This window comes from Equus przewalskii, chromosome 13 (assembly GCF_037783145.1).
Source record: "Equus przewalskii isolate Varuska chromosome 13, EquPr2, whole genome shotgun sequence".
Taxonomy (NCBI): domain Eukaryota; kingdom Metazoa; phylum Chordata; class Mammalia; order Perissodactyla; family Equidae; genus Equus; species Equus przewalskii.
This window is the reverse complement of record NC_091843.1, coordinates 212104-499619: the sequence shown is the minus strand read 5'-3', so window position 1 is coordinate 499619 and position 287516 is coordinate 212104. Positions and strand designations below refer to the sequence as shown.

Below are 287516 nucleotides of genomic sequence, written 5' to 3'. Positions count from 1 at the left end.
ATTAAAAAGTAATCAATAAACATACTAGTTTTTCATCTTTATGGACCATTTCAATTTCTTGCCTGAATTGCTGTTCAGAGGTTTTGTCCATGATTCTGTGAAAGTGTATGTCTCTACTTGGTTGCTCTCTTTACATGTTGGAGATGTTAATCAATCTCTCTATTTTGGTCAAAAATTGACAATATTTACCAATTTGTCATTTATCTGTCTTATACGTGAATATCCTGATAAACAGATAATATATTCAAGTATAAATCTTTGTGATTTCTTTTCGTTCTTTTTTTTTTTTTTCTTTTAAGGAACGTTAGCCCAGAGCTAACATCTGCTGCCAATCCTCCTCTTTTTGCTGAGGAAGACTGGCCCTGCGCTAACATCCATGCCCATCTTCCTCTACTTTGTATGTGGGACGCCTACCACAGCATGGTGTGCCAAGCGGTGCCATGTCCACACTCGGATTCAAAGGGGTGAACCCTGGGCCACCAAAGCAGAATGTGCAAACTTAACCACTGTGCCACCAGGCTGGCCCCGTGATTTCTGTTTTTATTAAGTTAGAAAGACCTTTCCCCTGTCATTTGAAGGTGAATATATACCCCAGTTTACTTGCTTACTTTTAACTCATTCTTCATTTTGAAATATGTTAACTAAAGAGGTTTGTTTACTTCCTAATAGTAAACAAATTATTTTAACATTCATTATGCTGAGAAATACTAGAAAAGAGAAAAACAGCTGCTGACAACTTGAAACTGGCCTGGTACAATCAGCCTGCTAACAATTTCACAGACCAGCAATATCAGACAAGGGCACCGATCTGGGGATGAAGTGAGGAGAAACAAGATCCTCCGTGACATTGTCTGAGCTCAAGCAGAAACAAGGTCCCTGTGCAAACCACGAAACCACACCCCCTGCTCTCTGGGCCCGTGTGAGTGACAGCTGCCCTTCACCAGTCACAGCTTTAACCTTGCCCTCTTTCTGGAGAGGACGTCTTACGATACCTGGTCATAGAATCAACTCTGCTTCCCAACAGCAGGCAATGCCAGCAAAGTCCTGCTTCCTTCAACACCCCTCAAAATCACTAACAAGAGTCCCAACCCCATGATAAGTCCACTCCAACACCCTCTTACTGAGATGTTCCACAGCCCCCAGGAGGGGAGTTCTTCCTCATTGCAAGGAGCAACACACCGAACTTGTTGAATTACTGAGGCCTCTGGCAGAGGGATTCTGACAGCGCTTTCCTAGCATACACTAAGATCCTGCATAATCTTAGTTCCATCTCTAATTTTTCAACATATTTTTCAGTTACAATCTATCCTAACGTTGGCATCATACTTGATTCAGCATCTGTTCAACCAACATTCAGATCTCCTCCTCTACGTCAGGCTCTGGACTGGGTATCTGGGATGTGACTACAAAAGGGGCAGCAAAAATCCCCCTCCTGGTGGCAAACTACTTCAAGTTTGTGGTGTGAAAAGGAAATAACAAGGGCACATGACGCCTAATTTTTAAAACTTGCCCGAAGAAATAATAAAGAACCCTCTTGTACACACTCCTCAGGATACCCCATCCAGCCACCACACACACACACACAAATGTGTTCACAAAACCTGTCACAGCCTGGCCTGGAGGAGGCAAGGCTCGCCTGATGCTCCAACTGCCCGGGCCCTGCTCGCCTCACCTTCTGGTCTTCCTGAGGCTCAGCCTGTGGTGCTGATGTCTTCCCTCGACTAAAGAGATACGAGTCAGACTGTGGTTTCCAGTCCAGCATGTAAGAAGCTGGGAAATCATCACTCCATCTGAACAACAAGTGAAAAACTGAACAAACTGTAAAATCAACAACACTTCTTAGATCTGTTAGAGAAGTGAGGTCACAGGGCAAACCACTGCTCCAAAATTGGAGTGAGACAGGTGATTTAGAGATTACAATTTACTAGGGCAAAAACTCACAAGCAGAAACCTCAGGAACCAGCACTAAAGTTGGAAAATCTGAATGGTAATTGACAAATTGCTGATGGCTCCATGTGGACAAGTCTAAGAGTTAAAATCTCCAGGGGACTCCAGTCAAAGAGTGGCCCCACAGTTTTGTGAGTTTTAACTCCAGGAGCTCCACCAGGTCCTCAGAGTGGAGATCCAAGGAAAATTCCCTCATGAGAGAGAGATGTCAGCATCATAGGAGAGTGAATTGTTCCCTTTGTCTCTTGCCTCTAAATTATAACCAGTGGGACATCCATTGAAAACAGGATTCTGCACAGCACACCAGAAGTCCTGAGAGATCCACACATCTGTATATCTGGAGGTGGGTGGACTGGACGTCTGGGAGGCAGTGGAACTAGGGAAGCAGCCACCACTCCTCCTCCAGGGGCAGCAATCCAAAATACGAATGCTCCTAAGAGTGGCAGTGGTGCCCTGAACCAAGGTTTCAAGGAACTAACCAGCACATGCCAGTGGCCACAGGCATCTGCAGCAGACATGCAATGGTGGCTTAGCCCTTGGCTCTCCAGCAGAAGTGAGTGGCACACATAACCTGAGCCTTCAGGACCCAGAAGCAGCAGAAGTCCTCGCAGCCCAGTGACCCCAGTGGTGACACCCTTGACTGCAGTGACAGCATAAGCACCAAGGCACCAGCAACCTCAGAGGCACGAGCTGCACAGGAGGGGACTGATGACACCACTAGCAGAGGCAGTGGAGGCTGTAAAGTGCAGGCTCTCAAGTACAAGCAGAAGCAGCTCTGAATCAACAAAACGAAAGCCTTTGTCAGCTAAAAAAAAGGTGTTACTACCACAAATGCAGGGGCAGAGGACCAACTCATCAAGTACCATGAAGAACTACAGTAACATGGCAGAACAGAAAGAAAATGACAACTCTCCAGAAACCAAACGTGGTCGAAAAAGATTACAATCTAACTGACAGAGAACTCGAAGTAGCTGTCATGAAGAAACTCAGTGAGTTACAAGAAAACTCAGAAAGACAGCTCAATGAGCTCAGGAACAAAATTAATGAATGGAAGGAGTACTTCAACAAAGAGATTGAAACTCTAAAAAACAAATAGAAATTCTTTAAGTGAAGAACACAATCAATGAAATGAAAAATAAAGTAGAAAGCATCAAAAATAGAGTAGACTATATGGAAGAGAGAACTAGCGAGCTCAAAGAGAGAAATCTAGAAATGATTCAGGTGGAAGAAGACAAAGAACTAAGATTTAAAAAAAAATTCTACAAGAAATATCTGACTCAATTAGGAAAAGTGACATAAGGATAATAGGTATCTCAGAAGGAGAAGAGAGGCAGAAAGGAGCAGAGAACTTAGTCAAAGAAATAATAGCCGAGAACTTCTCAGACATGGAGGAGGCACTGGATGTATAAGTCCAGGAAACTAATACAACTACGAATTGACCAATGCAAAAAGACCTTCTCCAAGGCATATTATATTAAAGCTGTCAAAAGTCAATGACAAAGAAAAAGTATTAAGGAGAACAAGAGAGAGGAAAGTAACTAACAAAGGAACCCCTATCAGGTTATCAGTGGATTTCTCAGCAGAAACTCTACAGGCGAGGAGAGAAAGGAATGATATACTCAACATATCAAAAGACAAAATCTTTCAGACAAGAAGACTCTACCCAGCAAAGTTATCCTTCAGATATGAAGAGAAATAAAGGCTTTCCCAGAAAAACAAAAGCTGAGGGAGTTCATCACTGCTAGACCTGCCTTACAAGCAACGTTGAAAGGAGCCCTCCAACCTGAAACAAAAAGGCAAAGGTTTACAAAGCTTTGAGCAAGGGGATAAGTAGACAGAATCAGAAAATTGCAACTCTATATCACAATAGGTTAGTAAACACGTAATTATAACATAAAGGCTAAAGGGAAAGAAAGCATCAAAGATAACTAAAATCACTTCAATTTGGTAAGAGATGCACAACACAAAAAAAGATAATTTGTGACAACAAAAACATAGAAGGGGAAGAGGAAAAGGATGGAAGCTGCATAGGCTAACGGAGATAAGATGCTCTCAGCAGAAAAAGGACTATCTCATCTATGAGATCTTTCATACAAACCTCATGGTAACCATGAAACAAAACGTCAGAGCAGAGTCACAAGTCATAAATAAAGAGGGGAAATTGAGAAAACCATCATGGAAAGCCACCGAACTGAAATGGCAGACAGAAAAACAAGGAAAAAGAAACAATGGAAATATAGAAGAACCAGAAAACAAAAGATAAAATGGCAGTATTAAGCCCTCACATATCAGTAGTCACTGTAGATGTAAATGGATTGAACTCACCAATCAAAAAACTCAGAGTGGCTGGATGGGTGAAAAAACAAGACCCAACAATATGCTGCCTCCAGGAGAGCCATTTCAGCTCTAAAGACAAACACAGACTCAGGGTGGAGGGATGGAAGATGATACTCCCAGCAAACGGAAACCAAAGGAAAGCGAGTGTAGCCACACTTATATCAGACAAAATAGGCTTCTAGCCAAAAAGGATAACAAGAGACAAAGATGGACATTATATAATTATAAAAGGGACATTCCACTAAGAAGACATAAGACTTACTAAAAATGACACCTAACATAGGAGCACTGAAGTATATAAGGGAACTATTAACAGACGAAAAGGGAGAAAGTGACAGCAACATAATAATAGTAGGGGACTTGTATACCCCACTCACATCAATGGATGGATCATCCAGACAGAAAGTCAACAAGGAAACAGTGGCCTTAAGTGAAACACTAGAGCAGAGGGACTTAAATGATATATGTAGAACCTTCCATCAAAAGGCAACAGAATACATATTCCTCTCAAGTGCACATGGAGCATTCTCGAAAACCGTATGTTGGGAAACAAAAAAAAGCCTCAATGAATTTAAGAAGATTGAAACCATATCAAGTATCTTTTCTGACCACGATGGTATGAAACTAGAAATCAACTACAAGAAGAAACCTGGGAAAGTCACAAATACGTGGAGACTAAACAACATGCTTCTGAACTACTACTGTATCAATGAAGAAATCAAAACATGCCCGGAGACAAATGAAAATGAAACCACAACATACCAAAACTTAGGGGATGCAGCAAAATCAGTACTAAGAGGTAAGCTTATACCAATACAGGCCTACCTCAAGAAACAAGAAAATTCTCAAATAAACAAGCTAAACTACACCTAAAAGAATGAGAAAAAGAAGAACAAGTGAAGCCCAATGTCAGTGGAGGGAAGGAAATCATAAAAATCAGAGCAGAAATAAACGAAATAGAGACTAAAAACACAATAGAAAGGATCAATGAAACTAAGAGCTGGTTCTTTGTAAAGATAAACAAAATTGATGAACCCTTAGATTCACTAAGAAAAAAGAGGGAAAGGCTGAAATAAATAAAGTGAAAAACAAAAGAGGAGAAATTACAACAGACATCACAGAAATACACACAAGGATAAGAGAATACTGTGAAAAGCTATACACCAACAAATTGGATAACCTAGAAGAAATGGAAAAATTCTTAGACTTCACACAACCTCCCAAAGCTGAATCAAGAAGAAATAGAGAATCTAAACACACCAATCACAAGTAAAAACAAAGGAACGGCAATCAAAAACCTCCCCCAAAAACACAAGTCCAGGGCCAGACAGCTTCTCTGGTGAATTCTACCAAACATTCAGAGATTTAATACCTATCCTTCTCAAACTCTTCCAAAAAACTGAAGAGGACAGGATGCTTGCTAACTCATTTTATGAGGTCAACATTTCCCTGCTACCAAAACCAGACAAGAACAACACAAAAAGGAAAATTATAGACCAATATCGCTGATGAATATAGATTCAAAAATCCTCAATGAAATGTTAGCAAATGGAATACAACACTACCTTAAAAGAATCATACACCATGATCAAGTGGGATTTACTCCAGGGAAGCACAGATAGTTCAACATCTGCAAGTCGATGAACGTGATAGACCACATCAACAAAAGGAGGGGAAAAAATCACGTCATCTCAATTGACACAGAGAAAACATTTGACAAGATCCAACATCTACTTATGATCAAAAACTCTGAATAAAATGGGTATAGAAAGAAAGTACCTCAACATAATAAAGGCCATATATGACAAACCCACAGCCAACATCATACTCAACAGTAAAAAACTGAAAGCTATTCCTCTAAGAACAGGAACAAGACAAGGGTGTCCACTCTCACCACTGTTATTCAACACAGTAGTGGAAGTTTTAGCCAGAGCAATTAGGCTAGAAAAGGAGTAAAGTGGACCCAAATTGGGACGGAAGAAGTAAAACTGTCACTGTTTGCAGGTGGCGTGATTTTAAATATAGAAAACCCCTGAAGAATCCACCAAAAAAGTATTAGCAATAATAAACGAATACAGTAAAGTTGCAGGATACAAAATCAAGACACAAAAATCAGTTGCATTGCTATACACTATTAATGAACTATCAGAAAGAGAAACCAAGAATACAATCATATTTACAATGGCGATAAGAAGAATAAAATACCTAGTGATAAATTTAACCAAGGAGTTGAAAGGTATACACACTGAAAACTATAAGACAATAAATTATTGTAAGAAATTGAAGAAGATACATGGAAATGGAAACATAGCCCACACTCATGGATTGGAAGAATAAACATAGTTAAAATGTCCGTATTCCCTAGAGCAATCTACAGATTCAATGCAATCTCAAAGAGAATCCCGATGACATTCTTCATGGAAATAGAACAAAGAATCCTAAAATTTATATGGAAAAATGAAAGGCCTGGGATAGCCAGAGCAATCCTGAGAAAAAAGAACAAAGCTGGAAGAATCACACACCCTGAATTAAAAATATACCACAAAGTTCTGGTCATCAAAACAGCATGGTACTGGCACGAAACAGACACACAGATCACCAGAGCAGAATTGAGAGGCTGGAAATAAAACCACACATCGTTGGAAAGCTAATCTTCAACAAAGGAACCAAGAACATACAATGGAGAAAGGAAAGTCTCTTCAATAAGTGGTATTGAGAAAACTGGACAGCCGCTTGTGAAAGAATGGAAGTAGACCATTATCTTGCACCATACACAAAAATTAACTCAGAATGGATGAAGTCTGGAATGTAAGACTTGAAACCATAAAAGTCCTAGAAGAAAACATAGGCAGTATGCTTTTTGACACCAGTCTTAGCAGCATCTTTTTGAATGTGTCTCGCCAGGCAATGGAAACAAAAAATAAATAAATAAACAAATGGGACTACATCAAACTAAAAATCTTCTGCACAACAAAGGAAACCATCAACAAAATGAAAAGACAGACCACCCTCTGGGAGGAAATGATGGCAAATCATATGTCTGACAAGGGTTAATTTCCAAAATATATAAAGAACTCATACAACTTAACAACAAACAGTGAACAACCCAATCAGAAAATGGGCAGAAGATATCAACAGACATTTTCCTGAAGAAGATTTACGGATAGCCAACACGTACGTGAAAGATGTTTAACATCACTAATTATTAGCAAAATGCAAATCAAAACTAAATTGAGATATCACTTCACATCCATGAATGGCTATTATTAAAAAGACAAAGAAATAACAAGTGTTGGCGAGGATGTGGAGAAAAGGGAACTCTCATACACTGCTGGTGGGAATGCAAACTGGTCCAACCCCTGTGGAAAACAGTATGGAGATTCCTCAAAAATTAAAAACGGAAATATCATATGATCCAGATTTTCCACTTCTGAGTATTTATCCAAGATCGTGTAAACACTAATTCGAAAAGATATATCCATTCCTTTGTTCACTGAAGCATTATTCACAATAGCCAAGACTTTGAAGCACCTCAGTGCCCATTAACAGATGAATAGATAAAGATGTGTTGGATAAAGATAAAGATGGAATAATACTCAGCCCCTCAAAAAGACAAAATTCTGCCACTTGCAACAACGTGAATGGACCTTGAGGGTATTAATCCTAACTTAAATAAGTCAGAAGGAGAAGACAATGACCGTATGACTCCACTCATATGTCGAAGATAAAAATACACATAGATACAGAGAACAGATTGGTTGTTTCCAGAGTGAGAGGGGGTAAGCGGAGGTGAAACGAGTAAAGGGGCACATGTGTATGCTGATGGGTGGAAGCTAGACCTTTGGTGGTGGTCACGATGCTGTCTATACAGAAGGTGAGATATAATGATGTACACCTGAAACTTACACAACCTTATAAACCAACGTGGCTTCAATCAAATAATTTTTAAAAAGAGGGAAAAGAATGCCCTCCTAATTCTAGCAAGGGGAGGTGAAAAACAGCAATTTTGAAATACACCTGAGCATTCTGTTCTTCATAAGGCGTGTCCTCAAGAGAAATTTTACCAGAGCCTAACCAACCTGAGAAAAGAGAAATACTCAGCTACAGCCCTCTCTAGCGTCCTGTCCCACCTAAGGGTAGGATAGTACTTAAAAGCCTTTGTGAAGTTCATAGCCCCAGGCACAGGCTCACTAAAAGACGGAGACCTAATCATAGGATTATAGAAGGCTTCTCCTCCCCTACATCTTAACACCACATCACTAAAGACCTATTTACAGCAGTTCCTTTTACCCAGTACCTCACATGTGGCTTTCAACAAAAAGTTACAGGCGTACCAAGATGTAAAATACAGTTTGAAGAGATAGAGCAAGTATTAGAACAAGACTCAGTTATGGCAGGGATGTTAGAATTATCAAACCAGGAATTTAAAACAACTATGATTAAGATGCTAAGCGCTCTAATGGAAAAAGGAGACAACATGCAACGACAGACAGGTAATGTAGGCAGAGAGATGGAAATTCTAGGAATCAAAAAGCAATGCTAGAGATGAAAAACACTGTAACAGAAAGAAAGAATGCCATGACTGGACACAGCTGAGAAAAGAGTCTCTGAACTTGAATATGAGCGTAGAATGGATATGAATATAGAGGATATGAAAACAGAAACTTTGAAAAATGAAAAACAAAGAGAAAAAAGACAAAGAAAAGGAAGAGAATGCCCAAGAACGGTGAAACAACTACAAAAGGTATAACATACGCCTAACGGGAATACCAGAAGAAAGAAAAGAACAGAAGAAATATTTGAAGCAATAATGACTGAGAATTTCCCCCAAATGAATGTCAGATACCTAAACAGGCAGGGAAGCTCAGAGAACACTAAGCAGGTCAAATGCCAAAAACAAAAGAAAACAGCACAAACCACGCCTCGGGATAGCTTAGTCAAAATGCAAAAAAGCAGAGAAAAAGAATGGGGTCCAGACTCCTACTTGGAAAACAAGTGACAAAAGATTTTCACGTATTGAGGTATATGGTGTAATTTTGGGTTCAAAACTGATTCGACTTGAACTAAAGAAGCCTGACCTATGGCCTATCAAACACACATTTATGTCTGCTTTAACCATTAAAGAATGGACTCTCTTAAGATAAGAATGCAGACTTCCCCGCCCTATTGGTAATGCCTCGGTTAGTCACTTCCTGAGTCCCAGTCACGTTGACCTGCAACTGAATATACCTCTTTGAAATTCTGATGAAAATGAATCCTGGGTGTGTTTAGGATTTGTTCTTTGTTCTAAAAAAGGTATAAGACTGTACTGAAACCCATGCTTCTCCAGAACACTTTCCAAGGCCTTCCCAGATTATGGTCCTCAGTCTGGCTCAGGTAAATTCACCTTATTGCTCTTATCTATAGGATGATTATTGGTTATTTTGAGGTGACACAAGAGAAGACAAAATGGGGAAAGTGGAGAACCTGAATTCTCACCACTCCTGCTGTCCTGACATCAGTTCTCTCCTGCTGCGACAGAGGTGACATCAAACAAGGAATATAGGGAGTTTCCCATGGTACTGGAGCCTGAAAGCCACTCAATATGTTAATCTCCACCTAATCTCACATAAATAAATACACAGACCTCTCAGCGTGAGAGACACCACACTTTAGCAAAGCCTAGCCTCAGTTCCAACCACAGAGGCCCAAGCCCCCAAGACCCCTCACCCTGGGTCGCTGCTTCCTGGTGACCATCCCAACCCCACAGGAGGGTGCCCCTGCTGGAGAACTGCCTGCCTTGCTCCTGGCCCTGATGCTGAGACATGGTTCCCATACTTCAGAGATGCCCGGCAGCCCCCACACCACCCACTGCCCACTGGCACTGTCTGTCCTGCAGGTGAACTGGAGCTCTTGTCCCTTCCTTTGTTTAGGTGGGAATCTGGAGTCTTTTTGAGAGCCAGGGCTATGAGGAATGAACTTTGTCCTGTAGCAAATTCATTAATTTTGGCTTCCTCTTTGGTGTGGAACTTCTGTCTATTCTCTGGGCTCATTATGACCTGGATTGGATCTCCTGAGACATCTGCTCTGCAACTAGAGGTATAGTCCTGGGACATGATCTCATCACCAATTTTTTTTGCATAATAGAAGCACGTCCTGGGTGGTTGGTTCTATGAATTTTTATTTGGATCCATGGGGTTGCAAGGCGACTGCATGTAAGAGCCTTTTCCAGGCCACCACTTGCTCACACATTACCAGGAGGATTAGATCTTTGCATGCTTCTTGGCTCTGAGCCATCTCTGCCAAGAACCACAGGATGGAGTGGAAGGTGAACTGTGGGGAGCTGAATGGGGATAGTAGGTGCTGAAAGAAGTGAGGGAAGACCTGACAGATGAGGAACAAAAGGTGAGAGGGACACAGGAGAAGTTAGTCTGACTTCAAGCTTCAGCCCAGAGAGTGCCAGGCTGGACACAGAGATAACTCCCTGCTGTCAAGTGACAAAGGTTGTCAGCATTGGAGACCAGGAAGATTGTAATCATAGTTTTCTAGGGCAAAACTGTTATCATTGTTCATCTGTTCTCCAGTCTCTGGACAGAGTTCCAAAATCCCCGTGTCTGCCCTCATACATTGTGCAGTCCAAGCAGCAGAGTGGGGTGGATGATTGGGATATATTCACAGAGGCATTTCTGAGGTTCTTAGGCATTTGACACAACATTTAGCTCTGTTGCAGTGCCTGCCTGTGTTGAGAAATATATTAAAAGCAAAATCTCCTCCCAACACAGAAAACCTCTGTTTCCCAACTAAGACGAAGAGAGGTGCCTTCTGACCACTAGGAAGACCTGAGCTTCACAGCCTCCCCGAGAGATGAACTTACAACCAGAGAGAAAGTTGGCTGCCATCTTGGCACCACCGTGCCCATCATGGTCAGGTCCATGATGGAGAGCTGGCCAAGGAAAAGCTTCATCAGGGTGTGCAGGTGCCTGTTGGCCTGCATGAGCAGGAGGAAGAGGTTGTTACTGGCCAAGGGACAGTGGAGACCAGAAGGACAAGGGAGAAAAGGAAGAAGTCATATGGTGAATGGCTGAACAGACCCAAAAGGATGAAGTCTGATAGGGAGGTGTGGTTCCAGAGCTCCATGACCCTAACCCTGAGAACAAACAAATAAACAAAATGCCCACCTGACATCATCATGCAAGGAAAATCACCATCTCCTGTTCCTCCTGAAGGACAGAGCCCAGCCCTCTGACACAGCCCTATCCTTTCTTCCTGCAGTGAAAATCCATTTCCCCTCACACCTCTTTTGGTCTGCCCCTTCTTCTAGTCTGAAATATCTCGCTAAAAACATCCAAATTAACATTTTCAGGGGTTTTCCCATCATTTTCATTTGGAGTCATTGAAAACTAAATCTGCCCTTTTTCCTGAAGCCTTGCAAACTGAGGCTGGAGGACTTAATATAAACTTAAGCGAGATTCATGTCCACTGCTGTGTAAGCCACTCAGAAAGCTACCTGAGTGCCCAATGACACCATCAGAGACATTTCAAACTGCAAAAGATGCTTCCACCCTAACTTCTAGGAATCTTCTTGATTGGCTGCCCCCTGGGCTCAAGAACTAGTTTACAATTTGCTCCAACCATTAACCTTATTTTTCTCTTTTTGTTTATCTAGAAAAACTTCTTATTAAGTACCTGGTTACTTACTTATACAATACAGGCCCAACTTTGGCAGTCTACCTGTATCACAGCCTTATTAAAAGACTAGTTCAATGAAATGGAACAACCTGTGCCCACAATTCAACAGGAAATAGCTAGAGCAGCTGCTGCCCCAAATCCCTCAAGAATGAAAGATGAGCATAAAATAGGGGGGAATTGATACCGGCTCTGATATCGGTTTCCCTACATTAAACTCAGCGTATATAGGGTTAAAATTAAAGTATTCATTCTCTGCTTACTCCCTGGCTTCCTGGCTCCAAAACCCACTATCTGCCGTGGAGGCAAATGGCCAAGGACAACTACTAGATTCGTTATCTCCTCCTCCTCCTCTCTGTAAGTAGTCTCAAGGCCAAACAAGGGCTAGTGGAAAGGTTCCCACCAACAAGGCCATATGCTTCCCCTCCCCTACCTAAAACCCCAAATAAAAACTTTTAGCTTTTAGCTTTTCAGGGAGTTTGAGACTTCAGCATTAGCTACCCTTTCTCCTTGCTCAGTTCTGTGCAATAATAAAACTCCTACTTTCTTACACTATACCCAGTGTCAGAGATTGGCTTGCTGCACAATGGGTGAGTGAACTCACTTCAAGTTCGATATTAATTACACTGATCCCATAGATCAGCATTCATTTTCTGAGAGCTCGTAGGGTGTGGGGCACCATGTGCGGGTGCACACACAATGGTGAAGGAGAGAGCATGGTCCAGCCCTGGGTGAGTTTGGAGTCTGGTCATCCTTACAAAGTATTCCAGGCAAAAGGCACAGCTGAGCAAAGTGCTCTAGAGCAGAGAGCCAGGCAGAGAGTGAGGGAGTGCTGGCCAGAGAGAATGGGGGCCCGTTTCATAGGGCCTGGCTGGCCAGTGTGAGGAGTTATAGTTTTGAGCAGAGGGGAGATATGGTCCACCCTAAGTTTTTATGGAACCATCCTGGCTGCCATGTAGGGTCTGCTCCCAGGTTCCTATAGTAATTCAGGTGAAATGATGGCACTTGCAGCAGGGTGGAGATAAAAGAGGTGGCAGAAGTGGATAGGTTCTGGATGCATTTTGAAGGTCAAACCAACAGGATTTTCTGCCTTACAGCAAAGCTAATATTATTAGCTCACAAGATTAGGAGGGATAAAATGAGAAACTATGTTTATCTTGCTCAACACCATGAGCTCTTTGATAGCTCTTTCCATTAAATGCACATATACTTCAGTAACCAATGTATTTCTTTTAAAATGTTACAGAGTTGTATGCCATTTAAAGGAAGCAAATTTTCAAGTGGTTCTCTACAACTTCAATGCATTTTTGGGTGGATGTATTTTAGACTAACATAAGTGTTGTCCAACATTCATTCCAGAATTTTCCTGGGTCCTGTCCTGGCAGGGACTGTCTTGTCCAGTTCCACGGGGAGTACTGCCTGCCCCTTCAGGTCCAACCAGACCTCACTCCACATTCCCATTTCCATGGGAGAGAAAGCCACAACCTCCCAGGGCCAGAGGTGGTGCAGTGTGGACATCACGCTCCTCTCCATTGTTCCTGTGAGGAGTCTCCCGTGGGGCGCAAGCCAGCCCCACCCAGCAGCTCCTCCTGTGCTCTCAAGGGCTCTAGGAGAGGCAGCAGGTGTGGGTGCCTTGGAGGTTGCAATGGTTGGCGGGACAAGAGCTCCAGTTCACCTGCAGGACAGACAGTGCCAGTGGGCAGTGGGTGGTGTGGGGGCTGCCGGGCATCTCTGAAGTATGGGAACCATGTCTCAGCATCAGGGCCAGGAGCAAGGCAGGCAGTTCTCCAGCAGGGGCACCCTCCTGTGGGGTTGGGATGGTCACCAGGAAGCAGCGACCCAGGGTGAGGGGTCTTGGGGGCTTGGGCCTCTGTGGTTGGAACTGAGGCTAGGCTTTGCTAAAGTGTGGTGTCTCTCACGCTGAGAGGTCTGTGTATTTATTTATGTGAGATTAGGTGGAGATTAACATATTGAGTGGCTTTCAGGCTCCAGTACCATGGGAAACTCCCTATATTCCTTGTTTGATGTCACCTCTGTCGCAGCAGGAGAGAACTGATGTCAGGACAGCAGGAGTGGTGAGAATTCAGGTTCTCCACTTTCCCCATTTTGTCTTCTCTTGTGTCACCTCAAAATAACCAATAATCATCCTATAGATAAGAGCAATAAGGTGAATTTACCTGAGCCAGACTGAGGACCATAATCTGGGAAGGCCTTGGAAAGTGTTCTGGAGAAGCATGGGTTTCAGTACAGTCTTATACCTTTTTTAGAACAAAGAACAAATCCTAAACACACCCAGGATTCATTTTCATCAGAATTTCAAAGAGGTATATTCAGTTGCAGGTCAACGTGACTGGGACTCAGGAAGTGACTAACCGAGGCATTACCAATAGGGCGGGGAAGTCTGCATTCTTATCTTAAGAGAGTCCATTCTTTAATGGTTAAAGCAGACATAAATGTGTGTTTGATAGGCCATAGGTCAGGCTTCTTTAGTTCAAGTCGAATCAGTTTTGAACCCAAAATTACACCATATACCTCAATACGTGAAAATCTTTTGTCACTTGTTTTCCAAGTAGGAGTCTGGACCCCATTCTTTTTCTCTGCTTTTTTGCATTTTGACTAAGCTATCCCGAGGCGTGGTTTGTGCTGTTTTCTTTTGTTTTTGGCATTTGACCTGCTTAGTGTTCTCTGAGCTTCCCTGCCTGTTTAGGTATCTGACATTCATTTGGGGGAAATTCTCAGTCATTATTGCTTCAAATATTTCTTCTGTTCTTTTCTTTCTTCTGGTATTCCCGTTAGGCGTATGTTATACCTTTTGCAGTTGTTTCACCGTTCTTGGGCATTCTCTTCCTTTTCTTTGTCTTTTTTCTCTTTGTTTTTCATTTTTCAAAGTTTCTGTTTTCATATCCTCTATATTCATATCCATTCTACGCTCATATTCAAGTTCAGAGACTCTTTTCTCAGCTGTGTCCAGTCATGGCATTCTTTCTTTCTGTTACAGTGTTTTTCATCTCTAGCATTGCTTTTTGATTCCTAGAATTTCCATCTCTCTGCCTACATTACCTGTCTGTCGTTGCATGTTGTCTCCTTTTTCCATTAGAGCGCTTAGCATCTTAATCATAGTTGTTTTAAATTCCTGGTTTGATAATTCTAACATCCCTGCCATAACTGAGTCTTGTTCTAATACTTGCTCTATCTCTTCAAACTGTATTTTACATCTTGGTACGCCTGTAACTTTTTGTTGAAAGCCACATGTGAGGTACTGGGTAAAAGGAACTGCTGTAAATAGGTCTTTAGTGATGTGGTGTTAAGATGTAGGGGAGGAGAAGCCTTCTATAATCCTATGATTAGGTCTCCGTCTTTTAGTGAGCCTGTGCCTGGGGCTATGAACTTCACAAAGGCTTTTAAGTACTATCCTACCCTTAGGTGGGACAGGACGCTAGAGAGGGCTGTAGCTGAGTATTTCTCTTTTCTCAGGTTGGTTAGGCTCTGGTAAAATTTCTCTTGAGGACACACCTTATGAAGAACAGAATGCTCAGGTGTATTTCAAAATTGCTGTTTTTCACCTCCCCTTGCTAGAATTAGGAGGGCATTCTTTTCCCTCTTTTTAAAAATTATTTGATTGAAGCCACGTTGGTTTATAAGGTTGTGTAAGTTTCAGGTGTACATCATTATATCTCACCTTCTGTATAGACAGCATCGTGACCACCACCAAAGGTCTAGCTTCCACCCATCAGCATACACATGTGCCCCTTTACTCGTTTCACCTCCGCTTACCCCCTCTCACTCTGGAAACAACCAATCTGTTCTCTGTATCTATGTGTATTTTTATCTTCGACATATGAGTGGAGTCATACGGTCATTGTCTTCTCCTTCTGACTTATTTAAGTTAGGATTAATACCCTCAAGGTCCATTCACGTTGTTGCAAATGGCAGAATTTTGTCTTTTTGAGGGGCTGAGTATTATTCCATCTTTATCTTTATCCAACACATCTTTATCTATTCATCTGTTAATGGGCACTGAGGTGCTTCAAAGTCTTGGCTATTGTGAATAATGCTTCAGTGAACAAAGGAATGGATATATCTTTTCGAATTAGTGTTTACACGATCTTGGATAAATACTCAGAAGTGGAAAATCTGGATCATATGATATTTCCGTTTTTAATTTTTGAGGAATCTCCATACTGTTTTCCACAGGGGTTGGACCAGTTTGCATTCCCACCAGCAGTGTATGAGAGTTCCCTTTTCTCCACATCCTCGCCAACACTTGTTATTTCTTTGTCTTTTTAATAATAGCCATTCATGGATGTGAAGTGATATCTCAATTTAGTTTTGATTTGCATTTTGCTAATAATTAGTGATGTTAAACATCTTTCACGTACGTGTTGGCTATCCGTAAATCTTCTTCAGGAAAATGTCTGTTGATATCTTCTGCCCATTTTCTGATTGGGTTGTTCACTGTTTGTTGTTAAGTTGTATGAGTTCTTTATATATTTTGGAAATTAACCCTTGTCAGACATATGATTTGCCATCATTTCCTCCCAGAGGGTGGTCTGTCTTTTCATTTTGTTGATGGTTTCCTTTGTTGTGCAGAAGATTTTTAGTTTGATGTAGTCCCATTTGTTTATTTATTTATTTTTTGTTTCCATTGCCTGGCGAGACACATTCAAAAAGATGCTGCTAAGACTGGTGTCAAAAAGCATACTGCCTATGTTTTCTTCTAGGACTTTTATGGTTTCAAGTCTTACATTCCAGACTTCATCCATTCTGAGTTAATTTTTGTGTATGGTGCAAGATAATGGTCTACTTCCATTCTTTCACAAGCGGCTGTCCAGTTTTCTCAATACCACTTATTGAAGAGACTTTCCTTTCTCCATTGTATGTTCTTGGTTCCTTTGTTGAAGATTAGCTTTCCAACGATGTGTGGTTTTATTTCCAGCCTCTCAATTCTGCTCTGGTGATCTGTGTGTCTGTTTCGTGCCAGTACCATGCTGTTTTGATGACCAGAACTTTGTGGTATATTTTTAATTCAGGGTGTGTGATTCTTCCAGCTTTGTTCTTTTTTCTCAGGATTGCTCTGGCTATCCCAGGCCTTTCATTTTTCCATATAAATTTTAGGATTCTTTGTTCTATTTCCATGAAGAATGTCATCGGGATTCTCTTTGAGATTGCATTGAATCTGTAGATTGCTCTAGGGAATACGGACATTTTAACTATGTTTATTCTTCCAATCCATGAGTGTGGGCTATCTTTCCATTTCCATGTATCTTCTTCAATTTCTTACAATAATTTATTGTCTTATAGTTTTCAGTGTGTATACCTTTCAACTCCTTGGTTAAATTTATCACTAGGTATTTTATTCTTCTTATCGCCATTGTAAATATGATTGTATTCTTGGTTTCTCTTTCTGATAGTTCATTAATAGTGTATAGCAATGCAACTGATTTTTGTGTCTTGATTTTGTATCCTGCAACTTTACTGTATTCGTTTATTATTGCTAATACTTTTTTGGTGGATTCTTCAGGGGTTTTCTATATTTAAAATCACGCCACCTGCAAACAGTGACAGTTTTACTTCTTCCGTCCCAATTTGGGTCCACTTTGCTCCTTTTCTAGCCTAATTGCTCTGGCTAAAACTTCCACTACTGTGTTGAATAACAGTGGTGAGAGTGGACACCCTTGTCTTGTTCCTGTTCTTAGAGGAATAGCTTTCAGTTTTTTACTGTTGAGTATGATGTTGGCTGTGGGTTTGTCATATATGGCCTTTATTATGTTGAGGTACTTTCTTTCTATACCCATTTTATTCAGAGTTTTTGATCATAAGTAGATGTTGGATCTTGTCAAATGTTTTCTCTGTGTCAATTGAGATGACGTGATTTTTTCCCCTCCTTTTGTTGATGTGGTCTATCACGTTCATCGACTTGCAGATGTTGAACTATCTGTGCTTCCCTGGAGTAAATCCCACTTGATCATGGTGTATGATTCTTTTAAGGTAGTGTTGTATTCCATTTGCTAACATTTCATTGAGGATTTTTGAATCTATATCCATCAGCGATATTGGTCTATAATTTTCCTTTTTGTGTTGTTCTTGTCTGGTTTTGGTAGCAGGGAAATGTTGACCTCATAAAATGAGTTAGCAAGCATCCTGTCCTCTTCAGTTTTTTGGAAGAGTTTGAGAAGGATAGGTATTAAATCTCTGAATGTTTGGTAGAATTCACCAGAGAAGCTGTCTGGCCCTGGACTTGTGTTTTTGGGGGAGGTTTTTGATTGCCGTTTCTTTGTTTTTACTTGTGATTGGTGTGTTTAGATTCTCTATTTCTTCTTGATTCAGCTTTGGGAGGTTGTATGAAGTCTAAGAATTTTTCCATTTCTTCTAGGTTATCCAATTTGTTGGTGTATAGCTTTTCACAGTATTCTCTTATCCTTGTGTGTATTTCTGTGATGTCTGTTGTAATTTCTCCTCTTTTGTTTTTCACTTTATTTATTTCAGCCTTTCCCTCTTTTTTCTTAGTGAATCTAAGGGTTCATCAATTTTGTTTATCTTTACAAAGAACCAGCTCTTAGTTTCATTGATCCTTTCTATTGTTTTTTTAGTCTCTATTTCGTTTATTTCTGCTCTGATTTTTATGATTTCCTTCCCTCCACTGACATTGGGCTTCATTTGTTCTTCTTTTTCTCATTCTTTTAGGTGTAGTTTAGCTTGTTTATTTGAGAGTTTTCTTGTTTCTTGAGGTAGGCCTGTATTGGTATAAGCTTACCTCTTAGTACTGATTTTGCTGCATCCCCTAAGTTTTGGTATGTTGTGGTTTCATTTTCATTTGTCTCCGGGCATGTTTTGATTTCTTCATTGATCCAGTAGTAGTTCAGAAGCATGTTGTTTAGTCTCCACGTATTTGTGACTTTCCCAGGTTTCTTCTTGTAGTTGATTTCTAGTTTCATACCATCGTGGTCAGAAAAGATACTTGATATGGTTTCAATCTTCTTAAATTCATTGAGGCTTTTTTTTGTTTCCCAACATACGGTTTTCGAGAATGCTCCATGTGCACTTGAGAGGAATATGTATTCTGTTGCCTTTTGATGGAAGGTTCTACATATATCATTTAAGTCCCTCTGCTCTAGTGTTTCACTTAAGGCCACTGTTTCCTTGTTGACTTTCTGTCTGGATGATCCATCCATTGATGTGAGTGGGGTATACAAGTCCCCTACTATTATTATGTTGCTGTCACTTTCTCCCTTTTCGTCTGTTAATAGTTCCCTTATATACTTCAGTGCTCCTATGTTAGGTGTCATTTTTAGTAAGTGTTATGTCTTCTTAGTGGAATGTCCCTTTTATAATTATATAATGTCCATCTTTGTCTCTTGTTATCCTTTTTGGCTATAAGCCTATTTTGTCTGATATAAGTGTGGCTACACTCGCTTTCCTTTGGTTTCCGTTTGCTGGGAGTATCATCTTCCATCCCTCCACCCTGAGTCTGTGTTTGTCTTTAGAGCTGAAATGGCTCTCCTGGAGGCAGCATATTGTTGGGTCTTGTTTTTTCACCCATCCAGCCACTCTGAGTTTTTTGATTGGTGAGTTCAATCCATTTACATCTACAGTGACTACTGATATGTGAGGGCTTAATACTGCCATTTTATCTTTTGTTTTCTGGTTCTTCTATATTTCCATTGTTTCTTTTTCCTTGTTTTTCTGTCTGCCATTTCAGTTCGGTGGCTTTCCATGATGGTTTTCTCAATTTCCCCTCTTTATTTATGACTTGTGACTCTGCTCTGACGTTTTGTTTCATGGTTACCATGAGGTTTGTATGAAAGATCTCATAGACGAGATAGTCCTTTTTCTGCTGAGAGCATCTTATCTCCGTTAGCCTATGCAGCTTCCATCCTTTTCCTCTTCCCCTTCTATGTTTTTGTTGTCACAAATTATCTTTTTTGTGTTGTGCATCTCTTACCAAATTGAAGTGATTTTAGTTATCTTTGATGCTTTCTTTCCCTTTAGCCTTTATGTTATAATTATGTGTTTACTAACCTATTGTGATATAGAGTTGCAATTTTCTGATTCTGTCTACTTATCCCCTTGCTCAAAGCTTTGTAAACCTTTGCCTTTTTGTTTCAGGTTGGAGGGCTCCTTTCAACGTTGCTTGTAAGGCAGGTCTAGCAGTGATGAACTCCCTCAGCTTTTGTTTTTCTGGGAAAGCCTTTATTTCTCTTCGTATCTGAAGGATAACTTTGCTGGGTAGAGTCTTCTTGTCTGAAAGATTTTGTCTTTTGATATGTTGAGTATATCATTCCTTTCTCTCCTCGCCTGTAGAGTTTCTGCTGAGAAATCCACTGATAACCTGATAGGGGTTCCTTTGTTAGTTACTTTCCTCTCTCTTGTTCTCCTTAATACTTTTTCTTTGTCATTGACTTTTGACAGCTTTGATATAATATGCCTTGGAGAAGGTCTTTCTGCATTGGTCAATTCGTAGTTGTTTAGTTTCCTGGACTTATACATCCAGTGCCTCCTCCATGTCTGAGAAGTTCTCGGCTATTATTTCTTTGACTAAGTTCTCTGCTCCTTTCTGCCTCTCTTCTCCTTCTGAGATACCTATTATCCTTATGTCACTTTTCCTAATTGAGTCAGATATTTCTTGTAGAATTTTTTTTTAAATCTTAGTTCTTTGTCTTCTTCCACCTGAATCATTTCTAGATTTCTCTCTTTGAGCTCGCTAGTTCTCTCTTCCATATAGTCTACTCTATTTTTGATGCTTTCTACTTTATTTTTCATTTCATTGATTGTGTTCTTCACTTAAAGAATTTCTATTTGTTTTTTAGAGTTTCAATCTCTTTGTTGAAGTACTCCTTCCATTCATTAATTTTGTTCCTGAGCTCATTGAGCTGTCTTTCTGAGTTTTCTTGTAACTCACTGAGTTTCTTCATGACAGCTACTTCGAGTTCTCTGTCAGTTAGATTGTAATCTTTTTCGACCACGTTTGGTTTCTGGAGAGTTGTCATTTTCTTTCTGTTCTGCCATGTTACTGTAGTTCTTCATGGTACTTGATGAGTTGGTCCTCTGCCCCTGCATTTGTGGTAGTAACACCTTTTTTTTAGCTGACAAAGGCTTTCGTTTTGTTGATTCAGAGCTGCTTCTGCTTGTACTTGAGAGCCTGCACTTTACAGCCTCCACTGCCTCTGCTAGTGGTGTCATCAGTCCCCTCCTGTGCAGCTCGTGCCTCTGAGGTTGCTGGTGCCTTGGTGCTTATGCTGTCACTGCAGTCAAGGGTGTCACCACTGGGGTCACTGGGCTGCAAGGACTTCTGCTGCTTCTTGGGTTCCCTGGATCTTGTCTTCCCCCAGTGGCTCTCCGTAGCCTCTCCATGGATTGTATGCTACTGGCCCATGTACCACATGCTATTGCTGCTCAGAATTGCATGAGGATGCTGGCGGCAGCTGGCTTCATGGGTGTCACTCTCACTGCTAGGGGTCTACATTCCAGGTGACTTTTATGCATCCCCCTCTGCTGATCCAGCCCATGCCAAGGGTACCACCACTGGAGGCTAGGCAATGGGTTCTGCTCTGCTTCCCAAAGCCTCAAGTTACAGGTTCCTCCTGACACCACTGGTGTGAGCAGGTGTTAAGCAGAGAGCAAGTGTCATTGCTGCTTGCTCGTGCTACCACTGCTCACTGTTACAAGTTGATGTGTCTTGAATACTCCTCTCATGGTGCCTTCTCGAAGCCAGAAAAATTCTATTTGAATACTGTCCCCACTGTACAAAAGACCGAGCCACTGCTATGGGAGGGGGATGTGACTGGGTCACTGGCTCTGCTCTGTGTCCCAAATTCTCAAAATGTGTGGGCCATTGGCCACAGCTGAGGGGAAAGGGCAGGGGCTAAACTCTGAGGGTGGTTGCTGCTCCTGAAGCCTCCATTTTCAGGCATGTGTGCCAGTGTAGGATCCACATTTTGGATCACCACTGCCAGGGGAGAGGGTGGGATCCCATCCCCAGTTCCACTGTCACTGAAAGACCAGTCTACCCACCTTCAGATTTATAGCTGCATGGAACTCTTAGTCATTCTGTTGTGCTGTGTAGGGAGTCCTTTGTTGGTCAATGGATGTCTGATTGGTTGTAAGTCACAGGAGGAAGATCAAGGGAATAATTCACTCTGTCATGACACTTATGTCCTCAATGACTGACTTTTGAATGGTATAAAACTCATGCTTTCCTGGAATAAACCCCACTAATTGGCATGAATTGTCTTTCTTATATATTGCTGGATTCAATTTGTGATCCTTTTGCTTAGGATTTCTGCTTCTATTCATGTGGGAGCTTGGCCTGACATTTTTCTTTCTCATAATAACTTCGTTAGGTTATGATATCAAGGTGAAGCTGATCTAATAAAATGTGTTGGGAAATTTTCTCTCTTTTTCTATTTTCTGAAACATTTTGTTGAAGATTGGTGTTATCAATGTTTGGGAAAATCACCAGTGAAGCCATCTGTGTCTTTCTAGTACATACTTTCAACACTATAAAATTTCTTCTAAGTACAATGATAGCTGCACCTTACCAATCTAGATGTTGTCAATTTTTTTTCATTCACTTAAAAAATATGCTGTAATTTCTGCTGTAGTTTCTTCTTTGACCATGAGTCATTTAAAACTGTATTCCTTAATTTCCAATGAAGTAATCTGGGTATTTTCTAGTTGTTTAATTATTATTGATGAAGGCCTCCAACTCACAAAGTCCCTCCATTTGTGTGTCAGCTTGGGTGAGGCAAAGCAGCCACATAATGGCTCCTATAACCAAATGTATGAGGAGGTCAGACATGGGGAGGGTGGGGGAGGAGAATATGACAGGACAAGCCAGAAAGAGTCAGTAGAAAGATGCTTACCCTAGATGCTAGGTATCAGAGGCCATCCGGCCAACATCTCTCATGCTTAATAAGAGCTCCTTTGAGAAGGATGTCCGCACAGACATTAGCTTAGTGCTCCAGGCTAATAGGGACCCCAAACCCTGTGCTGTCACCAAGATAATTAATGCCTCCAGTGGCTCCATGGAAGGATACAAATGACTGAGTCATGAAGACTGTATTTACTGCCTTTCAATTCCAATGAAGCCTCCCTCACGGCCACGAGCTTCGCTGAGCCACCATCTTCACTTACCTGTACTATTTCAGTAGCTTCCCACTTGGCCGCTCTCCCTACTCCATGCCGCGTTTGCCCCTTCTCAATCCATGTTGCTACACTGCAGCCACGCTGATATTTTAAAAATGAAGACCAGGTCCTGTTATGCCTTCCATGGTGTATTAGTTTCTGATTGCTGCTGTAACAAATTGCCACAAACTTGGTGACTTAAAAAAACACAAAATATTCTCTTACAGTTTTGGAGGTCAGAAGTCCAAAATTAGTTTCTCGGTTTAAGGTTAAGGTATCAGCAGGCTGATTCTTTCCAGAGACTCTGAGAGAAGAATCCTTGCCTTTTCAGCTTCTAGTGGCCACATGTATTCTTTGGTTTGTGGCCCCTTCCTCCATCTTCAAAGCCAACAGCATAGCATCTTCAAATCACTCTCTGCTTCCATTGTCTGATCTCCTTCTTCTATGGTCAAATCTACCCCTCCCTCCCTCTTATGATTCCATTTAGGGCCAGATAACCCAGGATAATCACCCCATCTCAAAAGCCTCATCTTAATCATCATGTGCAAAGTCCTCTTTGCCATATGTATTAGTTTTCTGGGACTGCTGGAACAAAGTACCATGCAGTGGGTGGCTTAAATGATAGACATTCATTGTCTCAGTTCCGGAGACTAGAAATCCAAAATTAAGGTGTCTGAGGGCCATGAGGGAGAATCTGTTCCACGCTTCTCCCCTAGCTTTCAATAGCTTCCGGCAATCCTTAGTTTTTTGATAGCATTCTCACTGTGTCTCTTCACATCATCTCCCGCCTATGCATCTCTGTCTTTACGTCCACGTTTCCCTTTTTGATAAGAACATCAGTCATATTGGATTAGAGCCCACTCTAATGCTCTCGTCTTATCTTGATCCTATTTCCCAATAAGGTCACATTCACAGGTATTGGGGACTTCAACATATCTTCTTCATGATTTTATTTCTAGGAACATACTTATAAGAGGATACAGCAATCGTAAGTAGAATAGACACATAAGAATGTCCAGTGTATAAGTCAACGTTAAAAAAAAATTTGTTCAGGGGCCGGCCCCATGGCTGAGTGGTTGTTCCTGTGCTCTGCTTTGGCTGCCAAGGGTTTTGCTGGTTTGGATCCTGGGCACAGACATGGCATTGCTCATCAGGCCATGCTGAGGTGGCATCCCACATAGCACAACCAGAAGGACCACAACTACAATATACAACTGTGTACTGAGGGGCTCTGGGGAGAAGAAGAAAAAAAACGAATAAGATTGGCAACAGATGTTAGCTCAGGTGCCAATCTTTAAAAAAAAAATTGTTCATAAAAATGTTTTATATTCAATAATCCATTCCTGTGAATCTATTCTTCTAGCCTTCAGCCACACCACTATCCCACAGTGTCTAATGCAGCAGCAGGGAGCTGAAGCAAAGACACAGTAAGCCTTCCTCATATGTCACAGCTAACTGACGTATAAATTTACTATTGCAGATGTAAAATGCTGCAAAGATGATTTTAGAGGCTGTCAATTTATATGCAAAAAACGATTACCATGAACTTTGAAATAGTTAATAGTGAGAATAGGTGGACAGTTAATGTGAGTAGTAAGAGAAAATATTAAGAGTCATTAACCACTTACCCCTTGGAAGAACATTCTATATATTTTACCCACAAATGCTTACAAATATTTAAGTAAAAGGAAGTAAAATAAAGATAAGATTAGTGTTTATAACATTAAACAAAGTAAACTTTACTATGTTTAACTTTTCATTGTTTAATTCCATTTAGGCTGTGAGTCACTCAAGAAAGAAGTCTATTTGGGAATTTTCTTCCCTCCCAAACATTCCTGAACAAATCCCCACTTCTCCTCATCCTCTTCCCCCACGGCCCCTGAGGCTGCCACAGCCTTCTCAGCCACCATCAAGGGTGACACTAACTACAAAATAAATTTCCAGAAGTGGAATTCCTGGGCCCAATTTAATGTATTTCACATTTGGGGAGATACTGCCAAATTGTTCTAAAGGTTATGAAAGTACCTATTTCTTTATCCCTCATGAATTTCAGTATCATCAGATTTCTTTGTCTCTCTAATGACAGGTAAGAAATAGAATCTCATCCTTTTTAATTATAAATGAGGTTTGGTACCTTCCTATTTGCTTGAATATCCCTTTCTTCGAATGCCTGTTTCTATGTTTAAAACCTTTTAAAGTAGGAAATGAGTTCTGTCTCTACATATGTTGCAAACAATTTTGTTTCCCTGTATGTCCTCTGACTTGCTGTGTATTATTCTTTAGCTATACATAAACTTTTAATATTTATGTAGTCAAAGTTATTTCTTTATAGCTTCTTGAAAAAGTCTTCTCTATTCCAAGACTAATTTTAAAACTTGTCCCTGTACAGATATACATTTCAATGGGGGAAATCAAGGCAGAACTATGTGGGGTTTTCCTGGCTCTTCTGCTGAAAGGGCAGAGAAGAAGGACACCCCAGTAACAAGGAGCACACCTAGTGCCCCAATCCTTTATCCCAAATACCATCCCCACTAAAAGAACCAGGCTCCTTGGAGAAATAGTTAATTCTCCAGCAGGGGCTGGAAAGGTAGAAAATGAGCCTGGCCATCGTGTAGCACCAGGAAACTCAGGAAGTGCTCAGAAAATGACGGGTGCATGTCAAAAGGACGGAGGACAGCTTGAAAGAGCTCCCTCTGGGCAAATCTGGGGCAATTTGAACATCAAAGAAAACACAAATAATAACCGATTTTAGCTCATTGGATAAAATGCAACTCTGAGTCCCTACTGTAGGGGAGGAAAAATAATCCTCTCTCTACCCTTCTGAGCTCTTAGCAGAGACCCTGTAATAAAAGATAGATTAATACGAGAAAAACAAACAGAAATTTATTAGCATGTATACCTCATGCATACGTGGGAGATACCAGGGAAAAATGAGTAGCTCTCTGAGATGACTTAGAATTCAGGCTTAAATACTATCCTAATTAGGAAAGAGGAGGGAGGATGTAGGCCTCCTAGTGGAGAGTAAATGATTTTTGGAAAGATGACCAGGCCTTTAGAAGGATAGATGGGAGGTGTGATAGTTTGTGACAAAGCTGTCTGGGTGTGGTGTCAACTTCTAGTCTCCTCTCCTGTGAGAGAAGTCAACCTTCCCTGGTGATGAAACTCCCAGGAAGTGGATCAGTGACAATTATGTTCCTTTTGGAGGATCCGTCTTTAGACAGACAAGGAGAGTCCAAAGAAGGACGGTCCCTGAGTTTGCATTTTTTATTTGCCTTCATATCAAAATAATCAATATACCAACGTGACGCATTTTGGGGTGACATATTCTGCTATCCTCCGATAATAATAACGCATAAGTAAGTGAGTTAATGAGGAAGAAGGGAAAGGCTTCCTTACAGTAGAATACTGACTAATAAATGCAGAAATAAATGGGCTTAGAAAAATCACTATTTTGCAAGCATTATAGTAAAACCGATTCAGGAAAGAATCAACGGATGCTAAATATGGTGGGGTGCTGGGAGCCGTGGCTACATCATTTGATTGGCTGTTTGACAGGGTCCAACCGATTAACGCCGAGGGGTGCAGGGCCGCCCCTTGGTGAAGAATAACCGGCCAGCCCCTCACACAGTTCTGAAACCTGTGCTGCTTCTAATTGCCCTTCATTCCTCTTCCTATCTTAACCTCCAGTTTTCACTCCTTTGGGTGGCTGCTTGGGAGGCACTACCTCCCAGGAAAATTAGATATAGTAAGAGAATGTGACCACCTGCAGGTAACTTTCAAGATATTTTTCAGTTAATTAATGGAGGAGCACACAGTCCCATGTGAGACAATCAGAAAGGAATCCTGCCCAGATAAGATGTCGAATTAGGTTTATGGCCTCCATCTGGTTAATGTTTCCTTCTCCCTCCAGTTCTTTGTCTAAATATACATATGCATCGTCCTTCTAAGTTTGTTGGTTAATTGGTTGATCAAGAAGTAGCTATATATTATTCTTGACCTTCTGCTTTCTGTTAAAATGTTATAGAGGTTTTCTCCTAAAAGCAATAAATAATAAATAATTGGTGAGTAGAAGGGCCGAGGGGTGCAAGAATGCCCCTCGGTGAAGGATGGCCGGCCAACACCCCCGATATTTTCTGAATTATATGCATGCTTTCTATCAAGGTTATGTGTATACTTATTTCTCTTTTTTATTCTTGAAGATATATAGTTTAGTTTAGCTTTTCAGCCCTTTACTTTACTAACAATATGATACTTTCTCCGGCAGTGTACTTAAGGGACCGTTAGCTCTACAATCTAAAAGACAAAGGAATGCTTCCACCCCCTAAAGGGCGCGAGAAAGTAAAGATGTTTAACTGCCCGCTGAGAATGCAGATAGCCCTGGGGATAAGACACCCTGGAGTCACCTTTTGTTCCCATTAACCATCTACACTAATGGCGTAAATGATTGAGGGAGGCAGGGATGGCTCCACCAGGATGTAACCAGACGGGCTGCTGCCCTGTCCGGAGGCCTGGACCTTCTCTTTTTCATTTAACTTTACCGTGAATTACAACAGATGCCTAGATACCTATCTCCTTTAGCTTAGAGACAACAAACACTAGTTAATTGCAGAGAAGACGATCATTAACCTTATGCTCTATAGAATGGAATGCTAATAAATATTCTTGTGCTCGTTTCTTACTTCCTTATCTCTCTGAGAATATTTGTAAAACTATTTCTGTACTAATCCTGAAAAATATATAAACGACACTTGTGCACAGTAAAGTCGGACTTGCTAACACCAACCCAAGTCTCACATCCCCTTTATTTTCCCCCTCCCTCATCGCGCCGACGCCGTCCATCCCTCAGGAACCTGGACTCCGCCGGGGCGGGACCCCGGCAGTGGGGGAGGGCTTAAGAAAAAACTAAAGATTTATATAGCCTCAAAATGTCTCTTCACAATTACTTATGAATTGCAAAAGGAGAGTAAGCACAGAGTGAGCGGTCAAAGTTAACATCAACAGTAAATGGGCAAAAGATGTGCTCGGAATGCAGTTCTCAGTGAAAGACACACTGCTTACACAGTATTCCAAGAAAAGTGATGCCCTTGAACCTAATCATGAGGACTCAGAGAAATTCAAGTGATGACCATTTGGTAAAATAACAGGCCTACATTTTTCAAAAAGATCAATACCATAATAGAAGAAAGGAAGGCTGAGGAAGTATCCCAGCTTGAATCTTCTTTAATGAGCTATACTGATTCTGGACTGGAAGTTGTTCTGGGTTGCTGAAAGGGACATCATTAGGACAATTGACGAAATTGGAATATGAACTGTAGATTAAACATAGTATTGTGATGATGTTAAATTTCCTGAGTCTGATGACCAAATGGTGGTTATGTAAGGCACTATCCTTGCACAAAGTCTTAAGGGCTTTAGGGACGTAGGGGTATGGTCTTTGCAACCTACTCTTCAACACTTCAGGAAAAGAGTACATATCTACATAACTATGGACATATGAGAGAGAGAGAGAGGACGATGGAGCAAATGCTCTCAAATGGTTACAAAATGGTAAATCTGGGTAAAGAATAGATAGTTCTTTGTACTATTCCTGCATATTTTCTGTAAGTCTGAAACTATTTCAAAATAAAGCAGAAAAGAAAATTCTCCCTTTGTTTTTCTTGTACAATTTCATTGTTGACACAGATTTTGGATCCTAGATCCACCTCAAATTTTGGAAATAAGGCATGAGGTAAAAATTTCACTTTCTTCCCTTTTTATTTCCCGACTTTATTTTTATATTTTTTGGATATCAGCCAGCAGACACCAAATCAGCTGTTTAAAAAGAAAGAAAGAAAATGTCAAGAGGTGACTGTGACACCAGGTCTTACAAGGTTCTATTAAAGTTGTGTGAGTTAAATTGTTTGGCGCCCTACCAGGGAGCTGGATTGATCAATCGGGTAAGGTTACAGTTGGGTTATGCCCAGAAATTCACCCAGTGCATACTGGAACTAAGAATACGATAAAAGTAGCAATTCAGCTCCCATTGTAGCATTTTACTCATTTGACAAAAACATTAACACTATCCTTAGTTCCTGCTCCAGGACAGGATGCAGCACAGCGTGGGCCTCTTCCTCCCCTGGGGGCCTCTGGTGGGTGAGCACTGGTGGGTGACCACCATCAGAGAATCCAACCCCAGCCAGGGACCAGAGCTCCAGCACATCGGCAGAACAGAAGTGGTCGCACGGCTTCTGTGGGAGCTGCCTGCATCCCTGAAGCAGAGAACCTTATCTCCAGCACCAGGGCCGGGCATGGGGTAGGCAGTTCTCCTATAGGAGGTGTCCTCCTGCCTTGACCCTGTGGTCATCCAGAGGCAGGGACTCAGGGTGGGGACATGTATGCATACTCTGTGGGGCACCAAGCTCCACTCAGCCTATGAGTCTGGGGGCTTCGGTCTCTGCAACTGGAGCTGAGACTGCAGCTTTACTAAAGGGTGGTGGTCCCACAGGCTGAGGTTCACATATTTATTTTGGAGAGATTAGGCAGAGATTAATTATCAAGTGGCTTCCAGGCTCTAGTGCCATGGGAAACTTCCTATGTTTCTTGTCTCTTGTCAATTCAGACTTGGCAGAAGAGAACTGGTGGTCAGGACAATGGGAGTGGTAAGAATTTGACTTCTCCATTTCCCCCTTTTCATTTTCCCTTTGTTTTCCAAGTCTGGACCCAATCTGCTCCAGTCAGGGCAAGACATCAGCATGTATGTGTGCATGGAAGGGAGGAACAGGAGGAATCAGGATTGGGTGAAGGAGAGTCCTTCATTGTTATAAGTTCTTCAAAAGTACGTCTTACATGACCATGTTTATTTCTTCATTATACATCACAGTGCTGTGGGTATTTGTTATGTTAAAAAAAAAAAGACACCATGGGCCAAAATGCCATCACTTGTTCCAAGCCCCACATCAGCAAACCAAGACTTAATACCCAATCTAATTGCAGTTGCAACCCACCCCAGGAATGTAGCTTTAACCTATCACTCTGGAATTTTCCAGTCTACACCAATGAGGTAACTTGCCACATAGCCTCCACTCCCCGTAGATAGACTACCTAAGCCTAATACAACACACTCTGTTGACTTGAAAAGTCTCAAAAGAAATTTATTTGAGAACAGCTAAAAGAATTGCAATTTGAGATGTGCACGCTCTGGTGAACCACAGGCAAATCCAACAAGGAAGGGGAGCTGCTTTTATAGAGAAAAAGGGGGAGTAGGAAGGGGCTGTTCTAAAGGGAGAGTCCTGTGGGGGAGAGTCACAGTTCAGGGTGGCAATGGCTTGTCATTGGCTGAGCTGCTGTGTTTCTCATTGGCTGGGCTGTTGCCAGGTGGGGAGAGAAGTCTTCCTTCGGTAGAAAAGCAGTGGTACTTCTTGTGGAAGATGCAAGCATCCATTTCTTCCTGTTTCCTGTAATTGATGATGTATGATAGGACATGTGAGCTCCCCCTACAGGCCTTCCTGACTCCAATTTAGTTAAGCTTTCTTTGATTCATTTCCACATTTTTTCCCTTCTGATCAAGATCTTTCTCCCAAAGCATCACTGATCAACAGTCAGGTTCTCTGCATGTAGTGGTCTTGCCTCTCAGTGCCAGGAGAGACCTTTCCTGGTTGTCATGTCCCACATTGGAAGGAAGGTGCATAGTGGCTGGAAGCCATTTAGTTCGCATTTGACTAACAAGGAAGGTTAGGAGGGAGAACTCTCAGGCATTTCTTAGTTAAAGTCTATAGTTGTCCGAGGTCATAAACTTTGGAATTATTTCAAAATGTTGAGCTAATATCACCTTATTAGGTATATCATCTTTACAAAGTTTCAACAGGCAATAAGTACAGAACTTTATAATAAGTGTACAGAGTAAGAACAAAAGCAATACTATAAGCCCAGTTTGCAGGATGGCTGTAAACCAGGAGCCCAGACCAGAAGGTAACCAGCTGAACAAGTCCAAAGACAGTGAATTGTCAGGTGGAACTTGTTGTAGCCAATGTGCTTGCTCTCTAATCATAGGTAATTGGGTTTCTATTTCCCCAGAGGCATCTATCCACAGGAGGTGAATATTTATTGCAACAGGAGGTGTTCGCCACTGCACAGATACCTCCTTGCTCAGCAAGTAGATAATCAAGGGCTATATAATTATCTAAAACTACCTTGGCCAGTGAGTTAAGTGACCATTACTGAGCTGAAATTGCTTTGGCTGTGGAGTCGGCCAACTCTCTGAGTCACAGAGAGATTCCTGATCATTGGTCATTGGCACTCACTCTGATCCCTGGGAAGAAAGCTCTTCCCATAGAGGCAAAGCCAGAGTCATGGAACCTCCTAGAAGTTCTCCTTTAGAGTGACAATGGCGATTCAATGGGAGAGACCAATGAGAGACCTCTGTTTTGTTATGCAGAGAGAACAGGACCGTGAATATGGCAAGGGCACGCTGTCCTTGAATTCTCCAGCTGCCAAGGCAACATGTTGTCCAAGCATAAAGGCCATTACTGAAACCTCCACAGATGACATAACCAGGGGTGTACATAAGGCTCCTGAATAAGTAATATCACCTATAAACTCATTCATCAGCATAGAGGCATTAGCATTATACAACCAAAGCTCAGATACTGTTGTTACATACCAACAGTTGCCTAAATACATGGACATTTAAAAATATATACAAATGATTCAACTTACATTGATGGTCCCACAAAACTTTTCATACAAATGTTTAAAAGATCTTGTTTTCCCTTCCCAAGGCTGGGTCAAATTAAAGCAAAGAATGAGTTCAGGTGGGCTTAGCACCCATTCTCAGTAAAATGGGCCAGCAGAGCAATTTAGACAAACCACAGCACATGGAATCCCAGTGAAATTACTCATATAGGGTTCATTTACTAATTACTAAGGGGTCATTGCTGTCAGACAGACAGAGGTTTCTGATCACAAATCCAGCAATCAGAGAGGTTTCTCCCTTTTGCAAGGGATTAGGAAATGCAGACAGCATCACTGTCCTTCCAGGTAAGAAGGAGAAAATAAAATAAGAAAAAACTCTGATAAGATAAGACAGGCCTGGTCCAGTCATCTTGGAAAGCTGTCTGCCTCAGATGTCAGCTCCGTCTCTTCCTAGTCCATTTGATTTGGAAGCATCCAGGGTTTGTGCAGGACTAGACGTCAGGTGGAGCCTTCTTTAGCTGCCAGATGTATTTGCGAGACTTTAGTCCCTGAAGTTTGGCTGGCATTTGTGTAGTGAGGAGGGCCTAGCATAGTCCCTTCCAAGGAGATTTCAAGGGCAGTAAAATTGGAAACATCAGTTTGGAGTAACATAACAAGACATTTAAAAAAACTAGGAAAATTTAAAATCCAGTCCAGTTTACAGGTATAACAAAATCTTAAACACAATTAATAGGACTAGAATTTAATATTTACAAAGGTACAAACATAATTTCTCTCTCCACAATAACCTCCATTTTTATTAAAGATAATCATAGTAAAACTAATTTGCATTAAACATGGTCTGATTATTTATATAAATGCAGCAAGAATAGTCATTGACCGTATAAGCTTTTTTTGAAGATTGCTTTGCTGGGACCTTGCAAGCAAGGTATTAGGCGGATTTTGCAAGCAGTTTCTTAAAGCTGTCTGGTCATCTCTGAGTCCAAGTAAATCTTTCTTGAATATAACTTTCTAGTCAAAGCTTTGGTAATGTAGCCAATATTTTTAATTGTCCCATCAGAATGAGAACAGACCTTCGCGGAGAAATCATTGTAGCTCTGTGCTGCTACGTTGCCCTATCTGCCAGCCACGATTAGCCTTAGTTTCTGAGAATGAGTCTGGACTGGGCCGCATCTGATAGAACCATCCTTACTGGTCTGACTGCTTCAAGTTGTTCCTTACCAGAAAGTTGTTTTCTGGCCAAGCATGCTCTTAGCAGTTGACCTAGCAGGGGTGCTTTCTGGACTTCTGCGAAACAGGCAAAATAGTGACATATCCATGAAGCCACTCAATTTAAAGTGAAGTTGCATTAAAAAATATTTGAATACAAAAATATTGTCATGAAAAGAATACTTAAAGGTGTCCAAATTCTGGAGGGATCAAGTAGAGTGAGAAAGAGAAATTTTCAACTCTTGTTGCAAAGATACACTTTACCACGTTGTTATAAGTTATAGAGAGCTTAAAGGAGAGAAGAAAAAGGGGTCCTTTACATCTGGAAAACAAAACATCAAAGCAACCAGCTGTCCACTTGAATTCCAGAAATTCCCACCCAGTTCAGTGTTATGATCTTGAAGTTATCAAAACCTGTATTCCACAGTACTTGTCAAAGTCTTTTCCATGAATCTCTTTGAAAATGAAACATTTTTTAAAGCAACAGAGTGAAACAATAATTGTCTTCAACTGACAAAAGACGTTTTTTTTTTAAAGACAATGGGAATTTAAATGGGTAATTTAAAGGAAATTTGGGTATTTTTGTGACACACATTTTAGACTGTAACCAGAATTACAGATAATAACATTGTATTAGGACATATCAGATGTTTAGGAACTTATACTATTTCTAGAACACTTTTTAGTAACATTCACCCACACAATATAACCTAAAAAGATTTATTATCACTTATTCAAACCATGCTTCTTATGTAATTTGACATACCAAATAAGTCTAATTAGTGTAATATCTCTCTTTTTATAAGGAGAAGGAATAAATCTTTTGAGATGTCCCAGGTACCCTCTGGAAAATTCCAAAGTTTCATCCAGGTCAACAAGACAGCATTTAGAATTTGAATATTTGGGGAAGCTTGTCAAAAATATTAAAAGGTTTGGACACTTGACCAAATAGGATAATAATCATTATGAAATAATACTTAAGTGTTTATTTAGCCAAAGTAACAATAACAGTTTCAATGGCAAATACAAAAGCTTACATAGTTGTAAACTAAACTTAACTCCTTCAATACAAAGGAGACTCAGTTTTCCTAAGTAGTAAAGACTTGATAGAAACAACACAGGAAATTCTTTTGACAAAACTCAAAACCTCTGTCTTCTAGGAGTATTGCTTAAGGGTAGAGAAGCTTTCACAATCTGTTTCACCAGCAGACCAATAGCGCAAGAAAACCTTGTCCTTTTAATATAAAAGAAAGCCAAATTTTAATTTTACATCAGCTTATTTTGATATTAAAATTTGTTCATTCTAATCTTAGCCAGTCCTGACCACTCATAAAATTCTTTTCCCTCTCCACTGTGGGGGTCTGGAAATAGCCACCCCAAGATACGTTTCTTTGGCGTCAGGATTATTTGAGGCTGATTGCTTTTGATAAACTGGGACAGGGAAGGAGGCTCTGAGGAATGGAACTGGCCCTTTGTTAGGACACATTTACATTTGTAAGGTAAATCTCTATCTGTAAAAGGTGCCTCCCTCTCTGTACCAGGAAGAAGAAAGGAGATGACCTTCTCTCTAGAAACTCTTAATCAATACCAAAGGCAAGGACTTAAAATCTGCATTTTATTGTGCTTGTCTGGTAACCTCCTGTAACTGACTTCCCTCCCCCTCCCAACGTTGGCATTTCTTCAGGATTAAGCATCTTTCCTTAGGCTAGGAACTAATTGCTGCACTCACCTGTGACCACCCAGCTCCAGACGATAGATTTGCCTCCTGCTACGCCCTCTGAGATAGCAGACCACTACCTGCTGTGTCCATCAAGCACTGTGCCAACAGGGCAATCTCGTGACTATTGTGGGAGGGACATTTCAATCATGTGAAACACCCTATTTGGGGGTATATAACCACTCTGTGCACCCCACTTCTTCAGTGCCCTTTCTTCCTTTGGGAAGAAAGACCCCGGGCCATGGTTCCTCATAAAGCTTTGTTTAATTTTCTCTTGCTATTCTGTCTCATGTGAATTTAATTCGTTCTCCGGCCAGACGAACCCCCATTTGGGAAGAGGAAATGTCTTCCTCCCCTACACCAGAATGCATTTCCATTCCTCATAATTTCTTTTACTGAAACACACATCCTGCTTTCCTTGCATTCACAGATGTTTTCCTTTTATTTCTAGTAGCTTTAGTTACATATATTAGAATTCTTAACTCTTAGAATCCCCCATTTCTAGTAAACACTAAGAAGTAAGTAATCATGGACTAGCAGATTTATAAATGCATTTCACAATTTCTAGGAGTATGCACCCTTTTGAATAGTGCAATCTTGCAGTATGGCACAAGACATGGTTACCAACAGACCCAAATTTATTTTTAGTTTCTCTGCAATAGGAAGCCAAAAGTAGATAAACCTATGTGCAGCAATGAATGTTTTAGTAATTTCTCTTATTTGGAAAATGATTTAGGTATTCAATGCCTATCTATTATTTAGTTTAAGTTGGTATAAACTTTGATCTTATTTGTGTTTATTTATTTATTGTTTTTTGCGAGGAAGATTCACCATCATCCAAAGTTACTTTCTTGCTGACAAATTTTGTAACAGAGGCAGTGTGGGCCTGCTTGCCTAGTGAACCTGGGCAGAGAAAGGTTACACATTTCCATTACACCCCATACTAACAACTCTGGAGATATGCCTGCTTTAATTTACATCAATGACCTTAAGCTAGTTTTTATTTGTTAACTATTAGTCCTAGGTCATGTGAACCTGAAAAGCATTTAAAATAGACATACCATTCATTTTCTTAATTTTAGAGCCAGAATCTCCCAATTTGGTTTTAAGAAAAGCTAGTTTGGAGGGATAAAAAGTTCCCCATAATGGCCATTGCAATTCCAGACTGCTTTTGGTCAATTGAGCCCATTTAATTAAAAACGCACGTGTAGGAGGCCCAAAGTTTTTATTTGTTGCTGAGGAAGATTGACTCTGAGCTAATATCTATTGCCAATCTTCCTCTTTTTGCTTAAGGAAGATTCACACTGAGCTAATATCTGTGCCAATCTTCCTCTATTTTGTATGTGGTTCACCACCACAGCAAGGCCATTGACAAGTGGTGTAGGTCCATGCCCAGGAACCAAACCAGGCCACTGAAACAGCATGCCAAACTTAACCACTAGGCCGTGGGACTAGCCTACCCAAAGTTCTTAAATATAAACCCAGCTGGGGTCCCTGGAGGAGGGTTTCCCTCAAACCATTTAGATGACTGGGATCCCATTTCTGAAATTTCCTCTGAAAACCCAAGAAAGTTGCTACAGTCCTAGCACTGATCCCCCAAGGAATGTAAAAAGAAGAGAAGTTTCTGGATTCCCAGCCCTGATTCCAAAAGTAATATGAAAACCAAAGAAAAACAGGATTTTAAGCAAGCCTGACCTCCAAAAGGAACTGTGCTATCTTCAGAAAACAATAGAGTACTCACCAAGGATGATGCCTTGCACCCAAGGACAGAGCCTTGAACCTAGAGGACAAAATCCCTCCCCTGAGAGGGCAAGCCTCTTCAGATCCCAAATAAAGTCTGAGAGCTCAGAACACAAAGGGAGTGGAGCTCAAAACCCAAGAGAGGACTCACCAAGCTGAAAGCAGGCAGCAACTCACAAAAGCAATGAGCACAAGGGGTTTGGTGTGGGTATCTCACTCTATTCTGCGCATCACCATATCTTTGGATCTCATTTTTCTGACACCAAATATGTTGACTTGAAAAACCTCAACGTGAGTTTTTGGGAATACCCAAAACAATTGCAATTTGGGATATACATGCTGTGGAATAAAATGAAAGAAAAAATACCCCTGAGAACAAGATGGACTCCGTGTGGCTAACCAGGACCTAAAAACAAAATGGAGTCAAGTGGCCATGACAGGCCTGGGATACAGTTACTTTCTCTGTACTCAACAAAACAAAACAAAACAACACAGAATGCACTCTTAAGCTTTAACTCTGCCAAAGTTATTGATTTTACAAAAGCCCCTGACAGCCACCTGACCTAACCAACAAAACTGTGACCTGCACCAACCAATCAGGGCTAGCCTGACTTGCATCCCTCATTTGCATAAGAAGACCTGAGTGAGAACCTGGGCAGGAACTTTTTCTATAAAAGTGGACCCCTTTCTTTGTTCTCCCAGAGCATACTTTTAGTTTGCTACTGAAGGCCCAACTCCTCAATTTGCAAACGGTATGAGCAATAAAGCTTTCCTAACTAAATTCTTCTATTTCAGATATTTCTGTTGACCATGCTATGGCAAACCATAGACAAATCCAACAAAGAAGGGGTGCTGACTTTATAGAGAAAAAGGGGGGAGTAGAGAGGACTGTTCTAAATGAAAGTCCATTGGGGGAAAGTAACAGTTCAGAGTGGCGATGGCTTCTCATTGCCTGACCTGTGGCATTTCTAATTGGCTGGGCCATTTCCAGGTAGGGAGAGAAATCTTCCTTCAGCAGTAAGGTAATTTTACTTCCCGTCCAAGAGGCAAGCCTTCCTCTCTTCCTGTTTGGTATAATTGAAGATGTGCGATAGGGTGTGAGAGCTCCCCCACAGCCCTTCCCAACTCCAATTTATTAAGGTTTCTTGTATTGATTTCCACAACTCTTTTCCTCCTTCTGCTTATAAAAGGCTTACATTTTGTACAGTGCTCTGGAGCTCCTTTCTATCTGTTAGATGGGATGCTGCCCGAATCGTGAATCATTCAATAAAGTCAATTAGATCTTTAAATTTTGCTTGGTTGAATTTTCGTTATTTAACCAATTTGGTGGCAGTGTCAAGATCCAAAGCAAACTTGACAGCATTTGGGGAAACACAAGCGTGACATCCACAAACCTTTTTTTAGTTCTCTGTCTTTCTCACCATTTCTGAGGGCTGTGAGTAAGTTCCTGTCAGTTATTAGCTCTTCTCTGTTTATGCTGAGTTACAGATCTAATAGGTTTTCCACAGTTCCCCATTTGATTGGAATCCTTCCCCAAATTCTCTCCCCACTCTTCCCAGATTCAACGTTAGGAACTGCTAGTGGTTACCTGACTGGGTCTAGAGTTGAACTGGATCCAACATTAAACTGGGCTGCGTCTGGAATCAGGCTGGGTCTGATTTAGACTGGACTGGGCCTATTATGGGGGCCTCAGGTGAAGAAAATTTTTGTTTTAAGTAAAGGCTATTTCCTAATGGGAATCTTGGAAGTTAAAAAGAAAGCCACAAACATTAGTTGGCATGGGTGAAGCATTTAAAGGCTGTTAGAGCACTTGCCACTTCAAGAAGACTCCTGTGATAATTCAGTCACAGAATGGATTATATTGACACTAGATCACCTGCCAATCTCAAGAAAATTTCTTCACAACAAGATGCACTGTAAAACACCACATAATGCCCAATCCCGTGGCACATCCCTCTTAGCTATTAATTCGGCTCCAAGAAACCCAAAGCCTTAGCAAAAAGAAGCAAGAGCTTCAAAATCTAAAATGTTAAACTCAATACCTTCTGGCACATCTGCTTATTTTATATCTAAGAACTATGATTCCAGAAGCTATAAATATCTACAAAAATGACAAACTCTTACTAACCTTGTTTAGTATCCTGAGAATTTGGCTTGGTAACTGTCACGATGGGGGCCCCAAAATATGGCCAAATGGAAATATGAGTTACACCCCATACACAACTAGATACGGTTGGACAGAAATGTGGGTTAAATTCCATTTATGGCTAAGGTTCTACCAAATTCCTGCCAGCGCTCAGGGAAATTATAACATAGAATTATAATGGCCATTACAAGGAATGCTCCAATTAGACAAGATCATTTATTTAAGAAGTGCACTTGAAAGTATGGGTTCCCAAATTAAACAAACAGAATGGGATACTTATTTTAATTGGTATGCAGAACCTTCCAGCAGGCTTCAAGATTCCAAAATAGCTTCATTAAAACATTCATTACAGAAGGCTAAGGAAAAAGTAAAGACATAAGAGGTAACTAAAACAAATGCTATGAGACTGACTCTTACTGCTCCCCTCTATCTTCCTTTATTTGAGAATAATTCTAGTAATACTGTCTAAATTGTCTTTCCACCCTAAAGAGACTACAAGACCATAAACGAAGTCCACCAAGTTGATGACCTTACAGACACTCTCATATGGGCCCCTCCAGAAGTTGACGAATCTCTGAGGGATTTTTCTGATAAAATGCTACATTGTTATCTTAAAAAGCCAAGGGAAAACTAAATTTAAATTTAAGGAAAACCTTGCCAAATTCTGTTAAATAGTAGAACTAAACTTTCCGCTTTTAAATCCCACTCAGAACCTCCAGATGGAGTCCTGGAAACACTGGCAGAAGTCAGCTAACAGTGAGAATTCTTACCAGTCAGCGCTGCCAGATCTCTGTAGTACTCAGTAAAGAGAGGAAAAGAAAATATCGCTTACATCGTCTTTGGGGATACCTCTTGAGTCCAAGGGGTAATGCAATACTATCAGAAATATTTACTGTTTGTCCCAGCTGAAAACTGACAAGATATTTAAAAGAAATGTTTAAGTAGATCTGTAGTCAAAAGTTGGCCAAATTGGAAACTGATAATCAGAGCCTGATAGGAACTATGTTTTCCGGCCTTCTCCTTCAAGCAAATTAAAGATAATGTAATTCAATGGGTGGTCTACATGTCCTTTAGGCTACAACCCAATTTTTAGAGGAATTGAGAGCAACTGCCCTTATCTCACAAATCCTTGCAAAACTAGAAATACAGCTCTAGAGGCAATTCAAAATTCACCCATTCCTTTCACCATTCCCCAGACCTCCCCTATTTATTTCAAAGGCTTGTAAATTATTGGCCTTAGGAATCCAAAGTCATCCTTGAAAGAACTTGTATTCTTTCTCTGTGCCTCTGAGATGTAAACGTTAATTTTTACCTAGCTGTTAAAATATCAATTTCAGGGAGGTGATTCTATTTTAAAAACAATAGCTATAAGTTCTCTGTTTGTGTCTGTCTGTAATGTTTATGTGTGTAAATATATTTGTTGCAGATGTGTGATATTTTCTACGTCTGATGGTATTGCTAAAATTAATTTAGAAAGACCTCTATTTAACTGGCTTAAAAACAAACAAGCACTATATAAATTAAGCATACTCTCAGAAATATAGAAACTTAACCCAACTGTTTTTCAGGTTCATGTGATCTGGAACAATTTTTGGCAAATAAAAGTTACTTGATGTTTGTTGATTTAATTAAAATAGACATGTCTGTAGAGTTATCAACATTGAATATAATGCAAGCAAAAAACTCATTTCACTTGGATTTATTAGTCAAATTGGTTCATGTTATGTCTTACAAAATTTGTCAGCAAGAAAAATTAGCTGGGGATGGTGGCTGACTTTGTGTAATGTCTCATGACATTTTTATGGGTAATCTAAACGTAGTTGTTAAGAACAAGTAAATTACATAGATGTAAGTAAGATAGAAAGTTTTTAGGAGAACTTTTAAAATAGTTTCCCCAAATCTTTTGGTAACCTGGAACCTTAAAGTTTTTCTAAGTTAAGTTAAATTCATTGAATGAATCTGAATGCTATGCTTAAAATTTTCTATGAAAAAGCATGTTTCTAGAATTCATATAAAGTATTTATGTCTGCCAGTCTACAGACTGCTAATGTAAAAGACAGTTCATAATTGCTTACTTCTTAATTTTCACTAGAAATTAAAGGTTTCTAAGGGTTAAAATTCTAATGTATGTAATTAAAACTACTAGAAATGTTAAGGGAAATAAATTTTACATCTGGGTAGGACTGGCTAAGACTGGAATAAATTTAATTAAGTAAGTGAGTTTTAATATCAAAAGTAAGTTGGTACAAATTATAATTTGGTTTTCTTCCTGTTAGAAGAATAAAGTTTTCTTGGACTATTGGTCTCCTTTTGCTAAGAGATAGTAGAAGATTTTTCTTTACCTTTTAAAAAATCCACCTAAAAACCTAAGAATTTGTGTCTTGTCAAAATAATCACTTACGTTCCATGGGTTTTTTTAATCAAGTCTTTGATTACTTAAGAAAACCGAGTCCTCTCTATTGAAAGAGCTAAGTTTAGCTCAGAACTATGCAACATTCTATGTCTGTCAGAGAAATCTTTAATTGTCACAATGATTAAATGGATAACTAAGTATTTTTTCACAGTGACCTATGATCCTATTTGACCAAGTGTTTTAAACTTTTTTGATATTTTTGACAAACCTCCCAAAAATCAAATTTAAAATGGAGTCTTGTTGGCCTTGAACTAACTTTGAAATTTTCCAGATGGTCCCTGGAACATCTCAAAGAATGTGTTCTCTCTCCCTATAAAAAGGGATATGCTAAACTAATCAGGCTTATTTGATGAGTTGAGTTACATGGGAAGCATTGTCAAATAAGAAGCAGTATCAAGCCTTTGTTATATTGTGTCTTTATACATACATGTCATAAGTACTCCAGAAATTGTGTAAAATTCCTGGATATCTGATAGGACCTGGTACAATGTTATAAACCATAATTCCAGTTATTATCTTAAAATTTTATATGTTAGAGAAATAATAAAATTTCCTTGTCAATTCCATTATAATGAGCTGTTATCACATCTCTAATACATGGCACTTTAAATCTTTTGTCATTTATGGTTATGTTTTACTCTGATGCTTTTCTAAAGTGTTCCTGCAAAAACACTTGATCTTCAAGGAGATTCATAGAAAGGATATTTGACGAGTACAGGTTTCTAAATAACTTTAAGATTATAAAACTGAACTGCGTAATAATTTGCAAAATGAATGAAAAAAACTGGATTCAAGCAGAACAAGAGTTAAAAATTGGCCCAGACATGCAAAAATTAAAAGAGTTCATCACCACTAAGCCAGCCCTACAAGAAATGTTAAAGAGACTTCTTTAAGTGGAAAATAAAATGTCACATATAGGAGTAAGAAAATTATCAAAGAAGAAAATACCACTAGTAAAGGCAAATATAGAGAAAATGTAGTGGATCAACTATCCATACAGCTAGTATGAAGCTCAAAAGACAAAAGTCCTAAAATCATCTATAAGTCTGATGTGATATCAAGGGGTAAGCAAATTAAAAAATATATCAAAAACATAAAACATGGAGGGGGAGTAAAATTGTAGGGCTTTTAGTATGAGGTCAAACTCAAGAGATCATCAACTTAATATAAATTGCTATTTATATAGGTAAGAATATTAGAATGGGTGAACTGACATAGAAATGGAAGCCCTAAGAAGGCGTGAAATTGAAATTCTAGACATGAAAAATATAACATCTGAAATGGAGAAATCATTAGACAAGATTCAGAGAATCTTGGACATAGCAGAAGGAAAAAAATCAGTGAATTAGAATGGTAGTTGGCAAACTCATACTGTAAAGGACCAGATAGTAAGTGTTTTAGGCTTTGAGAGCCATATGATCTCTGTCACAATTACTCAGTTCTGTCACTTTAGCACAAAGCAGCCTAAGGCAATGTGTAAATGAATGAGTGTGGCTTTGTTCCAGCAAGATTTTTATTTATAAAAGACAGTCAGTGAAGCAGATACTTCTCCACTGGGCCATACTTTGCTGACCCCTGAACTATAAGACTGGTCAATAGAAAGTCTTAAACTAAGGCACACAAAAACAAATGAATGAAAAACATAACCATATCAGAGACTGTGGGAAAATATGAAACCATCTAACAAATGTGTCTAAGGAGTCTAGAAAGAGAAAAGGAGGATTTTCAAAAAGAAAAAGAAAGAATAGAAAAGAAATCCTTGATAAGGTATTGGTCTAAATGTTTCCAAAGTTGTAGATATACCCCAACCCATAGATCAAACAATCTCAGGGAACCTGAGTGATTAAATGATTGATTAAAAAGATCAACAAATGATTAAAGCTAAATGATTAAAAAGAAAACCACACTTATGTACATCATTATCAAGTTTCTGGGGAAAAAAGATAGAGAAAATCTTAAAAGTAGCCAAAGGAAACAAGATGCATTACAATTAAAGATCTCCATTGCAATATTCAGCTGACTTCACATCAGAAACAACAGACATAAGAAACAAATGGAAAGATATTTAAAGTACTGAAAGTAAAAAGCTGTCAATCTAGAATATTATAAACAACAAGTTATTATTCAAGAAAGAAGGCAAAATAAGAACACTTTCAGAAAAACAAAAGCTAGAGAATTAATTTCCAGCAGACTTTAACAACAAGACTTGTTAAAGGAAGTTTTTCAGGCTAATTTCAGGGAAATGATACAAGATGAAAGCACAAGGAATGAAAAACACCCAAAACTGTAAATATGTAAATAAATGTAAAAGACTATTCTTCCTTGAATAGGTTAAAATACCACTGCCTGCTTAAAACAAAAATACTAAAAATGCATTGGGAATTTAAACAAATGTAGAAATTAGTATACGACAATAGCACAATACCCAAAAAGCACCATAAGTGGATTTATAATGTTGTAAATTTTCTATGTTATACATGAATTGTTACAATACTAAATCAAAGTGGGCTGTTGTAAGTAGAGGATGCATAGCATAAATCCTAAAACAGCCACAAAAAAATAAAAGTGAGACAAGGTGGTATTTAAAAAAAACAGTAGAGGAGATAAAATGGAATACCAATTTTGATTAATCCAAAAGAATGTAAATAGAAGAAACAATTTATAAAAAGTTCTTCTTAGAAAGCAAAGAGCAAAATGGTAGATTTAAATCCAACCAGAACACTAGCAACAAGGAAAATATAAATAGACTAAATGCTTCAATTAAACAGAAGAGATTGCCAGAAAGGTTTAAAAAATAAAATGAGCCTATGATATGCTACTTTTTATAAACAACTCACGTTAAAACTAAAGAATAGGGCTGGCCCCCTGGCAGAGCAGTTAAATTTGCATGCTCCACTGCAGCGGCCCAGAGTTTCACTGGTTCAGATCCTGGGCGTGGACATGGCACCACTCATCAGACCACGTTGAGGCAGTGTCCCACATGCTACAACTAGAGGGATCCACAACTAAGATATACAACTATGTACTGGGGGAATTTGGGGAGAAAAAGCAGGAAAAAAAAAGATTGGCAACAGTTGCTAGCTCAGGTGCCAATCTTTAAAAAAAAAAGAAACCAAAGAATGGATAAGATGGTAAAAATATAGAAAAAGAAATACCTTGCAAACACTAATCATAAGAAATCTGGTGAAACTATACCAATATTACAAAGGTATTAAAAAAGAAGTGTTACCAGAGACAAAGATTCATCTCACAATTACAAAAGTGTCAATACATCAAAAGGACATACATAAAATCTTAACAGCAAACCTGGGTGAGTGGAGAACCTGGACTTCCACACCCGCCTGGCACTAATGAGGTGGTGCCCCCTTTTATCCAGTGGAACAGTGTCAGAGGATGCCTACTAAAACATAAGATTTAAATAAGTGCCACAGCCTTACAATACCCAAAATTTCCAAGCTTTGATCAAATATCACTCATCATATGAAGAACCAGGAAGAACTCAAACTAAAGGAAGAAAGCAACAGATGCGTACATCAAAAGGACAGAAATATCAGAATTATTTAACAAAGATCTTAAAGCAGCCATCATAAAAATGATTCATACACAATTACAAATACATTTGAAATAAATGAAAAATAGAATGCCTCAGCAAAAAAAATAAAAAGAAAGAAAGAAGGTATAATGAGGAAACAAATGTAAATTTTAGAACTAAAAATAGCTGAAATTTAAAAACTCAGTGGTTGTACTCCGGAAAATGGAGAGGAAAGAAGAAATCATTACTGAACTTGAAGATAGAATAAGAGGAATTACCTAATTTGAACAAAACAAAAAATTGAATTAAAAAAAGATGAATACAGCCTCATGGCTCTGAGACTGACATATAGAAGTATACCAAAAGGGCTAACACTGATGTCATCAGTGTTCCAGAAAGAGAGGTGAAAAAGGTGGGGCTGAAAAAGTATGTAAAGAAATAATGGCTGAAAACTCACCAAATGTGGCACACACACAGAAAACAGACCTACAGCTTCAAGATCTGTATGAAGTCTCAGCAGGATAAAAGGATAAACTCCAAAACATCCGTGGCAAAGCACTGTGGCCAGTCTTCTGAAAACTAATGACAAAGAAAATTTCTCAAAAGTAGTGAGTAATGACACACTATCTATAGGGAAAAAACAATACAAATGACAGCAGATTTTCCACCAGAAACCATAGAACTCAGAAGGAAGTGTCACAATATTATTCAAGTGCTGAAATAAAAGAACTGTCAACCCAGAATTTGATACTGGGTGAAAATAACTTTCAGGGAAGAATCAGCAAAGAAAGACATTCTCAGATGAAAGAAAATTAAGTATTTGTTCCTTGAAAACCTGCTCTAAAAGAATAACTAGAAGGAGTTCTCTGAACAGAAGGAAAATGATAAAATAAGAAATCTTATGGAAAAAGAATACAGAAATAGTGAAAATATGACAAATATAGTAGACTTTGTCCTCTTGAGTTTTCTAAATTATGTTCGACAGATAGAGAAAAAGTTATTATATTGTCTAATGTGGTTCTCAATAAATATAGGACATATTTAAGACAATTATATTATACATCAGGTGAGTAAAGGGACCTAAAGGAAGGTAAATTGTCTATGCTTACTAAAACTGATAAAATGTCAACATCAGTAGAATTTTATAAGCTATGTATTTATATTATGTAATATCTAGAAGAGCTGCTAAAAAAACTATGCAAAGAAATACACTCAAAAACAGTATAGGTAAATCAAAATAAAATTCTTTGAAAATGTTCACGTAATCCACAGGAAGCATGGAAAAGGAACCAGAAATTAAAAATAGGGAACAAACAAAATTAAAAATAAAATATCAGAATTAAGTTTTAAAATATAAATAATTGTATTAGATATAAATGGTCTAAATGCACCAAATAAAAGACAGAGATTGGTAGAGGTGATTAGAAACCATGACCCAACTATTGCTGTCTATAAGAACTTCACTTCAAATGTAAATATATCATAGGTAGACTGAAATTAAAAGGATGGTACAAAGTTTGAGAGTTCTCAAGACTGCTCTTACTTCTGACACCAACTGTAAGTTTTGAAGTCCCCAACACTATCCATAGGTTCGATAATTTTCAGCAATAAGTCACAGCACTCAGTAAAGCCATTATACTCTGGTTATGGTTTTATTACAGCAGGAGGATACAGATTAAATCAGCAGAGAGAAGAGGCACATAGGGCAGAGTCAAGAGAGTTTCAAGCATGGAGTTGTTAGTTGTCTTCTCCAGTGAAGTTGTGCACACAATGTTTACTTCCCTCAGCAATGATATGTGACAATGCACATGGCACATTGCCAACCAGAAGCTCGCTTGAACCCTTATGTCCAGAGTTTTCACTGAGACTCAGGTCATGTAGACATGGTTGAACACCTGAATGGCTGACCTTAGTCTCTAGACCTTCAAAAGTTGAGCTGATACCTGTGACCCAAGGCCCCTCATATTGTTAGCATGGCTTATCTAGTGTGGCCCAAAGCCTCCACTATAAATCGCATTATTAGCATAGATTATCTGGCATGGCACGAGGCCCCCAGGTAAACAAAGACACTCTTATCGGACAGGATATTTCAAGGTCTTAGAGAGTACCTCCCAGGAGCTCAGGGCAAACACAAAGCCTCTCTTTGGGCAAGCTTAATCCTTTATGGCACAGATGAAAAAATACATATTATGAGAACATTAATTCAAAGAAAAGCAGGAGGTACTATGTTAATATCAGATAGAGTAGACTTCAGGGAAGAAAATTACCAGGACAGAGAGAAACATTAAAACATAATTAGAAAGTCAATTCACCAAGAAGGCATGGCAATCCTAAATGTGTATGCACCAAACAAGAAAGCTATAAAATACGTGAAGTAAAAACTGATAGAACTAAAAGGAGAAATGGACAAGTCCTCAACTAGAGTAAGAGACTTCAACATCCCTCTTTCAACAAGTTCTAGAACAATTAAACCGAAAATCAGCAATGATATAAAAGAATTCAACAACACTATCAATGAACAGGATCTAATTGACGTTTAGAGAATACTCCACCTAAAACAACAGCAGAATTCACAATCTTTTCAAGTATCCATGGAACAAATGCCAAGATGAACCATATCCTAGGCCATAAAACAAAGCTCAAATAATGTATAAGTGAAATCACACAGGATATGTTCTCTAACCACAATGGAATTAAAGTAGAAAACAATAATAAAAAGACAAGAGGAATATCTCTAAATGCTTTGACTAAACAACACACTTCTAAATAATTTATGGATCTAAGAGGACGTCTCAAGGATATTAAAAATATATTTGCAAATCATATATCCAAAAAGAGGTTAATTTCCAAAATATATAAAGAACTCATACAATTCAACAACTACAAAATGAATAACTTGGTCAAAAAATGGGTAGAGGAAATGAACAAACAGACATTTTCCAAAGAAGATATACAGATGGCCAACAGGCACAGGAAAAGATGCTCAACATCACTAATTATTAGGGAAATGCAAATCAAAACTACAATGAGATATCTCCTTACACCCAATTATAGAATGGCTATAATCACCAAGACAAGAAATAAATGTTGGAGAGGGTGTGGTAGGAATGCAAACTGGGGCAGCCACTATGGAAAGCAGTTTGGAGATTTCTTAAAAAATTAAAAACAGAGGGGCCGGCCCCATGGCCGAGTGGTTAAGTTTGTGCACTCCACTGCAGGTGGCCCAGTGTTTCATCAGTTCGAATCCTGGGCGCGGACATGGCCACGCTGAGGCGGCATCCCACATGCCACAACTAGAAGGACCCACAACTAAAAATACACAACTATGTACCGGGCAGCTTTGGGGAGAAAAAGGAAAAAAATAAAATCTTTAAAAGAAAATTAAAAACAGAAACACCAAATGATCCAGCTATCCCACTACTGGGTATTTATCCAAAGAAAATGAAATCAACAATTCAAAGAGATTTATGCATCCCTATGTTTATCACAGCATTATTCACAATAGCCAAGATATGGAAGCAACCCAAGTGCCCATCAAAGGATAAACGGATAAAGAAGACGTGGGGTGTATGTATACATATATTTGGATATATGATTTAGAGATATGTATATATACATATACACACAATGGAATATTGCTCAGCCATTAAAAAAAGAGGCAAAATGATGCCATTTGCCACAACATGGATGTACCTTGAGGATACTATGCTAAGCAGAGTAAGTCAGACAGAGAAAGACAAATACCATATGATTTCATTCATTTGTGGAAGATAAACACATAGATAAGGAGAACAGATTAGTGATTACCAGAGGGGAAGGAGTTGGGGGAGGGCAAAAGAGGTAAAGGGGCACATATGTATGATGACAGATAAAAACTAGACTTTTCAGTATGAACATTTGCAGTCTATACAGAAACTGAAATATAATAATGTACACCAGAAATTTTCACAATACTATAAGCAAATATGAGGTCAATAAAATAATTTTTTAAAACATGAAATATATTTAAATACATGTCCATCTAGAATCAGGAGCCCAGAAAAATGCCTTTCAGTTGTCCTCAAAAAAATATTACCATGAATGAAAATTAAAATATGGCATCAAAATTTGTGGGACACAGCTAAAGCAGATACAGATAACTCTATATCCATAAGTTTGAAACTTTAATGAAATGGACCAATTCTTTGAAAAGCACAAGCTACCACAACACACTCAATGTGAAATAACTTGAAGAACACTATAACTATGAAGGAAATTAAATTTGTACTTAAAAACCTCCCGAAAAAGAAATCTCCAGACCTAGATGGTTTCACCGGAGAAATTCATCAAAGTTTAAAGAATAACACCAATTCTACAAAACTACTTTCAGAAAACAGAATAGAGAACACTTTTCAACTCATTCTATGAAGCCATTATTACCTTAATACTAAACCCAGACAATCACAGTACAAAAAGGAAAACTGAAGACCAATATCCCTCATGAATATACATCCAAAAATTCTTAACATAATGTTCACAAACAGAATTCAGCAATATATAAAAAGACCATGATCAACTAAGGTATATTTGAAGGATGAAAGCCTGGTTCAGTATTTGAAAATCAACCAATGTATCCCACCATGTCAACAGGCTAAAGAAGAAAAATTATATGATCATATCAACTGGTGCAGAAAAAGCATTTGATAAAATTCAACACCCATTCATGATTTTCTGAAAGAACTCTCAGGAAAAAAATTAATCTCATCCTTTACCTCATACCACATAGAAAAATGAATTCCATATGGGTACTAAACCTAAATTTAAGAGACAAAACTATAAAATTTCTAGAAGAAAGCAAAAATTAAGTTTCTTTGACCTTTGATATAGCAGATTCTTAAATACAACACAACAAGCAGGAACTACAAACAGAAATGATCAATAGGTTGGACTTCATTAAATTAAAAACTTTCGCTCTTCAAAAGAAACTTATGAAAAATGAAAATGCAAACCAAAGACTGAGAGAATATATTTGCAAAAACATACATCTGGTGAAGGACTTGTATCTAGAATATACAAACAACTTTTATACATCAATAATTAGAAGACAAAGAACCCAAGTAAAAATAGAGGAGTGATATCAGCAACATGGAAGAGTGAGTTATTCTCTTTGTCTCTCCCACTTTTGAACTGCAACTCAATGGACATTCACTAGCCAACAGAGGAAGCCCACACAGCACAACGGGATGAATGAGAAATACACGTAGTGGTACACCTGAGGTGGATAGACTGGCCCTCTGGAAATTGGTGGAGATAGGTGAGCACTCCCTGCTCCACCCTGGTAGCCCTGTGCATGCACACAAGTGCTTTCCCACCTGGCAAAAGCACCCCAAAAGTGAGAACACGCACTGGGGCGACTGTACGAAGAGGTGGCAGCAGCCCTTAGCCCACTCGTGATCACTTTCCTGGTGTGAGTGGAAGCCCACCATGCCCCTATGACCCAAGGGAGTGGCCCTAGCTTGGTCCTGGAGAAGAAGCCTCACCCAACAAGCACAGCAGCCCAGCAGGACCACAAGCAGAGACCACAGCGATTTGCAGGCTGGGGCTGGCACATTCCAGGCCTGTGCAAGTGCCTATAGTGCCACTGGGCACCAAAAGTGGGGAAGTGTCCCAGAGTGACTGTAGGAGGAGGCAGCAGCAGCCCTTAGCCCTGCTAGCAGCTGCTTTCCCAGGAGCAAGAGGAAGCTCACCATGCCCTGTAGCCCAAAGGAGTGGCCCTAGCTCAGTCTGACAAGGAAGCCCAACCCACCAACCACATCCCACACAGGCACCTGAACACTCCCAAGGCCAGCACAATCACCCATAGTACCCCACAGCTTCTCACAGAGCGGGTAGGGCCAGAAGCTCTGCTTCTGCTTCCCCCTAGAGGTATCAGGTGGAATCTGCAACCTAATACTACCACAAATTCTCAGATAAAATATTAGTTCATCAAACACCATGAGAAACTGCAGCAACAATTCAGACTAGCAGGAAAATGACAATTCTCCAGAAACCAATCCTGTAGGCACAGAAATTTACAACCTAAATGACAGAGAATTCAAAATAGCTATCATAAAGAAATTCAACAATTTACAAGATAACACAGAAAATTCAATGAGCTCAGGAATAAAACAAAACTCTTTACCAAAGAGGTTGAAACTATAAAAAAAATCAGGCAGAAATTCTGGATATGAAAAACACAATGAAATAAAAAATAATCTAGAAGCCTTAAGGAACAGAGCTGATTTTATGGAGAAAAAAAATTAGTGATTTGGAGGATAAAATATAGAAATTCTACAGGTGGAGGAGACAATATTAAGATTTTTAAAAAATGAAGGGAATTCTTCAAGAAATATCTGACTCAATTAGGAAAGGCAACATTAGGATTATAGGTATTCAAGAGGGCAAAGAGAAGGAGAAAGGAGCAGAGAGCTTGTTCCAAGAAATAATAGCTGAGAATTCCCAAACCTGGGGAAGGACTCAGATTTACAAACACACAAAGCTAATAGAACACCTAATTACATCAATGCTAAAAGATATTCTCCAAGGCATATAATAGTAAAACTGGCAAAAGTCAATGAAAAAGAAAAAATATTAAGGGCAGAAAGGCAGAAAAGAATAGTCTACAAAGGAAACCCTATGAGGAAAGTCTTTTCAACAAATGGTGCTGGGAAAACTGGAAAGCCACATGTAAAAGAATGAAAATTGACCATTCTTTTTCACCGTTCACCAAAATAAACTCAAAATGGATCAAAGACCTAAAGGTGAGACCTGAAACCATAAGGCTTCTGGAAGAAAACGTAGGCAGTACACTCTTTGACATCAGTATTAAAAGGATCTTTTCGGACACCATGCCTTCTCAGAGAAGGGAAACAAGAGAAAGAATAAACAAATGGGACTTCATCAGATTAAAGAGCTTCTTCAAGGCAAATGAAAACAGGATTGAAACAAAAAAACAACCCACTAACTGGGAAAAAATATTTGCAAGTCATATATCTGACAAAGGCTTAATATCCATAATATATAAAGAACTCTTGCAACTCAACAGCAAAACATCAAACAACCCAATCAAAAAATGGGCTGGAGACATGAACAGACATTTCTCCAAAGAAGATATACTGATGGACAATAGGCACATGTAAAGATGCTCATCATCGCTGATCATCAGGGAAATGCAAATCAAAACTACACTAAGATATCACCTTACACCCGTTAGAATGACAAAAATATCTAAAACAAATAGCAACAAATGTTGGAGAGGTTGTGGAGAAAAAGGAACCCTCATACACTGCTGGTGGGAATGCAAACTGGTGCAGCCACTATGGAAAACAGTATGGAGATTCCTCAAAAAATTAAAAATAGAACTACCATACGATCCAGCTATCCCACTACTGGGTATTTATCCAAAGAGCTTGAAGTCAGCAATCCCAAAAGTCCTATGCACCCCAATGTTTATTGCAGCACTGTTTACAATAGCCAAGACGTGGAAGCAACCTAAGTGTCCAGCAACAGACGAATGGATAAAGAAGATGTGGTACATATATACAATGGAATACTACTCAGCTGCAAAACAGAACAAAATCATTCCATTTGCAATAACATGGATGGACCTTGAGAGAATTATGTTAAGTGAAATAAGCCAGTGAGAGAAAGATAATCTGTGTATGACTCCACTCATATGAGGAATTTAAAATTATGGACTAAGAACAGTTTAGTGGATACCAGGGGAAAGGTGGGGTGGGGGGTGGGCACAAAGGGTGAAGTGGTGCACCTACAACATGACTGACAAACATTAATGTACAATTGAAATTTCACAAGATTGTAACCTATCAATAACTCAATAAAAAAAAAAAGGAAACCCTATGAGGCTTTCAGCAGATTTCTCAGCAGAAACTCTACAGGCTATGAGAGAGTGGAATGATATATTCAAAATACTGAAAGATAAAAACTTTCAGCCAAGAATACTTTATCCAGCAAAACTTTCCTTCAGATACAATGAAGAAATAAAATCTTTCTGCACAAACAAAAGCTCAGGGAGTTCATCACTACTAGATCTCACCTACAAGAGATAATTAAAGACACCCTCATACTGGAAACAAAAAAGCAAAGGTCTATAAAGCTTTGAGCAAGGAGATAAATAGACAAACATAATCAGAAAACTTCAGGTCTCTACCAGATCAGGGAGACAAATACTCAATCACAACTTAAAAGAGAGAGGGAAAGAAAGCATCAAAAGTAATGATAAACACTTCAATTTAGTCACAAATACACAACATTACAAACAGAACAATTTATAACAGCAAGAACAGAAGGGGAGAGGAAAGGGATGGAAACTGGTTAGGTTAATGGAGATAAGAGACTATGAGAAAATGGACTATTTCATCTATGAGATCTTTTATACAAACCTCATGGTGACCACTAAGAAAATCAGAGCAAAGCCACAATCCACAAAAAGAGAGAAAACCACCGCAATGAAATGGCAGTCAGAAATACAAAGGAAGAGAAACAATGGAAACATAGAACAACCAGAAAACAAGCGACAAAATGGCAGTATTAAGCCCTCATTTATTAATAATAACATAAATGGGTTGAATTCTCCAGTCAAAAGACACAGAGTAGCTGGATGATTCAAAAACAAGACCCAACAAGATGCTGCCTCCAGGAAACACATCTCAGCTCTAAAGACAAACACAGGATCAGAGTGAAGGGATGGAAGATGATACTCTAAGCTAATGGCAAACAAAAGAAAGCAGGTGTTGACATACTTATATCAAGCAAAGCAGATTTCAAGTTTAAAAAGACAATGAGAGACAAAGAGGGGCAGTATATAATGATTAAAGGGGTGTTCCACCAAGACCACATAACACATTAATGTATATGCATCTAACACAGGGGCTCAAAGTACATAAAACAACTATTAATAGACCTAAAGGGAGAAATTAACAGCAACACAATAATAGTAGGAGATCTCAACACTGCATTCACATCAATGGACAGACAATCCAGATAAAAAGTCAACCAGAAAAGAGGAGATTTAAATGAAACACTTGATCAGATGGACTTAGATATATATAGAACATCCCATGCCAAAACAACATAATACACGTTCTTCTCAAGTGCTCATGGAGCATTCTCAAAGACAGACCATATGTTGGGAAATAAGGTAAGCCTCAATAAATTTAAGAAGATTGAAATCATATCAACCATCTTTTCCAACCACAACACTGTGAAACTAGAAGTCAACTACAAGAAAAAAGCTGAGAAATTGTCAAATATGTGGAGACTGAACAACATGCTACTGAACAACTAATGGATCAATGAGGAAATTAAAGGAGAAATGAAAAAATATCTGAAGAGAAATGAAATTGAAAATATATCATGCCAACTCATATGAGATGCAGCAGAAGCAGTCCTAACAGGCAAATTCTTAGCAATACAGGCCCACCTTAATGAACAAGAAAAATCAACATAGTACTGGAGGTTTTGGACCAGAGCAATTGGGCAAGAAAAAGAAATAAAATGAATCCAAATTGGAAATTAAGAAATGAAACTCTGGCTGTTTGCTGATGACAAGATTCTATATATAGAAAACCCTAAAGAATCCATCAGAAAACTAGTAGAAATAATCGACAACTACAGCAAAGTTGCAGGGTGCAAAATCAATTTTAAAAACTCATTTGTCTTTCTATACACTAACAAGGAACTAGCAGAAAGAGAAGTCAAGAATATAATCCTATTTACAATAACAACAAAAAGAATAAAAGTATCCAGGAATAAACTTAACCAAAGAGGTGAAAGACCTGCACACTGAAAACTATAAGACATTATTGAAAGAAATTGAAGAGGACATAAAGAAATGGAAAGATATTCCATGCTCATGGATCAGAAAGATAAACATAGTTAAAATGTCCACACTACCTAAAGCAATCTATAGATTTAATGCAATCCCAATCAGAATCCCAATGACATCTTCACAGAAATAGAACAAAGAATCCTAAAATTGATATGAAACAACAAAAGACCCTGAATAGCCAAAGCAATCCTGAGAAAAAAGAACAAAGCTGGAGGCATCACAATTCTTGACTTCAAAATGTACTACAAAGCTATAGTAATCAAAACAGCATGGTACTGGCACAAAAGCAGACGTGTGGAAAATGGGACAGAATTGAAAGCTCAGAAATAAAACCACACATCTATAGACAGCTAATCTTCAACAAGGGAGCCAAGAACATACAATGGAGAAAGAAAATGGTGTTGGGAAAACTGAACAGTCACATGAAAAGAATGAAAGTAGACCATTATCTTGCACTATACACAAAAAATAACTCAAAATGGATTAAAGACTTGAATGTAAGACCTGAAACCATAAAACTCCTAGAAGAAAATACAGGCAGTACATTATTTGACATTGGTCTTAGCAGCATCTTTTCAAATACCATGTCTACTTGGGTAAGGGAAACAAAAGAAAAAGTTAACAAATGGGACTACATCAGACTAAAAACCTTCTGTAAAGCAAAGGAAACCATGAATAAAACAAAAAGACAGCCCACGAACTAGGAGAAAATATTTGCAGTTCATATATCCGACAAGCAGTTGATCTCCAAAATATATAAAGAACTCACACAACTCAACAACAAAAAGACAAACAACCTGATCAAAAAATGGGAAGAGAATATGAACAGACATTTTTCCAAAGAAGATATACAGATGGCCAACAGACACATGAGTCAATGTTCAACATCACTAATTATTAGAGAAATGTAAATCAAAACTATAATGAGATATCATCTTACACCACTCAGAATGGCTATAATTACCAAGACAAAAAACAACAAATGTTGGAGAGGGTGTGGAGAAAAGGGAACCCTCATACACTGCTGGTGGGAATGCAAACTGGTGCAGCCACTATGGAAAACAGTATGGAGATTCCTCAAAAAATTAAAAGTAGAAATACCATATGACTCAGCCATCCCACTACTGCGTATTTATCCAAAGAACTTGAAATCAATGATCCAAAGAGATTTGTGCACCCTTATGTTCATTGCAGCATTATTCACAATACCCAAGATACGGAAGCAAACCAAGTGCCCCTCTATAGAGGAATGGATAAAGAAGATGTGGTATATATGTATAATGGAATACTACTGAGCCATAAAAAAGACAAAATAGTCCCATTTGCAACAACATGGATGGACTTTGAGGGTATGATGTAAGTGAAATAAGCCAGACAGAGAAAGACAAATACTGCATGATTTCACTGATACATGGAAGATAACAAATACAAGGATAAAGAGAACAGATTAGTGGTTAACAGAGGGGAAGGGGGTTGGGGAGTGGCAAAAGGGGCACATATGTATGGTGATGGACAAAAGTTAGACTACTGGGGGTGAGTACGATGAAGTGTACTCAGAAATTGATAAATAATAAAATACACTTGAAATTACACAATGTTATAAATCACTATGATCTCAATAAAATAACCGGAAAAAAAAAGAATTGTTGCCTATCTAGAATAAAGTTATACTTGCATTAAAAAAACAGACAAAATATTTGAACAGACACTTCTTCAAAGAAGATATATGGATGTAAAGTAAGCATATGAAAACATGTTCAACATCATTAGTCATTAAGAAATGCAATTTTAAACAACAATGAGATGATACTACACACTTAGCATGGGTAATACCAAAAAGACTGGCCATGCCACATGTTGAAGAGGATGCGAGTCAGCTAAAAATCTCACTCATTGCTGATTGAAATGTAATATGGTAAAACCACTTTGGAAAATAGTTTTGCAGTTTCTTAAGAAGTTAAACAAACACCTACCATCTGACTCAGACATTCAGCTCCTAGGTATTTACCTTAGGAAACAAAAGTATATATTCTACCTTGTACACAAATGTTCATAGAAGCTTTATTTCTAATAGCCCCAGACTGGAAACAGCTCAAATGTCCACTAACATTTGGTGACTGGATAAACAAATTGTGGTGTATCCATATGTGGTATACTACACAGCAACAAATGGAATGAACTATTGGTACATACACCCTCATGGCCAGATGTCAATATTTATGCAAGAAGCCAGATGACTCCTCCCAAGAAAAAGAGTTCCTATTGTATGATTGTATTTATATAAAGCTCTAGAAAATGCAAACAAATTTATAATGACAGAAAGCAGATGACTGGTTACCTATGGTTGTTGGGGGATAGACAAGGGGAAGGCGAGAAGAATTACCAAGGGCATGAGAAAACTAGGGCATGATGGATATGTTCATTATCTTGATTGTTGTTTTCCATTGTCTTGAAGGTTTTGCAAATATACGCTTATGTTAAACCATCAAATTGTACACTTTAAAGATGTGCAGTTTATTTCATGTCAATTATATCTCAATACAGCTTTAAAAGAAAAGAAGATATCCAGAGGGCTGACTGGCATATGAAAATGTGCACTACAGCATTAGAAAACAGGTTCAGAAGAATGCAATTTAAACCATGATGAAATACTACTACACACTCAATACAACAGCTAAAATTTAAAAGGCTAAATTATATCAACTGTTTGCAAGAATACGGAGCAAGTGCAACTCTCGTTTATTAGTGGCGGGAATGTGAAACAGTGAAACCACTGTGGAAAAAAGTTTGGCATTTTCTAATACAAACACATGCTAAGACCCAGTAATTCCATTCCCAGTTATATATCAAAGAGTATTGAATGTATGTGCTCCCAAAAGTCATATGCAAGAATGATGCTAGCAGCCTTCGTCATAGTGGCTAAAAACTGTAAACATTCCAACATCCAGTAACAAGGAAATGAATAAAGAAGTTTTGGTATAACACACAGTGGGATATTGTTCAACAGCAAGAAGGAATCACACAACAGCATGGATAAATCTCAAAAACATGCTGGTGAAAGAAACCAGAACAAAACGGTATATACCGCATAACTCCAGTTACAGGTAGTTGAAGAATAGGCAAAATTTAGTTATGACAACAGCAGTGGTGACAACATATGTGGCAGGTTGGAGCAGATGATGCCAGGGTTGTGCTACTCACCTTGTGTTCACTCCTATTTCCAATGACACAGTGGGTGCCCTGGGGTTGGGGTGGGGGGTTGCCTGGAAATAGGAAGGAGGTGATGGTGATGTTCTTTATCTTCATTTGGGTGTGGTCACGTGGATGTATGCATTTATTTAAAACTTATTTTAACAAAATACTTGTTAAAGGTTTACAGCTTAAGATATGTTCGTTTTATGTGTAAATTATACCTCATTAAAAATTTTAAAAATGGGTTCCAGAATGAGTTAAATTTGGTAAAGAGAAATGCAAAAAAAAGAACATTAATCACATTAGAATTCCTAGGTTTGAATGAAGGGAAGGGACCCAGTTTAGCAGAGGGAAAGGGAGAGGTCTTTTCGGGTAAGGAGAGTTATTCCTGCAGATGTTGGAAAGCTCCCTAAGGATGGAGAGGCACCAGCTACCTGCAGGAAGCCAGAGACGGTGAAGGACAGAACAAGAGTCATTCTGTCTGTGATTCAGAATCACAGCAAACGTTTCTCACAGCTTCATCTTCAACACTGATACACCCAGCCCTGCTGACTTCTCATCCCTGGAAGTAGGAACCTGGAATCCGCATTATTGATGACTACCTGACAGGTGGTTATTTTGCCCTGGAAAAGTTTGAGAAGCACTGAGCTGGGGAAGGGATGATGCTGTCTATTATCTCAATTAGAGGGTCCCCATGGCTGTCTCACAATTCTTATCTATGTCTTGTGAGACAGCAACATGAGGAAAGAGCTCAAGACTCCTGCTCAAGAAGAATCACGCTGATGTGCTGTGCCCTGCACTTTGCCCACTTTCCTTAGGAAATGAGTAAACAGCTTCTTGACTACCTCTCCTTGCTCTGAAGTCTCAAGTTGCCATAGACGATACCAGGGTTGTGCTGCCATGTTCTGTTCATTCCTACTTCCATTGGATGAGATCCGGCTAAAAAGGGATTGTCTCATTCAACATCAAGTTCATCTGATGAATCAATTCATAGCTGAATCTAAAAAAGACAGTGGTGACGAATGCCGGTCTCGCCTGCAGTGGGGTCCTGACGCCTGCAGCCTTATCCTGTTGTTTGGGGAACTTGACAGGGACCTATCAAAGATGAGGTTGGCCTCTGGGAGTCAAGGTATGAAATGCCAGAATTCATCAGTCTTCTCCTTCCTCCTCAACCTCATTATCACTTGTATATCCTAGGAAAGTGCCCAGATTCATGTACAATATGCTTCTTTCCAAACTTTTCTCTCTCCCTTGACTGTGAAAAAGGCCTCCTTCTTTTCAAAATTAATTTAAAATTTTTCATTTTCAGTTTTTCTCTTCTTTCTACATTTTTCTCCCAATTCTTTTCATATAATCTACTAGGTTATTGAGATCAATAGAAAATAAGAGAGTCCTATGCATCCCAACCATCACCATTTGTCTTAGGTTGGCCTACCTTGGACTAGGATTCAAGTCATGTAATGTATTTTGGAGGTGATCCCAGAAGGCACCTGGAGACGTTAGACAGAAAGGAATGAGGACAATCCAGGGTTACCACTCTGGACAGCTGAGGCCCAATCCTGTGAGGACCTCAGAGAGGGTGCACAGCATGTCTGCAAGGTGTTCACAGACCCAAAACCAGGGGCAAGGAAGCTGGGACATTTCTCCACCAACTGTCAGGTGGATGAGTTGAAGGCTGCTCTCAGGGGCCTCAACTCCCCAGCACCCCTGGCCCTTCCTGCGGGCAGCTGAACCCACACTCAGTCAGAGAAAGCACTCAGGCACGGAGGCACGGGTGTTTGCAGTAAGAGCTGATGTTGTGCAGTGGAACAGTGAAGGCCCAGAGCCCACGGGTGGGCCATCAGGAGCATCTCCTATGACTCTCAACTTACATCAGCACTTTTGTCTTCTTCCTGATCATGCCACAAGTTGCTATTGTTATTTGAGGATTTAGTTTTATGCTTTCTTTAAACACAAAAAATTAGTTGTTGAGTTTTTAAAAATCAGTAACTAATTACACTTTCAGATATATTTTAGCAATAACTGAGCTCCCTCTAGTATCTTGTAACCTTCCCTCAGTGTTCCACTTCCTTCTCGCTGAAAAACATCATTCAATAGCTGTTTCAGTGGGAGTCTGTGGGCAGTAAACACCCCCTCTGTTTTTATTAGCCTGAAAATGTCCATTTTTTTTCTTTTTTAAATGACAACGTGATGAAATGCAACTTCCAGGTAAATGTTTTCCCTGTAGCTCTCTGTAGCTACCGCTCCACTATCTTTTGCTCTTGACTGTCATGATGAGGAATGTGAGGAAGCTGACTGTCAATCACTTACTATTGACCCTTCTGTCTTTTTCTGGTTGCATTTAGGATTCTTTCTTTAATCTTGAGGTCTGCAGTCTCACTACAGTATATCTGAGAGGGTTTCTCTTTGTTGATCTTGCTCACAATTCAGAGAGCATTTCATCATGAGAACTCAGGTCTTTCTGCAATACTCAGCAATTTCCTCTTCAAATGTCACTTCTCCAACATTCATTCCCCCCATTGCCTTCTTCTAGAACTCATCTTAGGTTAATTTGAAACCTCTCAGTCTATATTCTGGGTTTCTGAACGGATTCTTCAAATGTTGATAATCTGTGCTTCTTTATGCTTAATTCTGAGTGAGTGCCTTGGTACCAGCTTTCAGTTAACCAGTTTTCTCTTCACCTACCTCCAATCTATGTCACTTTTAAATTTTGATGCACTATTTTTATCCCACATAATTTTCATTGGTTATTTTTCACAGTCACCATTCCTGGTTAATTCTGACTATTTTTGCTTTACTATTTGGTATTCTACTTTGGTGAAAGTTACAGCTTCACTTGCCTCTTCATACACGTTCAAAATACTATCTTAAATTCTTTGTCTAATTCTTCTACACTAGTACGAATTTCGTCTTGAGTGAATTATAGTGTTGACTTGGGTTATGTTTTAGTTACTTGTTTGTTTGTTTTCAGGCTCCTTTTGAAGGGGAGATTTGGATTTCTCATTCTATTATTATCATTTTTTGTTTCTCTTGTGCATGTCCCTGTGCAAAAACGTGTGCCCACCTCCATGCTCTGCTCTGGTTGGTGATTGCTTCTTTCCAGGTTTCTGGGCACCAAATCTTGAAGCAGTTTTAGAGTGAGAATTCACTGTGGCTGCCCACTTGATGTCGACACTGTGGCAGAGCTAAGTGGCTGGGCACTGGGCTCCATGAGCCTCCCCAGCCCTGCAGCTCACCAGAACCAGGGCCCCAGGGGCACTTGGCAGTAGGTCTTTCAATTTCTTTTCGGGTTAGGATATGGAGGCCTTCCTCAGCCTCTGGCTCCCGTTCCTCATCTTTCAGCGACTCTTGTAGGGACCTTCACCCTGCATGACTGAACTGTTGCCCCCCTGGGAGTTTCAAAGCCTGTAGTTTCAGCCCTGCTCACCATTTGGCATTTCTCTATTGTTTCTATTCCACAGATTTTCTTATCTTGTATTTGAAAGCAGTTGCATCTTCTTTGTTTTCTCTTTTTATATTTTATCCATTATTGCTAAATGTTTTGAGTAGAGAGGTTTATGATGCATGAATGTACTGCACCATCTTGATTCAGAATTCAGATGTCCTCATCTGTAAAAAATCATCCCTCAACTCCCCCAGCCCCACCATGGGCATTTCTACCCTCCCCTTTCTACCAGGGTCAAACAATGAGACTAGATGCCTCTACTCCCCAGGAATCCTCCCTGATTCCCTTTATCCCCACTCCATGCCACCAACCCTAGGCCCATCACAGAGTTGGGCTGTGGCCTGGAGAGATTCAAGATGATAGGAGAGGCAAAGGGAAGAGACTTAGCCCAACTCTCACACCATGTCACAGAAGCCACGACAGGAGGAACTCTTCTGGTGTAAAGGCTGATGAATATCTAAACAAGTTCACAATTAAATACAGTTTTCCATGAGAAACACAAATCTTAATTGTCACATTCTTGCAAAAGCACCACTCAGGATAAATCAAGAGTGATTTCTCTTCTGCTTGGGATGTGATAACTTTAGTGAGGTGTTTAAAGGGAGTAAAACTTTCTGATTAACTAGGACATTATCATCCCAGATGCAACATCAGATGAGGAAAAGGACATGAGCGATATGCAAACATATGCAAGCCCATTTGGACAATGGCTCATGCAAGAATCTCCATGATTTTCAAGTGCAGGCTGAACCTGAAACTATGCTTCGTGTAGCGTTAGCTAGTCTGAATCACAGTCTTCTCCAAGCTCTAGAAATCGACTCCAGGCATGCTTAGGGTTCCTGTTGCCAAGACTCACCTCTGTGTTACATGTTCCCATATGTCCTAGTCCTGGCCTTAGAAGCACCAGTAAACACTCTAAAAGGAAACTAGGAGGATGTAAGTAATGTCTATAAGTTAGATATGAAGTTTATTTCCATAACATTTGCTTCTCTTGAACACGGGCTATTCAGATTATCATCACACTTCAAGTCTTTTGATTTAAATCAAGTCTTGAGAATGAATGATTCTATCAAAGTTTTATCTTGTTATTTTGTGATCTCCTTTCTTCAGTGGAAATATACGGAAGGCAGGAGGAGTAAAAAGGTTTCTGCTAGGTTCCACCTAACTCTTCCCATATGTCTCTTTCTCTTCTGAAGAACCTACTCACACCCTCACTCCTGCGAGGTTGCACCAGTGCTCAAGAACAACACTCCTTCAACTGTGAGAACACCCTTCCGCTCAGCTTACATCACTTCTCAGTACTTCCCACTCTGGTCAGAGTTGAGATGTAGGACAGAACAAACCTCAGAGAAGCAGAAAGTTCTCAGAACTCAAAGCTCTTGGGGCAGAGAACTCCAAGAAGGGGTTTCTGAGGGCTGTCCCCAGGGTCAGGATGGAGATGGAGATCTGAGAGGCATCTTAGATGACACCATGGAGAGATTGAGCACGTGTAAAAGCCTTTCTTCTGTCTGGCATCCTGCTGTGCACATCTCCGTCTCCTCCCCTTTGCCTTTCCCAGTGCTTCCTGCCACACTTCCTTGCACTGTGCTTCCTTGCACTGAAGCAAGTTAAGCAAGCAAAATGGGATGCCTGTGATGTCGAAGATGATCCTATAGGGAGCTCTGGAGCTGAGATGGCCCTTCAGGGTCAAACTGAGGCAATGAGGCCATGCTTTTATACTTTTCTTTGACCAGTAATGGGATTTAAGCAGCCCCGCAAGGAGAAACATGACCTTGGACAAGATACCTCTCCTTAGCCATGGGCAATTCCTAGAGAGGGACATAGCTGAGAGCTAGCACCTCCTGACTCTGTGGGATATAGGCTCTGTATCTTCTGGTCTTTTGAACCCTATAGGCCTAGCCATCCTTCCACATTGCAAACACTCAGCATGGACATGCGAGATTGAATTGATGTGTTAATCTGATTAACTCTGGTTAGAGAATGACCTTATTTTCAGTAGGTCTATTTGTTTCTCTTCCAATCAAACTATGGTTGCCTAGTCCAGGTTCCTGGGCCCCAGAACCCACATCTGCAGGTGCCAGTGACAACCTAGCCCTTCTACCCACCATAGGAACACCTACCGAGGAGTTTCCTGAGTGCCCCAGTCACTTCCTTGTTCCTCAAGCTGTAGATGAGTGGGTTGAGCATAGGGGTGATCATGGTATAGAAGGCAGAGACCACTTTGTCCTGCTTGGAGGAGTGGTAGGCCTGGGGCTGCATGTAGGTGATTATGGCAGCCCCATAGAAGAGGGAGACCACCACCATGTGGGAAGAGCAGGTAGCAAAGGCCTTCTGACGACCTTCAGCAGAACTCATGCGGAGCACAACCATCAGGATCCTCAGGTAGGAAGCAGAGATGACAGAAAAGGGCAGGAGCAGCATGAGGATGCAGCAGACATAGATCATGGTCTCATAGATGGAGGTGTCGGCACAGGCCAGCTTGAGCACGGCGGGAACCTCACAGAAGAAGTGGTCAATCTCCTGGGAGCCACAGAAGGGGAAGCGGAGGGTGAAGATGGCCTGGATGAGCCCATCTACCAAGCCAAAGAGCCAGGACCCAGATACCATGAGCCAGCAGACGCGGCGGCTCATGACCATTGAGTACCTCAGTGGTTTGCTGATGGCCACATAGCGGTCATAGGCCATGAAGGCCAGCAGGAAGCACTCATCCCCCAGGAGGGTGAGGAAGAAGAGAATCTGGAGCCCACAGCCTGTGAAGGAGATGGAGCCATGGCCCACAAGGAAGTCAACAGCCATCCGTGGCACAATAGTGGAGATGAGCATGAGGTCCATGAGTGACAGCCAGCTGAGGAAGAAGTACATGGGGCTGTGTAGGCGAGAGTTGACATTGATGAGGAGGATCATGAGCCCGTTGCCAGAGAGGGCCACCAGAAATATGATCACGATGACGGAAAAGAGGAAGAGGTGGAGCGGTGAGTGGGTGAAGAGGCCTAAGAGGATGAACTGGGAGATGAGAGTCTGGTTTCCCACCCAGGCCATTGATCCTGCAGATGGAGTGCTGGAGGGAGGGCTGGGATCTGGAAGCAGAAGGCTTAAGTTTAGGGACACAATACTGAGAGCATTACAACTTTGCCCAATGTGTTGCCCTCTTTAAATGGTACGTGGTTTAGAATAATAGACAAGCCCTCATTAAGAAAAAGGATCTCTAACAAAGATGGAGGTTGTTGTTGTTTTAACTTCTAGGACTTTCTGCACATAGATGAGAAGCAAATTTTAAGCTATTTCTTGCTAAAGTGAGCTCTGCTTCTGCCTCTGCTGGGAACTGGTCTCTTCTCTGGCCCACAAAGCTCTAGGCAAGCCTCACCCAAGGATTTGATTTTTCAGAAAAAAGTATTAAAGCGGCAAAGACATTTACCAGCTGTGTGAATGGGACACTTACATAACCTTTCTGAACCTAGTTTCCTTATCTTAAATTGAGATAACAATACTATCTTATAGGGTGATCGTAAAGATTGAAGGTGATAACAAGCAATGCTTAGTAGTTTAGAAGTGATGACAGCTGACGTGACTTGAGCATTTCTCATGTGCCAGCTACCCAAGGAGCACTCTGCCACATCCTCGCATTTAATCCTCATAACTGCCCTGAAGATTGGTCGTTATCCTCATTTCACCAGCAGGGAAACTGAAACAGAGGGAATTTTATTAATTTTTTCTTTTCCAATATGAGAGCTTAAAGTATTTCCTAAGAAGTTTAGTAAATAAGAAACCAAAGGAAATCCAAGGGCCCAATACAAAGGAAACCTAAGTAAATTATGGCACAATCATATGATAAAAAATATGTAGTCAATGGGATATCTATGACATTTTAGTAGATACTGAGCAAAATATATATATATATCTACTGATACATTTCTAAAGCCTAGGAGAAAATATGCCAAGATATCAACAGTGTGATTCCTTCTAGATAGTGAGATTTAGGGTTATCTCTGCCAATTTCTTTGTATTTTACACATTTTCTATGAGGAACATGGAAATATAATTTAATTTTTAAGTCAAAGTTATACTATATATAGTATCAACATTCAAAAATCAGCAATATTCTCATACAATACCACTAACTAATTAGTAAAAGTAGTAAAAAAAAAATAAATGTATCTTATTCACAATTACAACAAAAACTGTATATTACCTAGGAAAGAACTCCTAATGCTAAAAATTATAAAGACGTTACTGAAGACACACAACAAGGCCTAAGAAAGGCTATGTGTATTCTTGGACAGATAGGCCTAACACTGTAAGGATGTAAGTTCTCCCCAAAATTAATCTATAAAATCCACACGATCCCAATTAAAATCCCAATGGGACACTTGCAGTTTGGAAATGGCAGTGTAGAGTTAGAATTCTCCGAGAAGTCTTCCAAAAGCAGTGAGAGATTGAGAGCAGAAGTACAGTCCATGCTGGATGAAGTTAGGGGACCTGGAAGCTGGACCCTCAAGATAAAACTGGGAGGGACACTGACAGCAGGAGAAACTGAGCAGGAGTGAATGAGAAAGTGGAAAAAGGGCACCTGTGAGCATAGGCCAAAGTACCCTCTCTAAGAAGAAGGGAAACCAAAGTTGCTAGTTTGTGCCAGTGGAAGCAAGGAAGCTCTTGGGACCCCTTACTTGAAAGAGCAGAGAAGGAACTGAACAATCACACCGACTAACCTCATTCTCGGGAAGAATTCTGTCTTGGAGGCAGGGAGAGAAGAGGGGATGCGCATTAAGAATAGCCCTGCAGGGGCCAGCCCCGTGGCCTAGTGGTTGAGTTCGCGCCCTCCGCTGCAGCAGCCCAGGGTTTCACTGGTTCTCATCCCGGCGCGGACAAGGCACCGCTCGTCAGGCCGCGTTGAGGCAGCATCCCACATGCCACAACTAGATCGATCTGCAGCTAAGATATACAACTATGTACCAGGGGGCATTTGGGGAGATAAAGCAGAAAGAAAAAAGAAAGAATAGCCCTGCAGCTCTCCGTCTCAGTAGCCGGAGAATAACTACAGGCTATCCTCAACACCCAGGTCCTGAGAACTATGGTGTACAAAGAACTCGACTTCTGGGTTAAAATGCCTGATTGAACATACTCGATGACTGTGCCCTCCAAAAATCCCACTAGAAAGGGAGTAACCGCAGGTCAAATGAGAACAGGAAAGAAGAAAACAACAAGGTTATTTGGAAGCTGGAACCAGATGCGTGGGTGGTAAGGGACTTGCAGACCTAGGAAGGCTGAGGAAGTGATTAAGCCAAGGTGGGGGCAAGACAGAAAATAGGGATAGCTTTAAAGTCCGCTGAGGAGCACAGATCCCTCCCTACTCCACACAGGTGGGCCCTGGCCCCTTACCCTGGCATAAAATGGGAGACTAATTCCCCAGGGAAGGTGAAGCTGAGAATCCCAGGCCCAGGGGAGGGTGCTGTGAATCAAGGAGATATGCAAAGAAAGCGGGGTGCCTGGCATGGTCTCCCACTGAGCTCCCGGCATTCAGATTTATTCCCTTCAGACAGGAAAACACATGAGCCTCTCCCTCAATCCAGGAATCTGACTGGCCCAGGAAACACCTAAAGATACTGATGTTGGAAGTTTAAAAAAAATGATAAATAAAAAGCCAGTCATTTCACCCAAAGTGAAGCCAAAATTGGCATGCCCCACCCACATGCCCAGAGCACCCAACTTGTTTCTTATTACCCACATTTTAATCTGAGCAAACAACTGAGGACAAGCAGACATCTGAAAAAAGTTTCCATCCTCAGAGAAGGGAAGGAAAATGCAGCATGAAGGAACAAAGCAAAATGGATGGAAAGAGAGTCTTCATAGAAACAAAAAGTTTAAAAATTTTTATAATCAACATTGGATGAGATAAGATATTATAAACATAAATAAGAATAAGATGCTATAGAAAAGGAGCATTCAGAAGATGGAGTTTTTTAAAAAATAAAAAACTAAGCAGGCCTACTTATGGGAATTCATCCTACAGATATATTTACACATATGTGAAATGGTACATAGACACGACGGTTTAGTGTAGATTTGTTCACAGTAGAAAAAAGATTGAAAACAGTAAATATCTATCAATAGAGGAAAGGTTGAATAAATAATGGAATAATATGCCAATAAGAAACAGAATGAGGCTGCTGTTAATATGTTGATATAGAATTCTCTCCAAATTATATTGTTCAGTGAAGAGGCATAGTATACAGCAGTGAATACAGTGTAATTATACACATAACATGTTATATTACATACTATATAATTACAAGCCATAATTATAAGTTACACATTATTATATAAATTATGCTAGTATTATAATCATATGCATATAATCATATGTTAATATATAATCATATATAATCATATAATTATACTATATCATATATGATATATCATATAATATTATGTAATATTACATTTTACATGTATTAGTATAAAAAAGAAATGTATATATATACACATACACTCGTATATCTATAAATAAAATCTCTGGAATGAAACATAAGAAACTAGTTACACTGCTTGCCTCAGAGGAATGAATCAGAAGAATCAGATTGCTGAGATCTAGGGTAGAAAAGAGAATCTTTATGGTATATGATTTTGTGGCTCGAGTTTTACTCTTTGTGAGACAAGAACTTACTTTAAATAAATATGTAACCATAACGTTGAAGTAGCCCAGTAGGATTTGTCACGGAAGTTGATAAAGTGAGAACTAACATGCGTGCACAGCATGTTGCGGGTGATAAATATTTGCTGAACAAATAGCCAAAACAGTTTTTGAGAAAGTAAAACAATGTCCAACAGATTAGAGTATAAAGTAAAACTGCCTCATCAGTCATCAAAATGTACGAAGTCTGGCACAGGTGAAAGAATAAGCAAATTGACCAACAAGACCAAGTAAGCCGAGAGTCAGAGCTGTATGTGCATAGAAACTTACAATCCAATTTAAATGATAAAAATTTAAATTTATGGGAAAAGCTATTCATAAATGATTTGGGACATTTATTCACCTGTTTTAAAAAATATTAGATCCTTACCTCATACCACTTACAAAAATAAATTTTTGGCAAATTAAAGAACCGAATGAAGAAACTTATAACATTATTAGAGGAACATATAGAAGAATGTGTCTATTGCCGTGGACTAGAAATGATCTCAATAAATAAGGCATAAGGAATGGACCAAATATATATTATATAGAATAATAAATATTTACAATATAATATATTATAAAATACATTCTAAAAAAGGATTCATATTCTTTCATATTCAAAATAAAGAATACCCGCAAATCAATAAGAAAAAAGATAAACAAAATGAGCAGTAATTCTCAGAAAATCTAAGTAAACATTTTAAGACTGTTTTATCACTAGTAACTAGAAAAATTCAACTTGACAGAGATACAACTTTTTACTCATCAAGTTGGTATGAAGTTTCGTGATATTAAGTGTGGCCAGGCAAAAATGTGAGAAACAAGTACACATAACTTGCTGAAGGACACAGAGTATGATAATAGTGTTTGCCTCTGGAAAGGGTTAGGATTGGGTGGCGATTATGGTCAAAGAGGGACTCTAGCTTGATCCGTAATTTTTTTTTTAAAAATTTTATTTTTTCCTTTTCCTCCCCAAAGCCCCCTGGTACATAGTTGTGTATTTTTAGTTGTGAGTCCCTCTAGTTGTGGCACATGGGATGCCGCCTCAGCATGGCTTGATGAGCAGTGCCATGTCCGCGCCCAGGATCCGAACCGGTGAAACGCTGGGCCTCCGAAGCAGAGTGGGCAAACTTAACTACTGGGCCACAGGGCCAGCCCCTGATCCATAATTTTTGACAACAAGAATGTGTTCATGTATTCTTTGAATTTAAATGAAGATTGTCATCAGCAGGTAACTGATGTATCTGGAAGACCTTTTCTCTTTAAGTTTGCTTTGTAGCATAACATCTTTAAATATACAAAAGAAGTAACAAAATAGTTTTGAAAAGTTTTAAAAGTATTAATTCATATTTTTCACGTGTTTTTTACAGAAAAAGTAACATTGGTCAGACACTATTCTCATTGTCACCTCTGGGGTGTTGTAAGGGACCTCTTTGTCGTCAAAGCTACCTGGCCCTACACACCACAGTCATAGCACATAGGAGCAGATCGAGACTCCCATCCTGGGGAATGATGGTGATCCTCATAAAGTGACAGCACAGAGTGTGAGTGAGGCACCAGAGAAAGAGATGAGGGATTAGAAAGGAGAAGAATGAGGAGAAACATTAACCATAGACCAAGAGAGGAAGGGAGAGATGAAGGAGTAATGGGAAATTTCAAGGAAAAGGAGATAAGATAAAGAGACGAGATAAAATGTAGAAAAACAAAGGAGGGAAATGTTAGAATACCAGAAATCTTTCCCCAGAAAAGATGGAAAGTCAGAAAACCAAGACCCAATGCAATAGGGAGCAGAGAACAGGGACATGGTGAGAAAGGGGAACGCAGATGCTAAGAGAGAAGGATCAGGGGATAGACAACACAGATGGGACAAGGGACAGGAAGAGAAGGGGCACTGGAGTGAAGTGGACAGCTGGGCAGAGAGACAGAGCACTCCCATTATAGTGCCGTCATGAGCCTTCTGACTTCCAGGACTCTGGGGGCTGTGAGAGTCCACACCTCCCACTCTCCCCACCCTGTGGGGAAGGGCAGTGGAGCAGGCTGCATTGCCTCCAACCCCTCTGGCTGTCTTGGGTAACCCTGCCCCTTTCAGGGTCTTCTCATAGTCACTTCCGGCGTCTCAGGCACCAGAGGCAGCTGCTTCCAATCTGGACAGAGACAGTGGTCATGTCCTGACCCTCCTCCGCTTCCTCCCCCACCATTGGAACATTCTATGCCCATGTTCAAGAGCCTTCTCCAGGTGACCAGTGGTCCACATAGGCTGCAAGGCCAAACTCAGCATTCCAGCCCTGTCCATTCAGTCCCAGCCTTCCTCTCCATTGCAATATGCCAAAGTCCACCCACGTCTCTACTGGCCAGACTCTGTGCTTGTACTCACACCATCCCATCTGCCTGGAATGCCTTCCTTAATCCTTCACTCAGTCAACAGATTTTTACTGAGCACCTACCATGTGCCAGGCACTGTGCTAGGTGCTGGGAATAGAGGGAACAAGAAGATGCAGTTCCCTCCTGGGAGCTGAAACTCCAAAAAGACCCTCTGCTCCCACTCTTGAAACAGCTCTGAGCCCCATTTCATCATCTATGCTGGCTGTGAGGATAAAATAGGATGATGTATGTAAAAGCCTTTACTCTAGTGCCTCACGTACAGTAAATTCCCAATACACAGTGGCAGCTATTATGATGTCTACAACCTCCATCACTTGTTATGCTCTAGACAAAGGCAGGAGGAATGTAAAAGAGGAAGAAAAATTTTTTAAAGTTTATTGCATTGGCAATCAGAATTTTCAAACTGAAAAGGAAGTTGGACACTATTTGTTCTGACTCTTAGGGATGCATCAACTGGTTTTCATAAATGCTTTTTAATCAATTGATCAAGCAAACTAATCTTTGCTAATGAAGGAGGCCCCACTCCAATGTAATATAAGCTCCTGCTACCAACTGGGATGGAAATTTCTCCCGACGAAGCCTTACCAGGTGGCTACAGCACTTAACAGTTTCATTTGGGCAACAGCAGGAGATAGTTTAGGGCAGCAAGGCCTTCCTGCGCCCCTCAGATCAGACTTGCCAGAGCTCTAGGCTGTGAACAAGAGACTCCTGCAGAGGAGAGGTGGGAATTCTCTCAGAGAGCCCTGCAGCAGAAAGGGGAGAAGTCAGACCCATGGGACAGCTTTCTCTGAGAGAAAGAAAACTGCAGGGTGGGAAGAGAAGGGAGCAAACACACCAAAGCATGTATTTCCAAATAAGAGCAGAGCCCTGACTGTCCTTCAAGAAGGAGAAGTAGAGGAGAGAATATCCAAACAGAAAAAAATACGTGGGGCCTAGAGGAGCAGCAAGCAGACACTTGTTTCCAAGAGAAGGAAATCTAGGCACATGCCGTGTGTGGGCAGGAAGGACTTTGCCGCTGTCTTTCAAAATCCAACAGACAGATACCATCAGGAACAGACAACTCTCCCAGGACCTTGAGGGGGCTGGTTTCAGTGGGTCTGACCATTGTCCCATCCTCCCCAGACTTAAAAAGACAAAATAGTGCCCACTCCTCCTAAAACCTGGGATGAGACCCTAAGGAAGTCACTTCCTGTTTCTGGGTCTCAGTCTCCCGAGCTGTAAAATGTCAGGTTGGATGAAACAATCCTCAGATCTTCTCTAGTTCTACCCACAAGAAAAGAATTAGGAGAAAAAACACCATATTTTAGAAACCAAATCTAACCACACGAGTTCTCTACCTCAAGAGAAATAGTAAACAGGAGAAGACAGGGATAGTTGCGGGGTGAGCAAAGATTTTAAGGATTTGATAACAGAGACAGGGAATACAGGACACAAAGAGGAAAAAACCTTACCTGAAACCATGTAATCAATGACACCAAGAAGGGCTGGAGAGTCAGAGGGCGCATCCCAAACTGGAGCCACGTGTCCTTGGTGAACAGACTCCACCTCGCGGGCAGGGCCGCTCTGATCAGGCAGTGGGGTCTGCAGTGGGGTCTCTCTCAGTGCAGGGAAGCCAGTGCACCTCCATCTCCTTGAAGGAAATGGGCCTGAAACGGGAGCAGGAAGGACCTCGGAAAGGTAGGGAAGAGAAAGAAAGGCTTGTGTGGTCAGAACTATTCTAGAATCGCCTCCTATCCTGTGAAAACAAGAGTTGACTGAGGTGCTTGGGGCATCCCCATCCACAAGCAGGAAGTGCCCAGTGCCTTCCACAAGGGCTGTGGGAAAGGTTTCAAGAACTGCATGAGGATAGGTTAAAATGGAAAGAAAATGTGTTCTGAAGGAAAAAGCAAAGAAAGACCTGGAAGAGAAAGCTTTATGTTAAAACCCTGGCAAAATCTTAGAGGTTTAGGAAAAGCCTTCCAGAAATGGTAATTATGGCACAGGGAGACCATATATCTGTCCTCAAAAAGGAAGGCAAGGTGGGGGTGGGCTGGCCCAGGAGGGGAGAGGCTTCTTGCTGGGAGCCAGCACAGGGCCTTTCTCCCATGGAAGAGACCCCTCGCTGGGCCAGGGCTAGTGCTCTTGGCTGACAGGTTTTATTCTCTGCCACTCCTCACCGCCACCCCCTGCTCTCCCCTCTGATAGGGAAGCAACTAGGGAAAGTTGCTTCTGTTTTCACAAATCCTTGGAGAGCCCTCCTCTGCCACACCTCTGTCCCCAGTCTCTGGTAATTAGACCTCCCAGGAAAGAAAGCCTCCTGCAAAGTTCTCTGCTCATCTCAGCTGCACCAACAAACAAACTCTCCCCTAGGGGGAATGAAGAGGGAAACTAAGGAAGGTTTCTTTGGGCCAATCTGAGAAGAATGGCTCTCCCTCCAATCCAAAACAGAAGGGGAAATGTTGGCTTTTGTGTTATGTTGTGGTCTGCCTTGGAAATGGGCACTAAATAATGTATGTAGGCAAAAGCTAACAGGGCACCTTCCAGAGTCTTCTAGACCATCACCCCCCTCTGCATTCTTCTGCCACCTCCCACTACCCGAGCTAAATGCAGAGGCTCCTATCCGAGATCACACGGACTTTTCTGACCTCAGAACTCAATTCAAACTGGAAATCAGTGCAGTCCCCAAGAGGTCAAGGATTCAACAAACACTCCACGCTGTGACCATCAGGTCATCTGTCCTTGACACTGACCATCTCTTGCCCACTCTCCTATCAGTTCTCACCTAGTTAAGTTACTCTCTAAGAAATTTACAAAAATAAATGTGGCATAGCACAGACACTCGGTCTTGAAGTCAGACAGAGCTGGGTGGGAATCTTGTTTAGACTTGACCTTGGGCAGGGACTAATCTGAACCCTAGGGTCCTCATCTGTAAAATAGAATAATGATGTTCACTAAAAAATATTTGTTGTGAGAATTAAATTGAATAGACAACCTAAAGTCATCTCCATGTTATAAGTTCTAAGAATTGTAGTTACTAGTGTCACTGACCTCCATTCTCTCTAAGACCAAAAGCAAAAGCAAAAATACAGACTTTACAAAAATAGTTTATAAAACTCACTAAACGAATAACTAAAGCCTATGGAGAGCAACTAAAACAAATGCCAATGAGGGGAAAGAATCTCATTTACAGAGTTACCACGTTATAATATTCAAAATGTCCAATTTTCAATGAAAAATTACAATGCACAAAAATATAAGAAAGTATGATCCATTTACAGGAGAAACGAATGGAAACCGTCTTTGAGAAAGTACAGACATTAGACTTACGAGACAAAGACTAGAAGTCAACTGACTTAAATATTCTCAAAGAGCAGAAAGAAAACACAGACAAAGAGCTACAGGAAACTAGAAGAACAATGTATGAATAAATAGAGAATATCAATAAATAGATAAAATTATAAAAAGGAACCAAACAGAAATTCTGGAGCTGAAAAGTACGATAACTGAAATGATAAACTCACTAGAGGGTTTCAAGAGCAGATATAAGAAGGCAGAGGGAAAAAATCTGCAAACTTGATGATAGATCAATTCAGATTATCAGTTCTAAGGAGCAGAAAGAAAAAAGAGTGAAAAATAATAAACAGAGCCTAGGAGACCTGTGGGATATCATCAAGCACAGCAACATAGGCTTTTGGAAATCCAAGAAAGAGAGGAGAAAAAGGTACAGTAATATTATTTAAAGAAATAATTGTTGAAAGCTGTTCAATTTGATAAAAGACAGAAATCAACACATTTAAGAAGTTCAGTGAACTCCAAGGAGCAAAGAGAGTCATAGAGACACACATTATAACCAAGCTGTTGGAAGCCAAGAACAAAGAGAGAATCTTGAAAGCAACAAGAAAGAAACAAGTCATCACGTACATGGGCTCAATAAAATGAAGGGCATATTTTTCATTAGAAATCATGGAGATCAGAAGGGAGTGGGCTGACAATTTAAACCACTGAAAGAAAAAACACCCATCAACTAAGAATTCTCTATCTGGCAAAACTATCCTTCAAAGTGAAGGTGAAAGTAAGACATTCCTAGCCACACAAAAGCTGGGAGAGTTCATTGCTAGCGGACTTTCGCCACAAGAAACGCTAAAGGGAGTCATTCAGGTTGAAATGAAAGAACGCTAGACAGTAACTTGAAGCCATATGGAGAAAGAAAGAACTCTGGTAAAAGTAATATAAGTAAGTATAAAAGCCAGTATTATGTATTTTTTATTTGTATCTTTTTATTTCCTACATGATTTAAAGATAAATGCATTAAACAACATTTATGAACCTATATACATTGGTACACAACATACAAAGATGTAATATTTGTGACAGCAACAAATAAAGAAGGATAGAGCTATGTAGGAGCAGAGTTTTTGTATGCTATAAAATCTGTCTGTATTAATTCAAACTAGGTTGTTATGCATTTAGAATATGAATTGTAATCCCTATGACAGACACCAAGAAAGTATCATTAAAATATACACAAAGGAAATGAGAAGGAAATCAAAACAGCATGCTACCAAAAATAAAACCAGTTATACACAAAAGAAGGCAGTAATGGAAGAAATGAGAAACTAAAAAGGTGTAAGACACATAGAAAATAAATATAAAAATGGCAGAAGTCTGTCCTTATCAGTAATTACTTAAGTGTCAATGGATTAAACTCTCCAATTAAAAGGCAAAGATTGGAAGAATACATTTTTAAAAATATGATTCAACTATATGTGTCCACAGAGATTTACTTTGATCCAAAGACACACAAAGGCTGAAAATATAATGATGGGAAAAGGATGCTCCATGCAAATATAGCCAAAAAAGAGCTGAAGTAGCGATACTAATATCAGAAAAAATATAGTTTAAGAAAAAACTGTTACAAGAAACAAAGTTCAGGATATATTGATAAAAGGGTCAATTCATTAAGATGATGCAACAATTATACGTGCCTGAAATGAGCCCGAACATATATATGTGAAGCAAACTTTGACAGAATTGACGATAAAACAGAGAGTTCTATAGTAGTCGTGGGAGACTTAATACACCACTGTCATTAATGGATAGAATGTCTAGACAGAAGATGAATAAGGAAATAGAGGCTATGAACATCATTATAATCCATTTAGACCTACCAGACATATACATAATATTCTACCCGTCAAAAGCAGAATACGCATTCTTTTCAAGTGCACATAGAACATTCTCCAGGATAGACCATACATTAGGCCACAGAACGAGTCTCAATAAATTTAAAATATTGAAAAAAATACAGTGTCTTCTTTGACACAATGGAATAAAACTAGAAATCAATTATAGGAGGAAAGCTGGAAAATTCAAAAATATGTGGAAATTAAACAACACACTCTCAAACAATCAATGGGTCAAAGAAGAAATTACAAGGGAAATTAGAAAATATCTCAAGACAAATAAAAATGAAAGCACAATGTAACAAAATATGGGATGCAGGAAAAGCAATGCTCAAAGGTAAATTTATAGCTATAAATTTATAGCCTCCATGAGAAAAGAAGAGAGAACTCAAAACAATAACCTAACTTTACACCTTAAGGAACTAGAAAAAGAGCAAACTAACTCAAAGCTATCAGAAGGAAGGAAGGAAAGATTAGAGCGGAGATAAATTCTATAGAGACTAGACAAACACTAGAGAAAACTGACTAAACCAAAAGTTGTTTCTCTGAAGATCAACAAAATTGACAGAACTTTAGCTAGACTGACAAACAAAAACAGAGAGAAGATACAAATAACTAAAATCAGAAATGAAAGTAGACACATTACTATTGACCATACAGAAATAAAAAGGATTATAAGAGCACGAACCGTTTTACACCAAAAGTGGAAATAACTGAGAGGAAACAAACGAAGTTTCCAGAAACACACAAACTACCAAAACTGACTCAAGAAGAAATAAAAAATATGAACTGACATATAAAGAGAAGGAGACTTGGTCAGAGGGCACAAAGTTTCAGTTAGGCAAGATGAATAAGTTCTGGAGATCTAATGTACAGCAATGGTGACTACAGTTAATAACAGTGTTGTAGATCTTATGTGATCTCACATAAGACATATCCAAAACATTAATTATGTGAGGTGATGGACATATTAATTGGTTTGATTGTGATGATCACTTCACAATGTATACATACATCAAAACATTAAGTTGTGCAGCTTAATTGTATACAGTTGTTGTCAATTATACCTCAATAAAGCTTAAAAGAAAAGAGAGAGAAATGAAATCAATAATGTTTTTTAAACCTCCCAACAAAGAAAAGTCCAGGTCCAGATGGCTTGACTGGTAAATTCTACCCAATATTTAAAGACTAATTAACATCAAGTCATCTGAAACTTTTTAGACGAGGAGAGAATACTTCCTAACTAATTCCGTGATGCCAGTATTATGCTGATAGCAAAACCAGACAAACACGCCACAAGAAAAGAGAGCTACAGACCAATATCCCTGATGAATGTAGACACAAAGGTCCTCAATAAAATATTAGCAAGCCAAATCTAACAGCACATTAGAAAGGTTATACACTTTGACCAACCGGAATTTATTTCAGAAATGCAAGTGTGGTTCATCATATTAACATGCCACATTAATAGAACAAAGGGGTAAAAAACCACATGATCATCTCAATAATGCAGGAAAAGCATTTGACAAAATCCAACACAATTTCATAATAAAAACCCTCAGCAAACTAGGAATAGAAGGGAATTTCCTCAAAGTAATAAAGATCATCTAGAAAACACTCGCAGCTGATGTCATAATCAATGGTGAAAGACTGAAGGCTTTCTCTCTAAGATCAGAAACAAGACAAGGAAGGATCCCCACTTTCAACACTGTACTGAAAGTTCTAGCCAAAGAAATTAAGCAAGAACAATAAATAAAAAGCATCCAAATGCTTGGAAGGGAAGAAGTAAAACTATTTGTATTTACAGATTTCATGATGGTATATAAAGAAAATCCCAAAGGATCCATGAAAAATTTCTCGAGCTAATGAACAAATTCATCAGAATTGCAGGGTATAAGTTCAACACGCAAAAATTAGTTGTCTTCTGTTCATCAGCAGTGAACAATCAGAGAAAGATATTAAGAAAATTCCATTTACAAAATACATCCAAAAGAATAAAATACCTAAGAATAGATTTTAAAATGAGGTAGAAGACTTGCACACTGAAAGTTAAACAACATTGCTGAAAGATTAAGGACCCCAAGAAATAGAAAGATATCCCATGTTCACGGATTGGGAGATTTAATATTGTTAAGATGTTTGCCATCTTAACGCTACACAAAGTGATGCACAGATTCAATGTAATTGCTATCAAAATTCCAGTTCCAGGTACACAGGTGAAAAAGCCAAACCTCAAATTCATGTGAATTTGGACCTGAATAGCCAAAATAATATTGAAAAAGAAAAACAAAATTGGAAGACTCACATTTCCCAATTTCAAAACTTAACACAAAGGTACAGTAATCAAAACAGTGTGGTACTAGCATAACAAGAGAGATACAGACCTATGGAATAGAATTTAGAGTCCAGAAATAAACCTACGTCAGTGGCCAGTTGATTTATGACAAGTGTACTAAATTCATTCAATGGAGGAAGGACAATCTTTTCAACAAATGATGCTAAGACAACAGGATATCTATATGCAAAAGAATGAAGTTGAACTCCAACCTCACACCATATATAACAATTAATTCAACATGGGTCAACGACCTGAATATAAGAGTTAAAACCACAAAACTCTTAGAAGAAAACATAGGGGTCAATCTTTATGGCCTTGGGTTTGACAGTGGATTCTTATTTATGACACCAAAAGCACAAGCAACAACAGAAAAAAACTGATAAATTGTGAAACTCAAAATCTTTTGTGCATCAAAGAACACTATCCAAAAATGTAAAATATAACTCACAGAACGAGAAAGTGTTTGCATATCACATATTTGATAAGGGCATAGTATCCAGAATATATAAAGAACTCTTAGAACTCATGAAGAAGGCAAAAATCCAACTTACAAAACTCAGTATAGAACTTGAATAGACATTTCTCCAAAAAAGATGCACATATGACCAACAAGCACATGAAAAGATGCTCAACATCATTAGTCACTAGGGAAATTCAAATCAAAACCACAATGAGATATCACTCCACACCCATTAGGATGGCTATAACCAAAAATGGAAACCAATAAGTGTTGACAAAGCTGTGGACAAGTTGGAACCCTCATACATTGCTGATGAGAATGCAAAATGGTGCTGCCACCATGGAAAAAGCTTGGCGGTTTTTCAAAAGTTAAACGTAGAATTATCATATGATCCAGCAATTCCACGCTCAAAAGAATTGAAAACAGGCAATGAAACAAATTTTTGTACATGAATGTTCATAGCAGCATTACTTACAACCACCGAAAGGTGAAAACAATCCAAATATCTATCAACAGATAAATGGAGAAACAAATTGTCCTATGTACATACAATGGGATATTATTCAGCCATCATAGCAATGAAGTACTGATACATGCTACTTTGTGGGTGAATCTTGAAAACATTATGGTAGGAGAAAGAAGACAGGCACTAAAGGTCACATATCGTATGATTCCATTTATACAAAATATGTAAAATAGGTAAATTCACAGGGACAGGAAGCAGGTTGTAGTTGCCATATGCTGAAGGGATTAGGGAATGGGAAGTCACTGCTTAATAGTTATGGGGTTTCCTTTTGGGGTCATAGAGATGTTTTGTAAGAACATAGAGGTGGTAGTCGCACATCACTGTGAATGCACCAAATGCCCTTGAATTATTCACTTTAATATACTTAATTTTACATTTATGAATTTCACCTCAGTGAGAAAGTAAGCGGCAAGAGACCAGGGTGGAATTTATGTGATGGATACAGGAAAGAATTGAAACTTTTGAGAAGACCCTGTAATGAGCTGATCTAGATCATTGTCCTTGCAAGCAGATGCCTATTCTTCTCCAGATCCACCCAAACCACTCCTTTGTTGCCTCTGGACTCTTAACTAGTATCGGGTCTCAACGTGCTCCTAGGGAACAAGTCCAAAGTCTGACCCAGGAGAAACAGTTTATACTTCAAAAGAATCATAAGATTTTGATAATTTATCCTTCAAAAAAAGGGAAATACCAGAAGTTCTGAACAGACATTTATTTTCAAAGAAGACATACAGATGGTCAAGTGGTACATGAAAAAGACGTTCAACATCACTAATCATCAGGAAAAGGCAAATCAAAGCCACAATGAGATATCATCTCACACCTCTTAGAATAGCTATTATCAAAAAGAGAACCAATTACAAGCAAGGATGTGGAGTAAAGGGAACCCCTGCACACTGTTGGTGGGAATGTAAATTGGTGCAGCCAATTTAGAAAGCTGTATGAAATTTCCCAGAAAAATTAAAAATAGAACTACCATATGATCTAGCAATTTCATATCAGGGTATTTATCCAAAGAAAATGAAAACACTAACTTGAAATAATATCTGCACCCCGTGTTCACTGCAGCATTATATACAATAGCCAAGACACGGAAGCAACTTAAGTGTCCACCAGTGGATGAATGGATAAAGAAAATGTGGCATAGATGTACAATGGAATATTTTTCAGCCATGCAAAAAGGAAATCTTGCCATTTGCAACAACATGGATGGACCCTGAGAGCATAATGCTAAGTGCAATAAGACAGAGAAAGACAAATACCATACAATCTCACTTACATATAGAATCTGAAAAAAAAAAAAAAAACCGAACTCATGGATACAGAGAGTAGATTGGTGGTTGCCAGAGGCAGGGGGTTGCAGTGCAAGGTGGGCAAAATCAACATAACCCCTGACAACTGGTATGGAGCTTATTAACCTGAAAAATTCTTTTTTCTCTGTAACAAGTCAAAAGAAGTACTAAAAGCAGGTTGCTTACCTTCCAGGGCCAGCGGTAGGCCTTAACAATCTTGTCTCAGGACCACATCAATTCCCTTGCTCCATAATATAGTCTACAAAGACCTTGATCACCTGAACGTTCCGTAGAACATCACGTTATGTGCATAACCACTCTTGTGCTTGTTCACTGGGCTAGGTACAAAGTGGCTATGGTGGTAGGGACGGGGTTATGTGTCGGCTTACCAACATGGATTTAGTCTCTCCAAGCTGACCTGGTTACTACTACCACTGAGTGCCTAAACTTCCATCCGCAGAAATGAATTCTGAGCCCCAAGATGGCACTTTTCCTTTGTGGAAACTGGCAGCCACCTAGTAGCAGGTCGATTATATTGGATCATCACGGACAGGGTAGCAAATTGACTTCACTAAATGGAAATCAATTCTAGGAAAGATTTTTCTTTCCTTGCCCGTAATGCTGTGACAGCACAACCACCTGTGTACTTACAGAATATCTCAGATTTTACTAAGGTATTCTTGTCACCCATGGCTTCTGATCAAGGAACTTGGTTCACAGCAAAAGAGGAGCGACAATGGACTTGTGTCCATGGAACCAACTGGTCTTACATATAATCCATCACCCAGAAGCAGTGGGCCTCAGTTATAATAATACCAACTCCTTTACAGTGTCAGTTCACAGGAAAGACCCTGAAAAGATGGGGATCTATCTGACAGAATGCAATATAGACTTAGATTCAGTGATCAGTATTTGGTGCTGTTTCTCCCATAGTCGGACAATGATGTTCTTGTCCAATTATAAGTTGACACTTCATCTGGTCATTTTGGACGACTCCTGCCAGTGAACCGATAGGCCAACAAGACAGCAGCTCTACTAGCATGGGGTGGGATGATTGATGTTGATTACAGAGTCACTACTGCATGTCCAACAGTAAAAGATAATGGAAAAGTACAGAAACCAAAGGCAGTACCATTGAGGACTCAGACCCTTTGGCAGTGAAGATGTAGAATACACCACCAATTAAACTGTTCCAAACAGATGCGGTTCTAGCTGAGGACAAAGGAAATAGAGAATGAGAAATGAAAGATGAAAGTTATAAATACCAATTACGCCTTCATGATCAATTAGTGTGTTGGTATGTGTGCGTGTGCACGTATATATGCTCATTTGTTCTTCTCTCTCTCTCACCTCATTCTTCTTCTTATTTATAAGCCAGTTGGTGGTGGTGGCTGATGTTCAGATGTGATTGTGACCGAATATGAGCTATAAATAACCTTGTTACCGGATGGATACCGTGGCTGCTGAAGGATACCATATGTATAAAACATAGTTAAACACTGTTTAGGTAAAAAACAAAATGCTGTTGTTGCCGTTTAATGGAAATTCAAATACAGGAAAAATGGTCTGGATGCTGAGTAGCCTCAGGGATGGTCTGCCAGTTGTCAAGCTATTGCCTCGACTCCAAACCCACACCGTACACTTTGATTTGTGACGCTGGGGCTGCTTTGTCATCAAGGTTCACATCAGGATCCGCCAGTAGGGGCGCTAGAAGGAGACTATAAGCCAGGCAGAGGGGAGAAGAAACTCAGTCCTTCAAGATTTCCTGTCAAGATTATCCCAGCAATGTCGCTTCCTCCTGGCAGTTGGCTCCACTTTGCTGATTTTATTTTCACATGCAGAACCAGTCACATCTTGCCCGTCAGAGGAACAAGCACCAGCTGACCAGCACTGTTCCTCAGCAGCCTGGGGCCAGAGACGACCCTGTGAACTCCTGGGATACCAGGGCCCACCACACAGCACCCACTTGTCGGAAGTCTGGGTCCCAGCTCAACAAGCCCCTCTTCTTGCTCTGGGCTCTGAGGAACTACCATAAGTCGGGGCAGAGCAGCCTTCCCAGAGGTCTGCGACACCTCCACAGGGCCCCTTCTGAGGTATAAGCACCACATGGTCCGTGCCCGCTCCTCAGATGCTTGGGTTCCAAGACTCCAGGCCTTAGTAACCCTAACTCTCCCTTTGCATCCCCAGGCTTAGGGACAGCAGCTTCTTTCTGTCAGTTGTTCCCCTGGCAATACCTAGCATTCTTGTTTTGCCATTTTAGTTCTCAAGTATCTGGTTAGCAACTGTTTCCATTTTCTCTGTTAAAATAACTAACGGGGATTTATTCCTGACTGGACCCTGACTGATATATAAGTTTTAAAATAATGGCTCAGAATCTGTCTTTCTTTCTTTCTTTCTTTTTTTTTAAAGATTGGCACCTGAGCTGAAAACTGTTGTCAATCTTCTTCTTTTTTTTCTTTTTTCTTCTCCCCAAAGCCCCCCAGTACATCGCTGTATATTCTAGTTGTGAATGCTTCTGGTGGTGCTATGTGGGAGGCCACCTCAGCATGGCCTGATGAGTGGTGCCATGTCTGTGCCGGGGATCTGACCCGGCGAAACCCCAGGCCACCAAAGCAGAGCACGCAAACTTAACCACTTGGCCACGGGGTGGCCCCGCAGGTGCTCTTAATACACAAATAAAGAGGACATCACCCCTGCAAAGATAACTCCAAACAGCAAGGATACATTTTTCCTTCTTAAAGGCCGCTTTATAAAGCCTCTAAAGGAACATGGAGAAGACTAGGATGTACCCAGGAAGAATTGTAGAGGCTCTGCTTGTGCCATTAGAAAGTTTTCATGGAACATATCCATATTTATTAAGCTGAGTCATCAATTAAGTAACTTACAAAATATGTGAAGGCAACAGGACAATGCCCAACATTTAGTAAGCACTCGATAAAACACAGCTATAACCAAGAAGAATTAAGAAATAGAGTGGGGGCTGGCCCCGTGGCCGAGTGGTTAAGTTCGCGTGCTCCGCTGCAGGCGGCCCAGTGTTTCGTTGGTTCGAATCCTGGGCGCGGACATGGCACTGCTCGTCAAACCACGCTGAGGCAGCGTCCCACATGCCACAAGTAGAAGGACCCACAACGAAGAATATACAACCATGTACGGGGGGGTGTTGGGGAGAAAAAGGAAATAAAATAAAATCTTAAAAAAAAAAAAAGAAATAGAGTGAATTTACTTCCAAGAGTTTATAAATGATCAATAATGACAATAATAGCAGTGCATCGCTTCTTTACACATAGCAATCCCTGTGAGCTAAGGCAGGTGTCATGATTCTCATTTATTGATGAGGAAACAGACACTCACAAAGAGTGAGTGACTTACCGACATTATGAAAACAGGAGGCGGCAGAGCCAAACACCAGATCCCCTGGTGTTTCAGGGTTGGCTGCCAAACTTACAATTTTCCAGCCTCTTCCTCAGAGCCCCCATCACATCCCGATTCCTCAAGCTATAAATGAGGGGGTTAAGCATAGGAGTAAGGACCGTGTAGAAGATAGAGACCATCTTGTCATGGCTAGGGGTCCGGTAGCGCCTAGGCCTCAGGTAGATGAACATGGCTGCCCCGTAGAAAAGGGAAACAGCCATCAGGTGGGAGGAACAGGTGGCCAGAGCCTTTTTACGAGCCTGAGCAGAGCGCATCTGGAACACCACCCCCAAGAGACGAGCATAGGAGACCACAACGATAGAGAAGGGAAGGAACAGCATGAAGACACAGCAAGCAAAGAGCAGAGTGTCGAAAAGGGATGTGTCTGCACAGGCCAGTTTCAGTAAAGCCGACACCTCACAGAAGAAATGATCCACATTCCTGGAGCCACAGTAGGGTAAGCTCATGGCTGCCACCATCTGGATCATTCCATCTAGAATCCCAAAGGCCCAGGAACTTCCAGCAATCTGCAGACAGACCCTCGGACTCATGAGGATGGGATAGTGAAGTGGGTGGCTAATGGCCACATAACGATCATAAGCCATGAGTCCCAGCAAAAGCCCCTCTGACCCTACCAGGGAGACAAAAAAGCCAATTTGTATGCCACAACCCACAAAGGAAATGTGCTTCCTACCAGACAGGAAATTGACTGCCATCTTGGGCACAATGGTACACACCAGCATAAGATCCATGAGGGAGAGCTGCTTGAGGAAGAAGTACATGGGTGTACGAAGGTGAGGGTCTGTGCAGACGAGGAAGATGAGGAGAACATTCCCACAGAGAGCCACTGTGAAGACCACCGTAACCACAGAGAAGAGGACAAGGTCAGTCTGGCTACAGGAAAAGATGCCCAAGAGGATGAAGCCATCTATAGATGATCGGTTCGACAATATGCCCATGGCTCAGTTGTTCACAGTCACCTGAGAACATAAACAGAGAAATTCTGAGATTGAGTGATGTGTCTTTACTCATCTCTGAATTCTTCTTCATCAGAGCTTAACAACATATGCTTAGGGACATGCAAGAGGATGCTCGTTCATATTCCCACGACCAGGATGATCAGATCTTTGCTAGCTCATAGAAGAAGACCACATATCTATGTTTGCATGTATGCATGCCAAGAAAAATAGAAACTGAAGTATTTTTATGTGCCACAGGACTATTGGACAATTCTAATTCAGCAGACAGAATATTGACTTTCCCATACAACACTGACTCTTTTTAGTTTGGATTACACAGACTCGGTAAACTATCTCTGATGGGACCATTTCGTACTCAAGAGATAATTTATATGTGTTACAGTAAGGGAGAGCAATGGAGACTTGAAATGTTCTTTCTTTTGCTCAGGCCAAATATCTTGGAATCATTTTTAATTCCTCTTTTTCTTGCATTCCCTAGATCCAAACTATCAGGAAAAGCTCTTGGCTCTGCATTCAGAATGTCTCAGAATCCAGTTAATTCTCATCATCCCCACTGCAACGGCCCTGCTCCAAGCCACCCTCCTCCCTCATACAGATTATTATACGTATCTACCCAGTTTCCTGGCTTCTGTCCTTGAACCCCTTGAGTCTACTCTCATTGTAGTCCAAATGATTCTGCTAAAATGTGAGTCATGTCATGTAAGTCTCTTACTGAAAGTATTTCAATGACTTCACTAATTACTCCAGATAAAGCCCAAATCCTTGCAGTGGCACCACTTGATACACACACACACACACACACACAATCCATACACACACAGACCTCGGTACCTCTGACTTCATCTCCTATCATGACCTCTTTGCTCACTGTGCTTCCTTGAATTTCCTCAGACAAACTGGACACACTCCCACCTTTGAGGCTTTGCATTTTCTTCTCTTTGGAATGCTTTTTCTTCAGAAATCTGAAGATCTTTGCTCAAATGCCAGCCTCTTTAGAGATGCCTTCTGTGGAAGTCATGGTAAAACTATAAATGTCTTGCACTCTCAAGGTCTTCCCTGCTCTTGTTTTCCCCACAGCACTTACAGCATTTAACAAACACACGCTTACATTTTTTCACTTTTGTTGTCCATCTGTCCCAGTGGAACAGGAGGACGATTTATTGTTCACCATGACGTGGGGCAGACCCTAGAATGGTTGCCTGGCTCATAGTACAACCTCAATACTCATGTGTTGACAAAATAAAATAGTCATGAATAAGTAAGATAAGGCTGCAACTTCCATTTTCTGAGAGCAGAAAGTCCGCCCCGCTGTAATTGCAGGAGCCCTTTTTCTTGACCTGAATGTTCTAGTTCACTGCTGGATTCCTTTGCGGGAACAGTGAGTGATATAGTAGTAAATATCTTCAGGTATTTTCAAAAGATAAAGATTTCTGCGCAATTAGATGATAGTGGCATCTAGGAAACGTTTGTGTGGGGAGTTTCATTTCTATCTTACCTCCCTGCAAAGAGGAAATGAAGCGACCCCACAGGACATGCTGTCTTTGTGAAGACACAGGGTACTTTCCTAAATTAGGATGAGCCTGCCCAGATCCAAGCCAGGGAGGTAGGTTGCATCAGCTGTTTCCCTAGAGGTAGGGGCATGTCTGAATCATGCACAAGACAACATGCCCAGGTGTCCTTGCCACCAATAACACCAAGGTGCGAGGTTGGAGAGATTTTCCACAGGAGCAAATCGCTGTTCCCACAGACTTCAAACCATCCAGGCCATATCGAGAGGCAACCAGCCAACTGAACAAGGCAGGTTCCCCCAGAACTCACAGCAGAAATTCCTTCCTCTGTGCTGAGGATGCTCAGCCCTCTCTACTGTGTGCAGAGGCATTCGGCTGTACGCATCTTCAAGGAGATGCACTCCATACCCCATCTCTCCCTGGCATCTTATTCTGCAAAACTATGTGATCTTTTAATGACATTTCTGTCCCTATTCTGGACGGTTCCCTTGAATGCTGATTCTTATCCCTTCTGTCTCCTCCACATCACCAACTGGATGCCCAATGGGCTTCTCCTGCCTAAGTGGCTGGACAGAGCCCTTGGTCTCTCCTGGAGAAACGCCTGTTCTCCTCTCTTCTCAGCTCAGTCAGTGGCAGGTCTGTCCAGCTGTCCAAGACACCACACTGATATCCTTGACTCCTCTCCTCTCACACATCCCAACATCAGAAACCCCTGCTGACTCTTCCTCCAAAATAAATCCACCCCTGACCACTTCTACTCCCACCTGGCCACACCGTCATGACTGTCCCCGGATGATAACAATTGCCCCTCACTGGACTTACCTCCCCACTCTACCCTTGCCCCCAACACAGTCTGTTTGCACATAGCACTGAAGTGAACCCATCTCAGTAAGAATAAGAGACAAAATGCTTCAAGAATAAAGCCAGACTTCCATCTGAACAGCCCTCCATCACCACCCAGACCTCCTTTCCTTCTGCTCTCCCAGGAATTCCCTCAACTCGAGTCTCATAGACCTCCAGCATTTCCTCCACACAGCAGGCAGACACAGCCCCCGGGGCCTTGGTGATCATCGTCCTAATCTCCTCACAGAAGGCTCTTCCAGATACGCTTCCCCTTGTCCCCTCACCTGCTTCTCACCTTCTCAGCCAGGCCTTCTCTCAACACCTATCTGGAGCTGCAATCCTTCTTCCCTCCCCATTCCTTTCCTCCTGATGTTTCTCATAGCCCTCACCACCATCAGGCATGCTACGTTTAATCCGTATGGATTTTTAGTTTCTGCTTTCCCAACTGAACCTATGTTACCCCTGATGCCGCTTTTGCTCATGGGGGATCCCCAACTCCTAGAATAGTGTTGGCATATTCTATGTTCTTAGTAACTACTGCCAGATGATTAATTGTAATATGCAAACAACTCAAGAACCCATTCTAGCATCTCACATGCTCATTTCCTGCTCTCTAAACTCATTCCTTTCTGCTGGATGTTCAGTGGCTTTGTTTCTCTTCCTAGAAACCACAGCATGAGAGAAGCCGCCTTGTCACTACAATATGCTTTCTGAGGCAAAGTGACTCCATGTGCCCCCTCCTTCCTGCCACTTCACCTTCCCCTCTCCCCACTCGTCCTTTATCTTCCTGCTGGAGGCCACTCTTCAACCCAGGAAGCCATAGCTGAGCCCCCCAATCCAGACAGAGGAGAAAAGGAAAGGAAAAGGTTAATGAGACATTAAGGAAAGAAAAAGGGAGGAGGGGATCAAAGGAAGAGACTAGAAGAAAGAGAGAGGAGACACATAACACGAGAAGGTGTGTGCTCCAACCCCCACTGCCAAAAAACAAAGAAAAGAAAAAACAAATCTTGATAGAGGCAGACAATAGGAAGAAGAGGAAGTGCTGGTGAACAAACAGAAATGAAGTCATGAACCAGCAGTCAGCAACAGGAACGGCAAGGAACGGGGAAGAGGATGACAGGAAAAAGACCCTCACTCGCCTTTGGGTGGGTTCTCTGGAGGAGAACAAATTCAGCGGATACCCTGTGGAGGAGTTTCCAGCGTCAAAATCCTTTCATCCTCAAGGTGGGGTGGAGGGTGGGCACAAGGGTGAAGTGGTGCACCTACAACACTAATGACAAACATTAATGTACAACTGAAATTTCACAAGATTGTAACCTATCCTTAACTCAATAAAAAAAAAATCCTTTCATCCTCCTTCTCCTGAGTTTGCCCTTGATGTGTCAGAGGGCACAAGGAGGAGCTCCCCCAGCTCTGCCTTCTTTCCTCAGCCCCCACCACCTCTCAGGGAGGCTGCGGATGCTCACATCACCCGCAGCCTCCTGGTGACTCTCCCCCTCAGACAGCGGGGTTCAGACAGAAAGCAACCTCCTCTCAGCGAAAGGAGAGAGGGAGAAAAGGGACTCAGTCAAGGAGATGGTGGTGGGAAGTTGGGGGCAGAGCCGGGACCTGTGCATCCAAGCCCACTCGCTGATGCCCGTCCACCTTCCACGGGCTGCCTCTCAGCCTGGTTGCAGCTGTCTCCCACTGCCCATGCAGATCCTTAACACAGACTTGAAGGAGGAAGGTGAAGCTGTCGACTCCCAGGGGAGCCCACAAACTCCAGCCCTGGAACAGGAGCTCCCAAGATTACAATTAAAGAGATCCAAACAGGGAATCTGGGGACAGGACTGGGAGCAGGGCCAGTGGAGACAGTGTGAGGAAACCTGGTCAGGGGAGGGGCACAGGGCAGCCAGGGTACAGAAATGAGGGACAAGTTTCTTGGTGTTCTACCCAACCCCCCACTACGGACACATTCCATCACTTCCCTATGACCTGAGGGCCTTCATGAGGTCTCTACCCACGGCTACCCCAGTTGGCTCTCCTTGCACCCCGCAATCCTCACCTGTTTGTTTGCCTGCCGTGTGCAGTCAGCCTGCATGGACTGAGGGCCCATGACATGCAGAGCACTGGGTGAGATGTTGAGCTTAAATCAAAGGTGGAAACTGAACACAATTCCGACCCCAAGGAGTTTCCTACCTAAAGGGAGGGAAAGAAGAGCACCAACATTCCTGGGAGTCAGATGGCGGCAGGGAGCTGGGTGTCATCCGAAACACTCTCAGAAATTTCCATAAGCTTAGTGCCCTTCACAGTTTGCTGAAGACCATCTGTGGTATACAGTTATTATTCCCATCATCCCAGTATAATCATGGATAGCACTCCCTTTCACTCTCAAGAGTGTTCCCAGTTGGTTGATAATTTTATCATCACTCCATTTCTGGCCTTATTACCATGGAAGCAGGTCAATTTACACACGGCCAATTCATTGGAAATCAGTTGGCCAAATCCCCAATTTATCTTTTCCTTTTAACTCTTTAGTTTTATCTGACTCCTTTTCATTTTATTTTCAAGACAGCAATGAAGTATTTTACCTGCCATACAAAGCTCTTGGGGGCTTCAGTTGAGTACTGACGCACAGAGAGGAGAGAGTAGATCAGAGGGCTGAGAGATGGGGGGTCAAATGGAGAGGTGGGAAGACGCAGTGAGGTAGATTTAGAGGGACATAGGAAAACAGGCCATCTGTCAAACTGATTCTATGCACACCAAATTGGCTTTTGAAGAAATTTGCTGGAGGCTTCTCACAGTCTCTGTTCCAGCCTCGTTCTCTGCTCACCCTCCACAACCCTCTGATCTGCTCTCATCTCTCATAGGTACCTGAAGTTTTCTTTCTTACATGTTCTTGTTCAAGTTAATCTCCCATTGGAACTTACACTGCCTGCTTTCTCTTTTACTACTGAAACAATTTATTTATAGAGACAAATCTAAAGGTCATTGTTACTATTCTCACTTTCCAAAGATTCAATCCACTACCCTTCAGCCTCCGTGAGCTCCTTCAAACTATTGTCCATACAATTTGCAATTCATTATGTTCTGCCATGTGAAATTTGTTGTATTACTATTTAGCTAGCCTACATACTGATTGGGTAAAACTTGGCTGCACACAACAAAGAAATAGCTTTACTTTTAGCAAGGATCACTTTCACACTTAGAATCTGCTTTCCTACCTCTTGATGGAGATCAGGCTGATTCCAGAGCTGTCTGGTCAGCTTCGGGTATAAGTCTATTCCCACTTAACTAATAAATTGGCTTTCAGGTACTCTATGATCCAGCCTCATCCAAGTAATGACTTAAATCTCCCATCCAATTCAAAACCTTGCCTACTGTCTCCACCTAGCTCAGACATGATTGAGGCCTTGGGGACGCAGCATAAGGAAGAGGGGGAGAGTCTCTCCTGTCAGCCTTTCTCCTGCTCTTATTCTGATACTTATAGATCTCTTCTTTGGTTTGCTGAGGTTGGAGGAAGGATCATGAATGTGGGGCATTGGGGCAATCTGTTGAGAATTACATGTCAGTGTCCTCATTACTGAGATGTCCAAAGTCCAGCGTGTGATCTATCATCTATCTATTTATCTATCTATCTATCATCTCTTCATGTTGATAGATGTTGAATGCCCTCCCCACCCTCTGAGAACTCTGCAGTGACATTTCCCTGACATGGATGGACACTCTCTAGTTGACCTCTTGTTATCCGCTTTGTTTCCTGTCCCTAGAATTTTACTTTCAGCCCTTCACACAGACCACTCTCAAGAGAGGGTTTTCTGAGAAGGCTCGAGAAGGTGACTTTACAAAGCATCTACTTGACAACCATGCAATCAAGTCATCTTGGCCCTGGACTATTGCTGCACTTTGATCTTCCCTTGCCAATATGAGCTGCTCCAGTTAATCTCTCAATGTCAGAATTCTCCAAGCACCAGTTCTACATTTGCCTACACCTGTAGTCTCCCTGGAAAACACATGCCACCCTGTCCCTGGTTCAACTCCATGGAATCAGGATCATGAGTGTCTATAGTCAGTGATCCTCCATCTAAGACTTGAGATGCCAGTCCCCCTTCTAGAGGTGTACTCAAGAAGGAGAACTTTTAGGGGGCCAGCCTAATGGGTAAGTTCAGCACGCTCCACTTTGGCCACCCGGGTTCAGTTCCCAGGCGTGGACCTACACCACTCGTCGGTGGCCATGTTATGGCAGCGACTGACATACAAAATCGAGGAAAGTTAGCATGGATGTTCACTCAGGGCAAATCTTCCTCAGCAAAAAAAAATTTAAAAGAACCTAGAAAAAAAAAAGGAAAGGGAACTTTTGAATCCCCTTTCATTCTTGGAGTAGAGAAGGGAAATGCCACTGTAGTCAAACAGAGTTGGATTTATTAGCGCTTGCTGCTGCATGGAGAACAAAGGGTGTTGAGTAGGAGGGTATAAGAGGAACTTGTCATAGAATTGTTAATGAACTTGTGGTACAAGGTAACTTCTATCTTGTTACTGCAGGGTTTTGTGTTAACTTGAGGCACACTGAATCCTAGTGAACACATCAATCCTTAATCAGAAACACAACCTCCAACTCTGTTTGACAACAGATGTGTTCCTGGTGGTCTTTGAGTGATGGACATTGTATTAGTCTACTTGGGCTGCCATAACAAAATACAATAGACTGAATGGCTTAAACAATAGAAATTTATTTTCTCATAGTTTTGGAGGCTGGGAAATTCAAGATCAAGTTTTTGGCAGAGTTTGATTTCCAATGCGGGTTCTCTTCCTGGCTTGCAGATGGCCACTTTGTCCACACATGGTCTTTCCTCTGAGCATGTGGAGAGAGAGAAAGAGCAAGCTTTTCTTGTAAAGACAACAATCCTATCAGGTAAGGGTCCTACCCTTATGAGTTTGTTTAACCTTTATTTCTCACTTACTCCAGACACAGTCACACTGGGAATTGGGGTTTCAACACATGAATTTTGGGGTAATATAAGCATTCATTCCATAAAGAACACCAATGACACTTTTGTCTTTGGTGTTAAATAAATATTTTACATAATTAAGTAAAATTGAATCAAAAAGAAAATTTTTCTGTCATGAAATTTTCTAGTTTTGAAAAAAACCTAGAAAATCTGGATAAAATTTTGAAGACATCAGAAAGATATCAAGACAGCCAGGACTGAGGGGCCGTAATCATGGAGAAAAGGCAAGTATGCTAAGGTGAATTTAACTTTGTGTGAGCTTTTCCCCTTGAGGTGTCTGTGGATTAATAAGTAGCATGGGGCTCGGAGTGTGAGAAACTGAGCATAAAGCAGAGAATAAAATGCATGGGGGTTGTGCAGTTTTTGGTAGTCTGCTGTGCTGAGGACCCACAAACTGGTGTAAGAACTCAGCAATGAGAAGTTCTCCTCCTCTCCAAACCCCCCAGACTTTCAGTAGAGTGCTAAAAAGGACACACCCTAGAAGAAATGGTGAGCTGGAATTGGACCAACTCCTAGAAAGACTGAAAGGTAGCTTCTAACCAGTTCAATCTTAGTCTAGATTAAGGTGATTGGCTCACTTCCCTATATACAAAAGCAAAAGCAAAAGCAAATCCTCTTTTGAGGAATGTAACATCTTTCAAGTTATTTCTAGTTTTTCAAATTACCAAGCATCCCAAGAGACAGGACCAAATAACAAAAAACTAGGCTTTTGAGTTGTCATAAATGGACTTGGAAATAACTGTTATTTTTAGGTTTAAGGAAAAAATGACACAATGGAGAATTTTTCTAGAGACTTGGAACAAATAAGAAATGTAAAATAGAAATTTTACAACTGAAAAATTCATTAACTAAACTTGCAAACTCAATACATGAATTTACCTGCAGAATTGGCTCTACTGAAGACGGGAGTAGTACGAGTAGAAAATATTCAGACTGGAGAATAAATGTAAAAAGCATGGGTAGTACAGAAAAGAGTATAAAAATATGTGACTCCATAAAATTGCATATATATGTATATTTAATATGTATTTTGAACTTTATGAGGAAAGGAGACAACAAATAGGACAGAAACAATGTTTGAAGAAGAAACAACCAGGAATTTTCCAAAACTAATGAAGTACATACATCACTCACAGATTCAAGAATCTAAGAACACCAAGCAAGTAGAAAGAAATCTACACCTAGGTGCACCATAGCAAAATTGTGGAGGACGAAAGTAAAAAAGAAAAAAAAATCTTAAAATCAGCTAAAGGTAAAAGACCTGTTCCTTTCAGGGAGAAAAACTACAAGAATGGAAGAATGATGGCAGACTTCTCATTATAAATGGTGGAAACTAGAAGATAATGAAAGGACATATTTAAAATACTGAAAGAAAATAACTGCCAGTAGTGACTGACATCAGCAAAATGGCAGACTAGGAGGTCCTTGGCTCTAATATTCCTCTCAAAAATGCAGATTAGCAGGGCCAGCCCAGTGGCTCAGTGGTTAAGTTCACGCACTCTGCTTCGCCAGCCTGGATCCTGGGTGCAGACCTACGCACCGCTTATCAAGCCATGCTGTGGTACATGTCCCACATATAAAGTAGAGGAAGATGGGCATGGATGTTAGCTCAGGGCCAATCTTTCTCAAAAGAAAAACGCAGATTAGCAACTATCTGTAGACAAAAATGCCTTTGTGAAAATTCCAGAACCTGGAGGTTAGGCTGAAGCACCTTATTGGAGCATAAAACACTAGAACAGCCACATTAGAAGGGTAAGAGAAGCACTTTCACTATGACCATGTTGCCCCTCCCTCAGGTCAGTACGGTGCCACATCAAGAGAGATCCCCAGGTTTCTCCAGTGAGGAAAAGAGCCCAAGGCAGACATCCAGGTTCTTCTGCATTCTGAGGCACTCCCAGGGAGACCTAATTCTGTCTCACCACACAGGGAACACTGGGGAAATTTTCTTTTAAGGCTAGCCTGCCTGGAGTCAGCTAGGAACAAATAAGGGAGTGGGACTCACAGAGACCAGCACATGGATCTTGGCATTCTCACCACATCCCTGCTAGGACCTCATCCAAACAGCTTGGCCATCAGCTCCACCCACCTGTGAGGCCAAATCATTGGCTCTATTTGGCCAAAGAGCATAGTCAGCAGTTCTGCATGGTGAGATTCCAGTCAGTGATCTGGTCTAGCCACAGAGCTCAGCCTGCAACTCTGCCTGATCACAGAGCATAGTCAGTGACCCCGCCCTACCGCAGAGCACAGCCAGTGGCCCCACCCAGGTGGGGAACTCTACCAATGACCTCACCCAACTGAAGAGCACAGCCTGCAGCCCCACCCAATCACAGACCCCACCCTGCTACTCTGCCCAACTGCAGAGCACGGCCTGTGGGCCTGTCTGATCACAGAGACCAACTTGTGGCCCTACCTGAACATGGATCTCTGCCAGCAACTCCACCTGGTCAGAGTATACAGCCTGGGATCCCAACCAACCGGAGGTCACTGTGAGGTACAGCCTGAAACCCCAACCAACCCCAGAGTCAAGCCAACATCCCCACCTGATCATGTAGCCAGTGCTGCTGCCTATCTGACTGTAAGATCCAGACAGAACACTGCCAAGCCAAGGATCTCACCCAACGACCACACCCAGATACAGAACCCATCCAGTAACTGCACTCAACCTCAAAGCAAAGGCATTGGCCATGTCCAAAGAGAAAACTCAGCAACAAGCGCTGTCCATGCATGGACACCACTAGGTGGCTCATCCAGAACCCCAGGATGGGCTGACTTATGAAAGACTTTCCCTGCTGAAGTGTACCTGTAAAGTCTAAAAGAGGTGACCACTTCTTCAAATGTGTAGACAACCATGCAAGGATACAAAGATTGCAAAGAACTAAGGAAACATGACAACACTAAAGGAAACTGATAAAACTCCAATAACCAACCCTAAAGAACTCTATTTACTGACTGACAAAGAATTCAGAATAATCCTCCTAAAGAAGTTCAGTGAAATACAAGAAAGCACAGATAATTAAACAAAATTAGAAAAACAATACATGTACAAAAAAGTCAGAAGTTAAAAAAACAACCATTTACATGTGAGTGTAACTAAAGACCCAGGGAACTGGGAATGCGTGATTTTGGTTTTAACCTCATGTATGTTGGGTTCACTGTAGGGCACCGAATATCAGGGCTGATATTAACTAAGAGCCAGTAACAATATAGTAATCACAAAGATAAAACCTATAATAAATAAAAGAGAAAGAGAAAGGAATCAAAGCATGTCACCACGAAAGTCATCAAATTATTTTAAAAGACAGCAAGAAAAGAAGAAAGACGCAAAGGAACTACAAAATAGTCAGAAAATAATTAACAAATGGCCGTAGTAAACTCTTACATAAATAGATTAAATTTTATCAAAAGACAGAGAGTGGCTGAAGGAATAAAAAACAAAAACAACAACAGGACCCAACTATATGCTGCTTACAAAAGGCTCGCTGTAACTTTTCACACATTCCCAGTTCCCTGGGTCTTTAGTTACACTCACATGTAAATGGTTGTTTTTTTAACTTCTGACTCCCTGAGATTTACAACCAAATAGAAGTTACAAGCTGTTAAAGTCCATATGACCTCATGCTGGGCTCCCACTAAAGTTGTGGCTAATCACAGGACCTTGAAGTTCTTTCACAGAGAAACTAAGGTACAGAGAATATCAAGAAACGAAGCTTCCCAGGCCCAACTCCTATTCCATGCAAATGGTAACCAAAAGTGAGCGGGATGGTTATTCTCAGATCAGACAAAATAGACTTTCAGTCAAAAACTGTCAAAAGAGACAAAGGTCATTATATAATAATACAATGGTCAATTCACTGAGAAGATAAAACAATTGTAAATGTTTATGCCTTCAACATTAGAGTATCTAAATACATAAAGCAAATATTAACAAGAATGAAAAGAGAAATAAACAGAAATGCAATAATAGTTGGGAACTTTAATATCTCACTCTCAACAATGGATAGATCAACCAGACAGAAAATCAGTAAGGAATCAGCATCCTTGACACACACACACACATAACACTACACACATATGTCACATCCATCCAACAGCAGCAGGGTGCGCGCTCTTCTCAAGCACATGCAGAACATACTCTGGGATAGATCATGTGTTTTGCTAAAAACAAATCTTAGCAAATTCAAGAAGGCTGAATTAACATCTAGTATCTTTTCCAACCAAAATCATAAGAAACTAGAAATCAATAACAAAAAGAATATTGGAAAATTCACGAATATATGGAAATTAAACACTATTCAACACAACCATAGGTCAAAGGGGAAATCAAAAAATATCTTGAGATAAATAAAAATGAAAACACACCACAGCAAAATTTATGGGATGCAGCAAGTCAGTTCTAAGAGGAAAGTTTATAGCAATAAATGCCTACATTAATTTTTAAAATCTCAAACAATATAACTCTATACCACAAGGAACTAGAAAAGGAAGAAAAAGTTAAGCCCAAAGTTAGCAGAAGGAATAAAACAATAAATATTAGAGCAGAAATATATGAAATAGAAAGTAGAAAACCAACAGAAAAGACCAATGAAACTAGCAATTGGTTTTTTGAAAAGATAAACAAAACTGACAAACATTTAGCTAAACTAACCAAGAACAAGAGAGAGCACTCAAATGAATAGAATCAGAAATGAAAGAGGAGAAATTACAAACCAATACCACAGAAATGCAAATGATCATAAGAGAATACTATGAACAATTATATGCCAAAAAATTGAATATCCTAAAAGAAATGGATAAATTTCTAAAATATACAACCTACCATGACTGATTCGGGAAGAAATAGAAAATCTGAAAAGAACAATAATGAGTAGGGAGATTGAATCAGTAATCAAAACCTTCCAACAAAGAGAAACCCAGGACCAGGTGGTTTCATGGTGAATTCTACCAAACATTTAAAGAGGAATTAGTGCCAGTCCTTCTCAAACTGTTCCAATAAACTGAAGAGGAAGGAACACTCCAAAACTCATTTTATGAGGTCAGGTTTATCGTCACACCAAAGCCAGATAAGAACACTACAAGAAAAGAAAACTACAGGCCAATATCCCTGATAACATAGGTGCAAAAATCCTCAACAAAATATTACCAAACAGAATTCAACAGCACATTGAAAAGATCATACACTATGATCAAGTAGAACTTATCCCTGGAATTCAAGGGTGATTCAATACATGAAAATCATAAGTGTGGTACACATTAATAGGATAAAATATAGAAATAATGTGGTCATCTCAATAGATGCCGAAGAAGTATTTGACAAAATATTACATCCTTTCATGACAAAAACTCTCAACAAATTGGGTATAGAAGGAAGGTACCTCAACATAATAAAGGCCATATTTGACAAGCCCACAGCTAACATCATACCCAATGGTGAAACATTGAAAGCTTTTCCTCTAAGATCAGAAACAAGACAAGGGTGTCCACTCTCAACACTCCTATTTAAAATAGTACTGGAAGTCTTAGGCAGAGAAATTATGCAAGAAGCAAAAGGCATCCAAATCAGAAAGGAAGAAGTAAAATTGTCTCTGCAGATAAAATGATCTTATATATAAAGAAAATGCTAAAGATCCCACCAAAAAAACCTGTTAGGATTAACAAATGAACTCACTAAGGTGCAAGATACGAAATCAACATACAGAAATCAGTAGCATTTATATACGCTAACAAAAACATATGAAAAAGAAATAAAGAAAATTTCATTTATAATAGCATCAAAACCAAAAATACTTAGGAATAAATTTAGTCAAGGAGGTGAAAATTCTGTACAATAAAAACTACAGTATTTTGATGAAAGAAATTGAAGAAGATGCAAACAAATGGGCAGATATCCTGTGTTCATGGGTCAGAAGAATTAATACTGTTAAAATATCCATACTACCTAAAGTCATCTGTAGATTCATCACAATCCCTATCAAAATTCCAATGGCATTTCTCACAGATGTGAAAAAAAGTCAATCCCAAAATTTGTACTAAACCACAAAGCCAAATAGCCAAAGCAATCTTGAGAAAGAAGAACAAAGCTGAAGGCATCACACTTCCTGATTTCAAACTATATTACAAAGCTATAGTAATCAAAATAGTATAGTACTGGCATGAAAACAGATACATGGACAAATGGAACAGAATTAAGACCCCATAAATAAACCCTCGCAGGTACAGTCAACTAATGTTTGACATGGGAGCCAAGAATACTCAACAAGGAAAGAATGTTCTCTTCAATAAATTGTGTTAGGAAAACTGGATAATCTCAGGCAGAAGAATGAAATTGGACTCCTATCTTACACTACTCACAAAATTAACTTGAATTTGATTAAGGACTTAAACATAAGTCCTGAAACTGTAAAACTCCTAAAGGAAAATATAGGTGGCAAACTTCTTGACGTTATTCTTGGCAATGATTTTTTTGATATGACACCAAAGCACAAGCAACAAAAGCATAAATAAACAACTGAAACCACATCAACTAAAAAGCTTCTGCACAGTAAAAGAAACAATCAACAAAATGAAAAAGCAGCTTATAGAATGGGAGAAAATATTTGCAAACCGTATATCTTCTAAGGGGTTAATATCTAAAATATATGAGGAATCATACAACGCAAACAAACAATTCATTTAAAATATGGGCGGATGAACTAAATAGACATTTTTCCAGAAGAAGACATCCAAATGACCAACAGATACATGAAAACATGCTCAAGATCATTAATCATCAGGAAAATGCAAATCAAAACCACAATGAAATATCACCTCACACCTGTTAGAATGCCTAAGAAAAGGGGGATAAGAGTGTTGGTGAGCACGTGAAGAAAAGGGAAACTTTGTACACTGTTGATGGAAATATAAATTGGTGCAGACACTATGGAAAACAGTATAGAGGTTCCTCAAAAAGTTAAAAATAGAGCTACCAGATGATTCAGCATTCACAGTTCTGGGTATATATCCAAAGGAAATGAAAACAGGATATCTAAGAGATATCTGCATTCCCATGTTCATGCAGCATTATTCACAGTAGCTAAGATATGGAAATAACATAAATATCCTTCAATGGACTAGAGGATAAAGAAGATGTGATAGATATAGATTAGATATAGATAGATAGGTGTATTTATATATATATAAATTACATCTATCTATAAGTTATATCTATTGATATCTATCAATTAGATAGATAGATAGATAGATAGATAAATAGATAGATGTAATGAAAGATTATTCAGCCATGAGAAAAAAGGAAATCCTGCCTTTTGCAACAACATGGATGGAATTTGAGGGCATTATGCTAAGTGAAACAAGCCAGGCAGAAGAAGACAAGTACTGTATGATAGTACTTACATGTGGAATCTAAAAGAGACAAACTCATAGAAACAGAGAGTAGAATGGTAGCTACCAAGGGGCTTGGAGATGCGAGAAATGGGAAGATGTTAGTCAAAGGGTACAAAATTCCAGTTCAAAGATAAAATGATTTCCAGTGATCTAATGTACATCATGGTGACAATAGATAAGAATATTGTATTATATACTTGAAAGTTGCTTAAGAGTAGACCTTAAGTGTTCTTACCATGAAAAAATGGTAATTTTGTGAGATCATGGAGGCATTAATAACCCTATTGTGGTAATCATTTAGCAATATACACATGTATCAGATCATCATGCTGTACACCTTGAACTTACATAATGTTACCTGTCAATTATATTTCAATAAATCTGGGGGGAAGCATTAATTTGTGGAACACAAAACAAACATATAAGAGAGAAAAGTCAACAAACCAACACTTTGTTCTTTGGGAATATTAATGAAATTCATAAATACATGGCAAGACCAATCAAGAAACAAAGAAAAGGATACAATTCATAAATATCTAGAATGAAAAATGGGATATCACTATGGATACTAAGAACATTAAAAATATAATAAGGATACTCTGAAAAGCAACGGATACTAAGAACATTAAAAATACAATAAGGATACTCCGAGAAACAGTACACAGGTATTTGTAAATTTAGAAAGGGAAGCATTGTAGTCAGTCAGGAGGCAGAGAGAGAAGCGTGGACAAGAGCTTTAATTGTGGCTTTTGCAGGAAGGAATGGGCAAGGCAGAGTAAGCAGGTTTAGGACTGGCTAGTATGAATAATTTCAGTGGGCTCTAGGGCATCTTGTCCATCAGAAATACAAAAAGTAAGGGGCATGGTTAATATGGTAAATAAAAATAGAAACAGTATTAAGGGAGAAATATGATCATCTCAAGATGTGCAGAAATGTCATTTAATGAAATTCAATACCCATTAATGATCACTCATAGCAAGCTAGAGATAGTAAGAAACTTCTATTTACTATTGTTTTTACTTTTATGTATGTTTGAAATTCCCCTTAAAAATGTTTAAAATATATCCTATGTCTAGGAATAAGCCTAATATAAGATGTGCAAAGAGTCTATGCTGCAAAACATGCTAAGAAAAATTTAAAAAGCTAAATGGAGGGATATACCATATTCATAGATTCGAAGGCCCCGTATTGTAAGGATGTCAGTTCTCACTAAAGTGGTCCATAGAGTCAATGCAATCTCCATCAAAATCTCCACAAAATTGTATGGAAATTGAAAGCTGATTCTAAAAATTACGTGAAAGTGTAAATAACCAGGTACGGTCAAGACAATCTTGAAGAAAATAAAAGTGACCAGAGATTAAGATTTATTTTTAAATATATAGTAATGAAGACAGTTGATATTGGCACAAAGATAGGAAATAGACTGATAGAATAGAGGAGAGAGTCCAGACGCAAATCTAGAGTGAGCACAAATAAGTTACAAATAATAATGACTCTAGACAACAGTTTTTTGAGCACCATGCCATTTACTCCTCAGGACAATCTTGGTGGTGCTATTACTATTCTCATTTCACAGATGTGGGACGAAGGCACAAAGAAGTAAGTTAAAGGAACTTGCGTAGAGTCACACAGAAAGTAAGTGGTGGAGCCATGACTCAAATCCAGATGGTCTGACTTTCGAGAGCTAGTGATTAACATAGTTGAAAGAGAATAGAAAGTTTCAGATACTGGCAAGTGCAATGAACAAGATAAGACAAGGTAGTTAATGTAATAGGTACCTCTGGAGAACTGTAAAATAAGAATACCCCCAAGAGTGAAGCGTTAGTATCAACACCCAGTGGGTCTGAGGACAGCTGCACCTGGAGTCATCCCAGAGAGAGAGATCAATGGCAAGAGAAGACGTGACAGTTTAGATATGTCTAGGGAAAGAGGGGATTGGTCATCCATGGACTCCTGCCTACTCCCTGCTGCTGTTTCAGAGCCCTTCAGGTCTGGCACAGCGGGGAGGAGAATGAGTAGAGAGAAATGACCAAGCGTTATGGAACTGGCACCCCTAGTATCTTCTGAGTTGCTCAACCAAATGCTGGCTCTCTCTCCCAAGGGCTGTGTGTGAGCTCTCCTGAGCACCCCACCATTGGCCCCTTCCCATCCACCATCCCCAGGAGGTGAAGGCCTTCCAGTTTTATGATGGCTACTGCTGGCTGGCCAGCATGGACTTTTGGGCCTCCACTCCCAAAGAGTTGACCAATTATACCTGTATCATATACCAAGAAATTCTATGATTAATTGTAAAATTTAAAAGCCAGTTTCACCACGCGCTAAATTATTTTCTGGATTATAAATTCTGCAGCTATAATAAATGTTAGGGCCAGGCTCCCTTTGAAGAAGACTCAAGTCCAGCCCACATCTGGCGTACCAGTTAACTCTCAGGAAACATTACCCACTTCCCTTCACAGGTTCTTTCTTCGCTCCTCCATCACAAGGAGCTCTGGTCACTCTCTCATACTCAGACTCCACTGGGCAAGAGTCAGGGAACAGTTCCTGTGACCCTCCTAATTCCTGAAGCCCCTACACAGACCTGAGGTTGTGGGGTTGCAGCTCTCCCTGATGCGTCAATTCAGGAACTTTCCATGATCCAATCTTTCCACCTGATCAGTTAGCCCCTGTGAGATACAGGCTGAAGGAGCTATTCCTAATTTGTTAGATGTGATGGGACCAGTTTGAAATCACACCCTGGGCAAGTCCTGCACCTAGAGCCCAATACTTCACGTTTGGTTGTCAGAAACGTATCACTCTTTGTCCTCAACTTTTTTGCTTCAGGTAAAATTCTGAGGCAGAAAGAATGCCATTTAATGCCCAGCTGCATCCGTATTTATTTTCTTTTATTTTTAATTTGTTTTGAATGAATAACGCAGTCGTGTGTTTCAAAATTCCTAGGTTAAAAAGGGGTATACAGTGAAATTCTCTCCCTTATATCTAATGCCCAGACACCCAGGTTTCCTGCTCAGAGGCAGTTATTATTACAAGTATCTGATGTGTCTTTCTAGGGATATTTTGTTCATTTAAAAACCAATATGTACACAAATTCCTCTTCCATGTTTACATCAAAGTTAATACACTACAAACATGATCCTACACATACTTTTTAGTATTTAATTTTGAAAGATATACCAATGCATACAAGAGGTTTATATATGTACTGGTCTTTTGTTAATTCCCTGAGATGGAAATTAAACAATTGATTTTCTGCCTTTTTCATTTTGGAACATATGTTCAAAACTGAATATAGTCTATAAATTTCCCTCAAAGCATGGCTTTAGCTGTATTCCATGAGTTTTGACGTTAGATCTTATCTCTCTTTTCAAAATATTTTAAAACTTCCATTGTGATTTCTTATTTAACTCATGGGTTATCTATAAGTTCACACTTTAATTTCCATATAAGTGTGTATGTACATGTTTTTTTCTAGTTTTTTTTAAAACTAATTCTAGCTGAATTATAACATGGCCAGATGCTCTGCCTGATTTCAGTGCTCTGAAATACATGGAGAGCTGCTTTGTGAGCCAGCGTGTGACTGATTTTGACAACTGTTGTTTGTGCACTTGAAGAGAATGTGTGTTTTGAAGCAGTTGGGTGAATTTTCTACACGTGCCCCCCCCCACAAGTTGCCCCTCTAGTTGTTCAAATCCTCTATCCTTACTGATATTTTTGTCACCTTCTTCTAAAGTTACTAAAAGATGTGTGCCAAAATCTTACATTGTGTTGTGAATTTGCCTATTTCTACTTTTAGTTCTATCAAGTTTTCTTTTATGTATTTGAGGCCACATTATTAAGTACATATAAGTTTTAAATTATGATATCTTCTTGGTGGATTGACCCTTTTATGAAATATCCCTCTTTGTCTCTAGTTTTGCCTGTTACCTTAGTGTCTGATAGCACCATAGCTTCATCATCGTTTTTTATTATTGTTGCCATGGCATGTACTTGTACACACTTTTTTTACACCCACTAGTATCCTTAATTTTAAGAACATTTTTTCATATGCAGCCTATGCTGTTTGAAAAATTGGGCCTGACAATCTTCATCTTTTATTTGATATATTTAGCCCACTTGCATTTAATGTCTGCGTGAGTTTGCTGGGGCTGCTGTAACAGAGGACCGCAGTCTGGGAGCTTAAACAACAGAAATTTATTTTCTCACAGTTCTGGGAAGTAGAAGTCCAAGATCAAGATATCAGCAGGTCTGGTTTCTCCTGAGGCCTCTCTCCTTGGCCCGCAGATGCCGGTCTTCTCACTATGTTCTTTCCTCTGTGCACTTATGCCCCTATGTCTCTTTGGTGTGTCCAAATTTCCTCGTCCTGTAAGGACACCAGTCAAATTGGATTAGGGCCCACCCTAACAGCTTCATTTTAGCTTAATCACCTCTATTATGTGCTATCTCTAATTGCTGTCATATTCTGAGGTCCTGGGGGTTAGGGCTTCAATGTCTGAATATTGAGGGATACCATTCAGCCTATAACAATGTTTGATATATTTAGGATTAAACACATAGTCTTATGATTTGGTTTTTACTTGTCCCACTTGTGCTTCTCTCTCTCTGCCTTTTTTTACTAATTAGGTAACACATCATTCTTTTCCTTTTCTCTAATACTGTGTTAGTTATACTTTATTTTTATTCTTCTTTGAATGGTAACATAGAACTTACAACCTGCATACTTGACTTACTAGTGCCTAACATAAATTAGGTATTTTTGCTACTTCCTGCCTAATATGAGGACCTTAGAACACTTTATTTCCATTAACCCCACACTTTTGCCTTCTTTTTCATTGTTTTCATATAGTTAAATTATACATATATTTTAAACCCGACACAATTTAATTAACACTATTTCATACAGTCCATATTCAGTTAGATTTATTGACACATGTTCCCTTTCTATTGCTCTGTAGTCCTCTTTGCATTCCCTTGCTTCCATGTGGGATCATTTTCCTCCTTCTACTTGTAGAATGCCTTTTAAGATTTGTTTTGGTTTTGGTTTGGGTACAGGTCTTCTGACAGAAAATTCTCTCAGTTTTTGTTTGCATGAAATCATCTTTATTTTGCCTTCATTTTTAAAGGGTATTTCTGTTGGAAATATAATTCTAAGTGGGCAGAAGTTTTATTCCAGGACTTCAAAGATGTCATTTTACTGTCCTTTAGCTTCCATCCTTTTTTTGAAAAGGCAACTCTTAGTCTTCTTATCACACTTCTTACGTAATCTGTCGTTTTCTGGATGCTGTTAAAATTTTTTGTTGTTTTCATTGTTAGCAGCTTTACTACACTGTGAATTTCTTTTTATTCATCTTGCTTATAGTTAATAGGACTTCTGTGATGACATCTTTCACCACTTTTGAAAATTTCTCCACCACTATGTTTTTCAAATGTTGTTTCTGCCCTATTCTCTTTCTCTCATCTGCTTTTTGGACTCTATTTACATTTAGGTTAGATCTCACTGTGTCCATATGTTTCTTATTCTCTTTTCCGTATTTTACATTGTTTTTTTCTCTGTATTTCAGCCTTGACTTTTTTCTAGTGATCTATTACTCAGTTTGCTAATCTTCTCTTCACCTTTGTCTAAGCTACTGCTAAAGTCATCTATTAAGTTCTTAATTTAGTTGTTGATTTTTTTCAATTCTGGAGTTTCATTTGGTTTCTTTCATAGATTACAGCTGCTTGGTGAAATTACCCATCCTGTTTTCTCTTCTCTTGAACACAGTGATAACAGTTATTTTAAGTCCGTGAATGGTAATGCCAGCATCTGAATCTCCTTTGAGTTTGCTTCATTTTCTTCTCTCTTGATTTTTGGTCATTTTATTTTGTCCCTGGAATGTCTGTTGATTTTTTTTCTTGAATGGAAGACACTGTGAATTACAAATTATAGAGATAATCTGAAATTCTGGGTGGTACTCTTTTCCTCCAGAAATGATTTACTTTTCCTTATGTTGTGCAGCTAAATTGGCAGCAGATTACATTAACCCAGCCTGTGACTGAACTGTGTGAAGCTGGGTTCAGTCTTTGTAAGAATTTGTCTATTTCCAATTAATCATTATTCCTAGGGTGTAGTCTTTCTGAGGTCTTAGCTGGAAATCTGGGGTGTTTTTGAGGGCTCTGAACTCCAATTTTCGTCTCCCAGATCTATGAAATTACCAAAGCTCTGCTCAGATTTTTAGCTATTAGGCCCTGTGCCATTTATAAATCAGCAAATTTCTTGAAAGGAAAAGCACCACAGAACGTCCACCTCATCTCAACACACTTCCTTTCTCTCTGGAATCTCAGCCCATTGAGTCATGGCTGTTTTGGTAATGTTATGACGGCTTCAAAAAATTTTGTTCTCTTGTATTTTATCCAACTTCTACAATTGCTCTCATTGTGAAAGTTGTTCAGATACAAACTAGACCACGATGGCTATAAAGTTTTTGTTTTTTATTTAATTTTGATTTTTAATTGTGTGAAACATTTGCCAAAGTCCAAACTATAAAAGAAAATACATTAAAAAACACCTAGTTTCTATCTCTGTCCCCTCTCCACGTTTCTTTCCTCTTCCTATATGTAACATATTTATTAGTTTTTGTTTATCCATTCATGGTTTGATTTTGAAAATATAAGCAACTATGTATATATTTATCTTCCTTTCTTACAAAAGAGAGCATTCTATGTACACTATTTTGCATTCACCTTTATATCCTTAACATTATCTGTTGAAGATCACTCCAGTATAACAGGTAGAAGCACTTCTTACAGTTGTATAGTACTTCATTACGTGGATATAGTACAGTTTTCTCAAATGGTCTAGAGTGAACTTTTAGATTTTGGGTATTATGAAAAAATTTGAGACGTATAACAAATCAGAGAGAACAGTATAGTAAACCTTCATGCACCCATCACCTAGCTCTGACAATTAGCAACTCACGGCCAATATTGTTTCATCTACTTTTCCGTCCACTTCTCCCTGAACCCCTCATCCCTGGATTATTTAGATACAAATTTCAGGGATCATATAACTTCACCAGTAGATGCGTTAATGTGTTTCTCTATAAGGGATAAAAAATAATAAGAAGATGAACATCAAAAAAGAATTTATAACAGAGAAACATTAATATTGACATCTCATGGACACTTATGTGACAGTTACTTCTTTCATTACAGTGTTAAAATTTGGGGGAGTAATTTGAGTGCCTTAGCCACTCAAAAAATTATTTTTAAAAACTTACAGTTAAACATTAAAGAGAATGCCTCTAATTATACAAGATAGTTTTCAAAATAAAAAAGATATTATCAGTTCAGACTTCCTAGTCTTATTTATTTGGGAAAAACACACATTTCGAAGGATACCTCTGCAGCCTCTAGAATCTTAAAGATAAGCAATAATTGCTGTTAACACATTCTTCTCCCTTCCCTACTGGGGGTCTCCAAGACCCAAGCTAGTCTTGATTTAGGCTGGGTCAAGGAGAGAAACATTGAATTGAATGTGAGATTCAAGATTTTATTTTTAATGGACTGGACTTTGGAATACCTAAATGGGCCTTAGTCTTATCACTCAACTCTTGAATCTGCATGAGATGTCATGAAAAGATGGGGAATAAAAAATTGAGATGCCATATTTAAAAGCAGTGGTTATGCAAAAATAGAGGTGTCTCCTTGTGTGTACATGACCAACTTCAGCCTGTCCAGTACAATGAATGGTAATATAGGAGATATCATGGGGTAACACAGTATAAGAAAAAAGAAAACCTGCACAGGAGGCTGAAGTCACTGTAGATTGAGTTTTGGGGAACTTTTGACACCGAACGTGAAGTGAGTTCGCTCACCCGTTGCGCAGCAAGCCAGTCTCTGATACCAGGGGCAGTGGAAGAGAGTAGGAACTTTATTATTGCACAGCGTTGAGCAAGGAGAGAGAGCAGCTAACGCTGAAATCCCAAACTCCCCGAAAAGCTAAAAAGAAGAGTTTTTATTTGGGGTTTTAGGTAGGGGAGGGCGAGCATATGGCCTTACTGCTTGGGCCTTTCCCACAAGCCTGTCTTTGGCCTTGAGACGACTTGCAGAGAGGAGGGAGCCTGTGACCTTGCTGGTCAGCGGCTTTCCCACCAGCCTGTATCTCTTTGTGAGGAGGAGATAATGAATCCAGGTGCTTGTCCTTGGCGGTGTCTGTCTCCATGGAGTGTAGTGGATTCTGGAGCAAGGAAGCCAGGGAGTAAGCAGGGAATGAGTGCTTTTGTTTTAACCCCATATATGCTGGGTTTAATGTAACTGATATCAGGGTCGGTATCACGTTGAAAGGAGAAGATGGGCTAGAGCTGGATCTTGGAGAATTAGTAATGACTGAAGAAGAACAGAGGAAGCGGAATAATTTTCAATGGGGAAAAATGACTTGAGCGAAAGTGTGGACATGGGGAAATATCAGGTATATAGAGAAGAGAAGAGGAGAAGACTGAAAACGGAGAAAAGTGGTCAAGTCCTCAAAAGCTTATATGCCTAAAATCAGTATGCCAGGTGGCCATTCACTTCCTCTCTCTGCTCCCTGGTCTTCCTGCCTCTCCCTCTCAGAATTCCCATAGGTGTGTTCCTTGCCTCTAGCTGCGGTAGCTGGAAGCAGGAGCCCAGAAAGGGGTACACACCAAAAGATGCTGTCACAAAGATATCTAAAAAAAACAAAAGATTTAGAAGAACCAAATAAGCTTGGTGATTAGGCCATTTGACAACTGTATCGCATCCATATTGCCCAGTGAGAAAATTGACTTAATTCTATGAAACATAAAGCCAAAAATAGAATGACCATAAAGTTTATCATCCAACCTGAGACACTCTTGAGAGTGAGAGTGAGTTCTAACTATTACACTGACAAGGTAGGCAAAATGACTAGACCACGGGAGTGTCCACATACCACTGTGAAGGGTACTGATCTACAGAAATGATGACAAAGATTAGGATGACACCCAGCTCCCTGACGCCATCTGACTCCCATGAATATTGGTGCTCTTCTTTCCCTCCCTCTAGGTAGGAGACTCCTTGGGGTCGGAATTGTGTTCAGTTTCCACCTTTGATTCAAGCTCAACATCTCACCCAGTGCTCTGCATGTCATGGGCCCTCAGTCCATGCAGGCTGACTGCACACGGCAGGCAAACAGGTGAGGATTGCGGGGTGCAAGGAGAGCCAACTGGGGTAGCCGTGGGTAGAGACCTCATGAAGGCCCTCAGGTCATAGGGAAGTGATGGAATGTGTCCGTAGTGGGGGGTTGGGTAGAACACCAAGAAACTTGTCCCTCATTTCTGTACCCTGGCTTCCCTGTGCCCCTCCCCTGACCAGGTTTCCTCACACTGTCTCCACTGGCCCTGCTCCCAGTCCTGTCCCCAGATTCCCTGTTTGGATCTCTTTAATTGTAATCTTGGGAGCTCCTGTTCCAGGGCTGGAGTTTGTGGGCTCCCCTGGGAGTCGACAGCTTCACCTTCCTCCTTCAAGTCTGTGTTAAGGACCTGCATGGACAGTGGGAGACAGCTGCAACCAGGCTGAGAGGCAGCCCGTGGAAGGTGGACGGGCATCAGCGAGTGGGCTTGGATGCACAGGTCCCGGCTCTGCCCCCATCTTCCCACCACCATCTCCTTGACTGAGCCCCTTTTCTCCCTCTCTCCTTTCGCTGAGAGGAGGCTGCTTTCTGTCTAAACCCCGCTGTCTGAGTGGGAGAGTCACCAGGAGGCTGCGGGTGATGTGGGCTGAGGAAAGAAGGCAGAGCTGGGGAGCTCCTCCTTGTGCCCTCTGACACGTCAAGGGCAAACTCAGGAGAAGGAGGATGAAAGGATTTTGACGCTGGAAACTCCTCCACAGGGTATCCGCTGAATTTGTTCTCCTCCAGAGAACCCACCCAAAGGCGAGTGAGGGTCTTTTTCCTGTCATCCTCTTCCCCCTTCCTTGCCGCTCCTGTTACTGACTGCTGGTTCATGACTTCATTTCTATTTGTTCACCAGCACTTCCTCTTCTTCCTATTGTCTGCCTCTATCAAGATTTATTTTTCTTTTCTTTGTTTTTTGGCAGTGGGGGTTGGAGCACACACCTTCTCGTGTTATGTGTCTCCTCTCTCTTTCTTCTAGTCTCTTCCTTTGATCCCCTCCTCCCTTTTTCTTTCCTTAATGTCTCATTAACCTTTTCCTTTCTGTTTTTCCTCTGTCTGGATTGGGGTGCTCAGCTATGGGTTCCTGGGTTGAAGAGTGGTCTCCAGCAGGAAGATAAAGGACGAGTGGGGAGAGGGGAAGGTGAAGCAGCAGGAAGGAGGGGGCTGACAGGGCACATGGAGTCACTTTGCCTCAGAAAGCATATTGTAGTGACAAGGTAGCTTCTCTTATGCTGTGGTTTCTAGGAAGAGAAAGAAAGCCACTGAACATCCAGCAGAAAGGAATGAGTTTAGAGAGCAGGAAATGAGCATGTGAGATGCTAGAATGGGTTCTTGAGTTGTTTGCATATTACAATTAATCATCTGGCAGTAGTTACTAAGAACATAGTATATGCCAACACTATTCTAGGAGTTGGGGATCCCCGCATGAGTAAAAGCGGCATCGGGGGGAACATAGGTTCAGTTGGGAAAGCAGAAACAAAAAATCCATACAGATTAAACGTAGCATGCCTGATGGTGCTGAGGGCTATGAGAAACATCAGGAGGGAAGGAATGGGGAGGGAAGAAGGATTGCAGCTCCAGATAGGTGTTGAGAGAAGGCCTGGCTGAGAAGGTGAGGAGCAGGTGAGGGGACAAGGGGAAGCGTATCTGGAAGAGCCTTCTGTGAGGAGATTAGGACGAGCACCAAGGCCCCGGGGGCTGTGTCTGCCTGCCTGCTGTGTGGAGGAAATGCTGGAGGCCGATGAGACTCGAGTTGAGGGAATTCCTGGGAGAGCAGAAGGAAAGGAGGTCTGAGTCATAATGGAGGGCTGGTCAGATGGAAGTCTGGCTTTATTCTTGAAGCATTTTGTCTCTTATTCTTACTGAGATGGGTTCACTTCAGTGCTATGTGCAAACAGACTGTGTTGGGGGCAAGGGTAGAGTGGGGAGGTAAGTCCAGTGAGGGACCCTTGTTATCATCTGGGAATAGTCATGACGGTGTGGCCAGGTGGGAGTAGAAGTGGTCAGGGGTGGATTTATTTTGGAGGAAGAGTCAGCAGGGGTTTCTGATGTTGGGATGTGTGAGAGGAGAGGAGTCAAGGATATCAGTGTGGTGTCTTGGACAGCTGGACAGACCTGCCATTGACTGAGCCGAGAAGAGAGGAGAACAGGCGTTTCTCCAGGAGAGACCAAGGGCTCTGTCCAGCCACTTAGGCAGGAGAAGCCCATTGGGCATCCAGTTGGTGATGTGGAGGAGACAGAAGGGATAAGAATCAGCATTCAAGGGAACCGTCCAGAATAGGGACAGAAATGTCATTAAAAGATCACATAGTTTTGCAGAATAAGATGCCGGGGAGAGATGGGGTATGGAGTGCATCTCCTTGAAGATGCGTACAGACGAATGCCTCTGCACACAGTAGGGAGGGCTGAGCATCCTCAGCACAGGGGAAGGAATTTCTGCTGTGAGTTCTGGGGGAACCTGCCTTGTTCAGTTGGCTGGTTGCCTCTCGATATGGCCTGGATGGTTTGAAGTCTGTGGGAACAGCGATTTGCTCCTGTGGAAAATCTCTCCAACCTCGCACCTTGGTGTTATTGGTGGCAAGGACACCTGGGCATGTTGTCTTGTGCATGATTCAGACATGCCCCTACCTCTAGGGAAACAGCTGATGCAACCTACCTCCCTGGCTTGGATCTGGACAGGCTCATCCTAATTTAGAAAAGTACCCTGTGTCTTCACAAAGACAGCATGTCCTGTGGGGTCACTTCATTTCCTCTTTGCAGGGAGGTAAGATAGAAATGAAACTCCCCACACAAACGTTTCCTAGATGCCACTATCATCTAATTGCGCAGAAATCTTTATCTTTTGAAAATACCTGAAGATATTTACTACTATATCACTCACTGTTCCCCAGACAAAGGAATCCAGCAGTGAACTAGAACATTCAGGTCAAGAAAAAGGGCTCCTGCAATTACAGCGGGGCGGACTTTCTGCTCTCAGAAAATGGAAGTTGCAGCCTTATCTTACTTATTCATGACTATTTTATTTAGTCAACACATGAGTATTGAGGTTGTACTATGAGCCAGGCAACCATTCTAGGGTCTGCCCCATGTCATGGTGAACAATAAATCGTCCTCCTGTTCCACTGGGACAGATGGACAACAAAAGTGAAAAAATGTAAGCGTGTGTTTGTTAAACGCTGTAAGTGCTGCGGGGAAAACAAGAGCAGGGAAGACCTTGAGAGTGCAAGACATTTATAGTTTTACCATGACTTCCACAGAAGGCATCTCTAAAGAGGCTGGCATTTGAGCAAAGATCTTCAGATTTCTGAAGAAAAAGCATTCCAAAGAGAAGAAAATGCAAAGCCTCAAAGGTGGGAGTGTGTCCAGTTTGTCTGAGGAAATTCAAGGAAGCACAGTGAGCAAAGAGGTCATGATAGGAGATGAGGTCAGAGGTACCGGGGTCTGTGCGTGTATGTATGTATGTGTGTGTGTGTGTGTGTGTGTGTGTGTCTGTATCAAGTGGTGCCACTGCAAGGATTTGGGTTTTATCTGGAGTAATTAGTGAAGTCATTGAAATACTTTCAGTAAGAGAGTTACATCACATGACTCACATTTTAGCAGAATCATTTGAACTACAATGAGAATAGACTCAAGGGGTTCAAGGACAGAAGCCAGGAAACTGGGTAGATACGTATAATAATCCGTACGAGGGAGGAGGGTGGCTTGGAGCAGGGCCGTTGCAGTGGGGATGATGAGAATTAACTGGATTCTGAGACATTCTGAATGCAGAGCCAAGAGCTTCTCCTGATGGTTTGGATCTAGGGAATGCAAGAAAAAGAGGAATTAAAAATGATTCCAAGATATTTGGCCTGAGCAAAAGAAAGAACATTTCAAGTCTCCATTGCTCTCCCTTACTGTAACACATATAAATTATCTCTTGAGTACGAAATGGTCCCATCAGAGATAGTTTACCGAGTCTGTGTAATCCAAACTAAAAAGAGTCAGTGTTGTATGGGAAAGTCAATATTCTGTCTGCTGAATTAGAATTTTCCAATAGTCCTGCAGCACATAAAAATACTTCAGTTTCTATTTTCCTTGGCATGCATACATACAAACATAGATATGTGGTCCTCTTCTATGAGCTAGCAAAGATCTGATCATCCTGGTCGTGGGAATATGAACGAGCATCCTCTTGCATGTCCCTAAGCATATGTTGTTAAGCTCTGATGAAGAAGAATTCAGAGATGAGTAAAGACACATCACTCAATCTCAGAATTTCTCTGTTTATGTTCTCAGGTGACTGTGAACAACTGAGCCATGGGCATATTGTCGAACCGATCATCTATAGATGGCTTCATCCTCTTGGGCATCTTTTCCTGTAGCCAGACTGACCTTGTCCTCTTCTCTGTGGTTATGGTGGTCTTCACAGTGGCTCTCTGTGGGAATGTTCTCCTCATCTTCCTCGTCTGCACAGACCCTCAACTTCGTACACCCATGTACTTCTTCCTCAAGCAGCTCTCCCTCATGGATCTTATGCTGGTGTGTACCATTGTGCCCAAGATGGCAGTCAATTTCCTGTCTGGCAGGAAGTACATTTCCTTTGTGGGTTGTGGCATACAAATTGGCTTTTTTGTCTCCCTGGTAGGGTCAGAGGGGCTTTTGCTGGGACTCATGGCTTATGATCGTTATGTGGCCATTAGCCACCCACTTCACTATCCCATCCTCATGAGTCAGAGGGTCTGTCTGCAGATTGCTGGAAGTTCCTGGGCCTTTGGGATTCTAGATGGAATGATCCAGATGGTGGCAGCCATGAGCTTACCCTACTGTGGCTCCAGGAATGTGGATCATTTCTTCTGTGAGGTGTCGGCTTTACTGAAACTGGCCTGTGCAGACACATCCCTTTTCGACACTCTGCTCTTTGCTTGCTGTGTCCTCATGCTGTTCCTTCCCTTCTCTATTGTTGTGGTCTCCTATGCTCGTCTCTTGGGGGTGGTGTTCCAGATGCGCTCTGCTCAGGCTCGTAAAAAGGCTCTGGCCACCTGTTCCTCCCACCTGATGGCTGTTTCCCTTTTCTACGGGGCAGCCATGTTCATCTACCTGAGGCCTAGGCGCTACCGGACCCCTAGCCATGACAAGATGGTCTCTATCTTCTACACGGTCCTTACTCCTATGCTTAACCCCCTCATTTATAGTTTGAGGAATCGGGATGTCATGGGGGCCCTGAGGAAGAGGCTGGAAAATTGTAGGTTTGGCAGCCAACCCTGAAACACCAGGGGATCTGGTGTTTGGCTCTGCCGCCTCCTGGTTTCATAATGTCGGTAAGTCACTCACTCTTTGTGAGTGTCTGTTTCCTCATCAATAAATGAGAATCATGACACCTGCCTTAGCTCACAGGGATTGCTATGTGTAAAGAAGCAATGCACTGCTATTATTGTCATTATTGATCATTTATTAAGTCCTGGAAGTAAATTCACTCTATTTCTTAATTCTTCTTTGTTATAGCTGTGTTTTATGAAGTGCTTACTAAATGTTGGGCATTGTCCTGTTGCCTTCACATATTTTGTAAGTTACTTAATTGATGACTCAGCTTAATAAATATGGATATTTCCATGAAAACTTTCTAATGGCACAAGCAGAGCCTCTACAATTCTTCCTGGGTACATCCTAGTCTTCTCCATGTTCCTTTAGAGGCTTTATAAAGCGGCCTTTAAGAAGGAAAAATGTATCCTTGCTGTTTGGAGTTATCTTTGCAGGGGTGATGTCCTCTTTATTTGTGTATTAAGAGCACCTGGGGGGCCACCCCGTGGCCGAGTGGTTAAGTTTGCGTGCTCTGCTTTGGTGGCCTGGGGTTTCGCCGGGTCAGATCCCCGGCACAGACATGGCACCACTCATCAGGCCATGCTGAGGTGGCCTCCCACATAGCACCACCAGAAGCATTCACAACTAGAATATACAGCGATGTACTGGGGGGCTTTGGGGAGAAGAAAAAAGAAAAAAAAGAAGAAGATTGACAACAGTTTTCAGCTCAGGTGCCAATCTTTAAAAAAAAGAAAGAAAGAAAGACAGATTCTGAGCCATTATTTTAAAACTTATATATCAGTCAGGGTCCAGTCAGGAATAAATCCCCGTTAGTTATTTTAACAGAGAAAATGGAAACAGTTGCTAACCAGATACTTGAGAACTGAAATGGCAAAACAAGAATGCTAGGTATTGCCAGGGGAAAAACTGACAGAAAGAAGCTGCTGTTCCTAAGCCTGGGGATGCAAAGGGAGAGTTAGGGTTACTAAGGCCTGGAGTCTTGGAACCCAAGCATCTGAGGAGCGGGCACGGACCATGTGGTGCTTATACCTCAGAAGGGGCCCTGTGGAGGTGTCGCAGACCTCTGGGAAGGCTGCTCTGCCCCGACTTATGGTAGTTCCTCAGAGCCCAGAGCAAGAAGAGGGGCTTGTTGAGCTGGGACCCAGACTTCCGACAAGCGGATGCTGTGTGGTGGGTCCTGGTATCCCAGGAGTTCACAGGGTCATCTCTGGCCCCAGGCTGCTGAGGAAAAGTGCTGGTCAGCTGGTGCTTGTTCCTCTGACGGGCAAGATGTGACTGGTTCTGCATGTGAAAATAAAATCAGCAAAGTGGAGCCAACTGCCAGGAGGAAGTGACATTGCTGGGATAATCTTGACAGGAAATCCTGAAGGACTGTGTTTCTTCTCCCCTCTGCCTGGCCTACAGTCTCCTTCTAGCGCCCCTACTGGCGGATCCTGATGTGAACCTTGATGACAAAGCAGCCCCAGCGTCACAAATCAAAGTGTACAGTGTGGGTTTGGAGTCGAGGCAATAGCTTGACAACTGGCAGACCATCCCTGAGGCTACTCAGCATCCAGACCATTTTTCCCGCATTTGAATTTCCATTAAACAGCAACAACAGCATTTTGCTTTTGACCTAAACAGTGTTTAACTATGTTTTATACATATAGTATCCTTCAGCAGTCACAGTATCCATCTGGGAGCAAGGTTATTTATAGCTCATATTCGGTCACAATCACATCTGAACATCAGCCACCACCACCAACTGGCTTATAAATAAGAAGAAGAATGAGGTGAGAGAGAGAGAAGAACAAATGAGCATATATACATGCACACGCACACATACCAACACACTAATTGATCATGAAGCCATAATTGGTATTTGTAACTTTCGTCTTTCATTTCTCATTCTCTATTTCCTTTGTCCTCAGCTAGAACCCCATCTGTTTGGAACAGTTTAATTGGTGGTGTATTCTACATCTTCACTGCCAAAGGGTCTGAGTCCTCAATGGTACTGCCTTTGGTTTCTCTACTTTTCCATTATCTTTTACTGTTGGACATGCAGTAGTGACTCTGTAATCAACATCAATCATCCCACCCCATGCTAGTAGAGCTGCTGTCTTGTTGGCCTATCGGTTCACTGGCAGGAGTCATCCAAAATGACCAGATGAAGTGTCAACTTATAATTGGACAAGAACATCATTGTCCGACTATGGGAGAAACAGCACCAAATACTGATCACTGAATCTAAGTCTATATTGCATTCTGTCAGATAGATCCCCATCTTTTCAGGGTCTTTCCTGTGAACTGACACTGTAAAGGAGTTGGTATTATAACTGAGGCCCACTGCTTCTGGGTGATGGATTATATGTAAGACCAGTTGGTTCCATGGACACAGTCCATTGTCCTCCTCTTCTGCTGTGAACCAAGTTCCTTGATCAGAAGCCATGGGTGACAAGAATACCTTAGTAAAATCTGAGATATTCTGTAAGTACACAGGTGGTTGTGCTGTCACAGCATTACGGGCAAGGAAAGAAAAATCTTTCCTAGAATTGATTTCCATTTAGTGAAGTCAATTTGCTACCCTGTCCGTGATGATCCAATATAATCGAGCTGCTACTAGGTGGCTGCCAGATTCCACAAAGGAAAAGTGCCATCTTGGGGCTCAGAATTCATTTCTGTGGATGGAAGTTTAGGCACTCAGTGGTAGTAGTAACCAGGTCAGCTTGGAGAGACTAAATCCATGTTGGTAAGCCGACACATAACCCCGTCCCTACCACCATAGCCACTTTGTACCTAGCCCAATGAACAGGCACAAGAGTGGTTATGCACATAACGTGATGTTCTACGGAATGTTCAGATGATCGAGGTCTTTGTAGACTATATTGTGGAGCAAGGGAATTGATGTGGCCCTGAGACAAGATTGTTAAGGCCTACCGCTGGCCCTGGAAGGTAAGCAACCTGCTTTTAGTACTTCTTTTGACTTGTTACAGAGAAAAAAGAATTTTTCAGGTTAATAAGCTCCATACCAGGTGTCAGGGGTTATGTTGATTTTGCCCATCCTGCAACCCCCTGCCTCGGGCAACCACCAATCTACTCTCTGTATCCATGAGTTTGGTTTTTTTTTTTTTTTTTTAGATTCTATATGTAAGTGAGATTGTATGGTATTTGTCTTTCTCTGTCTTATTGCACTTAGCATTATGCTCACAGGATCCATCCATGTTGTTGCAAATGGCAAGATTTCCTTTTTGCATGGCTGAAAAATATTCCATTGTACATCTATACCACATTTTCTTTATCCATTCATCCACTGGTGGACACTTAAGTTGCTTCCGTGTCTTGGCTATTGTATATAATGGGGCAATGAACACGGGGTGCAGATATTATTTCAAGTTAGTGTTTTCATTTTCTTTGGATAAATACCCTGATATGAAATTGATAGATCATATGGTAGTTCTATTTTTAATTTTTTGGGGAACTTTCATACAGCTTTCTAAATTGGCTGCACCAATTTACATTCCCACCAACAGTGTGCAGGGGTTCCCTTTACTCCACATCCTTGCTTGTAATTGATTGTCTTTTTGATAATAGCTATTCTAAGAGGTGTGAAATGATATCTCATTGTGGCTTTGATTTGCCTTTTCCTGATGATTAGTGATGTTGAACGTCTTTTTCATGTACCACTTGACCATCTGTATGTCTTCTTTGAAAATAAATGTCTGTTCAGAACTTCTGGTATTTCCCTTTTTTTGAAGGATAAATTATCAAAATCTTATGATTCTTTTGAAGTATAAACTGTTTCTCCTGGGCCAGACTTTGGACTTGTTCCCTAGGAGCACACTGAGACTCAATAGTAGTTAAGAGTCCAGAGGCAACAAAGGAGTGATTTGGGTGGATCTGGAGAAGAATAGGCATCTGCTTGCAAGGACAATGATCTAGATCAGCTCATTACAGGGTCTTCTCAAAAGTTTCAATTCTTTCCTGTATCCATCATATAAATTCTGCCCTGGTGTCTTGCCGCTTACTTTCTCACTGAGGTGAAATTCATAAATGTAAAATTAAGTATATTAAAGTGAATAATTCAAGGGCATTTGGTGCATTCACAATGATGTGCAACTACCACCTCTATGGTCTCACAAAACATCTCTATGACCCCAAAAGGAAACCCCATAACTATTAAGCAGTGACTTCCCATTCCCTAATCCCTTCAGCATATGGCAATTACAACCTGCTTCCTGTCCCTATGAATTTACCTATTTTACATATTTTGTATAAATGGAATCATACGATATGTGACCTTTAGTGCCTGGCTTCTTTCTCCTACCATAACATTTTCAAGATTCACCCACAAAGTAGCATGTATCAGTACTTCATTGCTATGATGGCTGAATAATATCCCATTGTATGTACATAGCACAATTTGTTTCTCCATTTATCTGTTGATAGATATTTGGATTGTTTTCACCTTTTGGTGGTTGTAAGTAATGCTGCTATGAACATTCATGTACAAAAATTTGTTTCATTGCCTGTTTTCAATTCTTTTGAACGTGGAATTGCTGGATCATATGATAATTCTACGTTTAACTTTTGAAAAACCGCCAAGCTTTTTCCATGGTGGCAGCACCATTTTGCATTCTCATCAGCAATGTATGAGGGTTCCAACTTGTCCACATCTTTGCCAACACTTATTGGTTTCCATTTTTGGTTATAGCCATCCTAATGGGTGTGGAGTGATATCTCATTGTGGTTTTGATTTGAATTTCCCTAGTGACTAATGATGTTGAGCATCTTTTCATGTGCTTGTTGGTCATATGTGCATCTTTTTTGGAGAAATGTCTATTCAATTTCTATGCCGATTTTTTTAAGTTGGATTTTTGTCTTCTTCATGAGTTCTACGAGTTCTTTATATATTCTGGATTCTATGCCCTTATCCAAACACTTTCTCGTTCTGTGAGTTATATTTTTACATTTTTGGATAGTGTTCTTTGATGCACAAAAGATTTTGAGTTTCACAATTTATCAGTTTTTTTCTGTTGTTGCTTGTGCTTTTGGTGTCATAAATAAGAATCCACTGTCAAATCCAAGGCCATAAAGATTGACCCCTATGTTTTCTTCTAAGAGTTTTGTGGTTTTAACTCTTATATTCAGGTCATTGACCCATGTTGAATTAATTGTTATATATGGTGTGAGGTTGGAGTTCAACTTCATTCTTTTGCATATAGATAACCTGTTGTCTTAGCATCTTTTGTTGAACAGATTGTCCATCCTCCATTGAATGATTTTAGTACACTTGTCATAAATCAACTGGCCACTGACGTAGGTTTATTTCTGGACTCTAAATTCTATTCCATAGGTCTGTATCTCTCTTGTTATGCTAGTACCACACTGTTTTGATTACTGTACCTTTGTGTTAAGTTTTGAAATTGGGAAATGTGAGTCTTCCCATTTTGTTTTTCTTTTTCAATATTATTTTGGCTATTCAGGTCCAAATTCACATGAATTTGAGGTTTGGCTTTTTCACCTGTGTACCTGGAACTGGAATTTTGATAGCAATTACATTGAATCTGTGCATCACTTTGTGTAGCGTTAAGATGGCAAACATCTTAACAATATTAAATCTCCCAATCCGTGAACATGGGATATCTTTCTATTTTTTGGGGTCCTTAATCTTTCAGCAGTGTTGTGTAACTTTCAGTGTGGAAGTCTTTTACCTCATTTTAAAATCTATTCTTAGGTATTTTATTCTTTTGGATGTATTTTGTAAATGGAATTTTCTTAATATCTTTTTCTGATTGTTCACTGCTGATGAACAGAAGACAACTAATTTTTGCGTGTTGAACTTACACCCTGCAATTCTGATGAGTTTGTTCATTAGCTCGAGAAATTTTTTGTGGATCCTTTGGGATTTTCTTTATATACCATCATGAAATCTGTAAATACAAATAGTTTTACTTCTTCCCTTCCAATTTGGATGCTTTTTATTTATTGTTCTTGCTTAATTTCTTTGGCTAGAACTTTCAGTACAGTGTTGAAAGTGGGGATCCTTCCTTGTCTTGTTTCTGATCTTAGAGAGAAAGCCTTCAGTCTTTCACCATTGATTATGACATCAGCTGCGAGTGTTTTCTAGATGATCTTTATTACTTGAGGAAATTCCCTTCTATTTCTAGTTTGCTGAGGGTTTTTATTATGAAATTGTGTTGGATTTTGTCAAATACTTTTCCTGCATCATTGAGATGATCATGTGGTTTTTTACCCCTTTGTTCTATTAATGTGGCATGTTAATATGATGAACCACACTTGCATTTCTGAAATAAATTCCGGTTGGTCAAAGTGTATAACCTTTCTAATGTGCTGTTAGATTTGGCTTGCTAATATTTTATTGAGGACCTTTGTGTCTACATTCATCAGGGATATTGGTCTGTAGCTCTCTTTTCTTGTGGCGTGTTTGTCTGGTTTTGCTATCAGCATAATACTGGCATCACGGAATTAGTTAGGAAGTATTCTCTCCTCGTCTAAAAAGTTTCAGATGACTTGATGTTAATTAGTCTTTAAATATTGGGTAGAATTTACCAGTCAAGACATCTGGACCTGGACTTTTCTTTGTTGGGAGATTTAAAAAACATTTTTGATTTCATTTCTCTCTCTTTTTTTTAAGCTTTATTGAGGTATAATTGACAACAACTGTATACAATTAAGCTGCACAACTTAATGTTTTGATGTATGTATACATTGTGAAGTGATCATCACAATCAAACTAATTAATATGTCCATCACCTCACATAATTAATGTTTTGGATATGTCTTATGTGAGATCACATAAGATCTACAACACTGTTATTAACTGTAGTCACCATGCTGTACATTAGATCTCCAGAACTTATTCATCTTGCCTAACTGAAACTTTGTGCCCTTTGACCAAGTCTCCTTCTCTTTATATGTCAGTTCATATTTTTTATTTCTTCTTGAGTCAGTTTTGGTAGTTTGTGTGTTTCTGGAAATTCGTTTGTTTCCTCTCAGTTATTTCCACTTTTGGTGTAAAACGGTTCGTGCTCTTATAATCCTTTTTATTTCTGTATGGTCAATAGTAATGTGTCTACTTTCATTTCTGATTTTAGTTATTTGTATCTTCTCTCTGTTTTTGTTTGTCAGTCTAGCTAAAGTTCTGTCAATTTTGTTGATCTTCAGAGAAACAACTTTTGGTTTAGTCAGTTTTCTCTAGTGTTTTTCTAGTCTCTATAGAATGTATCTCCGCTATAATCTTTCCTTCCTTCCTTCTGATAGCTTTGAGTTAGTTTGCTCTTTTTCTAGTTCCTTAAGGTGTAAAGTTAGGTTATTGTTTTGAGTTCTCTCTTCTTTTCTCATGGAGGCTATAAATTTATAGCTATAAATTTACCTTTGAGCATTGCTTTTCCTGCATCCCACATTTTGTTACATTGTGCTTTCATTTTTATTTGTCTTGAGATATTTTCTAATTTCCCTTGTAATTTCTTCTTTGACCCATTGATTGTTTGAGAGTGCGCTGTTTAATTTCCACATATTTTTGAATTTTCCAGCTTTCCTCCTATAATTGATTTCTAGTTTTATTCCATTGTGTCAAAGAAGACACTGTATTCTTTTCAATATTTTAAATTTATTGAGACTTGTTCTGTGGCCTAACATATGGTCTATCCTGGAGAATGTTCTATGTGTACTTGAAAAGAACGTGTATTCTGCTTTTGATGGGTAGAATATTGTGTATATGTCTGGTGGGTCTAAATGGATTACAATGATGTTCATAGCCTCTGTTTCCTCATTGCTCTTCTGTCTAGACATTCTACCCATTAATGACAGTGGTGTATTAAGTCTCCCACGACTATGATAGAACTCTCTGTTTTATCTTCAATTCTGTCAAAGTTTGCTTCACATATATATGTTTGGGCTCATTTCAGGCACGTATAATTGTTGTATCATCTTAATGAATTGACCCTTTTATCAATATATCGTGAACTTTGTTTCTTGTAACAGTCTTTTCTTAAACTATATTTTTTCTGATATTAGTATCGCTACTTCAGCTCTTTTTTGGCTATATTTGCATGGAGCATCCTTTTTCCATCTTTATATTTTCAGCCTTTGTGTGTCTTTGGATCAAAGTAAATCTCTGTGGACACGTATAGTTGAATCATATTTTTAAAACTGTATTCTTCCGATCTTTGCCTTTTAATTGGAGAGTTTAATCCATTGACATTTAAGTAATTACTGACGAGGACAGACTTCTGCCATTTTTATATTTATTTTCTATGTGTCTTACACCTTTTTAGTTTCTCATTTCTTCCATTACTGCCTTCTTTTGTGTATAACTGGTTTTATTTTTGGTAGCGTACTGTTTTGATTTCCTTCTCATTTCCTTTGTGTATATTTTAAAGATACTTTCTTGCTGTTTGTCATAGGGATTACAATTCATATTCTAAATGCATAACAACCTCATTTGAATTAATACAGACAGATTCTATAGCATACAAAAACTCTGCTCCTACATAGCTCTATCCTTCTTTATTTGTTGCTGTCACAAATATTACATCTTTATACATTGTGTACCAATTAATATAGTTTTATAAATGTTGTTTAATGCATTTATCTTTAAATCATGTAGGAAATAAAAAGATACAAATAAAAAATACATAATACTGGCTTTTATACTTACTTATATTACTTTTACCAGAGTTCTTTCTTTCTTCATATGGCTTCAAGTTACTGTCTAGTGTTCTTTCATTTCAGCCTGAATGACTCCCTTTAGCATTTCTCGTAGCAAAAGTCCACCAGCAATGAACTCCCCCAGCTTTTGTGTGGCTAGGAATGTCTTACTTTCACCTTCACTTTGAAGGATAGTTTTGCCAGATAGAGAGTTCTTAGTTGATGGGTGTTTTTTCTTTCAGTGATTTAAATTGTCAGCCCACTCCCTTCTGATCTCCATGATTTCTAATGAAAAATATGCCCTTCATTTTATTGAGCCCATGTACATGATGACTTGTTTCTTTCTTGCTGCTTTCAAGATTCTCTCTTTGTTCTTGGCTTCCAACAGCTTGGTTATAATGTGTCTCTCTATGACTCTCTTTGCTCCTTGGAGTTCATTGAACTTCTTAAATGTGTTGTTTTCTGTCTTTTATCAAATTGAACAGCTTTCAACAATTATTTCTCTAAATAATATTACTGTACCTTTTTCTCCTCTCTTTCTTGGATTTCCAAATGCCTATGTTGCTGTGCTTGATGATATCCCACAGGTCTCCTAGGCTCTGTTTATTATTTTTCACTCTTTTTTCTTTCTGCTCCTTAGAACTGATCATGTGAATTGATCTGTCATCAAGTTTGCAGATTTTCCCTCTGCCTTCTTACATCTGCTCTTGAAACCCTCTACTGAGTTTATCATTTCAGTTATCGTACTTTTCAGCTCCTGAATTTCTGTTTGGTCCCTTTTTATAATTTTATCTATTTATTGATATTCTCTATTTATTCATACATTGTTCTTCTAGTTTCCTCTAGCTCTTTGTCTGTGTTTTCTTTCTGCTCTTTGAGAATATTTAAGTCAGTTGACTTCTAGTCTTTGTCTAGTAAGTCTAATGTCTGTACTTTCTCAGAGACAGTTTCTATTCGTTTCTCCTGTAAGTGGATCATACTTTCTTATATTTTTGTGCATTGTAATTTTTCATTGAAAATTGGACATTTTGAATATTATAACGTGGTAACTCTGTAAATGAGATTCTTCCCCCTCGTTGGCCTTTGTTTTAGTTGCTCTCCATAGGCTTTAGTTATTCGTTTAGTGAGTTTTATAAACTATTTTTGTAAAGTCTGTATTTTTGTTTTTGCTTTTCTTCTTAGAGAGAATGGAGGGCAGTGACACTAGTAACTACAATTCATAGAACTTATAACATGGAGATGACTTTAGGTTGTCTATTCAATTTAATTCTCACAACAAATATTTTTTAGTGAACATCATTATTCCATTTTACAGATGAGGACCCTGGGGTTCAGATTTGTCCCTGCCCAAGGTCAAGTCTAAACAAGATTCCCACACAGCTCTGTCTGACTTCAAGGCCGAGTGTCTGTGCTATGCCACATTTATTTTTGTAAATTTCTTAGAGAGTAACTTAACTAGGTGAGAACTGATAGGAGAGTGGGCAAGAGGTGGTCAGTGTCAAGGACAGATTACCTGATGGTCATAGCATGTAGTGTTTGTTGAATCCTTGACCTCTTGGGGACTGCATTCACTTCCAGTTTGAACTGAGTTCTGAGGTCAGAAAAGTCCGTGTGATCTCGGATAGGAGCCTCTGCATTTAGCTCGGGTAGTGGGAGGTGGCAGAAGAATGCAGAGGGGGGTGATGGTCTGGAAGACTCTGGAAGGTGCCCTGTTAGCTTTGCCTACATACATTATTTAGTGCCCATTTCCAAGGCAGACCACAACATAACACAAAAGCCAACATTTCCCCTTCTGTTTTGGATTGGAGGGAGAGCCATTCTTCCCAGATTGGCCCAAAGAAACCTTCCTTAGTTTCCCTCTTCATTCCCCCTAGGAGAGAGTTTGTTTGTTGGTGCAGCTGAGATGAGCAGAGAACTTTGCAGGAGGCTTTCTTTCCTGGGAGGTCTAATTACCAGAGACTGGGGACAGAGGTGTGGCAGAGGAGGGCTCTCCAAGGGTTTGTGAAAACAGAAGCAACTTTCCCTAGTTGCTTCCCTATCAGAGGGGAGAGCAGGGGGTGGCGGTGAGGAGTGGCAGAGAATAAAACCTGTCAGCCAAGAGCACTAGCCCTGGCCCAGCGAGGGGTCTCTTCCATGGGAAAAAGGCCCTGTGCTGGAGCCCAGCAAGAAGCCCCTCCCCTCCTGGGCTAGCCCACCCGCACCCCCACCTTGCCTTCTTTTTTGAGGAGAGATGTATGGTCTCCCTGTGCCATAATTACCATTTCTGGAAGGCTTTTCCTAAACCTCTAAGATTTTGCCAGGCTTTTAACATAAAGCTTTCTCTTCCAGGTCTTTCTTTGCTTTTTCCTTCAGATCACATTTTCTTTCCATTTTAACATATTCTCATGCAGTTCTTGAAAACTTTCCCACAGCCCTTGTGGAAAGCACTGGGCACCCCCTGCCTGTGGATGGGGATGCCCCAAGCACCTCAGTCAACTCCTGTTTTCACAGGATAGGAGGAGATTCTAGAATAGTTCTGACCACACAAGCCTTTCTTTCTCTTCCCTACCTTTCCGAGGTCCTTCCTGCTCCCGTTTCAGGCCCATTTCCTTCAAGGAGATGAAGGTGCACTGGCTTCCCTGCACTGAGAGAGACCCCACTGCTGACCCCACTGCCTGATCAGAGCAGCCCTCCCCAGAAGGTGGAGTCTGTTCACCAAGGACACGTGGCTCCAGTTTGGGATGCGCCCTCTGACTTTCCAGCCCTTCCTGGTGTCATTGATTAGGATGTTTCTGTTAACATTCTTCCTTTCTGAATATGATCATTTACCATCTCTGTCATCAGACATTTAAAAATCTTTATTCATAATTCATTATCATGAAAAACTGGTAAATAACAGGACGGAGTGATCATACATCACTTTTCTGTATAAGCTTGTCAAAGTTTCATTTTTTACTGTTGAAAACACAACTCTTAGGGCAGCCCCATGGCCGAGTGCTTAAAGTTCCACAAGTGTTGCTTTGGCTGTCCAGGTTTGCAGGTTCGGATTCCGGTGCAGACCTATTCCACTCGTCAGCCATGCTGTGGAGGCATCCCACACACAAAAAAGAGAGGACGGTGTCCGCCCCGTTGTGTAGCAGTAAAGTGCGCACGTTCCACTTAGGTGGCCCGGGGTTCCCTGCTTCAGATCCCAGGTGCAGACATGGCACCACTTGGCAAGCCATGCTGTGGTAGGCATCCTACATATAAAGTAGAGGAAGACGGGCACGGATGTTAGCTCAGGGCCAGTCTTCCTCAGCAAAAACAGGAGGATTGGCAGCAGATGTTAGCTCAGGGCGAATCTTCTTCTCATAAAAAAAAGCTCTCATTCAATATGGCTCATTCATTGATGAAGAAATCAGACAGTAAAGCTAGTTCTTAGAGTGATAGTTTTTATATAGGCCATCAGAAAATTAATTTTTATCTTTTTTGTTTTCCAGGGGAGATTCACCCAGAGCTAACATCTGTTGCCAATCTTCCTATTTTTTTTCCTCCCTAAAGCTCCACTGCATGGATGTATATCTTAGCTGAAGTCCTAGTTCTTCTATGTGAGCTGCCACCACAGCATGACTACTGACAGACAGATGGTGTGGTTCCACGACTGGGAAACTAACCCAGGCCACCAAAGTGGTGAGAACACCAAAAGTTAACCACTAGGGCATCAGGGCCAGCTCCAGAAAATTTATTTTAGAAATCAAACAATGTTAGAATAAGATTTCTATGATACAAAAGTCATGTGTTCTACTGGACAGAAATCCGCAGGTGGACATGGAACTTCACAGTGCCTGGGCTCAAACCAAACAGTAAATTGCAAACTCAAACATAAAGGATAACTTTTCCCCACTATCCAGCTGACAAGCATCATTAAACAGTCAGACCATGGTTCTCAATCGCTGCTGCCACCAACGGGGATTAATTCTCTGCTGCGCACAGCACAGAGCCAGAACCATACTTGGCCAAGAACTAGGAACACAAACAAAGGCACAAGCTCAGAACACCAAAAAACAAAATGAAGACTCGATGAAATGAAGTTCTTGGCCCTTTGAGAATCATTCTGGGGGCCAGGAGAACATGAGCTTGGTTTTGAGCAGCCATGATGTACGCTTCTTCAGCAAGGTCGACTTGCTCCCTCAGGCGAGTCCACCCAAGCAACTGGGAAGGACATCCAAAGCCATCAAAATATAATTTTCTGAAAGGTAAAAAACTGATATTCATATAAATATAAAATAAACGTGTCAAAGATCTTATTCAATTTATAGTAATTAATGAAGCAACCAGTAAGATGGTTAAACCAGTTCAAAGAGCACTTGAAGAATGAGGGTTCAGAGGCAATCTAATAAGGAATGATAGGATAAAAGTCTAGGTTTGGTACAAAGCTGGTTAATGACCTACAGGATAATACATTAAATATGTGGGATTATTTTTTCCATCGGACAGAAATTTACAAGTTAATGGTGTAATCTCAGCCTCTGAGCTCTAATCAAACAGTAAACAGCAGAGTCAAACACAGGTGTGTTATCCTGGAGCATTTATGATCTTTGGATGAGCCTGCAAAACAACGACATGGAAAGGATATGCATTCATCCTTCAGCTTTATTTCCAAATTTTGGACAACTTTTCTTAACTCAGTGTCCAGTTGAAATTTAAAGCCCTGAGACTGGATGAGACAGCGTATGAGCCTCGAGTTGCCTGGAAACAGGAATGGTTAAGAAATCTCCCCACCCTTTTGTGTTCCCAGAAAGGGCCAACAGGAGAACCAAGAAAGACCACCCTGCTCTCACACGGTCTGAGACCTGCCTCTGCCCTTGCTCAATGATTCCCTTACTTTATAAATCCCCTACTTTCCTCCTCTTCTTTGAAACTTTCCTCATTACCCAATGTTCTTCCTGCTACAAAAGCCTGAATGAAACCATCTCCTTAACTGTCTGGGCAACTCGTCTTTGACAACCACCTAGAGGACAGTTTCGGAGACAGAAGAGTCTTTGCTTTGTCTATGAAACCCACCATTCTTTGCCGACTTTTCTCCAAATTAACTATTAATGCAAAAGTTTAAAAGGTAATAAACGCAAAACATAGAAAGAGATACATAGTGAAAAGTATGTCTCCTTGTCACCTCCTCTTCTTGCCACCTAGTTCGAGTTCAAAGCAACCCTTATTACGAATTTCCCTCATCCTTTCAAAGGCTGCAGTATTCTCCATTGTGTGGATAGACCGCAGTCTATTTCACTGATCCCCCCAATAGTCACTTTACATATTGCCCAATCTACCAAATTAATTTTAAGCTCCAAAATATTAAATCTCTTTCTGGTTATTTTCATTTTTTTAAATAATTTCAAACTATATTTTTTAAAGGTATGCTTTTTTTTTGGTGAGGAAGATTGGCCCTAAGCTAACATCCGTTGTCAATCTTCCTCCTTTTTTTGTCTCCCCAAAGCCCCAATATGTAGTTGTATATCCTAGTTGTAAGGATTTCTACTTCTTCCATGTGGGATGCCACCACATGACTTGATGAGCCGTGTTGAAAGTCCACGCTCAGGATTTGAACCGTGGACCCTGGGTCACTGGGGCAGAGTATGGGAACTTAACCACTACGCCACTGGCCGGCCTCTATTCTCATTCTTACCCCCTCTTTTTGCCTTGTCCAAATTTCAGTTTGGTCCAAATTCGCCTCTTCCAGGAAGCATTCTGTGATTAAATCCTTGCCCACTCAGATCTCTCCAGGATTTTACTCCCCTCAACCCATAAATATCTTGAGTGCTTCAACCAGAACTCTTTATCTATAACCACTGAATTGCTGGACTGGAAGAAAATTCAGAGGAAACTTAATCCAGCCAAATCCAGGGAGGCAGGAGTTGTGCTACAATCACCCAAACACATTTTACCAGTCTTTGCCTTCATTAGCCTAGTGACTGGGGAATTCCTATTTCATTTCATTTGCATTTTTTTGGCATAGACTTTGTGTCCTTAATGCATTTCCTTGGACAAGGACCAGGTTTTCAATTGACAAATATCTACTGAACACCTACTAGTACCCAGAAATGTGGTGGGTGCTGGGTCACAAAAGATCCCCACAGTGTTGCCCTCATGTCCAGGCACACGATCCTCTTTGTGAAACAAGAGTTGTAATCATCTCATACCTAGTCTCACTGTGCACAGCTCCAAACTTAGAAATTTACTAAAATAAGGAAACGAGGGAGAGAGAGAATGTGCATGAGAGAGGAGGGCAATAGAAGAAACAGGAGTCTGGCCAAGGAGGACAGACATGGTGATACCGACCCTGATATCAGTTTCCCCACATTAAACCCAGCATATATGGGGTTAAAACCAAAGCACTCATTCCCTGCTTACTCTCTGGCTTCCTGGCTCCAGAATCCACTATCCTCCATGGAGACAGACACCGTCAAGGACAAGCACCTGAACTATCTCCTCCCGCAAAGAGATAAGGGCTGGTGGGAAAGCTGCTGACCAGCAAGGTCATGAGCTCCCTCCTCTCTCCAAGTGTCTCAAGGCCGAAGACAGGCTGGTGGGAAAGCTCCGACCAGCAAGGCCATATGCTCCCCCTCCCCTACCTAAAACCCCAAATAAAAACCCTTCCTTTTAGCTTTTCGGGGAGTTTGGAATTTCAGCATTAGCTGCCCTCTCTACTTGCTCAGGGCTGTGCAAAAATAAAATTCCTACTTTCTTCCACCACCCCCGGTGTCAGAGATTGGCTTGCTGCGCAACGGGTAAGTGAACTCACTTCAGGTTCGGTAACAATGGGAGTTGGCGATACTTGTTTAACTTTTGTGTATGCTTGAAATTTTCCATAATAAACAACTAAAAATGCCCACAAGCCACTGGGTTTGGCTGAATACATTACTAAATCCTTTCCTGCCAAATTTTCAGTTAAGTTCATTCGGGATTTTTGTGCATGTGGCAAATCTCCATTGTAATCCAGTAGGTCAATCTTTTTTAATGAATAAGAAAAATGGCTTTACACTTGCAGCTGCAAAAACTGTGTATGTGTTTGTGTAGTTTGTTAAACAGTGGGACCGTATCTGTTGTATTCAGTGTCCTGTAGTGTGACCCTCCTAAAGCCAGCAGCTGCCATTGTGCATGAGGTGACATCAGAGATCACCCTCCCCTGCCCAGGAAAACAAACAGCCACAGGAGGGCAGCAGAGAGTGTCAAGAGCCTGACCACACCGGGATGTCCCCCATAAGGGATGGACTCTGTGTGTTTGTTTTTGTTTTTTTCCTGAAGAAATGCAAGGCATGGGCCTTTTCCTTTAAAAGGTGAAGGAAATATTAGACACAAGTAATAGAGTTGTGGATTTTTTTTAAACTGTTATTATTAAAATGCTACAAGTGGTATCACACGGGTCTGAACTAGCCAGGGAAGGTTTCACAGCCATTTGAGCTGGGCCTGGAAGGCAGGACTAATGTTTGCTGGGACAGAGAGGAGAAAGGAATCCAGACTCTTCCCTCCTTCCTATCTGCTGCCTTTGACAAGCGTCCTGGCCCCTCTGTTCCTCGATGCCCTCATCTGTAAGACAAGGATAGTAGTACCCACTCCAGAAGGCTGCTGTGGCTGTGAACGAGTAGTCTTGAAGGCAAGCACAGGCTGGGCCTGTGGCAAGATAAGGTCTCAGTTCTTATATCTAAACTATAGTTACAGTCTGTTATATTTTATAGCTTCTTGTTATTAATCTCAGCAAAGGCACACTACAAGGACAGGCCTCGGAGGACTAGGTGGAAGGGCACTTTGGAGGGTAGTGGGAAACGCAGGCGGGCCCAGAGGCAGGTCACCATTGTAGGGACCCCGAGAACCAGACTCAGGAAGGAGTCTGGCCAGGATCCACTGGAGAGGAAGGGGCTGGAACAGGGCAGCTGCCGCAGGCTACATCTCCCAAATGCAACCCTAAGCCTCACTTCTCACACTGCGGATGAGTTTCACCTGTTTTTGAGCTCTAGGTGAATGGACTCAGGCAATACATGGTGTTTTCGTGTGTCTGATGCCTCTCCCTCAACATTATGCCCGTGAGTCCTATCTATGTCCTTGCGTGTAGTTTGCAGAAGTTTTTCATTCTCAATGTTGTGTCATACTGCATTGTATAAATTTACTGTCAAATAAAAAACAAATTCTGTTTTAGATAAGGAGAGGTTTTCTTCAAAAGGACCATCGTAATAAGGGGAGGTGGCTACTGCAGTAGAGGAAGAGTGAGACTGTGAGATCTGTGTCTCAAAGATGAGGCAGAAGGAAGTTCCTCTCATGCGGAGAAGTAAAGAAGGCTAGAAAGGACTGCATGTGGGAAGGGGGTTGAGCAGACGACACGATCAAGCCACTGAACAGACAATATTCTTCTCTGTAGACAGCCTGCCGCTGAGGACTTCTGCAGGGACTGCCCTGGGGGAAAGGAGCTGCCTCACCCACAGTTCTCGGGAATCCCACGCCAGACGCTGGGGCAGAAAGACCCAACCCCTCCACTCCAGCCTCACCTCAACTTGGACATTTCTGCAGCTACCTCTCAGCTCCACAGCTCTCCATGGAACTGCTGAGGCCTCAGGAGTAACTGCCTCACAGCTCAGTTTCTCCCTCTGCCCAATCCTGCCTGCCTCCCTTGTGAGTGTTGATCCCAGGAGCAGTCCTCAGTCAACTTCCTGCCACAAATCTCTACATCATGGTCTATTTGCTGGGAGCCCAACCGAAAAGTCAAGTGTAGATTTCCATCAGGCACATGCCAGGGGTGGCATGGGGTGCCACGTCTGCATTAGGCCATCTCTAGTAGCCGCTGTGGCAGAGGTAGAGCCAGGCCTGAGTCCCAGGTTGGCCCCAACACACCTGCGGCCTGAGCAGAGTCTCTCGACTGTTGTAAGCCTCTGTATCTTCACAGTGAAACAGAACAGAAGCTCGCCAGCAATGACTGACGATCCCAGCAGTTGATGCCTGTTGACCAGCAGTCCTGATTGCTGTGTGAAACAGTTGACTGCACCATCCAGAGTGCACATGGGTCAGATCCTCTCACCACTTCCTACTTGACTTTAGCCCTTTCCTGTCCCAGTTTCCTCATCTGTAAACTGGAGCTAATAATAGGATTTACTTACTAAGACTGGTGAGGGGTAAGTGGGATGACCCAAGTAAATGGAGATGGTAAAGAAGTGTGAGGAGGGGGCTGGCCCCGTGGCCGAGTGGTTAAGTTCACATGCTCCACTTCAGTGGCCAAGGGTTCGCAGGTTCAGATCCTGGGCGAGGACCTGCACACCGCTCATCAGGCCACACAGAGGTGGCATCACACGTAGCAGAGCTAGAACAACTTACAACTGGGATATACAACTATGTACGGGGTCTTTGGGGGAAAGGAAAAAAAAGAAAAAGAAAAGAAGAGGAAGACTGGCAATAGATGTTAGCTCAGGGCGGATCTTAAAAAAAAATGTGAGGAAATCAGGTGGGCCTATTGAGTCCTCGGTAAAGGGTGGCCTTTATCAGGGCCTAAGGTGTCTCCCTGGACCTGGAGGGCCTCAGAAAGGCAAACTGCCCCCTTAAATCAGGCCATATCTGGATGGACACCTGGATACACCTGTGACAATTAATAAACAGAAACCTCATTAAACAGAGTCAGGAGGCCAGAAAGGGGAACTCTGGTGCTCCACATCATAGCAAAGCAGAACCCAACAGGAAGCAGAAAGACTTCCTCTTCTTGACCGGCAAGAAACTCAGCCAATGAAAAGCCACTACACCTTGTTCAACAAACTCTTTGTTCGCAATAGCCCTCCCAACTTCCTCTTCTCCTCTATGAAAGAGGTTCTCCTCCTTTTGCTGCTCCAGGATTTGCATGTGGTATGCCATGGTTGCAGACTCTGAATTGCAATTCTTTCCTGATCCCAATTAAACCTATTTTTGGTGGAAAACAACTGGCTTTCCATTTGTTTAAGGTCTACATTTTGGTGGTCCATTTAGGGATCCAGAGAATACCCCTGATGCCTCTGAGGCTGGCGAGCAAACAGGTGTGGCCCCACAATGGAGCCCATTGAGCACGCTGCTTTTCTCACGACCCTGGAGTTGGAGGGTGAGTCTGTCTCCAGGACCTGAGCTTCCACCCTCTTTGCATTTCAGGCCCTCCGGGCTTCATTCAAGGTCTATTTTAAGGCTTCCTCCTTTTCTGGTTAAGGTCTAATTTGTCTGTGAGTACTCAGGTGGCACTTCAGCCTGATTCTGAATCAGGTAGTTGCTTCGAACTGCTCTAGCCTTTCGTCTGATTCCTTTCGGAGCTAGACCATTTCTCCTGAAACTGTGCTAGGCTTCAGTCTAACATTCAGACCGTTCATTGGACCTGTGCTGGTCCAGCTTCGATCTGATCCCTTGGGAGCAGACTGTTCCTTGGGACTGTATTGATCAACCTCATTCTGATTTCATTTGCAACCAAACTGTTCTTTGGAACTGCGTTGATTCGACCGCTCGCTGGGAGACAAAAGCCTGTCGTCAAGAGGCAAGATGGTGGCAGAGAAAGGGCATTTTATTACAGCTTGCTAGCAAGAGGGAAGATGGCCAACTAATGTCCAAAAGAGCCATCTTAAGGGGGCACAGAATCTGGAAGCACTTACATAGGCCAGTGGGTTACAGGGAAGGGGTTAGGAATGTTGACCCGGGAGTCACCACACCAGCTCTTTCAGTTGTCATTGATGATGGTTGTCAGCACAGACTCTCTGTTTGGGGGTCATCACATTCCTAAAGAACTCAAAAAATGAAATCATTGTCTTATCGCAAACGTCTTGTCTACAGAGCAGGTCGATCTCCTGGAGGGTGCAAATCCAACCCAGCTAGTTAGTCAGAGGTCATTCAAAATTAAGACATGGTCTCTTTTCTACAATATGGCTTCCCTTATATCAGTCTTGTGTTGAGCCGGTTTCAAGTCCACCTTAATAAAATCAGACTTTCTATTGGGACTTGTTGGTATTAAGCCTGCAGGCTGTTTGAGCTGTTTGAGAATAATTCCTTTGTTCTAGAGAAAAACCTCTAATAAATGGGATCCCAGTTATCTAAATATTTTGAGAACCCCCACCACAGGGACCTGGCCGATTTTATGTTTAAAAACCTCAATCCTTCCTCATGGAAAAAATCCTTTATTTCTAACTAAATAAACCAAATTAACCAAAAGTAATTTAGAATATCAATGGCCATTATGGGGAACTTTTGAACTCCCCAAACATACTTTTCTCAAAACCACATTGGACAGCCATAACTCTGAAATTTCCGAAACTGAGTGGAACAACTACTTCACTTGGTATTTGGAGGCTTCCAAACATTATCAGGAGCCTAAAATTGCCTCTTTGTAAAATAAATTTTAAGATTAACTGAGGCAAACAGACGACTAAAGAGAGATAAAATGGCTTCTGAAGCTTCATGGTGCTCCTCCCTGGCTTCTTGGTATCGCCGCCTCCAGCACCATCCTCCTCCTTCCCTCCTGTACTGAATCGGGGGTAGTCACTCACGCCACCTCTCTAGCTGAACTTCCCCCTTTCCCTGATCCTCTCCCCACTCCCTCTTCCTCTGAACCCATCAGAACCTGTCCCTTCATATCCTTCTGAGGAACCAAAAGTAAATCCTTAATTTCTTATATTCCCTGGACTAAAGCTGAACTGTGAGCCAGAATTGGCTGGACCTGACCTTCCACTCACTTAAAGATTTTCCCACAGTAACCGAAGATCCTCACAGATTTGCTGAGGAACTTAATATAGTCATTCAAACTTAGCAGCTTGGTTTCTCTCACTTATATCAGCTAATTCATATGCACGTCAGTGAAGACCAGGCTCAGCTTTGGATGAAAACTGCTAATTGGGAAAATCCTGAAAGATCTCTAGAATTACAACCAGGAGACCAACCCGCTGACCTGCTGTCCAGGCTCCGGCAATCGCTAGATGATGTCATCAGGCAATTAAAGCCTGTTGCTTAGAACAAAGTGCAAGCTTGCGCACAAAAACCTGATGAACCTGTTCATGGCTATTACGACTGACTTGAGATTGTTTTTAAAGAAAATTTTAGTCTTCCTTGACGTTGAGTTGACTGGGTAGCTTTTACCTCTATGTTTACTAATGGGCTGAACTGGGACATTTTCATTTTAGTAAAAAGGACCAGGATAAAATGGAGAACTATATCCATTCCAGATTTAGCCTAATCTAATCTAATCTAGCAAACCAGCACCCTTGATGAGTCACCCAAAAGAAAGACCACTACAATTCTGAGTCTTCAAGTCCAGCAAATGAAGGTCCCTAAATGAAACCAAAATTCTCCTAGTTTAAATTATTATTGCAAACAGCCAGGACATTGAAAAAGAGACTGCTACAAATTTAAGGGTGTCAGACACCCTCAGCCCTTTAACCAGCCTTTGCAATGTCCTCCAAATTACCAATGACAAGTCTCTGAGGGACTTCAGGGGCTCTTCGCAATCTTCCCTCTTAATCTACTTGGAGAAACATGTCTCCAAATTAGAGCTGAAGCTCTTGCCGTCCTAATTGACACCGGAGCAACACTCTTGGTGCTTAACCCCGCTACGATAAAGCAGCCCCGCCTCAGAGGACTAAACCAGTTCAGAGAGTGGAGATGTCTAATAAACCTCAACAGATTTCTGTCTCTGAACCTACTCCCTTTTGTTTAGGTCCATTGAGAGACACACACCGTTTTCGTAACTGAACTCAATGGGTTTGCCTCTTGGTGAATGCAGAGCTGAAAAGCACAACCACAGCAGATAAAGGTGAAGAAAGGCATATGGCTTGCACAAGCAATGGAGAACACCAGAGAGAACTCCCAAAGCAGTGCCTCCCTGAGCTCAGTGCCCTGTACAGACATACAGAGAGAGCAGAAGTTTGGGGTTTATTTTAACAACTGATGAACCTGTTCACTATTTTCACGATGTAACACTGTATTCACAGTGTAACAACTGCTCTTTTAGGCGCATGCATAGCACATATACATGTTATTACATACATCAAATGATCTAAAAATGGCTGTTCAGACACTCCCAAAGGAGGAGAATTTAAGATGCTAATGAGTTAAGGTAACTTTAGGACATCAGATGCTGGAACAATTTGCAGGGATCTTTCTGCAAATGTGTGATTTCTCTGCAAAACAGCAACATCTGCAAAACAGGGACAGCAACCTCTGCAAAACAGAACACATAGTTTCTTTTTGTCTGAAAAACACTTGACAGATGATGTTAGTTGTTTAACCAGATCCTCAGTTACCCTGTCTTTGCCTCGTTCCCTGTCCACTTTTTCTCCTTAGTTCCTCCACCCCTATTCATTTATTATGCTAAGACTTCTTGGAAAAGTATCACACTGGATTTTCCTTCTCCCAAAAGGGGGAAATAATTCTAGACTGTGACAGTAGTCATCAAAACAGCCAACCAGATGAATTAAATGGCCCTTTGACATCCTTTATTTGCTCCATCTCTGGTGGTACTAGAGCTTATTCTGGAAACTCTGATCCTTTGTCGCTACTGAATCAGCTACCATCCTCCTTATGGGCAACATCTCCAATTGATATGGGTAAAATTCACAGCACACCTCCCATGAAGATTCAAATAGATCCCTCAAAACCTCTCCCCAGAATTAATCAATATCCTATAAGTAAAGAAGCTCTTTAAGGTATAAAGGCCATAATAGAAGATTACGAGGCTCAAGGGCTCATTGTCCCTTGTCCTAGCCCTTGGAACACTCCTTTTCTACCCATGAGAAAAACCAAGCGCTGAGTGTGGAGGTTTGTCCAGGACCTCAGAGCAATAAACAACATTGCTATCCCTTGACACCTTCTTGTTCCTAACCCTCATAGGCTGCCAACATCCATTCCCACTGGAAGCAAATCCTTTATGGCAACTGATTTATGCCGTGCATCCGTTAGTATTCCAGTTGATGCAGCTAGTCAGTACCTTTTTGCCTTTACTTGGAAAGGAAGACAATTCACCTGGACAGCAATGCCTCTGGGTTTTACTGAGAGCCCTTCTCATTTCTCACAAGCCCTGAAGGCTGATCTGGATGATATAAAGCTGCCTAGAGGTTCTCCTTCGTTGCAATATGTGGACCACTCTCTTCTTTGCTCTTATTCCCAAGCCTTCACCCAGGAAGACAGCCTCCACCTGCTAAAGCTTTTAGCCTTAAAGGGACAAATGGTCACCAAGGAGAAGTTTCAGTTTGCCCAAACCCAGGTTCGATATTTAGTGCATCTGATAGAACAAGGGCTACACAAGATCCAGATAGGCTTCATGGGGTCCTAAGTTTCCCCAAACCCAAAACTAAGTGCCAATGGGAGATTTTTCTTGGGCTACTCGGTTATTGCCAAAATTGGATTCCAAATTTCTCTCTTATGGCCAAACTCTCTTATGTTTATTTAGAAAGAACTACAACCTCAACACAGTTTTCTGGGTGGAACAGGACAACATACCTTTAAGGCCTTAAAGGAGAGTTTGATGAACCCACCTGCCCTTGGACATCCCAGTTACCAGATTCCCGTTTTTCTTATTGTATATGAAAAGGAAGGGAACGCCCTTGGAATACTCACCCAAAAACATGGGAACCACAGTGGACCTATAGAGTATTACAGCCAGCAAGTGGCCCCTGTGGCACAGGAATGTCCCCCCTTGCCTTCGATCTGTTAGTGTCTACAAACATAGGTTCTTTACCCACCACACAAGAAGGGCCAAATAAAAACTGGGACACCAGGCTAATGGCAAGGAAAGGGCTTTTATTTAGGATGACGTCAGCCAGGAGATGAGAGTGAGCCCTCAAATTTGTCTTGTTTCATCTCGTCTCCCCGAAAGAGGGGAGGCGAGGGGTTTTAAAGGTTTTTGAGGAACGTGGCTGCTTGTAGAGAGGTGGGGGAGTCAGTGGCCTCGGTGGTTGGAGCTTTCCCACCAGCCTGCGGTCGGCCTTGGGAGGAAAACAAGCGGATAAGGAATCCAGGTGGCTGTCCTTGGCTGTGTCTGTCTCCATGGAGGACAGCGGATTCTGGAGCCAGGGAGTAAGCAGGGAAAGAGTGCTTTGGTTTTAACCCCACATATGCTGGGTTTAACGTAGGGGAACTGATATCGGGGCCGACATCAGAGCCATTACTGCCACCACCCTTTGGTTAAGGCCACCAAGAAAATCATTATGGGATACTCTTAACCATTTTTGTACCTCATGCAGTAGAAGCCCTCCTGAATTTTCATCACACTCAACATTTTTCAGCCAGTCAGTCAGTCCCCTCACCTCCTATGAAATCCTTGTGTTAACTGCTCCTCACATAACTTCGTAATGTTGTACTAACCTTAATCCTACTACTCTTCTCCCCTCCATTTCCAACAAAGCCCCTCATGACTGCTTAATGCTTACTGATCACCTGACTCCTCCTGATAATCTGCAGGAAGCTTCTTTGGGTAACGCTGACTTCTCATGGCTCACTGATGGCTCTTATGTAAGGGTGACAATGGCAAGTGTTTGCTGGGTGTGCTATTGCCACTACTTTTGATATCTTTGAGGCAGCACCTTTACCTATGGCTACTTCAGCCTAATGGGATGAATTATATGCTCTTACAGGTGCTTATACTTCAGCCAAGGGCAGAACCACCAACATTTATACTGATGGAGATACACTTTCAGAGTAGCTCATGATTTCTGAAGGTTGTGGAAAAAACATGGCTTCCTTACTTCCAGCAAAATAAAATTAAAAATGATCCCTATATTCACGAATTATTGGATGGTACACACTTACCTGCTGCTTTAGCTATTATTAAGATCTAGGGACATTCTAAACTTGACTCTCTGGAAACTAAAGGAAATCACCTTGCTGACATTTCCGCAAGGAATGCAGCCCTTAAGAGAACCAACAACAGCCAAACCTCTGCATGTCCAAAGGGATATTTCCCCAAATGATGACTTAGAAAAACTGGCTGGAGAAGCCCAACAACTGGCCTGAGAAAAGGAAAAACAAGGGTGGAAATTTAATTAGGAGGGACCTTCTTCAACCTCACTGGAAAGACCTCTATCAGGTACTATTAACTAATTCATGTGCAACAAAACTCCAAGGACCAGACTCTTAATTCACGTGACACACCTACAGAAAGCACCAATCCCTGAGTGGACCTGCACACCGTCTGGTAACTTAAAACCAAAGATTTCCCAGAATTGAAGCAGAGGACTTCTGATGAGACAGCTTCCCCAAGATGTCCAGACCAGGCCTGTTGGAGGTTTGTCTGCAAACTTTTGATGATGACGTAATGCTTCAGATGACCTCTGATGCTTACGATCTTGACAACATGTGGACTTTAGAAAAGAGAAATGCCTGAGAGTTCTCCCTCCTACCTCTCCTTGTTACTCAAATGTGACCTCAGTAGGTTTCCAATCTGTGCACTTTCACTCTGACCTGGGACACGACACCCAGGAAAGGTCCTTCCTCACGTTGAGGGGCAAAAGGCTGATGAAATTGGAAAAACCTGGCTCTTGATCAGCAATGCCTTCAGATAAAGATCTTGATCAAAAGGGGAAATGTGGAAATTAATAAACAGAAAGCTCATTACATTGGAGTTGGAAGGCCAAAAGGAGTAACTTTCAAGCCCTACGTCAACAGCAGAGCCCAACAGGAGGAGAAATGCTTCCTCTTCTTGACTGCCAGGAAGCCCAACCACTGAGAGACTGTCACAGCTCAGCCAACGAAAAGCCACCACACCTGGGGCTCCCAGTCTCCTCCAGGGGACTCTTTGTTTACAAGAGCCCTCCCAACTTCCTCTTCCCTTCTATAAGAGTTTCACTTCCCTTGGTGCTTGGGGACTCACACGTGGCTCACCAGGGTTGCAGACCCCAAATAGCAATTCTTCACTAATCCCCAATAAGCCCGTTTTTGCTGGAGAAATAACTGGATGTCTATTTGTTTAAGGTCACAAATACAACTAAGAATGCTTTTATCTAAATGAATGGTTGTATTTTACAAAAGATGTGCATTGAGATAGGAAATTATCCACAGGGTTTGGAAGGTTTAGTCTGTCCACCCACCTGCCCCAGGCTCTGTCCAGGTAAGAGGGTGCTAAGTGCCTGGTCCCTGCTCACCTATTTCCTTCTGGTTTCCCCTTGTTGCCTAGCACAAATGTCTATTCTGGCTTATATCTCACTGCAAATCTGGGCTTTGTTCATGCATCCCTTTGAGCTTGGCTAATGAAGTGAGCACATAAGAAATGGACACCTTTCTGATGTACTGGCGGAAGGAGGTGTGACTAGAGGGTGTGGCAGCAATCCTGGAGAGAGGTGATGGCAGCAGTGGAGTTGTCTGGAACTGCTCAGTGGGCATGTGGGCATGTGCCAGGAGCACGCAGGCACCATTTCCTGAGAGAGGGGGACACACAGGAGTAGCTGGTTGGGGAATAGGGAGGGCATCGGTTCGTTTGAGGGGGGTGGAGCTGGAGCTTGTGTGCCTAGAAAGACTTGGAATGAAAGAGGTGGGGCCGGCCCAGTGGCACAGCAGTTAAGTGCGCACATTCTGCTTCGTAGGCCCGGGGTTTGCCAGTTAGAATCACCGGTTCAGGTCCCGGTGCGGACATGGCACCGCTTGGCAAGCCATGCTGTGGCACGTGTCCCACATATAAAGTAGCGGAAGATGGGCATGGATGCTAAGGGCCAGTCTTCCTCAGCAAAAAGAGGAGGATTGGCAGCAGATGTTAGCTCAGGGCTGATCTTCCTAAAAAGAAAATGAAAGAGAAAACTAGGTGAGAGATGTGGGCTAGAGACAAAACCAAGAGGTGTTGATCATATTGGCAACCACGGCAGTGGATGAAGAGAGTGGGCATGAGAAGGGCCTCTGGTTCAGGTCCTTCAGAAACATTTACAGCAGGTGGAGGAAGAGAAGGAGAGTCAGACCCTGAGGCTCAGGAGGTGGGAAGAGACTGGATGTGGCATCATATTTCAAATCCAGTGTGTTGATGCTTCAGAGAACTGAGAAAGATGGGGCTGAAAAGTTCTCAAGGCTTTAGCCACAGCAGGAGGTTGCTGGTAACCACAGTGAGAGCTGTGTTGGGTGATTACTCACCATCCAACGGGATGCTGCTTCTTCCACATTGCCTGAAGCTAGGTTACTGTACGATTCAGCACTCCCATGTCCCGGTATATATCCAAAGGAAATATAATAAGTATCTTGAGAGATATCTGCACCCCTAAGTTCATTGCAGCATTAGGCACAATAGCCAAGACATGGAAATAACCTAAGTGTCTATTGATGGATGAATGGGTAAAAAAAATGTGATTGACATATTTATAATGGAATATTATTCAGCCTTAAAAAATAAATAAGGAAATTCTGCCATTTGTGAAAACATGGATGAACCTGGAGGAAATTGTGCTAAATGAAATAAGCCAGACACAGAAAGACAAGTAATGTATGATCTTACTTACATGTGGAATCTAAAAACGTTAAACTCATAGAGACAAAGCAGAATGGTGGTTACCAGGGGCTGGGGGGTGGGGAAACAAATCTGTGGATCAAAGGGTACAAACTTTCAGTTATAAGACAAATAAGTTCCTGAGACCTATGTACAGCCTGGTGATTATAGTTAATAATAACGTATTGTATACTTGAAATTTGCTGAGAGTAGATCTTAAGTGCTCTCACCACAGCAACAACGAAAAGGTAATTGTGTGAGGTGACGAAGGTGTTAATTAGCTTGATTGTGGTGATTATTTCACAGTATATATGTATATCAAAACATCGTGTGATAAACCTTGAGCATGTACCATTTTTATTTGTAAACCGTTCCTCAGTAAAGCCGGGGGAAAACCTGGGTGACAGAGCAGCGTCCTCTGCAGGGTCTGGGGACACAGGAGCTTACACCCAGGGGAGAGCCACACAATAAAAAAGGAAACAAATAAGTGACCCAGACGATTTCAGCTACTGATCAAGGCCAGGTCAGCATTTGAAAAGTCAATCAACGTAATTTGTGTAATAACAAACTAAAAAAGAAAAAGCATCGATCGTTCCAGTAGATGCAGAAGAATCATTTGACAAAATCTAATATCCATTCTTTTTTTTCGGGACAGCTAATAACAGGTTTTATTTATTCCCCAATAGAAATTTACATAATGTTTATAGTTAAACAGCAAGATATAAAGATTATACAAAACATTTCCTGGATTTGTAACTTTTTATTGAAGTATAATTGACATATATATTCATATGTGTTGCAAAATGATCACCTCAGTAAATCTAGTTAACATCCGTCATCACATATAGTTACAAAAACTTTTTTTACTCTTTTTCTTTTGTCTAATTCTTAATAAAACTCTCAGTGTGAATCTCTACACCCTAGAAAGGGTAACATCACACTCAATGTTGAGAAACTGAAAGCTTTCCCCAAAAGATGAGGAACAAGGACGTCCATTCTCACTACTTCTATTCAACATTGTATTAGAGTTTCTAGCCAGCGCAGCAAGGTGAGGAAAATAATTAAACACATCTGTACTGGAAAGGAAGAAGTAAAACTTTCATTATTTACAATGACATGATTTCTGTGAGGAAAATGCAATGGAATGTACCAAAAACAAAAAAAAAACCCTACTAGAACTGATAAGTGAGTTTAGCAAGGTTGTAAGATACAAGATCAATATGCTAAAATAAATTGTATTTCTATATACTAACCATGAACAATTGGAAATAGCTTTGTTTTTAAGAAATAAAAGAAACTTGAATTCTGTTCTGTTGCTTTGGCTGTAGACTTGAATGAAAAACAAAAAGTTACGTGTAATTTCTGAAGAATTATTATGAGGAAAACAGTGCGGTCACAACCTGCATTTTGCAGGCATTACAGAGTCATGATATGCCTCAGCTGGGTGTTCAGCATCTTTTGGTAGAAACCAGAAATAACGGAATCATTTCCTGATGAGCTCAGCTAGCCCACCCAGGGCAGATGCCAGCCTTACCCTTGTGACAGCCTCCAGCCAACAGCTTACCCGTGAGAAAAAAGACTCATTGTTTCGAGACTGGCTGTGAAATTTCTCTCCTTCCTCTTCTTTTCCATTTATAAATCCTGCATTTGCTTTTACTCAGGAAAATCAGCCAGTCTGTCATGCTCACGTACGTGTGAATCTCAATAATCTCCACAAGTCAGTCTGGGAGCCCTTCCCTGACTCTTGACGAAGCCCCTCACTTTAAATGGCTGCAGCAATTCCTTAGACTGGCCGTCCACGGGTAAAAGGCTCTTGTAAAGCTGTCCGAAGTTTCTTAGGAGCTGTAGACAGCTCCCAAAAAATGTGTTTAAACAAGCTTCTTTGGTTTAGTTATTTAAAGGCTTCTCCTGCCCACCCCCATGGCCTATTGCTTTTTGTTTAAAATTCCAAAAAAGAAGGGAAAAATTATGAAGAAGGAACTTATTGGCATGAAATTATAATAATTGTATTGTTGATATTTTTACAAAACAAACACAATGCAAAGCATTTTTGTTAAAACCATACCTATGTGCAAGTTTGCATGAGAAGAATCTGAAAAGCTCTAGAACAAAACACAAACAATAGGTGTAGCATGGCCAAGGGCAATTTTCATTTTCTGTATGCTTATTTGTGCTAATTTTTCTTCTTATGCCTGTCTAATTTTCCTGTAGTGAGCATATATTAATGGAATAATTTTTAAGTGTCTAAAAATACAAAGTGGAAGTCCTAAGGAACTGAAAGAGCAGGCTGGAGAAAGCAGACTACGTACACAGCACACGCACACACAGCACACACACACATACACGCACAGCACACACGTGCACATGCACACATGCGCACAGCACACAGGTGCACATGCACACAGCACACACACGCATGTGTGTGCAGCACACACGTGCACAGCAGGGAGAAAACCAAGGTGTGCTTCGGCAGAGGTTGCCGCTATTTCCCACCCATCCTGGTGCCCGCTTAGTCTGGTGTTACCAAGTGAAGACAGAAAGCTAGGGTTGCCACACAGGAGGGCAGGAAAGCCGGGACTCCCTCTCACCTCATTCAGGATCTTGTTTTTAACAAGTTACAAAAACAAAAAGGTTTAAGGAACTTGGAAAGGCTGTTCTGCTGGAAGACACTCCCGTTTCTGTTTCTCTTGTCTATAATTGTGGTAGGCAGAATTCAAAGATGCACCCCATCTGGTGTACATGCCCTCTATAATCACCTCCCCTTGAGTGAATATGGTGGGATAGCATTCCCATGGACATGTTACATGTTATGGAAAAGGCAATTTTGCAGATATAGTTAAGGTCACTGGTCAGTTGACTTTGAGTTAATCAAAAGGGAAATCATCCTGGGTGGGCCTGACTTAATCAGGTGGTCCCTCTAGAAGAAGGTGAAGTGCCAGAGAGAGGCTATACTGCTGGCCTCACAGGAGAAGTGAACTGGCCTGTTGAGAGAGGGCTGATGAGCCAGCAAGGGGCTCTGAGAGCAGCCTCCAGCCAATAGCCAGCCAGAAAATGGGTATTTCAGCCCTACAACCACAAGGAACAGGATTCTGCCCACAGCTGATGAGGTTAGGAGAGAATCCTGAGCCTCAGATGACACAGCAGCAATGACCAACACTGCGATTTCACCTGGTGAGACATGGGGGGAGGACCTTGCTAACCTGTCCCCAGACTCCTGAACCACAAAAACTGTACAATAATAAATGTGTGTTGTTTTAAACCAGTAAATTTATGCTAATTTGTTATGCAGCAATAAAAACGAATACACAGCCTTTCCAATTAATGAACTCATTTTTTAAATTTTATTTTGCAAAGATATCTTTATTGTGTAGTGATGTTTATATGTGCAAAGATCTTAAGCACACAACTAAGTACACACACACAAGTGTATGTGCCCGTCACCCAGATCAAGATGGAATATTTCCAGCACCCAGAAGAGTTTTCTCACGTCCCTTTGCAGTCAGTGTCTGCACTTCCTTCCCCAGGTAACAGATTAGTTTTGCTCATGCTTGAATATCACATGTATGAAACCAGCAGAATACAGACTCTTTTATGTCTGGCTTCTTTTCATGTAAGTGTCAATGAAATCCGTCCATTTGTTGCTTGTAGCAGTAAGCTTATCTTAGTCTGTTCTGGCTGCTGTAACAAAGTACCGCAGACTGGTTGGTTTATAAACAACAGAAATTTATTTCTCACAGTCCTGGAGGCTGGAAGTCTGAGATCAGGGTGCCTGTGTAGCCAGGTTCTGGTGAGGGCCCTCTTTCAGGTTGCGGACTGCCAACTTCTCTCTATGTCCTCATGTGGTGGAAGGGGCAAGGGAGCTTTCTTGGACCTCTTTCAAAGGGCACTAATCCCATTCATGACCATCACATTGGGTGTTAGGATTCCAAAATGGGAATTTTGGAGGGGACACAAAAATTCAGACCATACAATTATCATTATTGTAACTATTCCATATATGACTATATGAGATTTTATTTATCCAGTATAGGGGCTGGCCCCATAGTGAGGGGTTAAGTTTACCCACTCCACTTCAGTGGCCCTGGGCTTCGCCGGTTTGGATCGTGGGCAGACCTAGCCCCCGCTCGTCAAGCCATGCTGAGGCGGTGTCCCACACAGCAGAGCAGAAGGACCCACAGCTAGAATACACAACTATGTACTGTGGACTTTGAGGAGAAGAAGAAACATAAAAAAGAAGATTGGCAACAGATGTTAGCTCAGGCGCCAATCTTAAAAAAAAAAGTTTTATTTATCCAGTATAAAGATGGTGGAAATTTGGACTTTTTCCAGATCTGAGTTACAAGTAAAGCTGCTAGAAACATTTCTGCACATAAGTCTTGTCATGGCTGCACTTGTATGGATGAAATCGCTCTGTCCCAGGGTGGGATGTACTTTCAGTAAGTCTAAGATTTGGCACTCCTAACATAAACTCTTATATAAACCCTTGTATAAACATGAGTGTTGAGGGTGCAAATGACAGGGAGAGAGGCAGTTTGAGACGCATTCTTCAGTAGATTCTAAGCTCTGACACACAGATAAATGGGTGGTTCTTTCAGGCATCAGGAAGGCCAGGTCGAAGATTGTTGTTTTTGCAAGACTGTCCTTGATTATCTAGGTCTTTTGTTTTTACCTTAAAATCTTTTCATTCTCTTAACAGAGTCTTTCACAGAAGAGAAGTTTTCAATTGTGCTGAGGTCCAATTTATCCATTTTTCCTTTTTGGCATCAAGTCTAAGAACTCTTCACCCAGCTCTAGGAACTAAAAAGTTCTCCTATTTTTTCTACAAGTTTTATAGTTTTAATTTTACATTTAAGTCTGTGATCTCTTTTGAATTAACTTTTGTATAAACTGGGAGATTTTGGTTGAGGTTCATTCTTTTGTCTATGGATGCTCCAGCAACAACTGTTGAAAAGGCTATCCTTTCAATTCAGAGGAACTGAATTGCTATTGCACCCTTGTCAAAAATTAATTGGGGAGAAAATATTTGAAAACCACATATTCAACAAAAGACTTGTAGCTGGAGCATATAAAGAACTACAGAAATTCAACATTTAAAAAATCCTCAATACTAACAGCATAAAGTGCGGGGGGGGGGGGACCACATAATCATCTCAATTGCTGCAGAAAAAGGATTTGTCAAAATTTAATACCTTTTCATGATAAAAACACTCTACAAAGTAGGAATAAAAGGAAACACGTGAATGGTTAAACAAACCTTGGTTCATTTGTACCATGCAATATTACTCAGCAATAAAAAGAAATAACTTTTGATACAGGTGGAATGGATCCTAAAGGAATTATGCTGAGTAAAAAAGCCAATCTCTAGAGGCTGCGTACTGTATTATTCCATTTATATAGCGTTCTTGAAGTAACAAGACTCGGGACAGACAACAGATTCGTGGTTGCCAGGGGTTGGCGACGGGGACAGGGGAAATTAGAGGGATGGTATGGCTATAAAAGAGTAGCCCAAGGGAGGCATGTGGTAATGGCACAGTTCTGTATCTTAATTGTGGTGACCGTTACGGGAAGCTGGGCAGGTGATAAAATAGCTTTCTGGAGAAGTGGAGAAATCTGAATAAACTCTGTGGGTTGTACCAGTGTCGGTTTCCAGTTTTGTCACTGTACTACATATAGTCATGCAAGATGCCTTCATTGGGGAGGGTGGGTGAAGGGTGCATGAGACCTTTCTGTACATTTCTTTGAAACTCTGTGAATCTATACTTATTTCAAAATATTGTTTTGTTTTTTTTTTAAGATCTCAGATTCTAAATCAGCATTCTCTTGTGAGAAGTTAATGTTCTAAGTTGGCGAGATGTGTAGACTGTAAGAGCTCTGCCAACTGCAGGAGCTGCGGTCAGTTCATGCTTCCTTGTGGTTTTACACACACATATGCCAATCCACACTAAGGACCTCACCGTGGGGCAGAGATAACTGAGTGGAAGTTCCTGTTATTAAAACGATTGAGTGGAAGGTGACATTATTAAAACAAGCACTCAGCTGAGGCCATCTCTGCAGGCCCATGAGGCCTGAAAGACACACACATTGTCTTAAAAAGAGACGGCTACATACAGTTATAAGAACCACGCGGCAGTCTTTACAGAAGAAACCAAGCACCTGCCTGAATCTCCCAGGAGACAGCTGTGATCCCAGCGTGTTCTAGTCCAGCCTGGTTACCTTCCCCTCTTGGAATCTCCCGTTCAGAGTCAGGGCCTCAGGAACAAAAATCAGGCTACTTTCTCTCCTAGAATTTGAGCCAGACATTCAAATGAGGTTTGGGAAGATTTAATGACATAAAATCTAAGTTTAAAAAGCATGATTCAAATCTGTATCCACAGCAAGATCCCAACTAAAAATATAGACATACTGGTGCAAGGGAAAATCAGAAGAAAAACAAACTGGAGATTAGTTCACCAAACGTTGATGGTTACCTCGGAGTTTGGGGCTCCAGGATGAATTTTTTTTCGATATAATGTTTTTTCCTGGATTTTCCTATTTTTTTAATGGATTTTTATAATGGGGGGGGGGCTTCTCTGTATAGGGTGCAATCAAGCATGTTTTGTCAAGACCCCATACACCTGGTTAGAACACTTGTTTAAAGGATGGAAGCTCAGGCAGCGAAGCTGCACGGACGCAGGCCTCTGAGACCGCGGCCAACCGGCTCAGTAAAGAACCACTTCTGAATGTGTCGGTATTATTGCCAAGAAAATATTATGGGTTTAAAAGAAAAGAATTGGGAAAGAGTGCAGGGTTTCCCCCTCCTTTTTTAATTTGTGAAAACAATACACGCTCACAGTTTAAAAAAAAAAAAAGTGAGAGTGTAGAAGGCTTCCCCTGCGTCCACGCGCACTCCCCAAAGGCGAACGGCGAAGTGACTTCTTGAGTCTCCTTCTGAAAACCAGGGCATGGGGTCTGCGCTTCGCAAATCCTCCTGCCAGGGCGCTGGTGGAGCCCAGCTTCCACGCGCGCGGCTCTGGCTCAGCTGACCTTGGGGGCCGGGGTGCGGTTCTGCACGACCTATAGACTCGCCCCAACACTTGGTTTTCCTGAGAACTTTGGGGACACTATCTAACTGAAAGGCGACATCTGAAATTGCGCAGTACGTGGGTAGCGTGGCCGAGCGGTCTAAGGCGCTGGATTAAGGCTCCAGTCTCTTCGGGGGCGTGGGTTCGAATCCCACCGCTGCCAACCTGTTGGCGTGCTCTGCGTTTTTTCACCCCGTAAACCAGGGGGAATGGGACGCAGTTTGGCGGCGGCCCCGAGGTGTGTGGCCTCCTTTCGCCTGTGTCCTTGAGGGCAGGGGGGTGGTCTCAGGTCTTCACCGGTGCCCGTGGCTGAGGCGGAGAAACCAGCGGTGTAGACGCCGTTCTCTCCTCCCTGGAGTCAGCGCGTCTCTGTAACCTGGACTGGGACCGAGTTTGTCTCATGGAGTTCCAGATTTACCCCAACGTAATAAATTTCAAACTGTAAGAAACAAAGGAAGCCGCGCCGGTCTCCGCCAGGGACCCTTCCGCTCGCGAGGCGAACGCGCGCCCCGCTGCCCACCGATCGCGCGCGCGACGGGCGCTGCTGGCCGTCGAGGAAGCCGCCGCCCGCACGGACGCGCAGTGTCACAGCGGACGAGGACGGCCCTATCGGAGCAGAGCCCGCGGAGGCTCTGCGCCCGACATCTCACCCGTGACCCTTGGTTCCTGGCGGCTCACTCACTTTCCCACCTGCTTTTCTTCGCGATCCCCTGCCCTCCTGGGACTCTTGGTGGTGTCCACTGCCTGCCCAGGACCAAAACTGTCCATGAAACAAAACTTTGTTCCACGGTAAAGGAAGAAGACGGGCTCGTCCGGGATTTGAACCCGGGACCTCTCGCACCCAAAGCGAGAATCATACCCCTAGACCAACGAGCCAGCTGCTAAATCCCAGCCTCGTTTACTCCGTGATCTGATTCTATATGGCGTCGTTTCATCATCGAGAAAGTCATCCTGCTTTCTGGTATGCTGGGACCACAAGCCTCCCAGCTCGCCCTACCCATCTCCACGTCTGCGGTGAACTCTCAGCGTAAACGCTCCGCATCCCTTGGCCCCTCTGCGATCTGGCGTGCGAATGAGGGCCTCATTGCTGGGGCTACTGGGGCAGCAGGCAGGGGCATCCTTCCTCTTTGGGGACCGGGAACCCCCTCCCAAAGAAGTCCAAATAAGATGTAAGCCTGGAGATCCAGGGGCAGGGGGGGCAGAGTCCCGGAGAACCGGAGGGCTCCTGGAGACGCCGGACGCCGGGCTTGGAGGGGACGTGGGACGGACTGGGTCGTGAACCGCGACAGGCGAGACGAACCCCAGGGAATCCCTTCATGTGGGGCCTCTGGTGAGGGGTGGGGACTTTTCTTTATTGTTTTATGAAAATACTGAAAACAACATATACTTATTTGGAAATGTTCAGAAAATGTAGGGAAATGAAAGGCGGAAATGAGATGACCAGGAACCCCGCTCCCTCGAGAGTGACGGCCGCGGCGGCGGGTACGCAGCCCCCAGGTTGGCAGCAGTGCGCGCGCCCAGCCCGTGCCCGGCTCTCCGCCCGCGCCGCGCGCTCCCGGGCCTGCCCCGAGCGGCCCCGCAGCCGGCGCCCCGGAGGCCCGGGCTGTGCGAGCGCTCTCCTCCCGCCTCGTCTCGGACCTGCCGTCTCCCGAAGGGCTTTAGTTGCACTGGGTCATTTAAAAGTAAAACAGTGATTCTGATTCCTTGCTGTAAAATGCAGGAAGATCCACTCAGAGCTGGCCTGAAGGTTTGTTTTTGTGCCACCAGCAGAGAAATTCCCTACCCGGATGGCCGTTACAAAACAGCGTGAGAGACGGGTGGTGGTTAACCTAGTCCGAGGGAAAAGTGCTGATTGCCCACTGCCGGCCTCCGCTCGCTTGCTCAGCTCTCTGCGCCGACCGCTCCACTGGCGGCTCCTCCTCTCGGCTCTTCCTCGGAGACCACGGTGCCGGCGCGCCCGCCGCCCGCCAGCGTTGTCCGGGCTCGCTGCGCGCGCGCTGAGCTTTAGGTGGGCTCTCCTCTGCGCTCGGCGCCCGTGTGTCCTCGGCTCCCGTCACTATCGCTTCTCTATGGAATTATATAGAGAAAAATACAGACAGACGTCCACGTGTGTGACTCTGGCCTAAAGACTGTAACTTTGTCACATTCTCTTCCAGTCTTTTTTTTTAACAACCATTTAGTTTTTCTTTAAAAAAAAAATTATGCCGACCTTCTGACTTTGATTTATTTTGCTGCTAACGGAAGGCAAGTGGACCAAAGGAGCCTAAATGCTCACGAACAATGGAGGCGCTGCCCCGCGAGGGTCTCGGGGCGCCCTCCGGCCGCAGCCTTGGCAGGCACGACCGGCCCGGGTGGCTGCGGCCGCGGCAGAGGCTGCCGGTGCCCCCCGGACCCTGCCAGACCGCAGGAGCCCTCTCTCCAGCCTCTCCTCGGAGAAGCCCGAGCCCGTCGCCGCGCCAAGTGGGGACGCGCTGACTGCTGGCAGTGCTCCAGCCCCGCTCGGGGCTCGAAAATAGAGCGAGGGGAGACACGCGCTCTGGGCACCTGCGGAGGCGCCGGCGAAGGGGAGAACGGCGTGGGTGGGGAGCGCGGCGGAGGGGAACCGCTGCCCTCCCTCGCACAGGCCTGCTCCCGTCCAAAGAGCCAGGACTTCGTATCAAGACCGACCGGAGCGCGCTCGTCCCCGTCGGCCAGGAGCTCGTGGACCTCTGTGCCGGCCCTCCCGCAAGGCCAGATTGTGGCATCAACGGCGAGTACGCGGGGACTTAAACATAGCCCCGTCCCGCCTAAAACGGTAGATTCGCAGGGTGCTTGGGGGGAGGGGGTGCACAAGTAGTCCCCACGCAACGAAGAAGAAAGAACGAGAGGAGGGCGAACCCCTGGCCCAAGTCGGGAGACAGGAGGCGAACGGACAGAACCTCCACTAACTTGCCTAGAGAGCGCGCAGAAGTGAGCAAGGGATCACCGGAGAGAAGGCGCAGAGGGGCAGCCGGAGCCTGTGCCCGCAAGGCCGAGGACGCGGAGGGTCTGGCTCTTTGAGAAATAAGGCAACGGGGGGGAGGGGCCGTTGGGCGGCGGGCACCTGACGGGCACCTGACGGGCAAGGAACAGGAAGCTCTGCCAGGGTCTGGCCTCCCAGGATCGTGGAAATTCGTGTTGGCCTGCGCATCTTCCGCTTTTCCACCTTTCAGAAAACTGGAAAAAGTGGTAAAATGTGACACAGGCCCCAGCGAGATTTGAACTCGCGACCCCTGGTTTACAAGACCAGTGCTCTAACCCCTGAGCTATGGAGCCAGCCGCGAGTTTCCTTCCTGCGCTTCAGTAATTGATTCCGCCATTGTGACCGCGCAGCCGCAGACAACCACGCGGAGAAGCTAAATGACAAGAGGTGAGCCGGCGTCTCTCGGCCCGTGAGGACCCCCGGACGGCACCAATAAGCGTCGGTGACATGGGCCGAGCCTGGAATTGCGGGAGTGAGTGCAGCGGAGAGCGCGCTGGAAGGCGCCGGGAGGGAGGGGGCGAGGGCGGGCGCGCCGCGGGCGGGGCGGGGCCTCGGGTGGGCGGGGTGCGAGGAGGGCCGGGGTCCTGGGGGCGGGGGGGGCGGGGGGGGGGCGGGGGCGGGGGGGGGGCGAGGACCTGGTGGGGAGGCCGATCTACGGCACATTGATGAATGGATGGGAGTTGAGCCTAGGGTTGGAGGGAGGAGTTAGGGAAGGGTGTCACGAGACCTGTCGGGAGGGGAATCTGGGTCTGGGCTGGTGAAGTCGGCAGGACAGCAAGGAAGCAGTGGGGGGTCAGGAGGGAGAGGCTGACAGAGAGAGAGCGGTGGGGAAATCAGGCGGTCGGCGTGTGAGGAGGTGCCGGGCGGAGAAGGATTGTGTCAGCGCTGGGGACCCCCAGCCCCTACCGCTCCTTTAGGCAAATTACGAAAAGGCAACCATTAGGATCCGACTTGCACTTTTAGGGACCTCCTTCAGTCAGGGCCCCCAAAAGGGCCTACCGAGTAGACGTCAGACACGGAGGGTGAGTGCCCAGGTGAGGGACAGGCGCCCTAGCCCGGTGATGATCAGAAAGTGGTGGCTGTAGATGATGACTTTGGCCTGGTGGCCCAGTTTGCCCTGTGATTCCTGCGAGGCCAGGGGACTTAGGTCGCTGGGTGGCAGGCCAGAAGCAGGCCATGGATGCCATCCAGCCTGGATGCTGAGGAGCCGTGTGCAGGGCTAGTGGAAGGATCCGCAGTTCACAAGGATCTGGGACTAATGGGTGGGGTCAGAAGGGCCCAAGTTAGGCCAGTCATTGCTCTCAGAGCCTTATGATGCCCAAAGAATGGGAGAGGAAAACGCACACACATGCATACTCTCACACCAACATTGTGACATCCAGAGTCACCACACTGCCCTGATGGCCAAGAGAACATCTTTTACCCTCCACGCATGGCTGTTACTGTAGCTGTTATTATATCTCTTCGGATATACAGATAGCTATGTAGTTACTCTGCAAACACACATTCTCTGATGGACACACAGCCACATTCACAAACACAACAGTTGAAAATATGCACACCGCCACCCCTGCAGTCCCCAGTGCTAGCCCTCCAGGCACCTCCACAAGACACCCTACCTTCTGTGACCTGTAATATGTGTTGCAGTACTTCACAGTTGCTAAATGATCTGAGGGGTAGCTGTGATACTCAATCCGAAGCCGCATGAGCCCAGATAACATCAGGGTTTAATGATAACACTAGGCAATTTACTTAGCAAATGGGTTTTCCTTGTGGGAATCAGTGGCATTCAAATACATGGATTGGCTATGATGTTCTAGAGCTACTCTCCATATGAACAGACAGGACTGACCCCTGGATTCTGTTGTAGGCTGGACTCTTAAATGGTCTGTCCCCAACCTGTTGGACACTGGATTCTGATTGCCTAGTGCTATGTGCATTGGGTCTGCCTCTAGAACAGTGTCCTGTCTGTCCTACAAGGACCTTGTATGAAAAGTGTATGCAAAGATGCTTCTCCAGGGACAGCATGGAAGCTCCATGACACTTGCAGACTACTGGACTGTCACTGTTCCTGCAAGCCAACACATCTATCTAAATCACCTGTGTAGGACAGAATTATGTCTGAGACTGGCTTTCATCTAGCCAGGTAGTAGGGGAGGAAACCAGTCTGTTTGCCACACCTAAACCCTATGCATGTGCTCATAAACACCCTCTCCAAGAAACCCTTGCCCATACCTGTGCTCTTGCGTTCAGACTGGGGGAGTGGAGAATGAGCCAAACCACCCTAGAAATGAACTTAACAGTCTGTATTTCCATCTCCCCACCCCCTCCTCCCTGGGGAGCACTAAGCAAGAGACAGCCCGACCTCACCCCCCAGAAGCCCAGCCACACTGAAGGTGGGGAACAATTAGCCAAAGGGATCACACCCTCCAGGGCACAGGCTGAGCAGGCCTTGGCACCAGAGTCCTCTGCTCTTGGCATACATTTGGCGAGTTCCAGAAAGAGTCTGTGAGGGGCATGTTTGTGCTCTGTGCATTTCCATTCTGGTGGTAGCTGCATCTATAAAATTATAAGTGCTCTCTTGTGTTTCAAAATTCCAGAGCTTCTGGTCTCCTTACCCAAGGGAGACTGTACTTTGGCACCTGAGAGGGGTTCAGGCATCTGTGAGAATGCCTGTTGGCTGTCACTGTGGCTGAGGATGCACACCGCCCTCTGCATTGTCAGGTTAAGGAGTGTTGGAGGGCAACAACGCCTACATGCTGTTGTCCTGGACTTTTCCCTCAAGGGTCTCCTTCCAGTTCTGTCCCAGACTGTCCTCTGAGATGGGAGTGCAGTGCTCCTCCCTGAGTAGATGACTTCGTCAGGCCAGCTGGAGTCAGGTCTCTGAAGGCAGAGCTGGCAGCTGACAAGAAGGCAAAGCAGAAGTGAACCTGGCTGGCCGTTCCTGAACCTGCCCCCTTGCAAATGAGGACAGCACAGGACCTGGGGTAGTGTTGTGCAGAGGAGGCCCTGCTGAGTCTGGGCAGCAAGCCCCAGGGATAGGAAGCACCTGTCAGGAGCTGGGCTCCTGTCCTCATGTGCCTCCAGCTCCTCACAGCTCTAGCCAAATGCACATATCGCTGGACAACAGGCAGAGGACAGGCCCCAAGGGTCCAAGGCATCTCTTCTGCTCAGCTGATCCCTGAGCCCTCTTCCCTAGTTGCCCAATTTCAAGCTTCGGATATTGTGGTCTGCATAAGCCCCTCCTGGGGCAGGAGAGTGGAAGGCAGACCCAAAGTGACCAAGAGGCTCCCGTGGAGAGCAACATCCCTTCCCATGAGCAGCCAGGACATGGTGGAGTTCACCCTTGACTTACTCATGGCCTCTGGGAGGCCCTGCGAGGCCCCTCAAGGCCAGATTCGCAAATACGTGCCAGTGGAGCAGACAGAGAAAAGGGGGAACACGCGCTCGTGGAAGTTGACGCGGAAGGTGTAGAGGTGGCGCATGTCCTCCGCAGCGTAGAAGGACACGGCCCCCACCTCCAGGTCCAGGGCCACCCGCACGCGGGACAGGTGCCCACAGCTGAGGGGCGTGCGGTCGGGGCTGGTCACCGCCCAGTACTGCCCACCGTTGAGCTGCAAGGCCCAGACGCCCTCCTCGGGGGTGAAGGGGGTGAGGCCCTTGCGGCGCACGCTCTCGCGGGCCACGCCGAAGGCCCAGCCGTCCTTGGAGCCCACCTCCACCTCCCAGTGGTGCCGACCCGAGGAGAAGCCGCAGGACGCCAGGACTCGCGTGTTGGTGTCGAAGCGGCGCGGGTGGCTGGGCAGGTCTTGGGTCCGCTGTCCCAGGCGCACGCTCTTAAGATCCAGAGAGAGGATGAGGCGGGGGTTGGCCGTGTCGGGGTCCAGGGTCAGCTCCACTGCGGGCCGAGACAAGCGGAGATGTCCCAGGCAAGCGCCTTGCACAGCTTGCGCCCTGTACTTATGCCCCACCGCCCGCTCAACAAGTAGGTATGGAAATCAAACAAATTCAATGTGTGGACCTGATTTGGATCCCAATTCAAACAGATTGACAAATTCAATTTAAAAGACAATTGGGGAATTTCTAACACTAGAGGTTGGAAAGAATTGTTAATTTTTCTTGGTGATGCTTTTGTGGTTATCTTTTTTAAGAAGTCTACCTCTGTAGAGATAACATACGGAGATATTTATGGAAACAATACTTATTTGTGATTTGCTTCAAAATAATCCAGTGGGAAGAAGTGGGTAGGGTTGTTTATGAAAAATCTGAGTCACAAGTCAATAACTGCTGATGGTATATGATGAGAACATCGTATTTGTTATGCTCTTCTCTCTAGTGTATTTTTAAATTTTCTGTAATAAAACGTTAGAATATGCATGTGTCTTCTAAGTACGGCTGTGCTCTAGGCCTGCTCGAGGCCCTGGGAGTCACACAGTCCAGTGTCCCTGCCCTTCTGTAGCCTCCTTTCTGGGGGGTGGGGGAGGAGAGACAATAAATGATAAAGATGGAAGATAAGAGCGGCCAGGGAAACAGGCTGTAGTTCCAACTAGAGTATCGAGGGAATAACTCACTGAAAAGTTGCATTTGAGCAGACATAAAGGAGGTGAGGAAGCAAGATATGCGGCTGTCTGGGGAAGCTGGATTCCAGGCCAAGGCACAGACTGTGCAATGCCAAGGCCCTGAGGTAGGTGTGTGCTTGGTGCATTCCAGGAGCAGCAAGGAGGGTGTGTGGCTTCACAGAGTGAGCCAGGGAGAGAGTGTGCAGTGAGGCCAGATCCCATGGGGCCTGGCAGGCCACAGTGAGGACTTTACTGAGTGAGAGGGGCTGTCTTGTCTGAGCAGAGGAGAGGCATGGTCTGACTCAGGTAAACTCTGACTTAGTTGGGTTGGCATCAGCATCAAGAATATGTGCCCCACCTCCACTTCCTGGGGTTGGGGCCCACTCACCCCAGAGCTCTGCAGGAATAAGAGCCACCTCCCTCCCCATCTTCAGTCTCTCTCCTCTTGCTTCCCCTGACCCCTGCACACATCCCATGCCCAGGACAGGGCTCAGTCTGTTTGGGAGGAGGGACAGGGGAAAGAGGCTCATCCAGGTGACTGACCCACAGTTTATAGGCCTCCAGCCCCCCTGAGGCCTGCGGGAGCCAGAACTGGGAGATAAGGATGACAAGGAAATGAGAGCAGACAGAGAGTTGCTGAGGCAGGCAGGCAGAAGGAAGCAACCATGCACAAAGCCAGACAGTCACCGGCAGGGAGTGGATTCTCCAAGTGGCCAGATAATGGGTACTCATGATCACAACAACCATCGTACCTCTCTCCTCTTTCTCCAGCTCTCCCCGAAGATCCTCTGAGGAGGAAAACAAAGCAGGATGTTCATGAATGACACAGGAGATCATCTATCTGGCAATGACAGTGACACCACCTCCTCTGACATCTATAGCCCCACTGGCCCCTCACTCCCCAGACACTGAGATGATGTGCAGACCTGGGTCAAGCGTTGGGGCAGAGAGGGGGCAGTATTCCAGCTCTACCTCTCCCAGTTCCCCCTCTTTGCCTGGAGCTGGGCTGAGCTGAGCTCTCCCTCCTCATCCCTCTTTCTGTCCCCAACATCCCTCTACCCCTCCTGCTCCTGGGGGAAGTTTCATGCCCTGAGGGGGCCTGGAGAGATTTGCCCCCTCTCCACACCGGTCTGGCCTTGATGCACACCAGCTCCTGTCTTCTCACACAGTTTCTAGAAAGGCACATCCTTTCCAGACCCTCAAATACCAGAAACATACCCCCGCCACCTGCACCGCCTGGCCCAGCCCCCACACACCTTTGAACTTCTTGAGCAGGCCCTTTAAGACAAAGGTCTTCAGGGAAACATTCCAGACTTTATTCTTCATCTCAGACGAGACTGTGGTTGGCTTGGGGCCAGGCACGTTGCTACACCTGCAGAACAAGGGCCCTGAGGAAAGCCCACACTGTCCCACTCCCACCAGGCTGTGACAGATAGGATGGTGAGGTCCTTTTGGTGGAGAGAAGTGGAAAAAGGAGAGGGTGACCTCCTGCTGGAATACCCATGACAAAGCAGGCGGATGTTTGCCTCAGAAGGTACCCAGGTAAGGCAGCGGGGGGCTTGGGAGGTGAGAGTCGGGGTGGGGAATGGAGAGAGAGAGCTTGGTGGAAAAGGAGAAGAGCCAGCTTAGAGAGGCCCAGGGAACTGTTAGGTCTACTCACCTGCTTAGTGTGTTTTTGAATTCCTGGAAAGAAAGATGAAAGAAACCGAATCAGCATCAGGAAAGCTCCATTCACCTTTGAGAAAAAAAATCTGGCCCTTGCCCTGCTTCCAGAGGAATAAGCAATAGCAGGGGGACCACCCCCACCTCCCACATGGGTCCCAGGGGGCAGTGGCTTCCCGCTGTGGCTGGCCACTGGGTGTCTCATCAACGTGTTGGACCTCTCAACCCTGCAAATGCTCTCTTCATTACAGAATTGTCACTGGAGCCATACGCTGGGACCCACCAATGCCTCTGCTCTTGACACCACTCAAGACAAGTCACAGCCGTTATGCAACGACTGGTCACTCAGACGAGTGTCTTTTCAATGGCTGTTCTTGATCCATTTGTGACTTGTGAAGTTTATTTACTAGACTGTGACTATTTTAAAAGGAAATAAAATGGAATGGAAAACGTCAAAGTGCATCACATGTAGTAAAGGTAAGTGTTATTTTCTGAGACTTTTGTCTCAAGTGAGCATACAGTGGAACACAATGTAAGGTAGATTATAGTGGCTCATGGTCAAGTTTTAAAAATCACATCCCCTTTCGACCTCTAACCCCAGGATAATCAGGGCACCTCTGTTCAGTCCCCTTTGCCCCAGATGGTGTGATTCTACTAAATTCACAGGATCTGACTGTGTTCGCACTGCCATTCACAGTGCCATAGGATAAATGACTCAAACACCTGGCTGAGCCAGACTCACTTGGAGAAAGTCAAGGTCAGGCCTGCGAGCTGTCTCCTGGATCTGGCTGCTGAGCTTGGAGAGCTGGGCGATCTCACCCCCGAGGAGGGCCAGGTTCTCATTCTGCTTCTGTGTCACCTCCCGGGACAGCTCCTCCAGGCGGCCCAGGAGATGGCCCTCCTGCTCCACCAAGAAGGCCCTCAGCGCCTGAAACTCTGCTCCCACCTTCTCTCGCTCAGCTGCCATCTGCTTCTGTCCCAGGAAAGGAGAAGTTGAAGAGGTGAAGGGATGTGGGCATTGAGATGTAGCATTTGGACAGGAGGCTCTGAGCTGTCCCATGGGGCAGGGTCCCATTCCCTTCACTGCTCAGGGGTCAGAGGGTCACCCACATGTGCCTGCCATGCATATGCTCTGATTTAAATATCCCGATTCTGAGCACAAAGCAGCCTCAACATGTGCTCTCGCCTCCCCTGTCACAGATGAGCCCGTGTGTCTCTGTGGACCTGGGCTCTCCCTCGAACCTAAAGCAACTTCCAACGCACCCCAGAACCAGCTGGGGCTGCATTTCCTCCACTGGAAAAGTGGGAGGGGTAAGTCAGCGCCTCCTGTGGCCACTGTAAGGATTAAACTGAGCTCACTTTTCTTCCTCAAACACATTTATTTCGCAGTAAAAACAAGACAACAGGCCCAAAATGGAGTCACTCATGCTAACCCCTACATCATCAACCCTTGAGAATTACAGTTTCGACTCCCGCAGAAATAGAATCTTAAACCAGCCAGTTAGGAATCGCCTGCTCAGCATTAGTGAGGTAATCTGCCAGATAAACCCTGCCATCGCCTACAGGGAAAGGAACCTTGCAACAGCCAATCCGCTTTTTTGCCCAGTATAACTTCCTTGTTCCTGCTCCCTTCTGCCTAGGAACTCTCTGGTCTTGTACAGCTCTTCCGGGCTCCTTTCTCTCTGCTAGCTGGGATGCTGCCTGGTTCATTAATGGAAAAAACCAGTAAGGTCTTTAAAATTTACTCAGTTGAATTTTGTTTTTTAACATTCCTCACCCCTCCAACTTTCACTCTTCACTTTACTTCTTTTTAAAGAGCACCTTTTCCGTTTAGCAATTATAAAGGTAACACATGCTCATAATACAAAATCTAGGAAATGTAGAAAAGTAGAAAGAAGAAAAGAAAATCAATGCCAGTGACCAGAGGTAACAGCACAACCTGGGTGAGAATATTCTGTGTGCAAGCTTCATATTCTATTCTTTCCATCACCACTATCCACAGAGCTTCACCCCTGTTTTCAGACACAGACTGGCGTTCCTGATCCTCTTCACATTACGTGAACACGCGGGAGGGCCTCCATGTGATATAAGGAGCGAAGCCTCTCAAGGCCAGTGACAAGTGAGAAGGATTGTGTCCCTCCAGGACAAGCTCGACTGTCAAAGTTCCTCTTCCCTGAAAACTCTAGGGGAGAAAGGGATGGCTGGAGGAGGAGACTGTGAGTGGGTCTTGAAGTAAGGAGACCTGGGTTCAGGCCACAGCTCCCTGGGACCTTCAGCACCGGATGTCAGGCAAGCAACTGCAGCAGCATGGGCACTTCACAGGTGTTAACTCCATCAACGCTGACAACCCAATGACATGGGTACACTCTCATTCCATTTTACAAATGAGGAGACAGAGAGGCATGTCACCAGTAAGTGGGAGGACAGGTTCTAACCCAAGGAGTCTGACCCCAGAGTCTGAACTTCTTGCAGCTATATCATATGACCTCCCAAGGAAATAATACAAGTGGAACATGTGCCAAAATATTCTAAGTAAGGGTTTCCCAGCCTCGGCACTATTGACATTTGGGGCGAGGTGATTCTTTGTTGTGGGCTGTCCTGTGCTTGTAGGATGCGCCAGCAGCAATCTACCTGCCCCGTGTTAACAACCAAAAATATCTCCAGATATTGCCAAAGTCTGCTGGGGGCCAAAATGGCCCCCAGGTGAGAAGCACTCTTCTAACTGGTAAGAGCATTTCTAGATAAAGGGATTCATCTCCCTGTTGACATGTAGCAATAGCTGTCATCTGCCTCTGCTGTTTTATTAAGCAGGTGTTTTGTAATTACAAAGAGTATGTGGGCCAGGTCGGGGGTGGTGATGGGTGAGGACAGAGTGGAAGGTGCTAAGCAGTGTCATGGGGCATGCAGTCTGAGACCAGGAAGCTGCTCCTGCTGCAGAAGGCCCTCTGGGGCATGGATGTACAGCAGCTGAAGAGCCGCAGGCTGACTCCTCTCTCTAGCAGAGAAGGATGGAGTCCCGAGGAGCCAGGGGTGAGCTCCCCCTTGTGGAGGGAAGTGAACGATCCAATGGGAAGGCCTGACATGCGCATCGGATGCAGGTGTGCCAGGTGCAGTTAAGGGTCTCGTTTGCCCACCTTAACCAAAAGGAGCCCCATTTCACTTTCCTGTCACTGTGAGAAAGACACAGTACCATTCCAACCGGCCAGCAGGCTCCAGGCATACTCCGCTGTGCAGCATGGGCTGCTGGAAACCAAGTTCTCAGTACCTCCTTGCCCTCTAGCAGGTGGGCAGCAGCTCTGACACCTCTTGAGCCCCTTCTCCCTTAGCCCCAATTTCAAAATCTAAAAAAGTCTAAAAATGAAAAAAAAGTTTTTTCATAACCCTTTGGTGGATAAACATGCCCTGTACTGACACGAGGCTATTTACTGTATTTATGCTGCCACTCAGTAGGAATATTCAAATGTTTCTCTGAAGAAACATTAATACATTCAATTAAGAGATGTTCCATAGGCTCTAATTGGGGTGTTATGTAACATTAGGGTGACTATACATCTAGATTCATTAGGACATTTCCCGTTTAAGCCAGCTGTTCCAGAATGGTTATTTTAGCACTCCCTTTCACTCTCAAAGCTCTGGTTATATAATAAAATACAATGTGCATCCTATTATCTTTCTCAAATCCACCTCTGCTGTCCCACAGGCACACACTCCAACAGCACACTCACAGAGCCAGGGGTGGGTGGCCCTCTGTGGTCACCCAGAGGGTCCACCTGGGGGTTGCTCAGCTCACCAGGAGCTCCTTGCTCTCCTTCTCTTCATTGGAACTAAAGGCCTCATAGTCCTCCAGATCCTTCTTCAAGACCTTCAGCCTGGACTCCAGCAGCTCCTGCAGGAGGATAAGAAGCGAGGCATTGCCAGGAGAGGGCTCTGGAAACCCTCACATGTGCCTTCCGGGAGCCGTCCAGAAGAAAGGGAAGGCCCTGCTCATCGGAGCAGGTTGAGGAAGAGGTTGAGTTCAAGCCATCTCTGGACGTCGGGATGGATACAGCCGGCGCAGACTGCACAGAGGGGTACAGGGAAACTGCAGTGTGACTCCAAAGTCCTCAGGGTCTCACTTCCCCCAGACCGTCTGTGCACAATCCAAGATGAAACGCAAGCCCCCAGCAGCCCAACCTGCCTTCTCCTCTCCTCTGCTCTCCTCCTGGTCATCAGAAAGCCCTCTGGGTGGAGGGGTGGAGCCGAGTAAGGAGGAAAGAACGACCAGGGGCTGTGTCCCCGAGGCCTCCGCGCACACCCCAGGAGGCAGGAAAGGGGGCGCCCAGAACCGACAGCTTTGACACAACCCAGATGGCTGTGGGCTCTCCACTCGACCCAGGAGCCACCCCCTTACCCCGACCTTTTGCGAAGGTCGTCCCACTCAACCCCCCAAGGTGGGAACGTCAAGAAAGCCACGCCCAGGGAAAGGGCTGAGAGTGGGGGCAGTGGACGTGTGGGCGTGACCGAGACGCAGCTAGAGACCAGGGACTGACAGACTGAAAATCGCCTTGTCTGTGGGGCATCGCACAGCTGGACCAGCGGGGGCCCAGAGGGAAACCGGAAGTGGGTGGGAGAGGATAGTGCTTTTGGTGTAGGGGTGACAGAGGGAGAGCCCCGCTCAGCCTTGGCGTCAGTGCTGGGCAGCCTGGGATAGAAGAAAAGAGGCAGGGGCTCACCTGGGCCTCCTGCCTGCCCGCCTGCCTGTCGTCTGCACTGCGTGTGCGGAAAGGCAGGACGGACGGGGGCTTCCGGGGACCAGCAGGGTGGGGCCGGCGCTCACCTTGGCTTCCTGCACCGCCTCGTCGAGCGGCAACACGGCGTGCGCGCGGTGCTCGCGGGCGCGGTCGCAGACCACGCAGATGGCGCGTCCGTCGTCCTGGCAGTAGAGCTTGAGCGGCTCGCCGTGCTGCGCGCACCCAGCAGCCGCCGCCTCCTGGGGCCTGCGCTCCCCGGCCGCCGCCGCGGGCAGGCTGAAGCGCCGCAGCAGCGCGGCGACGGCGGCCAGCTGCCGGTTGGGCCGCAGCTGCCCGGGGCGTGCAGGCTCCCGGCACTGCGGGCAAGGCAGCGGGCCGGGCAGCGCGCGGGGTGCGGCGGTGGCCCCCGCGCCGGGGCGCTCCCAGCAGCGCGCGATGCAGGCGCGGCAGAAGCTGTGACCGCACTCGACAGACACGGGCTCGCGGAAGAGCTCCAGGCAGATGGAGCACGTCGCCTCGCCCTGCAGCTCTGCCGCCAGCGCCAGCGCTTCGGCCCCGGCGCCCGGCCCGGTCCGCGGCCCCACCGCCGCCATGTGCGCCCTCAGCGCACCCAAGTCGGGCGGCGCCGGGGAGGCTCCGGGACCCGACAGTGGGCGGCTCGGGGCGCCGGCAGAGAGAGGAAGGGCGGGGCCGACGCCGCGCGGCGGGCCCGGAGCTAAGCGCGCGGCGGCCGGAGGAGGCGAGGCCCGGGCGCGCGCGATGGCGGGCCGGGCGGCCCAGCGCGAGGGGATCGCAGTGCGGGCCAGCGCCCTGCGCCCCCGCTCTGGGCCCCTCAGTCCCCTGCCTTGGCCTTCTCGGTCCCGCGGGCCTTCTCTCCGTCGTCTCCCTCGCCCGGCCCCGCCGCGAGCCTCTCTAGGCCACCCCAGCCCGACCCGCCACTCCCTGTCACCGCCGAGGCCGACCAGCACGCCTGCGGCAAGAGCCCGGCGCCCGGGCCGCAGTGTCAGGTTCCCGGCGTGCAGGTTTGTCCTGGCGCCGTGCTGCGCTAAATTTAGCGTCTGGAACCCGGCTCTTGCCGGCCCCCGCCCCCACCCCCCCAAGAGTGGCCTTGTATCCACTTCTGTAGCTACCTTTCCCGCGATTGTCCTCCCCCGTTTATTCTTTAACTTCTGTTTTTTACACTAAAATTTCCCGCTTTACCCGGTGTTATTCCCCTCGGCCCCCCCAAAATCCAACCTTGTATTGTCCCTCCATTTCCTCGCCACAGCCCCACTCCAGAGCTGCCAGTGTTGTTTGCTTCCACCCTCTCTCTCTTCATTCCCTCTGGAGGCCACTTCGGTCAGGCTCTTGCCCCCACCCTCCTCAGGAACCGCTCTTGTGAAGGTCACCAGTGACAGCTATCCTAACCCAAACGCAAAGGCCCCTTCTGAGGCCTTACTTCCCCTGCCCTCTCTTCTGGTGCTTCTTCCTTCCTAACACCCCTTCTCAGGGCTTTCCCGGCTCGCCTCCCACCTCCGTGGGCTCCGTTGTAGTTTCCTCCTCCTCTCCCTACCCCTGCTCAGCCTTTGGACCTCTGCCTATACTCACTCTCTTGTGGTCTCTTCCACTTTCTTGGTTGAAAAGACCGTCTCCCTGCTGACGCCACAATACATATCCCCAGCCTAGAACCCCTAGGATGCTTTGCTCCCACATCCGAATCCTGCGCAGCATCTCCACCTGCGTTTTTTAAGGGCGTCACCCGCTTACTGTGTCCACAAGTGTACTTCTGATCTGCCTCTCCATCAGCTACTCCCACAGCCTTCCCCACGGCCTCCTCATTTAACAGTAACTCCATCCCTGGGGTACTCAGGCCAAAACCAGGGAGTCCTCTGTGACTCCAAAAGGAAAAACTTGCTCACACTCCACACCACCTGTCCTCAGCATCTCCTTACTCTCTAGCCTCCTTCACTGTGGCATCTCCAATGTTCCCAACAGTCCTCTCCCCTTCTGCCCTGTTTCCCTGCCCTATGTTCTCCACCAAGAACAATCCTTTTAAAATGTTGTCAGATCATGGCCCTCCTCTGCTCAAGACCCTCCAGTAGCTCCCACCCCTCTCGGAGTAAAAAAGTCTTTGCAAGGGTCTAAAGGCCTTACCTACCCCATTCTTGCTCCCCATTCCCTGCACCCTGGCTCTCTACCCACATCTCCTATCACTCTCCCCTGTTGACTTCTCTCCCGCCACGTGGACCTTCTTGCTATTCCTGCAACATGGCTGAGAGATCCTACCTCCAGGCCTTTGAACTGGCTGTTTCCTTTATTCGGACCTCTGTTTTCCCAGATACCTGCATGGCTAACCTCCCACCTCCTTGACGTCTTATTTCAAATGTGGCCTTTCTCAGTGAAGCCTGCCCCGACTACACTGTTTAAAATCACACCTTACCACACTTTGTCCCTCAACGATGGCTCCATTTCCTTTCTAGCACTCTAACTCCTCTGGGATGCAAGCTTTTAGCAGGGATGGACTGTCAGTTTTGTTCACTGCCGGACTCCCAGCTTTCTAGAGCAGTTCTTGGTACATACTAGGCGATCGGTCAACTTTTCTTGGATTAAGTTCATTTAAACCTGGTTCAAAATTCAGATATAGAGTAGTTCACAGTGAAAAGTCTACCTATCGCCTACTCCCCAGTCCCTTCCTAATCCCAAGCAATCAACTTTGCAATTCTGAATTATTTTATACAAATATTATGTATTTTACTACAATCTTCCCTCTTTTTAACAAACCTAGCATCTTGCATACAATTCATTTTGGGGATCGTGCCCAATGACTTCCCCTTCTTTTTCCACTGCTGCCTGCAAGTGTTTCTCCTGTTTCTCCCTTGGTCGAGGTCCCCTCTCATGGAATCAGTAGAGGACCCTGGAATAGCTCGGGACGCTGCCCATCAGGCTTTACAGCCTCTGGGTTGTCGCGCCCGATAGATGCCAGCCGCCTACCAATGCCCGGTCCCAGAAATTGGATAAGGAAGTATATGAGAGCTGATGAGGCCGCGGGGGATGTAGCTCAGTGGTAGAGCGCATGCTTTGCATGTATGAGGCCCCGGGTTCGATCCCCGGCATCTCCAGCGAAAGCGCGGGTGCCCGTTTTTTTCTTCATTTTTCTCTTCTTCCAAGTTTCGAACGCTGCGTATTTGCAGAGCCCTGGGGAACCCCCAGATCTTGAAGTTTGCGCGGGTTAAAGGAGTCGGCGGCGGCCCCCATGCACTCCGAGCCCCTGGCGCTGCCTTTAAGCTCCGGTTTAAAAATCAAGGATGAGCGCGACAGTGGCATCAAGATGCTCGTGTTTTCCCTCAGCGCCAGGTTCCCGGGGTTGGAAAAAGCCAGGGTCTGCTGGCAGAACAGAGCAAACAGAAGGCGGACGGCAGTTAGGAGGGACCGTGAGGCACGAGCGCCAGGGTTTGAATTTTCCGGGCGGCCAAAAGCTCCACCGCGTCCCGTCGTACTCCAACTGAATGCAACGTCGCGCGTGGAGCCGGATGCAGCCCGAACCTCCCCTTGAAGTTAGAATTGTTCAAACGGCTGGGGCAGGTGCCCGGCTAGCTCAGTCGGTAGAGCATGAGACTCTTAATCTCAGGGTCGTGGGTTCGAGCCCCACGTTGGGCGGCTGACATATTTTTGCTCCTAAAAGAACGAAAATTAACCGCATCAAGCAAGACACGGCTTCGCCCGCTCTTGGAAAAATGAAGAAACTCTATGCTGGAAATTTCCTATGTGCGATAGTTGTTAGTTTGGGCTTTTCGTGACTATGCCCTCTTTCATTGATTGATCTATCCTTCATCGGCTAACAATGAGTTTTTCTTAATTGTGTAAAATATGCGCAATAAAATTTACCATTTTAACCATTTTTAAGTGTACAGTTCTGAGGTTTTAAACACATTCACATGGTTGTGCAGTCATAACCGTAATCCATCTCCAGAACTTTTTTCTCTTCCCCAACTGAAACTCTGTACCTATAAACGTTAACTCCCCTGTCTCTCCTCGTCCCAGGCCCTGGTAATAGCCCTTCTACTTTCTGTCTCTGAATTTGGCTACTCTAGGTACTTCATATAAGACGAATCATACAGTATCTGTCATTTTGTGACTGGTGTATTTCACTTACAATATCGTCTTCAAGGTTCACGCGTGTTGTGGCATGTGTCAAAGTTCCCTTGATTTTAAGAGTGAATAATATTGCATTGTATGTATATACCACATTCTGTTAATCTAGTCATCTGTCAATAGACACTTGAGTTCCTTCCACCTTTTGGCTATTGTGAATAATGCTGCTACAAACATGGGTGTACAAATGTCTATTTGAGTTCCTGCTTTCACTTCTTTTGGGTATATATCCAGAAGTGGAATTGCTGAGTGTGTCATATTTCTATGTTTAATTTTTTGAAGAATCGCCATGCCATTTTCCACAGAGGTTGCAACACAAAATGAATTTTTAAAATATTTTGAGTAAATAATATACTGTACGGTTCAAAAATTGAATAATCTAGAAAAATATTCAGTGAAAAGCATCTAGCGTTCATCCTCCTTCCTTAGGTAACATTGTTTGTGTCTGCGTACATATTATTCCAGAGTTTTTTGATGCAAATGTATTTTTATTTCTTCTATTTTACACAAAAAGATAATTACAGCTCTGTTATATTTTGAAGATCTTTCTACCCCAAGACAGAAAATTTCCTCGATCTTCTTTTGCAGCTGCACAATATTCCACTGTAGATGAATCATAGTTTATTTAACATAGTTTATTTATTCACCTACTGAGGGATATTTATATTGTTTCCAATCTCTTGTTATTACAACCAACGCTGCAGTTAATAAGCATGTAGCATTGTCATTTTGGACTTTTGCACTCATATCTGCAGGGCAAAATCCTAGATGTGAGATGGCTGGGTCAAGGCAAATCATTGGTTGTGGATCTTAAAGGCTGTTTCCTCCCACCAGCCATAAATGAGATTTCATGCTTCTCCACCACTTTGGTGGCAATGGGCTGCTTTAGCAATACATCTAAACACCTGACCTCTCTTCCCCCTTAAGCTGTCCTACAAGATAATACCCACTGCAGGGCCTACAGGGCCCCCTCTCAGGAGCATACTCAGAGAAAGGAATCTGAAGATGACAATGTCACTCTCATTTATGGTTTCCATTTCAATTCCACAGGACATTATTTTTTCTCTTTTCAGACCTGTTTCTGTAGAACTACCATGTTTTCATTACTTACAAAGCCATGGCCTCATTGGAAAGGCCTACTCAGTTACTCTGCCAATTTTCTCCCTCAGACAGGAAGAATCCAACCAGATATAAGAAATTAAATTTGTATGATTTTTTTATTTGGTCTTGGTGTCATATGGGGCATATATAAACCATACGGATAGTTTGTAGTCTACAATGATTATATATAATTTATACATAAATTATTAATCAACCATCCACTTGAATATTTTCATTTAAACACCTTATTTGAAACAGAAAATTATCTCCAGGTTTAACATATTTATGGATATTTTCTAATTAATCTAAAAATACTACAGTATCATTTATTTCTTTAACAGTCACAGGTTTCCCTTTACTAGACTTGACAAAGTCATTCTCCCAGGTCTGTGTAGCATCAGGGGAGATGGTTCACCCCTTTTATAATCGTATGACATTGGTTTAAGTGTGCGAGTCTCCCAAATAAAAGTCTCAGTCACATGCTTGTGTCTTGAGGAATGTAAATTTTGGGTAAGTAGGATGACCAAATGTCAACCAGAGCAAGCCAATTCTGGAGGACTGCCTGCAAGAGGAAGAGCAGCCAAAAGGATGACCGGGCATGACCTGCTCCTCTATTCTGTGTCAGGACCAACTGGATTAAAATCACTGGATATTTTGGGAAACCCTCTCTGCTGTCACTTGAGATGTTTAGTCTCTAAGGGCAAGGAGAAGGTTTTTGAATATGGAAAAGATTACATACTTGTTTTGTGATTAATATTCAATTTATCATAGTTGTAAATGGTAAAATCTAGTTCTTTTCAAGCTTTTAAATTCAACTTACAAATATAGTTGTTTTTCTTATGAAGCTAGACATTTTTGAAACAAGAACAATCCCTTTCACTTCATCAATTACAGTTACCAAAAGCTGTCATACTGAACATGTAAGCCATTGGTGATATTCTCTTAGACATTTCAAATGATGTTTACAGACACCTATCCGAACCTTCAATGAGGAGGAGGGAGGCAATCACTGCGTAGGGCGCACAGCTGGAGCGCAGAGCTAGTATCTGAACCTTGGTGCTGCTGGAGACGCCCTGCTTTCACCACCAATCCACAGCACTCAGAAACCTCTGATGTATTGTTTAATTGCAATCTTCTGAATGAACCCATGTGTTCATTTGTCTGTCCTTAAAAACTCTGCATTCAGGTCCTACTGTGTCCCTCATTAGCCTAGGGGTCTTCTAGGACTGCAGATCCAGTGTCTTCCACTCATTTTTCTATCCACTGGCAAACAAAAACAGCAAACGGTATGGATGGAATCATCAGAATGCAGAGCCAGGGAGGTCCAGCAGTGGCTTCTTACTCTCCGGCCCCTGGTCTTCCTTTCGTCCTTGAACCCACCAAGCAAGCTCCTACTTCAGGGTCTTTGAACCCTCTGCTCCCTCTCGAGAAGGTCTCTTCCCCAAGATCTTTGGAAGGCTGGCTCTTTCTTGCCTTCCTGACTCAGCCCATTGTCACCTCTTCTAATGCATGTTTCCTGGTCCCTCTCTCTAATGCTGTCCTCCGCCTGCCACTCTATTAGACCGCCTGTATTAATTTTTTTCACTGTCCTTATCAGTCTCTGAGATTATTTCTCTGTTTACTTGTTTGCTATTTTAATTGCCTATCAGAAGCTAACCTGCAGGAGGGCAGGGACCTGGCCTGTCTTTTGCACTGCAATGAAAAATGAATGAATAAATGAAGTTTCCTTTTAATAGTGGTACACCATAGGTTTGTTGCAAGGATGCAATTAGCTAGTGTATGCCCAGCACCTAGAACAGTGCCTAGTCCACAGTAATTCATGGGATTTGTAGCTATTAATATTGTTTCCTAAACCCTGAAGTTTTACAGAGACCAACCAGAGTCAAGGGGAGATGGCCAATAAAGTGATTATAGAAGGAAGATATATGAGATCTATGAGGATTGTGAAGAAAAGAGCAAGTGTAGTGGGAAGAGGTGAAGGTAGAGATTAAACAGGAATGATGGGAGAGAGAGAATTGGGGAAGCAGGCTGATGGGTACTGGGGTTTCATAATACCATTCTCTCTACCTTAAATTTCCAAATAAAAAGTTTAAAAAATAAAGCAAAAGGGAATATAATTACTTTGAGTGAGAGGTTAGACATTTAGGTAGATAATTGTGTAGAGTAATAATGTTGAGATTTAGTTGAAAAAAATGTCAAGATGTAGCAAAGCTACAATTAAATAGAACCCTCAGTGTGAACTCATGTCCTTTAAACAATTTCCCTAAGGTAACTTGGAAGTAGGGGAGCCAGGGATCCTCAGTCCCATGCACTGCCCTGGCACCCAGATTTGGCTCTTTTCTTTTACTCTTCACTGGAAAAGTTTCTAGCTCCCTGAACATTCCCCTGCATCCCCCCTATAGGGTGGGAAAAATTACAGATAGGCCTGAAGTGTGAATTGCTGCCAGGAAACAAGGATGCTTTCAAATTGTCAGGGCAAAGCTGAAAGGACAAAGGGCCAGTGTAAAGGGGCTCCCACTGACAAGCAGCTACAATTTAAGCATCAAGAAGAGAATAATAGTGTTAATTGAAACAAGCTGAGTGTAGGAAAGCTGTGTAGCCATAATGACAAGTTAGCATTAAATGTAACCCAAAAGAAGTATGACTCACAGGAGACGTCTTCCTGTGGAGCTTGTTGCCCAGCCCCGCCAGTTCCTTGCTGTTACTTGTGTTGCTTTAGATTTGTGTTCTGTCTCCACAAGGAGGATGGGTGAGAACTCTCAGGTCAGCTAAGGCACAGACCAAAATCAACCCAGAGAAGAGTGACAGGACTGAATGATACTCCTGGTCTCCCAAAGTCCTGGGGCCATCGAGGAGGTCAGCTTGGAGGAGGTGCAGAAACACTCTGGCAGTCCAGAGCCTGGGATGAAGGGCACATTATGGAATCACCTTAAATCAGGCAGTAAAACATGAGGGGAAAGAAGAAATTGGGTCAGCAGGGGAAGTCTGGGAGAATTCTCCCAAGTGCTTCACTGCGGTGGGGCTCTGAGTTCCATGCTGGGCCCTGGCCCTCCTCGTGGGTGAGCACATCTGTAAATTCTGGAAAGGTAAGAAAGAGCGAGAACAAAGAAATGGGCACGATATTGATATACTTTGTGTATATTATGCAGATGCAGGCGGTCTAATGAGTTTTGCCATCACTGGGCTATTTTTGGTTATGCTTTGCCTGCATTTAAGATGTATGAAACCATAAAGAGAATTTCATTTACCACTTTGATGTTTTATTTGACTTTCAAGTTTGGCAGAAGTGCCAGGAAAGAAGTTGTTTGTCACGTGTGCAAGTCGGCCCCGTCAGTTGTGCGAAAGCGTGAAGCCCCTTTTCCAGGCGTGGGAGCAGACTGTGCTGCAGGGGGCCGCGCCGTGTGCAGTCCTACTGGCCTCTCTCCCCCAAAAGCTCAGGATCAGGTGCCCGGAGCGCTGCTGGCCAGCTTCTCTGGAGCTTTCGCTGCCTTTTCCCCTTGACCTCTGGAGCCTGTCTCCCAACACACCTGTCGCGTCTCTCTGGCCCGAGGCCAATGGGCTGCAAATGAGGATAGGTGAAGAGGGTAGCTGGCCGAGACACCTTTGGCGAGACTGATGGTCCTTTTTACTGCTCTGCACCGCCACTGAGGATATACTGGGCGGTGGGAGGGCCACAGGGTAGACGCCGGGTGGGTCTGCACTGAGGGGCACGCGGGGAGCCGAGGTGACCCCACTGAGGACAGGCGGATGGGGGAGGTGCGGGCTGGGAGTGGAACCTGTCAGGCTGGAAAAGCTCGGACTCGCTGGCGGTGGTGCTCGCAGCGAGGAGGTTGTCATCGGCGCCCTGAGGGAGCGGCTGGCTTTCCGCCCAGCGGTCACCAACAGCGCGCGGGCAGAACCAGCGCCGCTTTCCTGGCTGAATTTCAACTCATTCCCTCTTGCATTTTTAAATATTTCATATGTCGTTGCGTGGCATTTCCGCCTTTTGTTGCCTTTTAATCGGCCAGGATTGCAAGTTCTTTGAAGGCAGGCTCTAATGACATAGACCACCTTCCTTGTACCATAGACCTAGACTAGATCTGGAACAAACTGGTTGCAATGAACTGGTAATGGATTGGAAAAGGCAGGAGTAGGGATAAAACTATAAAAGTACGGGTATAGGTTCCTACTTTCCGATGACAAATGACAGAATGAGACAAATTCACTAATCAGAAGAAACTCTTTCATTTAAGGAAAACGAGGAGGCACTTGTTTCCGCCCGGTTTCGAACCGGGGACCTTTCGCGTGTTAGGCGAACGTGATAACCACTACACTACGGAAACCCACGGGGGAAGCTGTCCTCCATAGCCTTTATAAGACTTATGATCGTGGTCCCTGCCCAGGTCTCCCCACCCCGCCTGCCGGGTCACAGCGCTTGGAACTATTTCCTCCTGGAACACTGGTCCCTGGGTGTTTGTCCAACTACGGAGCGCGACCCGTTAGTGAGTCATGAAATGGTTCACCTCCAGCAATTAAAGAAAAAAAAAGGGGTGAATGAAAGCAATAGGCCTCGCAGGAGCGAAGCTAAATGTGGCTTCGGAGGGTTGCGACTGGATATCCTTCTCCATTATTTGCCGTTCTTCTAGGGAGACAGCTGGAGGGCTTAAATTTTCACATGATTTGTGCTCTATTGACAGTAAAAATCTAAAAGATTAAAGAAATGCAAAGTTTACCCAAAGTATACGAGATTTAAGTATATTTTCGTCAAAATGTAAATTAACGTAAATATATATATAAGGCAAAAATGAAATTAATTTTACATACGCTTTCAAAATAATTATACACTTGTTCTAAATTATGGGAAATTATCTATTAAAAATAAAAGGGAAATAGAAATTAATTAATATCAAAATTTAAGTTAATGTTATTTAAATAAAACTGAAAATTTTATTAAATTTTGAAAAGGTAATGAAATCTTTTAAGCATTTTATAAAAATAAAACTTATCAATCCTAGCATTTAATGTCCAGAATTGGGATGAGGCTTAACGAATGTTATATGTAGATGTACATATACGTAAATTTAAGAGTAGGCTCGATGGTTTAATATTGCAAAATGTTTTCCCGTCGCTGACTCTGATTTCCGAAGCCCTGGGCAGCCAGGAATTGGGACAGAGGCTGTCCTATTGCGTAGGGATCCTGGACGTGTCTGTGGCCCGAAAGGCCTCTCTGCCAGAGCGCAGGGAGGGAAGCCCTCTTGTCCAGTCTAGTTCAAGGTCACCAGGAGCCTGCAGGTGGCCGAATCCATGGACGCTTTACCACTTTCCCTTGCTAGACCATAATTTGACTTTACCGATTTTCCCCTCTTTTTGCACATCTCGGCTCCTTTGGCCTCGGTGGCAGCTTCGCTGCTGGCTTTCCTTCTATTCCGACTTCTCCATCTACGGAGTCCATCTTCCCAAGGTCAGCGTGGCCCACCCTCTCCCCCCGCACCTATGGCTCCAGCAAGGACCGCTCCCCCCGAGCTTCAGATTCACACGTCTTGGCCACGTCCTTTTGGACGTCTCCCAACCTGTTCAAGACAGAACTCATTACTTCTCGCTCCTCTCTCAACCCCTCACCCTCAATCCTCAGTCTCTGCTCTTGGTTATTAAACCATTTAAAGCAGAAACTCGCAAACCCCCTCTCCTGCCTGGGGAGATACCATGTGTCTAGCTCCTTCATCCGCTTCTCCGTCTGGCTGCTGCCCCGCCATCCGCCTGGCGTCTGGACCATGGCTGTGTCCTTCCAGCCCCTCTCCCTGACGCGGTCTCACTCTCCTCACACCTCCTGCTCATTATTCCAGAAGGAGTCCCTCTAAAGTGTAAACCTGAGCGAGTCTTTCTGCCTCTACCATCCGCCTCTCCACCACCAAGAAGGAAGAAGACCAAAGATCCTACCAGGGTCCCATGTGTTTGCTGAACTGATGAACGCTTGACTCCTTTGTGCCACGAGTAGCGTGGGTCACTCACCCGGAGGGGGATTCCAAACCCGGCCTGGCCGGAGGGACGGTGGAGGGGGTGGGAAGGAGAGAAAAGCAAGAACGGTAGCAGAAGGCTCGGGCGGCGTTCCTCGGCTTGTTGGCAGACGGGAAAGAGAAGCCGGGCCATTTCGCTTCCCCTTAGTGGACAGCCAGAATCCTTTAGGAATGTTTTCCAGGCCCAGTGAAGGTGTAAAAAAACAACCTTGAAGCCATAATCTGCAAACGAATCCGCAAGCATTTGTGCAAGACGAAATGTCAAAGTCGAAACTCTTGGAACGCCAGCTTATTTAGACTCCACAATTTCCAAGATAAGACGGTAGTAGCAGTAACTCCCCAGGGAGGCCTGAGCGGCCAGGACTGGACTACTAGCGACGCTGCCTGCTTGACAAACTGACCGATTCCTGCCACACTGCCCTCACAGGGTGTCACCCAAACTCTCCCTCATTCCGCCCCTCAATACACTTCCGTGACTGAGGCTTTGCTATCCTTTGCTTAGCGAGTTTCATAAGCCAGCTAAACGATCAACAGCCTTCTCCTGTGGTCTGGTGTGTATGTGGGGGAGACTTCCACAGACGGGAAACAGAAAACACGCTGAATTTGCAGGACTAAGGAAACAGTCAACAAAAAGGAATGAACTTCAATTGAAGTTAAGGAAGAATTTCGTGAGGAGACGGGTAAACTGAGGATGTTCACGTTAGGATGTCCCACAATAAAGGACATTTCTACATTCCTTTATGTGTGGGGGGAATGTGGATGCTGGATTGTGTGGGGCACCATTTTACTAAAGATCGACTCTTAAAATGGAGAAATAAAGAGACTATATTGAAGACGAGGGTCGCAGATTACCAGAGCGCCTCCTCCTCGACCAGAAGTCGAAACCGGGCGGCGGCGGGGAGAGCGGGGAATCCTAAACTCTAAATCACCGAGTAAGGTCGTCGCGAAATCGGGCTGCCCCGGTGTCGCCCGGACACCCTGTCGTTTGGCAAACAGAACGGCCTAACATGCGTTGAACGTGGGTAGGCAGACGTCAGCAAGCGGAAGGGTGGCCTGAGGAGCAGGCCCGCAGGAATCTCCCCGCCGGCGCCTGCCCCTCGCTCACGCCCTCGGGCCGGGGAAGGCGCAGGGCCGGACGCATTCCGATTCGAGGGCTCCGGCTCAGCTCCTGGCGCCCCCAGGTGCGCATGCGGAGGTCCACTGGGTCTCGGTCTGTAGAGCACCTTGTGGTCTTAGCCATCTTCATTTCCAAAAAGGGTCCCACGCAACGTGGGGGTCGAGCTCACAAATTTGAGATTAAGGGTCTCAAGCTCTACAGGCTAAACTAGCCTGACCACCTCCTCGATCTTCTGTGTTGTGTCGCAGGAGACCAGGAGCCACGTGCAGGGAAGCAACTGTGCAAGTATTATGGAGTGCCTACGTGTCCTAGAGACGAGAGCCGGGCATCCGAAGACTGCCCTCCGACGTGGGAGAGGTGACCGTGCGGCCTTCCGAGGAGAGCAGGACATCAGCTCACGTGCGGGACCTGAATTTACAGTCAAGCACTTGCAGCGGGCATGCTGTGGGTGCCGCTCATTCGCGGTCCCGCTCCACTGCCGGCCCCCAGGAAATAGAAATACAGACAGAAATGCACCTGTCCTTCTCTTCAGGTGATAGCCCCTCTCCCCGCGACGCGAGGTGAACAGGTGACTACAGAAACTGAAGCCAGACCAAAAAAAAGAGAAAAGTGCTGTTCCCGCCCGGTTTCGAACCGGGGACCTTTCGCGTGTGAGGCGAACGTGATAACCACTACACTACGGAAACCACCGCGACAGTGGGCCTTACTGATTCCCACCTGAAGTCACACCCGGCCAGGAATGGCGGGGTTGAGTAGAGCCGCGGTTCCCGGGGCCCGGGGGCGCCCCCTCAGCGGCGGCTGAGCTGTGGTCAGGACCTGGGGCCACACTTCTCCGACACAGCACGGCCCACAGCTCCTGGCACGGCCTAGTGCAGCTGTCCACCCATGAGCACTCGTGACTTGGCGCGTTCAGACCAGCCCCTCAGGAGCACGCGCCCACTCGGAGTTTCCCCCCGCAGCAGGCCGAGTTCCCGAGCCAGTCCCGCCATCGCGCAGCATCCGGCACTCGCTGGGGGTTCTGCACATGAATCACGGTCCTGTAACTTCCCCCGCATTTTTTTTTTTTTTAAATTAAACGAGTCACGTTTTTAAAGCATCGAGTATTACTTCTATCGCACAAATAATCTATGTCGCAGAGATGCTCTGGATACCACAGCGGCACCTTTCCTAATAGGGTTCTACATCCCGAGTAAGAGTCTCTCAAGGAAAATCAACCCCACAAATCCAACTTGAGCCCCTGCTGTTAGATGGGAGTCCACGAAGACAGAACTCCAGGTTATGCGCGCAGAGCACGCGTGGTGCGCACCTCAGAAAGTGTCGAATGAATCGATGACACTTGGAAAAAGAGTTTGGGTTTTTTTTTTTAAGATAATACATTGACTTGGTTCAAAATTCAAAAGGTACAAAACGACATATACGAAAAAGCGTCCTTCCTACCCCGCACCCTCAGCCTTCCCAGAGAAACTCGGCTACTAGTATTCTTCCACACAGATGACGATAATATTAAAGAGTCGCTAAACCTTATATAGCTTTGCATGATATTAACTCTAATTTCACAAAACCCTCTGGACAGGAACTATTACCCTTACTCTACATGAGTAAAAACAGGATTGTTGACATATCAAATACATTTAACATCCTCCCCTTTTTCCACAGATGGTTGTATCCTCTACACACTGTTCAGCACCTTGCTTTTTCGCTTAAGAACATATCTTGAAGAGGAGTCCCTCTGTACAGCTCGAGTGCTCCATGTGTGAATGTGCATGTAACGATCTGCCACCCTTCCTCTACTGATGGGCACTTGGGAAAGTTCATCTAAACGATGCAACAACCACCGGACCGCAGTTTCTAAAACGAGCGTGGAAACGCCCACTAGAGCGGGAAGGAGGGAAGTTTCTCGGCCCCGCCCCCTGACCCGTCTCCGGGGGACGCTCTGAGTCCTCGAACAACAAAGTCCTCCCCTGGAAGGGCCGGAAGTACTTCAGGGAGCTCACGGGGACCCGCCCCTCCGCTTCCGGCATGGGCTGCGGGGAGTCGCTGTTGCAGGTCTCCGTGTCCGGTCGGTAGGATGGCGCGGGGCCGATGCGGTCATAGCACCGAGAGCGGACGGCCGCCAAGCGCTTCCACCGTCTCCCGAAGTTTGTCCCCAGTGGCAGGGGATGGGGGAGGCCGGTCCTTCTGTTTCGCCTGCGTTCCCCGCTCCCCCGCATCACAGAGACGTGGGCCTCCATCGTTCTAGCCCTCCGGCCCTGTTCCCGAGTGCCTGCTAGAGCGTCTCCTCGCCGCTTCCTGTCGCCCACGGTCCCGGTGGGGGCAGAGGGGGAAAAGGGGGCGTAGCGCGACCGCGGAGGGAACCCGCGAGCCTTGGTGGCTTGCAAGCGCCGGAAGTGTTGGGAGGGAGGCCGGAAGTGAGGGGGCGGAGCCAGGAAGTGGGGAGGGGCGGGGGTTTATGAGGAGGCCAAGGGAGCGTTGAGGCAGATTTGCACTCAGGGCCACCTGAGGGACTTGGCAGTAGCACTCTGCTTTTCCCCTCCCCTCGCAGAGGCACGGTTATCGTCTGGGAGTAGGGAACTGTGTGTGGAGGGGTGGGTTGTCGAGAGGATCTCTCTCTGGCTGCGCTTGAGGCAAGGCGCGGAGAGTCAGGGCTGGGGGTGGGGCGGGGTCGTCAGGGCGTCTGAGGGGGAGACCCCCGCCCCCGCCCCCGCCGCCCATCTACACTGGCTGACTGGACACTAAGATGGCTGCCGTTGCCATGGCACCCAACCCCGTGCAGACCCTTCAGGAGGAGGCGGTGTGCGCCATCTGCCTGGATTACTTCACGGACCCCGTGTCCATCGGCTGCGGGCACAACTTCTGCCGAGTGTGTGTGACCCAGCTGTGGGGAGGGGAGGATGAGGAGGACAGGGATGAGTTAGACCGGGAGGAGGAGGAGGAGGAGGACGGCGAGGAGGAGGAAGTGGAGGCTGTGGGGGCCGGTGGGGGGTGGGACACCCCTATGCGGGATGAAGACTATGAGGGTGACATGGAGGAGGACGGCGAGGAGGAAGAGGAGGGTGTGTTCTGGACCAGTGGCATGGGCGGGTCCAACTGGGACAACATGGACTACGTGTGGGAGGAGGAGGACGAGGAGGAAGACCTGGACTACTACTTGGGGGACATGGAGGAGGACCTGAGGGGGGAGGATGAGGAGGACGAGGAGGACGTGCTGGAGGAGGAGGAGGAAGACGACCTAGACCCCGTCACCCCACTGCCCCCGCCTCCGGTCCCTCGGAGGTGCTTCACCTGCCCCCAGTGCCGGAAGAGCTTTCCGAGGCGGAGCTTCCGCCCCAACCTGCAGCTGGCCAACATGGTCCAGGTGATTCGCCAGATGCACCCAACTCCTGGTCGAGGGAGCCGGGGGACCGAGCAGGGCATTTGCCCCAAACACCAGGAAGCCCTGAAGCTCTTCTGCGAGGTGGATGAAGAAGCCATCTGTGTGGTGTGCCGAGAATCCAGGAGCCACAAACAGCACAGCGTGGTGCCTCTGGAGGAGGTGGTGCAGGAGTACAAGGTGAGAGAAGTAGAAGGGAGTTGAGTCGGGGTGGAGAGGAAGTAAGAGGAGCTGGGAAAGGAAACGTCTTCCTCCCAAAGAACCTCGTGTACTGATGAGCTGATTTTTCTTATCTAAGGACTTGCTGGCACTAAGGTGGGTTAGAGTGAGAAGGATCCTGTACACAGACAAAACACACAGTGAAGAAGACCAGGGAAGACTGGCTTCCCCAAAGGAAATTGGGCAAAGCTGGTGATGCCATATCTTTGGGGAAAAGCCACTGCTGTTTCACACTTCCACTGTCCCTAAGTGGAGGCGTGCAGGTGACATGCCCCTGGGGCTTTACTACCAGTCTCATTTTCCAGTGGGTTAGTCTTAAGTCTGTCCTTGACTGAGACCCCTGGAGATGGGGAGAACTTGGGACCTCAAAGAACAAGAAAGGGCTTAGAGTATCCAGAGCATAGAAATGACTACTAGCGTCAGACCCAAATGCTCTGCACTTGCCTTCTAATGGGTTTCCCACCCACCCCAAGATATGGCTTGGTTCTCCCCAAGGATTTTTGTTGGATCTGCATCTGTCTGATATAATGACCAGAACTTTTACTCTTCCTGGGAATTCAGAAAAATGGGAGAGGCTTTTAAGTCAGAACACCTGGCTCTGAATTCACTCAGGCAAGTCTCTGAGAGTCTTTGAACTTTAATTTCTACAGGATTAAAAGTTAATATTTACTAAACACTTACTATGTACACCAGGCACTTTACTAAGCACTTTTTATGGACTATCTCGTTTAAAACTCAAAACAACCCTGTGAGTTTGATATGGTATCTGTTCCCGTTTTACTGATTGGGAAACAGAGTCAGAAAGATTTAAGTAATATACTTAGGGCCACACAGCTACTAGTAAGTGATGGACTTGGTTATGACCCCTTCTCCTTTGGCCCATACTGTTAACAGTGTCCCCACCATTTGAATATCTGTTGTTAGTTTGACTTTTCTGACATGTGACTTTTCTTCTTGGAGTCTGATTCTAGTTTGGTTAATATCTTGTGCCCTACGTCTGATCCTGACTCTTTTTGGACATAAGTAAAGGAGATTTGTCTGTGAGACAGCCAGCATAAATAACCAGCCAGCACAAAATTTAGTGATGGCCCAGGTGGGTTTGAAGCAGTGGGATCAGGAAGAGGAGAGGATAGCTTCTTCTATGTGGTCTGCACAGAGCTTTTTTTGTTTTATGACTTGTATTTCCACACCTTCTCTTGATTACTACGGTAACCTCATTTAGGTATTATCAGTACCCAAATTTTAGAGTACCATGTCTGGATCTATGAGTGCTACAGCTAAGACAAACCTACATCCCCTCATAACAAGTAACTATTTCTTCTATACAGTGACTGCCAAAACTGGCTGATTATCCCAATAATTAGGGGAGGTTTTCAAAAGTACACTAGAGATTCTGAATCAGAGGCAGGGAGAGTATCTTTAGAAAGCCTGGCCTCGCATGGGAATCACTGCATTGGTAACATCGCCTGTCTTTTAGGCCCTACATTATTAGGAGAGGTGGTGAGCTCCTTTAGTCCTCCCCTTTTATCTCCACCAGTTCCTAATTAACTTAGTTCCTAGTTAACATCAGTGTGCGGTCAGTTTGTTAGCTGGATCCTTGGGTGGACTATTTGTGGGCATTCTACTACTCCTCCACCCTCCCCTGCAGGACTCTTCCGAATGGCTTCTGAAGTTGGATTTTAATTTATGTTAGCCACATCTATTGCATGCCACCCCAGTAGAGCTCTGCAATTTGGGGAGGCCGTATGGACACAAATCATCTGACATTAACTGATCAGCAAATGTAAATACATAAATTTTATTATGTAGAACTAATGTAAGTGATTCCCTTTCCAACTTATAGGCTACTTTACAGGCAGGTAATTTATTCCTTTCAAGTATGTACACTAACTAGCACTAGCTTGGCACAGTGTTGTTTTGTAGAAATATTTGTTTATTGAATAGGTAATAACCCACGAATGATCTATAAATGAAGCTCCTAAAAAGTTGAAGGTCTTTGAAAATTTCTTTTAAATAGTACTCTATTTGGATATGTGCTTAATGAACTTTGTGTCAACAATTTAGGAAAAATACTAAGTGGGAAATTTAAGCATCATAAATTCTGAATTAATAGAGTTGAAATTATTGACACTACTGGAGAAAAGTAGGAAGTAATATCAAAAGGCAAAATTAGTTTTTGCTATTTTCATCTTATGGGTTGATTGTAATCTTATTATTACTGTAAGTTTTTTCTACAGCCACTTACCTGTGCAACAACTGCCTTTTGTACTTTGGGTCAATAACCTATTTAGGTCAAGGGTTATTATCAGGCTGTCATTGACAGCCTAGGCCTAAGTAGGGAATACTAGGTTACATTTGCTGATCTTTTGCTACATGCTGGACACTGTGCTATGCATACTGTCCATGAGGTAGATTCTCTTATTCCCAATTCGCATTTTAAGATAGGAAACTGGAAGCATGGCTTGCTTCAGGTCTCTGTTTAGGTTCAGGTCGGAGTGCAGGTTTCAGCTCTTCTGCACTGTGTTACCACTCAAGGAAAAGGAAGGAGAGGGCAGAAGTGGTAGAGGAGATAAAAAGAGAAAGAGCAGATAGGTCGGGCTTACCTCACCCTTACTGGTCTCTCTGCCCTTCAAAGAAAAATATTCTGCTACAGATGATTGGAACACACAGCCAAGTGCTTATTTGCTGTGAAGGTTAAAACCTTAGGAGGAGACAGTTTTTGTTTTCCATTTAGCAAGTAATTGAGTGAGAGAGAAAGCAGATGGGCAGAGAGAGGCATAGAAATTAAAAAAAGTAAAGTGGGGCCCCTGCCCCCAGGAGCCCCTGTGTCTTGGAGGAGGCACGCTTGAAAATTATTACAGTGCCTGGGAAGTATTGTAAAGGTTGTATTCATGTTTCTTGGGATTACAGAATAAGTTGGGGATGGGAAGGATCAGGGCTATGGTCAGGTAGCTGGGTTTTGAAGGAAAAATGCCTTGCGCCAGGAAAAGGGCTATTTCAGGCAGAAGGAACAGTGTGGATAAAGGTATGGAATTATACTCAGGAAAAGACAAGTAATTTTATGTGGCTAAAACTAAGTCTGTGTAGAAGGGGTAGGTGTAGGAGAGGAGGCTCGAAATATAGGGTCAATGAGAACCTCCTATTTTGTAGGTGGTGGAGAACTACTGAAGAATTTTTAGCAGAGGCACAAAATCATCAAAAGAGTATTTAGAGATGAAAGTTATGAGGAAGAATGTTTATGAGGGGGAAGGGACCATAGGCAGGAATATCCATATGGAAGGACTTTGTGTAGTAAGTGGCTCAAGCAAGGTCCACCCCAACTCTAAGTGTGGGGCTCCGTAGTCATCAGGCTCCTGCCTTTAGAGAACACACCCAGAGCTTCTGTACCTGAGTGCAGGTGGAGGGTTGGAGGCCTTTCTCATCATCTGAAGAGAAGAAAGGGGAAGAAGGGAGTGTGATGTTCATTTAATACCTGTGATGGGGCTCAGGCTTTGAGCCCTGACCCACTGCAGGGAGGATGGGGGAGGGAGCTCTGAGGGCAAGGCCCTCTCTCAGCCCAGGCCTCCAACCTTCCTTTTTTCATTCCCTTAGGCCAAACTGCAGGGACATGTAGAACCACTGAGGAAGCACCTGGAGGCTGTGCAGAAGATGAAGGCCAAGGAGGAGAGGCGGGTGACAGAGCTGAAGGTGGGTGAATGTCCTTGGCAGGGGCTGACTGGCTCTGTGGTCAGGGCAGGGAAGATGGGCTGCCCACTTGTGCAAATGGTGACTAAATCCAAGGGAGAGGGGCAGCCAAGGCCTGGGAGAGACATTACTTTCCTAGGGTTTTGAAGAGAAAGGGACCTTAGTGGGTCAGGGGGTATGTATGTTTATTTTGTTCACAATGGAGTGAAAACAGGCCTGACTTGGAGAGGTTGGGTGCTTGGCCCGAGGCTGTAGAGGCAGGCTTACCACCCTGGACACCTAACCCCAGAGCTGGTGCCCCACACTGCTGTGCCCACCACACGAGACAGCACAGAGGGAAGAAATGGGCAAAGAAGGATCCACATGGCAACCCTCAGAGAAGCCCCAGGTTCCAGAATAGATGGCTGGTGGTGGGCAGAGCAGTCCTAGGCAAGAGAGGGAGCCAGGGTGTTTAGTGGAGGGGAGCAATTAGTAAATGTTAGCATAGCAAAGGCCTAATATCTTCTACTTCATATATCTTCTAGTGTTTCTCAGCCTTTTTTCATTATTGCTTAACCCTCTCCAAGGAGTATTTTTAGATATTTTTTCCCTAATTCCCATCCGTCACCCTCTGCCTGTTTATGTAAGGCCAGCAGGCACTGGAATGGCCTGGCACTGAGCTTCAGAGACCAGGACATCCCTCCTGTCCAACTTCTTCTGCTGTCCCTCCCATGCCTCCTGCCCTGGGCAGTGGCTGGGGCTTGCCACTTCCTAGGGCCCGTACTCATTCATTGCCACCTACCCCTTAGGGACTCTGCTGCTGGCACCTGCCAGGACTGAGTGGTAGAATCTGAGTCTGGGAGTTGGGGAGTTATCTTGCTGCCAGCCAGCTGCCCAAGTTGAGACTTTTGCACTTCTGGTGTGCAGAGAGGTTGTCAGGATCTGAGTGTTACTGGGACAGAGACTAAAACTGACTGTTTCCTTCACCTTCTTGGCCAGCTGGACTTCCCTCCAGACTCTGGCCTGTTACTTTGTCCCAAGAATGTCTCTAGCTGATATCTGGGTGAAAATTGTGCCTACCATCCAGGATTGCTCAGCCCAGGCAAATGGGGTGGGAGTGGGCAGAAGTTCTCTCTCATTATATACAGAAGTACCAACATAATATCCTTGATTTTGCCTCTTGGCCCTTAAAGTGTGAAATATTATCTGGCCCTTATAGAAAAAGTTTGCCAACTCCTGATCTAAAAGGATTCACTGACTTTCCCAAGGTTACTAGTGGTGTAGTCAGGACCCTAACTTCCTATCTTGATTCCTGAATTTTTTATTCATTGGTTTCAAAAAATTCTTACCAATCACCTACTCTGGGTGGTGCTGTGCCAGGGTCGGAGGATCCTCTGGCAAATAGCTTAGGGTGAGTGGGGGAAAGGTTAAAAGGTACTCCAATATAAACATACCATTTCAGATTGAGATAGCTGCCTTGAGGAGATGCAGTGTTATTTGTACAATGAAATCAGGATCAAGTAGTCCTGATTTAGATCTGGAGAGGGAGGCCAGGCTTCTCTCAGGAAATATTTAAGCTTAGACCTGAAGAATGAGTCAGGTAGTCAACTTAAGTAGCCCAGGTGGAGATGAGTGTTACAGGCAGAGTTTAGGACCATCGTGCCAGGAGTGTGGGAGTGGTACCTGGTAAAGCTGAGAGGTGGAGAAGGGAACAGGAGCCTCTTTCCATTTGGGATATAGGGCTTCTTTGCCTTGGATTGAGGGGCAGCAGTTGCAAAACTAGAGGTTTATGTTTCTGTGTGTTGAGGTGGTATCCACCATCCCCTTTGCATCATCCCAGAGCCAGATGAAGTCAGAGCTGGCAGCTGTGGCCTCAGAGTTTGGGCGGCTGACACGGTTTCTGGCTGAAGAACAAGCAGGGCTGGAGCGGCGCCTCCGAGAGATGCACGAAGCCCAGCTGGGGCGAGCAGGAGCAGCAGCCAACCGACTCGCGGAGCAGGCTACCCAGCTGAGCCGCCTGCTGGCCGAGGCCCAGGAACGGAGCCAGCAAGGGGGCCTGCGGCTGCTCCAGGTGAGCAGTACCTCCTTGTCTGTTTGCCCCCCAGCACCCTGTGCTTGCTCTGTCAGGCACTGCTTACCAGACACCTGTCCAGAGCTGCCTCTCTTCTCCTTGGGAGGAACCCACAATGACTTAACCTGAAGACCAAAAGGTTTTTTGAGGCTGGAGACAGAATGTGGTGTGTGTGCAATGATTATACCTAGTGAAGAAAAACAAGATTGAGTTGGAGAAGGAAAGTTTTAAATGAGAATTGAGGAAAGAATTTTTGACAATGACATCCCGAAAGATGACCAAGTCCCTTGTGAAAATTCTTTCACTGAGGTTGAAAATTCTGTTACTGGGCTCACAGGATGAGAGGAGTTAGGCGTGCTGAGGCATAGGAATGATTGAGACGGATGCGCGTTTGTTGAAGCCCTTGAGGGTGCTTTTTCTCCCTCCCTGTTCAAGTTCAGTCCTTCCTTTCTCTGGCTGGAATCAGATTGGGAGAAAGGAGCCATCCCAGTGCAGCTGACTCTCTCTTTGTCTCTTTTTCCCTCTCCCTTTTTTTGTTTCTGTTATTCCCAGGACATCAAGGAGACTTTCAATAGGTGTGTTCCTACCCTTTATCTGTTGTGACCCAGTGGCATTTGGTTCCCCATCCCTGCCTCTCTTGGATACCCCGCTCCTCTCCTTCCTTCCCCAGGACCCAAGTTTCTGCCTCCTGGATCCTCCTCTCCTTCCCCTCAGTTTCTGCTCTGCCCTCTGGGAATATCATGGTCCCACCCCCTGCCCGGTCCCCTTCCTCCAGGTGTGAAGAGGTACAGCTGCAGCCCCCCGAGATCTGGTCCCCTGACCCGTGTCAACCTCATAGCCATGACTTCCTGACAGACGCCATCGTAAGGAAAATGAGCCGGATGTTCTGTCAGGCTGCCCGAGGTAGGGAGGTCACCTGTAAGACCTTCCTTTGCCTTTCCCTTCACAGAACTGAGATTGGGTTGTGAGGGAATTTGCCCCTGGGGGAAAAGTGGGTGCTGAGATGGAGCAGGATAAAGGCAGGCCACCTGGGGCTTCAAGGCAAGAGTAGCTTTTGTCCTAGCCCAGGTAGGTGCTGGGGGTGGGGAGGTGACCAGAATAGCCAGGGCCGAGGGAAGACCTGTCTGGTGTCCTGGAAACAAGAGTGGAGAAAGAGGTGGAGCCCGTTAAGAACTTGAGCCTGGCCTTTAGGAGGGGGTAGGGAGCTGAGAACGGTTGGATGGGCGGAAGGAGGTGAAAGGGAGGGTAGCAGGAATGGCTGAACCTTGGAATTCGCTGCTGATCAATTAAGTCGTTCCAGCCCTCGCATATCTGTTCTCTCCTCTCCCAAGTGGACCTGACACTGGACCCTGACACGGCTCACCCGGCCCTGATGCTGTCCCCTGACTGCCGAGGGGTCCGCCTGGCAGAGCGGCGGCAGGAGGTTGCTGACCATTCCAAGCGCTTCTCGGGCGACTGCTGTGTACTGGGGGCCCAGGGCTTCCGCTCTGGCCGGCACTACTGGGAGGTAGAGGTGGGCGGGCGGCGGGGCTGGGCGGTGGGCGCTGCCCGTGAATCGACCCATCATAAGGAGAAGGTGGGCTCTGGGGGGTCCTCTGTGGGCAGCGGGGATGCTAGCTCCTCCTCACGCCATCATCATCGCCGCCGCCGGCTCCACCTGCCCCAGCAGCCCCTGCTCCAGCGGGAAGTGTGGTGTGTGGGCACCAACGGTAAACGCTACCAGGCACAGAGCTCAACGGAGCAGACACTGCTGAGCCCAAGTGAGAAACCAAGACGCTTTGGCGTGTACCTGGACTATGAGGCTGGGCGCCTGGGCTTCTACAACGCCGAGACTCTGGCCCACGTGCACACCTTCTCTGCTGCTTTCCTGGGCGAGCGTGTCTTCCCTTTCTTCCGCGTGCTCTCCAAGGGCACCCGCATCAAGCTCTGCCCTTGATCAGCCTGCCACCCGCAGGAGCCTCTCTAGTCAGCACTGGGGGGGTGGGGGCAGGTGGTGGTTCAAGGTGGCCCATAAGCTTGCGGGCTCAAAGGCTCCTCCCACTGTTACTGCATTGCTTCCTGCCCCCTCTTTTGACCCCAGGACCCTGCATCTCTAGGAGCCTAAAGAACCTTCCTGGCCGCCAGCTTGGCCTTCTCTTACGTACTATGTGTCAAACAGGTCTGCATGGGTCCCTGAAGAGAACAGCTGCCTGGTCATCCCTTCCTGTGGGCCTAGGGGTCTGAGTTTGAGTAGGGGCTGAGGGGAGACTGTAGTTTCATTACTAACTTCCCTTCCCCCACCCCTGCTCCTCAACCTTCACATCAGTTCTGAGACTGGAGGATTTGAGCAATACTCATGACAGCCCCCACTGCAGTTCCATTTTCTGGTGCAAATTTTAGCCAAGGGATTTGGAAGCTTTTTTGGGGAGGCAGGCTGGGCAAAGGGTACAGCTGGGAAATGTCTTACTCTCGGGGGGAAGTAGAAGGGATTCTAAACTTTCCTTCCATCCCCAATTTCTACCTCCATAGACTGGCCAGAATTTAGCCTCAGTTGAGAGGTCTAGAACAGTGGACATCATTGAAACTACATACCATTACATCACCCAATAAATTATTTTCTCCCCCTTCCTTTTTCCAATGCTCAATCCGGAAGCAAAGCTCACCCATCCTCTCTCTCCAGGTGTTTTCACTGTCCAGCTCCTTGCCCTTATGCTCAGTGGAGTTTCTCAGTTTCTCTCCATGTGTTTTAGTTCCCTCCATGTGGCAAGCCTTGACTGGGGGCCTGGGCACAGGGGTTTGGATGCCCCAGGACAGCCTTGGGTATAATCTATTTTTCTAGTAACTCAATGCCTTCTGTCACTTATCAGCTTTTGTCCTCTGCTTTGATGGCTGAGGTCGTTTTACGTTCCTGAGGGAGAGGGACAAGGAAGACGGACTGTGTTGTGGAAATAAAAAGTTTATTTGCTGCTTTTGTGGAGTCCATTCCTTTAGATGAGCAGAACCTGCTTGAGGATGTAACTTAGAAGGCGTCTGATTTCTTCTGCACTAAGCCAGTCCCTTCAGTAAATGAGATGCCAGAAAACTGGCTAATTGCACCTTTCCCGAATATGTGTCCTTGGTACCTGTCACACACTTGGTGAGCACTTAGCAGGCATGATCCTGTTTCAACAGATTGAGGTACAAATCCTACCCTTCTCCCCTTATTTGACTATCCTACCAACTTTCTTTATTGCCATGCCCTTCAGAATCTACTTAAAATCATTTTCCACTTCCTTTCTATCACTGCTGTGAGGATTTAGGACAGTTTTCCCAACAATCACTACACTCATGGCTCTCAAGTCCAGGACCTAGGAACACTACATTTCCAAAGTCTTTTTTATGTGTGATTCTATCTAGTTCAAGTCCCACAAAGTTGAAGCTGAAGCCAGGGAGAGGCCTCAATACCACTGTTGAGTTGGAGGAGAAAAAGGAGGGTACGTATAGGCCACTCCAATACACTGTGCTTGTCATTTAGCCACTCCGTGAGAAAAAGCCAGCTGTGATCCTATTTATGAATGCCTGCAGACTATTCTACAGTTTTTAATTTCCCATTATGGAAGGAGTCAAAAGTTGCTGTTATTAAGCAGCAATTCTTCTGGTGAGAGTTCCCTTGCCCTAAAGGGTTTTAAAAAAAACTCTCCATTTTTAACCAAAGCCCCAATTTGATGTAGACAATGCTAACCTGGCGAGTTTCAGAATGTTGTCTGAATTATAATCTTACCTTTCAAGGCATTACAAAATGCATGTTTTTTCAGTTCTTTCTTCTGTGTTAAGAGTTGGACCCAAGAACCTAAACCAACTGCAACCACTTTGGAATAATCACTCAAGAACTGGAAGAATTCACTCAAGAACAATTTAAGGGAAGCCCTAAGAATCTGTATCTGAAATATAGGACATTGTGATGAAGCAAGTTGGGGAACCTACCCTGTATAAGTTCCATGTCACATCTGATGCCACCCAAACCCTACAGGGAGTCTATGACATCTCTTCTCCCCTAAGTCTTGTTTACCTGCCCATTTTTTTCACCACCTTGCTTCCAGTTTGTCAGTATCTTAACTGAAGAGACTTTTTAACCTATAAGCAGCACAGCACAGGAAGTAGCTTTTTTGGCTCATCACAGAAAGACACTTTCTCAAAGTTAAAACACAGTTTTTTATTTCTAAAGCTTGCCATGTATTTCTAGCGGGTGCCGATGGTCACCTGCCACACTCTCACCAGGTTGTCCGTGTAGCCAGCAAACAGAGTCTGCAAGGGACAAACGACAGCGTAAGTCAGGTCAGAGCCATGAAACTCTACAGTCCCACTGATGTAACAAAGATACTTTTAAGATCCTCGCTCTACCCAATTGTGGGCGATTATGCTAGCAACAGTTGGTAGTAAGGATTCATACATTTATAAACTGGTCAAATCAGGCAGGGTGTTAATCGAAGACAGATAACCACTGCCCTCCAGATCAATCTTCCTTCCGATGCAAGAAGACATATTATATGTTCACTGGCACAGCTAACTAGGTCCTCCCAAATCAACTTGGCTCATCTTGTCATTGGCACACAAGACACACTAAGAACAGAAAGGAGAGACAGAAGGTAGAAGCTGAGGCACCCAAAGACAGACACTCTTACCTGGCCATCAGCAGACCAGGCAAGAGAAGTGCACTGGGGTGGCTCTGCCTTGCTGCTGGTACTGATAACTTCTTGCTTCAGTTCATCTACAATGATCTTGCCCTCCAAGTCCTGGGAAAGACAAAACGTGAGTAAGAACACGCAACACTTTACACTTTAATGCCACTGACACTTAAACCTCAAGACAAGCATGTCCCCTTTCAAAAGCCGCTTTGCACTCGGTGATTCTCAACAGAGAACGATTTTTCATCCCCTCAAGGACATCTGGCAATGCCTAGAGGCATTTTTGGTTGTCACTAAGGGAAAGGGAGTTTGCTACAGGAATCTAGTGGGGAGCAGAGGCCAGGGATGCTCCTATCCATTCTAAAATACACCTACCCACCCCTCACCCCCACAAAGAATTATCCAGACCAAAATGTCAATTTTGCCGAGTGTGGGTTAAGTTGTTACAATCGGTCATCCCTTTCAAGAAGGCAAAGCTTTCCCATCATTGCAAATTCCAATCTCAGCAACTTTTAACCCGCTTCTCCTGAGTCTCCAAGGACAGTCTGACAGCTAGCAGTTGTTCAGGAAGCTCAAATCCCAGCAGTGAGTCAGATGACACACTTGGGAAATCACAATGCCACGTCTGGCAGAGTGCAGCTAGGTACTTGGTTCCAACTGTAGCCCACACTCACCCAGATCTTGATGCTGGGGCCTGTGGCAGCACAGAGCCAGTAGCGATTGGGACTGAAGCACAAGGCGTTGATGATGTCCCCACCATCTAGTGTGTAAAGGTGCTTGCCTTCATTTAAATCCCAAAGCATGGCCTGGCCATCCTGAGCAAACAGGGAAGGTGGGTCAGGGTGACGCGATCTCTTCCAGATGTGAACCCCACCTGTGTCAAGATTCTGTCTTAGTTGTTAACTTCCCTCTCGTATGCTGAACTTGCCAAAAGCTGACAACTCAAGTACCAATACTTATCTCTGTTAACCTTTCCTTCAATACATGACCTCACCAACCCCACCAAAAGTCTCTGACAACTTCTAAATATACCACTGAGTTCTGAAAAAACAGGATCATAAGCTCGCTAGCTTCAAGAAACAAGCTTTACAGAAGAAACTCCTGTCCCTGAAACACTATGCCTCATCTACGTCATTTTCAGAAAGTGATCTTTAGAAACACTTATTGGAATGCTATTGTGTTAAGTATCCTTTCTAAGACACTGTCCCCCATTGAGCAGGAGGCTCCTGGCCTCTGAATACCTTGCCTCCAGAAGCACAGAGGGATCCATCCGGAGAGACAGTGACAGTGTTCAGGTAGCCTGTGTGGCCGATGTGATTGGTCTTCAGCTTGCAGTTTGCCAAATTCCACACCTAAATTTAGGGGGTCATAGGTAAAGAACCCAGCTAATGGATCAGCCAGGGTCAGGAGAGCTCAAGCTTAATGGAAAAGGCATGGCACACTTTTTAAAAGCATTCCTGGATAGGGTAGCCATTTTTTTATTCTATCAGTAACAAAAAGGTTAAAGAATTTGTCTTGGCCACTTGAAAGTCGTTAGAAATAAAACAGGTAACAAATGCTATGTGTTTTGCCTTACAAGGGACTCTGAGTTCATCAATTAGCTACTTCAAACAAAATGTCAAACACTAATGGCCTGTATTGAGAAAACAGCAAGAGGAAAAATGTCAACTGAGGGACAAAGCTTTCAAAGTTGGAGCCTCTGGCCTCTGACCACCTGGGAGGCAGCAGGAACATATTCCGGCTGGTAAAGGCCCACACCCCTGCTCCAAACTCACCTTGACTAGCTTGTCCCAGCCACAGGAGACAATGATGGGATTGCTACTGTTGGGTGAGAAGCGGACACAAGACACCCACTCCGAGTGGCTCTCATCCTACAGAGAACAGAAAGGACACAAGGCAAAACTGTCTTGTCTCATAAAACTCTAGACCCCCACCCCTCCCCTAAGTTACATGGGATACATGTTGACAGCCTTGCATTCATATCCCTAGAACCCAAACCTTGAAGATCAACACAACCCCTTTAGATTCCAGATGAGGCTTGAAATCACCACATAAGGCCAAGGTTAAGGAAAGTGGAAGAGAACCTTCAACGTGCTCTCTGCATGTGCCTTCACTTTACCTGGACAGTGTATTTGCATACACCCAGAGTATTCCATAGCTTGATGGTTTTATCTCGGGAGCCAGAGACAATCTGCCGGTTGTCAGAGGAGAATGCCACACTCAGCACATCCTTGGTATGGCCCACAAATCGGCGTGTGGTGGTGCCCCTGAGGAGGAGGACTTGGTCACTCTCCAGAGTTTGCAAACATTCTTCCAGTCAGACTGTTTCCCTGGCCTTTTTCCTGTCCCAGCAGAGCTGCATTACTCACGAAACCCTAGTCATGGCTCTGATCACAGTAGGGGTTTGGCTGAGAACAATGACAGAGAATCCCTTCAGAATTGCAGGACATGTCCTCATTCCCACGTGGGGATTGGCTGACAATGTCGTCTATCATCACCAGGATCCTCCATTATACCCGATCATCCGAAGACTGAACTCCCAAGATAAAAAAGGTTCAAACTGTCACCTGTTCCCAAGTGCAGTTATCTGACAAAACTGCTCACCAGACCACTGCTCAAGAATGCTACATCACTCCTCAAGAGCAACAAGGAGGGAGGCCAAACCACGCCAACCACTTCTCCAGGTATTCTGCACCTTACAGTGCCCTCAGCGGACCTGGTCACCGCTAGAAAACCACTTCCCAACAGCTACCTCATTTCTGCCCCGGTTTTCCCCAAGGCCCTAGAGCTAAGTGAGCAGCTACTTGCGTTGTGAGATCCCAGAGGCGAAGCGTTCCATCCCAGGAGCCTGAGAGGGCAAACTGGCCATCTGAAGAGATCACCACGTCACTAACAAAGTGGGAGTGACCTCGAAGAGCACGCTGTGGGATGCCGTAGTTGGTCTCATCCCTGGTCAGCTTCCACATGATGATGGTCTTGTCTAAGGAAAGGTAAAACAGAAAAGGAAAGCCAGTGAGGAACCTTGCAGCCCACTTGCTCACCTACGGGCTAATCCAGGATGCCTCCAAGTCACCAGTGGATTTACAAGACAAGTTAAGGACACTTAGGTGGGAAGGGGAAATGCAGGCTTTGTGAGCAGTAACTAGCCAAGGCCACGTGACTCACTGCTCAGGAATAAGAGGCAGGGCTGACCAGATGGCCCAGCGGTTAAGGTGCACACTCTGCTTCGCAGGTTCAGATCCTGGGTGTAGACCTACCCACCGCTCAAGCCATGCTGTGGCAGCATCCCACATACAAAGTAGAGTGAGATGGGCATGGATGTTAGCTCAGGGCTAATCTTCCTCAAAACAAAAACAAAAAAAAGAACAAACAGGCGAGTAGACCTAAGCGGTACCATGAGAATTTAAGGTGAACAGAACTTCACCCAAGCTCTTGGATGCCCCTTTCTGACATCCTGACCAATTCGACATCTATTTCGAGACTCATCTGAGGTCTGCTGCACAAGCAGCAGCTGTGGCGACCAGTGCCGAGGGCCGCCAGAGCGCTCAGTTTAGAAAGTCGCTCCACACGCCGCACTCGGACGCCGTCACTGACACGTGCACCACTCAGCAAGCTCTTAAGTCCCAGGCGATCCCAGCCTCTGGCCACCGAACGCTGTGGCGCAGACGCAGTCGGTGCACCAGCCCGAGAAGGAAGAGCGGGGCAGGAGGGCTGAGGCAGACCGGCGCCCCCACGGCCCCGCCGCGACGGCGGGCGGCGGCTCAGAAACAGCCTCTGGGTCTCAGCACGGGCGCTCAGATGGCATGTTGGGTGCATCACCGCCGCGCCCGCCCGGCTTCTGGCCCACGCCGAGCCCCACCTGCACGCAGACGGGCAGAGAGCAAAGGGGCCCACGCCGCCACCCTCCCGGCAGCCACGGGCTCGCCTGGGCTGTGGGATAGGCAAGGGTGCGCGTGCCCCACTCAGCCCCGGACGGAGTTTTCCGGGTCGCCAACTCGCGCGCCACTAGCCCAGCCCGCGGCGCGCGCAACTCCCTTCTTCCCCGATCCTCCGCCCCACACCTCAGCCCTACCTCGCGAGGCCGACAGTATCATGTCTGGGAACTGCGGGGTGGTAGCGATCTGGGTTACCCAGCCGTTGTGGCCCTTGAGGGTGCCACGAAGGGTCATCTGTTCGGTCATGGCGGCGGCGAGTGCGGGTGTCGCCGCAGCGACGAGGATGGAACCGGATAGTCAGACACCAGCACCACGGCCGCTGCCGCCGCGGCCCCGCCGAGAAAAAGAGAGACCGCCTCCAACCGGAACCGGATATAGCCGCCCGCTCGAGCAAAATGGCGACCCCTATGGGTCACTCCCGCTCAAGATGGCGCTGCCGTGTCTTGCCTAGGACGAGGCGAAATAACACGACCACAGGGTCCCCTCCGCCACGCAACAGAACTGGGCAGCGCTGTACAAATACATTCCGAAATCAACACGCCCGAGGGCTCGAAACGGCCCCTCAAACGTTGATTGCAGCGCGACGTCCACGAAGCGGAGGCGGGGCCGTGCCGGCGCGCTCCCATAGGCTCGGCCGGCTGCCGCGGCCCTACGCGGCGCAGCGCGCGCCCGCCTTCCGCCGGAGCTCCGGCCACTGAGGGCGAGCGTGGCTCCGAGCCGCAGCCGCGAGTGGCTGGGTCCGCGGCGGGAAAGACGGCCTGCGGCTTTTCCAGTACACAGCGCCCGGGTGAAGTCCTCAGCCAGGACCGACGCCGCGCAGCGCTGCCGTCCCTCCCGAGGCTTCTGCCTGACACCGGCCGAGGCACGCCGTGCCCGGAGGGGCTTCGCCGGGCCGGACGGAGGCGCCTGAGTGCCGGAGCGGAAGGCCGGCGGGGGACGGGAGAGAAGGCGGCCTGTGGGCTGCGCGGAGCGCCCTCAGGGACGGAGCGGCCCGGGAGGACGTGCCTCCGCGTGCGGGGCCCCGGGCCGGGAGGCCGGGAGCGCGCGAGCTCCCCGCCCGAGAGGCTGGGCCGGCAGCGCCCGCGGGTGTCTGAGAGGGAGCGGCCAGATCAGGGTGACAGGCGCCCCTGGCGGCCGCGCGGAATAAAGGGCGAGCCCTCGTACCGCTCAGTCCTCCGCTTGCAGGCCGTGTTGGCCCTAGGCTCTCGTCTGTGGAACGACGCCTTCGCGCGTGGCGCTGCGGAGACTGAGCGAGTTACGGGGAAGTTCGGGCGCGCCCCGGAGCAATGCCGGGCAGTAAACGCGCGCGGCTGCGGGAGCACCTGCTGCGAACAAGACAGTCGGCACCTGCGTTTTTGGAGTGTACATTCGCTGGCGGGGGGAGCAAGGACTCGAAAGAGATGCGGGAGAGCGCCCCGTGGGTATGGAGAATGTTTTAGTCAGAGGGCAGGGATGGGGGATTTCACTCGGAGAGGAGGCAGTGCAGAGGTCCCGAGCTAGAGCGTTGGAGGCGCTGAGGACGGACAGTGAGAAGGAAGTGGGGGCGGTTGGCAGATGGCCTCGTAGGCTCGGGGAAGGACCTCGGCTCCTCAGGGCGCTGTCCTGGCTCTCCTCCCCAGCCTGACGCCTCCTTCAGGGGTCCCAGCAGTGGACGCCGCTTGCCTCTTTGGCAACACCAACTGGCTGTCCTTTAGCTTTTCCAACACTGAAGTCGACTCGACCCACGTGTCTTGTTTCTCCTGTGGTCTTGGGGACCCCTACCTTCACCCACCCCAGCATCAAGCTCGCTGCCCACGACTCTGGTCGTGCCTGCGCCCCCCTGGGCTCTTGGCACAAATGGAAAGCTGAGCGACTCCGTGCGTCAGGATGTGGACTGGAGCGGCCGCGCCAGGGCTTTCCTGGCTGGCCCTGGGTGCGCAGAGCACTTCTCTACCCTTAAGAGCTCTCCTTCCTCCACCCCCTACGTCCTCTCCCCAAAGACATCGACATTCAGTCACATTATTACATTTCCCCCCCTCGGGAAACCTCGCCCGGCTCTGTTTCTTGAACATTGCCCAGGGAGCCCCTGTGGAATCAGCATCCGTGAGGTAGGGCCTCCGGCTCCCTCCGGATGGGACCTTCTGGACCGCCGGCCCGTTCCAGAGGCTGGCGTTCCCGGGTAGCCACGCCCCTGGCCGCCCCGCCTCCCGAGGCCGAGGCCGCGGAAGGTGCCCTTCCCCGCGACCGTCTCTTACTCTGTAAGACGGTTCTAGCAGTGCCCCCTCCTCTGGGGTGAGAATTCGAGTTTTGCTCTGGAGCCCACCAGGACCGCGACGGCGATGCCAGCGGAGGGGAGGGAGACATGGAATGCAGTGGACTGCCCCGGCCACCAGACCCTGCCGGATTCAGGCTTTCCACTTCTCAGTTTTCCTCCAACCACCCCCGGTCTCCCCTGTCCTGGAGGTGATGCCGATGGGCCACAATGCCACTGAAGGACAATCTTGAGCAGAGGGAGGTGCCGCCCCGACACTGAGGACCACTTCGGGTGTAGAGAGGGGCTGGGACGGGCATGCATCCCCGAAAGGGGCCGCCTTTCCCGCTCAGCCCCAGCTGTCGTTGAGCCCCATGCACACCTGCTTCCCTCAGGGCCCCGGCGGCTCCGTCTAGGCATACAGGTCTCCACCTGGCCCGGGTCAGGGTCCCAGCTGGACTCCTCACTCCTCCTGGGGAGGACTCTCCGTCAGCAAAGGGAGCCCGACCCCTTCTAGCGGCGTGACATCCCTAAGCTGTGGAATGCGTCTGAGAGTCAGCCGCGCGCCTCCCACAACGAAATCTACCTGTGCTGGCTGGGTCGGGCCTTCTGGCCTCTTCCTTCTCACCCAGGGGGTCTCGTCCGACCTCACAGAGGTGGAAGCCTGCTCTCGGCCCCCACCCAGCCTTAGGGTGAGACTCTCCGCAGAGCCTCTTCTTTTTTTTTTTTTTTTTTTAAAGACTTTGTTTTTCTGGGCTGGCCCCATGGCCGAGTGGTTGGGTTCGCGCGCTCCGCTGTAGGCGGCCCAGTGTTTCGTTGGTTCGAATCCTGGGCACGGACATGGCACTGCTCATCAGACCACGCTGAGGCGGCATCCCACATGCCACAACTAGAAGGACCCACAACGAAGAATGTACAACTATGTACCAGGGGGCTTTGGGGAGAAAAAAAGGAAAATAAAATCTTTAAAGACTTTGTTTTTCCCTTCTTTTTCTCCCCAAAGGGGCGCCCCCCCCACCCCCGTACATAGTTGTATATTCTTCGTTGTGGGTCCTTCTACTTGTGGCATGTGGGACGCTGCCTCAGCGTGGTTTGATGAGCAGTGCCATGTCAGCACCCAGGATTGGAACAAACCAAACGCTGCGCCGCCTGCAGCCAGCGCACGAACTTAACCACTCGGCCACGGGGCCAGCCCCCGCAGAGGCTCTTCCAGCGAACTTCCCGCCCTCTCGCACCCTGTAGGCAGAACCCGCCCTGGTCTGGGACCTCCGCTCCTGACCCAGAGTTCAACTGGGTCTGACCCACTTTTCCTCTGAGCCCCTGAGCTGCCCCCTTTCCCCTCACCCCCTCATTCCACACAAGGTAAGAATCCCAAGGAAGAAATTGGAGAGGCTCTTCTAAGGAAGTTTGTCTCACCATTCCCTTTCTGGAGGGAGCCCACAAGGACCCACCCAGCTGGAAAGATCCCCTCGGGTTTCCCTGCCAGAGCCTCATGACCTCTTCTTCTCCAGGAGCAGAAGCTCCATCCCTTGTTGCCAGCATTTAGGAGGTGAGACAGATCTTCCCTTGACTGGAGGGGTGAGGGCTATTGTAGGTGGTAGTGGAGGGGCTGAGGGAAAGGTGTGTGGCCTGGACCAGAGGGCCTGCTGACTGCCAGCTCAGGGGTGGGTGACTTCCCTTCGTTTTACTGTCCTGATTCAGATTCAGTGTGGTTGGTTCTGGCGTGCTCCGTACTGTGTTTTGCGGCTACACAGGCCCTCCCCTGCTCCTCCAATTCATCAGTTCTCTCCCATACAGAACACACACATTGTTGTTCTGCTTGGAAGGCCCACCACATCCTGTCTTCCTTTTCTTAGTTAAATCTAAGCTTCCTTCAGGTCTCAGCTCAGGTTGCCAAGATGGGGAAGCCCTCTGTGACCCTCAGGGGTAGGCCACGCTCCTTCGTTTCAAGCTCTCAAGCTCTCCTAGCACAACTGGTCCCCTCAGGGCTCTCCTCTGAGTGCCCTAAGGACAAGAACTAGTCTGTTTCTGCTCACAGGTTGCATTCCCAGCACCTGGTAGAGGGTTTGGCATGTTGAAGATTCTAATCTTGGTGGCCAGCCTCACAGGCTAGGTAGTTAAGGGCAAGTAGTAAGGGAGGGCATTCCAGGCAGGGGTCAGCATGGGAGGAGGCGTACAAATGGTGTGCATGCACAGGTTTGGGAGGGATGGTTTCAAGAAGGAAGGTAAGAATGAAACCCAAGGTGGGCAGGGAGGCCTAGTCGGAAGGAGTTGACTGCTAAGGAATCTGGATTTTGTCCTGAAGCCTAGGGCGGTCTCTTTAGGATTATCTCATCCCTCTCCTGCCTACACTTGATTTTGCCAAAAGGCATTTATTGTCAGAGTGGAAGCTAGGTTGGAGGAGTAAGACTAGAAACAGGAAAAGCAGAAGCTGGACAGGAGGTTCTCTAGGAGGGTCATGAAAGTGCTGTGAAGAGAGGGACTGAGGACTTACCAATGTCCTTGAGTGAGGGGTTGAACACATTCCAACCCATCTCGCTGACCGCTACTCCCACCTTCTTCACTCCAGGGTCTAGAATTGAGCTCTGTGTATAGAAGCTCTCTAATGATTGAGGCCTAAAGAATTATGCTAAAAAAAGTTGGAAACGTGGGAGTATACTTGTAGGTTCTGTTCCATTCTTCCTAGTGACAGGTGGGTGTGTGGCATTCAATCAATGCTGGGAACAGATCCTACAAAGAAATCACATGCCTTTTTGTTTTAATCTCTTGATAAAGATTCAGTGTCCATCTTAGGCAGAAATCTGAAGTCTAACAGTTCCCCAGAAAGCTGCTGAGGCATTCTGTCAGGTCTTCCTTGGCTGACTGTGGGATTCCCCAGGCCCTGGGTGCTTCGGCAGATGTGCAGAGGCTGTGGAAATGCGCAAGGTCCAGGAAGGCCTGTAAGAAGTGCCGGGAGAAGGCGAGCTTCTGGCACTCTTGTTAAAAAATTTAAAGCAGCATTAGGTGGTAGGGAGAAACAAAAGGTGACTCAGGGTGCCTTTTCCCAGCTTTATACTGGGAAGAGAATTTCATACGAACTAGGGTTGGGAGAATATGTTGAAATGGAAACGTGAGGTTGGCTAACTCACCACAAGATACGAGGGCTGAAGAGAGGGCAGTCCTCCCCGCTCACACTTGGCGTTAAATAGCCAGAGTCTGCTGAGAAATTCTATCCTTTGCTGTAGGGGGAAAGAGGGGATTCTATGTGCCTAGGAAATGGCAGACAAAAGAGGGAGTGTGACTTCCAGGGATCCTCTTCCAGGCCACCTGGATCCCCTTTTTTCTTTGGTGGGGTCCTGCTTGGTGTCAAGTGGAATTTTGTCAACCAGGCTCTGACCAACTCTGGATCTGAGTCCTTTAGGATGGGGGAAAAGGCTAGAAAGGCTTAAGCGTGAACCTCAGTAGGTGGGCTAGCTATGGAGGAGCGAGCCTTCCTGTTCTTTAAGGCTAGTTCTAATTCAAAGCCCTGAGGTATCCATTTCTGCCTTTCTTTGGGACAGGGAGAGGGGGACAGAAAAGCAGTAAGTCGGAGGACCGTTTCCTTCGTTCTTTGCAGTCTCCTGATAACAGGAGTCTTGCTGCCTCTCCCCCTACACTTCTCACATGCAGAGATGAGCTATTTCTCCAAGCCCAGGGTTCTCATGCTGTACCCCTGACGATTCTGGTTTGTGGACAGAGACTATAATTAAAAGTTAAATTTATTACCTTTAGCTCTCACAATCTCCTCTTCAGCCCTGTTATTTCTAGAACTTCTCTCTTCCTCTTCTCTTATTAACACTGACAGCACAAACTGCTTTCCCTTCTAGGACTCCAAGGCCTCTTTACCTCCCTGTCAGGATTTAGTGTGAAAGGAGAAAGGGAAGAACCCACTTACCTGCTTTAATAGTAGCTTTTGCCCCACATCCCATTTTCAAAGTCAAGTGCTGGGGCTGGCCCAGTGGCGCAGCGGTTAAGCGTGCATGTTCCCCTTCGGCGGCCCAGGGTTCACCGGTTTGGATCCTGGGTGCAGACATGGCACTGCTCATCAAGCCATGCTGTGGCAGGTGTCCCAAGAGGAAGATGGGCACAGATGTCAGCTCAGGGCCAGTCTTCCTCAGCAAAAGGATGAGGATTGGCAGTAGATGTTAGCTCAGGGCTAATCTTCCTAAAAAAAAAAAAGTCAAGTGCCAAATAAAACCTTATTTATACTTATCTCTCTCGTATTTTGAGGCCCCAGCCCTAGTTCTTTTTGGAAAGGGTATAATACAATTTGCTTTCAGGTACTTTCCATTAGAGTTCTCCCCTGTCACATCTCCCACCTGTGATCCTCGCGGATCACAAGTGAAACTGGCTCAAGGCCATTTTAGTCAGATTTTTAAAAATACAAGAAAGCCTTTTAAATATTTTCTCCTTTTATGCCTAAAAATATCACCTCACGGCCTACCTCTCCTGATTGGGAAAAGAAAGTTATCTAACTTCTCCTTTGTCATCTTCCCTTTGGACTAGCTTTGGACTGAGGCTCCTAGGGAAGACCAGAATGCAACCTGCCTTCTTTGTATAGAACTGTATGGTTCAGTATGATTTGCTAACCACTAGCCATATATGACTATTTTAAATGAATGAAAATTAAATACAATTAAAAATTTGGTTTCTGAGTTGCGCTAGCCACATCTCAAGAGCTCAAAAGTCAGATGTAGCTAGTGGCACCTACCGTATTGGACAGCACAGACTTAGAACACTTCCGTTGTTTCACAAAGTCCTTTCAGGCCTGGTCTAGAGGATTAGTGTCCCTGTCTCCCCCTTTTTGTAATTCCATTTTAACAGTCAATAAATATTTGTAATAACTTCAGTTATAAGATAACTCAGAGGGGGTCAGGGGCTGAAGGTGGGAAATAGCATAGAATCTATAGGTCCTATGAAGGTTTCAGGAAGCATGGCAGAGGCGCCTTAGGTTTTAAGGAAGTGCTTTAGGAGCTGATGTTACATGTATCAGCCCAGGGCCACCCCCATTCTGACAGGAGCAGACAGGCTCTGGTCTTATGTATAAGTTCTGCATAATACTTAAAAAACAAAACAAAAAACAACTGCCCTATGGCCCTGCTGAAACTGAGGAGTAACTGAAATGAATGCCTTTTATTACTCATCGTTTCTGCATCTTGATTTCATATACTGCTTTGTCTGTCATAGTCCTTGTTTGGCCAAATGGCAGTGATGTAGGCAGCTCTACTGTTTAAAAAAGGCTTGCTGACCCTGCCACCTGCACACTGGGGGGGTGGGGGGGGTCATGTCAATTAATCTACTGATGCTAAGGCTACATTTAATAAAGTTCCAGCTAAGTGAGGCTATTCTTCCACTCAACATGTATGCCACTGGCTACAGCTTAAGTGAGGCTGGTAATGGCATGTTTGTGTATATGACCATTTTTCCTGAGTCTAGCTTAGCGGTTCTCAACCTGGGATGATTTTGCACCCCTCCCTCTCCTGACATTTGGCAAAGAGTGGAGACATTTGTAGTTGTCACAACTGGTGGAGGGGTGCTACTTACATCTAGTGGGTACAGTCCCTGGATGCTGCTAGGCATCCTACAATGAACAGGACACCCGCCCCCAACAAAGAATTATCCCACTCAAAATGTCAATAGTGCTGAGGTGGAGAAAGCCTGGTCTAGACCACAGTATGGATCAGTTCTTCATGCCAAGACTAATCTTGAGGTCCAGGCTTAGTAGGATAGTAAGTAAGGCTAGCAAGTATCTGATGAATTGGGAAGCAAAAAAAATTAGGAGTCAATGGAACAGTGGTCTCCACAAAGCTGAAGGACAGGTATAACTGGAGTGTGTTTAACTGCACTAGAAGGCTAAGTGCTTAGGTCCTAGTGCAGTTACAGTTGAGGACATCAGATGTGTAGCAAGTCTGTGTGAAGATGAGGTCCAGGGTATAGCCATAGGAGGAGAGAGGAGCAAGTTTAAACAGTCTGACTTGTGATACAGCAGTCAATAGCTGAACCTAGTAGGAAAGACATTCAATAAACATGAGCATCTGGAGGGTATGGATATACCAGTTTTTTTCAACGTTTTTGTAACCCACACCTCTTCTTTTCATATAGCTAAAAATCTTATGTTCTCTCTCTTTTAGTGTTATTTAAAATTTCAAAATTAAGTATCATGACCAAAATTAATCAAAGCAATGGTAATTTTGGAAGGCAAAAATTTATTCAGGTGATGTGATAACCATGTCATTATTAAGCTTTAACTTTTGTTTTCTGGGTAGTATAGAAGAAGCAACAGAACACAGGCAGCTTTAACAACACTCTCCCACTGTTTTCTCCCCACAGCTAGATATACAAACAACGAAAAATAAATTAGTTAAGATGTAAGAAGAAAAGGGAATAACAAATGAAAAGCCTTCTCATCTGTATAGACGTTTTATATCCAAATTTCTGTAGAGTATTTATCTGGAAGTTTCTAATAAAAACAATCAGACTTTGAGTTCCATAAACTCCTCTCAAAGTTCTTCCAGTGAGGACAGAACATCAGCGTGAAACACATTCTTCCCCAAAGCTACCACAGCTCGTTTTAAGAACAAAGTCAAGAACATATCACCCCCAAATGGTTCTGGATATGTCACTTTTTTTCTTGAAATAACATCCATGAATCTGGTCCTTGAAAGACTAGCCAAGAAAATTAGACATTTTTGGCATGAGTTTGCTATCTGTAGCTGGATTTTGGGCAAGTTTTGCTTAAAGTATTTCATAATGAGCAGTGATGTTAGTGTTTGCCCTTTCACATTTCAGAGTCCATGTATTTTAAGCTTCAATGTATTAAAGTCTGCTGAAAGTTTTAATATTTGAAATTTTAAAGTAGTTTCTTTTTCGTTGGTGTTCCAAAATCAGAGTTGTTCTGTCCATAAATTCAGCTGAGTACAGTTCTTTGACAACTAAGGAACCTCAGTATGTAACAAAAAACTCTCTGAATGGCATTCAGATCTTCAAAAGCCAAGGCAAACTGGAATCAAATGTACTGTTTTTCACAGTGGTCTATGCTGACAGCAGGGCTGAAGATTTCCAGTAGATTTCTAGCAGATAGGTGGAAGCCAATGCTTGGTGGTGACTGCTGCAGTACATCTTGAGTGCCAGTTTTCTTGAGTTTTTGCCAAAAACCCAGATCTAAAACATGCCATTGCTGTAGCACCACCAACATATACTCCTGTAATTTTTCCCCCAATTTAGTTCATTTGATACAGCTTCAAAAACATAGTCTTAGTGGTCAAGTACTAGGTTCATGAAAATAGGACATTCAGTTTTTAAAGCCTTATTTTGAACATAAGCAAAGCACAATTTTCTTCATCACTAGATTCAACTAATAGCAAAGAAGAATAAGTTGATGTGTTTTTTTTTTTTTTCCTTTTTCTCCCCAAAGCCCCCTGGTACATAGTTGTATATTCTTCGTTGTGGGTCCTTCTAGTTGTGGCATGTGGGACGCTGCCTCAGCATGGCTTGATGAGCGGTGGGGTGTCTGCGTCCAGGATTCAAACCAACAAAACACTGGGCCGCTGCAGCAGAGCATGCAAACCTAACCACTTGGCCACGGCGCCGGCCCCACTCCCTTTTTTTCTTTCTTCAGGTATAAGGGCCTTCTTGAGGATTTCTTGTAGGGGAGGTCTTGTGGCTACGATGTTCCTTAGCTTTTGTTTGTCTGGAAAAGATTTAATTTCTCCCTCATATCTGAAGGATATTTTTGCTGGATAGAGTATTCTTGGCTGAAGATTGTCATCTTTTAAAGTTTTGAATATGTCATTCCAATCTCTCCTAGCTGGTAAGGTTTCTGCAGACAAATCTGCTGAAAGTCTGATAGGGGTTCCTTTGTAGGTTATTTTCTTCTGCCTTGCTTCCCTGAGTATTCTTTCTTTGTCATTCACTTTTGCCAGTTTTACTACTATATGCCTTGCAGTAGGTCTTTTTACATTGACAAATCTAGGAGACCTGAAAGCTTCCTCCACACATATTTCTCTCTCATTCCCTAGATTTGGGAAGTTCTCTGCTATTGTTTCTTTGAGCACGCTTTCTGCTCCATTCTCCTTTTCTTCACCCTCGGGGATACCAATTATTCTTATGTTGCATTTCCTCATTGAGTCAGCTATTTCTCAGAGATTTTCTTCATTCCTTTTTAGTCTTAGTTCTCTCTCTTCCTCTGTCTGGAGCCATTCAACCTGTCTATCTCCAATTGTGCTGATTTGCTCCTCTATGGCGTCCACATGGGCATTCAGGGAATCCGTATTCTGTTTTATCTGATCCATTGTAGTTTTCATCCCTAGTATTTCTGATTGAGTCTTCTTTATAGTTTCAATCTCTTTTGTGAAGTAACTTCAGAACTCGTTGACTTGTTTCTCTATATTTTCCTTTACCCCATTGAGTTTTTTGATGATAGCTATTCTGAATTCATTTTCACTTAGTTTACTTATTTCTGAGTCCTCAGGACATAATTCTGGGTGTTTGCTTCCCCTCTGGTCTGGAGATTTGATGAATTGACAGATGCTGGAAGATGGATGGATGCTGGAAGATGGACGGGTCTTCCCCATTGTGATATTATTTGGTTGCAGTTATAGCCTGTCGCCACTAGATGGGGGTCAAGAGCTGGGTATTCTGAGCCCTCTACCTTTAGCCCAGATGGCCGGCAGAGCACGGGTTGGGGCAGGGAGGGCACTTTCTCTTGCCTGCAGACCTGGGTTTCCTGATCAGCTCTCACCATCTGCTCTCCTGGGGTCTTGGCTTGATGAAGTCACCCCACGAAAGCTTTCCCGCATTAGAGGGCTGCCGTGTGGGCTGCAGGGCCATGGGAGTCCTAGGTGATCCTGCTGATGCATGGCCCCTCCCCCTCTCCCTCCCTCCCGGAGCCTCCTGTGGCAGTGATCCCAGTCTCCAGGGGAGGGAGCGAAGTTCTCTCTTACCCTGTTACAGCTCCTCCGAGAGGATCTCCAGCCTCTCCGCCCTCTGTCGTTTGGCTGCTTTGCGTCTCCGAGGATTCCTGTGCTATTAGGATAGTTTTTGTTGGAATATGGTTGCTCCTTTTTGTTGTATGTGGGAGGGGAGAGAGTCCTGGGTAAGCTCACTCTGCCATTACGCTGATGTCACTCCCTAAGCTGATATTTTTTAAAACCTGAAGTTTGATATGTTCAATCATCAATTCAGAGTTAAGACTGCAGAAGATAATGAAGAAATTCTGGAATTCCTCAGTTTCCTCTCAAAGTTTTGGCAGCACTTGGAATGCAAGTTTTCACAAGTTTCTCCAGTTTTTTCTCCTTTGCAATTAAAATGGCTATTTAATATTAAGCTTTCATGGCCTTCAAAGATTATGGTTAATATTCCAACACTGTACAATCTTAAAGCTGCAGAGAATATTCCACTTGTGCTTTGCAGAATACTCCACTGTTTTTACTGGCATAAATTTAACAGTGTATGGCATGCCCAACACTTACAGATAACAACTGAAGAAGTTAACCCTATCTTCTGCATCATAACGTGAATATATACTTCATAAAAGCCTCAAAAATATTTTGGCTGCCATCTTTAGCTACCTCAGAGAAAACAGAAAAACAAGGAGTACTGATGATGGAAGCATCTGGTCCTTCTTGCAGAGCGATGAATGATTTTATTGGTGGCAGCTGGGTAGTAGGGCAATACAGGCATCCAGTTATGCCTGAGCCTCAGTAAGTGAAATCTTTGTTCATTTTCTTTTCATACTTCCATCTGCCACATAAAACCTGACATCATTTAATGGTGCCCTTGGCCAAATCTAAATGATTTTACTTTCATAATCCCCTGATTCTAGCTTGAAGAGTCAAGGCAAACTCTAACTCATGGGATGGACAAAATAGAAGCCGTAATAAATAAGTAAGCTTTTCAGAGCTAAAAAGCCTCTTCTTATACAAAATTAAACTTTAAAAGAAGATTGACCTCAAAACAATATAACTGTTCTGGATATATGACAGAAATAGCAGTGTAAATGGCATCAGATCCACAGTGAACACCTCCTGTGGCTACCCAGCCTGTATACACCTCATTAATTATAGGCCTTACTCTGAATGCTTCTTGTTCTATCTTCATATTCCCACCAGCCAAGGAGTTCTTTCCAACTTTATTTCTTATATTATGAACAATTATGTATTTTTGCTTTTTAATGTTACAACACTAAACATGAATTTATAAACTATAACTCCTATATACCCTGAAATGCTGATATAATTTGTAGAGGGAGGGGGAGAGAATGCATTTCTCTTTTATTCCTGAAAATCACTGACCTATTCCTTGAGTCTAGGAGTAACAACTCCCTACTCAGAGCCCCTAAAACTAAAAAGTTTGATCATCTCCAAAGTAGATAAGAAATGTGTTGAATTAGTAGCTGACGAGAGTATTCGCTGTAACTAGAACTGTGTGATGGATAGTGTACAACATATTAAATCATTATACAAAAATAGTCCCTTATAATGTTAACTATTATGAGAGTTTTGTTTATTAAAATTCTAAATCATGCTACTGTAATGTGCATATTTACCAATGAAAGCGACAAAACTATGAACTACATAGAGTGAAAGAGAATATATGTCAATTACAATCAATTTACACATAACTTACATAAAAGTTTTTACCTCATCAATGTAATTCCTGTATGTATTCAGGAGGAGAATGGCCGAGGACTGGACCATGGGGCTTGGGGAGCTGAGAAAAGATGCGTGGAGCCAATGGCAGTGTAGACATGCTTTATTCTCTTTGGCTAACAGGGGTAGGGAGCCCCAGTAGCTTCTCCTTTGGCCGCTTTCATATGACTTCCACATAAAAGTGGCACACAGCCAGTGCATGTTACCTGAGATATGTTTACATACAAGGTTCGGTGCATGTGCTGCCTGCAGCAGACATGCTGAGTCACATCTGCCCGGAAACTGCTCCAGTCCAATTGTCCATAATGCCTCTATTTTCCCTTCACTCCACCCCCATTAGACTGCAGTAGCAGGGGGCTTGCAGGAAGCACATGCACATGGTGCAAGCCTTGGACCCACATACCACAACAACAATACAGAGAATAGCAAACAGCCACCAAGAGACAGGCTACACCCCTGAATGTGGCGAGAACCCACTGCCATGGGGATGACAGGTTAGACCACCATTCCTGCACGGGGTCTCCTGTCAACAGACCCAGAGGCTGTCTGCGAGTCCTATGTTCATGGAGGCCATCCCCATATAGGGGTAGCCGTTCCACCCATATTTGGACCAGCTCATTCGTGTAATCTTCTGACATAGCCCCTTGGGTACCCACCCTGCTGTTATACCCCCCTTCTGTTGCTGTATGCACAGGGGAACAGGTGTGCAGAGCACAACAGCTTCCCCAGGTACCCATCCATAGCCGTCCCAAAGGCTCGGGGTTGCCCCAGGGCAGTTTATGCCCATGTTGTTGGTGCATTTGTTGATCCGCCTGGTGCCTCATTCAGCTCCACCGAGCATCAGATGGTCCCCAGGAATACAGCCAGGTCCAGTTCCCTTCCGAAGCAGGGTGGATATACCACGGCAAGCCTTTTGCTGCACTGGTGGGTAGCTCCGTGCACACCCAGCAGTTAGCCAGCTCAGCACAGGTGTGTGCCAGTCCACAACACTGTTCGCCACACTCCATCCATGGGCGAAAGGATAAAGCAGTGAGAGGAAGGAGAGGTAAATCACGTCCTTCAGGGAAAATGCAGGCTAGTCGCTTATCTTGGGACAGGAGCGTGGCTGCCAACGGGGGCCTTCCTGGCCATTGATACCATACCCTTTCTGCCTGTGGGGGTGCTGCAAGCGCTGGCTCCACATGCAGCAGTATAGGGGAACTCATTATCGGCCACAAAGAAGTCACATACATTCCTTTAGGACAGAACCAACATCGGTCCGTGGCAGCCTGACAGTTACCCAAGGGCCCAAGTGCTAGTCACCCATGGGGTGACATGTAAGTCCCATTGCTCCCCAAGTCCCCATGGCACTAAAAGTGCCAACCATCTACAGTGGGGGGCTTTTATTTTCCCAGGCCATTCCCATTCTCGTACCTTTCCCATGTTGAGGCATGTTGGGGCCAGCAAAAGAATGTTTCCATTTTGGCCATAACCAAGCTTTAGTAACTCATCCATGGTTACTACTTGCAGCTGTATGGGAGCCACACTGCAGTGTAGCAAAGCCTCTGTGGGGGCTGACCCTCCCTTTCGAGGCCTTTCCTTTAACACCATCAGCACCTGCCACAACCAGGTTGCCCATCCTCGCAACAAGGGGGGCCGTACGGCTGTGCATAAGCCCTGCTTCAAAAGTCCATCATACCTCTCTATCATCCCTGCAGCAGCTGGGTTGTAGGGAGTATGGAAGGTCCATTGGATGCCCATGGTGCTGGTCTACTGTTGGACTTCTTGTCCTGTAAAATGTGTCCCCTTGTCACTTTCTACGACCAAGGGTGAGCCATAAAAGGCACAGAGAACCTGCAGGGCTTGAACCATCCGCCTCTGATCCGCGGCTGCACAGGGCCATACAAAGAGCAAACCCGTGGCCGTCTCAACAGCCGTGAAGGCATGTACAGTACCCTTGGTCTTCGGTAAAGGCCCAATATAGTCCACTTGCCACTGGACCAGGGACACATGCTCCCTAGTTATTTGCTGCTGTGTGAACACCAGTTTCCTTGTATTAGGGAAAGCCTGGGCACATACTGCACATTCTTGACATGCTGTCATTATTTGTTGCCATGTGAGGGGTAGCCCCCAGTGCTTACTCACCCTTCTCATGGTCTTGCTCCTTGCATGATTTAGGCGTCAATGTAGCCAATGTGCCACATCTGCAGACAGGGCCCTTTCTAGCCGTCTCACACGGACCAGAGCATCAGCCTCATCATTCCCAGGAGCAGTGAGAGGTGTATGACCGGGAACGTGATACACTGTCACCTCGTTTCTGTGGCCCAAAGCCCACAGTTCCTGCCACATGGCCTGCCCCTACATGGGGTGGTTTCTGGCCAACCAATGCTGAGGCCACCACACGGATAACCACAGGGTCAATCCCCGGTACACCACCTAGCTGTCTGTACAAACAGCTAAGGGCCCTGGTTCACAGGCGATAACCATCCAGACAGCCTGTAATTCTGCCCACTGGCTGCTTTGGCTGGTGCCAGTATCAAACTAAACAGTATCAGCGCTTGGCTGCACACCTATGGCTGTCCATGTAGCAGCTGGCCCTCTATTAGAACCATCAGTATACCAAACATTCTCTGGGATAGGGGCCTTCCCCTCAGTACAGGGCGTGGGCTCTATCTCTAGAGGAGCCATCCGGGCCTTTTCCCCGACAGCAAGGAACTCAACTGGCCCTAATACTTGCTGCAACTCCATACTCAGGGGGCTGGAGCTCACCAAGCTCCTTTGTTCCAGATAGGCCCCCTAATTTGACAAGGTAGGGGTCTGGGCTGTACCAGACCATGGACGGGTAGACCATGACCAAAGCCATCCCTGAATAGGGTTCTAAGCTGAACAGGAGCCGTTCGTGTGATGGCATCACACACTATTAGGGCAGGTGCCAACTGTTTCTCCAGTAGAGAACATTGTATTTCTGGCCCTTTCCAGAGTTGGGACCAGAACCCGACAGGGGTTGGTACCCTGTCATGCTGCTGCCATAGGCCCCAGCCAAAACCCTCTTGGGTAACATGGACGTCCAATTCATGTGGTCGTCCTGGGTCAGCCACCTGTAAGGCTTGTGCCTGCTGCACAGCACGCTTGGCGGTCTTAAATGCTTGATCCGCAGCATCTGTCCAGTCCCAAGGGGCTCGCCACCTGGACTAAATGAGAGACAAACACCTGACAATACCCCAGCCGGCCCAGTAACATTTGCAGTTGGGTTACAGGCGTTGGCGGGGATATGCCTGTATTTTGTCAATGATCGCTTCAGGTGTCACCCTTGTCTTACCCGACCAAATAATCCCCAAGAATTTGACAGATAAGCCAGGTCCCTGGACTTTGGTGTCATTGACGGCCCAACCACATGTTGCCAGATGTCTCTGCAGGGAGTCAGCAGCCTGCTCTTGATCTGCAAGAGAGTCAGAGGTTAACATATCATCGATGTAGTGAAATACAAGCACTGCATCACTGTGAGCCCAGGCGGCCAAGTCCTAAGCAATAAGCCCATGACAAATTGTGGGGCTGTGCAGGTATCCTTGCGGCAACACGCAAAAAGTCCATTGTCTGCCATCCCAGGTGACAGCAAACTGGTCTTGGCTCTGGGTGGCAATGTCGATGAAAAGCAGGCATTAGCAAGGTCCACAACATAGTGGTACTGTCCCAGCTGGACTGTCAGTTGATCCATTATATCATGTACCGAGGGCACAGAAGCATGCAATGGAAGAATCACTTTGTTCAGTTCCTGGTAGTCCACAGTCATACGTCACATGCCGTCAGGGTTCCTCACGGGCCAAACCGGGGAGTTATAGGGACTGTGGGTGGGTCACATGATCCCAGCCTCTTCTAGTTTTGCAATGGTCTGTGTGATCTCCTAATGTCCACCTGGAAGGCAATACTGTTGGGTGGCCACCACATGCCGCGGCATCTGCAACACCTGCGGCGGGTGGTGCGTATGCCCCCAGATGACAGTCTAACCACGTGCACCCATAGGCAGAATTTGCCTATGGTGGTCTGTAAGCACAATCCTTGCAAAACGTCCACCCCTAGAACATACTCTGGGATAGGGGACACATAAACTGCATACACCCGGGACAGCAAGCAACCAACACCAAGAGACAGGGACACCGGTTTCACCTTCACCGTATGGCCCCCATATCCATCAACATATGCCGGCTTCCCTGGAAACTTATCCAGGTTGCTGCAAATCAAACTGCAATCGGCTCCAGTATCTACCAATGCCAGCACACGCTGCACATTGTTTGGGGATCAGTAAATCACAAGTTCCACATGTGGCCTCCGGTCCTCCGGGGATCCCCCAAGCTGGGCACCTCAGCCTTCTGCCTAGTCAAAGAGGTACGCGGGCTCTCCTCCTGAGGGCTGCACGAAGTCCTGAAGGCTTACCTTCAGGCTCTTCTTCAGGTAAGGCTGTCGGCTCTTACCAGGGTTCTTCCCTGCTCCTGCTGTCTTTTGGAACTGTTGCTCAGGCTTCAACTGGTGCCACAGTGCCACCAAGACAGCGTTCAGTTGCTGGTCTATTTTTTTTTTTTTAATTTTTATTTTTTCCTTTTTCTCCCCAAAGCCCCCCGGTACATAGTTGTGTATTCTTCGTTGTGGGTTCTTCTAGTTGTGGCATGTGGGACGCTGCCTCAGCATGGTCTGACGAGCAGTGCCATGTCCGCGCCCAGGATTCGAACCAACGAAACACTGGGCCGCCTGCAGCGGAGCGCGCGAACTTAACCACTCGGCCACGGGGCCAGCCCCAGTTGCTGGTCTATTTTTGCCTGATCAATGCCTGTAGCTAGCACGTCTATTCACATCTGCATGCGGGTGACTCGCTTGGGCCCTTTCTCCGCGGAGCCTGTTCTAGGCTTGGGCACCACCTGCCGTGTGACACGCATGGTTCTCTCCCTCCTCGGCCTTCTACGTCCCCCAAAGTGGCCATGGCAGTAGTTACCTCACGTATCTGGTGCCCACATAGGGTGCCAAAATGGCCAAGGGCCCAAAAGAATTAGACGGGGCTGTGTTAAGAACCAGGTCCTTCATCCTGGACGTAAAGCACTCATCATTGGGCCCCTGGGGATGAAGGTTAAAAATGGCTTGTTGCGTTCCCAATTCATGGATAACTTGGATCAGTTCCACATAGGTCTGCCACCGGCTTACAGTCTCCGGAAGCTCCCCGACATTACCCCACACTGTCCGGGTGGCAGCTGTCACCCACTCAATCATGCAGTGATTCCCCTGGTCTTGGCCCAGCTGGCAACTATTCTGTAGCTGCTGCCGAAAGGGAAGGATGCAACGTGATGGAGGCCAGCTTCTCCATCTCGTCAGGGGTACAGATTATACTATCTGCCCCCTCATTCCATAGCCGCAGGAGCCAGGCCAGTATGGGCTCACCTGGCCAGTGCCTGCACTGCTTACACAGGTCCCGCAGTTCTGTTGGTGTAAGGGCTGTGAACTTTGTCACCACCGGGGCTCCTTGTGCGACACCTCCTGGGCCCAAAGGCTGCTCATGCTCTACCTTGTGCTGGATTACTGGCCACCCATGGAGAGGGCGAGCTTCCTTCAGGTCCTGATCCTCAGCGTCCTCCAAAGTCTTGCTGCAAGGCACCATTCCAACTCCTGTTCCAACTGCGGCACCCACACCTCCAGGGCATCCTCCTTGGCTTGCAGTTCTTGTATGCGGGCTGCATCCCACATGGCAGAATCCATGTTGCAGTGCAGGGCTGTCAAAAAAAGCCAACCTGCCCGCCCCATGGTGGGCTGGGCCTTCTCTGGCACCTGTTCCCCCAGGCTACACAGAGCCGTCTTGATGCTGACAGGGATACCATCCACGGACTCCCACCCTTCCGCAGGGGCCCAATTCAACAGGACTTCCGCCACCGGGAACCACATACTAGTGGGTGGCCACTAGTGTCTGTCCCGTCAGCCTCAGGAGCTGTAGGTCCACGCGCCTCAGAATCCTGCAGACTACACCAAGTATATTCAGGAGGGGAACGGCTGAGGACTGGACCACGGGGCTCGGGGACCTAAGAAAAGATGCGCGGAGCTGATGGCAGTGTAGACATGCTTTATTCTCTTCAGCCAACAGGGGGAGGGAGCCCCGTGGCTTCTTCTTTGGCCGCTTTTATATGACTTCCACACAGAAGTGACACAGAGCCAGTATATAGGTTACATAAGGTATGTTTATATACAAGGTTCGGTGCATGCGCTGCCTGCAGCCGACATGCTGAGTCACTTCTGCCCGGAAACTGCTCCAATCTAATTGTCCACAGCGCCTCCATTTTCCCTTCACTGTACTTGACAATAGCATCTACCTAAGTTCTGGTATGCTTGAAAACAAGTTTTAATTTCTTTTAAACATTCTGTATTTCAGAAAGGGATTATCCCCAATTTGTTTAACTTGGTTTTGCCCTTTACACTGATGGGCTTTATAAGTAATCTCTCAGGTTTTAAGTGAGTGTTATCTGGCCTCCCCAATTGAAGAGACCATCTCTTTTCTCTTGTCTAAATTGCCTTTCAATTAAAATTTTGGTTTCAAAGTCCTTTCCAGAAAATTCTAGCAGAAGAACGAAAAGTTACCTCCTTTCCTCAGCTTTAGTGTACTAAAAACCAGAAACATAGGACAGTTTCTTCTGTAGGCAAACTGAATTACCACCTTGGAGGAAAGCACACTGCTAGAGTTTGTCCTTAAAGTCAGATTAGTATGATGGAATTAGCAGTGATTTAAGTTAAGACTTGCCTTATGCATTTACCAATAGTTACTGTAAAATGGGGGGCGAGGGGTGACGATAATATCTAATATATGATGCCTGTAGGACAGTGTTCTGTCTGTATTTTGACTGCAACCCAGAGTAAGGAGTACATTTTACGTTGAGACAAAATATACACACGCACACATAAGTTAAAAGTTTCATAAAACACTAATTACCCTTACTACGCTCCTTGCACTCTGATATTTTCTCTTCTGTTTCATTTTAAAATAATGCTAGGGATGACCCATGTATTTTAAGACACATTAATTGGTCAAAATCCATAGTTTGAAAACCATAGTTTTCTGTAGGAGAACATGAGGAAAAACATTTTATAAACTGTAAAGCACTACTGAGATGTGAGCAGCTGCCCCTGAATATCCAGGTTAAGACTTTTGTGGGCCTAAAGAAAACCTTCTTTGGGTACTGCTAGCAGCACACCCACCTAGGCTTTTGGTGAGGAAGACAATATTCACGCTGACTATCATTGAGACAATTCTCTAATGCTCAGGTTAGGACTAGAAAGCAAGGCATTAACCAAATCAATTCCCAAGGAAGGGAAGACAAATTAGATGAAAGTCAAATGAAAAACCAAACATCTGTGTAGTGCTTTATGGTTTATAAAATACTTTCACATACATGATCCCTTTTAATCTGAACAAGTCTAAGAGGTTGAGACCTGCCCAAGATTAGACAGTGGCAGAGCCAGGGCATCTGATCCTAAATCCCTCACTCTCCACTAAGATAAAATACCAGGACAGGAAAGTGATCAGGACATGAGGTTTATTCTAATCCATCAAAAGTGCATGTCTTCTGCCTTTCTCTACAGGCAAAATGGACCTTACTGAAGTCGGGAAGCAACTCCAGACTCTGGGAGGGAGGCGTGCCCGGTTGCTCTTATTAGTCCAGGGCTCACTTGGAGTTTCAGTCTGCTGATACCAGCGATCTGTTGGACACTCCTTGTGCTCTGAGGTCCCAAATGTCTATTATCTGAGGTCCTGGAGTCTTGGTCCGGTATAGACTCAGGACTCACATTAGACGGTAATTAAATACTAGGGATCTGTCACCTATACCCGTCAAACTTAGGTAGACTGAAAGGGAATAACAACAGTGGTCAGCTTCTGGTGACTGTCATATGTCTTTGCTCAGCTTCCTCTGGGGAAGGACACTGGCCTCAGCCGATGTCTCCTCTGTCTACATATGCCCATTGCTCTCCACCATGTCCCCCATCCTTTACAAAAAAGACATTCAACTAGTAAGTACCACCTCTCCCAGCTCCCCGTTTCCTCTCCACCCCCTTCCAACCCCCGTAGTCCCTCCTTCTGCCTCTCACCTTGTACTCCTGCACCACCTCCTCCAGAGGCACCACGCTGTGCTGTTTGTGGCTCCTGGATTCTCGGCACACCACACAGATGGCCTCTTCATCCACCTCGCAGAAGAGCTTCAGGGCTTCCTGGTGTTTGGGGCAAATGCCCTGCTGGGTCCCCCGGCTCCCTCGATAAGGAGTGGAGCACATTGGTGAATCACCTGGACCATGCTGGCCAGCTGCAGGTTGGGACGAAAGCAGTGACGTGAAAACTCTTTCGGCACTGGGGGCAGGTGAACTGCTGTGGAGGGGCCGGGGGAGGAGGCAGGTGGGTGTCAGGATACAGCTCTTCATCGTACTCATCGTATTCTTCCAGTATCTCCTCCTCTTCTTCCGGGTAGACATCAATTCTCAGGTCCTGTCTCAGGCCTCCCAGGTAATAGTTCCGATCTTCCTCCTCCTCTTCTTCCTCCTGGTCCCACACATAATCCATGTTGCCCCAATTCCTTATGCCACCACCACCGACCCAGACTTCATCATCCTCTTGCTTCTGGAACAACTCCTTGTCAACATTCCCCTGGTACAAAACCTCTCCAGTGGAGTTGTCCGATCCACCGACGGCCCCCTCCGCCTCGTCATTCTCCTCCTCCTGCTCCCATTCATCTTCTTCCTTGTCCCTGTCCTCCTCATCCTCCCCTCCCCACAGCTGGGTCACACACCCTCGGCAGAAGTTGTGCTCACAGCCGATGGACATGGGGTCCGTGAAGTACTCCAGGCAGATGGCGCACACCGCCTCCTCCTGAAGGGTCTGCACCAGGTTGTGGGGGGTGGTCCAGCCGGCCCCCCTTAATGCGCTGCCAACAGGGGAAGCGTTAGCTGGGCGCCTAGGAGCAGGGCAGCGCCCACAGGTCCGCCTCCGAGCTACGCGGGTGACCCACGGTTGTCCTCAACGCAGCACTAGAGTTCAACTGCAAGTGATTAACTTCCAGTTCATGGAGAGGAGGCAAGCCCTTGTCACAGAGACGCTGGGGACCACCTGTCAGAGTTACCAGAAAAGTGGTCTAGCATGGGCTGAGTTGCACAGGGGTTGGCACATCTGGCCCTCAGTTTCTTTTCTTTTCTTTTCTTTGTTTTTTTTTTTGAGGAAGATTAGCCCTGAGCTAACATCTGCTGCCAATCCTCCTCTTTTTGCTGAGGAAGACTGGCCCGGAGCTAACATCCATGCCCATCTTCCTCTACTTTATATGTGGGATGCCTGCCTACCACAGCATGGCTTGCCAAGCTGTGCCATGTCGGCACCAGGATCTCAACCGGGGAACCACAGGCCTCTGAAGCGGAACGTGCAAACTTAACCACTGTGCCACCAGGCCAGCCCCTGGCCCTCAGTTTCTTTAGTAAGGCCCAAGAGCAAGAATGGTTTTGAAATTTTAAAAGGGTTGTCAAAAAAGAAAACAAAGATGAATATGTGGACAGAGCCTGTATGTGGCCAGAAAAGTCTAAAGCATTTACTACCTGGCACTTTACAGAAGCAGTTTGCTGACCCCGGGGCTGAGAGGCCGGAGCGCAGGCATCCAGAGTGCCTTCTGATGCTGCGCTTCTGGCTTGCTCCTTCCTTCTGGGTGTGGGACTCAGGTTCTCCCTCACCCTCTGGCAGTCCTGCCTCGGGTCTAGTTGTGGGTTTGCGGCTGGTCTTACTGTTACAGACTCTGGGAATATTGGTGGTTCTGTCTCTCTGCTCCTCTTCAAATGTAACATGTACACAGAAAGGACAAATCATAAATTTACAGCTCCAATAAATTTTCAAAGTGGACATTCAAAACAAGAGCACCCCCAGAAACCCCAGATACACTTCCATGTGTTCCCCACCCCCAGGGACTCTCTCTCCCGCCTTCTTTAACCATGGATTTGTTTTTTCTCTTCCTGAACTTCACAGAAATGGATGCTTCATATCATACAGTGCGCACTTTTATGCTGGGCTCTTTTCATTTCACTTCATGTCCAGGAGATTCCTCCATGCCATTGTATATAGTAATAGATTGCTCATTCCAATTTGGTGTCAATATTCTGTTGTGTAAGTAGAGCAAGTTTATTTGTCTGTTCTTCTGTTGATGGGCATTTGGCTTGTTCCCAGTTTTGGGCTATTATGAACAGTGCTTTGAATACTTGAATTTGTTGTTTGGTGAACGTAAGTATGCATTTCTTTCTTGGGCATAAGATTTAGGAGTGGAGTTGCTGGGTCAGAGGGATGCATATATTTAATTTTTAGTACATATCACTTGTGATTTAAACCTTGAAATTAAGATCCCCCTGCACTTTGGTCTTTTCACTGGGGCAGGGCTGGCCTGTACACTGATGCTGAGAGTGAGAGGCTATAAGTGCGGAGGCTGGAATGCAGGCCAGGCCAGCCTCGGGCAGCACACAAACTTGGGGAGCTCAGGAGCAGGGTGTTCTGATCATCAGTGACTTTTGGGGAGACCTCTAGCTTGGCCTGTTGCCTGACGTGTTGCTATCAAGGGGCTTTCTCTTCTTCCTGCCTCCTCCCTCCACCCTTTGGAGTTGAAGATGTAGAGTGCTGGATGCCTCTTCTCGGGATGGGGCCAGAGCACGGGGCAGCCAGGATAGTTCCCCCTGTGCCCTCTCCCCTGCTACACGGGCAAGGAAGAGCAGGGAGGTTGTGTGCTTGAGAAACAGCGGGAGAGCCCCTGAGAAGACCAGCTCTGGGCCCCTCCTCCTCTCAGTCCCGTCTGATTCCAGGGGCCCAGGATTCAGTCTTTGGGTGTCAAGCCCTACCTGGGAACCTGTGATGATCTCTCTTATTTTCAGGCATGGGCACCTTTTTCACCCTTGCGTGGTGGATCCAAGGAGTGAATCCTTCTAATTTTAGGGAAGAGTGTGTGGTTAGTGACACCAAATGAGGCCCTACGCAAATAGGATTTAGCTGTTCTTGGAACACAGTGCTTTTCCAAGTTTTAAGACAGCATGAACACTCTTAAGGAGACTTCAAGCTGTTTGTTTGGGGACCCAGATCTTTCCTTGTGGATTTATCATCCAGCCCTTGACTATCGGGGACCACTGGTAACCTTGTGTAGTGGCTTCCCTTACTTCATCCGGGGGATAGACTGGTGTAAATTCTTAGAAGGGTAGAGTGGGAATTAATCGTAACTGGAGAAGCTCTCCAGCTGCCAAGTTATTTCCTTTTGTGGCCTCTGATTCCCCCACTGTGGTGGCCTTTACAATGGACCCCAGCTGCTTCCCTGGGGCTCTGTACCACTTCTAGCAGTTTAAGGGTCTCTGGCCCATGTTTGATTTCTTTACTGCTGCTCTGAAGAGGCCCTCTTTTGGGGCTGGCCCTGTGGCTGAGTGGTTAAGTTTGTGCGCTCCTCTTTGGTGGTCCGGGCTTTTGCCGGTTGAAATCCTCACGTGGACTTAGCACCGCTCATCAAGCCATGCTGAGGTGGCGTCCACATAGCAGAGCTAGAAGGACCCACGACTAGAATATATAGCTATGTACTGGGGGGCTTGCGAGGGAGGGAGGAAAAAAAGGAAGTCCTCTTTCTTTCCAAATGGCTCGATGAGCGTGAATTACAGAGAAAGTATGTTTAGAGTCTGTGTATATTGTTGTTATTATTATTACTTTTTTCCCAATTCTAAAGCTCTGGTTGATGCAATTATTTCTGCCTTTTGGGACGAGGTGCCTGGCGTCAGCCCCTTGGCTTCTGTGGTCTCATGCAGAGACACTACTGCATAACCTGCTCTTCCTTGTCTGTTACTCATGAAGGTGCTCCCATCTACAAGCCACACTTCCTCTGCATTAGGTGATGGTTCACTCTGGAGATCTCTGGGGCTAGAGTAAACCTGATCAATCACTGCTGGGCAAGCATGGGAAATAGGCCCATTGGAATCAGGGAGCAGGGTAGCTGGGTTTAAGGTATGACAGGGTTTTAAAGAAATATGAGGGGAACCTAGCAGCATAGCTTGGTATTGGAGTACTCTATTCTGGGATAGCCAGAGGTGTCCTCGAGACTAGAGATTTGATGGTGAAACCAGCAAAGAGTTAGCTGTTGCTGATTAAGTAGCTAGGAGCTAAAGGTTTTTTTCCTTTTTGCAATTACTGATTATAGCTTTTGGCTGTTTAACCGCCCCCCCCCCCCGCCCCCCATTGTTAACTGTGCTGTTTAGGCAACATGCTATCTGACTCCCACTAGGCTCCCACAGATAACATCTCCCTGGAGCCTGGGTCACTATGGTAATGGGTGTTTGAACTGTTTTTCAGGAATTAGGACCCCTTTGTCCATTCCAGGCTGATTGAGACCACCAACTCATCAACTGGGCCCATGCAGATGTCTGATAGGCAACATTTTGATGTCAAGAGGCTAAAAACTCTACCCTCAGATCATGCCCATGCCACCATTTTGTGAACATGGGTCCTGTGAAGAGCCATGGGGTCTGACTGTGCTTGTGCAGATCATCAACTACCTCACCTCTCCTCACCTCCAATCACCTATCTCCACATTTCAGACCACCTTGCCCCCTGCCCCATAAATATCCCTGAGTCCCTATTTTCAGGGAAGTGGATTTGAGACTCATGCTCTCACTTTCTTGCATGGCTGTGTAGGAGAGGAAGACATTTCCTCTACCCACTCTGGGTCCTTCTGGCTGGACTACAAACTAAATTCACATGAGACAGAATAACAGGAGAAAATTAAACAAAGCTTTATAACATGTATACATGGGAGAGACCCAGAAAAACTGAATAACTCACCAAACGGTTGAAGCTCTCACCTTAAATAGCTAAAGACAAAGGAGGATGTTGGGGGTGGGGGAGTCAGTTATGGGAAATAACCAGAAAAGTACAGTAAACATGAATACGGTTATTATGCAGATTTAAGTCCTTGCCTTCCGCATTGATAAGAGTTTCTAGAGATAAGGTCATCCCCCCTTCTTCCTGGTACAGAGAGGGAGACACCTTTACAGATGGAGATTTCTCTTACAAATGTAAATGTCTCTTACAAAGTGTAACTTCTACTTCTCAGAGTTTCTCTCATGTCTGTAGTTTTTACAAGTAACTAGCCCAAAATAATCCTCATGCCAAAGACACCTATCTTGGGGTGGCCAATTCCAGTCCCTGACACTACCCACCCTCATCGTCATCTCCCACCACTCCTGGTGTCATGCTATTATTTCCAGCAATAGCAAACCATTTGCAGCATCCTCAAGGATGTCAGACTATTTATGCTACTTAGTCCTTGCTCCGACTCTTCCCCCTTGCTCATCAGTATATCCCCAGCACCCAGCACAGCATAAGCTCTGGATAAATATTTCCTAGGCGCACCCTCTGCCTGCAATGGGGAGGACAGGACACAAGCCAAATGGCAGCATCTCCGCCTCTACATTTGGTAAGAAATTTAAAAGGACAACCTTGCCAGAGGTACTGCAGGTTAGGGAGAATGCTTATTGGAGTTTCCTCGTGGACTTACATTGGTTAATAACGACAGAGAGATTACAAGTCAAATGGTACATGTTGAGAAAAACATGGCAGACTGAATCAACATTGCTGCCACAAGTACTTTAAGAATTCAAAGCGCAGGTAATAAAGAAAGATTAATTAATGAGGCAATGAAGATTAAATTAGGAAATACTTATGCTGGCTGCAAGAACACAGTGGACTAAGGATTATCAACCAAGGGGAGGTTGCGGCAGGAGGTGAGCAGAGCTCTGCTTTCAGTTTATCTTGGAAAGATGTTTCCTTCCAAGCTATCACTCAAATTAATACCTGTAATCTTCAGGTATATTAATCACACTTATAGGAAGCAGCAGTACCTGTTAGATTATGTTTGCTCTAGAAAGGTGTGTTTAAAATTCACTTAAAGTGTTTGTTCACCTACGTTATATTATCTGCTAAAGTTATTTCTTATGTTTGTCGTAGGAAATTTAATTCAATTTTCAGCATTGAGGAAACTAACTCACTGTCTATGACCTCACTGGTATATAGTTAACCCAGCCTGTATAGACACCATGCAAAGTCTCCTAATCAGACACCATTTCAGGCCATAGATCTAGATTTTCTCATTGTTAGATACATGTAGCATAAAAATTGTTTTTTATGACAGATTTTTTTCAAGTAAAATTTGAAATCCCACTCTCCACAACTGGAAGTATCACAACGTGGCTCTCACCGCTGTGGGAAGGCTTCGGTCCTCACAGTACCAGCCCTCCTGCCCTGCATCATCCCCTTCCTTCGCCCCATTTACCTGGGGAGATTTCACCCAGGTAAACAGTGCAGTCTGAACTTGGTAGCTGTATCTCAACTAGACCAAGGTGTAGAAATTTTGGCCCATCTTCAGGCTTCTGCTCCTAGGGGAGCGTTTATCAGAGGTTATTATAAACATTCACTGAGATAGAGAGTGAAGTTAATATTGAATGGAGGTGAACCGAAAGAGACCTAGTGGAGAGGTTAAGAATCCTAAGGTTAAATCCTGGCTCCAACATGCCTTGCCATATGACCTTGGGCAAGTCAGTTAACCTCCCAGTGTCTCAGTTTCTCAATAGGTAAAATGGGGATAATAATATTACATCCTACATAGGATGTCCACCCAGATCCAGGTAGTGTTGTGCGGATTCAATGTGTTAAAGCACATAAAGCACCTAGAATAGGGTCCAGCATGTAATTCTGTAAATATTATCATCACTGCTCTTCATGGCTAAGAAGGAACAACATGAAGTCATCTGGAAAGGCAATGCTACCCAAAAGTGAGTGTCTTGGTCAAATTGTCCATGCAGTGGAATGAGGAAGAGTCTGGGGGGAGAGACTTGGAAGCCCTGAAGGCATAGGTGCATCTCATCCTTATTCCCATCTCAGCTTGTCAAATTTCCCCTTTGGAAAGTTTAAGAAGGAGAGGACAGTCCCATGCAGAGCACTCTTCCTGCATCCTGAGAACAGTTTACTGAGAACCCCAGAGAAGGAGGGAAGAGAAGGGAATTGAGACTAGTGGTCAAAGGGTTTTGGAGGTCAGAATGGCCCTAGGTGCAGGGTTCTTACAGTAAACCCAACCCTAACCAGCCTCTCCTGGCTGCTCATGATGAGGGTGGAGAAGAGTCCACACCCACTGGAGCCTCCCATAGCTCAGCCAAGAAGAAAACCAGGTTAACTAAACCCCAGGAAGCCTGACCCCCAGGGTGGGCCTACTGGGGGTTTGGGACCACTTAGTTTACCACATAGAAAGCCAAAATATAAAAGCATTAAGAGACAAAACAGGAGAGATGATCAAATGAGACAAACCAGAAGACAAAATGAGCAGGACCTCTGATAGAGTGCTTCCTCCTCAGTACCACATGGAATCCCAGCAGGGATGGGGCTCCGCATTTCCCAAGCAGGAATGGAACACAAAACCTTGACCTGCTCCTAGGTCAGTAGTAGGTACCTCTAAGATGGCCTCCAACATTATCTCCCATCTTCATGGCTTTGTTTAACCCCTTCCCCTTGAGTGACTAATAGAATATGGCAGCAGTCACCTTCAAAATTAGATTCTGAAAAGTCTGCAGCTTCTGTCTTTATAGTACTTTCTGTTCAATGGCTCGCGCACGCTCTCTCTCTGCCTAGTAACCATAGAAAGAAATTTAGACTAACCTGCTGGAGAGGACCTAAAGAATCAGAGGCCATGTGCAGGAGAACTGAGGCAGTCAGCACCAACTGCCAGCCATGTGAGTGCACCATCTTGGGAGCAAACCCTCCAGCCCCAGGCAAGGCTTTGGAAGATGCAGCCCAGCTGACTGCTTGACTATAACCTCATGAAAGACCTTGATGGAGAACCACCTAGCTGAATGGATCCTAGATTTCTGACCCTCAGAAACTAGGAGATAATAAACCCTTGTTTTGAGCCACTAAGTTTTAGGGTAATTTGTTACACGGTGTTGAAGAACAAAAATTCAACTGAATAAATTTGAAGATCTAATTGGCTTTATTAAGTGATTCATGAGTCACGCAGCATCCCATGTAGCAAACAGAAGGGAGCACCAAGGAGTGTACAAAATGGAAGGTTTTTATAGGCAGAAAGAAGGTGGGACAAGGAAGTTAAAAGAGTGGATTATTTCAGGCAAGGCCATCTTCCCTTAGGAGGAGGCAGGGGGTCCTATCAGGCAGATTCCCTCACTAGTGCTGGCCAAGAAATTCCAGACTGATTGCTTTCAAACTCCACTCCTGGGAGAGCCTGAAACTGTGGTTAGGTTAGGTATTAAGTCTTGATGGGGCTTAGGACAAGTGACTCCATCTTGGACCTGTTGTTTCTTCTTAACAACAGCAATAGATAACTAATACAGTCAAGAAGCTCTTTACAGACATGGCAGTTGTTAGGGACCTCTTCCCTTTGCGACACTCTTGAATGGATACAGCGTGAAGGAACAGCATCCTCCCCAATCACAGTCCTTCTCTTCTTGGCCTTGCTTTCTGCAAAAGCACCAGCTTCTACCACATCTCACAGGTGATTTCATTTAGTTCAGGCCTCATGGAGTTATCCAGCTGGAGGCTCTATTTTTAAAAGAAGAAGGAGGAAAACAAGGACAAGTCAAAACAGAGGAACCGTTGGTTGTGAGAGGGTGAGTGGATGAGAGACAGTGGGGTGTGAGCAGTTCCCTAAGGAAGAGGAGGGTGGGATTCTCTCCAGGCCACCCAGAGACATGACCAGGCTATGATGTCTGTACCAGAGCCTGTGGATCCCAGTGAGAGTCATGGGCTCTGGGGTTCACACCCATCTCCCAAAGTAGCAGAGTTTCTGAAAGTTGGAGACTAGCCCTGATGTATCTTTGTAGAGCTGATGAATCCGTGTGTCTAGCTCCTTGCATAAAAAGAGGATATAATGAATGTTGAAAGAATAACACAAGTGTGCAGTGGTGAACCACAAGAACATAGGCAACTATGAAACTAAATGTAAAATCCTCTCACCCCATCTAAGCCCTACTTCCCCTGGGTAACCACTTTTAATTATTGGTGGGTTTACTTTTATCTACCTTAAATAGAACATAATTAACTCATTATTGAAGGACAAAGAACTTAGTTTTAAAATACTTTTGTTTGGTATTTGAAAATAATGTGCATCCTCTCTTTGCTCTTCAAAATTCTGCCTATTTATGTCTATGACTAATTAGTGAAACTATAATTTTAAGTTATTTAATATTCTTTATGTATGTTCATGTATTTGTTGTATACAAAAACAGTTGATTTCTATCATGGCTTCAATGTACCTAATATGATTGATAATGTGCCAATTTGTCATTTCCCATGATCTTTGGGTTATTCATTGTTAAACTCTTAGATATTATGTCCATAAATGAGTAATGGCTTAGAATAGTGCCTAACACATTGTATGTGCTAAGTACTAGCCACTCTGATTAATCAAATTTTCTTTTGTCCATCCCATGTTCCAATTATAATATTTTGTATTTATTCTTATTAAAAATTATTTCCTGTATTATATAAAAACTAATAAAAGTAGGAGGTAGTCTCAGTGTGCCTTCTTCATAAAATCCAAAGTCAAATGGCAGGTTCACTAATTTCTCTTATATTCAGTAACTCATTTGTTTCACACAATAAATATGAGTATTCATTAAAATAGTTATAGTCATATTCTCAATCCTGCAACAGAGGAACCTGTGGTTCATTCATTCATTGGGCTAAAGCTTCGTTCTATATTATTATTCTAGATTATTCCACGTAAATTGCCTAGAAAATATATTACCAGAGACTACTACAAATTACACATAAATATATTGATAGTCACAAATTAAAAGTAAACTCAAGAAACAGAATTTATATACACAAGTATATCTCATTTTTATTGTGCTTTGCTTTATTGTGCCTTGAAGATACTGCATTTTTTATAAGACCTTCCACCAGCAAAAAGATTATGACTTGCTGAAGGCTCAGATGATGGTTAGCATTTTTTAACAACAAAGTATTGTTAAGTAACATGTGTACATTGTTTTTTTAGACATATGCTATTGCAGACTGAATAGACTATAATATAGTGTAAACATAACTTTTATATGCACTGGGAAACCAAAAAATTCATGCGACTCACTTTTATTGTGATATTTGCTTTATTGTGGTGGTCTGGAACCAAACCTGCAATATCTCCAAGGTATACCTGTGTATATATTCTAAAGAAATAGAATATATGAATAGTCATATAACATGTAAAGATGAAATGTTAACTAGAAATAGTTACACAAAAGAAAGCCCACACTCAATAGCTTAAATGGTAAATTCTACCAACATTTAATGAAGATTTAATACCAATTCTTCACAAAATCTTCCAAAAATAGAAGAAGAGTTAACACTTCCCAATTCATTCTGCGAGGCCAGTTTTAACATGAGAGCAAAGCAAGACAAAAGCATGAAAATAAAGAAGATTATGAACCAATATCCCATATTAATATAGGCACAGAACTTGTCATAAAATACTAGCTGATTGAATACAGCAACATATAAAAATGATTACATACATGACCAAGTGGGTTTTTCTCACAAAAGCAATTTTGGCTTAATAGCCAAAAACCAATCAAGGTAATACACAGTATTATTTGAATAAAGTATAAGAAATTATCAATTTAGTAGACACAGAAAAACATTTGACTGATCCAAAACCCATTCACGATAAACCACCTAAAAAGTACTGATAGAAGGAAACTTCTGAGACCTGCTAAAAGACATCTTTGAAAACCTTACAGTCAACATTATACTTAATAGTGAAAGACAGGATACCTTACCTGTAAGTTTGGGAACAAGACAAGAATTTCCAGTTGTACCACTCTATTCAACATTGTACTGGAGGTATTAGCTACAGAAATCACACAAGAAAAACAAAGAAAATCCTCCAAACTGGAAAAGAAGAAGCAGATCTGTATTTTATTGCAGATGACATTGATACTGACCCTGATACCAGTTTCCCTACATTAAATCCAGCATATATGGGGTTAAAACCAAAACACTAATTCCCTGCTTACTCCCTGGCTTCCTGGCTCCAGAATCCACCATCCTCCACGGAGACAGACACCACCAAGGACAAGCACCTGGATTCATTATCTCCTCCTCGCAAAGAGATACAGGCTGGTGGGAAAGCTGCTGACCAGCAAGGTCACAGGCTCTCTCCTCTCTGCAAGTGTCTCAAGGCCAAAGACAGGCTGGTGGGAAAGCCAAGACCAGCAAGGCCATGTGCTCCTCCTCCCCTAAGTAAACCCCCAAATAAAAACCCTTCCTTTCAGCTTCTCGAGGAGTTTAGGATTTCAGCGTTACCTGCCCTCTCTCCTCGCTCAGTGCTGTACAATAATAAAATTCCCACTTTCTTCCACTACACCCAGTGTCAGAGATTGGCTTGCTGTGCAAGGGGTGAGCAAACTCACTTCAGGTTTGATATCATTATCAACTCCAAATATCCTCTTGTGGTATTTTAAATTAAAGATAAGATATTATATAATTAAGTTAGTAGAAGTTTTACTACCTATATCTAACAGATGAACAGAAAAAATAATGAAAATACCATTATCATATGTAATAAAATACAAATAATTTCTTAATACCATAATAAGCAGATATAGAATATTTTATGCTCAAAATGCTAGGTTTCTACAACCACTGAAGATTTCACATAAAATATTATAGCATTTTAAGTATAATATTTCACCTGGAGACACAAAACAACAATAAATGATTATATTTGATGATGGATAATAGGCCATAGACTCTTGGCCTATAGGTTGGTGGGGAAAATTTCATATGAATGGTCGGATATTCTAAACCACTTCCTTGCAAAAGGAAATACAAGAAAAGAGAAAAGATATATTTAATTCATTTCTTATATAAGGAAATCTCATCACTGGAGTGCCATCGCATCACCTTTACCATATTCAATTGTCTAGAACAAGTCACAATCTGGCCAATGTCAAGGGGAGAGGATGATGAAGGGTGTAACAAAAGCAAGCAGAGATCAAGGGGCTGTTGTAGAATTCTGCCTACCACACTCACTTTTGTACAGAAACTTGACCTAACATTTCACATTAGTGGAGAATTTTTGTTGTAGTAAAATATGGTTATATAATGACATAGTTGAACTCAACAACAGCATCAATCAACTGGATGTAATAGAAATCTGTATTGGGGCTAGCCTGGTGGCACCGTGGTTAAGTTCGCATGTTCCACTTTGGCAGCCTGAGGTTCGCTGCTTCAGATCCCTGGTGCAGACATGGCACCACTTGGCGAGTCATGCTATGGCAGGTGTCCCACATATAAAGTAGAGGAAGATGGGCATGGATGTTAGCTCAGGGCCAGTCTTCCTCAGCAAAAAGAGGAGGATTGGCAGCAGATGTTAGCTCAGGGCTAATCTTCCTAAAAAAAAAAAAACAAAAGAAATCTATAGTCTATTTCATCCAAAACCAGCAGAATACACATGCTTCTTAAGCTCATATGGAACATTCACAAGATAGACCACATTCTGGGACATAAAACACACCTGAACAAATTTAAAAGTATAGAAATCATACAATGTCTGCTCTCAGATCACCACAGAATTAAACTAGAAATCAATAATACAAAGAACTGGAAAAATGCAAAATATACTGAGATTAAACAACATACTTCTAAATAACCATGGGTCAAAAAAGAAACCTCAAGAGGAATTTAAAAATATTTGGAACTAACTAAATGAAAATGATAACATAGCTTATCAAATTTGTGGAATGCAGCAAAGGCAGTGCTTAGGGAGAAACTTATAGCACTGTTGTGTCTTTGTTAAATTAACATTTATTGAGTAGAGCCCTGGGGTTTCGGATGGTGAGCCACAGTTCAACAAAGGACCACAAGGAAATTGAAATGATGAAGTTTATTACCCACAGGTCCTGGAGGAGGTACACAACACCCCTTCAGGAGCCACACAGGAAGCTCAAGCCAGGGTGTAGGCAGACAGCAGCATTCTCTGGGACACATGCCTTTATTTGGGTTCACAGTGGAGTGCTTTTGTGTTCCTGAGCTAAGGTTGGATTGGTTTATTCTGGTGAGTTTCACCAGGGTCTTATCTAAGGGACACACAGGGGGAAGACCCCACTCACCAGTCTAAGGCCCAAGAACTACACTAACCCTGCCCTATTGTCTGTTTAGGAAAAATTCACTTAAAAAGGTAAAATGTTACATTAGAAAACCTTCAACTTAATGGAAAAGAAATCAATAAAGAAGAAGTAGGACTTAAAAAGACATGAGAGCTGTTGAAAACAAAAAGGAAAATGTGGATGTAATTGGAATTATATCTAAAATACCCAATGTGATAGGTCACATAATCCAATCAAGAGTTGGAGATTATCACCATAGATTTAACAACAACAAAAAGATCCCACTATATGCCCCCTACAGGAAATGCTTTTAGACTCAAAGATGCAAAAGACTGAAAGTAAAAGGATGGGGAAAAGATACATATGTAAACACTACCTACCAGAAAACTGGAGGCACTATCTTAACATCAGGAAAAAAACAGACTTTAAAACAAAAAACATTACCTGAGAAACAGGGATATATCATGAAAAAGGGTAATTCATCAGGAAGCTATAATAATTATAAACATATATGCACCTAATAACAGAGTACCAAAATAAATGAAGCAAAAGTGACAGAAATGAAGGGAAAACAAATAATAATAACAATCAGAGACTCCAATATCCCACTTTGAATATTATACACAACAACTAGGCAAAAGATCAACAAGGAAATAAAAGACTTGTAAAACACTATAAACCAAGTATACCTAAGATAGCTACAGAATACTACCCAACAACAAAATATATGTTCTTCGCAAATGCTCATGGAACTTTCTTCAGGGTAGAACAAATGCTAGGACATAAAACAAACTTCATTAAATTTAAAACACTACGAATAAATACAACATGGTTTGTGACAACAATGGAATGAAGTTGGACATCAACTTAGAAAAAATTGGAGAAATTCAGAAACATGAGGAAATTAAACAACATACTCCTAAACAACCAATGTGTCAAAGAAGAAATCAATACCAAAATGAGAATAATAGTTTGTGTTGAACGGAAATAAGCACAATACACAAAAGTTTATGGGCTGCTTCTGAAATAGTACTTAGAGAAACATTTATAGCTATAACTGCCTATACTAACAAAGAAGAGAGATCTCAAATCAATAACCTAATCTTCCACCTTAACACATGTGAAAGGATGAGCAACCAAACCTAAACAACGAAATGAAGGAAATGATAAAGATGAGAGCAGAAATTAATGAGAGAATACAAACATCATACAGAAAATCAATGAAATCAAGTGGGTTCTATGAAAAGATCAACAAAATTGACAAATCTTTAGCTAGATTGACCTAGAGAAAAAGAGGGAAGACTCAAATTCCTAAAATCAAACGGAAAGAGGGACTATTACCATGAACCTTTCAGCAATAAAGTGGATAATATAGGAATTCAACGAACAACAGTATGCCAACAAATTAGATACTTAGACAAAATGGACAAATCTCTAGAAATACACAAACTACCCAATTTAAGTCAAGACAAAACAGAAAATCTGACTAGAACAAGTGACACGGTTGAATTACTAACCAAAAACCTACCCCAAAAGAAAAGCCCAGGCCCAGATGGCTTCATCATGGAATTCTACAACATTCAAAAATTTAACATGACTCTTCACAAACCCTCCCCTAAAACAGAATCAACACAACACTTCAAACTCATTCTTTGGGACACGTATTACTCTGATTCCAAAGCCAGACAAAAGCATCACAGAAAATCAGGAGACCAATTTCTGTTGTGAAAATGGATAAAAAAAAAAAAAAAAAAAAACAACAGTACTAGAAAACCTAATCCAGCAACCTCTGAAAACAAATATACGACATGACTTAGTTGGATTTATTCCAGGGATAGTAGGTCGAGTTAATGTCTCAAAATCAATTAATGCAATACAAAGCATTAGTAGAGTAATACACAAAAATGGCATAATCATCTCAGTAGACTCATAGAAAGTATAAGACAAAACCCAACACCCTTTCATGATAAAAACCCTCCACAAACCAGGTATTGATGGAAATGTCCTTAACATGAAAATGAGCATCTGTGAAAAAAATCACAGCTGATATTATATTCAATGGTGAAAGACTGAATGCTTTCCCCTGGATATCAGGAAGAAAACAAAGATGTCTGCTTTTACCACTTTTATTTGACAATATCCTAGAAGTTTTAGCTAGAACAATTACACAATAAAAGGAAATAAAATGAATCCAGATTGGATAGGAAAAAGTAAGGCTATCTCTATCTGTAGATTGCATATCTTGTATATAGACAACTCTAAGGAATTCGCTAAAAAAAACACCTTAGAACTGATCATTGAGTTTGGCGAGGTTGTAGGATACAAGATCAATACATAAAAATCAACTGTATTTCGGGGCGGCCCGGGGGCTCAGTGGTTATGTGCACACATTCCGCTTCGGCAGCCTGGGGTTCGCCGGTTTGGATCCTGGGTGTGGACATGGCACCGCTCGGCACACCATGCTGTGGTAGGCGTCCGACACATAAAGTGGAGGAAGATGGGCACGGATGTTAGCTCAGGGCCAGTCTTCCTCAGCAAAAAGAGGAGGATTGGCAGCAGTAATCTCAGGGCTAATCTTCCTCAAAAGAAAAAAAGATCAACTGTATTTCTATACACTTGCAACAACCAATCTAAAAATGAAATTAACAAGATAAATCCATGTACAACAGCATCAAAAGAATAAAATAGTTAGGAATAAATCTGAGAAAAGGGAAACCAAACAGAAACTCTAAAACCTACAAAACATTGTTGAGTAAAATGAATAAAGGTCTAAATACATGGCATAACCTCCCATGTACATAGACCAGAAGACAATATTTTTGAGATGACAGTACTCCCCAAAATATCTACAGATTCCACGCTATCCTTATCAGAATCCCAGCTGACTTTTGTATAGAAATTGGCAAGCTGTTTCAAAAATTCATATAGAATTGCAAGTCATCCAGAATAGCTAAAACAATCTTAAGAACAAAGTAAGTAAGGGGACATATATTTCCTTATTTCAAAACTTTCTACGAACAATGGTAATGAAAGTAGTGTGGTACTGACACAAGGATAGACATATAGATCATTGGTATAGAATTGAGATTTCATAAATAAATCCATACTTCTGTGGTCAACTGATTTCTGAAAACGGTGCCAAGAATGGGGAAAAAATATTTGTTTCAAAAGTTGGTCCTGAGATGGGTGGACAGTCACATTCAAAAAAATGAAGTTGAACATTTATATCGCACCGCATAGAATAATTTACTAAAATGGATCAAAGACCTAAACATTACAGGTAAAACTTTAATGCTCTCAGAAAAAAAGTAAGGGAAAATATTCCTGCCCTCGGATTTGGCAAAAAAAAAGAATACCATTAAAACAGTGAAAACACACATTGGGACCCAGGTGTACTGTTGTGGGAATGTAAAATGATACAGCCAATATAGAAAACAGTATGGTAGTTCCTCAGAAATTAAATACAGAGTTAGCATGTGATCCAGCAATACTACTTCTGGGTATACAACCAAAAGAAATCAATGCAGGGAGTCAAACAGATATTTCTATGCCCATGTTTATAGGAGCATTATTCGTGAGAGCCAAAAGGTGGTAGCAACCCACGAGTCCATCAGAGAATGAATGGATAACAAAATTTAGTATATACATACAATAAAATATTATTCAGATTTAGAAAGAAAGGAAATTGTGACATATGCTGCAACATGGGTGAACCTTGAGGACATTATGCTAAATGAAATAAGCCCGTCAGAAAAGGACAACCATATGAATCCACTTGTATGAAGTACCTAGAATAGTGAAACTCATAGAGACAGAAAGTAGAATGGTGGTGGAACCAAAATCAGTGGGTTTGTCTCTTGGTAAGTGCAGAGCCACAGAGCACAATCCAGGCTGAAGTAGGTGAAGAAAGGATTGCACAAGCCATGGAGAGCACCGGGGATAGCTCCCAAAGCAGTGTTTCCCCCACTGAGCTTAGTGCTCATAGAGACTTTATGCACCAGAGTGCAGAGGGTATGTTACAACTGTGTAAAAACGGGACTCAATCAGGGCACACGGTCAGGCCATTACATAAGGAGTTCAAGGAACGTGGCATTGCACAAGAGCTCCACGGTAACTTGCGGACACTTGGAGCTGGAGCAATGTGCGGCGGTCTTGCTGCAGCTGTCTAAGTTTCACTGCAGGATGGCAACATCTGCAAAAACGACCGTCAACTTCTGAAAAACAGCACATTTAATTTCTCCTTGTCTGGAAAACATTTGACAATGTTACTTATTGATCAGATTCTCAGTAACCATTCCCTTGTCTTGTTCCTAGTCACACTGGCTGCCGGGGCCACGGGTGGGGGAATGGGGAGATGATGTTTAATGTGTATAGATTTTCAATTCTGAAAGATGCAAACAGTTCTGAGATTGGTTTCCCAATGTCAATGTACTTCTCACTATTGAACTGTACACTTAAGATGTAAATTTTATAGCATGTGCATACTACCACAATTAAAAGCGAAAATTCTAAAGCAAGAGAGGGACAATAAAACCACAGAATGGAAGAGAATTTTGCAACTCATATATCTGAGAAGGGATTTGTATCAAAAATACATAAAAAAACCTTACAACTCAATAATAAAAAAAGTCAAATAACCCAATTTTAAAACGTCAAAGGATGTAAATAGACATTTTTTCCAAAGAAGATGTACAAATGGGGCAAAAGCACATGAAAAGATGCTAGACATCATTAGTAATCAAGGAAATTCAAATTAAAACCTCAATGAGATACCACTTCACAACCACTAGGATGGCTAGAATCAAAAAGTGAGATAACCTTTGTGGAGGATACAGAGAAATTGTAACCCTCATTCACTGCTGGTAGGAATACAAAATGCTGTAGCTACTTTGGAACACAGTCTGTCAGTTCCTCAAGAATTAAACCTAGAATTACTGTGGGGCCCATCAACTCATTCCTGGGTATATGCCCAAGAGAAATGAAAACATATTGTCAACGAAAATAATCCATAACAAATCTATAAATGAAAATTTAGGAGAGTTTATTCTGAGCTAAAATCTGAGGACCATGGCCTGGGGCCTTTCTTCCTGAAGGAAGAAAGGGCACCGAAGAAGTGGGGTGCACAGAGTGGTTATATACCCCCAGAGAGGATGTTTCACATATGATTGAAATGTCCCTTTTACAATAGTCGAGAGACTGCTCTGTTGGCACAGCGATTGATGGAAACAGCAGGTAGGTCTGCTGTCTCGGTGAACACAGAAGGGTGGCAGGTCTGTTCTCTCCAGCTGGGTGGTCACAGGTGAGCTGGGTGGTCAAAGGTGAGCACAGCAATCAGTTCCTAGCCTAAGGAAAGCTGCTTAATCCTTAAGGAAATGCCAATGTGGGGAGAAGTTGCACCTTTATCTTAAGGCCATTTCCTCTTGCCATAGGAAATGTTTAAAGCAGATATACAATGCATGGTTGATTGCCATGTCAGCCCCTTTTGGAAAAAACAAAGTCAGGCCGAATTAGGTTTACACCAAATGGCTTCCTCATATACTCCAATATATCCTATTGCTTGCCATTTCTATTTGTCAATATGTTCAAATAAAAACTTATACACAAAAGTTTACTGCAAAGTTATTCATAACAGCCAAAAGGTAGAAACAAACCAAATGTCCATTAAAGGATGAAGAGCTAAACAACACATGTGTTATCCATACAATGGAATATTTTTTGGACATAGAAAGAAATGAAGTATTCATACATACTACAACATGGGTGTTCCTGGAAAAAACTATGCTAACCGACTGAAGTCAACTACAAAGACAACGTATTATATGATTTCATTCATATGTAAATCCAGAGTAGGGAAATAGAGACCGGAAGAGCAGAGGTCGCCCAAAAGCGTGTCTGGGAGGAAGACGGGAAGATGGGGAAGTGATATCTAAAGGGTGCAGGAGTTTCCTTTTGAGGTGGCAAAAATGTGCAAAAATTGTGGCGCCAATTGTATATATCTGTGAACATACTGAAAACTACAGAATTGTACACATTAAAAGGATGCATTGCCTGGCGTGCATTATATTAATAAAGCTATTCAAATAAGTAAATGCACTAGGAATTTTGAACCAATGTGTTAAGCATATTAAGCGTTTTCAGATATATTCCACATTTCCAAAACGTTTTCTTGTTTTTTCTTATATTGATGAAAATAGGAATCCAATTGCCTTAGGGCTATCACAGTCGTTTACATGTCAAAATCTCTGGGCACACACCAGAAGGCTACCTAGAATAAAGCTCCTTCTGGCGCAGCACGTCTCCCTGGGAGTCTTCCCGAGCGCGGCTCCCAGCTCGGGGCGGGGCGAGGGGCCGCCGTCCGGTCTGCCCCGGCAGGTGCCCCGGCAGGTGCCCCGGCGCAGCGCCGCAGCGGCCGAGGGGACGAGGCGGGAGCCTCCGCGCCGCCGCCCAGGATCACACCGGAGCTGGGCTCTGTCGCCGGCGGCCAGGTCGCCGCTCGCGCGTCTGCAAACAAGGGCGCCGGCCCAGCCCGCAGGGCAGGCCGCAGACCCGCTCGCCGCGGCCGGCCTGATCCGGGCGCCCCGCCCTCCACAACCTGACGGCAAGCGACCCGCGGGCCCGGCGCTCCCGCTCTAGGCGCCGCCACGAGCCAGCCTCGCGAGAGCAGCGGCCTCGCCCGGCGGCCCCGGCCCAGAGGCCCCGGCCCAGAGGGGCCCTCGCACGGCTCTGAGCTCAGGGCGATCTTCCTGCACAAATACATTTTTAAAAAGTTAAAAAATAAAAAGGAGGGTCCTCCGGGCGGCGGCCGAGTGGCGAAGTCCGCGCACTTTACCTCGGCCGGTTCGCGGTTCCGGTCAGCGGAGCTAGCGCCGCTCACTGAGCCACGCTGTGGCGGAGACCCACCTACAAAACAGAGGAAGATGGGCACGGACGTTAGCTCAGCGACAGCCTTCCACACCAAAAACACACGAAGAAGTAGAAAGAAAAAATAAAAAGCAAACGTCCCCAACGGGGACAGGTTCCCGCTCCCAGCGGAAGCTCGCTTTGCTCAGCCATGTGACCTGCCCCGCTGTCGCTCAGGAAACGGGGCACCGCTCTGTCAGATCAGGGCCGCAGCGTGGGCAGGTGGGCGGGGCGGCACTCCGCAGCCGGCGTGCGCGCCTCAGGCAAGCATGCCTGCCGGACGCCGGCGGCGGGGCGGGAGTGTGCGCGTCTGTCGTCGGCCGCAGCGTGGGGTGGGGCCGAGGACGGCGTCCGTTTGTGGCCGCGCGGCCCGTCCTCTCGCCGGCGACCGCGGGCGTGCGGGCAGGGCCGTTGGCTGGGGCGCCCGGCCCTCTTGAGTGTCCAGGGGTTTCGGGAGCAGGGTCTCAAACCCACGGCCCCGCCGCCATCAGCCGTGCGTCCTGCGGGCGGCGGACGCCCCGCGTTTCTCTGGTTCGCCGTTGTCCGCAGTCAGGGACGGCTTTTTCAAAGGTTTACGTTTGTCTGTGGCCGTTTTCCGCGAGAGGCCCGCAAGGACGCGGCCGCGGTGCGCCGTGTGGAACCTCCGCGGGAAGCCCTCCGCTGGAAGCCCTCCGGGGCGCCCTCTGCAGGCGGGCGCATCTCAGGGCCCTCGGAGCGTAATTCGTCCGCCGTGAGGAGGTCGGCGAAGGCCACTTCTGGCTCTGGGTTAAGGTTTATGCATTTGGGGTTCATTTGGGTCACAGCCTTAACCTGCCTCCTGCTGAGAGCTTCCTCACTGGTGAGGGGGAGCCCCGCTCTTCCTCCCCGGGCAGGGGACGCGGTGGGAGCGCCCCGAGTTCCTTCCTGAGGCTGCCAGCTGCCCCCAGCCCTCCTGCGCCGGGGACTGCGTCGCTCCAGGCTTCCGTCCCACCGCGAGAGCCCGGGGTGTGTCCGACTCGGAGTGTGCCCGCCCTGAGGTCCCGGGGGCGGCAGGCGGCGCGTCTGCCGACTCAGTGTTTGTGTTTCTTTCTGTTGGATTCGTGTATCGACTGAACAGGGCAGCCCTGCGGCTCCGGTTTCCCTTAGCACTTGTCATTTTATTCCCTGTGTGAGAAATAGCATTTTGAGTTTCTGGGGCTTAAAAATGTAAATTGATTGAAAGAGATAATGTCAGTAAGGCAAGAAAGTTGTGGATCTAAATGGAATTTTTGTTCCTTTTGGGCAAGAGAATCTCAAGATGTGAGATGACTAAGTCTTCAGGCACATTTTTCATTTTTACGTCAGTGTATGTGCGTGTCTCTAGAGAACATTGAAATTTAAAGGATAAACAAAAGAATTCCTGTTTTAATTGATGTGAGGAAGACTAATCAAAGCTTATGTAAATCTTTGAAAATCCTATTACACTTAAGGAGGTGAGCCCAAACCCCTATTGCATTATAATTTGCTCCTCATTCCTGAAAATACCCCCGTGTGAGAGAGAGTGGAAGGAAAAACTAGGATGCTGCTTGTCCTTTCAGTTAGCAGGAGATTTGAAATTTTCATTTTGTACGGCTTACTCTTCTGTAACTGTTAGTGGTTTAAAGGAATTAACATCTTAGAATGCTTTCCTGTGTACAAAAGTTAAAATTAAAGACTATCAAATAGTAAAATATGATGTATATAAATTTCTCTGTTTATCTTAAATCTGTAAGAAAAGTCGGAAAAGACTCACTGCGGACATTTCTGGGTCCCCTCCAGCGCCGTTACTCCAGCCACCCCCAGTACAGTTTTCATCATTCCTGAGCTTCCTGTTGGTGTTTTTTTTTTATATAAAGGCAAGCCATTGTGAATGCATGTTTTTCTTACCCCCGTTTGTCCTTGTAAGGAGCAGACTCCGCGCTTTTTGATGTGTGCTGACAGCTTGCGCCTCCCTCCTCTTTGTTCCCTCGTGCCCACACCTGTACCCGCTGAGGAGAAAGTCCTGAGGCTCCCTGCTCTGGCATTGTGAGCCATAAGACTTTTCCTATTCTGTGTGAGTGTGTGTGTGGTGGTGGGGGGGCGGGGCAGGGAGGGGACAACAGCATCATTCTCAACAGGGGAACCCCACCACTTATTAGTGAGCAGTAATATTTTGAAAGAAATCTTTCTGAGCAGTAAGTCTCAACAGTGGGCTTAAAATACTCAGTAAGCCATGTTGGAAACAGATGTGCTGCCATCCAGGCTTTGTTTTGTCATTTATAGAGCACAGGTGGAGTAGATTTAGCATAATTCTTAAGGGCCCTAGGATTTTCAGAATGGTAAATGAGCATTGACTTAATTTAAAGTCGTCAGCTGCATGAGCCCCATAATTAAGAGAGTAAGTCTGTATAAAGCCTGTTGCAGTTGGCCGGGGGAGGAGGGAGGCGCGCGTTGGAGAACATGACCAGTTAGAGGAAGCAGAGGTTGGAGTGTGAGACAGGAGTTGGTTCCAGGGGCCAGAGCAATCAGCATCAGTACAGCAGCCAAGTCAAGGCTCCATGCACTGTGTCTGGGAGTCAGGACCTTCTCCTAAGTGCAGTCAGTGGGGGACCCCACTTCTGGTTGGATCTCTCGGGGGCAAGCAGGCAGTGTCTTACCCACCATGTTCATCTATCCACAGCTACCAGACCCTGGCCATGGAGCGTGAAGGGCTGGTGCAGAAGTACCTGCACCTGCTACAGATGGTGGAGGTGGAGAAGATAGTGGCCAAGCAGCTACGGCAGCAGGTCAAGGATGGGGAGATCGATATCCAGTGGCTGAAGGCAGAGGTGACTGCTGGCAAGGGGTGCAGAGGAAGTTGGTCGGGGGACCCTGGGCCCAGGATCAATACCTCACACCCCGGGCTCCTGCGGGATCAGGGAGGCACATGATGGGCAGGGAGGACCAGCTCCCAGCCACAGGTGTGCCAGCCTCCAAACTTAAATTCAGTGATGCTGGCAGAATGGGAAGGTCCTGAGTCAGATGGGTTCAGATCCTTTCTCTGCAACTTAACAGTTGCAACCTGGAGCAAGTCCCCCCAACTTCTCTGTGCCTCCATTCCTTCATCTATAAAACAGCCTTTTTATACTTGCCTGACAAGATTGTGAGGATTCAGTCAGGTTATTTATGGGCAAGTACCTATTTACTCTGCTTAAGATAACATTGACTGAGCCTTCCCACGGTATCAGCCCAAGACTCTGGGGACACAGGGTCCCTGGTAGGTCATTAGAGTGTGGGCTTCTGGCTCAGCTCCAAGCAGTCCCCTCCTCCTGCCTGTCGTAAGAGCTCCTACAGAGGCTCACCAGGCAGTGATCTGGAGGCCACGCTGTTGCTAGGTTGAGCCTTCTGGAACTTCAGTACTCAAAGTGTGGTCCATGAAGCAGCAGCTCACTATAAATGCAGGATCTCAGGCCCCACCCAGACCTCCGGAATCAGAATCTGCATTTTCACAATATCCCAGGTGATTCCATTTACGTTAAAGCTTGGGAGGCACTGGCTATCAGTCCTTTAGATGCCCTTCAGCAGCTGTCCACCCCACTACCGAATGATCTGATTGCCTTTCACCCCCTCACCTCACCAGTGTGCTTAGAACCATCTAGCCACATCACACAAGGACCATGGACTCTGATCTGAGGAGGAGAAAATGGGAACACAGATTCCTGCAGTCAGGGTTGGCTACATAATTTGTAGGGCCTGATGCAAGGGGAAAATGCAAGGCCCTGGCTGGAGTGGGGAAGTCAATCTCCCCTTTCCACAGCCCACGACCCCAACCTATGGCAGACAGGAGTCCCCCAACTTCAACCTCCAGTCTCCCCTAACCTCTGTGCCATGATGCACTCAGTGCCTAGATTAGGGGTGGGCACAAGGCCCTGCCGTGTCACCCACCTAATTTTTAGGCACTGCCTCCTCACCCTGCCCTGAGACAGTATGGGGTGCGCACTGGACCTACCCTCTCTGCACCTACACCAAGGACCCTGCAGGGGGTGGAGGGTTATGGTGGGATGAAAGTCTTTCTGGCTGACTCAACTCAATTTCTGCTCAGACAGAGGGTAGCAAAGATCGAGGGTCCCAGGGTGTGGGGAGTGAGCAGCTGAGAACCCATCCAGGGAGGCAGTAGGAGGCAGGAACAGGCATGAGCTGGGGTTCCAAGCCCCTGGGGTATACTCCATTGTCCTATCAGATATCACTTAGGAAACACAAATTCAAAGAGAAAATGATGAAGAATTTCAAGATGGCAACTGCAGAACTTGAAGCCCCAAGCACGGGGCTTTCTGAGCATAGGACCCTATCGCACGCCCATGAAGCCAGCTCTGCCTGGAATGTTCAAAGATCTGAAGTTGCCACTTCTACCTTGTCATGCCGCTGAAGCTCTGAGGTAACAGTCACATCAACTTGGAACTTGAAGTTCAAAAAAATTTCGGATTCCACACACCTCCTCTAACCCCTCACCAGGTGCCTTCAGGATTGATTCCTTAGTCTTCATAACCATCCTCATAGGATTGAATGAGAAAGCAGGCTCAGAGAGCTCAAGTCACCTCCCCTGCTCATCCAGCTGGGAGGCAACAGAGCCAGGACTGGAACCCAGGTCTGCTTGTCTGCTTGCCAGTCCTTCCACTCTACTTGTAGCCTCTTCCCATGTGGCTCCCGGGATGGGGGCTTTTCCAGTGTCTAAACTATCTGGTTCATTCTGGGATCTATCCTAGCCCTGCACACATCCCTGAAACCAAGCTGAGCCCCTGTTAGAGACCAGGGAAGAGGCCTGGCCCCAGTTCCAGGTTAGTGGCTTCATGATCAAGGGTGTCCAGGTGTCATTCATTCATTCACTCACTTGTTCACTCACTGCGTGAGATCAGCTGACCACTGCCTCATCCTCTCCTCCAGGCTCCTCTTCTCCCATCACTTGGGACTCCAGCCAGTGCCCCATGGCCATGAACTGTGCACTTCTTGGCCCTTGCACATGCTGGTGCTCCTGTTTGGAATGCTCCTGTCACCCCTACACTTCTTTGCCTGCTGGAATCCTACCGAGCGCAAATGCCTGCTCTCAGGGACTCTCAGCCCAGAGTGTGCTCCCTGCCCCCTGCTCCCACGGCTTTCCCACCCTCGGCATGCCACATCAGAGCCTGCTCCATGGGTGTCTGTTGCCCCACCAAGCCTGTTGGGGACTCCTTCAAGGCAGCACTGTCCTTTATCACTCTGTCCCTTCTGCCTTGCACATGGTGGGTACTCAGTAGGGCTTCATGAATGAATGGACATCAGGCTCTGGTAGGCAGTAAAGTCACGGACCTTTCCACCCTTAGGGTCAGATTGTGGTAGAGTGCGATTGATCGGTGCTATAATAGCTTGTGGTGTGAACCCAGGTAGAAAATGAGTCATTTTCGGCCAGAGAAGGTGTGGGTTCATGTTGCATGTGGCCTTAAAAGGTTTCAGGGGTTGGTAGGTCAGAGAAGGGGTGGGTGCAAAGGGCAGAGCCCCGTTAGTGCTGGGGAGCACAAAACTGGTCACTTGTGAGTGAAAGTGTGTGTGTGTGAGAGAGAGAGAAAGAGTGGCAGCAGAGGCCAGTTTGGTAGGAATTTGGAGCAGTGGTTCCAATTGAGTGCATTACTCTCCAGGGCAAACAATTTTTTTTTAAAGAAGACTTTGAGGGGCCAGCCTGGTGGTGCAGCGGTTAAGTGTGCATGTTCCACTTTGGCAGCACAGGGTTTGCTGGTTTGGATCCCAGGTGCGGACATGGCACCACTTGGCAAGCCATGCTGTGGCAGGCATCCCACATATAAAGTAGAGGAAGATGGGCACGGATGTTAGCTCAGGGCCAGCCTTCCTCAGCGAAAAGAGGAGGATTGGCAGCGGATGTTAGCTCAGGGCTAATCTTCCTCAAAAAAAAAAAAAAAAAAAAGACTTCTTTAAAGAAGACTTTGAAAGAAAATCAGCTTGGTGAGGCTTTCTGGCTGCAGTCCCTTTCTGTCTCTCACACCTACATATCCTGCAGGGTAGAAGGCACCTGTTTGCTCTGGGTGGGCTCCAGGAAGGTGAAACAGAGCCTGTTTCCCAGAAAGTAGGTCATCCAGTAGGCAGGAGGCACTGAGGAGCGGAGTAAGTGATGAGTGACCCCCATGACAAAGACAGAGGGTCTTAGATCATCAGAGCTGGGAGGGATCTGAAGACTGAGGTCCATAGACGAGGAAGGGACTGATCCAAGGTTACTTCCAGCACTAGGGTCCAGGCTTAACCAGGGATCTCCTGGCTCCAGATCCTGGGCCTGTGCCTGCCCTACAACTTACTCCTTCCTGCCGAGGAGATGGGCCTGATAAAAGGGGCATGTTAGGGAACCACTGCATTGCCTGGATGGCCTGAAGCTCTCATGGTCCATCTTTCCTCCGATAGCCCTCAGGCCCCGTCCCCCATATTCCTGAGGATTTCCAGGGTCTTACATTCTCCTGGCCACCTCTGGCTTCCAAATTCTGCTCTCCTGACTTCCTGTATTGCTTCCCACAGCAGCTGTCTTTACTCAGTCTTTTTTTTTTTTTGAGGAAGATTAGCCCTGAGCTAACTACTGCCAATCCTCCTCTTTTTGCTGAGGAAGACTGGCCCTGAGCTAACATCCATGCCCATCTTCCTCTACTTTATATGTGGGACGCCTACCACAGCATGGCTTTTGCCAAGCGGTGCCATGTCCACAGCCAGGATCCGAACCAGTGAACCCTGGGCCACCGAGAAGTGAAAGTGCAAACTTAACTGCTGCCCCACCAGGCTGGCCCCTTTACTCAGTCTTTACTGCACTTTTCCCCCTGGTGGTCACTGCATGTATCTGTCAGGACGAGCTAGATTATGCTGCAGTTAAAAACAGCCCCCAAGTCTTAGTGACTTAAAACAACAAAGATTGCTTTCTCACTTACACGGTGTGTCCCTTCTGGGTTCTGCTCCACAGCGTTCTCATGCAGAGTCAGGGACGCACAGGCTGACAGGGCTCCCACCATCAGGAAATTTTCCAGTCCCATGGCAGGGGAGGGAATGTGGCGAATGATGTGTGACACCTCTACTCACATTTCTTTGGACAAAGCAAGTCACATGGCCACACCTGACTTCAGGGGACTGATAAGTACAGCCCTGCCATGTCCCAGGAGGAGGAGAACCAGAGTATCTGAGAAAGCCCTAATGACACCCAGCTGTGGCTCCTCCAGTCCCCAAGCCCCCGACATAGGCTGTTGGATGGACCAGGCTTTCCGAAAGGTTTGGATATAATAGAGGAGGTTTCCACTACTGAAACAGAAAACAGCTTAACAATGAATAGAAGACATCCCTGCTCTCAGGTCGCTCAGCCTTTCCTGCCACAAGGATTTCTCACTGACCTCCTCTCCTCACACTGACGTCTCTCTGCACACTCCCTAGTGCCATCTTGGTGGTGGTAGTGTCATTCATAATCTCTGTCTACCAAGACCCTTGCCCTGCACCCAGTGATGTGGTGGGGCCAGCTCATACCAGATTGCAAGAGCCAGTTAAATTTTCAAGAATTTTGCAAGCTCGTTATTCACCGTTTGGCAGCTTAAAATGGGCTATGGTAGGAAAGTTTACACTATGGAAATGGGCCAGTGCTACCAGTCAGAGTTTTTCTTTGAGAGAGCTGGTCGTTTATCCTTTACCAATATACTGTTGTCTACACCTTTTTTTTAGGACCAGCAACATACTTTGCTGGGCCCCGTGAAAAATGAAAAGGCAGGGCCCTTAAGAATTTCAAGGCAGCAACAGCAGAGCTTTAAACCAAGCATTAGGCCCTGCTAAGCGTGGGGCTGTGCACATGTCGCATATCCAGGACGCCAGCCCTGTCTCTACTCCCTCTGTACTCTACCCCTGGAGCCCTCATCTCCAGCCATCTCTCCCTAGAAATAATGGGAGGTCACACCCAAACAAAAGTCTGCACAGAATTTATTAAGCAATACTATCCAGCTCTGCCTTAGTCTCTTCTTTCCCATCTTAACAACCCTATCTGACCTCATCTTTCATAACCAAAAAGCTCCAAGGACCATCTAAAGGGAGCATCTACCTCTGAGAATACGCCTCGCCTCTTGTAGAATGATCAGTTTGGCACCATTTGAATGTTTCAGTAGCCATTTTTCTCCCATTTATGACTGGAAGTGAGTTGGGAGAGCTCAGGCAGCCCTAAAGGGCGGGGTAGGAGTTTAGAAGTGGTCGAGAGGTTTCACTGGCTGGGAGCACTCAGAACCCTGGAAGGCTGACTGCAAGAACCTGCAGAGATCTTTAGTTCAGGGTGTAAAGTAAAACTAGCCATGGAATCAGCTTTGCAAACCAGCTTTGACATGGAACCCCACTCTATAGAATAGGTCAGCGAGGAGACTGCTCTGGGGGAAGTAGGAGAGGGCAGCCTTGACCCCTCCCCATGCAGCGCCTCCTCATGGCCCAGCCTCGACGCCTTGAGTCCTGCTTCCCATGTCTCCTCCTGCCACACCCACCCCTGCTGCCCTGCACTCAACACCCTGTCCTACCCTGTGCCTTTGTTCACACCATCCCCTCTGCGCCAATTCCCTCCATCCCGTAGCCCACCCGTTGGACTCCTATCCTTTGAAACTACTTCTGGGTAGCCCTTGTTGCTTCCATGGTGAGACCCTCCCACTGCAGTAGGTGCACACCTCTGTTCTGGCCTTGCCTCGTTGGAGTGTAAGTTACCTGTGGGGTATCTGACCCCTTCAGAGGCTGGAAGCTCCTCCAGGGAAAGGTGCTGACTTACCCACCTCCAGCTGTGTCTCACCTGTGCCCAGCGGGGTGCCCACCACAGAGGCCCCATCAGGACGTCATCAGGGTTGGTGCAAGGGAAGATAGAGATGGGCACCTGTCGGGCTTGGAAGAGGTCAGAGGAAATCAAGAAGGAAGGGGAGAGAACTGAGCTATGTGGCAGCTGTTTGAAAAGTAAGAAATACAGAGATCTTTAACAAAATCTGGCTGCTGACAAAAAAGAACAAAACCTGGATTAATTCCTCCATCAATTACTGCACTGACTAAACACATTCTGGATTAAAGACACTATCTCCAGAGAGGGGAGTGGGGTTGGGCAGAAGCCAATGAGTGGTGCCCCTAAGGGGTGTGGCAAACAAGGGTTTGCCTCTGATGGGCCAAGAAAGTGACTGGGGTGGCGAGTGGGCAGGGCCCAGCTGAGATGCCAGGCATTGAGCTGGGTGGGCAGCCAGATCCAGACTTTAGCTGGCAAGTGGGGGTGTGAGCCAAAGTGCCAACTTTCGATGTCCATCACTGACAAGGATCAACTGAGCAGGCCCTGGGCATCAGCTAAGCCAGCCAGGATCCAAAGCAAGTGCATCCCCAGAAGGGACCTGCAGCATTGGAGAAAGGCTGCCTCTGCAAGCTCACGGGGGCTGGGGCTCCTGCCGCCGTCCTGATGCTGGCTTGTAGTAGGGATGGACCATGGCCCAACTTCTGTGGGGTCCCCAGGCTCACAGCTCTCCAGAGCTTTGTCCACCCGGCCTAATCCTTAAATAAAGACTCCAGGACTGGCGGTGTTGCTTGTGCACGGAGCAGAGCACCTGACTTGACTGTACCTGTTTTTTGCCTGGTCCCTTGTCAGTAGATGTCCCGGAATGCCTCTCTCTGAGAAGAGTGCCACCGGTTTTACATACAGACTACTTATACACACACACATCGCCATCCTAAAGAGAAAAGGATACCACACGCAAATCCCAGAACTGGCAGAGGAAGCAGACTGGCATGGAGGTGGTAACATCAGGGCAGTGAGGATGCTGACCTGGCATCCTTGTGTCTCTGAGCTCTCCCGGAGCCTGCAAGCCTGCGTGTGTGTGTGTGTGTGTCGTGTGTTTATTTTTCCCTTTGCCCTTTGGAGTTCAGATCAAAGAATCAGCTTTTATTTCAGTGTGCAAAGGTTCTCAGAATAAAAAAAAAAAAGCCTGTATTAACACTGAATATTTGTTCGTTAGATATTTCCAGCCGCTCTTCAAGCACAAGCCCGGGGTAATTTTAGCAAACTGGAAGTGGAGAGTGGGTAATGGTCCCATTTTGCTTTCAAAGTGCTCCATTCGCTCCATTGTCAGAGCTGTTCATTCTGTGGTTCAGCAAGTGGCCTTGAGGGGACAAATCCACTTGCTCTGAAAAGGGAGCAGGGAGCGGAGTTGGCTCTGTGGCATGCTTGTGATTTCCTGAGCTGCTCTCTTTAGACGTGTGTCCAAACAGCTCAGGGGTGTCTCTGTGCCCACTCAGCACCTTCCACTCCCTGCTCTCGTTGTACTGAGAGACTGAGCCCCCAGGGTAGGGGTTTGCTTTCAGGGCACAAACTGCTGGGAGAGGGGAGGGCCCCATGACAGCCCCCCTAGGTGGAAAACACCGGGGGGTGGGGGGGCCTCCAACAGACAAAGTGCTGGGTCATCACAGAGGGAGGGAGCAGAGAGCACCCCTGGAGAATGTAACCAGAGAGGGGCCTCTGGTGTGGCTGAGAGACAGACCATCCAGGGAGAGGGGAGACAGGCTGCCAGGCTGGGGCTGCCCCTGACTCCTGGGAGGACTCACCCTTCCTCTCTGGGCCTCAGTTTTCCTGTCCATAAATGGGTGACCCCCAGAGTCCTTCTAGCTTCCTCTATGTGGTTCAAGGCCAGCCCTGGGGCACTCCCAGCAGGTGGGAACTGGGGGTGCAAGGAAGGCTGGCAGCCAGAGCAGTTCCTATCCTCTGCTAGCTTCCTGGGCGTGCAACTCCCGTGTTTAGAAAAGCCTGTGTTTGGTTTAATGCTCTGCCATCACCATCTTGAAATTTTGTCATTTTTTAACAAGGGGTCTTGCATATTTGTTCTGCACTGGGCCCCACAGATTACATAGTCCATCCTGCTGATGGGGTTTTCACATAAGGTCTCACTTGAGAAAGGGGTTTCCTGCTAGAGTCCCACAGGCAGTGGCAGCCCCTGCCCTCTCCCTGGGCCCCTCAGCTCTGCTGGACTTGGAGGTGAGGGCCCCTTGGAGGGGCAGGAACTCCATGGCTGGAGCCTGCCCTGTGCCTTCCCTGTCGGTGAGCCCATCATGCATTTGCACCAGATCTGTACCAAGGACCGAAGGCCCTGTCTCCTGCTGGCCCATGCTGGGCCTGGGTGAGCAGCCAGCCCCTCCTGCCCACTGTCCCTGCCCTGCAACCTGAGAAGTCCCTCCTCCAGGCGGGCAGCGCTTTCATGCTCCCAGAGTATAATAGAGTGGCTCCGTACAAACCCACAGAATCCCTTAGAGGGAGCAGAAGAGGAAAGACAAGTTGGCAAAAGTTGTATTTCTAGGAGGAAGCAATATATTTTTAGTTTCTTATCTACTCCCCTCCCTTTTTTGTTGGGAAGGAAGATTGGCCCCTGAGCTAATGTCTGTGCCACTCTTCCTCTATTTTGTATGTGGGACACTGCCACCACATGGCTTGATGAGCAGTGTGTAGGTCCGTGCCCTTGATCTGAACCTGCGAACCCTGGGCTGCCAAAGCTGAGCACGGAAACTTAACTGCTATGCCACTGGGTCAGCTCCTACTTTTCCCTTTTAAAAATCATATATATGTACCAATTTGAGAAAATTTGACAATCCAGAAATGTACAAAATGCTAAAAACTATATCAACCATAGTTCTGCTTCCCAAAGATAACCACTGTAAACACTTTGGTGTGTTTTATTCCAATTTTTTTCTATGCATAGATCTTGGGTTTTTCCTTACCATTTTATTTACATAATGGCAAACATACTGCTTATAGAATTTGAATCTTGCTGTGGGTTTTTTTTTTAACTTAACATTATAGCACAAGTGTTTTCTTATGCTGAAATTGTGCTTTTTGATGGCTGTATAATGCTCCAGTACCTGTGAACATGCCATCATCCACACAGCCATCTCCCATCATTGGCTCTTAAAGCTGTTTGTTCCAGCTTTTTGTTACTAGAAACACTCATCTCTGCATGTGAAGTGTTCTCCATATGAGAGTGCGTCTCCTTGGGACAGGTTTCCAAAAGCAAAATGACTGACACAAAGGGTATAAACACGGTCAAGGCTCCCACTCCGTACACCTTGCGTCATTGCTCTCAGCTGGCTGCACCACCCTGACTGCCCCAGGGATGCATGGCAGGACTTCCTGCATCACACCTCTCTCACACTGAGTTTACCTTTTTGTTTTTCACTTTCTTAATTCAGGAGGTAAAGGTGGATGTTAGTGTCACCTCCACTATAGAGATGAGGCAACAGGCTCAGGGAGGTGAAGGGACGACTGAGGCCAGACACGGACTCTCCAGAGCTCCCCTGCCCTCCAGCCACGGAGGCTTCTAGGGTGAGCTGGACACTTGTTTTGTTTTCTTGAAGTCAAGGAGCCCTGCTTTTCTCCAAGGTCACAATAAGAAGCAGCCCTAGAGAGGCGAGGTCTGCGCTCTCTGTAGTTGCATGGTTGATGGTGCTGTCCATCGGTTAGTTGAATGCCCTGTGTAAGAGCTCCCACTTAGAGTTTAGTGTTTTCTTTTTTAATGGGGTTTATAAGCAGAGGGTTCAGTGGGTCCATCCCTGCCAATCAAGTATCGCAGGGTAGGTTTGGGGAGATTGGTTGGGCTTTTGGGGGCTGGAAGGCAGGAGGTTGAGATAGAGCAGGCCAACAGAAGACCCACCTTGCTGGACCTGGGGAGGCTGGAAGGATAGGGATGTGTGGACAAAGGGACATACAGATGAAGGGACAGTGACTCAGGAAGACATGTCATGTTGGGGGGAAGCCCTGGAATGGGGGACTTAGGCCAGCTAATGACTCACCTCATGACCTTGGATGGGTCACTTCTGTCACAGGCAGGACACTCTGGGTGGGAGGCCTCTTGGGGAAGCCAGGGCCAAAGGGAATGTGGAGCTGCCATGCAGTTACCACAGGGACCTCAGCCGACCCCACCAAAGCTCTGGAGCTGGGGTGGCCCTTCAGACCCTTCAGGTGGTGGGGCACACCGCAGCGCCCATGACAGCTCTCTCTGACCCTCCAATACACAGGTGTCATACTAGAGAGGGCCTCATCTCTAAAAGTCTATGATTCTGATGTGGTCCCAATGCCTGGGGCCACCTAGCTGACCCTGGAGAGGGCAGTGGTGCCAGAGTTGTCCCCAAAGGCCTGGGTGTCTCTGGGGCGGGAGGTCTGAACCTGGGCCTGACCTCCCTGGGTGGGGCTGGGTGAGCCAAGGGCCTGTGGGGCTTCTGTCTCCCCGAGGGTGCCCCTGGCTGCCCTCTCACCTCCCCTTCTTCCAGCAGACTTGTTCCATATCCTGCTGCCCATGCTCAACATCTATCAGGAGTTGCTCCCCAGCCACCAGTACAGCCTGAAGATCCTGGCCCACTACAAGTGAACAGCGACTGTGACAATCTGCTGAAGCACCAGGAGGCCAAACCAACTGTGAGGAGAGGATGCTGGAGACCTTCCTCACTGACCCCATGTTCCAGGTGGTGCCCAGCGCTGTTCTTGAGGGTGCATGCCTGGGGAGCCTGCTGGGGGCCCATGGCAATGAAGGCCGCAACTGGGAGGAAGCCACAGCCCTAACAGCCCCCAGCCCTGGGCTGCCTGGAGAATGTGGTTGGAGCCAGCCCCTGACCCGGCTGACCGCAGGGCTGTCCAGCTCCACAGAGCAGGCAGTGTGGGAAGATGAGGGGAGCTCCTGGTCCTGAGCTCACCTCCAGGCCCTGTCTCCTGCCGGGGTAGAGCCTCAAGCTCTGGGCTCCTGTCCCAGACAAGACCCTGAGGATCCTCCAAGTTAGAGTCTGGGATCAGAAGTGCTGTGGGTATCCGTCCTCAGCCCTGCTCTAGGAGTGCTGGGAGCTGAGAGAACCAGTCTCTTCCCCCTTTTTCTCTCTCTCTATGCCTCTACATCGCTGCTCTGTCTCTTTCTTGTATCATCACTGTCTCTCCTTGCCTCTGTCTCCCTGTCCCTCTATCCTTCCCCATTCTTGCCTCTGTCCCCCTACCTTTCCCTGCCGCAGATCCCAGGCACATCCTGACACTGCATGAGCTCCTGGCCCACTTTTCATGAGCACATTGAGCCGACAGCCTGAATGATGCCGAGGCTAAGCTGTAGGAGCTGCGCGGGTGAGCCCGGCCCTGCGCCCCCACCAGTGCACAGGCCAGGGCTTAGGATGCTCCTCAGTGGGAGTTTGCTGAGCCCCAGATGGTAAAAGCTCCTGTTCAGGCTAGGATTCTAAGGGGTGAGGGTTGGGGGACCCCCAGCCTACCCCACCTGGAGCAGTCTGAGGAGTTTACAGCTCAAGCCCAAGTGGGCACCTGGTGGGGTGTGGTGGGTGGTGTGCTGTCCCTGGCACAGAGGGGGTTCAAGGAAGGACCCTGGGCACTCACGTGGGCCCATCTGCCAGGACAGGGATCTGCCCCAGGACTCACAGATACTCTCTGCCAAATCCTTTGTTCTCCAGTGTCAAGGTGTCAAAACCTGTGGTATAGGAGCCCCACAGGGGGTCCTGGGTGACGGGCCTTCATGTGCCCAAGGCTCCAGTCAACAGCAGGCAGTGTCATGGGTGGACAAGCCTGTGGCTTGTCCAGTGTCGGAGGCCCCAGACCTCTAGTTGAGGCCCCTCAGCTGCCCCTTTTTCAGTCCCTGAAGCCTAGGGGGACCTTCCTGTGCTGGGCAGAAGCAGAGGGACCAGGGAGGAGGCGCCGACAACAGTTCAGGCAGCAGCTGACAGTGGCCTGCACCAGGTGGTGGCAGTGGAGGCGAGGAGGAGGGTCAGATTCTGGATGTGTTTTGCAGATGGAACCGACAGGAGTTTCTGATGCATTAGATGTGGGGAGGGAGAAGATTGGAGTCAAGGGTGATTCCAGAGCTTTTGGCTGAGCAACCAGAAGGTTGGAGTTGCTGCTAACCGAGATGGAGAAACCTGCAGGAGGGGCAGAAGTCTTTCTTGCTGCATTGGAGCTTTACTGGGGGATGTGGAACCTGAGATGGACAACAGTGGTGGAGATGACAAGTAGGGAGTAGGGTGTTTGAGTCTGGAGTTTAAGGGAGCCAGACATTCAAGTCATCAGCTGGGAGATGGTATTTAAAGTCACAAGCCTGGTGAGATCACCAGGGGAGTGAGTTTAGGCAGGAACGAGATACGAACCAAGAGCTGAGCCCTGGGGCCTCCACCATATGGAGGCCAAGAGATGACAAGCAGCCTTGTACTCAGAGATGGGCTGCCAGAAGCTGCAAAGGAGGGTCGTTCTACAGCACGTGGTGTCATGTCCCCAGACCTGCCAACCACTCAGTGCCCTAAATGGCTTCCCAAGTCCAGTGAGAGCAGCCATTGAGGCCACGGCTCCCAGCTGGGCAGAGGGAGGACCAGGCTGGACCAGGGCAGGACACAGGCCTAGAGTAGAGGTCCATTCAGAGAGAGGATATAGTCAGAGTGTCATTGCAGACTAACAAAAATCATTGCAGGGTGGAGACTCCAGCCTCTCATGCCCCAAGGAGCCAAATCCTGTGCATTTCCCCAAGGAGAAGACTGGGGGCTCCAGTGAGGCTCCTCATCACTGGGATGCCCTGCCCCGGTGCAGGCAGGGGTGAGGAAGGCACATGGGTGCCAAAGTATTTGGCATAAGACCCCAAACTGCTTTCCCCCAGTGTTTGTCCCACCTGACCACCTGTACCTGGCCTGAACCCAGCCCTAGTGGCACAGAAGAGGATTTCCTATTGCCATGACAACAGCCCTTTCATCTCCTCTCTCCCTCCCATGGGGACTGAGGAAAGCTCCCAGCCCAGCAGGAAGCCATCAGGTAACCAACCTTCCCTGGCTGTGCTCAGAAACGCTCCTCCCCTGGGCTGGCTCTCTCCTACCTCTGGCCTTTGTCCCGCTTTTTCTCCTGAACCTTATCTCCTGGGTTCACTGATAACCCAGGTCATCGCTTCCAGTTCCCCCAGGAGCCTGTGGCCCTGGAAACCCCTGCTGCCTTCCCGGAGCCTCCCCAGCTGCATGTGCATGTGGGTCCATCGACACGAACCCCAGCCTGGGGCTGGCACTCATCCTGAGCAGCTGCAGTTTACACGTGTCTAACAGCGAAACTGGTTTTGCTACTGTGGAATCTCCCCTTTGATTTTTAGCACATACAGTCCTCCTCAGCAAAATCCCCACCCTCACCAAAGGAAATGCTTCTGCTTACTTTTGCTTCCTTCCCAGAATGAATCCCTACCCAGGGAACTAGCATATCCTTCAAAGGTGCCTCCCTGTCCCATGTTCCTTCCAGAAGAACGCTAGGGCCTGGGCTTCTGAGAAGAGCATTGCTGGGAGGGGGGACTGAGGCTCCTAAGGAAGAGACCCCACTCAATGCCCCAGTCTGATAACCAGAAAAAATAACGGACAATATATATTTTTTTTAATTAATGTTATGATAGATTACAACCTTGTGAGATTTCAGTTGTACATTTTTGTTAGTCATGTTGTGGGTACACCACTTCCCCCTCTGTGCCCTCCCCCCACCCCCCCTTTTCCCTGGTAACCACCGATCAGATCTCCATATCAATATACTAAATTCCACCTATGAGTGGAGTCATATAGAGTTCGTCTTTGTCTGACTGGCTTATTTCGCTTAACATAATACCCTCGAGGTCCATCCACGTTGTTGTGAATGGGCCAATTTTGTCTTTTTTTATGGCTGAGTAGTATTCCATTGTGTATATATACCACATCTTCTTTATCCAATCATCAGTTTCTGGGCATGTAGGCTGGTTCCATGTCTTGGCTATTGTAAATAATGCTGCGATGAACATAGGGGTGCAACGGACTCTTGAGATTTCTGATATCAGGTTCTTAGGATAGATACCCAGTAATGGGATGGCTGGGTCATAGGGTATTTCTATTTTTAACTTTTTGAGAAATCTCCATACTGTTTTCCATAGTGGTTGTACCAGTTTGCATTCCCACCAACAGTGTATGAGGGTTCCTTTTTCTCCACAACCTCTCCAACATTTGTCACTCTTGGTTTTGGATGTTTTTGCCAATCTAACGGGTGTAAGGTGATATCTTAGTGTAGTTTTGATTTGCATTTCCCTGATGATTAGCGATGATGAACATCTTTTCATGTGTCTATTGGCCATATTCATATCTTCTTTTGAGAAATGTCTGTTCATGTCCTCTGCCCATTTTTTGATCGGGTTGTTTGTTTTTTTGCTGTTAAGCCGTGTGAGTTCTTTGTATATTATGGAGATTAACCCTTTGTCGGATAAGTGGCTTGTGAATATTTTTTCCCAATTAGTGGTCTCTTTTTTTGTTTCAATCCTGTTTTCCCTTGCCTTGAAGAAGCTCTTTAGTCTGATGAAGTCCCATTTGTTTATTCTTTCTATTGTTTCCCTCAACTGAGGAGTTAACAGTGTCCGAAAAGATTCTTTTGAAACTGATGTCAAAGAGTGTACTGCCTATATTCTCTTCCAAAAGACTTATTGTCTCAGGCCTAATCTTTAGGTCTTTGATCCATTTTGAGTTTATTTTGGTGTGTGGTGAAAAAGACTGGTCAATTTTCAATCTTTTGCATGTGGCTGTCCAGTTTTCCCAGCACCATTTGTTGAAGAGACTTTCTTTTCTCCATTGTAGGCCCTCTGCTCCTTTGTCGAAGATTAGCTGTCCATAGATGTGTGGTTTTATCTCTGGGCTTTCAATTCTGTTCCATTGATCTGTGGACCTGTTTTTGTACCAGTACCATGCTGTTTTGATCACTGTAGCTTTGTAGTATGTTTTGAAATCGGGGATTGTGATTCCGCCGGCTTTGTTTTTCTTGCTCAGGATTGCTTTAGCAATTCGCGGTCTTTTGTTGCCCCATATGAATTTTAGGATTGTTTGTTCAATATCTGTGAAGAATGTTCTTGGGATTCTGATTGGGATAGCATTGAATCTGTATATTGCTTTAGGTAGTATGGACATTTTAACTATGTTTATTCTTCCAATCCATGTGGAAGGAATGTCTTTCCATCTCTTTATGTCATCGTCAATTTCTTTCAAGAAAGTCTTGTAGTTTTCATTGTATAGATCCTTCACTTCCTTGGTTAAGTTTATCCCAAGGTATTTTATTCTTTTCGTTGTGATTGTGAATGGGATTGAGTTCTTGAGTTCTTTTTCTGTTAGTTCATTGTTAGTGTATAGAAATGCTACTGATTTATGCACGTTAATTTTATACCCTGCTACTTTGCTGTAGTTGTTGATTATTTCTAATAGTTTTTCTGTGGATTCTTTGGGGTTTTCTATATATAAGATCATGTTGTCTGCAAACAACGAGAGTTTTACTTCTTCGTTACCTATTTGGATTCCTTTTATTTCTTTTTCCTGCCAAATTGCTCTGGCCAGCACCTCCAGTACTATGTTGAATAGGAGTGGTGAAAGTGGGCACCCTTGTCTTGTTCCTGTCCTCAGAGGGATGGCTTTCAGTTTTTGTCCATTGAGTATGATGTTGGCTGTGGGTCTATCATATATGGCCTTTATTATGTTGAGGTACTTTCCTTCTATACCCATTTTACTGAGGGTTTTTATCATAAATGGGTGTTGGATCTTGTCGAATGCTTTCTCTGCATCTATTGAGATGATCATGTGGTTTTTGTTTTTCATTTTGTTGATGTAGTGTATCACGTTGATTGACTTGCGGATGTTGAACCATCCCTGTGTCCCTGGTATAAATCCCACTTGATCATGGTGTATAATCTTTTTGATGTATTGCTGTAATCGGTTTGCCAAAATTTTGTTGAGGATTTTTGCATCTATGTTCATCAGTGATATCGGCCTGTAGTTCTCCTTCTTTGTGTTGTCCTTGTCAGGTTTGGGGATCAGGGTGATGTTGGCTTCATAGAATGTGTTAGGGAGTTCTCCATCTTTCTCAATTTTCTGGAACAGTTTGAGGAGAATAGGTATTAAGTCTTCTTTGACTGTTTGGTAGAATTCTCCAGAGACGCCGTCTGGTCCTGGACTCTTATTTTTGGGGAGGTTTTTGATTACCATTTCTATTTCCTTACTTGTGATTGGCCTATTCAGATTCTCCATTTCTTCCTGATTCAGTTTGGGGAGATTGTAGGAGTCTAGGAATTTGTCCATTTCTTCCAGGTTGTTCAATTTGTTGGCATATAGTTTTTCATAGTATTCTCTTATGATCTCTTGTATTTCATTGGTATCTGTTGTGATTTCTCCTCTGTCATTCCTAATGTTATTAATTTGCGATTTCTCTCTTCTTTTCTTGGTGAGTCTGGCTAGGGGTTTGTCAATTTTGTTAATTCTTTTGAAGAACCAACTCTTTGTTTCATTGATCCTTTCTATTGTCTTTTTTGTTTCAATATCGTTTATTTCTGCTCTTATTTTTATTATTTCCCTCCTTCTACTGACTCTGGGCTTTGTTTGTTCTTCTTTTTCTAGTTCTGTTAGGTGTCGTTTGAGGTTGCTTATGTGAGCTTTTTCTTGTTTAGTGAGGTGGGCCTGTATTGCGATGAATTTCCCTCTTAGGACTGCTTTTGCTGCATCCCAAATGTTTTGGTATGTCGTGTTCTCATTTTCATTAGTCTCCAGATAAAATTTGATTTCTTCTTTAATTTCTTCAATGATCCATTGTTTGTTGAGAAGCGTGTTGTTTAGTCTCCACATTTTTGCACCTTTCTCTGCTTTTTTCTTGTAGTTGATTTCTAGTTTAATAGCATTATGATCAGAAAAGATGCTTGATATTATTTCAACTCTCTTGTATTTATTGATGTTTGCTTTGGTTCCCAAAATATGGTCAATCCTTGAGAATGTTCCATGTGCACTTGAGAAGAATGTGTAACCTGCTGTTTTTGGATGAAGTGTTCTATATATATCTATTAAGTCCATCTGGTCTAATTTTTCATTTAATTCTATTATTTCCTTGTTGATTTTCTGTCTGGATGTTCTGTCCATTGGTGTTAATGGTGTGTTGAGGTCCCCTACTATTATTGTATTGTTGTTGATGTCTTCTTTTAGTTCTATTAAGAGTTGCTTTACAAATTTTGGTGCTCCTGTGTTGGGTGCGTATATATTTATAAGTGTTATGTCTTCTTGTTGGAGAGTCCCTTTTATCATTATATACTGTCCCTCTTTATCTTTCTTTATCTGTTTTGCTTTGAAATCTACCTTGTCTGATATTAGTATAGCGACACCTGCTTTCTTTTGTTCATTATTAGCTTGGAGTATTGTTCTCCATCCCTTCACTCTGAGTCTGTGTTTGTCTTTGGGGCTGAGGTGTGTTTCCTGGAGGCAGCATATTGTTGGATCTTGTTCTTTGATCCATCCTGCCACTCTGTGTCTTTTGATTGGGGAGTTCAATCCATTTACATTTAGAGTGATTATTGAGATGTGGGGGCCTACCACTACCATTTTGTGTCTTGTTTTCCGGTTTTCTTCAGTTTCCTTTGTTTCTCGTCCCATGGTTTAATCTGTTCTGATGTAGAGCTGCTACTCTCTGTTGTTGTCCTTCTACTTATCTCCTCTGCTCTTGGTTTTGTAGCCCCTTTCCTTTTTTGGATTTTTCAGGAATGAGGGTTTTCCTGAGGATTTCCTGAAGAGGAGGTTTTGTGGCAATGAACTCCCTTAATTTTTATCTATCTGCGAAAGTTTTTATTTCTCCATCGTATTTGAAGGATATTTTCGCTGGGTAGAGAATTCTCGGCTGTAGATTTTTGTCCTTCAGATTTTTGAATATATCATTCCACTCTCTTCTAGCCTGTAAAGTTTCTGCTGAGAAATCTGCTGATAGCCTGATGGGGGTTCCTTTGTAGGTTAGTTTCTTTTGCCTGGCTGTCCTTAGTATTTTCTCCTTGTCATTGACTTTTGCTAGCTTCACTACTATATGGCGTGGAGTTGGTCTTCTTGCATTGATAAAGTTTGGAGATCTATTGGCTTCTGTCACCTGAAGATCCATCTCCCTGACCAGATTTGGGAAGTTCTCAGCCATTATTTCTTTGAATAGGCTTTCTGCCCCTTTCTCCTTCTCTTCTCCCTCTGGTATACCTATAATCCTTACGTTGCATCTCCTAATTGTGTCTGATAATTCTCGGAGAGTTTCTTCATTTCTTTTTAGTCTTGCTTCTCTCTCCTCCTCTGCCTGCAGCAATTCTATATTGCCATCTTCCAAATTGCTAATTCTTTCCTCCATATTATCGGCCCTACTGTTCAGAGCATCTAGATTTTTCTTAATCTCCTCTATTGTGTTCTTCATTTCCAATATTTCTGTTTGGTTCTTCTTTATTGTATCAAACTCTTTTGTGACATAGCTCCTGAACTCGTTGAGTTGACGGTCAGAACTCTCTCTTAACTCATTGAGAATTTTAATGATGGCTGTTTTGAAGTCATCATCATTTAGGTTATATATCTCATTTTCTTTGGGATTGTTTTCTGTGTATTTGTTACTTTCTTTCTGTTCTGGAGATTTAATGTATTTTTTCATATTGCTTGATGTTGTTGATTTGTGCCTCCGCATGGAGATAGAGTTTAGTTGCTCCTTTCACTTGTTTCAGCTGCTGTGGTGGGGGAGCAGCTGTTTATACTGCACCAACCAGGAACCCTGTCCGCAGTTGCTAACTGGGCCTGGGCCCCTCCTCGTAGCCACAGTGGCCCTTTGGATTCCCTCCTCTGCTGTGGGGGCCGTCACCGGGGGGCTTCAGGCTGCTGGTGCCTACTGTTGCAGCCCACCTAGATGTGCTCTCTCCTTGGGGTCTGCAACGGTGTTATGGGCTTTTCCAGCAGCCAGGGGTGGGATCACTTATATTTGTCGCTCCGTTGCTGTCGGCACCCACAAAATCTCACTTGTCCTCTATGGGTCGTAGGAGAGCTATTGGCATCTTCTACAGTCTGTGGTTAGTTCACCTAGCTATGCTGCTTTTGCCCTGGGGTCTTCCAGCCTTGTGGCTGGTTGCTGGGTGCCTTCTACTGGTGCTGTGCAGAGGCTTTCCCTAAGGCTGCTGTGAGCCTGTAGGGTTTCCCCCTAGGCTACGAAGCTGGGTCTCTGGAACTGCCCCCAGCCCCAGTCCTCTCCGAGATCTCCGGCTATCCCTAGACCCACGGGGCGGGCAACGGCAGCTGGGGGTCGCCCCGCCCTCTGGGATTCTCTCCGGGCCTCTCCCGGAGCCATGAATGCTCGTCGTGGCCCCTCTGCTAATGGCAGACAGAGAGTTTTGTCTGCTGCCCGGGCGGAACTTTGGCGCTTCCTGTCCGGGTCGCAGAGCCGGCCTTTGAAACTTCCCCCAGCCCTGGTCCTCTCCGAGATCTCCGGCAATCCCTAGTCCCACGGGGCGGGCAACGGCAGCTGGGAGATCTCCGTACCCTCAGCGACTCTCTCTGGGACCCTCTGGGTGCCGCGAACACCAGTCGGTGTCTCCCCGCCAATGGCGGGGAGAGACTCTCCCCGCGGGCTCAGGTGTGCAACTCCAAAGTTTCCCTCTGCGTTTAGGAGTAATTGCAGGGGGTTTAGGTAGGGTTCTGGTCACCTGTTTCCACCGTCGCTCCTCTGTTGTGTGCTCGCTCCTGCCCTAGATGTGTGTAGATCCTCTGGGGGCGTCCGTTGGAAGAAAGCCGCTTGCGGGTACTAGGCTGCTCGTCGGGGTCGGAGAGTTTTCACCTATTTCCACATCCTCCCGGAGGAAAGTCCATCCGCCTTCCGATGTATAGTCGCGTGGGTCTCTCAGACGTCCTGAGATGCTGTCTGGATATCCTTTGTCAAGTGATAAGTGTCCAAATAATTGTAGACTCGAAGGGGGAGAGACAAAGAGGACTACTCATGGCACCATCTTGGATCTCCCACGGACAATATTTTTATGATAACACCTTTGCGACCAGTGATAATAGCAACAGCGATCACTACCCTTTATTCAAGCACCTGTCATGTGCTGGGCACGAGGTCGGCATGTGAACTACATTGTCTTTCATCCGTGCTCAGACATTCTACAATGAGGAACTGAGGCTCAGAGGGGTTGAATAACTTGCTCAACATCAAGCTGATTTCGTTAATCACGGATCCAGCTCAACCAGTGTCATCTCTCGCTGTTGTGAGGTTTAAATTGTACAATGTCTATGAGAGAACTTTGTAAGCTACACGTAACTTTGTAACCAGCCCTCTTGGTGGTCTGGTCTTAATTGTAGAATTTGAGGCATCAGCAGACAAATAAGAGGTTTTGTGTTTTCTTGGAGTAGGTGGGGTACTTTTTCCAGATGCTCCTCCCGCCAAAATTACTAACTTCATAAGACTCCTGAAAACTCAGCAAGGCTCTTAGCAAAGTGGGCGACTCATATCCCCTTTTTCCCACCAATGCTACTTTAAAAAAGCAGTTAAATGGCGCCACCTCCTGGAGAGGAGTGTGTTGTGGCAGTCAGGACAGGGACAAACAGGAGAGTTGTCCTTATTCTCAGATTCAAGGGCAAGCTGTGTCCTGCTCCCCATGAGACGTGCTGGAGCCTGCAGAAGTAAACTGAAGTCAGTCTTTCCGTGAGCCAGCTGGATTGCCAGGCGCTCCAAAACTAAGCCATTCCAGGGCCCAAACATTAAGAAAACAACTATATAAAGTGCATTGGGGGTGGGGGGTGGAGATAGCAAGTGCAAAGGCCCTAAGGCAAGATGGATGGGTGGAGTTCTATGGATGGAGATAAGGCCAGTAATTGTGTGGGGGGCAGAGTAATGAAGAAAACTTGTTTCCTGTCCTCCCATCCTCCTCCCAATTTTGCCATCTCTGTTCCGTGTGGTTTAGACTTTTAAATCAGACCTGCTTTCTAGCTGTTAACCTCCATTTCCTTCTCTTTGAAATAGGAACACCTGCCTCCTTGGGCTGTCAGAAGGGTGACGTGAAGTCACCCCCACAGAGTGCCTGGCACACAGTGGGCATTCAGTATGTGTGTTCTCTCCAGCTTGTGACCACAGGCTCACCTGAGAGTTCTGGGCACAGCCTTTCTTCCTGGGTCTGGCCAGAGGCCAGCATTCCCTCCTCCTTGAGAGGCAGGAGCCTGTCTGATTTATCTCCCTACAGGATAATGCACAATGACGTAGAGGAGACAGAGAACACCTGGGAAAGCAAAGGCACATGATTGTCGAAGGCTGTGAGATCTCCTGGACACCAGCCAGACTTTTGTGAGACCGGGTTTGGCACCCATCCTCCTCCCAACCTCAAGGTAGGCCCCAGCAGTGGTGGCACTCAGGGACACCACCAGTTGGTTGGGCTGCCAGTGTGATCGTGGAGTATTCTGGGGCTGCTGGAGGAATGTGATGGCGAGATGTAGGTGTCGGAATCTACATACATGGATGCAGATGTTACTGGTTTCTCTCTAATGTAAACATGATCCTTTGCAGATGCCCTTGGTGTGTTTCTTATAAGTCATAGTAAACAATGACATATCCTTTTGGGAGAAAGTTGGGTGGAGGGTGAGGACAGACACTGATTGGCCCCATGAATCACAAGCATTTTCAGTGTCCGAGGGGAAGTCGGTTGGGGTCAGTCCCTCTGTCCCTTGCTCATCATCCTTGGCCTGTTGTGGGAGGCCATGATCACAGTGTTCTCACCAGGAGAAGGTTTCCTCCACCCTCAGCCTCCGCTCACCTTGGGAGCAGCGTTTGAGTGGCACAGCCCTGTGAGAGGGGCAGCTAGAGGCTCTCTGTGGCTCAGGGACTGACTTCCAACTCAGACACATTAGAGCTGTGATGCACTGGAAGGTCACCTTTTCAGAATCCACATTCTGTGGGAGCCGCAGCTTCTGCTTTCATGCCCTCGAAGTGACCTCTGCCTCCTATGGACCTTCTGAGTTCCTTCTGTGCAGCCCTGGGACTCTCTGGGCAGATGCAAAGCTCACCAGCACCTCCTGCTGTCTGCGCAGCTGCCTTTGGCCCCTGCTGACCTTAGCAAGTCTATTGTGGACTTGGAGTTTTGTTCCCAGCATGTATGTGGCCCCCATGCCCTTTCCTGAGGCCCATCCTATGACCTGCTCAGCCCAGAGCCTGCCTACCTGCCTCCTGGCTCCTCCTGAGCTACACTGGGCCCAAGATGGAAGTGGCCCAAAGAATGACCTCTCCTGGGATGGGCAGTGTCCCCACAGTCCAGGAATTGGCTCCACTGCCCTGAGCCTAAGCATTTCCTCTCCTCCTGAGGGGCTGGGCTGGACCTGGAGACCAGACAGGAGGACCTAGCCATCCCTTTCTCACTTGTTCAGTCATGCAACCAACACTGACGCCTGCCCTGTTCGTGCCAGGCCAATGTGGGGCTCTAGGGACACCCACAGAATAGACCCTGCCACACCCTCCAGAAACAGACTGTGTAAGGGGGAAGAGTCATGAAGAGACAAGTGCAGGAAAGAGTTCCAGGCAGTGATGGGCATGGGCAGGAGGCAGAGTGGTGGCCCAGAGGAGGAGTGGGAAGATGGACAGTCAGGGAGGGCATCCTGAGGAGGTGCCACTGGAGTCAAGTCTTGAAGGATAAGGAGGAGTTCACACAGTGGATGGGGTGAAAGAAGGGCTTTCCAGGCCAACGAGTGGCACTCAGGGAGCCACAGGTGACTTGACCTAGAAACAAAGGAAATGCAGGAAAATGGGACAACGAGTGACAGAATGACAGTAAGCCCTCATACATCAATAATCACACTAAATATAAATGAATTGAATTCTCCAATGAAAAGATGCAGAGTGGTGAGATGGATTAAAGAACAAGATCCAACAATATGCTGCCTCCAGGAAACACATCTCAGCTCCAATGACAAACACAGGCTCACAATGAAGGGGTGGAAGATACTCCAAGCTAATGGCAAACAAAAGAAAACAGGTGTGACAATACTTATATCAGACAAAGTAGTCTTCAAGATAAGGTCAGGTAAAGAGAGACAAAGAGGGGCTGTATATAATGATCAAAGGGACACTCCACCAAGAAGAAATAATGCTTATAAATATCTATGCACCCAACACAGGAGCACCAAAGTTCATAAAGCAACTATTAACAAACCTAAAGAAGATATTAAAAATAACACAATAATAGTAGAGGACCTCAACACTCCACTCACATCAATGGATAGGTCATCCAGACAGAAAATCAACAAGGAAACAGTGGAATTAAATGAAAAGCTAGACCAGTTGGACTAACAGACATATGTAGAACACACCATCCAAAAACAGCAGAATACACATTATTCTCAAATGCGCATGGAACATTCTCAAGGAGAGACCATATGTTGGGAAACAAGGCAAGCCTCAATAAATTTAATAAAATTGAAATAATAACAAGCATCTTTTCTGATCATAATGCTATAAAGCTAGGAATTAATTACAAGAAAAAAGGTGAGGAAGGGACAAAGATGTGGAGACTAAACAACATGCTATTGAAGAAGCAAGGGATCATTGATGAAATTAAAGGAGAAATAAAAAAATATCTGGAGACAAATAAAAATTATAACCTGCCATACCAACTCATATGGGATGCAGCAAAAGCTGTATTAAGAGGGAAATTCAGGGACTGGCCTGGTGGCGCAGTGGTTAAGTGCACAAGTTCTGCTTTGGTGGCCCAGGGTGTGCCAGTGTGAATCCTGGGTGTGGACATGGCACCGCTTGACAAGCCATGCTGTCGTAGGTGTCCCACATATAAAATAGAGGAAGATGGGCACAGATGTTAGCTCAGGGCCAGTCTTCCTCAGCAAAAAGAGGAGGATTGGCAGATGTTAGCCCAGGGCTAGTCTTCCTCGGAAAAAAAAAAAAAAGAGGGAAGTTCATTACAATACAGGCACACCTTAACAAACAAGAAAAATCCCAAATAAGCAATATCAAATTACACCTAAGTGAATTATAAAAGAAGAACAAACAAAGCCCAAAGTCAGCAGAAGGAGAGAAATAATAAAAATCAGAGCAGAAATAAATGCTATTGAAACAAAAAAGGCAGTAGAAAGGATCAATGAAACAAAGAGCTGGTTCTTTGAGAAGATAAATAAAATTGACAAACCCCTAGCCAGACTCACAAAGGAAAAAAGAGAAAGCTCAGATAAACAAAATCAGAAATGAAAGAGGAGAAATAACAGACTCCACAGAAATACAATGGATTTTAAGAGAATACTATAAAAGACTATATGCCACGAAAATGGATAACCTAGAGGAAATGGATAAATTCTTAGACTCTTACAACCTCCCAAAGCTGAGTCAAGAAGAAACAGACAATCTCAATAGACCAATCACAAGGAAAGAGATTGAAACTGCAATCAAAAGCATCCCAAAGAATAAAACCCCAGGACCAGACGGCTTCCTTGGGAAATTCTACCAAACATTCAGAGAGGATTTAATACCTATCCTTCTCAAGCTATTCCAAAAAATTAGGGAAGATGAAACACTTCCTAACACATTCTACAAGGCCAACATCACTCTGATACCAAAGCCTGACAAGGACAGCACAAAAAAGGAAAATTACAGGCCAATATCGTTGATGAACATAGATGCAAAAATCCTCAACAAAATTTTGGCAACCTGAATTCAGCATAGATCAAAAGGATCATACATCATGATCAAGTGGGATTCATACCAGAGACACAGGGATGGTTCAACATCTGCAAGTCAATCAATGTGATACACCACATCAACAAATTGAGGAATAAAAACCACATGATCATATCAATAGATGCAGAGAAAGCATTTGACAAGATCCAACAGCCATTTATGATAAGAACTCTTAACAAAATGGGGATAGAAGGAAATTACCTCAACATAATAAAGGCCATATATGACAAACCCACAGCCAACATCATACTCAATGGGCAAAAACTGAGCACCATCCCCCTGAGAACAGGAACGAGACAAGGATGCCCACTCTCACCACTCTTATTCAACATAGTACTGGAGGTGTTGGCCAGAGCAATTTGGCAGGAAAAAGAAATAAAAGGAATCCAAATAGGCAACGAAGAAGTAAAACTCTCACTGTTTGCAGACGACATGATCTTATATAAGAAAACCCCAAAGAATCCATAGGAAAACTATTAGAAACAATCAACAGCTACTGCAAAGTTGCAGGGTATAAAATCAACATACATAAATCAGTAGCATTTCTATACGCTAACAATGAACTAACAGAAAAAGATCTCAAGAACTCAATTCCATTCATGATCACAACGAAAAGAATAAAATACCTTGGGATAAATTTAACCAAGTAAGTGAAAGATCTATGCAACAAAAACTACAAGACTTTCTTGAAAGAAATCGATGATGACATAAAGAGATGGAAAGACATTCCATGCACATGGATTGGAAGAATAAACATAGTTAAAATGTCCATACTACCTAAAGCAATCTACAGATTCAACGCTATCCCAATCAGAATCCCAATGACATTCTTTACAGAAATTGAACAAAGAATCCTAAAATTCATATGGGACAACAAAAGACCCCGAATTGCTAAAGCAATCCTGAGAAAGAAGAACAAAGCTGGAGGCATCACAATCCCTGACTCCAAAACATACTACAACACTACAGTAATCAAAACAGCATGGTACTGGTACACAAACAGATGCACAGATCAATGGAACAGAATTGAAAGCCCAGAAATAAAACCACACATCTATGGACAGCTTATCTTCGACAAAGGAGCTGAGGGCCTACAATGGAGAAAAGAAAGTCTCTTCAACAAATGGTGCTGAGAAAACTGGACAGCCACATGTAAAGGAATGAAAATTGACCATTCTTTTTCACCATTCACAAAAATAAACTCAAAATGGATCAAAGACCTAAAGATTAGGCCTGAAACAATAAGTCTTCTAGAAGAGAATATAGGAAGTACACTCTTTGACATCAGTTTCAAAAGAATCTTTTTGGACACCATAACCCCTCAGACGAGGGGAACAATAGAAAGAATAAACAAATGGGACTTCATCAGACTAAAGAGCTTCTTCAAGGCAAGGGAAAACAGGATTGAAACAAAAAAATAGACCACTAATTGGGAAAAAATATTCACAAGTTATTTATCTGACAAAAGGTTAATCTCCATAATATATAAAGAACTCACACAGCTCAACAACAAAAAATCAAACAACCCAATCAAAAAATGGGCAGGGGACATGAACAGACATTTCTCCAAAGAAGATATACGGGTGGCCAATAGACACATGAAAAGATGCTCATCATCATTAATCATCAGGGAAATGCAAATCAAAACTACACCAAGATATCACCTTACACCTGTCAGAATGGCAAAAATATCCAAAACCAAGAGTGACAAATGTTGGAGAGGCTGTGGAGAAAAGGGAACCCTCATACACTGTTGGTGGGAATGCAAACTGGTGCAGCCACTATGGAAAACAGTATGGAGATTTCTCAAAAAGTTAAGAATAGAAATACCTTATGACCCAGCCATCCCACTACTGGGTATCTATCCTGAGAACCTGAAATCAGCAATTCCAAAAGTTCCATGCACCCCTATGTTCATCGCAGCATTATTCACAATAGCCAAGTCATGGAACCAACCTAAGTGCCCAGCAACTGATGATTGGATAAAGAAGATGTGGTATATATACAATGGAATACTACTCAGCCATAAAAAAGGACAAAGTCGTCCCATTCACAACAACATGGATAGACCTTGAGGGTATTATGTTGAGTGAAATAAGCCAGACAGAGAAAGACGAACTCTGTATGACTCCACTCATAGGTGGTAGTTACCATATGGACAAAGAGAACTGATCGGTGGTTGCCAGGGGAAAGGGGGGTGGGGGGAGGGCACTAGGGGTGAAGTGGTGTACCTACAACATGACTAATAATGATGTACAACTGTAATTTCACAAGGATGTTAACTTTCATAACCTTAATAAAAAAAAAAAAAAAAAGGAAGAAAATGCACAAGGGAAAGAATCAACCCTGCTGGCTACACATATGACTGACAAGGTAACTTATTGACTTGTCTGCTTAACAACAGTACACAGCACAGAGAGCACTGTGGTAGGAATCTGGAGACAAGCATCTCAGTATGTAGTTCCAGCTCTGCCACTGACTAGCAGTCAGACTATGGGCAACTGAACTCTAGAAACCTCACTTTCCATTTCCTGCAAGATGAAGAGCTTAGGCCCTACAATTGCTAAGATTATTTCCAACTCAATTCTATGATTCAATAACTCCATAATCAAAAATTATATTCCAAAGTACCTATGTTGAGAGACTGTTTTTCCCAGACACCCTGAAATCAGAAACTATCAGAGAAACAGGACATCTTAATATATTGATACATAAAATAGCCGAAATTTCTTCGTATGTCTGTGATGAGGTTTTTAATACGGATCATAGCTCAGAAAGAGTGTATAAACAGCTAAACCCACTGTGTTGACTTGGGCCACCCTCAGGTAAAACTTACATATGCTCTCCCATTTTAACATTCCAAAACAAGTTCATCTTACTAATGAGTCCATCTTTACTTGTCAAGTTCAGGTCTGTCTATCCAAAAGTCATTCACGTATATGGTAAGATTTACTTGATTTTTTTTCACAAAGATAAAATGATGAATTGCTTTTCATATTTTTGCCTGTTTCATCTATAAAGATCTCACATTATAACTTAATAGCTTCAGCCTGCTACAATAGTTTAAAGAGCCTTTTAAAACTTGTATTATGCCATGTGCACAGGGATCAGGGGCCCGCCGGTGGCCCCATGGTTAAGTTCGTCCTCTGCTTTTGTGGCCTAGGGTTTCACCGGTTCTGATGCCGGGCACAGACATGGCACCGCTCATCAGGCCATGTTGAGGCGCTGTCCCACATGCTACAACTAGAGGGACACACAACTAGAATATGCAACTATGTAGTGGGGGATTTGGGGAGAAAAAACAGAAAAAAAAATCAGTAGTTCATAATCCAAAAAAGCTTATTTAAAAACTTCACTACCACCATACTTATACTTCAAAAACACCAATAACCAACATGTCATTTGTTCCTACTGCAGAATCTTATAGGTTAACTTCTGGTATAATCCGAAAGCATATTTAGGATGTTATCATTAAAACATTTTTTTAATCAGAAATATTAACACCTTTCACCTTATCAGTAAAATCAAAATTCCAAAATTCTTGTTCTACGGGCTTTCCAAACCTAAATTCTTAACGATTCTAAATGAGTACGGAGACAAAACACACTCTACATACTACTTCTAAAATCCTCCTAGTTATCTGATTTTAATTTTAGCGCCAACTGCCAAGAAAAACCTTTCGACTGAAACCTAAATTCCGTACACATTACTGTGTGTCAATCAACTAAAGAGAAGGTGAGTCTTATTAGGAAGTTGCATAATTTGCACCAAAGAGTGTTTAAAGCTCTTTTCATTAAGTGCAGTTTACAATTCACAAGCTTCCAAGTTCGCCTTGCAAATTTAGACTAAATTATCAGAAACCATTAATGGGATTAGGCTTTTCTTTAAAAGCGGTCCCGGGAGGGCGGAACCGTTTGTTTAGAGAACGCAGGAGCGGAGTCAGACACAGGAGCGCTGACCACGGTCATCTTCTGGAAAACGCTGGCCTGGCGCTGTCCGGACCCGGCCTGGAGGGGACGCCCGGGGTCGCGAGCTCCAGGGCGGGCGCAGAGGACCCGCGACTCCCCGCCCTCGCGCCGAGCCCGCCTCCTGCCCGGCGCCCCTCCCGCTGCGGAGAGGAGCGCTCACCGGCGGCGCTTACAGGACCCGAGAGAGACGCCGGACACTTTCAGTCCCCCCTCGCACACCTTAGCGGCCGGGACTCCGCCTCGAGCCCGCGCGCGCCCGGGACCCCCGCTCAGCGGTCCCTCCGCAGCTCCCAGCGCCGGGCCTGCGCGCTCGCGGCCTCCGGTGCACGACGGGGACGCGGGGCTCTGCGGTGCAGCAGGGAGCGAGTGTCCCTGAGACGGGAGCGGGGGCGGCCTGACGCTCTGCAGCCCTTGACTTTGCTCTCCCCGGAGGACCCTCAGCTCCTGGAGAAAATCTGCTTTCCCTTGAGCCACTCCTGTCCTGAGGAGCACATCACAGCGTCTAACATTTGTTCTTAAAAGACTATGACATCCTTGACACTCGATATGTGGTGTCCCCAGAAGAATTCTCTGCTTCCCGAAAAGACTAGACAGGAAAGAAGGACACTGAGGGCGCAGCTGTCTCCCCTCCTCCGGCCCCTTCCCCACGATGTGGGGCCTCCTGCAGGTGACAACACTCAAGCGTTTGCCCACGTTATTACATTTCTTACGGCTTGGTGGTTAAAACAGGAGGCTAGCTGACAGTTTTTCAGACGATTTAACTTACAGAAATGTCTTTGGACAAAAGTTTTTCTTCATTTCTGATTTTTAAAATCAACAACAATTAAAATATTTATTTTCTTAACCTCATTGGCATTCTAAAACGTAAACTTCAGTCACTTGTTTCTCACCAAATCTTTGTTTCTTGGCCACATTTTCAATAAAAATTTTGGAAGTATTGCTGTTTGAGATAAAAGCGTTTCGGGAAAATAATTACCCTTGGATAATGTCTTTCCAGATACATTTACAAAGACATAATTAAGAGCCATTTGAAGGGGCCTCACGAATGCATCCAGTTTGAGTTCTACAATGCATCTTCCAAAGTAAAGGTTAAATTAGTAATTTTCTGAGGAATTTGCAAGTAACTGTTCATGTCTCCTTCACTGAACAGGTCTGGTGGTTTAAATGAAGGTTGAGCTTAATGATAAAAGTTTTCAAGAGACTGGGAAATATGAAGTAAGTGTACTTTAAAAAAGTAGGTGCAAATTGAAGCCTGCTGTTATCCTCTTTAAAACCGTCACAGTAGCACTATTGTCAAGGAATGAGAAGGAATATAAATGCTTTATAAACTCAATTCTTCACTTCCAGAGGACCTAAAGTGACATTCTAGAAGCCTCCATAGTCTTTCACTCATCTAAATTGCACAATTTATATTTTAAAGACTAATGAATCTGAGGGCAAAATATTCAAGGTAATTGTTTAATTGTTTTTCATTGTTCCAAAGTACATGGTTATAAATTGTTGCTGAAGTCCATAGTCTTGGAGAAGAAAAACATATAGAACTTGTTTGTCACGCTCACAGTGTGTCCTGACTTAATCCTACAACTGTCCCAGGAATAAAGCACCAGTGAATTCCATTCTGTTCTTAGTTATGACATCTTTCTTTCATAATGAACATTCTCAAGTTAGGCTCTAGCTAGTGATTATGTTCCTGATGCAAATAGGCAATGAAAGAATCCATGCTTGATTAAATTGGGCTTCAGAGCACTACTTACAACCAAAATTTGTTTTTTGCTTTGTTTTTCTTTATCTATTTCTTTCTTTCTCCTTAGTGGAGTCAGCAGATAAATGACAGAAAGCTGAGACACTGGAGGAAGGTAGGGTCTTGAAGAATGTTGGATTTGCTGATCTTCAAGATACTTTTTATCTTTAAAATTTTGTGATTTTTGCTATTTATATAGGAGTTCGTTTTTCCATTATTTCTAATAGTGATCATAATAGTGAGAGTAACAAAACTTAGTTCCTGCGGAACATTTTTCATTGTAAAAATTCAAGTTATTCTTACAATTGTTAATATTTTAAAAAGCCATTATGAGCTAATCTGATGCTCATGATTTTTAGGGTGGTGAGACTGTTCTGTACTTAATGGTGGATACATGTCACTATACATGTGTCAAAAGCCATGGAACTGTACAATACAAAGAGTGACCCTTAGACTAGGGACTGTAGTTCCTAATAGCGTATCAGTATTCATTCATTATAACAAATGGATCACAGTAATCCAAGGTGTTAGTAATAGGGGAAATGGGGATGGGGGAGAGTGAGGAGCGGGCAGTGGGGTGGGTGGGTGGAGCTCTATGTACTATCTCCCAATTATTCTGTAAATCACTTTTAAAAAGTAAAGTCTTATTTTTCAAGTTTTTTTTAAAAAAGGCACTAAAAGGTAATCTAATGCTGCAGGGCATCTGTTATGGGCAGAAGGGCAAGGAAAGAAGTTGAAATGATTTAAACAGTTGAGAAAGTTTGAATTGTGTGTTTCTGAAGACTTAGACAAGGCAGGACGTAGAATTTGAGACGTATGAATGAAATAAAGCAGAAGGAAGACAGAGAGATCAGACCTGATCGATTAATATTTAGTACAAATTGCTAAATTGGATGGATTCATTTTTATCTTGTTTGCTTTTTAGAAATCTTATGCTTTCCTATGAAAGCCACATGTGCATGGTAGCAAAAGGTACGTTTCCTACTGGGGGGCACCTGCTTCTCTCCCCCTGCATGTTCTATTCCTTTCCCACCTCTCGCTACCTCTTACTGATGGTTGCTGTTTCTATCTCCCTTCCTTACACTCCCGCTCTCCTGTTGTTATTTTTTTTGTCTTTATCTTTGTACTTCTTTCTCCTCTAACACATTAGACATAACCATAGCCTTCCTGGTCATTAGTTCCACTGAAAGAACTCAGTGGTTACCACCAAGAAACGATAGATCAGTGTTCTGGGAAAAATTTCTCTGTTTCAGCTACTTCTCCACCCTCACTCTGAAGCAGGAGAATTTCTTGAACAGTGAACCAATTTTTTATACTTTTTTGAATCCAAATTTAAGAGCTCTTGATCATGTAGGAACAATTCCTGAAGAAGGCTCTCTGGAGTTTGAGCCGATAGTTCTTCCTGTGGCTATAAAGGAGAATCCTTCCTTTGGCCACAGGGCTCAGGAGAAGCCCTCATGAAAGAGGAATACTTGCTAAACCCTCCTTTGTACCTAAGACTGGCTTCTCCTAAGGCAGTGATTCTCAAACCCCAGCATGCATTAGAACTGCGTGGAGGTCCACTACAACACAGAATGCTGAGCCCGTCCCAGAGTTTATGATCCAGTAGGATGGGGTGGGCCCCAGAATTTACATCTCTAACCAGTTCCCAGGTGATACTGCTGACCAGCCACACGTTGAGAACCACTGGCATAGAAACCCTAGATTTCCAAGGATGCTTTGCTTGAGCAGACAACCAAAGCTATCAAAATCATAATCAAGATTCACCCACACGTTGAATGTGAGGGCGTTTGGATCTAGAGGCCTCTGAATGTCCAGGGGCTAAAGGGCTCTGAGTTCAAGCTTGTGACTCTCCTGAGAGTTGCCCAGCTCATTTCCCTCAACCCCTACCCAGCTAGGAAAGAATGTTAAAAAGCAAGCCAGCTGGGAGTACTGAATCCTCAGTCGATTAAGATATTTTTGAGTAAGGTTTTTTTTTTTTTGACAGAATAGCCAACTTTCTTTTACCAAAACTATTGGAAATGAATTATTAGTGACAACAATGATTATTTACCAAGCACCTAATATGTCCCAGGCCCTTTAGGTGCATTTATTGCTCTGCTTCTTGGAACCCTACACCATCCCTGGTGTGTTTACTATTTCTCCACCACTCGTCTCAGGAACCCCCCGGAGCACACTCATATTGACTTCACCATGCCTTCTCTCATTTACTTTAGCAGATTAAAATTACGGAAGAAACATGGATGGTCCTTGACCCCTGGCAGGAGAATGTCTAAAGTCTATCCAGGACAAATGGCTTAATGTTTGTTTCTGAGAAGTTTCCAAGGACAAAGACTCCACAACCTCCAGAAGCTAGTTCTGTTGCTTATTAATATCTCTAATCAATGACATGCAGTAATTGTTTTTTATTGATTGGTTGATTTCCTGATATTTTACTTTACTATATAATAAAAGTTTTCTTCATGTTTAGTTAAAATAATTTTCACTTTAAATCCACTTTTTAAATTTAGCCTTCTGTGGACTTTCTCATACACTGAAGGTGGTAATTGTCACCTATTAGCATTTTCCTCTTCACTTTAGATAACCTCAGTTTCTTCACTGCATTAAAAATATTTAATGTGTTGTGCTTTTTTCCCCTATTCTTCTCTAGGTTCAATTTATTGGGTAGTATAGTGGAAAGATGGCTTCAGAGGTCCTGTGTGGAATAGAATCATCTTTGTACTGTATTCAGTGTGAGTAAAATCTATATTAGATTTGTGCTCAGTCTAATCTGGAATCTGAACCTTTCCTTCCTTCCTCCCTCTATTGTCTGGAATATTTTATAATCTAGACCTAGAGTTTTGCTTGTGAAAGGTGTTTCTTGTGTTTTTTTTTTTTTTGGTTAGTTGGTTTGACATTTTAACAATTAATTCAATTTATTTATTTTTATTTTTTCTTCTTCTTCTTCTCTGCAAAGCCCCCCAGTACATAGTTGTATATTCTAGTTGTAGGTCCTTCTTGTTGTGCTATGTGAGACGCTGCCTCAGCATGGCTTGATGAGCGGTGCCACGTCTGCACCCAGGACCTGAACCAGTAAATTTCTGGGCCATGGAAGCAGAGCATGTGGCCACTTGGCCACGGGGCTGGCCCCTGGATGACAAAATCTTTTTTTTTTTCTTAAGATTGGCACCTGAGCTAACATCTGTTGCCAATCTTTTTTGTTTCTTTTACTTTTCCCCAAAGTCCCCCAGCTTATAGTTGTATATTCTAGTTGTAGGTCCTTCTTGCTGTCCTATGTGGGATGCCACCTCAGCATGGCCTGACGAGCAGTGCCACGTCTGTGCCCAGGATCTGGACCTGAGAAACCCAGGGCTGCTGAAGCAGAGGGTGTGAACTTAACCCCTCAGCCATGGGGCTGGCCCTTAATCCAGTTTATTTAGTTCATATGAGTTTTCCTATTTTATGTTATTTTTTGTGTTAGTTTCAGTTTCTTGGTTTTTTGTAACATGAATTTTGACCTTTGTTGTCTATTTTGTAGTACTAAGTATTTCACAAAATGGTCTAAGTATCTCATCAAGATCTGAGGGCTCTATAGAGAATACTTATGTGATTTCTGATACTGGTCATTTGAGTTTCATTTCTTTTTCTTTTCCTTAATCAGTTTTGCTAGTAGTTTATTAACTTTCTTAATATTTTTTTAAAAAACCTTTTAGCCTGATTTGTTTCTGTATTTTTCTGTTTCACTGATCCTTATTTTTATTATTGTTTCCATTCTGTATTTTTATTTCTGCGTGATTCTCTTTATTTCTTGAGAGAGAAGCTGAGATTACTAATTTTCTGTCTTTCTTCCATTCTCATACATTCATTTAAGGCTATACACAATTCATGTCTAAGCACAGATGTAGGTGGTATCTTTTGTCTTCCCTAGTGCATTTCTAAAGTCTGTGCTGCAAGCCATGTCTGCCCCACGGGGTCTGCCGCCCATGTGCCTCCAACCATGCCAGCCTTCATGTGTCTCCATCCCTCTCCCTGAAGCCTGTATCTTCTGTCGAGTGTCACCATCTCATGTAACTGCAGCTTACATCTGCCCTTTTGTGTTGTCAAGGTTTTCTCTCCCCTCTGCCCATACCAGCTCTCAAAAGTCTCCATTCCTTGTTCCTGCAGCTCATGCCAACCCATATGAGTCTCTATCCCCTGTCTCTAAAACCCGTGTCAGACAACTAACGTCCTTCTCCCCTGTACCTGCAGCACATATCTTTCCTCGACTGTCTCTATCTCCTGTGCCCACATTCGATACCAGGCCTCACATGTCTCTCTCACTCCATGTGTCTGTATCCCATTCCACCCCTGAGTGTGCCTGTCTCCTGTGCTTCAGCCCATACCAGCTCATTTGTCTACATTCTCTGTGCCTCCAGTCCATCTAGACAACCAGTGTTTTCCTTTACTGTTCCTCTAGCCCCTGTCTGAACTCGTGTCTCCTTATCCTGTGCCTGTAGCCCATGTCTACCTCCAGTGTCTTCACCCACTGTCTCGCACTTAGGTGTCACTCACCTGTTAAAGGACATCTTGGTTCCTTCCAGGTTTTGGCCATTGTGAATAAAGCTGCTTTATATGTGTTCTTAGTGGCTTGTATGTGGATGTATGTTTTCACAGCAGTTGGGTAAATACACTGGGGCACAATTGGTGTACCATATGGTGACACTATGCTTAGCTTCACAAGAATTGGCAAGATGTCTTCTCAAGAGGTTGTGCTGTTTGTATTCTCATCAGCAATGAGTGAGCTTTCCTGTTGTCCCACATCCTCACCAGTAATTGGTATTGTCAGTTTTTGGGTTTTAGCTATTCTACTAGAAGAGTAGGGTATCTCATTGGTATTTTTTTTTATTGTGGTCATAATAGCTTACAACATAGTGAGATTTCAATTGGACATTATTGTTTGTCATACACCATATAAGTATGCTCCTTCACTGTGGGAAGCATTCCCCCAATCTAGCTGCCATTGTATTGTAACAAGGTCTGGCAATGGAAGGAGAATCATGCAAGACACTTCTCCAGGGAACATAATTCTTGAAGCAGAATCCTTTGTCCTCCTTTCTAAAGCCTATTACTGATTAACGTCTTCCCTCTGTCCTGGAAGCCTTGTAAAAACAGGCAGAACTAGCAATAAACATACCTCAAAGAACAAGCAGCAGCCCCCAAGGATGAGGGGGTCTATATTCCGTTAATTATATACTCGCTGTCCTCCTAACTTCTTTGAAGACCCTGAAGCTATGTAACCTCTTCCTAAACAATCGATATGTATGCTGCACATCTGGTATGTAGATAACCACCTTTGCTTATTACCTTTAGTCACCCACTGCCCCTCATCTATTGTTCCCATGACAACAATAGTTAGACCACCTCGTGTGATTTTTCCCTATATAAGTGTACCCTGTCCCCGAAATAAATTGGACTTGCTTGCAACTGCATCGAGTCTCACGTCTAGCACTTACACTTTCGCCGACGCCATCTCTCCCGCGGGAACCTGGACTCTGCCAAGGCTGGACCCCAGCACTTCACCCCTTGTGCCCAGCCTCCACTCCCTTTTCCCCCGTAACCACTACTTTATTCTCTCTGTCTATAAGTTTGTTTATAGTCCACATATGCGTGAAATCATATGGTGTTTGTCTTTCTCTGGCTTATTTTGCTTAATGTGATGCCCTCAAGGTTCATCCATGTTGTTGCAAATGGGACGATTTTGTCTTTTTTTATGGCTGAGTAGTATTCCATTGTATATATACACTACATCTTCTTTATCCAATCCTCAGTTGATGGGCACTTGGGTTGCTTCCACATCTTGGCTATTGTGAATAATGCTGCAATGAACATAGAGGTACATAAGTCTCTTTGAATTGTTGATTTCAAGTTCTTTGGGTAAATACCCAGTAGTGGGATAGCTGGGTCATATGGTATTTCTATTTTTAATTTTTTGACAAATCTCCATACTGTTTTCTATAGTGGCTGTACCAGTTTGCATTCCCACCAGCAGTGTATGAGGGTTCCCTTTTCTCCACAACCTAGCCAACATTTGTTGTTTTTTGTCTTGGTAATTGTAGCCATTCTAATGGGTGTCAGATGATATCTAAGTGTAGTTTTTATTTGCATTTCTCTGATGATTAGTGATGTTGAGCATCTTTTCATGTCCCTATTGGCCATCTGCATATCTTCTTTGGAAAAATATCTGTTCATATCCTCTGCACACTTTTTTTTTTTAAAGGAAGATTAGCCCTGTGCTAACATCTGATGCCAATCCTCCTCTTTGTATGTGGGACACCTACCACAGCATGGCTTGCCAAGCGGTGCCATGTCCACACCCAGGATTCGAACCTGCAAACCGCAGGCTGCTGAAGTGGAACATGCGCACTTAACTGCTGCACCACTGGGCCAGCCCCCTCTGTCCACTTTTTGATTGTATTTGTTTTTTGTAGTTCATTTATGTGAGTGCTTTATATATTATGGAGATTAATCCCTTATCAGATATATGATTTGCAAATATTTTCTCCCAGTTGGTGGGTTGTTTTTTCATTTTGATTTTGGTTTTCTTTGCCTTCCAGAAGCTCTTTAGTCTGATGAAGTCCCACTTGTTTGTTTTTTCATTTGTTTCCCTTGCCTGAGTAGACATGGTGTTTGAAAAGATCCTTTAAAGTCTAATGTCACAGAGTGTACTGCTTATGTTCTCTTCCAGAAGTTTTGTGGTTTCAGGTCTTACCTTCAAGTCTTTGGTCCATTTTGAGTCTATTTTTGTGCATGGGGAAAGATAATGGTCTATTTTCATTCTTTTGCATGTAGCTATCCAGTTTTACCATCACCGTTTATTGAAGAGGCTTTCCTTTCTCCAGTGTATGTTCTTAGCTCCCTTGTCGAAGATTAGCTGTCCATAGATGTGTGATTTTATTTCTGGGCTTTCAATTCTGTTCCGTTGATTTGTGTGTCTGTTCTTGTACCAGTACCATGCTTTTTGATTACCATAGCTTTGTAATACATTTTGAAGTCAGGGATTGCTATGCCTCCATTTTTGTTCTTTTTTTTCCAGGATTTCTTTGGGTATTTGGGGTCTTTCGTTGTTCCATATGAATTTTAGGATTCTTTGTTCTATTTCCATGAAGGGTGTCATTGGGATTCTGACTGGGATTGCATTTAAGTTTTAGATTGCTTTAGGTAATATGGACATTTTAACTATGTTTATTCTTCCAATCCATGAGCATGGAATATCTTTCCCTTTGTTTATGTCATCACTGATTTCTTTCAACAATGACTTATAGTTTTCATTGTATAAGTCTTTCACCTCCTTGGTTACATTTATTCCTAGATATTTTATTCTTTTTGTTGCGATTGTAAATGGGATTGTATTCTTGAGTTCTTGTTCTGTTAGTTTGTTATTTGAGTAGAGAAATGCTTATTTTTGTAAGTTGACTTTGTACCCTGCAACTTTGCTATAGTAGTTGATTATTTCTAATAGTTTTCCGATGGATTCTTTAGGGTTTTCTATATATAAAATCATGTCATCTGCAAACAGCAAGAGTTTCACTTCTTCAGTGCCTATTTGGATTCCTTTGATTTCTTTTTCTTGCCTAATTGCTCTGGCCAAAACCTCCAGTACTATGTTGAATAAGAGTGGTGAGAGTGGGCACACTTGTCTTGTTCCTGTTCTCAGAGGGATGGTATTCAGTTTTTGCCCACTGAGTATGATGTTGGCTGTGGTTTTGTCATATATGGGCTTTATTATATTGAGGTAATTTCCTTGTATACCCATTTTATTGAGAGTTTTTATCATGAATGGATGTTGGATCTTGTCAAATACTTTCTCTGCATCTATGGAGATTATCATGTGGTTTTTGTTCCTCATTTTGTTGATGTGGTGTATCACATTGATTGATTTGCAGACGTTGAACCATCCCTGTGTCCCTGGTATGGATCCCACTTGATCATGGTGTGTGATCTTTTTAATTTATTTCTGTACTCAGTTTGCCAATATTTTGTTCAGGATTTTTGCATTTATGTTCATCAGTGATATTGGCCTGTAATTTTCATTCTTTATGTTGTCTTTAGCTTTGATATCAGAGTGATGTTGGCCTCGTAGAATGTGTTAGGAACATTTCCATCTTCCTCAATTTTTTGGAATAGTTTGAGAAGAATAGGTAATAAATCTTCTTTGAATATTTGGTAGAGTTCTCCTGAGAAGCCGTCTAGCCCTGGATTTTTATTTTTGGGGAGGTTTTTGATAACTGTTTCAATCTCTTTACTTGTGATTGGTCTATTCAGATTCTCTATTTCTTCTTGATTCAGTCTTGGGAGGTTGTAAGAGTCTAAGAATTTATCCATTTCTTCTAGATTGTCCAGTTTGTTGGCATACAGTTTTTCATAATATTCTCTTATAATCTTTTGTATTTCTGTGGTATCCATTGTAATTTCTCCTCTTTCATTTCTAATTTTCTTTTTTTCTTAGTGAGTCTGGCTAAGGGTTTGTCAATTTTGTTTGTCTTCTCAAAGAACCAGCTCCTTGTTTCATTGATCCTTTTTACAGTCTTTTTTTGTTTCAATTTTGTTTATTTCTGCTCTAATTTTTATTATTTTATTCCTTCTACTGAGTTTGAACCTTATTTGTTCTTCTTTTTCTAATTCTGTTAGGTGTAATTTAAGATTGTTTATTTGAGCTTTTTCTTATTTGTTAACGTGAGCCTGTAGTGCTATAAATTGCCTTCTTAGGACTGCTTTTGCTGCATCCCATATGAGTAGGTATGGTGTTTTTTTGTTTTCATTTGTCTCTAATTTTTTTTTTTAAGATTTTATTTTTCCCTTTTCTTCCCAAAGCCCCCTGGTACATAGTTGTATATTTTTAGTTGTGGGTCCTTCTAGTTGTGGCATGTGGGATGCCACCTCAGCATGGCTTGACGAGCAGTACCATGTCCACACCCTGGATCCAAACTGGTTAAACCCTGGGCCACTGAAGTAGAGCACACAAACTTAACCACTCGGCCGTGGGGCCAGCCTCCTCCAAACATTTTTTGATTTCTCCTTTTATTTCTTCAATGACCCATTGGTTGTTCAGTAGCATCTTGTTTAGTCTCCACATTTTTGTTCCTTTCCCTGCTTTTTTCTTGTAGTTGATTTCTAGTTTCATAGCATTATGGTCAGAGAAGATAGTAGATATCAGTTCAATCTTCTTAAGTTTATTGAGGTTTGCCTTATTTCCCAATATATGGTCTATCCTTGAGAATGTTCCATGCACTCTTGAGAAGATGGTATACTCTGCTGTTTTTGGATGGAGTGCTCTATTTATATCTATTAAGTTCATCTGGTCTAGCTTTTTGTTTAATTCCACTATCTCCTTGTTGACTTTTTGTCTGGATGATCTATCCATTGAAGTAAGTGGGGTTTCGAGGTCCCCTACTGTTATTGTGTTGTTGGTAATATCTCTTTTTAGGTTTGTTAGTAGTTGCTTTATGTACTTTCGTGCTCCTGTGTTGGGTGTATATATGTTTATAAGTGTTATGTCTCCTTGGTGGAGAGTCCCTTTTATCATTATATACTGCCACTCTAAGTCTCTCTTTAACTGTTTTATCTTGAAGTCTACTTTGTCTGATATAAGTATGGCAACACCTGCTTTCTTTTGTTTGCCATTAGCTTGGAGTATCGTCTTCCATCCCTTCACTCTGAGCCTATGTTTGTCTTTAGAGCTGAGATGTGTTTCCTGGAGGCAGCATCTTGTTGAGTCTTGTTCTTTAATCCATCCTGCCACTCTGTGTCTTTTGAGGGGAGAATTCAGTCCATTTACATTTAGATGATTATTGATATATGAGGGCTTAATACTGCAATCTTATTGCACATTTTCCAGTTCTTCTGCATTTCCTTTGTTTCTTGTCCCATGTATATCAGGCTACTGATTTGATTAGGTAGTTTTCTATGTTGGTTTTCTTCATATTCTCCTTGTTTATTGTATATGTTTCTGTTCTAATTATTTGTTTAGTGGTTACCATTAGGTTCATGTAAAAATTCTCAAAGATGAGATAGTCTATTTTCTGATGGCCTCTTATTTCTTTAGACTATACCAGTGCCATCCCTCTCATCTTCCCCTTCTAAGTTATTTTTGTCATATCTTACTCCATCTTGTGTTTTGAGTTTGTGGTCAAGCTGATGATATTTTTATTTTGGTGCTTCCCTTTTCTTTATCCTTGATGTAAGAGTTAAGTGTTTACCAACCTGATCTGATAGAGGGCTGCTGATTTCTGATTGTTGCATACCTATTCATCTCCTTGCTCAGGGCTTTGTAGCCCTTTTTCTGTTGTTTTTTTTTTTTCAGGTATGAGAGCCTTCTCCAGGATTTCTTTTTGTGGGGGTCTTGTGGCAATGAACTCCGTTAGCTTTTGTTTATCTGGGAAAGTTTTTATTTCTCTGTCATATCTGAAGGAGATTTTCGCTGATTGAGTATTGTTGGCTAGAAATTTTTGTCTTTCAGGATTTTGAATATATCATTCCACTCTCTCCTAGCCTGTAAGATTTCTGCTGAGAAATCCACTGAAAGCCTGATAGGGGTTCCTTTGTGAGTTATTTTCTTCTTCCTTGCTGCCCTTAATATTTTTTATTTGTCATTGACTTTTGCCAGGTTTACTACTATATGTCTTGCAGTAGGTCTTTTTACATTAACATAGTTGGGAGTTCTGGTAGCCTCTTTCACATGGATTTCCATCTCCTTCCCCAGGTTTGGGAAATTCTCTGCTACTATTTCTTTGAACAAGCTTTCTGCTCCATTCTCCTTCTCTTCCCCCTCTGGTATACCTATAATCCTTATGTTGCATTTTCTAATTGAGTCAAATATTTCTCTGAGAGCCTCTCCATTTCTTTTTAGTTTTACTTTTCTCTACTCCTCCCTGTGAAGCATTTCTATAGTATTATTTTCTAAATTGTTAATTCGGTCTTCCATTTTGTCAGTTTTGTTGTTTAGGGAGTCCGTATTTTTTAAAATCTCATCCATTGTGTTTTTCATCTCCAACATTTCTGATTGGTTCTTCTTTAAAGTTTCAATCTCTTTTGTGCAGAAGCTCGTGAATTCATTAATTTGACTTTCTGTGTTTCCTTGTAACTCACTGAGTTTTTTAATGATAGCTATTTTGAATTCTTTGTCATTTAGGTTATGGATTTCTGTGTCATCGGGGTTGGTTTCTGGGTACTTGTCATTTTCCTTCTGGTCTGGAGATGTGATATATTTTCTCATACTGCTTGATGGTGTGGATTTTTGCCTCTGCATGGCATTATTATCTGGTTGCTACTGCCACGTGCCTCCACTGGGTGAGGATCAGGCACTGTGTATTCTGGGCCCAGCACGATCCGCGGCTCCCCTGCTCTGGCCGGTGGCAGATCTGGATCACTGGGCAGGAGAAGGGGTGCTCTCCTTCCCCTGTGCTTCCTCCAGCCTCTGCTTCTAACTCTGTGCAGTGCTCTGGGTGATACCAGGGCTGGAGTAACAGGTGGGATAAGGAGCACTTTCTTACACCTGCATGCCTCCCCCAACCACTGCCTCTCTCTCTGTGTGGTGCTCTGGGCGCTCACAGGGCTCCACCTGCCACTGTGTCTCTCTCTGTGTGGTGTTCCCAGCAATTGTGTGACTGGAGCACAGGGCTGGAGCACAGGGCTGGATCACCAGGCAGGACCAGACTGCCTTTCCCCAGCTGTGCCTCTCCCCTAGCCGACCACTGTCTCACTGTGCCACTCTCCTGGTGAACATAGGGCTGGAATGCGGAGCTGGAGTGCCAGGCAGGAACAGAGTGCCTCTCCTCAGCTGTGCCCCTCCCCTAGCTGGCCCCTCTCTCACTGTACCATTCTCCCAGTGAATGTGGGGCTGGAGCACAGGGCTGGAGCACCAGGCAGGAACGGAGCACCTCTCCCCAGCTGTGTCCCTCTCCCAGCCATGGCCCCTCTCTCTCCACAGAGCCCCTGCCAAGCAGCTTCAACTTCCTCTGAAGGATCCAGCCCCACCACCACCTTCAGGCATATGGCTGTGTGGGTCTCCCAGACATCTCCTGTGTTGTGTGTGTGTCCTCTGTTGGTGTTTGAATGTCCTTTTTGTTGTATTTTAGAAGGGAGATTCCTAGGGAAGAGCTCACTCTGCCATGATGCTGACGTCCTCTCATTGGTGTTTTAATTTGCTTTTTCTTAATGCACAATGCATTTTATTTTCCAATAATTCCATATTGTTGATCAATTTATATATGCTTATTTCCCATGTATATATATATTTTGTAAGTTGTCTATTCACATTTTGGTCTCTTTATTTTAATTTGGAGTGTTCGTTTTCTTATTGTGGAGTTTGACTAGTTCTTTGAATATTTTTCATGCAAGTCTTTCCTCAGATATGTGTTTTACAAGCATTTTCTCCTAGTTAGGAGCTTGTCTTTCCATTTGTTGAACACTGTCTTTCACAGAGTGGACAATTTAAATTTAATCAAGTCCACATTAACAGTTTTTTTCTTCATGGATTGTGCTTTTTGTGTTTTATATGAAAACTAATCACCAAATTATATATCGTGAAGATTTTCTTCTAAGTTTCCCACTGTAATTTTTATAGTTTTGCACTTTACATTTAAATTGATGAATGATTTTGAGTAAATTTATGTCTAAAGTGGAAAGTTTGTGTCTTGTTCACTTATTTCCATATGGTCTCCTTTTGTATCATCATCACTAGTTGATGATGACTAGAGACTAAAAGACTAAAAGGCTGTCTTTTCTTGTGTTGAAGCGCATTTATTCCTTTGACTAAGGTTAAGTTGTCTGTATTTGTGTAGGTCTACTTGTGGACTTTCCATGCTTTTTCATTTACATATGTGTCTATTCATTTTAAAATATCACAGTCTCTTGATTATTGTAGCTTTGTAATTAATCTTGAAATTGAGAAGTATGAGTTCATCAACTTGTTCTCCATCAGGATTGTCTAGACTACTCAAGGTTTAAAATGAGTTTGTCAATATCTACAAAATAGCTTGGTGAGATTTTTATTGGAATTTCACTGGATCTTTAGATCAATTTAAGAAGAATTGACATCTTAATAATATTGTGACTTTTGATCATGAACAAGGATTATATCTTGATTTATGTTTTCTTCATTGCTTTTAAGAATGTCTCATATTTTTTTCCACAGAGATCTGTAAATATTTTATTGGATTTACACTTGAGGATTTCTTTGTGTGTATGCATATTGTAAATGGTATTGTTTCATATTCCAATTATTTGTTACTGGTATATAGAAAATCAACTGAATTTTGTATATTGACTTTGAACTTAGTTTCGTGCTATCTCTATAAATTCCCATCTGGGAACAGAACAATGGACTCCATTTCTGTTTGAACTTCCCAAATCATGGCATTGAATAATCTGAGTCCTGAATTTCAGCCATTCACAAGAACTGCCGAGGCCACAGCCACCACTGATAGCTAGGTTTGAGCTTCCTGGGCTGCACCCCCTGGCCCCACGCAGCACCCGAATCTGTCAGTTCTGTCTGCTGAGAGTGCAGGAGTGGTCCGCCTGTGGACGTCAGCACTGTGTCCAGGAGGTGCCGCTGCAGCTTTGGGACAACTTGGGGCCAAGTCCACCAGGAGGAAAAAACTTCCTGGCCTTGGCCCTGACTGCTGAGGACAGGGCTTTGCTGCAGTTTCTCCTGGACACTTTTCTAAACAGAGAGTATAGAACCTTTCATTTTCAATGTTCTCACTTGCTTTATCCTTTACTTTCTCACAATATTTCAACAGGAATTAATTTGTAAAATTATCCATTCACTGAGGGTTTTCAAGGATCAAATTCATAGCATCCTGTATTATTTTCATTCAGGATTGTTTCTGGGGAGAAATCCTGATTCAGTTTCAGACAGAGGGAAGCATACACATTCATAAAACTAATATAAAAATGTTTGAGATTGGCTAGTATTCCATGAAGCCATACTGTAGTCCACAGCAAAGGAAACAAGGCTGCCTCCCAATATATGATTTCACTCATTTGTGTTATTAATTATTCTACAACTTTAAAGTAATCGAAAAATATTGAAAAGTGAAAGTTTGTGTATTAAAACTCACAACATTGGGGGCTGGCCCAGTGGCGCAGTGGTTAAGTGCACATGTTCCGCTTCAGTGGCCTGGGGTTTGCTGGTTCAGATCCCAGGTGCTGACATGGCACTGCTTGGCAAAGCCAGGCTGTGGTAGGTGTCACACATATAAAGTAGAGGAAGATGGGTACTCATGTTAGCTCAGGGCCAGTCTTCCTCAGCAAAAAGAGGATTGGTAGTAGTTAGCTCAGGGCTAATCTTCCTCAAAAATAAATAAATAAAATTCACAACACTATCTTAAGTTCTAATATTTTATTTATACTAAACCCAGAATTTGTTGTATTTTAACTTTTCTGGCTTTAGAAAAACCTAACTTACCAATCATATTTTAATATGTGCTTTTTAGCTAATCTCATTTTCAAATGAGATTATCACTATGTTTGACATTTCCTCATGATCTGGTGATAAACACAAATTTTTAAATTACGTTCAGCTTTGCTAAAATTTTTTTTTCTGGACCTTTCTGTGAATTGATTTGTTAAAAATATAAATGAATCAAAGGAACTTCCTAATTTGTTATATGATTGCAGTAAGCAAAATTCACGAATCAGGTTTAGAAGATCAAAACATGATGCTGATTTTTTTTTATTACAAACTATTGCATGATTCTTAAGACCTTCTAAGATGAAATATCTATGGGACTTAAATCGCCATAATATTTAAGAGCCGAGACAGTGGTTGCTTTTCCTAAGTCAGATACATTCATAACAAATAGATTTTTTCTGGTTCCACATGGAAAATTTGAAGGCACTTAGTTTAATTTTGTATATTTCCATTTCAAAGGTGACACTGAGATGTTTTTAATCTCCTTTTTTATGTGCTTCTTTCCTATAATAATGGTTTTACATTCCTCTAACATATATAGGCATTTTTCTTTGTGCTATTTATTCTGATTTTTTTTTAATATTTCTCTTTCCTCTCATTGTTTCACTTTTCCCTGCCTTTACTTCTTCAGGCCCCATCACTCTGGCTTTCTTCTTTCCTTCCTGACAATCCCATTTAGTACTTTTCTTTGCACTACCTTTCCTTCCCTTCATGAAAACACTGACTTAGGTCTCTTTCCAAATGAAAATTATTATTTTAGAAAGAAAAGAAGAATTGAAATTGATTAAGTAAGGATGTTGTCTTCTCAATTGGTGAAAGAAAAAAATAACTTCATGAAATTATGAAACTCTGAAAAGCCCTACCACAGGATTTTCTCTATGTTTGTAAGATCTTAAAAATTATACAGAAGTGGCATCAATGGCCAAGTTTTTAATTGACACTTCTTCAGTGTAGTGCTTCAATATCCTTAAGAAAGTGTATTTTCCATATCCCTGAATCCAAATAAAAGATATCAGATGTGTAGAAATTAAAGTATGATCATTAGGATGAAACCCAAGAACTGGAACCCACTAAAATCAATACTAGCTTTATTTTAGCTCTGGAATGGGAACTAGTTTGTGTCAACATGGCTAAACACAACAAGAATGTCAGAATCATCAGTAAATTTGGAACCTTTAGTGGTGCCTCCCTGAGGAAGATGGTGAAGAAATTGAAATCACCCAGTATGCCAAGTACACTTGCTCCTTCTGTGGCAAAACCAAGATGAAGAGATGAGCTATGGGGATCTGGCACTGTGGTTCCATCATGAAAACGGGTAGCCAGTGGTGCCTGGACCTAGAAAACCACTTCTGCCATCACTAGAGCAGTTCCCAGCACAGAATTTATTGAATGAATGAAGTTAAAATGACATGTACACAGCTTCCATGGAGTCCTTGAGGTCACTAGTTTAGGAAAGCAGCCTTCCTTATCCCCATAAATTCTACAAATATCCGGACCCAACCACATTATGTAACTTAAAAAGATTTACTATATAGAGAAAATACTTATATTCATCATTCAGCAGATTTTACTGAGATCTTTGTAATGAGAGATACCACTTATCAATCCTGGGCAGGTGCCCTTAATGCTGAGAGTGACCCTATAAGGTAGATAAGATTCCTGTCATTTAATAGCTGGACAACAGAGGTACTGACACATCAGATGACTTTTCTCAGGTCACATATCCTGTACCTGGAACAGCTGGAATCCAAAATCGGGTCCATGCTATAAAGCTATTTTAGCATGAGTCTCAAGCCATCTCATTCTGGAACATTCCCTCCCTCCCAGTATTGGCAGCCATACTGCTAATATGGGCACAAAAACCATATGTTGTTCATCCTGTCACCTCCTCTATGAAGTCCTCTGTGAACCCCACAGGAAGAGCAGGGTGTTCTCTGCAATGACTCCAAAGCACGTTGTTAACATTGCTGGACAGCTATCACTTGGTGTAGTTGTCTCCTTGTCTCTCATGCCAGAAGACTGAAATCTCTCAAGGACAAGGACTGTGTCTCATATTCCTGTTGGCATCTCCAAGGCCCAGAACAGTTTCTGGTACATAGTGAGGATTCAATAAACATTGACTGAATGAGCAAGTGAACTGCATTAAGAAACACATTCACATCCCAAGAAGGTGACAGTGGAGCAGATGGCCAGTTGGCCCCTCGGTATGGCTTTGGTGAGCATTCTTCACTTATTATTTGCATATTTATTTCCCAAGTTCCTACTTCTTTGCTGGAATATTTGCAACATTTCCTCCTAACTATTCTGTGTGACAGTGGCTCATTCTCACCAGTAGCCTCCTCCAAGTGAGAATTGTTCAGAATGAAAGTGTACCTCTTGAATTCAGATTCTGTCTGTCATGTTGTGCTTTGTGGGCTCCATTTCACAGTAGCCAGAGGGGTTCCTGTCTCTCTCTGACAGGAAATAATCTATGAAGCTAAGATATGGTGCCTCCTGGAGCTCATCCAATCGAATCCTTCAGTATGCGTTTTCATGGGCCTTTAGAAAGATCAAGTAATCAATGGAATGCAACTTTTTAAAAACTCATTGAAGATCTTGTCAAGATGGCAGTGTAGACAGACTCTGAACTCACCTTCTCCCATGAACACAACCAGGTTATAGCAATTCTTGGAAAAATTATCCCTGAAAGAGAACTGAAAACTGGATAAAAAGAACCCCTAGAACAAGGGACAGTCCTAACTGAGGCAGAAGAGGCAGAAATTCCTGTCTGGAGAGAAAAAAGCCACCTTCATGAGTCACAGAGCTTCACAGTCAGCCAGGAGCCACCATAAGGTATGCAGCCTTCCCTGGAGGAGTGGAGAAGCATTATTGCTATAAGCATCCTTCAGACTTAGCATAACCAAGATGAGTCTCATGGTATCTGGCTTTGCTGGCTATTAACTATGGCAGGGAATACCCCTAGAAAAACTATCAACATAAGCAGAAAAACCTAGCTGTTAAAGGGCCCACACACAAATTCACCTACCTCAGGAAGCAATCTAAAATCACCAGAAAGGTGCATAGTCCATAGGTGAAAAGAGACTCATCTGGTAGGCTCTGGGTGCATCTTGGTGAGAGGGAAGACCTCTTTGGAGACTGAGACATTGGCAGCAGCCATTACTGTGACCTAGTATAGGCATGGTGACAGACATTGGCAGTTGCCACTGGAGTTTTCTTCCCCTGGCCTATTAGCCCAGGGGTCTGCCACACCCACTATAGCACAGATTTAATCCAGCTCAGCCAGGGCAGGTAGGCCACCCTAGGGACTTGCCCCATGCAACAGCAAGCCCTCAGGCTGCTTGTTGGCCTACATAGCCTGGGTACATGGATCCTCTTCAGGCAGGAGACTGTGTCCACCTCTGTGGGGCAGGGTGGGCATGAGGAGCAGGTGGAGTGGGTGGGGCATTGGTGGAGTGTGTGGGGGCCTCTGCAGTGGGGTGAATGGGTATGCTCTCAGGTGTCGGGACATGTGCATGGGCCAAGACTGTGTTAACAGTGGTGTGGACCTGTTGAGGGTGGGGCTTATCAGCGGCAGAAGACCTATGCTTCTCAAACAGACACATAGGGGATTGGCCCTGCCTTCCAAAGCCTGAAAAAACTGGGTACTCCCATGCCTTGGGGCCAGCCCCACTCAGCCGCAATCCTGAGAGAACTGACAACAGCTTTGCAGGCCCCTGGCCCACAGAAATTGTAAGCCCCTGAGCCTAGCAACCAGCCACACTGGTGGCCTACTCACCAAAAAAACTGCAACAGGAGTGTGCTATTAGAGCTTGCAGCCAATTGTGCTGGGGCTCCCCAAACCTGATTTACAAACAGCCAACTGGGGGGTAGGCCTAGACTCCTTGGGTACCTACAGCAAGAGCAACCCTGCCAAAGAAGGAGGGCACATGTAGCCCACACAGGGGACACTCCTGGAACATTTGGGCTGGTGATGAGAGGGAAGCACACTGCTGGGCCTCAAAAGGTATCTCCTACATAAGGCCAGTTCCCCAAGATCAGGATATGTAGCTGATCCACCTAATACATAGATATAAGTACAGAAAAGAGGCAAAATGAGGAGACAAAAGGATACACTCCAAGAAAGGGAACAGGGCAAAACTCCAGAAAAGTACTAAATGAAACAGAATAAGCAATCTACCTGACAAAGAATTTAAGCAAAAAGTCATAAGGATGCTCACTGATCTTGGGAGAAGACTGGATGAACACAGTGAGAATGTAACAAAAAACTGAAAAATATAAAAGAGAACCAATCAGAACTGAAGAATACAGTACTGGAAACAAAAAATTCACTATAGGGACTCAATAGCAGAGTAGACATTACAGAAGAACAGATAAGCAAGCTGGACGAAAGACTAGAGGAAATCACCCAAGCTGAACAGAAAAAAGAATTAAAAAGAAGGAGAACAGTCTAAGGGAAGACTGGGACAATATCAACTTCACTAACATTCATATTGTAGGTGTCCTGGAAGAAGAAGAGAGAGACAAAGGGGCATAGAATCTATTTGAAGAAATAGTAGCTGAAAACCTTCCTAACCTAAGAAGGAACCAGACATCCAAGTACAGGAAGAACAGAGAACTCCAAACAAGATGAACCCAAAGAAGCCCACACCAAGACACATTATAATTAAAATGTCCAAAATTAATGATAGAGAATCCTAAAAGCAGCAAGAGAAAGGTAACAAGTAACATACAAAGGAAACCCAATAAGGTTATCAGCTGACTTCTCAGCTGAAACCTTACAGGCTAGAAGGGAGTGGCATGATATGTTTACTTAAAGGGCTGAACGGAAAAAACCTACAGCCAAAAATACTCTACCCAGCAAGGTTATCATTCAGAATGGAAGGAGAGAAAGAGTTTTCCAGACAAGAAAAACTAAAGGAGTTTATCACCAAGAAACCAGTTCTACAAGAAATGCTAAAGGAACTCATTTAAATGGTAAAGAGAAGATCACAAATAGGAATAAGAAAATTATTTTTTAAAAAAGGCAATAAAATTACTAGTAAAGGCAAAAATGTAGTAAAGATAGCAGATCAACCACCTATGAAAATATTATGAAGGTTAAAAGACAAAAGTACTAAAACTACCTATTTCAATGATAAGAGGGTAATGGATATACACACACAAATAAGAGGCTAGATATGATGTCAAAAACATAAAATGTGGGAGGAGAGGAGTAAAAGAGTAGAGGTTTTAGAAAGAGGTCAAACTAAAGAGACAATCAACTCATTATAGATTGCTATATGTGTAGATTATTATATATGAATCTTATGGTAATCACAAACCAGAAACCTATAATAACTAAACAAATAAGTAAGAGAAAGGAAGTCAAATATATTACTAAAGAAAGCCATCAAACCACAAGGGAAGAGAGCAAGAGAAGAAGAAAGGAACAGAGAACTACTAAAGCACCCAGAAAAAAAAGTAACAAAATGTCAATTAATACATATTTATCACTAGCTACTTTAAATGTCAGTGGACTAAATGCTCCAATCAAAAGGCATAGGGTGGCAGATTGGATAACAAACCAAGACCCATATATATGCTGCATACAAGAGACACACATGAGATCTAAAGACACACACAAACTGAAAGTGAAGGAATGTAAAAAGATACTCCATATCAATGGCAATGAAAAGAAAGCTGAGGTAGCCATACTTGCATCAGACAAAATAGACTTTAAAACAAAAACTGTAACAAGAGACAAAGAAGGGCAGTACATAATGATAAAGGAACAATCCAACAAGAGGATACGACACTTGTAAATCTAAGCACCCAACACACAAGCACCTAAATATATAAAGCAATTATTAATAGACATAAAAGGAGAAATAGACAGTAACACAATAACAGTAGGGGACTTTAACACTCCACTTACACCAATGGATAGATCATCCAAATAGAAGATCAATAAAGAAACACTGTCGTTTAATAACACATTAGACAAGATGGACACAGTAAATGTATACAGAACATTCCATCCAAAAACTGCAGAATACACATTCTTTTCAAATGCCCATGGAACATTCTCCAGGACTGATCATATATTAGGCCACAAAACACGTCTCAATGAATTTAAGAAGATCAAAATAATACCAAGCATCTTTTCTGACCACAAAGGTATGAAACTAGAAATCAACACCAGGAAGAAAGTCAGAAAACCCATAAATAGGTGGAGATTAAGCAAAATGCTACTGAACAACAATTGGGTTCAACATTGGGTCAATGAAGAAATCAAAGGAGAAGTCAAAAAATACCTGGAGACAAATGAAAATGAAAATATGACATGCCAAAATCTATGGGATACAGCAAAGGCTGTTCTAAGAGAGAAGTTTATAGCAATTCAGGCCTACCTCAACAAATAAGAAAAATTCCAAATATATAATCTAACAGTGCAACTAAAGGAACTGGAAAAAGAAGAACAAACAAAGCCCAAAATCAGCAGAAAGAAGCAAATAATAACAGAGCAGAAATAAATGAAATAGAGACTAAAAAACAATAGAAAAAAATCAATGAAACCAAGAGCTGGTTGTTTGAAAAGATAAACAAAATTGAAAACCTTTAGGTAGACTTACCAAGAAAAAAAGAAAGAAGTCTTAAATAAATAAAATCAGAAATGAAAGAGGAGAAATTACAATGGACACCTCAGAAATACAAAAGACTGTAAGAGAATACTATGGAAAGCTATACATCAACAATGGTATAATCTAGAAGAAATGGGTAAGTTCTTAGAATCATACAACCTTCCAAAACTGAATCAAGAAGAAATAGAGAATGTGAATAGATCAATCACCAGTAATGAGATTGAAACAGTAATCCAAAACCTCCTAAAAAATAAAAGTCCAGGACCAGACAACTTCCGTGGTGAACTCTACCAAACATTCAAAGAAGACTTAATGCCTATCCTTCTCAAACTCTTCCAAAAAACTGAAGAGGAGGGGAAGCTTCCTAACATCCTATGAAGCCAACATTACCCTTATACAAAAACCAGACAAGGACAACACAAAAAAAGAAAATTACAAGACAATATCACTAATGAACATTGAGGTAAAAATCCTCAACCACACACGTGGGTGGTGAACATGATGTAATCTACACCTGAAATTTATATGATTTATAAACCAATGTTACCACAAAAAATAAATTAATATTTTAAAAAAAATCAGAGATACTATTTATTTATTTATTTTATTTTTATTTATTTTTTTTTAAGGAAGATCAG

At 44.0% G+C, this 287516-nt stretch overlaps 8 protein-coding genes, 4 long non-coding RNA genes and 9 other non-coding genes across 32 annotated transcripts; 9 read left to right on the top strand and 12 right to left on the bottom strand.

The window, feature by feature from the left end:
- Positions 1 to 63102: 63102 nt before the first annotated feature.
- LOC103542212 (olfactory receptor 2T27-like) lies at positions 63103 to 64044 on the bottom strand. The gene has a single exon (XM_008509148.2). The coding sequence runs from the start codon at positions 64042 to 64044 to the stop codon at positions 63103 to 63105; it is 942 nt and encodes a 313-aa protein (XP_008507370.2).
- A 19216-nt stretch (positions 64045 to 83260) lies between these two features.
- LOC139075379 (olfactory receptor 2V1-like) lies at positions 83261 to 84208 on the bottom strand. Its single transcript, XM_070571724.1, has one exon. It carries the CDS (start codon positions 84206 to 84208, stop codon positions 83261 to 83263), a length of 948 nt encoding a protein of 315 aa, XP_070427825.1.
- Positions 84209 to 112386: 28178 nt separating this feature from the next.
- LOC103545749 (olfactory receptor 2V1) lies at positions 112387 to 113334 on the top strand. Its single transcript, XM_008512307.2, has one exon. It carries the CDS (start codon positions 112387 to 112389, stop codon positions 113332 to 113334), a length of 948 nt encoding a protein of 315 aa, XP_008510529.2.
- A 15065-nt stretch (positions 113335 to 128399) lies between these two features.
- Positions 128400 to 131945, top strand: LOC139075224 (uncharacterized). Its single transcript, XR_011525382.1, has 2 exons — positions 128400 to 128780; positions 130406 to 131945. It is a non-coding gene; the product is annotated as an uncharacterized lncRNA (long non-coding RNA).
- Positions 131946 to 147570: 15625 nt separating this feature from the next.
- On the top strand, positions 147571 to 147652 carry TRNAL-AAG (transfer RNA leucine (anticodon AAG)). The gene has a single exon. It is a non-coding gene; the product is annotated as a tRNA-Leu (tRNA).
- A 641-nt stretch (positions 147653 to 148293) lies between these two features.
- On the bottom strand, positions 148294 to 148365 carry TRNAP-UGG (transfer RNA proline (anticodon UGG)). Its single transcript has one exon. It is a non-coding gene; the product is annotated as a tRNA-Pro (tRNA).
- Positions 148366 to 149990: 1625 nt separating this feature from the next.
- On the top strand, positions 149991 to 160376 carry LOC103567608 (uncharacterized). Of its 3 annotated transcripts, none has more exons than XR_011525380.1 (4): positions 149991 to 150962; positions 155821 to 156591; positions 156963 to 157188; positions 158714 to 160376. It is a non-coding gene; the product is annotated as an uncharacterized lncRNA (long non-coding RNA). The 3 variants fall into 3 exon arrangements; XR_011525381.1 differs by having other exon boundaries at positions 150016 to 150962; positions 158734 to 160376; XR_548740.2 differs by lacking the exon at positions 158714 to 160376 and adding an exon at positions 157409 to 158074 and having other exon boundaries at positions 150016 to 150962.
- Positions 150711 to 150783, bottom strand: TRNAT-UGU (transfer RNA threonine (anticodon UGU)). The gene has a single exon. It is a non-coding gene; the product is annotated as a tRNA-Thr (tRNA).
- Positions 152782 to 163030, bottom strand: TRIM7 (tripartite motif containing 7). Of its 2 annotated transcripts, none has more exons than XM_070570017.1 (7): positions 162678 to 163030; positions 160502 to 160597; positions 157454 to 157684; positions 156710 to 156732; positions 156306 to 156421; positions 155802 to 155837; positions 152782 to 154388 (listed from the first exon to the last, which is right to left on the bottom strand). In XM_070570017.1, the coding sequence occupies exons 1-7, from the start codon at positions 162693 to 162695 to the stop codon at positions 153877 to 153879; spliced, it is 1032 nt and encodes a 343-aa protein (XP_070426118.1). In that variant the 5' UTR covers positions 162696 to 163030; the 3' UTR covers positions 152782 to 153876. The 2 variants fall into 2 exon arrangements, with proteins under 2 accessions (XP_070426118.1, XP_070426117.1); XM_070570016.1 differs by lacking the exon at positions 162678 to 163030 and adding an exon at positions 161528 to 162517.
- A 1437-nt stretch (positions 163031 to 164467) lies between these two features.
- Positions 164468 to 164539, top strand: TRNAA-UGC (transfer RNA alanine (anticodon UGC)). The gene has a single exon. It is a non-coding gene; the product is annotated as a tRNA-Ala (tRNA).
- Positions 164540 to 165004: 465 nt separating this feature from the next.
- On the top strand, positions 165005 to 165077 carry TRNAK-CUU (transfer RNA lysine (anticodon CUU)). Its single transcript has one exon. It is a non-coding gene; the product is annotated as a tRNA-Lys (tRNA).
- A 5845-nt stretch (positions 165078 to 170922) lies between these two features.
- TRNAV-AAC (transfer RNA valine (anticodon AAC)) lies at positions 170923 to 170995 on the bottom strand. Its single transcript has one exon. It is a non-coding gene; the product is annotated as a tRNA-Val (tRNA).
- A 3401-nt stretch (positions 170996 to 174396) lies between these two features.
- On the bottom strand, positions 174397 to 174469 carry TRNAV-CAC (transfer RNA valine (anticodon CAC)). The gene has a single exon. It is a non-coding gene; the product is annotated as a tRNA-Val (tRNA).
- A 1306-nt stretch (positions 174470 to 175775) lies between these two features.
- TRIM41 (tripartite motif containing 41) lies at positions 175776 to 186054 on the top strand. Of its 4 annotated transcripts, none has more exons than XM_008544295.2 (6): positions 175776 to 177333; positions 180964 to 181059; positions 182876 to 183106; positions 183659 to 183681; positions 183882 to 184009; positions 184438 to 186054. In XM_008544295.2, the coding sequence occupies exons 1-6, from the start codon at positions 176521 to 176523 to the stop codon at positions 185040 to 185042; spliced, it is 1896 nt and encodes a 631-aa protein (XP_008542517.1). In that variant the 5' UTR covers positions 175776 to 176520; the 3' UTR covers positions 185043 to 186054. The 4 variants fall into 4 exon arrangements, 2 of the variants coding, with proteins under 2 accessions (XP_008542517.1, XP_070426116.1); XM_070570015.1 differs by having other exon boundaries at positions 175791 to 177333; positions 182843 to 183106; XR_011525379.1 differs by lacking the exon at positions 183659 to 183681 and having other exon boundaries at positions 175778 to 177333.
- A 1198-nt stretch (positions 186055 to 187252) lies between these two features.
- Positions 187253 to 192279, bottom strand: RACK1 (receptor for activated C kinase 1). The gene is made up of 8 exons (XM_008544294.2): positions 191822 to 192279; positions 190558 to 190729; positions 189869 to 190016; positions 189525 to 189620; positions 188991 to 189101; positions 188424 to 188564; positions 187747 to 187857; positions 187253 to 187369 (listed from the first exon to the last, which is right to left on the bottom strand). Exons 1-8 carry the CDS (start codon positions 191928 to 191930, stop codon positions 187304 to 187306), a joined length of 954 nt encoding a protein of 317 aa, XP_008542516.1. The 5' UTR covers positions 191931 to 192279; the 3' UTR covers positions 187253 to 187303.
- LOC139075444 (small nucleolar RNA SNORD96 family) lies at positions 190176 to 190254 on the bottom strand. The gene has a single exon (XR_011525806.1). It is a non-coding gene; the product is annotated as a small nucleolar RNA SNORD96 family (small nucleolar RNA).
- On the bottom strand, positions 191507 to 191574 carry LOC139075449 (small nucleolar RNA SNORD95). Its single transcript, XR_011525811.1, has one exon. It is a non-coding gene; the product is annotated as a small nucleolar RNA SNORD95 (small nucleolar RNA).
- Positions 192280 to 193757: 1478 nt separating the features above from the next.
- Positions 193758 to 213936, bottom strand: TRIM52 (tripartite motif containing 52). Its single transcript, XM_070571734.1, is given in 6 exon segments — positions 193758 to 194059; positions 203403 to 203433; positions 212673 to 212857; positions 212860 to 212913; positions 212916 to 213566; positions 213909 to 213936. Coding segments are annotated over 6 exon segments (1251 nt in total).
- A 6644-nt stretch (positions 213937 to 220580) lies between these two features.
- Positions 220581 to 233284, bottom strand: LOC139075017 (uncharacterized). Its single transcript, XR_011525009.1, has 3 exons — positions 232003 to 233284; positions 222719 to 225021; positions 220581 to 221169 (listed from the first exon to the last, which is right to left on the bottom strand). It is a non-coding gene; the product is annotated as an uncharacterized lncRNA (long non-coding RNA).
- Positions 232974 to 259341, top strand: LOC139075016 (ras-specific guanine nucleotide-releasing factor 1-like). 5 transcript variants are annotated; one of them, XR_011525007.1, is made up of 6 exons: positions 233243 to 233375; positions 234547 to 234659; positions 235294 to 235441; positions 244827 to 244959; positions 245907 to 246095; positions 256631 to 256954. XR_011525007.1 is itself a non-coding variant. In XM_070568951.1 (5 exons), exons 3-4 carry the CDS (start codon positions 235310 to 235312, stop codon positions 244956 to 244958), a joined length of 264 nt encoding a protein of 87 aa, XP_070425052.1. In that variant the 5' UTR covers positions 232974 to 233375; positions 234368 to 234490; positions 235294 to 235309; the 3' UTR covers position 244959; positions 245907 to 249192. The 5 variants fall into 5 exon arrangements, 3 of the variants coding, with proteins under 3 accessions (XP_070425052.1, XP_070425051.1, XP_070425053.1); XM_070568951.1 differs by lacking the exons at positions 234547 to 234659; positions 256631 to 256954 and adding an exon at positions 234368 to 234490 and having other exon boundaries at positions 232974 to 233375; positions 245907 to 249192; XM_070568950.1 differs by lacking the exon at positions 256631 to 256954 and having other exon boundaries at positions 233018 to 233375; positions 245907 to 249195.
- A 6064-nt stretch (positions 259342 to 265405) lies between these two features.
- LOC139075018 (uncharacterized) lies at positions 265406 to 268296 on the top strand. Of its 2 annotated transcripts, XR_011525011.1 has the most exons (4): positions 265406 to 265536; positions 265898 to 265942; positions 266753 to 266799; positions 268044 to 268296. It is a non-coding gene; the product is annotated as an uncharacterized lncRNA (long non-coding RNA). The 2 variants fall into 2 exon arrangements; XR_011525010.1 differs by lacking the exon at positions 265406 to 265536 and having other exon boundaries at positions 265802 to 265942.
- The last annotated feature ends 19220 nt before the right edge of the window (positions 268297 to 287516 follow it).

Coding starts and splice junctions, on each gene's coding strand:
- TRIM41 (XM_070570015.1), top strand. CDS start 176,521: ATGGCTGCCGTTGCCATGGCACCCAACCCCGTGCAGACCCTTCAGGAG. Junction 177,334..180,963: donor AGGTGGTGCAGGAGTACAAG/GTGAGAGAAGTA, acceptor TCATTCCCTTAG/GCCAAACTGCAGGGACATGT. Junction 181,060..182,842: donor GGCGGGTGACAGAGCTGAAG/GTGGGTGAATGT, acceptor CTGTGTGTTGAG/GTGGTATCCACCATCCCCTT.
- TRIM7 (XM_070570016.1), bottom strand. CDS start 162,034: ATGGCGGCGGTGGGGCCGCGGACCGGGCCGGGCGCCGGGGCCGAAGCG. Junction 157,685..160,501: donor AGGAGAGCAAGGAGCTCCTG/GTGAGCTGAGCA, acceptor TTCCTGGGACAG/AAGCAGATGGCAGCTGAGCG. Junction 154,389..155,801: donor GCTGGAGAAAGAGGAGAGAG/GTACGATGGTTG, acceptor CTCGGCCCGCAG/TGGAGCTGACCCTGGACCCC.
- RACK1 (XM_008544294.2), bottom strand. CDS start 191,930: ATGACCGAACAGATGACCCTTCGTGGCACCCTCAAGGGCCACAACGGC. Junction 190,730..191,821: donor GATACTGTCGGCCTCGCGAG/GTAGGGCTGAGG, acceptor ACCTTTCCTTAG/ACAAGACCATCATCATGTGG. Junction 187,370..187,746: donor CCTGGTCTGCTGATGGCCAG/GTAAGAGTGTCT, acceptor TGTCCCTTGCAG/ACTCTGTTTGCTGGCTACAC.
- LOC139075379 (XM_070571724.1), bottom strand. CDS start 84,208: ATGGGCATATTGTCGAACCGATCATCTATAGATGGCTTCATCCTCTTG.
- LOC103542212 (XM_008509148.2), bottom strand. CDS start 64,044: ATGGCCTGGGTGGGAAACCAGACTCTCATCTCCCAGTTCATCCTCTTA.
- LOC103545749 (XM_008512307.2), top strand. CDS start 112,387: ATGGGCATATTGTCGAACCGATCATCTATAGATGGCTTCATCCTCTTG.
- LOC139075016 (XM_070568950.1), top strand. CDS start 234,562: ATGTGTGCTGACAGCTTGCGCCTCCCTCCTCTTTGTTCCCTCGTGCCC. Junction 234,660..235,293: donor AGGCTCCCTGCTCTGGCATT/GTGAGCCATAAG, acceptor ATCTATCCACAG/CTACCAGACCCTGGCCATGG. Junction 235,442..244,826: donor TCCAGTGGCTGAAGGCAGAG/GTGACTGCTGGC, acceptor TTCTTAATTCAG/GAGGTAAAGGTGGATGTTAG.